At 44.8% G+C, this 288,358-nt stretch overlaps 2 protein-coding genes across 13 annotated transcripts; one reads left to right on the top strand and one right to left on the bottom strand.

The window, feature by feature from the left end:
- Positions 1 to 7,280: 7,280 nt before the first annotated feature.
- GPR143 (G protein-coupled receptor 143) lies at positions 7,281 to 47,472 on the top strand. 5 transcript variants are annotated; one of them, XM_058535409.1, is made up of 9 exons: positions 7,281 to 7,855; positions 11,892 to 12,001; positions 12,988 to 13,094; positions 21,407 to 21,499; positions 24,486 to 24,595; positions 26,328 to 26,436; positions 28,038 to 28,155; positions 29,890 to 30,133; positions 45,331 to 45,473. In XM_058535409.1, exons 1-9 carry the CDS (start codon positions 7,528 to 7,530, stop codon positions 45,456 to 45,458), a joined length of 1,347 nt encoding a protein of 448 aa, XP_058391392.1. In that variant the 5' UTR covers positions 7,281 to 7,527; the 3' UTR covers positions 45,459 to 45,473. The 5 variants fall into 5 exon arrangements, with proteins under 5 accessions (XP_058391392.1, XP_058391395.1, XP_058391396.1 ...); XM_058535410.1 differs by having other exon boundaries at positions 7,475 to 7,855; positions 12,988 to 13,082; XM_058535411.1 differs by lacking the exon at positions 45,331 to 45,473 and adding an exon at positions 47,045 to 47,472 and having other exon boundaries at positions 7,494 to 7,855.
- A 6,287-nt stretch (positions 47,473 to 53,759) lies between these two features.
- On the bottom strand, positions 53,760 to 276,927 carry TBL1X (transducin beta like 1 X-linked). 8 transcript variants are annotated; one of them, XM_058535403.1, is made up of 19 exons: positions 275,057 to 275,412; positions 192,341 to 192,414; positions 151,200 to 151,338; positions 121,843 to 121,931; positions 110,808 to 110,915; positions 84,625 to 84,770; positions 81,447 to 81,720; positions 79,070 to 79,202; positions 78,538 to 78,679; positions 77,722 to 77,785; positions 77,495 to 77,592; positions 74,293 to 74,442; positions 66,879 to 66,939; positions 62,463 to 62,584; positions 59,848 to 59,922; positions 59,319 to 59,446; positions 57,150 to 57,315; positions 55,329 to 55,430; positions 53,760 to 54,321 (listed from the first exon to the last, which is right to left on the bottom strand). In XM_058535403.1, the coding sequence occupies exons 5-19, from the start codon at positions 110,863 to 110,865 to the stop codon at positions 54,295 to 54,297; spliced, it is 1,746 nt and encodes a 581-aa protein (XP_058391386.1). In that variant the 5' UTR covers positions 110,866 to 110,915; positions 121,843 to 121,931; positions 151,200 to 151,338; positions 192,341 to 192,414; positions 275,057 to 275,412; the 3' UTR covers positions 53,760 to 54,294. The 8 variants fall into 8 exon arrangements, with proteins under 8 accessions (XP_058391386.1, XP_058391385.1, XP_058391384.1 ...); XM_058535402.1 differs by lacking the exons at positions 151,200 to 151,338; positions 275,057 to 275,412 and adding an exon at positions 276,801 to 276,927; XM_058535401.1 differs by lacking the exon at positions 151,200 to 151,338.
- Positions 276,928 to 288,358: the final 11,431 nt, after the last annotated feature.

Here is a 288,358-nt window from a genome sequence, read left to right as displayed (position 1 = left end):
GCTGTGGTGGACAGACGCTAAGATGGCCTCCCCAGTGAGCCCCACCTGCTGGAGTTCACACTCTGTGTAGTCCCTTCCACTGGGTGTGGGCAGGACCTGGGATTCGCATCTAACCAATAGAATGCAGCAAAGGTGATAGGATACCAGTTCCGTGGTTATGTTAGAAAAGATTGTGACTTCTTTTTTTTTTTTTTAATAATTTTATTTATTTATTTATTCCCCCAAAGCCCAGTAGATAGTTGTATGTCATAGCTGCACATCCTTCTAGTTGCTGTATGTGGGACAAGGCCTCAGCATGGCCGGAGAAGCGGTGCGTCGGTGCGCGCCCAGGATCCGAACCTGGGCCGCCAGCACCGGAGCGCACGCACTTAACCTCTAAGCCACGGGGCCGGCCCCGTGACTTCTATCTTGCCAGCAGAATCTTTCTTGCTGGCTCTGATGAATCAAGCCACTGTGTTGTAAGCTGCCCTGTAGAGAGGCCCACGTGGCAAGGAACTGAGGGTGCCCTCTGGCCAACAGCCCGTGAAGAACAGAAACTCACCAATTAACATATACACTTGGAAGTGATTCCTTCCCCACTCAAGCCTTCAGATGAGACCCAGCCCTGGCAGACATCTTAATTGTAGCTGTTGAGAGACCCTGAATTGGGAGACCCACCTAAACTGTGCTTGGACTCCTGAGCCGTAGAAACTGTAGGATAATACATGTGTGTTGCCGGTTTCTGGTCCAGCATGTAAGGAGCTTAGCAGTCGCACTTCATCCTACCAAGTAAAAAGCTGAACAAACTGAAAAATCAACAACTCTTCTTAGATTTGTCAGAGAAGTGAGGTCACAGAGCAAACTGCTGCCCCCAAAATTGGAGAGACAGGCAAGCAGATGCAGAGAACCACAACTTACTGGAACAGAAACCCATGAACAGAAACCTCTACAGGAACCAATGCTGGGGTAGGAAAACCTGAACTGTAATTGGCAAATTGCTAGAGGCTCACTGTGGACAAGTCTGTGAGTTAAAACCTCCATAGGGCCCCACACTTTTGTGACATTTACCTCCTGGAGCTCTACCAGGGACTCACTGTGAAGAAGGGAGAAAAATGTGCTTGTACTTGCGGCAGAGGGAGGGGGAAAGTGGCCATTTTTATAAATGCCAGAGCATTCTGTTCTTCTGAACAAGACCTGCCCTCAAGAGAAACTTGACAGTAACCTATTGGGGTTATTAGAGCCTAACCACCCTGGGGGAAGGGAAATACTGAACTCCAGCCTCCTCCACCCATCGTTTCCCACCTATGGCAGGGGATAAAACTGGAAGGCATATGTGAAGTTCACAGCTGAGGGGCACAGGCTCACTAAAAGACTGAGACCTAATCATAGAACTATAGAATGCTTCTTTTCCCTCCACATCTTCCCACCACACCCCTAGAGGCCTGTTGACCACAGTTCCTCTCAGCACATCATGTCCAGCTTTCAAAAGAAAATTACAAGGCATTCTAAAAGGCAATAAACACAGTTTGAAAAGACAGAGCAAGCATCAGAACCACACTTGGAGTCATCCTGTTATCTGTGTTCATGGCATGTTTTTAAATCTTTGCATCTTGCATCTTTAGTCATTAAGACTGCACATTGAACTTCAGCAATGGTCCCTGCTGGTTTCTAACCAGCTAAGCTTTAGACTCTAGCCTTCTTTCCAGTCCTTTCTAACACTAATCCTCATCCCTGCTCCCTTCTGTCTCCTCAGAAAGAGAAATTTTGTCCTGCCTGTCACCTCTTCCCCAACCAAGAACTTGTGATAGATGTCTTTTGACTTTAGTAGGAGATAAGACATTCAAGAACATCTATACATTCAGGACATAATTTCAAATTGGAATGGATTTGCTGACTTTTGATCAAATAAATCTTTTCCATCGTTTATGATCTTAAAAGCACAAATAAAACTTTTTCTAAGTTCAATTTGGCTGCCAATCAAGTGTATAATTCTACAATTCTGTTAAGAGAGAATTTTGTGTGTACATTTAAACAAAAAGTGTGTGTGTAGGGGGGTACTTTTAAAGGCACTCCAAAGAGAGCAGATTTATGTAAAAGAATTTGCCTTTAATCGGCCTTGAGTGTTTGTCAGTTGACCTCAAATACACAGCTGAGCATCTGGGTCTCAAAATCATTACATTGCTGTTTGGGTGTTGGAAATTTTCATTAAAAACAAAAACTTTTTCTCTTTTTGAGCTGAAAGGTCCAAATGTCAGTTCATAGGATAAGTTGAATTGAACTGAAATGCTGCTATTCCTCATTATCAGAATGCTAGAGAAATGTCTTTAGATATGTAAATATAAGAATAATTGTTTCTTACCATGAAGGAATGGAGAATTACTTATACTTTCATGCACATCGGAAAAAGCACAAAATGTGGATTTACATGTAAAACACCTTCCTTGACTTAATTTAACTCACCATTGAGCTAACCTTAATTGTTCATGCTTGCCCATTTATTTGTGGCTCTGTTCTCTTAGGCAGTAAACATTTATTTAAAATAATAGCATTAGCTACTCATACCACAGTCAGCTTTTAATGTATTTTTGTTTCCTTTTCTTTTTCCTTGGGGTTTATTCCATCACTAATGTCAATTGCAACTTTCTATACTGTTCCTTTTGTTACGTTTACTTCATCAAACTGTTAACAGTTGTTCTTTCTTTACAGAGTGGCTGTGTTCCAGCAAACTTAGCTGTGAATTGAAAACCGAATCTCTGTCAAGCGAATCGGTTTTGCCTTCCATTTGAGCTTTATTTACTTAGCAACTGGCTAGTTGGCTGTCAGAGAGAAAGAATTTAAAATGGTGCCAATGAAGTGGGATTCGTTTACGATTAGATCCGTCCATTTGAGGGCACTGAGCTGCTCACCTGTCCAAAAAGAGCTTCTGTGGGAGTTTGTCATAGCCCTGGCCTCTGCTTTTCATCTAGACTGGGGGAATGTTCTTTAAGTTTCAACCTGAGAACATTGTCCGGACATTCTCTCTTTCTCGACACGAAATCGCTTTTGTTTCTCTCTCCCAGTCCTTATCTGTCTTCTTCCTCTTGTGCTTGCTTCCTTTTCCTCCCAGCTTCCTGACTTCTGTCCTAAGTTAGTCCCAAACATTCCTCGCTCACTGGGTCTTGGAATGCTGTTTGGCTTAGTTGGATGTTGATCAGCTTTTCTGCATCTATTTTGAACTAAGCCCTCCCCAAATTTAAAAACAGCCTGGATGTTCCCTTTCTTTTTCAGGTTGAGATAAAAGCTCTAGGGCCTTGCTATTCAAAGTAGGAACCGTTGAACAGCAGCATCTACATCTCTGGGAGCTTGCTAGAAATGCAGAATCTTGGGCCTCCCCCTAGACATCCTGAATGAGAATCTGCTTTTCAGTGAGAACTGCAAGGGAATGCACATTAGAGTTGATGAATTCTGTTCTCAGGTCTGACATCATTTAAATGTCTGTTTAAAAAAAGTGCAGTGTAAGGGCTGGCCCTGTGGCCGAGTGGTTCAAGTTCTGCGCACTCTGCTTTGGTGGCCCAGGTTCACGGGTTCGGATCCCAGGGGCGGACCTACTCCAGTCATCAGCCATGCTGTGGAGGCATCCCACATACAAAGTAGTGGAAGACTGGTGCGGATGTTAGCTTAGGGCTAATCTTCCTCAAGCAAAAAAAAAAACAAGAGGATTGGCAACAAATGTTACCTCAGGGCGAACCTTCCTTACACACACACACACACACACACACACAAACACAGTTTAATTTTAAACCATACTCAACCCCTATCTCTTTCCATCCCTTCCACTTGTATCTATGACTAATTAGTTTATTTGGCACTGGCAATGCCTTTGTCCTTTCTGCGTTCTTCTTTATTAAGGTGGCATACCCATATTTATTGGACATCGACTCTCTCTCTATCTTTGCTCAATCAATTTGCACATGGTGCTCAATAAATTTCTGCTGAATGAAATGAATTGAAAGGCCAAGATGCTACTGGTCATCAGATGGACCTGAAGAAGGATTGTGGCTGAAGCAGCTGAAAGGCCAAGATGCTACTGGTCATCAGATGGACCTGAAGAAGGATTGTGGCTGAAGCAGCTGAGATCCTTTATCAGGAAGGCAGGTGTCTTAGCCTGGGTTCCTTGGAAAGCAGAGCCTAAGGCAAACTGTGTGCTAAAGCTTTGTTGGGGGACACCATGGGATCCCAGGACAGCAGGAGTGAGGACAAAGGGGAAGTAAAGCAGGGTAGGAGAAAGAGCCAATTAATGGTGGTACGTTTATGAACTGGCCACAGATTCCCAAGAAACACTGCTGGTTGCTCAGGGCTGTATGAAACCACTCCTCTGAAACTTCCACAGAGAGCGGGGGAAGTACGAGCTATTTATCTGCCAGCGACTTCCTGCTTCTGCTCTCTTATTGGCCTGTTTGCCTGCCCCACTAGGTGTTAACCTCCTAGCATTTAGGGCTTAGCTGTCCAGCCCTTCAGGGCAGCTGCTGGATAAGCCAGAGCCTCTGTGGGTAGACCTACAGGGGCCAAAATGTCTAGCTCTTTGCCAGTTTTATAAATAAAGTTTTATTGGAACACAGCCATACCCATTCATTTACATACCGTCCTCATCAGTTTATCAGTAAAACCTACCGGAAACGCTCGTTCTGTGTATTAAATGAGACAAGGCGTATGGTGCCTGCCCACTGATGCACTACAAAAACGGTAGGTGACGTTACTGTGAATTACACTCTCTTCACTTAGGCTGTTGCTGCCAGTCCATCTGAAGACCATCCACCTGTCCCTGGCTACCTCCTCCACTGGGCTCTGTGGCATACCTGAGGTTCTCACCATGAACTCAGTCCTTTTGGTTGAGACATCTGGATGTTAGGGGACTCACTGTGAAAAATAAGTTGCCTGGGAGAGAAACCCCCTGAGCCTCTCCCAGTGTATCTGCTCAGGCGGGGATGGCAGGCAAATTGTGACTTGTGGAGCGAAGGGAAGGCTGAGACAACAGGGCATTTCCTGGGCCGCCCAGACTGAAAATGCAAGGTGGAATCCAGGTGCTAAACTGGGAGGGAGAGAAGTCAGGGAGGGGGGAGGAGTGCACAAATGAACTTCATGTACTTAAAGGCCCTGATTGTTACTGCACAGATGTTAACATTCATGCTCAGCTGACTATGGACCTGCAGTGTCATCTTTATATTTCTCATATCTACAGTGCTTCGAAATGTTTCCACCTCTCAAGTGTGTGTGCTTTACCTGTCCACTTTTTCGTGTATTATAGTTGTACTGTGTCACGAAAAAGTTTGTCATGTCAGTTTTTTTTTTTTAAGGAAGATTGGCCCTGCGCCAGCATCTGTTGGCAATCTTCCTCTTGTTTTCTTTTTCTCCCCAAAGCCCCAGTACATAGTTGTGTATCATAGTTGTCGAGTTGTAGCTCTTCTGTATGGGACGCCGCCTCAGCATGGCTTGACGAGCGCTGAGAGAGTCCACTCCCAGGATCCGAACCCGGGCAGCCAAAGCGGAATGTGCGAACTTAACCGCTACACCCCCGGGCTGGCCCCTGTCATCTCAGTTTTATTTTTCATACTAATTTCAAGTTCCTTCCTTTCTTTTTTGACAGGTAAGAAATTTAGTCTTATATCCATCCTTCTGCAGGTTTCCTCTGAGGCCCATCTGTAGTGTAATCATCTGAGGCGATCTGGCCTAGGAATCTTCATTTGTAACAATCTCCCCCCCCCCCAGGCAATTCTGACTACTGATCCCCCTGGGAGCCTTGCCCTCGAATACTGAGCACCTGAGTCGTCCAGAGCCTGCAGGTCTGCACGTGGGAAGCAGAGAGGTGGCGTGTCTGCAGCTTGGGCTTAAAACGGAGATTGAAACGCAGTCACACCTTTGTGTGGACTGGCCACCCAAACCCTCCGCATTGGGGAAAACGTACACGTGCTCCTGTTCCATTTTTAGCAGCTAAAGCACATTCCACACGCTAACGTCCAGAAGCAACCTCTGCTTCCCAAGAGCAAAGGAAAGAAGACCAGCCATCCAAAAGGGATAGCAGGATTCATGCTTGCTGAAAGACCGACACATCAGCATTTGGGGAGGAGTTCTGTGATGCTTTCGAATGTTTTTTACAAGCAAGTGTGTGATACCGAAGAGCGGTTCAGGTTTGGACCGTGTCAGTCTGTTCCGGACTTGTAGCAAAGCAGCTGCCTCTGCTTACAGACGCGCCAGGTCGGGTCCTTTTGAAGTGGTGGCCTTTGCAGCCCTTTGTTAAAGGCTCTGCTTCCCATCTGGCAGTGCAGCCTCCTGTCTTCCTTTCGTGGGTCCCCACAGGAAGCCCAGGCCTGTGGTTTTCCAGGAAGTAGGCGTAGGATCTGAGCCCAAACTTTGCCTGCCTTAAAATTGCAAAGTCGGTGGTGGAAATGTAGATGAGCCGCTGGGGTGGGAGGGCATGTAAGTGTTTGCATTTAAGTGTTTAATGAGAGAAGACAAGGAAAATGAGGATGCCTTACCTTTGGTTGAGTGGGAAAAAACAAGAGAAATGGGCCCATTTACTGGGGGGGAAAGGTCAAAGGGTGTCTGTTTCCGCGTTGACAATGGGCCTATTGGGTTTATTCTATCAGATATACCTGATAGAACAGTTTTTTTTTTCTTTTTTTTTTGCCTTTTTGAAAAATAAAGCTTTGGTTAACAAAGCCGTAACCTAGAGAGGGTTCTTTTATTTTCAACCCAGAAGAACTTTTTTAAAACTTCACTCAGTATGTTTATTGTTATTATTAGCACTGACATAATTTTGAAACATTGATGCATATAGAATAAAGCATGATTTTCAATGTATAATGAAATGCATAGAAAAATTAAAGCAGTTAAGAAAATGTGAATAAACTTTAACATTTTTTTCTAAACAGTATTACACTTGAAAGCCAGTTTAGAATGTCAAAAATGTAACCGTATGCTGTTGAGCTGAGTAAAAATGGAACAGACCTGACAGGGAAGGTGCACGATATGTCTGTGCCTGTGTCTGGTTAGGCGAAGTAGTTTCCCCTTTCTTTAAGATTTGTTTGTTGATTTTAAACGAAAATCCTGCCTCTGTGGGATTGTTTCCGTGGGGCAGAGGAACCATAAAAAAAGCACTTTTATCAGCAATCACATCAGCCACAGTTTATGAATGTGTTCTGGTGCCTGTAACGCATCAAAATTACGGATGTCGGATGTCGGAGTCCCAAATAGGAAAAGTCTGGAACATGAGGAATGTTTTTCTGTAAGTGCAGCTAAAACGAGATGGCAGTTTGGGGGGCTCTAGATTCTGGAGAATTAAACCACTGGGAAGGCTTGGTGACAGAGGAGAAAGCCGACCTCTCTGACCTCTGGTGCTTCTTCCTCCACCCCTCCTCCTCCCGACCAAGCATCCCCCTCGTGAGGCCTCGTGGCGTTTGCAAAGGGCGCACAGCCCCCAGGGAGCCTTTTCTGCAAGCGCGGGCGATTGGGGCGGGGGCTGCGGGAGAGGCCCAGGGCACATGATGCCTCCCCGCCAAGCCCGCCCAGCACATGACCCAGGCCAGCCAGCGGGGTCCTGGCAGACCCGGGCCGCGTCCCCGAGCACGGCCCATGGCCTCGCCGCGCCTCGGGACCTTCTGCTGCCCCACGCGGGACGCCGCCACCCAGCTCGTGCTGAGCTTCCAGCCGCGGGCGTTCCACGCGCTGTGCCTGGGCAGCGGCGCGCTCCGCCTGGCGCTCGGCCTCCTGCAGCTGCTGCCCGGGCGCAGGTCCGCGGGCCCCGGGGTCCCCTCGACGGCCCCGCCGGCCTCGGCCCGCGCCCCGGCCTCCGCCCGTATCCTGCGCGCCGCCACCGCCTGCGACTTGCTCGGCTGCCTGGGTAAGGGCGCATGGCCCCAGGTGGGAACCTGCTCCGTGCACGGGTAAGGGCACACGGCCCGCGGGTTGGGACCTGCTCCGAGTCCGGGTGAGGGCGCACAGCCCGAAGGTTGCGACTTGCCGGGCGCCTGGATCAGGGCGCGGGCCCCAGACTGGGAGCAGGTCGGTGCCGGGTCAGGACGTACTGCCCGCGGAGTGGCAGGGCGTCTGGGGCCTCCGAGCGCAGACTAGGACAGAGCCGGAGGCGGCTCCCTAGGGACCGGACCGGACCGGACGACTAGCGGACTCGCAAAACAAGGTAGTCGGTAAAAATTATGTCCAAAGGACATCTGTTTCTTAAAAAAAAAACGGTTTATTGTGTTGGTTATTGCAAGTTTACTAGGGCAACTTTAGACAGTGCCGTTAAGCAAAACCCAGAAAATATAATGGGTCAGTAATTATTCCACCAGCGAGAGACTAACAGTTAATATTTTGTGTATACACACACATAAAATCATTTCCAAAATGATTTAGCATAATCAGGAAGGAAACCTGATATTTATTTATTTATTTATTCATTCATTCAGGTTTGGGTTTTATACCCCAGGCCAGATCTTGCCTGCTGCCTCCTATCAATGGCCCACGAACTAAGAATGTTTTTGTTGTTTTGTTTTGTTTTTTTGTGAGGAAAACTAGCCTTGCGCTAACATCCAATGCCAAGCCTCCTCTTTTTGCTGAGGAAGATTGGCCCTGGGCTAACATCTGTGCCCATCTTCCTCTACTTTATATGGGATGCTGCCGCAGCATGGCTTGACAAGCAGTGCGTCTGTGCGTACCTGCGATCCAAACCTGCCAACCCGTGGGCAGCGAAGCGGAGCACCGCACTTAACCACTATGCCACCAGGCTGGCCCCCTAAGAATGTTTTTACATTTTTTAAATGTTTTTTAAAAATCAAAAGAAGAATGCTATTTACTGCCATGTACATATTCCATGAGACTTAAACGTCAAGGTGTCCATATGTATAGTTTGATGGGGACACAGCCATGCTGTGCATTGTCCCAGCCGTCTTTGCCCTAGAGGGCAGAGGTAAGTGTTGGACAGAGAAAGTATGGCCATACAGCCTAGAATAGCTTCTATCTGGCCCTTGCAGAAACTTTGCTGATCCCTCCTTTATTTATTTTTTTTATTTTTTATTTATTTATTTATTTTTTGTGAGGAAGATCAGCCCTGAGCTAACATGCATGCTAATCATCCTCTTTTTGCTGAGGAAGACCAGCTCTGAGCTAACATCTATTGCCAATCCTCCTCCTTTTTTTCCCCCAAAGCCCCAGTAGATAGTTGTATGTCCTAGTTGCACGTCCTTCTAGTTGGTGTACGTGGGACGCGGCCTCAGCATGGCGGGAGAAGCGGTGCGTCGGTGCGCGCCCAGATCGAAACCCGGGCTGCCAGTAGCGGAGCGCGCACATTTAACCGCTAAGCCACAGGGCGCGCCCTCATCCCTCTTTTAAACTATGATGTGGCACTTTTTACAGATCCTCTAAGCTGGATGTTGCCAGCCATTTTGTTTAACTTGTTTTGGAAAATTTCTACAGTATACAAATGTAGAGAGACTGTATAATGAGCCCCCCTGTACCTATCACTTAGCTTCATCTACGCCTCACCCCCTTATCGCACTCTCCACTGGATTAATTTGAAGCAAATCCCAGAATTTATATCATTTCATCCAAACAGATCTCAGCTCTAGAAGATAAGAATTTAAATATATATATATCACGTATTTTTATATATATCTTACACCAATATCATTGTCACCTTAAAATAATGCAAACCTATTCCTTAATATCATTGTTGTATGTTCAGTTGTCTCATAAATGTTATTTTTCAGTTAGTTTGTTCGAATCAGGATCCAAATACTGTCCACATTTTGCAATTGGCTGACAGGTACTGAGCATTTTGGAACTTCTCAGTAATGTTTGCTCTTGAAGCAAAAACTGTTGCTGGGGTTGGAACTGCCCTCTGTCTCCATGCCCGGAGAGGATGCCAGCAGCTCATGCCCCACCTTGAGCAAGTATCTGGGCACAGGCGGCTGTGGGTCCCAGGGCCCAGTTCTCCCATTCTGTGTGATTGGAGACACTCGGGAACCTTGACTTCAAATAAATGCTGTGGAACCTCCAGTCACTTTCTCAGACTTGAGGACTAAGACAGGAAGCGATACTTGTTTTCTATTAAGGATAAAATCATTTTAGTGCAGGATAATTAAATCAAAAATTGGTTTTCTTCCCCATTGTGCTAAATCATTTTGGGAAATTATCTTAATAGTAATTTAGTTCCTTAACTTTGAATATCTGGAAATAAAGATGCACCCAAACATCTTTCGAGGGTCAGTGAAATAATATTTGTATGTTCTTTCCCCTTTGGAAGGGAGCTGGATGATGTTGTGGGCAAATGAGCAGAAGCAGAAGTCAGGGGAAGGCTTGGTGACTGGACTCCCTCACTGAAAAATAAGAAATACCGATGCCTAGCTCCTACAGCATTTATGGAGCTCGAAGGAGTGCTGTATGCGGAAGACGATACAGCACTATACGGAAGAAGAGTAGTATTCCCATTAGCAGGGGTGTGATAATGAGAAGAATATCTTCAGCTAGTTAGTGTTCGTACTTCCCCTTTAGTGGTGTATTTTTATTTAGTATATATTTACCAGTGTATTACACAGTATATATTTACCAGTGTCTTACACACTATATGTTTAGTAGTGTATTACAGAGTATATATTTGGTAGAGTATTACAATACATATTTACTAGTGTTTTACACAGTATATATTTACTAGTGTATGACATAGCATATATTTGGTAGTATATTACACGGTATATATTTGGTAGTGTATTACACATATATATTTACTAGTGTATTACACAGTATATGTTTAGTAGTGTATTATACAGTATATATTTACTAGTGTGTTACATGCTATATGTTTAGTAGTGTATCACACAGTATATATTTCCCAGTGTATGACACAGTATGTATTTGATAGTGTATTACACATGTATATTCACTAGTGTTTTACACAGTATATATTTACTAGTGTATGACACTATATATTTGGTAGTGTATTACAGTATATATTTACTAGTGTATTACACAGTGTATATTTGCTTGTGTATGACACAGTATATATTTGGTAGTATATGACACAGTGTACATTTACTAGTGTGTTACACAGTATATCTTTACTAGTGCATGACACAGTATGTATTTGGGAGTGTATTACAGATACTAGTGTACACTAGTAAATAATTTCTAACTTTGTACTGTACAGTTCCCCTTTAGCAGGGTATTACATAGTATATGCTTAAACAAGGGGCATTGCATTATCTAACAAAGAACCTTAATATATACCTTAAGTGTGTGTATTATTTTGAGGAGAATTAGATATTTGGGTCTAATAGCAAAGAAAATTCACAAATAAATGTCAAAAGCAAATTATCAAGAGCTAATTTGTGAAAATCTTAAACGTGTTTTTTTTTAAAGAATGAATGTACTACCTTTTTAAACTTCAGAATTGTGCTTTCTCAATCATTCTTTTTTATATGAGGAATGGTTAACATGAACATTAAAAATACAGGCAAGAAATACAGCTTGTTATTCACATAATCGCTTGTTAATACCAAGTAAACACAAAAATGAGGGACATGATTATGGCTAACGATGGTTTCAGTTGAAATCCAAGTGCCTGGGATTGCTTTGCCACCATAATAGTAATTTTCTGAGTAACTCAGTCTTATGTTTTCCCTCTCTATTTCTGCACACACCAATATGTGTTTCTTCCCTCCCTCCATCTCTCCCTCCCTCCCTTCTCTCTCTCTCCCTTGCTATCTATCAATCATCCATCTATCTGTCTGTGTATGTATGTATGTATATATGTATGTATGTATGTATGTATGTATGTATCTATCTATCTATCTATCTATCTATCTATCATTTTTACAGAGCAACAAGTCAGCTTTAGATTGGAATTAGGACCAGATACAAAGTATCATCTAATTCTACCGTAGGGATCGTAGTCCGGTCTATGGTGTGGTTAGGATTTCCAGATTTTGTTGAAAGCACCTCAGACGTGAATGGGACAGACATTTGGCCTGCCGCCTTCTGCGTGGGGAGTGCAGTAAGTACACCTCCCTTTGTTTACCCCCTCCTCTGTCCCTGTTCTTCTGTTATGCTGTAGTCCTCCAAAGTGTGGTCCCAACCCATCCACCAACCCACTGGAGTTTGTTACAAACGCAAATTCTCAGAGCCCTGCCTCCTCCCCAGACCTGCTGATCAGGAACCCTGGGGTGGGGGCCATCTGTGACTTAACAAACCCTCCAGGGGCTTCTGATGCACAACCAAGTTTTAAGAACCACTACTGTAGTGGGGTCTTCCCTCCCCCCACCTTTAAGCATACATATACAATCTTTACCTTAGATATAGCCACAATCAACAACAGCTGGCCAAAAAAGAAGAACGTTATTGATTTATTGGATGTATTTTACTTAATGAAACACACACACACACACACACACACACACACACACACACACATTGCACTGTCCACTGGGTTAATGCTTAAGTGAAAGACCTCAGAGTACACGGATGCTGTGCTGACCCTACCGTCTGTAGCAGAATTGTGAGCTTCTCTCCCTACCTCCCCTCTGTTGCTTCCCAGCTGCATCCCAATGGAACATCTGTCTCGGCCCACACCAGTGAGGAATACCAATCTCGTCTTGCCCCTAACATGCAAGGCCCCTTTCCTTTCTCTTCTCCTGGGAAGGTCTTTCCTACCCATACTCATTCGTTCTCGGCAAAAGAGCTTCTAGTTCAAAGACCCTGTGAGCCTTCATGCCAGTTTAAGCCGCACCTCTGAGACCTTTATCAACTGTGCCTACAAGGATAGCAGAAGGCAGGGCTCTCTAGTCTAGTCCCACTGAGCAGACAGAGAACAAAGGCACAGCCCACCCTTGGTCTCCAAGACTGTCCGCGTGTCTCCAGAGGGCTTTCATGTGCTGCCTCCTGACGTCAGAGGAAGCGGGCATCTGCCAGCTCATTTCACGGGTGGGGGCATTCGGGTGCCTGTTTCCAGGAGCTTTGATGCCGGGTTCTTCCTGCTTACAGATGTGGGTCCAGCTGTTGTACAGTGCCTGCTTCTGGTGGCTGTTTTGCTATGCAGTTGACGCCTATCTGGTGATCCGGAGGTCGGCGGGACTGAGGTATTCAGAGAGGTCAGCAGGGCTCTCTGCCCTGGTTCTGTTGTATGAGGGAAGGTTGCAGATACTGTTGAGTGCTCCAAAGTGTTTTTCAGTACCGCAGACACAGTCTATCAGAATCTGTCAGCTTGCCCCTCCACCGAGAAATATCTATGGCAGCTCATTTTTATAAAAAGCCAAATTCAGACTCAAAATAATGAGGCTTTTAAAACCTTGAAAACAAGTAATTCAATAATTTAAATAGTTGGCACTGGACAAATACTAAAAAAAAAAAAAAAATTCGCCATGAATATAAACAATTTTTGATTGTATGGAAAGGTTTGAGCAAAAAAATTCCTTGAAGTATGTATTAACACTTTACACTAAGTGGAACCCAAGGATGCTGCAGCTGTGGGTGGCTGCCTGCTGAGGAATGACACAGTTAGGACCTTGGCACTGGTGGGTTTGAATTCCTGCCCAGGCACTCACTAGCTGTGTAACTGTTGGCAAGTTGCTTAACCTCTCTGGACTTCTGTTTGCTCAGCTGTAAAGTGGTACCCACCGCATAAGGTTCTGGGAGGAGTCAATGTGATGATACGTGTCAGTGGTGCCTGGCACGTGGTAGGCTCACAGTTGTGAGCTGTGGCTGGAGCTGGGATATGCCTGTGTATTGAGGAAACAGAAATATAGAGAACCTAAGTGACAACGAGAAGCTGGAGGGCAGGGCAGGGTCCAGGAGGCTCCAGGTCCAGGAAGTGTTTGTCCCCCGCCAAGTTCGAGGTCCACTTCAATCAGATCCCCTTTGCAAGGAGACCTTGCTTGCTTTTTTTTTTTAAACAGCTGTATAAACTTCAGCCATTTAGATGTATAAAATCCATTGTTTTTTAGTATATTCACAGAATTGTGCAACAGTGACCAGCATCTAGTTTGATGACATTTTAATCATTCTTCCAAAGTCTCTGTACTAGTTATTAGGCACTCCCGATTGTCCCCTCGCCCGCAGCCCCTGGCAACTACTAATCTACTTTCTGTCTCTAGACTTGCCTATTCTGGACGTTTCCTATAAATGGAATCATACCATATGTGACCTTTTGTGTCTTGCTTCTTAAACTTAGCATAGCATTTTATCTGTGTTGTAGCATGTGTTGGTATTTCATTCCTGTTCATTGCTGAATACTATTCCACTGCATGGATAGACTACATTTTAGTCATTTCTCAGCCGATGGGCATTTAGATGGTTTCCATTGTTTTGGCTATTAGGAATAACGTTGCAATGAACATTTGTGCTTGTGTGGACATATGTTTTTATCGTATACTCGTGGGCATACACCCAGGAGTGGAATTCCTGGGTCGTACAGTAACTCTGTCTATAACTTTGTAAGACGCTTCTGAACTGCTCCCTAAAGAGGCTGCACCGCTTTACATTCACACCAGCAATGTGCGAGGGTTCCAATTTCTTCACATCCTTGCTAACCACACTTGCTATTTTCTGTGCATTTGTTTGTTTTTTTAAATTTTAGCCATCCTAGTGTACGTGACATGGTATCTCACTGTTGTTTTGATTTTCCTCATGGCTAATGATGTTTAGCATCTTCTCATGTGCTTATTGGCCATTTGTTTACCCTCTTTGGAGAAATATCTTTTCATTTCCTTCACCCATTTTTTAATTGGGCTATTTGTCTTTTTATTTTTGAGTTGTAGGAGTTCTTTATATATTCTGGAGACAAGTACCTTATTACAGATATGGTATCTATTTTTCTCCCATTCAGTGAGTTTTCTTTTCCCTTACTTGATGGTATCTTTTGAAGCAAAAAAGTTTTTAATTTTGATGAGGTCGAGTTTTTCTGTTCTTTTATTTCTTGTGCTTTTGCTGTCATCTAAGAAACCATTGCCTAACCCAAGGTCACAAAGATTTATACCTTTATTTTCTTCTGAGAGTTTTATAGTTTGAACACTTATTTAGCTTTGAGTTAATTTTTGTGTGTTGATGAAGAAGAGGTCCACCTTTATTCTTCTGCATGTGGATATCCAGTTGTCCTGGCACCATTTGTGGAATAAATTCACTTTTAAAACCAACATCAGTCCTAAATCATTCTACGAGGCCAACATCACCCTGATACCAAAGCCAGACAAAGACAATACAAAGAAAGAAAATTACAGGCCAATATCGCTGATGAACATTGATGCAAAAATCCTCAACAAAATATTGGCAAACCGAATACAACAATACATTAAAAAGATCATACACCATGATCAAGTGGGATTTATACCAGGGATGCAGGGATGGTTCAACATCCGCAAATCAATCAACGTGATACATCACATCAACAAAACAAAGAATAAAAACCACATGATCATCTCAATAGATGCAGAGAAGGCATTTGACAAGATACAACATCCATTTATGATAAAAAGTCTCAACAAAATGGGAATAGAAGGAAAGTACCTCAACATAATAAAGGCTATTTATGACAAACCCACAGCCAACATCATACTCAACGAGGAAAGACTGAAAGCCATTCCTCTGAGAACAGGAACGAGGCAGGGCTGCCCACTCTCACCACTCCTGTTCAACATAGTACTGGAGGTTTTGGCCAGAGCAATTAGGCAAGAAAAAGGAATAAAAGGAATCCAAATAGGTAACGAAGAAGTGAAACTCTCACTATTTGCAGATGACATGATTGTATATATAGAAAACCCTAAAGAATCTGTTGGAAAACTATTAGAAGCAATCAACAACTACAGCAAAGTTGCAGGGTACAAAATCAATCTACAAAAATCAGTTGCATTTCGGTATGCTAATAATGAACTAACAGAAAGAGAGCTCAAAAAGATAATACCATTTACAATTGCATCAAAAAGAATAAAATACCTAGGAGTAAATCTTACCAAGGAGGTGAAGGACCTATACAATGAGAACTACAAGACATTATTGAAAGAAATCCATGATGACATAAAGAAATGGAAAGATATCCCATGCACGCGGATTGGAAGAATAAACATAGTTAAAATGTCTATATTACCTAAAGCAATCTACAGATTCAATGCAATCCCAATCAGAATCCCAATGACATTCTTCACAGAAATAGAAAAAAGAATACTAAAATTTATATGGGGCAACAAAAGACCCCGAATAGCTAAAGCAATCCTAAGAAAAAAGAACAAAGCAGGAGGCATCACAATCCCTGACTTCAAAACATACTACAAAGCAATAGTAATCAAAACAGATGGTACTGGTACAAAAACAGACAGACAGATCAATGGAACAGAATTGAAAGCCCAGAAATAAAACCACACATATACAGACAGCTAATTTTCGACAAAGGTGCTAAGAACATACAATGGAGATAGGAAAGTCTCTTCAACAAATGGTGTTGGGAAAACTGGACATCCACATGCAAAAGAATGAAAGTGGACCATCTGCTATCGCCATTCACAAAAATTAACTCAAAATGGATCAAAGACCTGAAGGTGAGACCTGAAACTGTAAAACTCATAGAAGAAAATATAGGCAACACACTATTTGACATTGGTTTTAAAGGAATCTTTTCGGATGACGTGCCTGCCCAGACGAGGGAAACTAAAGAAAAAATAAACAAGTGGGACTTTATCAGATTAAAGAGCTTTTATAAGACAAATGAAACCAGAATCAAGATGAACAGACAACCCACCAGCTGGGAGAGAATATTTGCTAAACATACATCTGACAAGGGGTTGATCTCCATAATATATAAAGAACTCACACAACTGAACAACAAAAAAACAAACAACCCGATCACAAAATGGCCAGAGGAAATGAACAGACACTTCTCCAAGGAAGATATACAGATGGCCAATAGGCACATGAAAAGATGCTCAACATCACTAATCATCAGGGAAATGCAAATCAAAACAACACTAAGATACCACCTCACGCCCGTTAGAATGGCTATAATCACCAAGACAAAAAACAACAAGTGTTGGAGAGGATGTGGAGAAACAGGAACCCTCATACACAGCTGGTGGGAATGCAAACTGGTGCAGCCTCTATGGAAAACGGTATGGAGATTCCTCAAAGAATTAAAAATAGAGATGCCCTATGACCCAGCCATCCCACTACTGGGAATCTATCCAACGAACCTGAAATCAACAATCCAAAGAGGCTTATGCACCCCTATGTTCATTGCAGCATTATTCACCATAGCCAAGAAGTGGAAGCAACCTAAGTGTCCCTCGTCTGACGATTGGATTAAGAAAATGTGGTATATATATACAATGGAATACTACTCAGCCATAAAAAAAGACAAAATCGTCCCATTTGCAACAACATGGATGGGCCTGGAGCGTATTATGTTAAGTGAAATAAGCCAGGAAGAGAAAGAGAAACACTGTATGATCTCACTCATATGTGGAATATAAACCAACACATGGACAGAGAAAACTGTACTATGGTTACCAGGGGCAGTGGGGGTGCGGGGGTGGGCACAAGGGCTGAAGGGAGTCATATATATGGTGATGGACAAACAAAAATGTACAACCCAAAATTTCACAATGTTAAAAACCATTAAAACGTCAATTAAAAAAAAAAACCAACATCAGTAACCAAATAAACATCATATTAAGGCTACAGAATACATTGGGTAATCTTAGTGGATCCCTGCTTTAAAATTGTTGATATTCCTTGTGGATATCACATCATCATTGACTTTGGTCTCTCTGGCCTGAAATATAGTGCTTACTTCATTTTCGTGTTTGTTCCTTCCACCTTTGTACTTAGCTCCCAAGCTTTTACACATCTGTAAAAACCTAGATATACCTGGTTGTGAAAATTCTCTAGGGAAGACAGTCAAGGTCCCAGGCAGCCAACCAGGTGTATCAGTGAGGATTAGTTTTGGCTACATAAAATACCTAAAATAATAGTGACTTAAACAGGATAGGACTTTCTCTTTCCTGCTCAAAGAGACCAGAGGTAGGCAATCCAGGGCTCTTATGATGGATATCAGGGACCCAAACTCCTGTCTTCCTGCTCCACCATCCTATTGTGTGACTTCCATCCTCAAGGTGTCATGGTCCGATATAGCTGCTGGAACTCCAGCCACCACATCCGCATTCCAGACAGCAGGAAGGAGGAAGGGCGCAATGCAAAAGGGGTCTGTTTTCCCCTGAGCCAGCTCCCTTTAAGCAGCCTCCCTGGGGATTTCACCAACAATTCCATTTCCATATTATTGGCCAGAATTTAGTTTCCTGGCCACACTTAGCTGCAAGAGGAGGTAGGAAATAGGGTCTGTTAGTCAAGCAGGCTGTTGCTCTGCATGACATCCAGGTTATATTTCTAAGGGAAAATGGCTTTGGCAGGCAGCTGGCAGCATGAGAGGGCCTCATCCCTGAAGCCCGTGAGTGTGTGTCCCTGTCTGATGGCTCCCTCACTCATTTTTGGAGGGATTAGAGCTATGACACAATTAGAAGTCTCCTAGACCCCTAGTTGTGGAGATAAGAAGAGCCTTGGAGCTGGGAAAGGAAGCCGGGAGAAGTGTATGCCTCCTGCTGTCATAGGAGGATGCCTTGCTTCACCCCCACCGGTGGGGGACTGGGGTCACACAGGGCAACCTGAGAGTTTTCTGGGCCCAGAGGACAAGCAGAGCCCTGAGAAGCCAGGACAGGCAATCAGGAAGCCCTCCTCACACTCAGAAGAGTGTTTAGATTTGATTTTGGAGCTCAGCGTTAGGATAGGCAGGGCGCTGGGGGTGTGCAGAGACTAGAGGATGCTGGGCAGATTTTGACTTCCGAGGACCCACCCATAATGCAGGAGGCGAATGTCCAAGGAGGCGAAACATCCAGCGGCCTCCCAGGGGCAAGAGCAAGGGCAGGGTTCCAGCCCTAGGAAGACTGTCGGGAGTGAAGTGGGCTCTGCTGGCAAAGAGGAACAGAGCGCACAGCAGACAAATGAGACAGGTGCTCTGTAGCCATGGAGACCTAGCCCCCACCTCATCCCTAGCAGAAGTCATGCTTCCTGGTGGGAGGTCTCCAAGGGGCCAGCACTGGGTGGTTTGAGCCAGAGCTGAGAGTATGGGTCCAGAAGCCTCTGTAGCTCCTCTTTTAAGAGCCAGTTTCTTTCCAGAGCCCAGAGCCAAGGGTGGCAATTAAAAGACTGCACCTGGTGAGCAGGGGTCCCAAGGAATTCCAGGGCAGGGGGCCAGGCTTTGCAGGTATGGCTGAATTAAACTCCACGGCCCCTTCTAGGTCCTTCCAGTCCTTAGCTATTTTCTTTGGCACAAGAGAATTGTTTCTTTTAATCCTAATCCTAAGAAATGTCATTAAGACAGATTTAATGTTAAAATTTAAATTGCTACTTAGTTTCCAGGTGTGGGATAGACATATTTTAAACAATAACAGAAGTCACTTGAGGTCCTGGGGAAAGCCCTGAATTGAAGTCACTACTTGCTCGGAGAAAATGAAAGTGTGAGAGCAAAGGGGGTCTGGGGAGGCCCTTTGTGTTCTGGACATGAACACTGTCTAGCCATCAGATAAAGAAATGAGGATCTTCAGCATGGGCTGCTCCTGATCACGGCTGAATTGGAGTTCAGACTCTCACCCTAGTGTGGGTTTCCGGTTGTATCAGTTACTGAAGTGGCTGCCGCCTGCATGAGCCGGCCCGGATCTGACTCCCACCCTGTGAGGCCATTTGGGGCTGGGGAACCGTCGACCAGGCTTTGGCGGGCTCCCGTCCTGGCCTCGCCCAGCCTTGCCCTGGCCCACCCTCTCCCACCTCAGTAGATGAGGCCACCCGCACCCTCCAGCCCAAGGTTAGGGTCTGGAATGCAGACATTCCACACTCTTAATACTCCAGCTCCTTGGAGAAAGCTGCTCGTTAGTGTTCTGAGTCTGTGCAAAGCCTCTGACTTCTGGGCAATCACACCCCGCCCTGCCCCCAAACCCAGAGAGGTGGGGCGGGGCTGCTGCAGAACCAGCTCTGATGTGGGAGGCGCGGTATGTCGGAGTCCTTGCCTCCCGGCCTCTCAGAGAGCTGGCTAGGAAACCTTCCCTCTCCCTGCAGCTCAATCCTTGTCTGCTGTCTCTCTCTCTTCCCTCTTGTCTCCTTGCGCAAGGGCTTCCTTTCACTCTGATCCCTTTGTCTACACAGCTGATCTTCAGAGTTGGGGGTCGTGCTATTTGCCAGGAGTCTGGTGGAGCTGTGAGTGACAGCAGGCGCCTCTGATGGAGCCCTGGGCTTCTGTCCCGTCAGACAGAAGAGGCAGTGGAACGCTGGGTTGTAAGGATCAGGTAGCTCTGTGTGTGCACAGGTCTTCTGCCTTCCTGACCCCATCCGCAAGGCTGGCTGCCCGCATCCCTAGGGGGAGCAAGGTGGGGTGTGTGTGAGTACAAAGATGAATGATAGAGATTGTCCAAGAATGCTAACTATGCAGGGAATGGTAGGGAGTGGGGAGGTGGGAAGGCAAGAAAGGAAAGCTCCCTGCTCTCCTGGAACATGGGATAACCACCTATTTCTTGAGAAGGTCTTCTTGGTTTGGAGTGAGCATTAAAACGCTTGCACGTTAGGTAGGGAGGTGACTTCAGAAAGGATTGGGGATAAGGAGCTCCTTGCTTATTGGGTGAGCCGGGCACTTATGAGGTTCCCGTATCTTGTTCCTCTCAACCATGAAAACGTTATGCTGAGTGAAAGAAACCAGTCACAAGAGGCCACATGTCATATGATTCCATTTACATGAAATGTCCAGAATAGGCAGATTCATGGAGACACCGAGTGGATTAGTCGTTACCAGGGGCTGAGGGGAGGATAATGGGGAGTGGCTCTTAATGGGGACCGGGTTTCCTTTTGGGGTGAAGAAGATGGTTCCTCATCGGGCCTGGGTAGAGGTGGTGGTTGCACAACATTGTGAATGTACTAGATGCCCCTGAATTGTTCACTGTAAAATGGTTAGTTTTATGTTATATGAATTCCACCTCAATTATTTATTTATTTATTTATTTAAATTTTATTATATTTTTTCCCCCAAAGCCCCAGTAGATAGTTGTATGTCATAGCTGCACATCCTTCTAGTTGCTGTATGTGGGACGTGGCCTCAGCATGGCCGGAGAAGCGGTGCGTCGGCACGCGCCCGGGATCCGAACCCGGGCCGCCAGCAGCAGAGCACACGCACTTAACCGCCAAGCCACGGGGCCAGCCTCATCTCAATTTTTTAAAAAAACAAACCTCAGAGGCAAAATAAAGCAACTCTTTGCTGAGAGTTTTGCCCTGTGTACATTTTCCTGAATTTTCTGGAGCGCAGGAGTTGATCTAGTAGTTTCCATTGCTGGCCCTGGTCATCCCTCCTCTCAGGTGTGGTCACCCCCTTGTGCTTCTCTCCTAGCACGATCCTGCTGTACCACATCATGGCGTGGGGCCTGGCTGCCCTGCTCTGCGTGGAGGGAGTGGTCATGCTCTACTATCCTTCCGTGGCCAGGTAAGCCGGGCCTCCCAACAACCCAGCCCACCCGACTCCCTGACCCATTGTGTGTTCTCTTGCAGGAAATGCATGGGCACTGACCCAGAGCGGGCACCTTGCAGGTCAGGCCATTGTCTCGGAGCTGGGTGAGGCTGTCCTGACAGACCCATACAGCTGAGACCCGGGGGGCTCACTATAATACCTTGCACCCTTGAGTTAGTTTCTCTGCTTCTGTCTTTCACATGGGTGTGGGTAGGTGCCTGTGCACACAGGTGTGTATGCAGAGCTTTAGGAATGTGTCCTTCACATAAGTATGTGTGCAAAGCTTTAGGTATGTCCCCCTCCATACTGATGCAGCTTTCCCATGCCCACTCTTTAATTTTTTATTCTTCAGACCAGCTTCTTCTGGATGAGCGGGTGGATTTAACATTCTAAGAATGAGTTCAAGATGATATGGAAGAATCAAAAAGTCACTCTTAGAAGAGCTAATTCTAAGCCCCTGCTTGCTACGCTTTCTTCCTTCTCTTCCATCCTGCTCTTGGTTATCCTGAACACAGATACAGGGTGATGGGGCCTCTGAAATGTTCTCAGGCATTTCTTCAAGTTTAAAATCCCATCAGAGCGACCACTTGTAAAGCTCCATTGTAAAGCTCCAAGGATATATACTCTAACTTCCAAAGGAAAACTGAAAAACAGAGGTTGGACATTGTCTCTTTGTCTGTGATTTTAGGGTGGTGTAGATCAGGGATCAGCACAACACAGCCCTCAGGACAAATCCGGCCCTCTCCTGCTTTTGTAAATAAAGTTTTATTGGCACAAAGCCATGCCCATTTGTGTCTGTATTGTCTATGGCTGCTTTTGCAATATAATGTCAGAGTTGAGTAGTTTCAACAGAGGCTGTTTGGCTCCTGAGGCATAAAATATTTACTGTCTGTTCCCTTTACGGAAAAAGTTTGCTGACCTGTGGTGTAGACAGTTTCTCCCCCTTCTTTTTCTACTCCTTGCAGCTACTCAATTAGACGTCTCCAAACTGGTGTTGCCGTGTCGACGGTGAATACTCCCAGAGCTCTGTGTAGATCCATCCATACAGCCTGCTCTCTTGAGGAACTTTAAAAGGACAAATACATGTCAGCAGCTGTTATAATGGAATGTGCTTAATTGGAAAGGGAGTTTTTATCCCTCACCTTCACCTGTGGGATCCCAGAGACTCCAGGGAAAGTTGCATCCGAGCGTGAGGGAGCCATTGCTGCAGGGCTCACAAGGAGCTCCGAGGTGCCCCCATTGTCTGCAGGAGGCTGCTCCTTTGAAGCATCTTAATCCATCATCATCTCTTAATCCTGACAACCCATGAGCCAGAGCCCTCGAGTTCAAGCTCCCTCTCTCATCTGTCGTTTACTCTCAGTCTTTGCATTGGAATCACATCTCTTCCTCCTCTTGTTTCTCTTTCTCCCCTCAAGCCTTTCCAGACCACATTTTAGCCTTCACAGCTCAAGATGGAAGCTCCTATTAAAAAGAAGATGGTGGCATCATCAGGTGGTATTGTAATCCTTCTTTTGGCAAGAAAAGATGGGCAGTGCATTTTTTGCATTTTCTGCCATTTTCCCCCTTCTGGTTTGACCACACCATGCATATTAAAACAAGAGCACTTGTATTTTGATCATTCCACCTTCTGTGGCCACGGGGCCTGGTCTCTCATCTGCTTTTCCACCTCATTCTTTGGTTGGGTCTGAGCAGTCCTCTCTCCCCTTGGCCTTCAATGCTCTCTTCGTCTTTGCCATTTTCCTTCCATATTATGCATTTGTTAGCGGAGAGTTCCTGCCTTGGTAACATACCTGTGTATGGCACTCCACCACGTCCTGTGGTGACCAACAATACCCATGACCCATCAATAGAAATCCTGGTCCTTCTGTAACTGAGCAAAAAGGGGCTCGTACTGCTCACCACAATCCAGTGCCAATCAATTGCAAACAAGCCGGTGGTTGAGAAAGGAAAATTTATACGATTAGCTAGCATAATTGGAAGATGGTGGACTAGTGTCCTAAAGAACCGCCTTAAACTCATATAGAATCTTGAGGCAGTTATATAGAAGAAGTGGGCGGGGAAGGAGGGGGTTTATGAATGTCAACCATCTGGTGTGATGGACTCCAAGGTGCCTCATTAGCTCCTTCTTCTGTCATTTGTGACAGGTACCAACGCAGAGTTTTTCTTTCTGCAGGTAGTCATATTCCTGGGGAGCTCAGAGAACAAAGTTATGTCTTATCACAGCTGGGAGATGTACATAAACAAGAGTCATAGAACTAGCAGATCATGTATTTTGCAAGAGCAAGAGGTGCTTAATCATGTAGGCTACGTGCAGGCTAGAGTGCATTCTCAGAGACGGATGAGTCAGGGTCATAGTTACAATATTGCTTCCTCTCCCTAAGATGGCTTCCCTCATGCTAACTTAAGATCTAGCTGTTACACTTCTCCCTGAAAAGAACCAGTGAAAGGATTATTATCCATAACCATGAGAACAAATGTCCTTTGAAATATGGAGCTTGGGTGTTCTGAGTTGCTCAAGGAGAGGAACTGGATCTTGTTCATGGTATTGGCCAGGCATAGTGCAGAGTAAGTGCTTAAAACCTAACTAGTTCATCGAGTGCCTTCGGCTTACTGGAATCATGTGTTTTTTCCTTGAAGAGATCCAGTAGGGGGAAGCCACTGTCCCAGAGTGTCTTTTCCTTTTTCTCCTTCTGTCAGTAGGCACCTTTAAAAGCTCCCCCCAGTGGAATGCCTTAGAGGTCCTCCTTTAGGAGACAAATAGAGACATGATTGATCTTTGGTCTTCTGCATGTATGGCTTGTTCACAGACATGAGATGTGAGTCAGATTTCCTCTGGGCAGAGTCAGAAGTCGATTTGTGCATTTCCCTTTACACTCTCATCCTCTTATCTCGGCTTCCAGATAAGTAGGCGTATTTTAGGCAAAGCATTGTTTTCGAGAATGACTTGGTTTTCCTCCCTCAGGTGTGAGAGGGATCTGGAGCACGCCATCCCCCACTATGTCACCACATACCTGCCAATGCTGCTCGTCCTCGTGGCCAACCCCATCCTGTTCCGAAAGACAGTGACTGCAGGTGAATAACGGGGAAGTTCTCCAGGTGCACGGCCACGGGTGTGGCCCCACACTTGGGGCTCAGGTCATGACACACATTGTCCTTCTGGAACTGTCTAGGACAATTGACCTCATTCGTTTTCCTCCAGAGACATAAACAGAACATAGTTGGAGAAAGTGAGCAGGTTTAATACATGAAAGTAAGCAAGCCTACTTAGTTATGGGCTACACAAGTTCTTTGCAAACGTGGTAGCTCAAGGCCAGAACCAGTGGACTTTTCACTTCCATCTGGGCTCATCCTGGGTCTGCCCTTGGCATGCCTTGGAGACCCCAGGAGTGACCTTGCAAAATGGTGGAGGTGAGACAGAAGCAGAAGGAGAGGTAAGGGGAGTGAGGAGTCTGCAATGAAGAGTTGTGTGTCTGGTTATTCCCTAATGTACTTGGCCTGTCTTTTCTCAGTTGGGCAGGAGACAGGAAGTAGAGCACAGGAAATGAGTCAAATGCAGTGGTAAGAACTGGATAAGAGGGATGTCGTGAGTCAGCAGAATGCTCTGAAAAGACCTCCGGACTGAGGCTGGGGACTTTTGTTCCAGCCCCCACCCCATCCTCAAGGAAGCGTGACCTGGAGCGAGTTCCCAGCCTCCTCAAGCTGTGTGGATCTCTCTAGTGCAAAATGAGAATAAGGAAGCGCACCTTAGCACACAGGTCGCTTGGGGATCAGCTGTCCATTGTGGAACTTTAAAACTTTTAAAGGACTCTACCACTAGGAATAGAAAATCATTGCGGCCCTTTGGACCATTCTTTTCATATCTACATTTAAAAATACTGTATTAAATCTAGCTTTTTTTTTTTTACAAAATTGCATAAAAAATAGTGATTTGATTACATCAAACAAATGAAAATGATTTATAGAAAAAAGACTGGAAAGAAATATACTAAGATGTTAACAGTGGTTGTCTCTGGGCCGACCATGAGTCATTAATTCTTCTCTAAACTCTTTTATATTTTCCAACTTGTCTATAAGGAAAAATTTAGATCTTTCAACCTTTTTTTTTTTTTTTGGGAGGCGATCAGCCCTGTTCTAACATCTGCCAATGCTCCTCTTTTTGCTGAGGAAGACTGGCCCTGGGCTAACATCCATGCCCATCTTCCTCCACTTTGTATGGGACACCACCACAGCATGGCTTGACAAGCAGTGCGTCCGTGTGCGCCCGGGATCCAAACCGGTGAACCCCGGGCCGCTGCAGGGTAGCCCGTGCACTTAACCGCTTGCAACACCGGGCTGGCCCCCTTTCAACCTTTTAAAATAGTAAATGTGCACTATTTTCATAATAGAAAATATAAACCTTTAAAAATATAGTTCTGGAACTAGTAAAATCCAAATAAAATCCCACGTTTAATTCATAGTACTAAACCGATATTAATTTCTTCATTGTGACAAATGGGACCATGGTTGTATAAGATGTTAACGTGAGGGGAAGCTGGGTATAAGTATACAGAAACTCTCTGTACCATCTTTGCAAATCTTGTGTAAATCTAAAATTATTTCAAAGTAAAAGTTTTAAAAATCTATATTCCCTCAAGTCTATGAGGACTCCAAGTTGGCAGCTGTGAGGAAAGCCTGGCAGAATCTTGCTTTGCTTCACCCCCTTCTGGCTTTGTTTATGGGCTCACCTCGCCTTCCATTCCCTTCCTTGTCACTCTGTAAACGTAAATAATGGACATGACATGCATTCCCCCTCTGTTCTTCACAGTGGCCTCTTTACTAAAAGGAAGACAAGGCATCTACACAGAGAACGAGAGACGGATGGGAGCCGTGATCAAGATCCGCTTTTTCAAAATAATGCTGGTTTTCGTGATTTGGTAACTTTTCTTCTATTTTTTTAATAATTTTATTTATTTATTTATTTATTTTTTTCCCCCCAAAGCCCCAGTAGATAGTTGTATGTCATAATTGCACATCCTTCTAGTTGCTGTATGTGAGACACGGCCTCAGCATGGCCAGAGAAGTGGTGTGTCAGTGAGCGCCCGGGATCCGAACCCCGGGCCGCCAGCAGCGGAGCGTGCACACTTAACCGCTAAGCCACAGGGCTGGCCCATCTTCTATTTTTTTTAAATTGTCACTCAGAAGGGATGTACAAACATCTTGCCATTTTGCTTTTCCAAGTGTGACCTGAAAGTTCCACAGGGTAGAGTCTTTGGAAAGGAAATCTTGGAAACTATGTTAGGTGCCCTTTGAGGAAATGCACTTGAGACAGGAAGGCAAGTTGACAATATATGAACTTCTGGAAAGATATTCAAATCTACTCAAATTATATGTAAAGCTCTTAGAACAAAAATTCCCGAGTTTCCTTTTGATACATCCCAATCGTATGCATCTGTTGTTTTGTCCCATTGCTAGGGTTAACCTTGAAATAAAGCACTTGCTCATGCCTTTGAAATCCACCCATTTGCATCAAATCTTGACACTAGGATTCTTGGATCTGACCAGATACAAGGGCAAGGGCAATCTTGGGTATAGATAAACCAATCTTTGATGACAACTCGTAGCTCAGTCAAGAAGGGTAGAGAGCAGTTTTTCTCTCCTCACTTTCCTCTCTCACATGTCATGTCGTCTGCCCCAACGTTTCAGGTGGATGCTTTGGAAAGAAACCTGTAACCAATGCAAGACAGACTGGAGTCAGAAAACCCTTTGCTTTGGTGAAGCAATACTTCACAAGACAGGGCATGCCTTTGTGGTGTTAATCATCTATCTGATATGAGGAGGTTTGTTTGGACATTCCCCTAGGAGAGACGTCAATTATCTCCCTCTAAAAATACACCGAGCTTGCCGTTTCAGACTGCACTGGCCTACCAACAATAATATCAAAAAATTCAAACCTAAAATGTCAAGATAAGATTTGTTTTGGTCTCCATTCGAACGTTAGGTTACTCTTCAAATGAGTAATGAGTTTGGGTTATTTGATACGTGCTAGAATCTTACAGCTGATGTGGTATGGAGTGTTACCATTGGAAGGATTGGTTGATCTCTGCTTTAGACTGAGAGAAGGTGTTAATCGCTTCCATTCAATTTTTTATTTTTCTCCCCAAAGCCCCAGTAGATAGCTGTATGTCATAGGTGCACATCCTTCTAGTTGCTGTATGTGAGAGGCTGCCTCAGCATGGCCGGACAAGCGGTGTGTTGGTGCGCGCCCAGGATCCGAACCTGGGCTGCCAGTAGCAGAGTGAGTGCACTTAACCACTAAGCCACGGGGCCGGCCCCTCTTCCATTCAATTCTTGATGTGCTGGTTTCTCCTTGCTGCTGAAGTGGTCACCCTTCCAGGACTTTTAGGTCTTGGTAAGGGACCGGCCCAGTGGCATAGTGGTAGCGCTCTGCTTGGTAGACACGTTCCCTGACCCCCAGCATTTAAAAACGAACTCTGGTGCATGTTCTCTTTATGCTGGACTATTTTCTTTCTAACAGTTGGTTGTCGAACATCATCAACGAAAGCCTTTTATTCTATCTTGAAATGCAACCGGATATCAGTGGAGGCTCTTTGAAACATGTCCGAATTGCAGCCAAGACCACGTGGTTTATTATGGTAGGTCAACTTTGATTTTAAATTTTCTTCTTGAAAAAACAAATCAGAAGGGAAAAATCCCCTCAGAAGTATGATGTATTGTTATTTGAATATGTAGTGAGTTGAACAGGTTCCTGGGCTACCTACACCTGGCCGTGTGTGCCAGCTAGCTCCTCTCATTCATCATTGGGATGATTATTAAATGGTTATGACTCTGGTAAACCAGTTTGGCACAGTATATCAAACCTCTCAGGCAGACTCAAAATATTAGGGAGTTTATCTTTTTTTGTGTGTGTGTGAGTAAGATCAGCCCTGAGCTAACATCTGTGCTAATCTTCCTCTTTTTGCTGAGGAAGACCGGTTCTGAGCTAACATCTATTGCCAATCCTCCTCCTTTTTTTCTTCCCCAAAGCCCCAGTAGATAGTTGTATGTCATAATTGCACATCCTTCTAGTTGCTGTATGTGGGACGCGGCCTCAGCATGGCCAGAGAAGCTGTGCCTCGGTGCGCGCCTGGGATCCGAACCCAGGCCGCCATCAGCGGAGCGCGTGCACTTAACCTCTAAGCCACGGGGACGGCCCCTAGGGAGTTTATCTTGAAGAAATATTTCAGACTGTGAAAAAGCCATAGGGATGAAAATATTTCTTGTAACATTATCCATAATTATAAAGCATTATAGACAACCAAAATTCAAAATAAAGGAATGGTTAAGTAAATTATGGTTTTTCATCTTGATGGAATGTTATGCAGATGTTAAAAATGACAATTATGAAATCTCTAGCATTAAGTAAAAAATGCAGAATATAAAAATTATACTAATTATAACTACATAATAACACATGTGAAAAAATATTGGATGGAAATACACAAAATGGGGCCCGCCCAGTGGCTTAGCGGTTAAGTGCACGCGCTCCGCTACTGGCGGCCCGGGTTCAGATCCCAGGCGTGCACCGACGCACCGCTTCTCCAGCCATGCTGAGGCCGAGTCCCACATACAGCAACTAGAAGGATGTGCAACTGTGACATACAACTATCTACTGGGGCTTTGGGGAAAAAAAGGAGGAGGATTGGCAACAGATGTTAGCTCAGAGCTGGTCTTCCTCAGCAAAAACAGGAGGATTAGCATGGATGTTAGCTCAGGGCTGATCTTCCTCACAAAAAAAAAAAAAAGAAATACACAAAATGATAATAAGGTGGAAATACCATGGGTGGAGTCCCCCCTATGTTTTCATTGTATTGCATTTATAATAAAAAATACGTACATGAGCTGTTAGTGGAGAGGTTCATGTTGCCCTACACAGAATTAATATTTATGTTGCTTCAGAATTGGGGAGACTCTGATTCACAAGAACTTTATAATAAGACCAGCATTAACTGCCTCCACCCCTGGGCTTTGGTTTGTAGTGTTGTGTGGTTCCTTTGGTTAACTTCGTGGGTACTTACCACGCATAAGTGGAGGAATGTTTCATAGACTCATTTGCAGCCTCAGGAACCTTTGCTAAATCAAATTCTGACTTGGAAGCACAAGGTGGAAAGCCCCTTTCTTTGAAGGAGAGCATAGCTGCTCTGGCAGAGGTGAAGATATGATTGGGCCAATTGCCCCGTGTTCCAGGCTTTCCATCTTCCGTCCTCTCCTCTCCTTTCCCCTCCCTCGTCTCCTCCCTCTTCCCTCTCTCCTTCCCTCCCCCACCTCCTCAATTTTCAGGCACCTAATTCCTGCAGTGACCTCCACGTGTCTTTCTGTCCTCCCTCCAGGGGATACTGAATCCAGCCCAAGGATTTCTCTTGTCTCTGGCCTTCTACGGCTGGACGGGATGCAGCCTGGATTTTCAGTCTCCCAGGAAGGAGATCCAGTGGGAGTCGATGACAACCTCAGCCGCCGAGAGGGTGCACCGGTCCCCAGAGGGCTCCTGTGTGCCGCACGAGAGCCTCACTTCCAGGAAGGTGGCAGGTGTCAGCGAGCACACTTCCGACGAGGCCCTGAGCATGCTTTCTGAAGGTAATGCCCCGTCTGCCAGGGCAGGTAGACTGCGGAGCCCCGGGGCTCCCCTGGAAATCCTTTATCAAACAAGGAGGTGACGTGGTGTGGAGGAGCTGTCTGTGATATATGTAACAGGCTTCAGGGTGCGCATGGAAGGTTACAATAGCCAACGTTGATGCTAATCCTGCATCTCATGATCCACCTCTCCTTTTAATATTTTAATGGTGCCTCTCGTTTAGTTATTAAGCACTGTAGCCTTGTATTATAAATGACTCCTACCTGGGCTGGATGGCATTTTGGATATGAGATAAATTGTCACTTCAAACCCCTCACTAACATGCTGTCAGTGAATGGTGTGACATGACCTCTCTAGGTTATGGGTGTAGTTTGATGGGTCCAGCTCACTTGGGGCATTTAAGATGAAAAGCCAGTTAGCCAGTGCTGGCTCTTAATCTGTCCTGTGCATTTACAGACTCTAGTGCTGTGGTCTTCACACTGTGCTCCATGGAACTCTAATGTGGCTTTTTAGGCATCTAGTAAATGATTCAAATCCCACCTAAAATTCCTGTTAAAGTCTCTGAGAAAAATAGTGCATACTCAAATGTGTTGGTCACCAAATACTAACTCACTCAGGCTCACCAATTGTTAACTTGACCTACCAGGTGAGCTCATTTGTGTGTAGAGCTCAGAGTAATGTTTACCTCCCCTTTTCACTTAAGTGAAGACTGTTACCACACAAAATTGGGGTTCTCTTGCCTGATGTGCATACAAAAAGCCAAGTATTACAGCATCAGCTTTTGGGAAAAGGAATTAGCTTTATTGCTAGATTGACCTGCAAGGAGACAGGGGCGTGTGTTCTCAGATCTGTCTCCCCAACTGAGGGCTTGGGGCACAATTTATGGGACGAAGGGCAGGGTGGTCTGAAATGTGGAGATAGATAATTGGAGGTGAGGAGAGGTGAAGTAACTGATGATCTGCGCAAGCCTAGTCAAGCTTCGTGCCTCTTCACAGGAGGCATGTTCACAAAATGGCTTCATTACCATGATCTGAAGGTGGATCTTTTAGTTCCTTGATGTCAAAACGGTCACTTATTGGACATCTGCACGGGCCCAGTTGATGGGTTGGTGGTTTCAACTGGTCTGAACTGGACAAGGGGGGTCTCAGTTCCTGAAAAACCACTCTTATTTTGTTGATAAGATGGAGTCAGTTGAACTGGTTCTGGAGAGCCTGCAGTTACAAGACTGTCCTGAGATGGCGACATGAGCTACCTGAAAATCATTATGTTTCCAGCTTCTTAGCCATTTGAAACAAAATAGCCTTGATAAGGTGCCATCAAATCAAAACACCGGAGTAGTTGGATGTTCAAGTTGAACTATGTTGGAGACCTCAGTGTTTGGTTTCAGAGTTTGGCGTTGACTAAAGCAGGTTTATGGTTCTAATTGATTACATTTATTTTTATATAATCCAAATTGTAACTTAGGAAATAAATTTTTGCTAATGTACTACTCTTCTCTGTTTGTACTAGGTTCCTAGTAAGGTTTTGTTTTAGCAAAAATACATCTTTGGATGAGAAAAAAGGTTTGAAAGTCACCACTCTGGCATCCCCAAAGTTTTAACTGACCTAATGATTTGTGATGTGGAAGCAAATGGATTCTTCAGAGGAGGTCTTGGGTAGCTGTAATTTTCTGGTAGCCTATTGGTTGTTTAAAAAGGAGGGAATGAGAAGCTAAGAATGGTTAATGGTTTGTCCAAGTGTGTTCGGGGGCAGAGAGGCTGCTTTGCCTTTCCTCAGCTGGCATTGGGTAGAAATGGACCTGAGCTCTCTGTTCAACCTCTTACCTACCTATTCTCTCTTCCTTCAGAGCAGGTTGCTCATCACTGGCACTGTTGGCGTGTAATGCTGGGTGATTCTTTGTCCTGAGGGCTGTCCCGTGCACTGTAGGATGTTGAGCAGTATCCCTGGCCTCACCTGCTAGATGCCAGGGGAACCTCCCCTAAAACTGTTTTTAGTGCAATGAGGAGTAAATAAGCTCCAGAGATTTCATGCACAGTATGGTGAATATAGACAACAATATTGTGTTATAATCATCAAACTTGCTAAAAGACTAGAACTTAATATTCCAACCACTAAAAAGAAATGATAATTATGTAACATGATAGAGATGCTAATTATCCCTAAAAAGGCAATCATATTACAGTATATAAATATATCAAATTAACTTGTTGTACACCTTGAATTTACACAATGTTATAGGTCAAATACATTTCAATTAAAAAAAGCTGTTCCTAGACATTGACATATGTCCCCTGGGGGCACAGTGACCCCGGTTCAGAACCTCTGTCTCAGATTAATTAGGCTTTCCAAAGCTTGGATCCAAAAATTTGGTTTCCCTAACATGTTGTCTGAGCTAAATGCGCGCGCGCGCGCACACACACACACACACACACACACACACACGAAACCAAAGACAAACACCACAGAATCCAATTTACTTTGTACAGAAATGTTGAAATTTGGAGCAGGAAAAATATGCAGAAAGATGTTTGGAAATGACTCAAAGAGTTTTATTTTCTTTTCCATTCCTGCTATTCAAATACATCGAAGGAGGGTTAGTTTTCAGGTGACAAGCTTGGTTTACTCTCAGGGCCAAAAAACGTGGTGATGACTTGATGGATTGATTCCCAGAGATGTGTACCATCTGGCTGTAACCAGCAGCCTCGATGAGAAAAGTAGTTCTGGCTAAAGCTAAAGACAGAGACCACATGTTTACAGACTTTCTATCTGGTGCAGATCGTTCAAGGTTGATGTAATATAATAATTACAGCAATATTGTCACGCATAAAGAGCTTGTCTTTGAAATTTGAACTCCATTTGTTTAGTCAGTTTATATTGTGGAAAATAATAGAAGAAGGAAACATCTTTAAAATCTTTGAGTTTGGACAGTGACACAGCTGCTGACGTTGGATGCTTCCTAGTGGAGTTTTCTCTTCCTTCTGGAAAAGTCAAGAGCTCCAAGCTCCGGGCTGCAGAGAAGATCAGCTAATTGGTGGAGTGGTCCCAGTGTCATGCTGCTTTTTCCTCTTTTCTTTGCTTTTTTTAAAAAATTGAGATATAATTCACATAACATAAAATTCATCTTTTTAAAGTGAACACTTCAGTGGTTTTCAGTATACAGTATTCACAAGGTTGTGCAGCCATCACCGCTGTGTAATTCCAGAACATCTTCCTCACTCCAAAATCAAACCGCACACCCAGTACAATCTCTTCCCATTCCTCCCTCCCCCTAGTCCCTGGCAACCTCTAATCTACTTTCTGTCTCTGTGGATTTGCCTCTTCTGAACATTTCATGTAAAATGGACATTTGTCCTTTTGTGTCTGGTTTCTTTCAGTTACCATCATCTTTTCAAGGTTCGTCCATACTGCAGCATGTGTTAGAACTTCATTCTTTTTGCTGCTGAATAATCTTCCAGGGTATGGATATACCCATTCTTTGTTCTATTAGTAACTGCTTATGCCTGCCAACAACTCCACCGGGCTGGGAGCTGTGTGGGGCGCAGGGACCAGAGACCTGTAAACCTTGCCCTCAAGGATCTCACAGTCTATATGGGAGAGAATGAAAACACTAAGAATAGAATAATCAATGGAAATGCCAGTTTGAGAAAACCTTGGAGGAAAAAGGAAGCACATAAGGAAAGGCTTTTGAGAAAAGCAAGAAATGCAATCAGTATATTTGGTTGTGGAAAGAATTTCTGTAAAAATGGCAGCTGTTAACTTAGAGCTGTAGTGACAATGTTAACTAACGTCTGTTGGGTCAGACTTTTGGAGGATTTTTGAAGCACCGAGCAAGTTTGCACAGTTCACCACTGCCATCTCCTGCAAAAGCGCATGGTATAGAGGTGCAGCTGAGGCAGTGGTTAGGGTCTCGAGTTTCTATCTGGTCACCCTTGGAGCCTCTTGAAATTTCCCATAAGGTACACTTGCCACTGTTTTGTATATTAATCTTGTGCAAGAATTTGCATACATTATGCTGAAAAGAATTAAGAGGGATTTTATTCAGAAATTAAATCATTTAAGTATTTTTCAGCACACTGATCAAGATCCCACATCTGACTGTTGGTTGTCATCACCGTTGTCCTCTGGGGACAATTTTAGGATTCTCTCTAAGGCTTCCTGGTCAGTGTGTCTCTGGGGCCACTTGCCTGTCACATGAGAACACGCCTCACTTCTCTGTCCATGGTGGAAGAATCTCAAATGTCATTCAAATATTCTTTCCAGAGGCTTTGCCAACTTGCAGGAATGTTTTGAGTTCCCCTCCCTCCCCGCCTGTGGGCACAGGCTCATTGGTGGAAAGTTGGGCAGAGGGAACCCTGGGATGATATTAATCCTCACCTATCCTCCCCTCCTCTGCCTGCTCCACCCCTCACCAAGTGGAGCTGCATTTGAGTGAGTTAAATGTGCGTATGATGCTACCTCTGTGCATAATTTTTATTTATTTATTTATTTATTTATATATATATTTATTTATTTATTTATTTATTATTTCCCCAAAGCCCCAGTAGATAGTTGTACATCATAGCTGCACATCCTTCTAGTTGCTGTATGTGGGACGCGGCCTCAGCGGTGCGTCGGTGCGCGTCCGGGATGGAACCGGGTCGCCACCTGCGGAGCGCGAGCACTTAACCGCTAAGCCACGGGGCCGGCCCAACCTCTGTGCATAAAGTTGGGGAAAAATCCATAGGAAAACTGTTTTCCTGTTGATGGAGCTTGAGCATCGGTACCTGAGCAGGTATAGAAAAGACTTACACACACAGCTAGGAGGGTTTTCTTGCAACAAGAACTATGACTTTTTCCTTTTTTTTTTTTTTTTTTTTTTTTTTTTTTTTTTGATTTTATTTATTCATTTTTTCCCCCCAAAGCCCCAGTAGATAGTTGAATGTCATAGGTTCACATCCTTCTAGTTGCTGTACGTGGGACTCGGCCTCGGGTTGGACGGAGAAGTGGTGCCTCGGGGCGCGCCCGGGATCCGAACCCGGGCCGCCAGCATCAGAGCGCGCGCACTTAACCGCCAAGCCACGGAGCCGGCCCATGACTTTTTCCTTTTAATACATGTGAACAATAAAAATAATGACTCCAATTTATCAAACAGTGAGTACCAAAAATTGTCTCCAGTAAACTAGGTTCTAAGCCTCTTGAAGAGTTCTCAGCCCGGGACGCTTCCAAGCTCATATTGAAGAAGAATGCAGAGGTTGCTTTTAACCTGTGCTGGTGCAAATGAAGTATTACTTGCACTTGAGTCTTTTCTCTTTGTAAGAATCTGCTTCCTCTGTGGTTATCACTGCATTCTGGCTGTTCAGGCTCTATTCTTAGGAAGCTTTCTCCCCATACCATCAACCTACCATAACAATTTATACATTTTCTCCCTCTGTTTCCCTTTTCAGCTCCTGCTCTTCTTAGTTGAGGTTATGTATATTAACCCAATTGACAAGGAAGTATCAGTTAAAGGCGCAAATAATGTTTCTCTAAAGATGACCGTTTACTAAACCTATTACACATATTTTGTGTATATATGTATATTTATGTATGTCTATATATATTAATAAGTCTATTATATGTACTTTTCACTAAACATATTGTAACCTTATAATTTATCATTTACTCTGTATTCTGAATTTATTATCACAATAAGCTTATTTATATCTGATCAAGATGGCTAATGAGAAAGAATAATAACCAAACCTATGATCCTTCTTCCAATGAAATCTCGATTACTGTCATTATTTTGATGACTGATTATTTTTACCCTCCCTCATCTACTCAGATTTTATTCCCTTAAAAGATTCCTCTTGAGTAAATATTTTGCTGTGAGTGTTGAGTAACTTGTAATTTGTAAACAACTGTTTACAAGAAGAGACCATATGTTTGCAGCACCTTCCTCTTGGGACCAGTGGCTTGATTCCCACAAATGCTGCTTGGGAAGGGGGCCACCTCACCCCTCCTGGTATCCCCACTGAGGCCTTGAAGCCCCTCCTCCTTCCCACTTTATTACATTGGGGCTGTTTGGATTCACCTCTAACCAGAGTGTGTGCACACTGCCAGTATTGCTGTGCCTTCCCTTCACTGCCCTGCATGTGTACCTAACACTTGACCACTGCACATGATAAGTGACCAATGGTTGTAATAATGATGTTAACTTACAAAATTTTGACGGAAAATTGGTAGCAGCTCATGGTTCCAGAATAACTAACTGAAAAATAAGAGCAGTTAATTATAAGATTTAAAGAATTCTTAATAATAGGGGAGTTGGGGTAGTATGTCATTTATATCTCAATAAAGCTGGGAAGAAAAAGAGTTGGGATCTTAAACATTTTTATACTAAGATTTCATAATGAGTAAGCACTTTCTTTGTATAATAGCAACATTTGGTAAGCTTATCAGAAGCTAGGTGACATAGGATCTAAGTATAAGGAATGGACTTGCCATGCAAGAGCTGTCATGATAACCTCAAGGACGGGTTAGTGGCCTCTGGGCCCAGGACTGTTCATCTCGGCTTCATCCGAGATAGCTGAGGACTAGCCCTTCTTGCAAGTCTCACTTGGTATTTCTTTACCTTTAATGGGGTGTTAATGACCATAATGCCTCATAAGATTAAATAGATCTGTATGCTATGTCTTGACCTAATGCTAGCACACAGTAGACCTTCAATAAATGCTAACTCTAGTAATAATAAATAAATAAATAATCTTACGTATTCATAGTTTGAGGGGAAAAAATGGAGCAAATGTTGGTGAGGAATAGAATTAAAAGGCAGTGAAAATTTCCAATCTGCATCTCAAATACCACGCAGTTCAGCGTGGGCTGAAGATGTGGCCCCAGGGAAGGAAACCAGCCCAGGGCAGGGCGCCGCCACCCAGCTGACTCCTGTTATCCTACCCCAGGCAGTGCGCTGCTGCCGGAACCCAGAGGGACGGGCAGCCTTCTCTTCCCAAGGGGCGATCTTGGGACTGAGATACAGCTGGCTTCGTCTTGGCCTGTTTCCTTTCTCCCTCTTTCCTGCTGCTTTGATTTTGGGCTCTTCAGTAGAGGTAGGGAGCTATAATACATAATACAGAAAATACTCTGTTGCATCTGGAGAAAAAGCCCAGATACAAACTCACAACGGTAAACACAGTTAGGCTGCTCCCTATTTGCACTTTTGTGATGAAGCTCCACTTCACATAAGTAAGGAAAGACAATACTATTTTTTATTTTAAAAAACTGAAGTGGTAAAGGAACACAGAAAACGCAGGGACTCCATTGGTTTTTGGAGCATGAGTGAGAGGTTCAGGAGGAGGTGATGTTCAGACTGGGTTTTGCAGGATAAATGGGAGTGGGAGAGGAGGAGAAAGAGAAGCCAGCCAGAGAAGACTATGTGGAGACTTAGAGCAGAAGGTCTGTGTATGGTCTGCGGTGGCCGCAGCCTGGGATGGTGTGGAGGGGTTGTGGGAAGCTGGAGAGGCGTGTTGGGACCAGATGATGAAGAGTTTGTACAGATTCTGCTAAGGAGTTTCCCCTTTATCTCTTAACTGGCCAATGAAAGGCCAGTTACAGTTTGTAAGTAAGGAGGGACACTCCGACTTGCTTGTAGGACTATCCCAGTGCATGGGTGTGGGGAATTGATTTGATGATCTGCTTTGTGATTTGTAGCAACAGTGTACAGCGTATTGGTAGGATCTGTGTGTAATTCGTCAAGCCAACTTCATTCAAAATATCATCTTTATAAGGAATTGGAATTTCCCTCAAGGAAAATGGTACTTCTCACAAACACAAAACAAAAACCTGCCTGGTTTTTATCTTATCAACACCAGAAAACCTTAAAATATTGTAGTTTCCTCTTTCCATGAGCATTAAGAAGCGTACTGTCAAACCCTGGGCCCTCCTTTAACCTGGACACTTTCCTCCGTGATCAGAAAGGAAAAGTTCAGGATCTGATCTGTACATTAATCTCGTCATTGGCTTTAAAGGTGGGGAGGTTGGGGGGCCTAAGAGTGTGTGTTTCTCGGAAGATCCACCCCACCACGCCTCCAAGGTCACCCTGGACCAGGTGTCCCCCCCAGGGGGAGGGGCGTGGCTCTGGCGGGGGGGGCGGGGCCACAGTGGAGCTGTGGCTGTGGCTCTGGAAGGAGGGGCAGGGCTAGAGCAGAGCTCAGGGGAGGGGCCATAGCAGGAGGGGTCAGTGGACCCAGAAACAGGCCTCGGGGTGTGTGTAGGGGGGCACAGGCTGAGTGGAGGGGCAGGGCCACAAAGGGTGGTCAGAGGCCTGAGTGGGAGGGGCATTGAGGAGTGTAGGCCTTCCCTGGCTGTGGCCAAGGAGAGGGGCCTGTTGGTGGAGGTGGGGACGTAGCTGTAGACAAGATGGACTGCAGGATGTAAGGGTTGTAGCCGGTGGTGAGGGCTGAGGCATGGGGCATATGGGGAAGCAGAAGGGGTCGTGGTTACAGTAGAACACAAGTGCTGTGTGCAGAGGCAGGAGGGTCTGGCCCATTGAGAACATAGTGGACGGAAGTGAGGGGCGTAGCTGTATCTCTCCCACAATGCCTTTCTCTCCCACAATTCCTTGTCTCTCCCACAATTCTTTGTTCTGACCCACAATCTTCGGTTGTCTCCTACAATTCCCCTTCTCTCCCACAATTCTCCTATAATCCCTGTCTTTCCCACAATTCCCTGCCTCTCCTAAAATACTCTCTCTCTCCCACAATTCCCTCTCTCCCGCTATTCCCTGTGCCACAATTCACTCTTCTGTCCCATAATCTCTTGTCACTCCCACAATTCTCCGTACTCTTCTACAATTACCCTTCTCTCCCATAACCCCTTGCCATTCCTACAATTCCCTTTTCTCCCATGATCCTTTGTCTTTCCCACAACACTGTCTCGCCCACAACCCCTTGTTGTTCCCATCTCTTCCACAATTACCCATTCTCTCCCGTCTCCCACAATGCCCTATTTCTCCCATAATTCCTTGTCTTTCCCACAATAGTTTAATTCTCCCACCATTCCCTATTTCTCCCATAACTCCTCCTTATTCCCACAATTCCATGTTTCTCCACAATTCGTCTTACTTTCTCATGAACATTGCCATTCCCAGTTTCCCTTTTTACTCATAATCCTTTATCATTTCCATAATTCCATGTTGCTCCCACAATACTTGATTTTTCCCACAATTCCCCTTTTTCTCCCATGATCCCTTGTCTTTCCCACAATGTCCTATCTCTCCCACAATTCACTCTTCTCTCCCATGACCCCTTGTCAGTCCCACAATTCTCCAACCTCTCCCATAATTCTCCTTTCTCTCCCATAATCCTTTGTCTCCCACAATTCCCTGCTTCTCTCACAATTCTCAATTCTTCCTTGTCTCTTGCAAAACTCCGTTTTCTTCTACAATAGTTTTCTACCACATTCTATGTTTCCTGCAATTATTTCTCTTACAGTTCTATCACCCATAATTCCTTCTTTCCCAAAATTCTCCATTCTCTCCTACAATTCTCCACCTGTCCCACAATTCCATGTCTCTCTCACAATTTCCTTTACTTTCCCATAACCTTTCATTCCCACAATTCACCTTTTCCCTTCCCCCATAGTCCTTTGTCATTCCCACAATTCTGTGTCTCTCCCACAATACTCCATTTTCCCACAATTCCCCTTTCTCTCCCATGATCCCTTGATTTCCCACAATGCCCTGTCTCTCCCACAATTCCCTCTTCTACCGCATGATCCCTCATCACTCCCACATTCTCTGTCATTACCACAATTCTTCATTCTTTCCCACAATTCTTTTTCTCCCACAATTCCTGATTCTTCCTTGTTTTTCACCCAATCTCCATTTCTTCTGCAATTCTGTTTTCTACCACATTCCATCTCTCCTGCAGTCGTTTTCTTATAATTCTGTTCTCCATAATTCTTTTTTTCCCACACTTGCCTGTCTGTCCCATAATTCTCCATTTTCTCCCATAATTCCATATCTTTCCCACAATTCCCCTTACTCTCCCATAATTCCCTTTCATTCCCACAATTCCTTTTTTCCCCCTTAATCCCTTGTCACTTCCACAATTCTCTCCCTTGATCCCTTCTCATTCCCACAATTTTTTATCTTTACTACAATTCTCCATTCTCTCTCACAATTACCCTTTCACTCCCATGATCTTTTTTCTTTCCCACAATGCCTTGTCTCTCTCATAATTCCCTGTTCACTCCCATGTTCCCATATTATTCCCACAATTGTTTGTCACTCCCAGAATTCTCAATTGTCTCCCACCATTCCATCTCTCCCACAATACACTTTCTCCCACAATTCCTTGGCAGACCCACAATTCCCATTTCTCTCCCATTATGCATTGTCTTTCCCACAGTTCTCCATTCTCTCCCACAATTCTCCTTTCTCTCCCATAATCCCTTTTCTCTCCCACAATTCTACTCTCTCTATGACAATTCTTCATTGTTCTGTTTCACCAATCTCCATTTCTTCTACAATTCTGTTTACTACCGCATTCCATCATTCCTACAGTCATTCTCCTACATTCTGTTCTCCATAACTCCTTTCTTCCCACAATTGCCTGTCTCTCCCACATCCTCCATTCTCTCCCATAATTCCATATCTCTCCCACAATTCCCCTTACTCTCCCATAACCCCTTGTCATTCCCACAATTCCCTTTTCCACATGATCCCTTGTCTCTATGACAATGCCCTGTCTTTCCCACAATTCCCTGTCTTTCCCACAATTCCCCCTTTCTCTCCCATGATCCCTTGTCTTTCTCACAATGCCATGTCTCCTTCACAATTCCTTCTTCTTTCCCATGATCCCTGTCACTCCCACAATTTTCCAACCTCTCCTATAATTCTCCTTTCTGTCCCATAATCCTCTCTCTCTCCCATAATTCCTTGCCTCTCCCACAATTCTCGATTCTTCCTTGTCGCTTACAAAACCCCCTTTTCTTTTACAATTCTGTTTTCTACCATGTTCCATCTCTCTTGGAATTGTTTCTCTTACAATAATGTTCTCCTCCATAATTCCTTCTTTCCACAATTCTACATTCTCTCCCACAATTCTCCCTTCTCTCCCACAATTTTCCTTTCTCTCCTATAATCCAGATCTCTTCCACAATTCCCTTTAGTCTCACATAACCCCTTGTCTATCCCACAGTTCCCCTTTTCTGCCATAATCCCTTGTTCGCACAATTCCATGTCCCTGCCACAATGCTCCATTTTCCCCACAATTTCCCTTCTCTCTCATGATCCCTTGTCTTTCCCACAATGCACTCTCTCTCCCACAATTCTGCATTCTCTCCCCCAGTTCTCCTTTCTCTCCTACAATTCTCCTTTCTCTCTCATAATCCATATCTTTTCCACAATTCCCCTTGTCCCCCCATAACTCCATCATTCCCACAATTCTCCTTTTCCCCCATAATCCTTTGTTTTACAATTCCATGTCATTCCCACAATACTACATTTTCCCCACAATTCCCCTTTCTCTCCCATGATTCCTTGTCTTTTTCACAATGCCCTGTCTCTCTCACAATTCTCTCTTCTCTCCCATGATATCGTCACTCCCATAAGTCTCTATACTCCTTCACAATTCCTCTTCTCTCCCACACTTCTCAATTCTTCATTGTCTCTCACAGATCTCTGTTTCTTCTAAATTCTGTTTTCTACCACATTCCATGTCTCCTGCAATCAACTCCTTTTCATTCCCACAGTTCCCATAATCCCTTGTCCATTCCCACAATTCCATGTCTCTCCCACAATACTCCATTTTTCCCACAATTCCCCTTCTCTCCCATTATCCCTTGTATTCCCACAATTCTCTGTCATTCCCACAATTCTTCTTTCACTCCCATGATCCGTTGTCTTTCCCACAATGCCTTGTCTCTCCTACAAGTCCTTCCTCACTCCCATGATACCTTGTCATTCCCACAATTCTCCGTTACTCCCACAAATCTTTGTCACTCCCAGAATCTTCCATTCTCTCCCACTATTCCCTCTCTCCCACAATACTCTTTCTCCTACAATTCCTTGGCTGACCCACAATCCCCTTTCTCTCCCATAACCCATTGTCTTTCTCACAAATCTCTCTCCCACGATTCTCGATTTTCCCTTGTCTTTCATTTGTCTCCATATTCTTTCTACGACATTCCATCTCTACTGCTGTCGCTCTCCTACAGTTCTGTTCTCCTTAATTCCTTTTTTCTCACAATTCTCCATTCTCTCCCATAATTCCATATCTCCTACAGTTCCCCTTACTCTCCCATAACTCCTCTTCACTCCCACAATTCCCCTTTTCCCCTATAATCCCTTGTCTTTCCCACAATGTCCTGTCTCTCCCACAATTCCCTCTTCTCTCCCATGATTCCTTGTCATTCCCACAATTCTCCAATCTCTCCCACAATTGTCGATTTGTCCCTCACAAAACTCCCGTTTTCTTCTACAATTCTGTTGTCTACCACATTCTGTCTCTCCTGCCATTGTTTCTCTTACAATTCTGTTCTCCCCCATAATTCTTTGTTTCCCACAATTCTCCACCTGTCCCACAATTCCATGTCTCTCCCTCAAATCCCCTTACTCTCCCATAATCCCTTGTCATTCTCACAATTCTTTTTCCCCATAATCCCTTATGGGTCCCACAATTCCATGCCACTCTCATAATACTCCATTTTTCCCACAATTACTCTTTCTGTCCCATGGTCCCTTATCTTTTCCGCAATGCCCTCTCTCTCCCACAATTCCCTCTTTTCTGTCATGATCACTCATCTCTCCCACAATTCCATCTGTTGCACAATTCTCAATTCTTCCTTGTCTCTCACAAAACTGTTTTCTTCTACAATTCTCTTTTCTACTGCATTCTCTCTCTCCTGCAATTGTAGCTCTTACAATTCTGTCTCACCCATAATTCCTTCCTTCGCATAATTCTCCATTCTCTCCCACAATTCTCCACCTCTCCCATAACACCTTGTGATTCCCACAATTCCTATTTTTCCCATAATCCCTTGTCATTCCCACAATTCCATGTCATTCACAGACTACTCCATTTTTCCTATAATTTGCCTTTCTGTCCCATGATCCCTTGTCTTTCCTGCAATGCCTTGTCTCTCCCACTGTCTCCCTTTTTTCCCCATAATATCTCCCTCCACTATTTCCTCTCTCCCATAATACTCTATTTCTCCTGTAATTCCTTTTCTCTCCCACAATTCCCTTTTCTCTCCCCTAACCCTTTGTTGTTCCCACAATCCCATAATCCCATGTTGTTCTTACAATTCCGTCTCTCCCATAATGCTCTAGTTCACCCGCAATTCCCTGTGTCTCCTATAACCCCTTGTTCTTCTCACAATTCCATCTCTCCCACAATACCTTGTTTCTCTCATAATTCCTTCTTTCCCACAATTTCCCCTTTTCTCCCACAATTCTGGATTCTTCATTGTCTCTCACAAATCTCCATTTTCTTCTACAACGCTTTGTTTTCTACCACATTCCATCTCTCCTACAACTGTGTTTCTCCTAAAGTTCTCTTTTCTCCCCCAGAATTCCTTCTCACAATTGCCTGTCTCCCACAGTTCTCCATTCTTTTCCACAATTCTTTCTCCCCCATAATCCCTGTCTCCCCCAATACTTTATTCCTCTCACAATTCCATGTCTCTCCCACAGTTCCCCATTCTTTCCCACAATATTGTATTTCTCCCACAATTCCATCTCTCCTACAATTCTTTATTCTCCCTCACAACTCCTTGTCTCTCCTCAGATTCCCTCTCTCCCAGTTCCTTATTCTCTCCATAATTCCCATTCTTTCCCACAATTCTGTTCTCCCCCCAATCCCTTGTTTCCCCCACAATTCTCTCTTCTCCCACAATTCCTTGTCTTCCCCTTAATTCTGTATCTCCCATTATTCTGGTCCCCCTGCCCCACAATTCTGTCTTTTCCTATAATTCTTCTTTCCCCAAATTCCCTGTTCTCTCCCACACTTCTCCATTTCTCTGTTCTCTCTCATAAATCTCTGTTCTTTGTCTGTTATGATTCTCTCTGCTGTTACTTGACCTCCCCCTGAATGTAACCCCAGGTGGCCCCATGGATTGTAGTTGCTAGGAGAGTGTGGAATAGAGCATACCCCAGGCCTCCAACTGTGCCGGGCTTGCTAGATGAAATGCAACACCTGGAAAGGCATCTGGGCCCAGGTGTCATATGTTCTCTATGGCTCATGCTCGGTGCCCGCTGGTTGCGGTTTCTAATCTAGGGCTTCAAGGTTTCAAGGGATCCAGGAACAACAGCTGAGGGCGCAGGAGACATCCAACATGTCTTCACAAATCTTAGATCTACAGGGGGCCAGGAAGTTCCCAAGAACCTGCCTGGACTTGCAAGGCTCATTAAAGAGAGTTGCTAGGAAGGGGCTTGGTCTTTGGGCACCATGAGGTCTCTGGCACCTGCATTTCCCGCAGGGACACTCATCAGATATTCACACCTTGTACCATTAGAGAATTACTCCACATTTCCCAATGGCCTCGTTGGATTATCTTCTCAGAGACTTGCTCAGCCAGCACATTCTCTCTTTGCGGAGACCTTTAAGACCGGAAGAGAAAACCCATGGAAACCCAGGCTTGCCGGAAAGCCCACAGCTGCAACCACCCATCACACTCAGTGCAGGCAGGGCTGGCTCTGGTGGCTCGGCTCCAGCAGCCCTGGGATCTGAGAAGGTTGTTATGGCACAACTGGATCTCCTCCATGGAGCCCCAGGGCCAGGATGAAAGAACTAGGAACTTTCAAAAAGCCACAGGATCCAGAGCATGCCCTGAAGTGCGAGGTCACGGGGGAGTGTCCCCAGCCCGGACCTTGATCACAAGCCACCATGTCACACTACAGCCCAGAGTCTTTTTGAAAAGACCACAGAAATTATACACAAGTTCCCATGAGCCCAGGATGTCCTCATAAACAGTGGGTGACCCTGTGAGAATCAAGTCTTTTTGAAATGCCACCAGCCCCTCCCGCAGGAATGTGGTTCTGGAACTGGAAGCATCTTCTAGAAGTCTTCCCAGCTGGCGCCTGGTCTCCAGGAAAAGCAGGTCCACTGTTCCAACCAAAGGTCTTCTCCCACCATCCGTGTTGACAACCCAAACTATCCTCAGAATCTGGCTGCCGGGCCCATGGCTGTGACATCAGTTCTTTCACCCACCCTCTAAATTCCTTTACCTTCTCTTGCAGGGGCTCATCATACTTGGTCTGACATACTCAGACCTACAGTCTCCCAGATGTGTCTTAATCCAGCCCTGGGAGGGAGAGCTGAGTGCTGCTTCCCTCCACAGGCCACTGTGAGTTTTGCGGGGGGATGACATTGCGGTACCATACTTGTGTTTTCTTGGTGTCATCGTCACCTCTCCCTGTAACTCGGGCTTCCCCAGACATTCCCAAGCTCATCTCTCCTGTTGCCACACATTCTCCCCTCCTGTTTTCCACTTAACGTTCCTTCTTTACTTCCTTAAGTGTCATCCAGAATTCGGCATGTGTCTCTTTCTAAATTGTGCTTGTTCCTGCCTTCTTTACACTCATCATTCTTAATTAACGCTCCAGGGTACTAGTGGTGCATCCACTTGATGTCAAGGCGCTGACCCCGCCGTATTTATCCAGTCACCATTTATTTATCGAGCACCTTCTAGGTGCCAGGTGCCATTGAAGGCACCACTGATACTCTGGTAACTAAGATACACGAAGTCCCTGTCCACTGAGACTCTCCATGCTAGCAGTGGAGACAGAGAAGGAAAGACACAAATAATGAGAACATTCCAGGCAGCGAGAAGTGCTGTGAAGAAAAACAAATCGGGAGGGGGTGGGAGAGCGGGTTCAGACAGGGGTCCTGGATGCCTCCCTGAGGCTGAGTAACATCTGAAGTGAGCCCTGAATGAAGTGTAGGAGTGAGTCAGGAGACAACTGGGAGAAGAGCTGTACAGGCAGAGAAAGAGCTGTGCAAGGGCTCGGTGGCGGGACTGAGCTCGGAGTGTGAAAGAGGCCAGCGTGCCTGAGGGTGGCGAGTGAGCAGAGAGGAACACGAGAGGAGGCTGCAGTTGTCAGCAAGGCCCATTGGTTGGGGGAGCTTGGGATTTCGAGATTTCCGTGAAGGGCAGTCACTTGCCCCCCCCCCCCCCCACAGTTGCAAACGCCACCCTCCTTTGTGTCTTCCATCTTGGTATTCCCCACACGCGGCCCAGGACCCAGCACACAGCAGGCCCTGCTGGATGTTTGCAGAATGACTCTGACATCTGTTCCAGAGGATTCCCCAGGTTCTGGAGGCAGGTGTGTCACTGGAATGATTCAGCAGACCTCCAGGAGTACTCTTGTGGCAGGATTCATTCTACTGACTGTTCCCACTTTTTTTTTCTTCCCTCAAACTCTGTGGCATCATCCTTGAGAAGACAATCAGGAGTCGTCTTCGTGTGACAGAGGGCGGTGGGCTCCCTCCCTTTGGGCACCTCCTGCAGTTGAGTGCAGGCGGTGAGGCCACCAGGGGCGCTGTTGCCCGAGCGAGCGCCCCCTGTGGCAGCCGCACCGGCAGTCCAGAGGCGCGCTGTTATCTCGTGTACCTAAATCCAACAGCACAGGTCACGGCGCTTCGAAACCTTCCCGTGTCAGTTGCGGTCTCCACTCGGTCTGCAGTGTCCGTGTGGTTCAGCTGTCTGAGATGCACATTCAGCTGCCCGGTTTGGAAAAAGGGATGCTGGGGGGTGCCGAAGATGGAGACAGAATCATGCATCAGGGGCATCTGATGATTCTGTAGGATTTGCTTCATCTGTTGGAATGATTTAATCACATGTAGGTGAAAATATCATGTAATTTTTTTTTTTCTTAATAGACATTTCTGAAGCTTATGAAAACCCTTCTAGGACACTGACACCATCACCATCTTTTCTCTTTTCCTCTCCAGGTTCCGATGCCAGCACAATTGAAATCCACATTGCAAGTGGGCCCCGCCACGAACATGAGGTTGGATCTGTTCCCCAAACCCAGGGAGACCTATGAGACGGCCGTGACGGGGGTCCAGCCCCCACATTCCTCAAACTCGACATTTCTCATTCTCTAGAACTGTTCTGGCCTTCCCATCACCACACTGCCAGGTGTGGCATCCCCCCAATCTTACTCTCATCCCCGTATTAGAGCTTCTCCCCGAGGATCCTCTTTATGATGAGAAAGGATCCATGAGTGTGTGCTTGGGAATCACAGAATTCCTTCTAGACCAAAGAACAGCTTCTCTAGACTCTTAGTAGCCATTAGTTTTTCTGAGACCGGCTGTAATGTAAATGCCGGATCCCAGTGCTTCGGAAAAGTTCAGAAAATAAAGTAGCTGCAACCAAGCTCCCAGCCTGACTTGCGTTCTGTCTGTACCACACCTCTAGCGAATGCGCGTGACTGAGGGATTGAGGACGCCACAGGGCAGCGAGGTAGAGAAGCAGCAGGACGAACAGGGGTGCCGGCTCTGATCACTGATTGAGCCCTTGGTCCCCATGCTATGTTGAGCAGTGCCATAGCCTAAGGAATCCTCGGAACCTGACTTATGCTCGGATCATTTCCTAGATCTCCTTTCCATCAGCTGAAATAGAAATACACACACACACACATATATATATTTTTTTTTTTTCTTCTTTTTGGCGAAAATATTGTCGTATGCCTTAGACTTGCAAGCCACCCAGCTGTGTCTATAGCAAAGCAAGATAACACTATTTTGTCAGGACGCTGCCGACAGCCCTGCCATACGACACCTCCCTTCGTATCAGGATTAGGACTCCCTTTCGCTCTAGAAAAGCTATCCAGGATGCTTGTGGACTTGTACCTTTGGAGAGCTGCACGGCCACGGATGGCTTCACAGCACACAGTGACTGTGACCCTGGTGCCCAGCGCTGCACGTTCCTAAGGGTGGACCTGTGCTAGATCACACCCACTTTGATTCCCCAGAGTCAAGGAGAGGTGAAGGAGTTCTAGCTTTTCCAGGAGGCCTCTGCATCTTCATTGGCATATTGACATTCGGGCTGCTCCCGGCATTAGAAGCCTCTCCCGTTTGAGGATTCCTCCCTGAGCGGATGAGGCTCAGTCCCACCCTCAGTCTAGAGGCAAAGGTGCCCACTACTCACTTTTCCAGCCTCCCCTGCAGCTAGAGCAGGGCACAGGACTAGGCAGAGCCATTCAGATATGTGTCCCAAATCTTTGCGTTAGAAGCTGGTCCCTAAGGGAATGGGTCGTGGAGAAGTGCTTCTGGAACGGGGCTTGGCAGCAGCTTGGGTGTGCTTTAGGGGCTGGTTCAGTGTCAGTGTCAGAGTGCGCGCAGCACTGGCGCTACGGCTGTGCCCCGTGTTGTCCGCATAGGACTGATCCCGGAGCCTGGTTTTGGCTGTTCTGTCGGCATGGCCTCCAAGCCTGGTTCTCCAGAGGTTCCTCAGAGCTGCCCAATAACCTCATCCATTCTTTTTGGCTTACATTTGCCAAAGTCAGGTTCGGAACCCTGACTGATCCGATTGTCGAGTTAAGCAATTCCTCCTAGACAGGGCATCAACATCACCAGCTGGCACAGAGGTGTTGATGGGGCGAGCTGAGAACGAGAGGGTGTGAGTACCTTCTCACGGCTACTTGCCAGACACTGAGCTACAACTCGGCACTGGGAATACACAAATGACACTGGAGATGTGGTAGACTAAGTCAATCTAGGGAATAAGAGAGACATAACTGAGCAAACGAATGAACGAACGAGATGACGACAGACAAAGCTTGGTTTTAGCAATTTCCCCATAAGGCTGGTTGCTGCAGAAGGATGTCTGATATCGGGTCCTTATTGTTTAGAGATGGCGGATACTAGAATATGCTGGGATGCTAAGGAGAACGATCCAGCAGAGAGTGAGCGATAACGGTGATGTGAGGGAGGGGATAACTACTGGGGAGAAGTCCTTGAAAAGGCGAGGGAACTGGGACCGAGAGCTGGGAGTTGGGGCTGGCCGCACGTGACACAGGCGCAGCTGGGAGTGTGGTTTGGATAGAAGGAGGAGGCTGTTCCTATCAGGTAGCTTCCATTTGACTTTAACTTGTTGGCCAGTTTATTAATCACACCATAAAATATTTAATAAATTGACTCTTCCCTATTCCAGAGATCTCCTCCCCCTTTACAATTGTGTGGTTCTGGTAGAACAGATTACTCCCAGCCGTCTTCTCTCCATAACTTGGCTTAAGGATGACAGTTTTCTGAATCAGAGCCCCGTTCTCCAGAGCACTAACGTCAAGGTTTAGTGGAAGGTAACACTGTCAATAACACTGTCCCCGCCCCCTCCCTACAGTCCCCTGCGCCCTCTCCCCGTCCCCCTCCAGGCGGAACTGCGTCCTCTGGCCTTGGCGACCTCACCAGTGGATGAGACACTTCAGAGAAAAAGGAGCCAGGTGGGGGAAAAAAATCGTTCACCCAAATTCTGAGTGTTTTGTAAATGCAGAAATCCTCTTCCCACCACTTCCTGCCTCTTCTCGTGCACTCAGTGACTTCCAGGTCCCCGGCAGCAGTGACCAACAGCTGGCAGACGCAGGGGCGGAGGCTTGCGGTGAATACGACAGACGTTCTCATCTTTCCTTTAGGAACAGTACCAAGATGTGGGCAATTAAAAAAGTTCTCTGTTCAGTGAGCGGAAGCTTCGATTTTCAAAATAAATAAAATTAAGTGGAGCCTCAACGGACCAAGGAAAACAATTTTAGGATCACTGCAGCAGAGGGCTCTGTGTAATGAAGATGAGCAGTACACAGATCTTGGACAATCTGTGTGGTCTCAACCCAGACTCCTCTACAGTATAAAGAAACCCGTTTAAAGCTATTAATATGTTGCCAGCATTGCTGTGAAGAAGCCACACAGTCTCATGTGCCCTTATCCCGGGGAGCTCTGTCCTGAGGGTGCTGCCTGCCCGCTCTGTTTGCTACAAGCGTCTTCCCAGGGCCTGCCTGTGGCTTCAGGAGCAGGGGTCAGGGTGCTCAGACTTCACCCCAGGTCCACCATGGGGGAACGCTGCTTGGGCAACTCGGTTAAAAAAGAAAAATAAACATAAGCAGGCTTCACCCCAGTCAACACTGGGACCCATGAGGGAGGGTCGGCCCTGGCCCTGTGCTTTGTGCTAGTAGGGGACTAAGTTGGCATTAGAGGAAAATGACACCAGTCCTGCTTCGTGACTCACCTGTACAGCAAAACGCAACCCACCTCTCCACGTCAACTGCCTCCCCCGACTATGGGGATAGCAATATCCAGGAACTAACTAAATTACTAACACCCACCAATTGATTCAAGCGGCATAAATGGAAACACCTGGCAGAGCCTGGCACAGAGCAGATGTCAATAAACTTGCACGTCAATGTCCTCACCCATGTCCTGTGACTTGAGGGTCTTCTAATTACTCAGCGCTAATCCTTGAAGCCAGACTCCCAGCAAGCCAACCCACTGGCAAAACTCATTTGCTTTGACTTTGTAAAACAGCCTGAAATCGAGTCCTGAACCAGAAGCACAAGAAAACCCGCTCCCTTTATAGAATAACCCTTTATAATCTGCTGCTCCTGCCACATCATGGCGTTCAGGTCCCTTTGCCCTACTTAAGCAGGGCAATCCCGGAAAGAGGCCTTCAAGTTATTTTGAGAAAATGCAGAGTCCAGTCTTCACTCATCGGTGTCGACGTGGGCCCGAGTTCCCGAGTGACATGAAGAAAGCACGCCCACAAAGTTCTCTAATATCAAAATAGAGCAATTTATTCAAGACACTGAATATGATCTGTTGATTCTCTCGAAACAAATGAGCTACGACACACAAGGTGATTCTTTTTCTCAGAGAGCGTGAGGGTGAGTGGGGGGGGAGGGAGAACAGAACGGCGGTCGATGTGCATGGAACAGAATTGGGGAGATGCTGACAGAACCACATCTGGCTGCACGTCTGACACAGACAATAAAAACTGCAGAAGCCAGAATTCGAAACCTCGGTGAGTGGCGGAAGGAAGATTTCTGCATTTGACAAGAAACACGATTAGAGAGAAAAAAAGGTGGAACAAAAGGTTAAAAAGGAGAAAAATAACAAGGAACAAAGCAGACCCTTACGTTTCACAAAGTGCACTTCACTTGGCTCCATGATCTATTTTTAGAAAGACAAAAACGAAAGTCAAGTCCTAGGTGTCGTGCGGGGTCAGAGGGTTGAAACCCTGTAACAGCCCCGGGGGTGGGCAGCATCCGTTTCCCAGGTGTGTGCGGGACGTGCTCTTGGTCACTTCAAACCCAACAGAAGATTCCAGATATGGCTGCCTTCAGAATCAAGGTTAAATTTGGTCACTAAGACTTCAGCGTTACTCACAATTTTTAAGAGCTGTAAACAACGTGAGACACTAACACGACCCATGGGCCACCCCTCGATGACAAAGATGAATCTCCTGACTTTCCAGCAGGGTGGACGCTGGCATGCAACCAGGGTTCCGATAAATAGCTGTCATTCTGTTGGGGATGGACTTGAGGGGCGCTGTCTGCGTTCTCATGCTTGGTCCCCCTTGCGGCCCAAGGGAAGCTCCTCTCCCATGGCTGCTCAGGAAGCCAGGGATGCAGTCTGCCTTCGTCACTGTCAGATGCACTTCTCTGTGCACAGGGACGGAGCCTGTGTGGTCCATGCCTCACCACCCTCGCCTCCCACCTAACCATTCCCCAGTGGTTCAGATCTGTCAAGAGGCTAATGCCAACAGTGCAGCGAGACCCTGACTACAACCTTCATGTGAGGATTGTCTAGTGAGCCCCTTACAGGAGGTCCCACCATGGCCACCCCACAGCAGTGTTTGGCCTGTCACACACAAGCCGACAGGCCGACCCTCGACAGCTGAGGCTCTGTAGAGATGAATACGTTTTTATTTGGGGAGGGATCAAGATGGTATTCATCTGGACCCCCACAAACCACATCCCGAACCTAATGATTTCTTGGGGCAGGAAAATTATCAACATACCTGGGGGCGTCTGCTATGTTCAAAGATGGGTGACTCCATTGAACTTTGACCTCTGCTAAGCGTTTAGGTAAAGGAGCCCAATCAACTACGCACAAGCCAACAGAGCACTCTTTGGTCTTCCACAGCTAGGGCTGGACTAATTCTCATATCCACATGGAGGCCAACTCGTGATGTGAGAGTGATGAAACGCAGCCTGGTTTCTCGAGCTGGTCCCAGCACACTCCAAGTTCTGTAGGAGGCCCTCGCCCGGCCCTGACAGTTGATTTTTGGCTCCACAAATGGGCGCCACCCTCTGAATAACATCCTGTCTCGTTGCTGGAACACACACCTGGCTGAAACCTGCCTGCTGCGCGCCACCCCCAGGCCTGGCCAACTTCCCCATCCCTTCCTGCACCCGCAGGAAGATGGACCAGAGAAGACGCCCTATCCCTTCAGTTCTTTCCGCTGGGGCTAATTTAAAAAATAGGTCAGTGTCGGGTTATGACAAGAGAACAAAGGTCACCTGATCCAAGGAAGGAAAACTCTTCTAGGAACACAAAGCCAGGTTTAATTTTTTAAAAACAGTAAAAAGATTCGTTATTAAAAAAAAGAAAATCTTCCTCCTACTCTCTTGCGAGAGAAGGAAATGATGAAGATGGCAGAAATCAGTAGTGACATTCTACCTATAGAATTCACCTTCAAGACTGGAAAATCTTCCTTCCCCGTTCATTCTTGTCATTAACAGAGCAAGTGAGACCCTGGAGCCCTCGATGTCAGCCCTGCAGGGACCTGCCTACCTGCTCTTGGTACACCGGCCATCGGGAGTTATTACACTGCTGCGAAAAGATGTCGCTAATAGGCGACACGGAGCCGAGTTGTCGGTTCTGATGGCTTCTTCAATACCGCCTCGTTTGGGGAAGGCTTCTTGGGGCCAGAGGGCCCTGTTCTTCATTTCTCTCCTACGGGCTGCTAAGATGAAGGGGACTCGGAGGACGCCCAGCTCTTCTTCGAGCCACAGAGCAGGCCTCTCCTCTCTGGCTGCAGAAGTATCCCTCTGCCCACCCAGAGGACTGACTCTTTTCCACCCAGAGTTCCAAGTGCCTTTCATGAAGCTGAAGGGAAAGGGATAAGCTACCTCAGACCCTGCCTGTGTCTTCCTAAAATTTATTTAAAATATGAATCACACAAAGCTCTCTATGTCTGATGGCCATTTTCGGATTTTAAAATTGTTTTAACATAAAAATATTTTTTTTTCCAAAAATACTCCGGGCTCTTTCTCTTATAAGTCATTTTTTTTCTTCTGTAAAAAGTCCCCCTTGCCCTGCCTTCTTACATAAAGCACTTATGCGCCAAAAGTGCCCTTGAGACCTAAGATCTGAAGTAACTATGAGAGAAGGACAGAGAGAGCGTGAGCGGGGGTGGGGGTGGGTACAGGGTGGGGGCAGGAGGGAGGTGAGGGGGGCGAGAAAGCTGTCCGTCAAAAGATTTTTTCGTGGTGTCCACAAGGCTGCATCTGTTGAGGGTGGACTGCAAACCAAGACCACACGGAACAAAGGAAAGAGGGGGAGGGGCAGGAAACAACAGGAAAGAAGCAACAAGCCAAACACAGTTTCCATCCCAGACGGAAGGCCCCCAGACGACAGGATTCCAGCCAATAGAAAAACCACTGGACAAAGAAGATTCTAGAAAATACAAAGCGTTGGATTACAAAGTTGCACATTTCATCAGTACAAACTGGTCTTTGAACATCCTTTGCGAGAGCAACTGTAGTGTCCAAATTGTCAGGGGAAAAAACACCTGGGGTTTTTTTCCCCCCTCCTTTTGGTTTATCACAGCATTTTTCTCTTTTTTCTTTTTTTGGCACAGCTATTTTTTTTTTCCTCATAGCCATCAGAGCCTGTTCTAGATGGAAACCAAACTGTGCACTGTCTAGCTGGTGGCTTTGTGCTTCCCAGGCTGAATGTTCCAGGTGGAAACCATTCTTTCCCCCTTCGATTTGACTGTGTTATGTTTTTGTTTTAAACTTCTTGATGAAGATTACGAAAAAATATAGACTCCTGTGGCCAGGGATGAGTTGGTTTCCAAGTACACTCTAACGCAAGTCAAGTTTGTACAGTTTCAGAGCTGATAGGATTGTGTCTCAAGAGGGCTGTAACCCCACACATTCACTGCTGGTCCGTTAGAACTCTTTTCTTTTCTCTATAATATTTTGTGTTTATTTTCGCAGATCTAAAACACACACCTGGAAGGAAAGAGAAAGCGCTGTTATCTTGAGAGACAGCACGAAGATGTCTTTAGAGCAGAGGTTGGCCACCTCTGTGGCCCATGGACCAAACCCAGCCCACCACTCACTTTTTATAAATAAAGTTTTATTGGCACATAGTCACGAAGGTTCAGAGAAGCTCTAATAACAGGCTAGTGTGAGAGCATCTGACCAACCAACCTCAAGCAAACAGCACAGAGGGGAAAAGCCAAGTCAAGGGCAATGCTAGGAACTAATGGGGTGGCAGTGGCCACCAGCAGGTGTCACGGACCAGACGCCCGTGTAGCAGGGCAGAAGACAACTCAAGTCTTTGAGAACATTTAGGGGCCATGCTGACACTCGGCCAGCCAGCCCATTGCCCCCTGCCTTAGAGCTCAGGGCAATCTCAAGTTCAGGGGGATTCGAGAAGCTAGACACCGCATGTGATCAGAATAGGGCCACTGAAACCCAGGGGACCTGTGGAATGAAAGGTTGTGCCTTCATCACCAGAGGGCCCAGGCTGGGGGCACAATCACGGAGCTAAGACAGGAACAAGTTTCTCAGCCTGAGACCAGTGACTTTCGGGGCTGGAGACTTCTTTTGTGAGGCTATTTTGTGCACTGTAGGAGGTTTCGCAGCACTAGATGCCAGTAGCACCCCCACCCCCCCAAAACAGTGACAACCAAAAATGCCTTCAGACATGCCTAACGTCCTCAAGGGGGCACAGTCACCCCAGTTGAGAACCACCAATCTCACTGAGACAATGTCGGCTGGAATGACATTCTGGAAGAGAGGAAGAGATGGCCATTCTCAGATGTGGTACCAACCCAACGGGATCCAGCCCAGCAGTTTCCTTCACCCAATACACATTTGCTGAGTGCCTGCGGTGGCCCTCGAAGACAAGCACCCATCACACCCCAGAAGCGCACGCAAGTGTTGGCTGCCTGGCTTGTCATCTCTCCGCCCTCGCGCCCTCCCCTCCCCAGCAAACCACAGGTGCTACTTACAGAGCCGTCGGACGCACTGGCGCCCACTTTGTCTCCTCGAGCATTCCAGCACACCTCAAAGATGCCGCCAGTGCCTCGGTAGCTGTGGACGAGACTTCCACTCTGCAAAGCAAAGCAATTGTCACTCACGATGCAGGGGGCACTTAGCACACGGACGTGGTAGGGTGGGCACTCCTCCTCGCCCCTCTGCCCCGTACGTTATCGCAAAAATTTTCACAAGCAAAGAAGTTAAACGAATTTTCAGTAAGCACTGGTGGCTGTAGAAACACGTCCCTCAGATTTCCTACAATGGGAACAGATCGGACCTACGGCTGCCCCCAGAATCCACCTCTACATTTCGGCTGAGGTCACCCTCCCACAGGCCATTCCAGCCAGTGACTAGTGGCGGGAAGGGGGGGGGAGGGAACAGGGACACGGGACAACGACTCAGGCAGCCATCTCTATGAGAGGGCAACTAGGGGAGGAGCAAGTCAACAATATTATATATTTTTTTATATTTAGAGAAGGCATCCCTTTCACTGAGGATGAGTTAGCTTTAAAATGTCTCAAAGAGTTCTGTGATTTATAAAAAAGGGGTGAACTAATTTGATGAGTTTTTGACAGTAGGCAGTCCTAACCGACGATGTCATTCTTCAATGACGTCATTCTACAAATCCATCCATCACTATTTCTAGTAGGCATTTCATGAATAGAGACTCTTGCACGTTAATCCCGGGATGCATGTTTTCCGGGTGGCCCATCTAGGGCTGTGAGGCTGGTTCCATGTAGGGTCCATTATCACCTTTCCCTCCCTGAGAGAATGTGGTTCATGTGAGGCAGTCCCTGGGAAGCCTGGGGTCTCAGTGGACCTCCTGCCCCATGCCAGTTACCTTGGCTCATCTACCACTTCCCCCTGCCACAAGGGGCCATGGACTTGAGAATGCAAATCCATCTGAAAGTCAACCAAGCCAAACGGAATCAGGAAGGTGGATAGATTACGAGGGGAGAGGGAAGGCCATTTAATCCATCCTGAGATCAAACAAAATAGATCATTGGTCATTTGCAATGACTCCTGCCATGCTACCATTTCTGTCTTCCATCAGCAGGAGGACCAAGAGCTGACTGCCCAATAGAACACTTGATACATATTAGTTCTCTATATATTCAGAATTCTCGCATCCTCAGGCGTGGCCAGAGATACCCCCAGTGGCTACATTTAGTCAAATACTGTCTCCTTTTAGTCCCGGTAACAGGACACCCCATACTGACATAGCTTAGCTACCCAAACATAAAATATTTCCATTTGAAAAACCAAAATGGCATGATAACAGCGAACAAATATTCCTTCGTACTCCCTCATACGCTCCATGGAGAAGCTACAGGAGTTGGTGTGGAGCAGAGGAGGTCACGGCTGGCCTTGTCCCCATTGGCTGGCCCCTCGGAAAGCTCAGATGGAAGGACACCTCTCACCCCAACTTAGTACCCAGAGGGCAGCATCTCTGGTGAGAAGATGACTGGGCCTCACTTTTCAGAGATAACTGTTCGTGCCCAGGAAAAGGATGAGGCAAGAAGAAGGTTTCACGCCAGGGAGTCAGAAAAAGTAACAGAAGATGGTGGGCGGCCCTGAGGAGGAAGACCCCACAGCCCACATGGAGCACAGGGCAGACGGCATTCAGCCTGGGGGCTGCCTGGGGAGTCGGGGTTTGCTTCAAGGCTCCGTCCGAGGCAACTCATTCCTGCGCACAAATTCCCCAGTCGCCGTCCTGAGGCTGGGTCACCGAAAACATGACTCTCTGGGTGTTACTTTCAGAAAGGATTCGGCCACAGGAATCGGGGCATTACCTGAGTATTCCAGATATGCACGCACTTGTCAAAGGAGCCACTGGCCAGATACTTCCCGTCAGGGCTAAAAGCTACGCTATAGACAGGTTCCTGATGCTTGGTCAGCGTGTGGATGCAGACGCCACGCTCGACATCCCAGAGTCGCACGGTCGAGTCAAACGAAGCACTGGACAGACGGGAGAGAAAACACCACAGAAACACGTGCGTTTCTTCCTATTTCTCTAAGATGTTTCACAGGTATCGTGAGTTATTTTTCCTTCCTAGCTTTTACGTTTTGAGACACAATAAACGGTAGGCTTTTTCTCTTCTAAAATGTGACTCACTTGTACTGAAAATAAAGCCATGGTTATAAAACAAATCTCTCCTTTCTTTTCTGTTTTTTTTTTGGGTGCTGTTATGAGGGAAACAAATTGACATCTGCATTTTCTACAGATACGCATGATAAATACTTTTATGGAATATTTACCACATTTTCTAAAATGCTCCTATAATTTAAAACACAACATCTATCATTACCAACTAAGATAATGCTGATAGCCAAATCTGAAAAAATTGCAAATTGAGTGAATAAACATTTTTAATCCAACGGGGATTAAAATACAATTGCCGCCAAATAGGCAATCATACTGCCGAGAGCTGCAAATTTTAGTTATTTTCAAATTTAAAAGAATAGTACATCTGACAAAGCTGTTGTCTGGCATTCTTTCTCTCTGCAGGGACTCATTAGGCACTGGTAGGTCCCTTTTGTACTTGTTGACTAAAGGATAATTTATGCTCATCACGGGTATACGTGATACAAAAGCACCTTCCAAATCATCAAAAAAATGATTACAGTGTGTTCTGTATCATCGTCATTTACGTGGATTTTAGGTCAATTACTTGAAATAAGAGAATTATGGCTTTTGTGTTTTTCTGGTTTGGACTCTCAGTTGATGCGTGGATTCTTTCTGGTGTTTTCTAAGAGACTGCCTTGGGTTGAGCACTTTTAGCAACAAGAGTGCTTGCTGTTGGCGAGCCCCCTCACCCCCCTGCCACTCTGCTACACTGCAGAGGTGGAGGGTGCTTCCTGATCTACAGCGAACTTTGCCACCCATCACTTCTCCCCACAATCCCATTCTCTGCAACGGTATGGAATAAACCCACTGTGCTTCCTGGTAGTGAAACATCCCCCCCAAGTATTTCAAAAAACACACCCCTGTTTCTTTGGATCAGTTTCCAGACCCCTGAGTATCCCAGCATTCATTCTCAGGATGTCTCTTGCTCGTTCTTTTTCTTTTTTTTTTTATAATTTTATTTATTTATTTTTCCCACAAAGCCCCAGTAGATGGTTGTATGTCATAGCTGCACATCCTTCTAGTTGCTGTATGTGGGACGTGGCCTGAGCATGGCCGGAGAAGCGGTGCGTCAGTGCGCGCCCGGGATCCGAACCCGGGCCGCCAGCAGTGGAGTGCGTGCACTTAACCGCTAAGCCACGGGGCCGGCCCTCTAGCTCGTTCTTCTAATGTTCTTATTAAAACACAGTATCAAGGGCGGGACGTTAGATCCTGAATGGGGTCTGAGGAGCGTTGGGACAAGCCCATTCTGTTGAAATTCTGCAGCCTAAAGTGATGTGGTTTGGGGAGGCCACCGTGGTCACTTCTAACCACTCTTCCCAATTCTGGTGTTTGAGTGAGAGCCCACTGCACTCCTTCCAATGCTGGTGTTGGAGTGTCTGCACTCTAGAAATGGTTTGGTCAGACCTGGCTGGGGCCGAGGACCCTTTGTCACCACTCAAAAGTCTCACCACCTGCAGCTGAGTTGAACCATATCAATCAAGCCCAAAGGTCCGAGCAGAACTGTTTCCTTTCTCTGTCATAATAAAAACCTTCACCAAAGCAAAATGCTGGAAGCCTGGACATATACCCAATCCCTCCTACCAGCCTTGTGGCTAAAACCTTCCTTACCTCAAGTCAGGTGTCACATGGTATTTATATCTTGTGGGCCCCTTCCAAGTGAGCTATTGCTTCATTTAGTTTGGAAGGGTGTAAACAAATTTGCAACACCCCTTAGCCAAGTTTTCTGTTCTCTTTGGATACGAATAACTTTTACTGGCTGTGTTGCGAGCTCAGCCACAGGGAGCAAGGCTACTCTCAGGAACCGAGCCTGGGCTGTGGGCCGCCCTCTCTTTACCTTGCTAGCATGATGTTGGAGTTGGGGTTGCTGGTGGCTGGCCCAGTGGGACTCCATTTTATGGTGTATATCTCTTTGCTGTGAGCCTGAAGGTCATGGACACACGTATCCTGCTTCATACTCCAGATCTAGAAAACACATCGGGAACAATGTGAGCAAACTCTGTTTCTCCAGCCGGAAATGGTTCAACACCATTTATTCCATGAGGGTTCATTAGGTTTCTGGCCCTTGGGAAGCTCACCACCCATGCGGTGTGCAGCGGGCAAACTGGCAGGCAGGAGGACCGGCAAAATGCTAGGGGGCGCCTGTGAGAGAGGCCATGGGGAAGGGAAGAATTCTCGGCAGGAATTTTTGATAAACAGGAGTTAATGGGATGAGAGCGAATCATCGAGTTAGCAATGGGGAGAAGTGACAGAGGCAGGAAAGTGCTCATAACAAGATAATTGGCCAGAGGAGCAGTGACTGTAAGACCTGCATGGAGTACATGGGGTTGTCTAGGATCAGAGGCTGTCCTTTCAGACAAATTTACCTTTAATGTCATATCATCAGAGCAGGATGCTAGCAGCATTCCAGAAGGATCCCATTTGATGGCATTGACCTCGTTCTGAAAGAGAGCAAAAGGTTTTAAAAAGAAATAAAGGCCTACGAGTAGGTACCACAACCTTCCAGCAGGGGGCAGGAGTACTTCATCATCACAGCAAAGAGCCTTTTTTTTTTTTTTTTTTTGCATTTTACCATGGATATTAAAGACCACAACCCCAGAACCCATATAATTTCCTCTTTTTCTTACTCTGCCTTTCTCATTTATATAAAAGCACAGTCATATACCATACACAACCAGCCACCCTCATCCACATTTCTCTAAGAAAAAAAAAATCACAGCTAGGAAAGAAGCCAAACAAATTTACATGTAATAAGCGCAGCACATAAAACCGACAAGACCACAGCTATTTTAAAACTGCCTTTGAAAATCATTTTCCTACGCACTTTTAATACAACCGCCACTCTGTCTGTCTAAATCCGTGCAAGACACTTCTCTGTTGGTGCTGCGTGGAGGGGGAAGGGGAGGAAGGCGTAAAGAAAAAAAGTGTCGATGTACAAGAGGCTAAATCCTGGAGGATGAAGGCAAAGGCACCTACGGGCAAGGGAGGAGGGGCCCCACGGTTATTAAGGAGCCACCTGCGGCAACGTCTGGACATGAGTGGTGCGTGCTGGGCGTCGTGAGCTGAGGAGACGTGGCAGGAGCAAGGAGACGGGTCCTAGGCTTTCTAGTAGGGTGACTGAGGGCCCCATGTGCCCAGGACAGTCCCACTCCTGCCTGCTGTCCTGGCCTAACAATTCACTAATTTCACACTCATAATCAATTTCCCAATCCTAAGTGCTCTGGTTTGGATGATACATTTTATGGTCATGCTACTTGCTAAAGACACTGAGTTCTGAAGGGTGTGAAGTGGGAAAGTGACAAGGCCACATCTGTGTTCCATGTGGTACCAATGGTGAATGGCCCAGAAAATAGGGAGGAAAGAAGCTTGGGGTCCAAGGAGCAGGCCACTGGGCGAGTCGGGAGGATGAAGAGGTTGGACTGGAGAGGGGTGCGTGGCGTGCATGTGTGTGCGTGTGCACACAGACATGGGCATGAGTAAGCAGGTCGAGGAGGACACCACAAGAAGCTGGTGTCTCATGAGAGGTGCTGACCTAGGGACAGGCTCAGCCAGGACAAGGGCAGCTTGGGTGGCTCTGACTGCAACTGTTGAGAGGAGAACCCATGGGCGGATCTCTCAGGGCCTGGGAATGCGGAGCTGGTCCCCACTGACCGTCCCCAGCTGAACCACCTTTAATCCTCCAGGGTGGAACCAACTCCTTCTGGAGAGTGTACTTTCCCCTCCCTCCTTCTGCAGCCCAAGCCAAGTTCCAGGAAGCACCTAGAAACGGCTCATAGGTCTTCGGAAGAAAGAGACTCCACTGCATTAAGCTCATATCTTGTGCTGAAGGATGAGCTGCCGAGAGACCCATGTGGTGGGATGACTGGCAGTCACGAAGACCTTACGAGCAGCCCTATTAAAAGCTTGGGAATAGTCTAGAGTTAGAGGAAAAACAAGTTCAGACCATAAAAATAAAGAGAAGGGTCAGTTTAGAGCCACAATGAGATGTTAACAGGACAACGGATCCCTGTGCTCTGAAAGCACCTTCTTTCGGAAGCAGGGACCTGTGGAGAAGAAGCTGGAAAAGGTGGGTACTAAGGAAACAGGCAAATGCCGAGGACAATGGAATTTATGCCGGTTAAATTAGTGGCAAGGGATGTTGTGAGAGAGTCGAAGGGGAGCATGCAGGTGTGAGAGGTTCAAACCCAGGAGGTCTTCCAGGAGGGCTGAGGGATAGCGGGGTTTGGATACTAGAGAAATCTGCTGGGGAAAGGCTGTAAAAAGCCTCATGTGCCACACCAAGGAATTCAATGAGAAGTCAGCTGGCATCTGAGCTTCCCAGATTGAATGTTGACATTTTCCACCAAATTTGGGAAATTTTGGCTATTATTGCTTCAAATAATTTTTCTGTCCCATTAACTTTTTTCTTCTCTCCATTATACATGTATGCTAGAGTGCTTCATAATGTCCCATAAGTCATTAAGCCTCTATTCATTTGTTCAATCTCTTATCAGTTCTTCAAACTGGCAAATTTCTATGATCTCTCTTCAGGTTCACTAACCTTATTTCTGCAGTCTCCCATCTGCTGTTAAACCCACTCATTAAAATTTTCATTTCAGATATTACACCTCTCAGTTTTCAGATTTTCATCTGAATGCTTTTTAAGAACATAGTTTTCCTTTTTTTGCCAACATTCCCAATCTATTCACTCATTACGAGCATCCTTTCCTTTATGTCCTCGTGCATTTTTATAATAGCTACTTTAAAGTCTTTGCTGCAAAATCTGACATCTGGATCATCTCAGGGTCAGTTTTTCTGCTGCCTACTCATAACTGGGCTAATCCAACCACTTGAGATAGCTACAACAAGTCAAGTGGAAAAGGGCTGCAGAGGAACTGGCCTGCAGTCACAGTATCTCTTACTCCTAGGCATAGAGGAGATGGCTCTCACCTCCCAGCATATTCTCATGAACTCAAGTCCCATAATCAGAATTGGCACTCACTGTGTGTCCTTGGAAAGTTTTAACTGGGCGGTCACAGCCGAGTCTGCAAACATGAATGCACATGTCTGTGCTACAGGAGGCAAAGGTAGTGTTGTTCTGCCAGTCTACATCAAGAGCAGGGGCTGTGGAGCAGGGAGAGAGGGAGGACATTTGCATTTACTGGTTGTGCACAAAGCTCAGCTGATTTAGAACAATTAAAAGCATAGTCAAGAAGCCTTACAAAGTAACATGATAAGCAAGAAATATTCCCAGTGTGAACACAGTCTCTTTCCCTCATAGACTCTAAAGATTTCTCCTTCCACATTTGAAGGGATGACCAGACACTCTGGAGAGAGACCCCATGACACTTCATGCACCCTGTGGCATGCAGTCTCTCGTTGCTCCCCTGGTACAGGTGAGAAAAGGTAGGTGAGAAGTAGCTGCTGCCTGCTCCTTCACCTTGAAGCCTCCAGGAATATCACTGTAGTGGGCTGATTTGATTTGTTTTAGATAGGGAGGAGAGAAAAGGAGAGGAAGATTTCTTATCCTAGTTCAAGATAACTCACTTTAAAACATCTCCCACAACACATTAATGCATCCCACCAAGTGGAGGGTACTTAAGAGTTGACAAGAACCCCTTTGGGAACACCACTGGGCTTATGGCTCAGGACTTGTGATGAACAGCCTCTCTGTCTCTTGGGCCTCTCTCAGGTCCAGGTGGCTCCGCAAGCTCTGTTGACGGTTTTGGGGATGGTGACTGCCCACACGGTGCTCTCCCCTTTCTCCTGACCTCCCCATTAGACTACTCAGCATCTTTGTTCTCTCCTGACACTTCCTTGCTTCTACAGGAAATAGAGGTTTTGGTTCCTGCAAGCCTCTGGTCACAACGTTTTCACCAACTGATCAATACATAACGTTGTGTCATGTGTGTTTCTTAAAGGCAAGTCAGCACTGAATTGGGAAAAGAATCCAGCTTACTCAGGACATGCTAACAATTAGATTACCCCTTCCTTTCCTCAGTCTTTAAACAGAGGTGCACCCCTCCACGTGTCTACCTTCCATAACCGCAGGGATGGATCCCACTAGCTTCCACATCCAGCTCCAGTCCCAGGTGGAGGTTAAGGTGGCAGGATTTGGCTGAGAGTCAGCACTGGGTTTTTGAACTGCCTAGGGGATCTCTTTTTGTTACATCCCCAGCAGTGTGCTTCATGACAGCCCCATGGTTCCTGGCACATTTTCCACATGTGCCCAGCAGAATGAAGGAACCGATCTGCTTGGTCAGAATGATGATCCTGTGAGCCAGAGAGCAAAGCCCACAGCTGCTCTTGTTTACAACACTGCACAAGCAAAATCTGGAATTCCTGGGCCAGCCACTGCATTCCAGACGTGCAATTAGCACACCTGCAAATGTAACAATCTGGGTGGGCCATTCAGGGGATGGTGACCAGCACCTGGCCATAAAAATTAACATCTACTGACTCTTGCCATCCAAAGAAGGGGCCCTCTGTACTCAGCCAGTTAGACCCACTCTGAGTCAGCCCCTGCCGCCAGGACCCTCGCAGGCCCCCACCAGGACCTTTGCAGCCCCCCATATGATCTCACCATTCAGCGTGGATGAGCAACAGTAACAGGGCTAAGCTATTCTGGGGGTCTGGGTGCCCTCCCTGCCCACACGTGGGCCAGTGAGATCCAGCAGCCAGCACCATTCCGGGCATAGCCAGGCTTCTCTTTCCATTTTTTTAAAAAAATCTTTTAATTTTGAAATACTCATAGTTCACAGGAAACTGCAAAGATATTAGAGAGAGGTCTTGTGTACCCTTCACCCAGGCTCTCCTCACAATTGTATTCCATGGCCCTATAGTACAGCATCAAGACCAGGAATCTGACACTGGTACAACGTGTGCCCAGTGCTGTGCCACTTCATTACACGGGCATATCTGCATATCCACCACTGTGGTCAAGATCCAGAGCCGTTCCATAACCACAGAGATCTCCCTCATGCCACTTGATCATCACGTAACTCCCTCCCCGCACCACCCCTCAACTCTGGCTCCATTTCTAAAATTTCGTCATCTCAAGAATGTTATATAAATGACATTTGGAGACTGTTTTTTTTGACTCAGCAGAATGCTCTTGAGATCTACCCAAGCTGCCAATAGCTTCTCAGTAGTTCGTTCCTTCCCACTGCTGAGTGGTACTCCACAGTCAGGCTCTGAGCTAATGCTTCCTGCTGATGGGGACTGAGGGCGCCCCCCACCAGGCCTTCACGGGGAAAACCTAACGGGACAAGATAATTTCCCAGATCAATCTATCAATTGAGGAGTCTTCAAACGCTAAGGAAAGGCGCTCCTTACGGCTCTTGCTATCTGCATTTCACCTTGAAAAGTAGCACCCTGCCTTTTCCTCCATCTTGTACAGTCTCTAGCCCACTGCTTGACACAGAAAAAAGAGCAGATAACACGTGGAACTACCCAGGGATGGGATATGGGTCTACATCGTGGGCAGCAAATGTAGGGATGGTTATGGCGCTTATGTCAAACACGATGGAAATCCACTAGCAAGGATGTTCTCACTTGCTGCTTTCTTTGATGTGCACAGTCTAGAGCACTGACACCTGGCATGGAGATGACACACACATCAAAACATGTGGATTGGGTTGCCAGGGACTGAGGAAAAGGGGAATGGAGGGTGACTTCTTAATGGGTAAGGGGTCTCCTTATGGGGTGACAGAAATGTTCTGGAACCAGATAGTGGTGACAGTTGCACACAATGTCAGTGTGTGGTAGTATTGACTAATGGAAAATATTATGTATACTCTGACACACACGCACACAGACACACACACAGACACACACTGGTTGGGATCCCAAGCAGCGTGCATTCGGAACTGTGCCCATTTCCTGGTGGAGAAATACATTCTGTAATATGTTCAGCAACTTCCACATCATCCATGGTGTAAGATTAAAGCAACACCAATAACAAAATTCCCTGGCAGCCCCAAGAGGTGTATCTGGTGTGGACCCCAAGCTTTGAGTTGAGGACAGCCCTGGAAGAGATGCACCACCTCTTCAAAGCACCGGGGTGTACACTGCAACCTCCTGGGTCTCCCTCGATGTGTGAGCTGCCTCCATCAGAGAAGTCACTGCTAAGATACCAAGCGGAATAAGAGACCTTGGTGTCTATGCATTTGACACAGTCCTACCTCATCGGGACCTCTGACTCATAGTCTGATCCCTGGAGGACCCATGTCCCTGCTTGGAGCCCTCCCTGGGCACCAGGATGGGCTGTGCCATCTCGGGCAGTCCTCGGGGTCAGCCCTTCCATTCAGACCATCACCAGGTACCCCAAACTTCCCATCAGGAAAGACACGCTGATCCCTTCCTGAAAAACACCTCAGGGACATCTGATATAATAGTAAACGTTCACCCCATACATTTAGTGATTCCTCCAAATTGGAACTTCTGTCAACTTTAAGCCAGTTTTTTCTGATAGTCTATTAATTCAGGGGGTGGTCGTCTGTCTGTGTCTTAAGTTAAGAGGCCACATCTAACAACAGGACTGAGTTACACAGAACATGAACTAACAGGTGGGAATCTGGAAAACCGAATCTCTATACCCTGGCTTCCCAGGTGGTCCGGTATGGCCCCAACACATAAAGGGACGTGGCTAGGTCTCAAGCAGTGGCCACAGTTTCACGCAGCAAAGACTCACCATGGACACTTTGCACGCATCTGGGAATTTGGACGTCTGGAGGGTTCCCACCATTCCCTAACTGATAAGAATGGTGTTTATGCAAACAATGTGGGTCATGCCAAACCCCGCGTTCGCTCTGGGAGTCTGGAATTTTGGTACATGCCAGGCAGAGGGTGCCTATGACATCAGTCTCAAATGGAAAACCCTGGGCACTGAGTCTCTGATGGGTTTCCCTGGTAGGGGACCCTTCACATGTGTGGGAATCCACTTGTTTCTGGGAAATTCAGCATGTCCTGTGTGACTCCACTGGGAGAGGACCCTTGAGAGCTCTAGATATCGCCCCGTGCTCAAAAATCTCCCTTTGTATCCTTTTGCTGCAATCAGTCTCAGCTGTGAGGACATCCATATGCTGAGTTCTCTGAGTCCTCGCAGCAAATCGCCAAATCTGAGCGTGGTCTCAGGGATACAAAATGCAAGGCCCCTCTTGAAGAGACAGCCAGAGAAAGGAGCCCACGCTGGTTCTGTGGTGGGTTCACCGTCGTGTTATTAAACTTTTGAGCAGGTGGGTGTTGAGGGCATCTGTTATCTACAAATCTTAAGAGCAGTACTTGCCATGAAATGGGTTTCCCTCCTACCAGCTAAATTCCATGGACTTCTTCCTGCAAACATTCACGATTACATGAACAGACATTTCGTAAGACTCTGAATTATTATTTTTGAATTACAAAAAAAACACAAACTCACCAGAATGAAATGGAAATTGTTGTTTGGCTTCTCCTGTGTGGGCGTCCCAAATTATTGTTGTCTGTGCTCCGCAAACAAAAATAAAAGTTAGTAACTATTCTCCTCGCAAAGTTTTCTCTAGAAAAATTTATAGTACAGGAAAAGGCAGTAAGCCCCTCTTCCTTCTAAACCAGGACTGTCCAACAGAGATAGAATATGAGCCACATAGGAAATTTTTAATGTTCTAGTAAGCACACTAAAAAAAAAGAAACTAGTAAAACTAATTTTAACAATATACTTTTTATTGGTGTCATAATAGTTTATAACATTGTGAAATTTTAATTGCACATTATTGTTTGTCAGTTACCATAAAAATGCAACCCTTCACCCCTTGTGCCCACCTCCTACCCCTTATCCCCTTGGTAACCACCAAACTGTTCTCTCTGTCCGTGTGTTAATCTTCTACATGAGTGAAATCATGTGGTGTTTGTCTTTCTCTGTCGGGCTTATTTCATTTAACATAATACCCTCCAGGTCCATCCATGTTGTTGCAAATGGGATGATTTTGTCTTTTTTTATGGCTGAGTAGTATTCCATTGTATATATATACACCACATCTTCTTTATCCATTCATCAGTTGAGGGACACTTGGGTTGCTTCCACTTCTTGGCTATCGTGAATAATGCTGCGATGAACATAGGGGTGCATAAGCCTGATTTCAGGATCTCTGGAAAAACAGCCAGTAGTGGGATAGCTGGATCATAAGGTATTTCTATTTTTAATTTTTTGAGGAGTCTCCATACTGTTTTCATAGAGGCTGCACAAGTTTGCATTCCCACCAGCAGTATATGAGGATTCCCTTTTCTCCACATCCTCTCCAACATTTGTTATTTTTTGTCTTGGTGATTACAGCCATTCTAACAGGTGTCAGGCGGTATCTCCTTGTAGTTTTGACTTGCATTTCCCTGATGATTAGTGATGCTGCATATCTTTTCATGTGCCTGTTGGCCAGCTGTATATGTTCCTTGGAAAAAATGTCTGTTCATATCCTCTGCCCATTTTATGATCGAGTTATTTTTTTGTTGTTCAGTTGTGTGAGTTCTTTATATATTGTGAAGATTAACCCCTTGTCAGATGTGCAATTTGCAAATACTTTTTCCCAGTTGGCAAGCTGTCTATTCATTTTGATCCTGGTTTCATTTGCCTTGCAGAAGCTCTTTAATCTGATGAAGTTCCACTTGTTTCTTTTTTGTTTCCCTTGTCCATGTAGACATGGAATTCAAAAAGATCCCTCTATGACCAATGTCAAAGAGTGTACTGCCTATATCTTCTCCCAGGAGTTTTATAGCTTCAAGTCTTACCTTCAAGTCTTTGATCCATTTTGAGTTAATTTTCACGTATGGTGAAAGAAGATGGTCTACTTTCATTCTTTTGCATGTGGCTGGCCAGTTTTCCCAACATCATTTATTGAAGAGACTTTCGTTTCTCCATTGTACGTTCTTAGCTCCTCTGTCAAAGATTAGCTGTCTGTAGATGTCTGGTTTTATTTCTGGGCTTTCAATTCTGTTCCATGGATGTGTGGGTCTGTTTTTGTACCAGTACCATGCTGTTTTAATTATTATAGCTTTGTAGTATATTTTAAAGTCAGCGACTGTATGCCTCCAGCTTTGTTTCTTTTTTCTCAGAATTGCTTTAGCTATTGGGGGTCTTTTGTTGCCCCATATGAATTTCAGTTTTCTTTGTTCTATTTCCATGAAGAATGTCATTGGGATTCTGATTGGGATTGCACTGAATTTGTAGATTGCTTTAAGTAGTATGGGCATTTTAACTGTGTTTATTCTTCCAATCCATGTGCATGGGATGTCTTTCCATTTCTTTATGTCATCATCGATTTCTTTCAATAATGTCTTATAGTTTTCACTGTATAGGTCTTTAACCTCTTTAGGGTTAAATTTATTCCTAGATATTTTATTCTTTTTGTTGCAATTGTAAATGGGATTTTGTATTCCTGAGTGCTCTTTCTGTTAGTTTGTTATTAGAGTATTGAAATGCAACTGATTTTTGTAAGTTGATTTTGTACCCTGCAACTTCACCGTAGTTGTTGATTATTTCTAATAGAAAACCCTAAAGAATCCATTGGAAAACTATGTATAAAATCATGTGATCTGTAAACAGAGAGTTTCACTTCTTCATTGCCTATTTGGATCCCTTTTATTCCTTTTTCTTGCCTCATTGCTCTGGCCAGAACCTCCAGTACTATGTTGAATAAGAGTGGCAAGAGTGGGCACCCTTGTCTTCTTCCTGTTCTCAGAGGAAAAGCTTTCAGTTTTTCCCCACTGAGTATGATGTTGGCTGTGGGTTTGTCATATATGGCCTTCATTATGTTGAGGTACTTTCCTTCTATACCCATTTTATTGAGAGTTTTTTTTATCATAAATGGATGCTGTCTCTTGTCAAATGCCTTCTCTGCATCTACTGAGATGATCATGTGGTTTTTATTCCTCATTCTGTTAATGTGGTGTATCACATTGATTGATTTTGCAGATGTTGAACCATTCTTGTGTCCCTGGTATAAATTCCACTTGATCACGGTGTATGATCTTTTTAACGTATTGCTTGTGTTCAGTGTGCCAACATTTTGTTGAAGATTTTTGCACCTATGATCATCAGCGATATAGGCCTATAATTTTCCTTCTTTGTATCATCCTTGTCTGGCTCTGGTATCAGGGTGATGTGGCCTTGGAGAATGTATTAGGAAGTGTTCCATCTTCCTCTATTTTTTGGAATAGTTTGAGAAGGACAGGTATTAAATCTTCTTTGAATGTTTGGTAAAATTCTCCCGAGAAGCCATCCAGTCCTGGACTTTCATTTTTGGGGAGGTTTTTGATTACTGTTTCAATCTCTTTACTTGTGATTGGTCTATTCAGATTCTCTATTTCTTCTTGATTCAGTTTTGGGAGGTTGTATGAGTCTAAGAATTTATCCATTTCTTCTAGATCATCCAATTTGTTGGAATATAGTTTTTCATAGTATTCTCTTATAATCCTTTGTATTTCTGTGTTATCTGTTGTAATTTCTCCTCTTTCATTTCTAATTTTACTTATTTGAGCCTTCTCTTTTTTTCTTAGTGAGTCTGGCTAAGAGTTTATCAATTTTGTTTACCATCTCAAAGAACCAGCTCTGTTTCATTGATCCTTTCTATTTTCTTTTTTTAACTTCAATTTCATTTATTTCTGCTCTAATTTTTATTATTTCCCTCCTTTTGCTGACTTTGTGCTTTGTTTGTTCTTTTTCTAATTCTGTTAGTAGTAGTTTAAGGTTGCTTATTTGGACTTTTTCTTGTTTGTTAAGGTGGGCCTGTATTGCTATGAGTTTCCCTCTCAGGACTACTGCTGCATGCCATATGAGTTGGTATGGTGTATTTTCATTTTCATTTGTCTCCAGATATTTTTTGATTTCTCCTTTAACTTCCTCAATGATCCACTCGTTGTTAGTAGCATGTTGTTTAGTCTCCACATCTTTGTCACTTTCCCAGTTTTTTCCATGTAGTTGATTTCTAGTTTCATAGGATTATGGTCAGAAAAGATGCTTGTTATGATTTCAATCTTCTTAAATTTACTGAGGCTTGTCTTATTTCCGAACATATGGTCTATCCTTGAGAATGTTCCATGCATGCTTGAGAAGAATGTGTAGTGTGCTGTTTTTTGATGGTGTGCTCTGTATATGTCTACTAAGTCTGTCTCATCTAGTTTTTTAAGTCCACTATTTCCTTATTGACTTTTTGTCTGGATGATTTATGCACTGATGTAAGTGGGGTGTTAAGATCCCCACTATTACTGTGTTCTTGTTAATATCTCCTTTTAGGTTTGTTAATAGTTGCTTTATGTACTTTGGTGCTCCTGTGTTGGGTGCATATGTATTTATAACTGATATGTCTTCTTTGTGGAGTGTCCCTTTTATCATTATATATTGCCCCTCTTTGTCTCTCATTGTCTGTTTTATCTTGAAGTCTACTTTGTCTGATATGAGTATGGCAACACCTGCTCTCTTTTTTTGCCATTAGCTTGGAGTATCGTCTTCCATCCTTTCACTCTGAGCCGGTGTTTGTCTTTAGACCTGAAATGTGTTTCCTGGAGGAAGCATATTGTTGGGTCTTGCTTTTCAATACATCCCACCACTCTGTGTCTTTTGATTGGAGAATTCAATCCATTTACATATAGAGTGATTATTGATGATATATGAGGGCTTGATGTTGGTATTTTTTTTGCTCATTTTCCGGTTCTTTTGCATTTCCTTTGTTTCTCGTCCCTTGTGTTTTGGAGTACCAATTCAGTTTGGTATTCTGTATGATGACTCTTTTATTTTCTCTTTATTTATCATATGTGACTCTGTTCTGATGATCTGTTTAGTGGTTACCTTGAGGTTTGTATAAAAAAATCTCATGGATGAGATAGTCCATTATCTGAGGACTTCTCATTTCCTTAGACTGAGTCGATTCAATCCCTTGCCTCTTCCCCTTCTAAGTTATTATTGTCCCAACTTATTCCACCTTGTCTTGTGAGTTTGTGTTTAAAGTGATGAGGTTATATTTATTTTTGATGTTTTCCTTCCCTTAATCTTTGATGTTATAATTAAGTGTTTGCTAACCTATTCTGATAGTGAGCTGCAATTTATCTGATTTTGTCTACCAATTTTCCTCCTTACTCAAAGCTTTGTATCCCCTTTCTCTTTTTTTTTCAGGGGTGAGGTCCTTCTTGAGCATTTCTTGTAGTGGGGGTCTTGTGGCAATAACTCCCTCAGCTTTTGTTTATCTGGTATAGTTATTATTTCTCCATCATATCTGAAGGATATTTTTTGCTGGATAGAGTATTCTTGGCTGGAAGTTTTTGTCTTCCAGAATTTTGAATATATCATTCTACTCTCTCCTAGCCTGTAAATTTTCTGCCAAGAAATTGACTGAACGCCTGACTGGAATTCCTTTGTATGTTATTTTATTTTTTTATTTTTTTGTCTTGCTGTCCTTAATACTTTTCCTTTGTCATTGACTTTTGCCAGCTTTACTATTATATGCCTTGGAGAGGTTCTTTTTTTGTTGATATATTTATATCTATTGACTTCATTCACTTGTATTTCCAGCTCTGTCCCCAGGTTTGGGAAGGTCTCAGCTAATATTTCTTTGAAGAAGCTGTCTGCTCCTTTTTCCCTCTCTTCTCCCTCTGGAATACCTATAATCCGTATGTTGCATTTGATAAGTGAGTCACATATTTCTTGGAGAATTTCTTGATTTCTTTTTAGTCTTACTTCTCTCTTCTCCATCTGAAGCATTTCTGTATTGCTATCCTCAATATTGCTAATTCTTTCCTACATATTTTCATCTCTGTTCTTTAAAGACTTGAGATTTTTCTTTATCTCCTCCATGGTGTTTTTCATCTCCAAGATTTCTGATTGGTTTTTCTTTATAGTTTCAATCTCTTTCATGAAAAAGCTCCTGATTTCATTGAATTGTCTATTTGTTATTTTCTTGTAATTTATTGAGCTTTTTTATGACAGCTATTTTGAATTCTCTGTTGTTCAGGTTATAAATTTCTGTGCCTTCAGGACTGGTTTCTGGGTGCTTGTCATTTTCCTACTGGTCTAGAGATTTAATTTATTTTTGCATAGTGCTTGAGGGTGTGGGCTTATTCTTCCTCATTCTGAAAATATCTGGTCACAGCTTCCAGCTGCCACCACATGGTGGGGGTCAAGAGCTGCGTATTCTGAGCCCACAGCAATCCGCGGGCGCTTTGGCCAACTGGCTGAGCTGAAGTGTGAGCTAAAGCACAGCTGAGGCTGAAGCGCTCTTTATCGTGGACTTTTCCCAGCTTTACTACTATATGCTGTGGAGAGGGTCTTTTCATGTTGGTAGATTTAGGAGATCTATTGATTTCACTCACTTGCATTTCCAGCTCCTTCTCCAGGTTTCGGAAGTTCTCAGCTAATATTTCTTTGAAGAAGCTCTCTGCTCCTTTTTCCCTCTCTTCTCCTTCTGGAATACCTATAATCCTTATGTTGCATTTGGTAATTGACTCGGATATTTCTCAGAGAATTTCTTCATTTCTTTTTGGTCTTACTTCTCTTTCTCCTCCTCCATCTGGAGTATTTCTGCATTCCTATCCTCAACGATGGCAATTATTTCCTCCATATTGTCAGCTCTGTTCTTTAAAGATTCCAGATTTTTCTTTATCTCCTCTATTGTGTTTGTCATCTCTAACAGTCGTGATCGGTTTTTCATGTAGAAAAGAGATTGTAGCAATCTCTTTCATGTAGAAGTTCCTGACTTCATTGAATTGTCTTATCTGTATTTTCTTGTAGTTTGTTGAGCTTTTTTATGATAGCTATTTTTAATTCTGTTGCTTAGGTTATAAATTTCTGTGTCTTCAGGACTGATTTCTGAGTGCTTGTCATTTTCCTTCCGGTCTGGAGATTTAATACATTTCCTCATACTGCTTGAAGGCATGGGCTTAGTTTTCCTCATTCTGAAAATATCTGGTTGCAGCTTCCACCTGCTGCCACTGGGGGAGGTCAAGAGCTGTGTATTCTGACCCCACCACGATCCGCAGGTGCTCTGGCCAGCTGGTTGTGCTGGTGCTCCGGGTGGGGGGGGAGGGGATCTTTCTTTCACCTACCCGATCCCAGGGGCTTCTCGCTCTTTCCTTGCTATCTGCTCTCTTGGGGTGCTAGCTTGATGAAGGCATCCCCACAACCGTTCAGTTCCCTTCATATGGGAATTTCCCAGAGGCTGTGAGAGACCTTGGAGAGCGACGGTTTTCTTGTGAAGAGCAGGGGTTCTTTCTTCGCCTGCCCAATCCTGGAGGCTTCTCGTTCTTCCCTCGCTATCTGCTCTCCTGGGGTGCTAGCTTCATGAAGACACCTCCACAAAAGTTCAGCCCCCTCCGTATGGGAATTTCCCACAGGCTGTGAGAGAACTTGGAGAGTGATGGTGTTCCCGCAGAGGGCCGCCCCTCGCCCCTCTCTCTCTGAGAGCCGCGCAGTCCTGGTCCCAGGTTTGCTATTGTTGGGGAAGGAGAGGAGTTCTCCTTACCTCCTTCCACTTCCTTTGGGGGTACCAGCACCTCCACCTTCAGATGTAAGGCTGTGTGAGTCTCTCACACGTCCTTTGTGTTGTGTGAACGTCCTCTGTTGGTATATGAATGTCCTTTTTGTTGTATCTTAGAGGGGGAGAGTCCAAGGGGGAAGGTTCAGTCTGCCACGATGCTGATGTCACTCCAGTGGATGACTTGACAGTCGCATATTCTCATATAATCATCAGCCTTTTTACCTTTATGTAATGTTCAAAAAAGGAACGCGCAAAGACAAGGCCAAATTCTCAGATGACAGATTCTTTTGCACAGGAAAAGCAGAAGAGGCCCCTAAACCAACCTTCCCCCGTACTCACACGATCACGACGGGGTCGCCAGGTGCGTGAGAACCGGCGGGCGCGGGGCCTGAGCAACGTGCCTCGAACAGCAGAAATTCCTTTCCTTCTGTCCTTTACCGCCCTCCGTGCATCCCAGGGCCCTCCCTTCACGCTGGCATGACCAAGGACCTTAACAATATATTTTATTTCACTCCACTATGGCCAAAATATTATCGTTTCAACATGTAATCAATATATAAATATTAATGAGATATTTGGCATTCTCTTTTTCATCTAGGTCTTTGGAATCCAGCGTGAGTTTTACAGGTAACCAGCTAGGAGACCACATTTTATGAACTCAACAGCCATACGTGCTGGGGGCTACTCCACCAGACACAGCAGCCATAACTGATACTTGGAAAACTACCAAAATTGGTGGGGAGTCCCCCTCATCCCCAAACATGGAAAACTGTTGAAAAACCTGGAACACAGCATATCTAAACATCTTTCTGTCACTTTTCCAAACGAAGAGCTGCAGAAACTGGCCTTTCTGAAAATTCCCCTGACCATCACTCCATGAATTGGGAATACTAGGTACAGCAGAGAAATTGAATTACCAAGGGGTGAGGCTCCGATTTACTGGTCTATAAGTAACAGGAAAAAAATGATTTCTGCCCCAGAAAACAGAGTAAATCATGAATTCTTATGGACTTACTGATGTTGGGAAGACACTTAGGGAAGCAGCTAGAGGCAGCTCAGTGAATACCACTGGAATTAAGTCTTAATCAATTGAAATTTCCAACTTAATTGGAACCTATCCACCTCCCTGTCAACGATAATAAAGATTTGGCTTTAAGAAGAACTGGTTATATTGTTGTGTTGATTGTAGAAATTTTCAGAGGAAATATTCAGAGCAGTGAATATCTTTGAAACTTGGTTCTCCATGTTTTGGGTCAACTCTAGACCAATTAACATTTGTTTGTTTGTTTGGTGGAGTATAACTTTTCGTAATTTAGCCACTCACAAACAAACCTGGCACTGCGGAGAATATATAAACTCTTTCACCATTCTGATAGAATATCACACACTACATCAGTAATCGTAACACATTCTGCTTGCTAATGTTTACATTAAATATACACCGGACAAAACAAAACAATAATTACACAAAAGCTTTTAAGAATGTGAAATATACTTTAGCCACTTTGGGTTAAGCATGCACTGAGGGTCAATGCCAGTATCTCTGTAAATTACATTTCCTCCCTGGGTATTACTTGACAACATTCTTATTATTCTTGCCATGGTTGACTAACAATGGCAGATAGTGACCCAAAGACTAACAGAATTCCAAATGTGCATTTTCACTGAGCATACGGCTCATCACCTGGTAGAGTCAAAATTGACAAACAGGTAGAAAATCAGAAATGAATTTAAAACAGAGCCCCTGGGGAAGAAGGAGGTGAGGATGCGAAGAACTCTTTAGAATTCTGTGCCAGTCGAAGGGCAGTAATGACTGGCAACCCAAGGCCTGAGGTCCAAGTCCACCTCCACTTTATGACAGTGTGTCCCTAGCAAGTTAGTAAAGCCTGTGAAACGAGATTCATCTTACCAGGGCCTGCCTCCCATCCTGGGAGCATCAAATGGACCACCACATGTAGTAAAGTGCTTGTTAAAGGTTAGCAATCATTTACACAAATCATTTTAATAATGCAGTCAGCAGTACTGATGACCAGCCACATACATGACAAAGTGCTGTGTGTGTGTGATATTTGAATAAGAACATCTCGGGGAAATTCTGGTGGTAGTTCCATGAGAACACTTTTAAGTGTGTCAACCACAACAGCTCAGCTTTTTTAATATTAGACATTAGGCTGCTGAGTTTGAACAAAGGGTTTATCAGCTTAAAAGAGAGAAAGATAAAGAATGAACAATGCATTGACCCAAAGGGTTATACTCTAGTGTAGGGGTCAGAAAACTTTTCTAGGGCCAGCTCATAAATATTTTAGGCTTTGAGGCCATTCGGTCTCTATCGCAACTAAATGAACTAGTTGTTGCAGCATGAAAGCAGTCATGGACAAGTCTAAACAAATGGGTGTGGTTGAGTGCCAATAAAATTTTATTTACAGAAACAAGTGATGGGTCAGACTGGGCCCATGGGCTGTAGTTTGCTAAATGCAACTAGGACTTCTCCAAGAGTGCGCCGAGGTTTACAGGTGTCTTTGATTTTATACTAATTTTTAGAACGTGAATACAGTAACTTGCTAAGGTTTTCAGATTATCCTGAAGCCGTTATGAAAATGTAAAGCTTTTTGGAGACCAAAGCCAAGCATAGCATTCAGGCATGTTTTCTAGTCGTAGAAATACAAACTGATGTGAAAACATGCCCCTTTCCTCCTTCTTCTTCATTTCTTGCTAATACTTCTTTTCCAAAGCAATGACTTAGAATTCCTACTGAGTCTCAGGACTGGCACCACCATTCCTTCCACGTTATCTGGGGATCGTGATTCCTGTCACTCAAAAACTGGGGAAACTGAAACCCAGAGAGGCTGAGACAGGCTGGATTCGTCAGACTCAGAGCCGGGATGCCGCCTGCATCTCCCAACTCGTTACCTGGTGCTCCTTCCCCCAGTGATGGGAGCTAGATGGACCAGGGTGTTCACAACCACTCAGAGATGGCACCATCACGTCCACCTGGCAGACCCATCCAGGGACAAAGTCTGTAAACTCTACAACTGCCCCACGGGCCGTTAGGAGCATGCACCCTTGTACGTGTGCCTACTCTACGCCTGCTCTCAGAGCAATATGCAGTCTACGATGGGAAGTAACAACCCATCAAATGAGGAAAACAGAAGACTGGTGAGAAAAAACAATCTGTACTTCTAAAATCACTGAGGGGCTGAAAGTTTATGCACAGTACACCCCACACCTGTTTGCGTCTTAGGCACTAGCAAAACGCAATTTGGAGGTTTCCTCTTTCTGTCACTGAAGAATGTGCCTTAAAATAAATAGGGGAAGCTTTGCACAAAGGTCTGTAGAACAGTTTAATATATTAAGAGATGACATGCTATAAATTATCAGTGAGATCAAAACCACGAAAATAAACAAAATCTCAACAAGTTCTTTTGATTTCTTAAGGGGAAGCAGAAAGTCTCAGAATTCAAAGAAACCACGATGTTATCCAGAGATTAAAAATAAATAAGCATCTGTAGATCAAAGAGATGTATTTTAAGCTAATACTCACTTTGTCTACACCAGCACTCAAGATGTAATTCCCCTTTTTGTTCCATTTCAAGGCAAAGATGGGGCCTTTATGTTGGCCTAAGGTGCTTGCCAGGTTACCTGTTATGTAAAAGACAAAAGTGAACGAACTTGTTTTGTTGTTGACTTCAAAGTCATGGTCTGTTCACTCGACGACTACATATCATAGCACCTCTTCTCCAACCCCAACACGAGAGACGCAGGACTTACCATCTTCCGTCCATATTCTTGCAAAACCATCGTATGAACCAGTGGCCAGCAGTGTGCCATCGCTCTGCGGGCCAGGAAGAAACACAGACCGAAAAGATAGCTTAGGAGGGCAGGAACGAAAGAGTGAGGAGAGCCTCTCACCTTGGCCCTGGAATATTCTTAACGTCAATAATCGGTTCCCAGGTAAGACGCTAACTTCAGCTCACACTGTTCTTAAGATGTAAGAGTTACAACCAAGGAGATGGAGCAAGGAAAATACAGTGCAACCATTCACCCAATGACAAAATGAAAAATACCATGCGGCAAGTTATAAGGAGACTTTTGGAGACTTAAGTAAGCTTTTAAAAATGTGTTTGCATATAGCAAAGAGTAGCGTTTGTGATGAAATGACAGAACACGCAGAAACACTATCAAGAGCGAGAGAAAGTCAAAAGAAGTTATAAAGACCCACGTGTGTCCCAGGTATAAATGCACGTAACACCCCCTGCTGGAATATCACAGGGCAAGGTCATCTTTCCTGGCTGTACATCACATCTCCCCAGCACAACTATCTTGGGGGTCCCCTTGGCCTAGCTCCTCCAATAAAACCATAAGACTCATCTCGCAAACATGTGGAATGGCTCCTCAGCACCCAGCTAGCTGTCTGCCCAACACAGCCTTGTTAGCAGCTCCCAGAAATGGAGAGCCCCCACGACACTAGCCCCCGGGGCACGTGACAAACAGGACCCTCTCCTTCCTCGTGTTCACATGGGTTCCATCATGACACCTCGCATGCTTTACAGATGTTATAGCGTCTGCGAGGTGGCAGATGCTTACGTTCCAGTCCAGCGAGGTCACATCTTTATTACTCGGGACATCGTGTCCCCCTTCTCGTATACAGTGCCTCAACACGAGCTGCGTGGAGCCCCCATTGCTGTTTTCATTAAGGTTCCATATCCTTGCAGTCGAATCTCCGGATCTATAGAATGAAAACGCACAGTCATTTCACAGTCGGTTCAAGTGACACTGAAGCTCATCACTACTTGCCGTCTGGCTAGGCCAGGCATCTTTGGTATGTGGCCTTCCGTCTTTTTAATATCATTCACTCACTGTGTTTTCTCCTCCCGATCTTTGTGCTTAGTCATTTTTGCACTGCTCCCTACCCCACTGAGAAAAGGCTTAGAATGAAGACTTCTCCACAATCTGAGGAGGAATGGAGCACGGAGCACCCCAGGCCTTGGTCTGCACACACTGGGAAGATGCCACAAACGAGGTAAGAGGGAAGTGCATGCTCCATGAGGCAGAATTCCAGAAGACTGAATATCTTGGATCCCCCAGACCCTGGAGCACATCCAGCTGCCATCCTTACCCAGAAGCTAAGAGATCACTGACAGGGTTCCAGGCACAGATGAACACCTCAGACTCATGGCCCCGTAGGACTGTGGCTTTGTTGGGTGGAATCTCAACGTCCCCGTCTATTTCCATTGGTTTTGAGTGATTATCTGTCGTAGGAAAGAGGAAAAAACACATGACTGATCCATACAAAAGAAATTCATTCTCAGGGCACTTCACTTTTAGAAACACCTTCTTTTCATATACTAAGTATATCACCTCTGATGATTATAACTAAATCACGGTTTTTGTGTACTTCAGTAAGTATGATATATTTCTTTATTTCAACAGTCTCCAAATTTGATAGAGGAATAAAAACTGTTATCTATTCTTTATAACTAGGACCAGGCTAATGTCTAGCAACAACCAGAACAAGACTGGAGAGAGACGACAAGAGCTAGCTGAAGATTCCTGTTCTCTGACGGGACAAGACACTAATTATTGGGAAGCACGTGAGGTATCACCTCTTCATCTTGAAGCTCCCATCAGTAGATGCCATCATTCTTTCAGAATGCCTGACACCCTCTACCCCCCTGCCTTGAAACACCCTCAAATTCTTAGGACTCAAATGCTATTTTCTTAGACAAGCCTCCTTCATAACGGACTTCTCAAGCCAAGCAGAACCTCCAGGCTTTCTAACTGAACGAGCCTGCCCTGGATGAACCGTGGGATCCTGGTTCTGGGTTCCTGGGTAGGCTTGGCAAAGGTGGAGACAACTGCCACCCTCAAGAGAACCATCTTGGAAAGTGGCTTTTCCTCCCCCAAGCGTCAGGAGAAAAAAGATTCTTGAAGGTCAGAATGAAATTCAACTCCAGACACTACAGTGTGGCTGCAGCCTGCCTTGGTCCTCATGAAATGAAGGCTCTGTCTGCGAGCTGCCCGTGTGCTGCATGTTGCACGCTAGTCTCTACGTGGCCAAGCTCCATTAGCGTTTCTTAAGATTTAAAAGAAATTGCTGCAATTTAAAATTCTCCAAAATTTCTGTCTTGGCAGACATACAGATGTCTAGAGGTTCATCACTTACAAATTGGTTTCTGTGTTGGAAGACTAAGAAAACAACTGTTTATCATCCTCTTGTTTTAGTCTTGAAAATTTGAGGGTTGTACTCCACATGAGTGGACAACCAATAAGTGACCTATGGGTACAAGCCACCTATTTTCTTCTTCTTCTTCCCCCACCCCATCATTTTGGACCTTGTTAATAGTGATTATGGAGGCTGCTGGTGGAAGGTCTTTTCATTTTCCCCTAGACAGATGGGGTTTAAGTCATCCTACTGTAATGTAATCTGCATTACAGCCTGTATGGGCTTTCCTCTCAGTACTAGATCTGAATCTCTAGCCAAAGAGACTTGAAGAACTTGTTCACTGTGCCTATGGATGACAACCTGCCCCGGGGCTTAGCTGTGGGCTGCAGCCTCATCTGAGATGGCCAGGTGGCCAGCCAGCTGCACAAGAGGAAGCCATGGAGGCTGGACCTACAGGGCGAAGCGTCAACACCACGGCCATCTCCACCCTCACAGACTGCTGGGGCTGCACGGCTGTTTGGAGGAAAACAATTTTCAAAGAAGGAAGAACACACATATGTGTATAATACATGTGCACACACTCATATGCACTCATGCACACATTCTCTCATACATGTATGCACAACCACTTGCACACAGGTATGCACACACTCATGCAAAACATGAGTACTCATATGCCACGTGTGCATAATACACAGCACGCACACGTGCACACATGCATGCACACACACACACATCAGCATGCTTTGAACTCAGACCCTGAAGCAGTCTCTGAGTTTATATGCAGCACATCCAAGGGGAGTCAGGTTCTCTGGGTAAAAGTTCGGGCTCTCTGACTTACGTGCCACATACTCTTAGGCAAATACTTAACAAGGACTAATCTCCAGGGTTTGCGAAGACCAAAGAAGATGGCACCTGCTGTCTGGGGGGCCTGGTGCCCTCTCAGTAACCGTGAGCTCGACTGCTAGACCAGAATGTGGCCGAACACCCTCAACCCGGAAGGCTGGACAATGGGATCGGGGGCCTCCTCATATGAAACCCTTTTATGTCACACAGTAATCACATGGTACTTTCCTTGTGACATGAAATGTTCTCAGAGTAGCATGATTTCCTAACACTGAGAATGTGTGAGTAAAAATGTCACATCTAAGGAATCTGATGAAAAACGAGAGTGTGAAGCCCTTTCAGCCGAACAGCAACAAACACTAGAAAGCACCTCACGAGACAGGTACAGCAGGCAGACTTGGAAGGAGTCTTCTGGACTTGCCCAAATCCAGACCCAAGAGAGAAACCACCAGAAGCTCGTGAACCCCCGGAGTCCAGCACTTACTTATTGCGTGTGCTCCGTTCTCCTCCCCGTTCACCGTGGCCTCTCCGTTCTTTGGTGGATTTTGCTGGGAAACAGCTGCTGGGGTTGCCGTGGCTGCTGTCGCCGCCGTGGCTGCTGCCGCTGCCGCCGCCGCCGCCGCCGCCGCCGCCGCGCTGGCCTGCTGCTGAGCAAGCTTCTCTCGGAAGGCCTGCTGCCGCGTCTGCACCACGTCGGGCATCACAGCATCGATCAGGGACAGCGACTCTATGGGGCGGCCGTCAAAGACCGTGCCATCCTGGGGAGAAGGCCAAGGGGACGCCCATCAGCTCCCACGGCACAGCATCTCCTGGCACGGGGCCTTTGTGCCCCAGGGAAGACAGGTGCAGGACAGCGGAGTGGAAACGCTGGCACACAGAAGCTGTGGGGCCACGGAGGAAGCCGGCATGCGCCAGGCGTCCAGGGCGACGTGAAAGGATCCACGGTGGGCAGGGGCTGGTGGGCAGAGTGGGATGAGGGGAGCGGGCAAGGGTGATCATCCTCAGTGGGAGACCCAGCGTTTGGTAAATATCAAACTGGATCAGGGCATTAGGCACATCGGAACCTTTCTACTTGATTTCATGACAGAAAGTGCTATCCCTGATGCAGTGGTTCTGCTCGGGGGTCGGCAAGGACTCGGCCCCCTCGGGATGTTGGCAACATCTGGAGACATTTTTGGTTGTCACAACCGGGGAGGTGCTGCTGGCACCGAGTGGGTAGGGACCAGGGGTGTTGCTCAACATCCTACAGTGCACCACAGGGCAGCCTCCCCAACAAAAAATGGTCTGGTCCCCAAATGTCAAGATGCTGAGGTTGAGGAACCCCGCCATATGCTAGGACACATGTGGGACGGCTCTGAGGATAACTACCCTTTCAGGTCAGAAACCTCAAGCCCAAATTACAGACTCCTGCACCAATGGGGAGCTGATCCTGGTACATCCGTCCATCTGATTTAATAAAATACGCATTTGCTGCCATTGGAAATGACTTTTTGGGTTCAGGGTGTAGACTAAATACAGCCACGATACACCGACAACAGCATTGTTCAGCTCTGCTTCATATTTTCAGAACTTCCTTTGATTCTCTGGTTTCCCTCTACAATGGAAAAATTTCCATACACCCTTAAAAAATAGAGGAAAAAAGTTCTTTTTGTAGAAAGTACTCCAAATATCAGAGTCACACAAAATTCAGTATCATTTAGTTCTGATTCAGGTTTTTTGAACCTCCTTTGATTCTCTGGTTTCCATCTATAATGGAAAATTTCCATACCCCCTTAAAAATACAGGAGAAAGTCTTTTCCTTAGAAAGTGCTCCAACTCTTAGAGAGTCACATGAAACTCAGTGCCTCTGGGTTGTGTCTGCTGCATGTGCAAACATGTTTTTGTATGTTCTGAACTTGAGTTACATCAGATTAGGAAGAATTGAAAGACATGAGTTTCAGCTAAACGAACCATCCCCCCGCTGACTTCTGGTTACAATATTTGAAAATAAGGAAACAATATAAAACAATACAAAAATGTAAAGAAGTAACCGGTCAGCTCGTCAGCCACCCTCATCCCCTGGTTCCAGCCATGGAGTGACCAATGTTGACCAAGTGGTCAGCCCACTTCCACGTCATCTTCCTCCTTCGTATATTCATGCATCAAATGGATGAACACTTTGCAAAAAGTAGGAATTGACCAGAGTAATAAAAACACTTCCTAGCTTGAACTCTTAAAAGCACACTGTCTCACTTTTAATGACGGGAAACCTAAGTGACCAACAAGAGGATGTTCCATGCTCCTCTAGACATAGCGGAATTGGCATTGCCGAGGAAGAGAAGGGCTGAGGGCTTCTCGACAGATGTCAGAGATGGAAACCGGGGGTCAGGGAAGTCGAATCGTAGCATCACATCATCTCAGAGACGGTGGGGGCTTCTGGGGGCCTGTACTCCTATCACCACACTTTGTTGTGCAGAAAAAGAGACCAGATGGGCGTCGAGGAGCCAGTGCAAGAGCCCTGGGCATCCAGTGTAAGATAGGGAAAGAGGAGATGGCCGCTGTCAGGGAAGAAAGAGCACAGAGTTAAATGCTATGAATAAGACAGGCTGGTAAGGCTGACATCAGGTCAAAGGACAACAGGATGGAGGAAACTCTGGATGGAGTCAAGGACATGGGCCCGAGGGTCTTGTGACCTGTGGAAGGGATCTTCTGAGCAGCCAGCGACCCTCAGAAATTTGGCGGTACAGAGGGCACGCGTGGGCATTCGACGGCCTCAGCTGTGCAGGAGGGATCCTGGTGGAACACAGGGAAGTCGGGCAGAAAAGCGTGCCTAGATCAAGGTGGGAGAAAGCAGGGACCACAGAAGGAGCTGGGAAGTGCGGAGTAAACAACAGGGACTTAGATGATCTCCAAGAGAAAGGTCACAGAGGTCACAGCGAGCCCTGGGCATCTTCACAGGAGTACCCCAAAGCAAAACAGGAGCGGGCATCAGGAGAGCTGTATTAAACCAAGATAACCCACTTTAAAAATTGGTGTAAAATTGGCCTGACTACTCGTCGTGCCCCAATCTAAAAAGAGAGAGGGGATACCAGCAAATCGGTACAATTTTAATTCATAATTATTGTTCCATTCTCCCCCCACCAGCTCTACAATGAGTGCAATAATAAGACCACGACTTGACATCCTTTTGAACACAACAGTCACCATCTCTATTTCCTTGATTCTCTGGTTGTGCCCTCTGTCGTTCACAAGATATAGAGATGCTACTTGAACGTGTCACGGGGTCCCACTTTAACCGACCTGCTCAGAGAAATCAAGGGGAGCATTTTCTGTGCGTCTGCAAGGCTAACGCCTGCTCTGGAGTATAAAGCAGCTGGAAATCTGCTGTGTTTCTCAGATTCAGCAACGTATTCTAATATTGTGATGATGAGTCAACCACCGGTGATTGTGTACATGTACATGGAAAACACAAATGTGTACGGGGCATTGAAAGCTCGCTCTGCCCGTATCGACATGATCACCATGCCCTAACTGAATAAACATTAACACAAAGTGAAAAAACAAACACTCCAACTCACTGTCAAAGACCTCAGGGAACCGCGTGTTAGATCTGGACATATTTCCTGAGCTATCCCCCATTCCTGGGGGGCTGCTGACTGGGGGGTCTCTGGGGGTGCACGTACCTCGTTGATGCTGATCTCGGCCTCCACATACTGCAGTCCCTTCTGGAGGATGGAGATGAGGGCAGCCGGCGGCACTAGCGTCCCGTTGATGTTGGACTGGCTGATGTGGCTCTCGATACCGAACGTGAACGCCGAGTGGGAAAAACCTGCAGCAGGAGAGGGAAGCCAGGGCTCCGTGAGGCCTCAACTGAAGGATGGAAGGAAGGCGCAGAGGCTGACACAGTAAGGTGGCACCATTGATTTCACATGCGCTCAACTAGCACGGGGGCACATCGCTGTAGAACACCTAGCTTCTGATGTGGGGTGAGGCGGGCAGGGAGAGAGGAAGGGATGCAGAGGAAGATCTCTGTTCGCATGGGACAGAAACACAGCTTCAAAGGTAGAGCTGATTCACCATTATTAAAAGCAAAACAGAGGAGGAGTGTGCACTGGTTACATGTTTCTGTTACAGAGATCCGACTCTCCAGGCCGTCTCCCTGGGTTCGCACCACTCTTTCCAGAAGCTCAATGCTTAGGCCTCCCTGCGTCTCTGGCCCAGCTGCAGTGCACACAGGGCACTTTTTTCAGCCCAAGAAGATAGAGGTCGGCCAGGGCCGGGCTCCGAGCGCTCATGGCACACAGGGGCAAACGAATCTCACAACCAAACATGGAAGAAAAAGAGGCTGGACCCATCGGTGTGGCCTGGAACTGTTTTATCAAAAAATTGGGAATTTTCCCTTGGCTAAGAGATGCCGGCTTCTCCCCTCGCTGCCCCCAACACTCCTCACTGATTGCCTCCATAGGAAGCTGCTGATCAACGGAACGCTTGGCGGTTTAAAGGGACTCATAGACAAGGTGTGGATGAAGGTGCATGAATGATTACTGCGTGTGGAAAACAATGCTTCTTTCAAGAAAAGAAGGCAAGAGGTCAGGCAGGGAAGGAGGCGCTGGGGGTCCATGTGGGGGTCAGAGGGTGATCAGGAACCTGCACCAGCCTTTCCTCAAGGAGAGTCAAGGCCATCCCACTGCCGGTGGTCTAGGCCGCGGCAGGCGTTTTCTGCAAAGGGGCAACCCAGTCTGGTGGGGTTTACCATCACCTTGCTTGGTCCAGGGTAGCCAGGGGTGACTGGGAACTTGGAATTCTTGGGGGGATAGAGGCCGAGCGGGGCTCTGGGGACCTGTGTGAGTAACATGGCCCTCCATGCTCAGCTCCCTGGCTAGAGGTGGGGTGGGGCCAAAGGCATTCCCAGTGCATAGCTCTGAACTCTCTCACTGTTTGTACTTTCCATTGATCAGGCAAGGAGAAGGGAGCAGGAATTCTGAGTGAACACTAACTCCCTCGCTAGGATGCTCTGCCCACCACTTACGGCAACACTGGTTTGCAGGTGCAGAATCTGGTTATCCCAGAAGGCTGACCCCTCCCGACCTTTCTCTGCATTACCACCTTGGCAGAGATTCCCTTCTGCTCTCTGTCAGCCCCTTCACCTGTGGGGGTCCTGGAAATCCCACTCCTAAGGCGTCTGTCCTACGAGCACCTTCCCAGCTCCCTCATCCTACATGCTCGTGGGCTGCACGGGGCTCCTTGGGGGGTCTCCCTGCACCGTGCCTATGCAGCCTGCACACTACCTCCCACATGCACATTCCTAGAACACCACCTTCATCAGCCAAACCGGGGCAGCGGATGTGCCCCGGCTCCCATCAGATGCAACATCATCGGCACTTCTGCCTCGTTAGCAAAATAACAACCAGACTCTGCAATAAATGAAACGCTCACCAGATGGGAATGTTCCTCCATGCAAGGAGATTCCTGTGTTTGCATTCTCCTTCCCTTTTCTCTCTCCTCCTCAATCCATGCCCTGTTCATTGCCTGCTTCACTGCCCGATTATGAAGAATATATAAAATATGTAGTTTGTTTATTTCATAGTAATATGGTAGCTGCTATTAAGTTTACAATCAGTTGCACAGAACCGTGTGTATTTCTTTACAAACCTGTAACTACCTAAATCAGACCACAGAGGAGAGCCCCACAGAGGCTCTCTCCCACAGAGCTCTCCTCTGCTCCTGCTCTCTGAAGCAGGAAAGCAAAGGCCCTTTATAATCAGCCTTACTTTTTCCTTCTAACTTGTTTTCTCTCTCCACCCTCCTTTCCCCTACCCACTGCTGCCAAACAGAACAATCCACCACTGTGTTAAGCGATGACCCTGTTCCCTGGGTCTCTGCCACACTACACAGTCTTATCTCCATGCTTTTAACACTCAGGTTTCCGGCAAGGTGTAGGCTAGAAAAACCCCAGGTCAACGGAGGGGGCAGGCCCAAGTGGATTCTTGGCCTGACTCCCCATCTCATGGAATCTTCCCTACATACTCCGGCCACAGTGGTTTTTCTCTCCTAAGAATTCATAACTCTTCGTGGCTGCCAATCCCACTACCTGGCTCCTGCCTTTTCTTCCATTTGTGTCTCGACCAGCTGACGGGAGAGAACACAGGATTGCGAAGGCCACTTCTTATCCTCCTGGTATCTGTCAAGGTCGAGGGCAGGACTACGCCCACTAAAGTCACAATAAAAATAACAGCCAGCCTTTACACGGTGCCTACTCTCAGCCAGGCACTGCTCCACGAACTTCTATGAATTCGCTGAAGCCTCCCGGAAACCCTCTGCGGTCAATCCTTCATTGCTCTTTCCCATTTACGGATCAGGTCCTGAGATCTCGTGAGGGTAACTGACAGACCCCAGTCACTCAGCCCGTAGGGCCGGGGCCAAGATCCAAACTCGAGCAGAGGGACACCACTCTTAGCCCACCATGACACTCTGCCTAGAAACATCTACTGAGTGCATGAGTCAGAAAACAGCATTAATTGCAGACAAGGGCTTCTGACAAATAAATCTCAGCGACTGATGGGGCAACTGTGGAAGAGAAGTCAAGCTTCTGGTATATGTCGTAGCCAGTCCGGGCTGCTATAACAGAACACCACACACTGTGTGGTGTAAACAATACCTATTTATTTCTCACAGCTCTGGAGGCTGGGAAGTCCAAGATAAGTCCAAGATCAAGGTGACAACAGATTTGGTATCTAGTCAGCACCTGCTGCCCGGTCCACAGATGGCCATCTTTTTCCTGAGTCCTCACATGGCGGAAGGGGCAAGGTAGCTCTCTGGGGTCTCACATATAAGGGCGCTAATCTCATTCATGAGGGCTGCATGCTCTGCCTAATCACCTCCCAAAGGCTCCACCTCCAAATACCCTCACATTGGAGATTAGGTTTTGACATACGAATTTTGGCGAGACACAAAGATTGTCTACAGTAGTATATTTCATTCACTCATTCATTCATTCCTTCAAGCAACACTGGGCCATAGAATTGCTACTTAGGGCCCACGAAACAGAGCAGATTCCGACCACGTTACCGCCTTTAACCAAAGCTGGGCGCTTTGCGTCCACTCTCTCAATCTTCACAGCAGCTGTTCACGGTTGGTGCTGTTCTTGTTTTATGCATGAGAAAGGCAAATACTGGAGAAATCAGATAACCTGTCCAAGGTTCACACGTATGATAAGAGGCTGAACTAGCATTTTAACTCTAGACTATGTGATTCCAGGATTCATCTTTTTACCCTACACTCTAAGACCCACAAGCACAGGAACCAAAATTCTTAAACTATCTAGGTGGATGCCAACTCCATTCCCACCCGGACCACCGGGGGCTCTGATCAGCAGCAGCCACGGATACAGCGCAGGCAACTTGCAAAAAACATGGTGCAAACCCACTTTTAACCCAATACTTGAAGATGTCCTTGATTTTTTTCGGTATCCAGGTATTTAAATGTTGAGTATATGGTTTGGTGGCATAAGTTTCTTATCTGTCTACATGATAATGCTCTTCAATGTAGACTCAATTTCTAGAACATTTGGATGACACCATTCAGTTAAGGCTTGTTGAAAGAAGAGGACGGAGCAGTGAAGATGAACTGAGGGCGTGGGAATCTGAGATTCTACAAAGAGAGCTGAAAGCAAAATGCTAGAATTTCCCCCCACCGAAGCAAAATGATGACTAAGCAGCATAAAGCTATATAGGGGTACCATGAACTTGAACATCCTTGATCAAAACTTGGGTCCTCTATTGGAGATGACAGTAAATCATGACTGCGAAGTGGATATCTTCATATACACTTGCTGTAATGTGCCACATCACTGTTGAAAGGAGTCCTCCCATTTGCTTAAATTTACATTAGGTGCGTTTCTTTGGACAGATCTACGCGTGGCCTCTAAATCCACGGTTTGTCAGCCCATTTGTTCTTAGGACTTGCTTCTTGATTTCACGCCAACCTGATTTCATCAAGGCAAGCGGGAGGGCTGGGTGGATAAAAGTTCAGGAGCAGTCAGGAGTGCTGGGTTCTGTCGTCGCTCCACCACAAAGGGGCTGAGTGCCTGGGCCAGGTGACTTCGTATGGATGGGCCTCCATTTCCTTTTCTATGATGTGGGGATAAAAAATACCTCAAGGAGCTGATGGGAGAACCAGATGTGAGAGCAGCAGGACCGCAGACACTTTTTAATCTAGAGAGAAGACCACAAACTAGCGGAAACATCACTTTTCCAGGTTTCCTTGTTCATGCGATGCGGACACTGGATAAAATGGTTGCTAGGATACCTTCCAGATCTGACGTTCCTTCACTGTGGACCAGGGAGATGTCCACAGACTATGTGAGCGAGGTCTACTCAAGCACTTCCCCTTAGGCCACTTGCTGAAGCACTGCCATGCACCAAAATGTTGTGTAAGGCGCCATCTTGAAACACTGGCATCTCCAGGCAGGACACTTCTCTTCCAGGCCTGGCCTGACCCCAACACCTTCAGTGCCCCACCCCTCTCAATTGGAGTCCAAGGCTAATGAGCATATTCATTTGTAGTTTGCCACAGTGGTTAAGACTTCAGTGCATTATGCCTCTTCAGCTTTCCAGCAGCTGTCAACACACCTATTCTGCCCAATGGGACATCAGTAGGAACAAAGAACAGAATGTCAGTAACAGAGATGGGAATGTTCAGGACTGCCTCAAGTTGTTAAAAAGCAGGAGAATAAAGAGCTTGGTGGTACCTTGATGAAAGATCCGAGCGAGGACAAAGCGTTAGTGTCCCTGGTGTCTACTGCCCAGTCAGCCTGGAGCCATTAATGAAGCCAGCAGGTCTGTCACCTATTTAGTAAGAGGGCATCCCTGATGAACCTCTCAACAGCAGGTTTTCTCAACTGTGACATGACTGACATTTGGGCCGGATCATCCTTTGTCTGGGGGGTGGGGGGCATTGTCCTGTGCACTGTAGGGTGTTTAGCAGCATCCCTGGCCTCTACCCATTAGATGCCGGTAGCACTCCTCCTCCTAGTCGTGACAACCAAAAGTGTCTCCAGATATTGCTTAATTGACCCCGCCACGGTTGAGAACCAATGACCTAGAGGAACCAAACCCCCAAAAGGATGCTATCCACAGGTCTACTCTACTCACATGTCTGCTTGGTTTATAAACACGATGGGTGGATTGTTGCCACTGAAAAGCAAGTCACCCTCTACATGCAATTGGTCACAGAACTCAGACAACACAGAGTAAGGGGGAATAACCAGATAAGGTGGAAATATTTCCAAAGGAAAAAAGGGTATAATGACGATAAGCTAGGAAAGGCTTAAAATAAGGACTACATTTTATACAGTCATGGCTAGATCTTCAAGAGCAAAATCCTGTCCATTTGGAATGAAAGGTGCTACAGTCTCATGAGAGGAAAACAGCCTGTACATGAATTTCTCTCACCCAACTAAGTAATAAAAAGAAATCAAAAACAAACCAAGTACATGCTTTGTGTTTCTTGCAATTACAACACCGCTAAACCATAACTCCTTCACAAATGGCTTCACAAACCATTTGAATTGTACAGTGAGCCATTCTGCCCAGTTAATGTCGGCCCAATTCGTCAGCAAAACCTGCTACTTTATCACTCGCTGGCCCTTAGAAATACTGCTTATTCAGCAGAGAAAAGCAGACAGGTAATACGCAGGCAGCTGTGTGGTTGGTTTTGCATCTTCAGCTGAAACAAATACCAAGGGCACCAATTTGAGGCATTAAAAGTGAATCTTTATTAAATATTTAACAGGCTTACATAACTTGGAATACTGACAGCTATCCAAAGCCAATGAGCATAATATGTTTATTTCCAATTGTCCAGATCAGGGGTAGGCAAACTGAGGCCCACAGGCCAAATGTGGCCCACTGCCTGTGTTTATAAATAAAGTTTTAATGGAACACAGCCACACCCATGAGGTGATATGTTGTCTTATGGCTGCTTTCACTCTATGATGACACAGTTGAGTAGCTGCAACGGAGACAATATGGCCCACAAAGCTAAAGATATTTACTATCTGCTCCTTTATAGGAAAAGTGTATCAACTTAGATATATATATTTATGTGTGCATATATATATTTATGTGTATCTATGTATATGCGTGCATGTGTGTGTATACACACACAAAGCAAATGTCATGGCCTCCCAGATGCCCTCTTTCATTTCTTTCTGCTATGGACTGAGTATTTGTGTCTCCCCAAAATTCGTATGTTGAAACCCACTTCCTAAGGTGATGGTACTAGGAGATGGGGCCTTTGGGAGGTGATCAGATTATGAGGGAGGAGTCTTCATGAATGGGACTAGTGTGTCTATATAAGAGACTCCAGAGAGTTCCCTCGCCCCCTTCCACCACGTGAAGTTACATCGAAAAGACAGCCACCCATGAACCAGGCAGCAGGCCCTCACCAGACACTGAATCTGCTGGCACCTTGATCTTGGACTTCTCAGCCTCTAGGACTGTGAGAAATACATGTTTGCTGTTTATCAGCGACCCAGTCTGTGCTATTTTGTTATAGCAGCCTGAAGGCACTGAGACACTCTTCTACTACGTCTGATAATAACGGCAACAGCAGCAGCCGCTGACATTTAGTTAGTGCTTCCTTTACGGTGGGCAGCAGCATACAAGCTTCACAGGTGCTACTCGACGTAATACAAAACTCACATAGTAACGTCGCCAATTCGCCACGAGGAGTCTAGTGCTCTTCCTCTCGAAAGCAGTTAAGAGCCTGCAGGCTGGGACAAGACCCCTCGCCTAGCACGGCCCTGGATGCCTCTCATACTCTGTTCTAAGCCCGTGGTATCGCTCACTGCCTCCCCAGGGTGGCTCTGCTCACAGCATACACCTGCTTCCCTACAGGATGACTGTTTCTTCTGGTCTCTTGGTCTAGAACAGTGGTTTGCGGTCCTCAAGTGAGGGCGATTCTGTCCTCCAGAGGAAGACATTCAGCAATATCTGGAAATATTTCCAGTTGTCACAAGAGGGTGTCTATGTGCGTGCTACTGGCATCTAGTAGGTAGAGACTGGGGATGCTGCTAAACATCCTGTAATGCACAGGACAGCTCTCCAAGACAAAGAATGATCCAGTCCAAAATGTCAATAGGGTGAGTTCCTGAATTCCCTTTTCCACCACTGCTGACACCTTCTCGGTCATCATGGCTGCAGCCGGGCATCCTTCCTCCACAGGAGCCATCTTTGTCCTCTCGACATGAAGTGACTGCTCTCTTCTCCGAGCTACTGTAGCGCTCCTCCCGGCCCTCGTATCTCATCCTGGCGCAGCAGGCAGCATTCTCTTTATTCGCGTGCATCTCCCAGCTCCTGAGAAGACCGAAGCTCCTTGAAGGCAGGAAGCCCATCATGATTCATTTTCTAACACACAGAGCACCCCTCCTCAGTACACAGCTGGTGCTCACGGGGGATTTGCAGAATGGATAAGAGAAACCGGCAAGGCTGATGTAAATGAAGGGTGGCGAGAAAGTGAAAAAAACTGAGTCCTCACTATTTTCAGAATCAAAGACTTTAAAGGAGAAGGACACGAATTAAGGATTTAGGTACAACAGCACAATACAAGGAAAACAGTTTTTAGACAAAGATGACTGTCACACAAGCAACAGTCTCAAAACACCAAAGAGGGCCCTTGGCTGTACATATAAAGTTGAATAAAAAACTATAACATTATTTGAGAATAATAACAATAATAAAGGTAATGAGATTAAGTGCTTATTATGTGTATTGGCCCTTTTAATGAATTAGCTCAGAGAGTTTGGCAACAGTCTACGAATTAGTCTTATTAAATCCATGTTATAGATGGGGAAACTGAGTCACAGAGCAGTTAAGTGATTTCCCTGAGGGCACACAGCTAGCAAGCGGCCATCCTACCTCTGAGTCCATGCTCTTAACCCACAACTACACACTATTGAAATTTGTTTAGAAACCTCTAAATGATTCAAAATGACATCTTTAAAAAAAAAAAAACAGGAAGAAAATCATCTAATCATTAACACCATTCACATTACACTTTCAAGCAACGTAAGTTGTAAACAAGGTCGACATTGCAAAAACTAGGCAATTGCTTTCCATTCTACAGAAAGCAAAAGAAGATGAGCTCTATCTGTCGACGACACTCCCAGAAAGACGGCTATGTTAGGAAAGAGACAGCAAGCAAACAAAATCCGATGCAGTCATGGAGGAATTTGGTACGGTTTCTTTTCGATTCGATTCTTTTCTCTTCTCGCTCAAAGCGAGAGAGAGCACGCTTCCCCCTGCACTCCGGGGCCTGGGTCTGCCCTCATTTGCTTCCCTGGCTTCCTTTTGTGACCAAACAAACAAGTGGAATTAGATGATCTCCAAGGTCCCTTTCAACTCTAAAATTCTACGTAGAGAAAAAAATGACCTCGTTGTCCCCCTCAAACCCACAGGATTTTAATGTATGGAGGCGACCGAGTGACGACACGGAGAGGTTAATGCCACCGATAAGAAGAATCACTTACAATTCCCGAGAGAAGGGGCCACACTGCGCCTCTTGACACGCAGGCACCAGGAAGCCAGGGACCAGGAAGCCGAGAAACAAAGAAGGAACTGGGCCTCTGCCTTTATGAACATAATGGAGGGGAAGCAAGTGGGTGGGAACGTCGTCTATTGGACAGGAAGTAAAAACATGATAGACTTTGTGGTTGGAAGGTTTGTAATGTGATTTCCTCGCGCGCGAGGGAAAGCCGCCTTGTGAGAGAGGGGTCAACAGCCCTGGCCGATGGTCCAGCCCTACAACTAATGAATGCCCAAGAGCCACTGGTTAACACACCGATTCAATCTACCTGGCTCCAGAGAAGGGATTTTACAATGGAGTCATTCTGAAAACAAAACCACAAAACCAGGGACTGCTAATTCATATGGAGTACTCCCTGCTGTTTGAGAACACTGACGACCCTGGGACATCCTTATTCACGGTGGAGTCAGCGCAGCTTCCCTTCCCCATCAATATTTCCCGGATCATGAAGGTTTCTGCAACACAACTGCAGCTGCCTGGAAAGCTGCCCGCCTTCCTCTCAGCGTGGGGACAGGGTGACTCTAGGTGGGGGTGGTGGGGAGAGTGCTGATAAAAATAAAGATGGAAGACAGGCCAAGGGTGATGAAGTGGTAGCCGGGTCAAACAAATTAAATAGAGGAAAACACACACACACACACACACACACACACACATAGAAGCTTGTAAACAGAAAAGAACTCATACTCTCATCTTGGGGGCTAATTTACCATCGGTTCACTTCTTCCTTTTGGAACTGATGGATTAGTGTCACCAGAGGATGACATTTTCTGCCGGAGAAACAATTCTTATCATATGTAAACTCTAGCTGTATCCATGGTAGTAAAAAGCACAAAAATATGCAGAGAATTCTTTTTGACTTTGCAGTCTAAATGACCGCACATGTTCATATTGGCGTTACATTTCAATGTGCTTATTGAAAACTAGAAAAAAAAAAAAACACTAAAAAAAAAATCCTCAAGACCCAGTCCTCACCTTCCCTCCTAATGCTGACATTCTGCTACAGAAAACTGAGGGCAGTGAAAATGGTTTTATGTGCTGCAGACCTGTTCTAGATGACCCATCATAACACGGAATTTAGTGCAAAATGGAACTGCCTTGGATGGTGCCCAAAAGAAATACCAGAAGGACCTCGTTAAAATAGGGTTTCACTTATAACATCTGGCCTGGACCCCGAGGGTGGTGGCTGAGTACGGCTCGGGCCTCTCTGACTATTGCAGACTGGGCGTCCCTGCCAAGACTTTTAATATCCTCTCACCTTGGGGAACCTGTAGGAGCGGAAAGCATTAGTCAGGTTATAAACCAAGGTTGCTACTTCCTCCCAGCCCAGCGACTGGTGGGGATGAGGCAGCTCCCCAGGAGGGGGGGGCCAGCCAGGGAGGCCGCTCTCCTTGAGATGCTGACGGGGACTTGCAGGGGAAGAAGCAGGCGGAGAAACCTGGGCTCCAGCTGCTTTCCCACTCGGAAAAGCAAGGCTGAGTGACGGAGGCTTCTGGCACCACACACAACGGCGCTGAACCCTCGTGAACGTTGGATTCGATATTTAGAAACTGGGAAATAGGAACATGAACCCCAAATTGGAGATTTACAATGGACAGCACCATTAAAAATTACAATGAAAAAACTTAACGTATGACTTTGGGAAAAACAGAGAAAGCAATTTGGAAAACAGAGGAAATAAGTCACATTATTATACATTCGACACGACTGCTATTCTCACATTGGGGAACTTCCTCTAATCCCTTTGCCCTGTGCAGACTAATTTTCATGTTAATTTCTGTGATCCTAAAATTCTGTGTCCCCGTTCTTTTTTACCTAATGCAATATCAGCATTTTCCCTAGTTGCTAATTGGTCTCGATAGCCATCATTTTTGGTTGATTCTCAGTTTTTACTGGGCAGATCCATCTTCCTTTACTCACACTGCTTCCAGATTTATTTTCAAAAACTAATTAATGGCTTCTAACTGGACAGTGTCCAGACGTTTCAGCCTGGGGTTAACCTGCTGCCAACCCAACTTTCCAGAATTTTCTTCTCCTCCCTACCATCACATCTGCTTTGGCCCTCTCATCAAGATGGCTCCTTCTCCCTAAACACAGCGGGCTTTGCCGTGACTCAGGGCCTTCAGTCAGCCTCTTGATTTTGCTTGAAATACTCTTCTTCCTCTTTTGCCTGAAAACTTCTAGCTCCAGACCCAGCTCATCTGTGTCCTCTCTGCAGCCTTTCCCAGGGTTCCGGGCTCCCCGTGCACACATCTCCAATATTACGTTTACCAGCCTCCGACAGACGACTCTTTAAATATCCTCCCTTTGCAGGGAGGAAAAATTTAAGACTGGCCCCCTTCACCTATGCATCCATCCCTAGTACCCAGGGCAGCACCACCACTCAAAAGACACGCCATCCAGAGACGTTTGTGGAACTGAAAATCATGACAACTGCTCTATTCCTGGACATCGAGGATTCCCTGATGGCACTCATACCTCTGATGGTACCCAAAATAATTTTAGGCAGCACGGGAGCAAATATTTTAAAATCTGACAGTTATTTATTTTAATATGTCTCATGCAAACACAACTAATAGATATACTGGTACATTTAAGAAAAAGTTTTTAACTGCTTTAAGGAAAAATAGTAACAAATATTAATAAAATACTTGAGGTGTACGCAAATATGGCAAAAACGATGCAGATGGTGCACGAAGAACTGAGGATGGGAAATACAAGTTTAGGTGAGGGAGGGCTACAGGAGTTTTCAGAGAAGGAAGTAGTGAATACTCACTATACACACACTGGGTTCGAGGTCACCTGGAGGAGAAGAAACCCCCTCACTTTATTACTAGGTCTTGGACAGAAGTCTGCAAACTCTATCCTGCAGGCCACATCTGGCCCCTCGCCTGTTTTTGTAAATAAAGTCTTATCAAAACACAGTTACTCTCATTGGTACACGTAATTTCCATGGCTGCTTTTGCGATAAAAGACAGAGATGACTAGTTGTGACAGAGACTGAAATATTTACTATCTGGCCTTTTCCTGAGAGTTCCCTCCACCCAGATCTAGGGGAGAGACCTGGACCACGAGATGCGGCCAAAAGGTCCTTAGGGAAGTAGTTTTGATCCCCCAACCCGTTTTATGGGGCCAGCATAACCCTAACAACCAAACCTGACGGGGACATTCAAAAAGGAACATCACAGCCCAGTTTCTCTCGGTAAGATAAACGCGAATATACGAAAGTATTAACAAACCAAATTCAGGGATATTTAAAAAAGACAAAATGTGCAGGCCAGGCAAGGTTTATTCCAGGAATGCAGGGTTTAATGTCAGAAAATAAATCAACGATTTCACCACATTAACAGTCAGGAAAAATCGTTTAAAAGAGGAAGATTTTGGAGCCAGATGGCATGCTCTGAATCCTAGCTCTATGACTTCCTAGCAGGGTGACATGGGCTAGTCGGTACCTTCTCAATGCCTTGGGGCTCTCTCTCATCTGTAAATGAGGGATGCAGCTGTGTCTGCTTCCTAGGGGTTAAAAGCTTTATCAGTCGAGTACTCAGAATCCTGCCTGGCACACACTGAGTAAGTGCTCAGTAAGTGTGAGCTACTGCTACCACAACAGAGCAGTGACAATAGGGACAGAACTAACACTGACAAGATATGGGGAGTGCCCAGCTGTCGGAGATGTGAGGAGGAGGGGACTGAAAATGCAGGTAGTAGAAAGATACTACAGAAGAGAAATATTTGAACATGATTCCAATGTTTTTACATTAAGCCGGGATAGGATTAGAGGGTAGAGGAGGCCTTTCTTTGGAGAGGAGGGCAGCAGTGGGGAAATGGCGATGGTACTAAGTATGGGGTCATATCAAGAAATGCTTGGGAAATCGGCATCCAAAAGAGCAGCATGGAAGGCAATGAGAGGTCTGAGGTGGACACCCAGACTTGGAGATGGAGCACAGACTGACCACAGACATAGGTGTGGGAGGGAAAGAAAAGGATGCCACCTTGGGGACAAAGGCATTGAAGAAGTGGATGGAGGAGGAGGCATCAGTAAAGTGACATACAGACACTTGGGAGAAAAGAGATAGTGTTGTGCCTCACAGCCCAGACTCGCTCCGCAGTCTAGACGGCAGAAATGAAATGGAAGTTGGCAGAAAATAAAATGTATCAAGGACGGACACTTTTAAGGTCACATTACAATTTCAGAGCAGGCAGGTCTTAACTGTAATGGTGTATGAGCTGCGAAGACAGGCATCTTCTTAAGTGGCTATTTCATTTCAGCTAAAAAAGGAAACTTGAACCATCTCAGACTTTTTCATATCATCACCAACTTTTAAAGTAGGAAGTCACAGTGTAAGCCTTAAAGGCATCTTCAACAGAATCTAACCTTTTTTGATGTTAATACCAATAGAAATTGTTTGCTATACTGAGCAAGACACATACTTAAACAACTGTAACTTATAGACACTCAAGTGACTTTCTTTCTGATTGCTTGCTTCCCTTCTAACAAATTAATGAGCACACGAATGGCAAATCTTGAATCTTAGCTTTCACACACAGATACAAATTAGAACCATAACTTAGAAAAGATCGCACAACTGAAACTGCATGGGAACTGGCGTAGCTGGGATGGTTGTGAACGTCTGGGTCACTTGCCAGAGCAACTGCTCCTCGATTCCATTTGGCTATTCTAAGTGGTTATCATCAAACCCAAAGAACAGCTTAGAAAAACACCCTTTTAGAATGAAGAGGAGGGCCGGCCCCATGGCTTAGCGGTTAAGTGCGTGCGCTCTGATGCTGGCGGCCCGGGTTCGGATCCCGGGCGAGCACCGACGCACTGCTTCTCCCGCCATGCTGAGGCCGTGTCCCACATACAGCAACTAGAAGAATGTGCAACTATGACATACAGCTATCTACTGGGGCTTTGGGGGAAAAATAAATAAATTAATTAATTAATTAAAAAAAAAAGAATGAAGAGGAGTTCGTTTGCAGCTAGCACCCTAACCAGAGGGTTTGTGATGCCACCATCCACATTTAGTGTAGGTTCCTTCATAACACCCATGCACGAGAGTGGAGACTGAGAACCGACACCCTAGAGACTGTGGTCTGCAGAGGAAACACGGATGTGCTTAGTTGGCAGAGGAGTGTGAATTACTGACGCCTAAAGCTAACTAGGGGGATGTTTTATTCTTTTCTATACGAAAGGTATGGGTACCACATTCTCTAGCTACTTACCCATCCCTCCATTTTTAAAAGTTATTTTTAAAAATTGAAGCAGGACAGGGGCCGGCCCGGTGGCGCAAGCGGTTAAGTGCGCGCGCTCCGCTGCGGCGGCCCGGGGTTCGCTGGTTCGGATCCCGGGCGCGCACCGACGCACTGCTTGGTAGGCCATGCTGTGGCGGCGTCCCATATAAAGTGGAGGAAGATGGGCACCGATGTTAGCCCAGGGCCGTCTTCCTCAGCAAAAAAAAAAAAAAGAGGAGGATTGGCGGATGTTAGCTCAGGGCTGATCTCCTCACAAAAAAAAAAAAAAAAAAAAAAAAAAAATTGAAGCAGGACATACACACAAATACACAAATGACTGATGTGCAACCACAACCCAGACTTACACTTGGACTGGGACTGAGGCAGTCCTGACAGCCATGTGTGAGCTGAAGGTGTACAACGAGATGATTTGATGTATGTATCCATTGTGAAATGATGACCACAATAAGGTGAGTTAACACATCTGTCACTTCACATAGTTACCGTGTGTGCGCGCGCGCGCGTGTGTGTACGTATGGTGAGAACATTTAAGATCTACTCTGTTAGCAACTTTCAAGTATACAATACAGTATTGTTAATTATAGTTACCATGCTGTACATTGTAACCTGTATCTTTTTGCCATAATAAACTGTGACCATAACAGTTACTGAGTCCTGTGAATCCTTCTAGTGAACCACAGAGCCTGTGGGTGGTCTTGGGGACTGCAACACACCACCACAAACGCACTGCTTATACCTAGGTGAAAATACTAAGACATAAGACATTACTATTTCACGTGATTTTAAAGTACTTTCATCCTCTGGTAATAAGGACAAATTATTCAGGTCTTCCTCATTTATTATTTGATGAAACCAATATTTTCCTTTATTATTTCTAAAGCAAAGGCTACCATTACCTCAAAGAAATGCTTGCCTTTACCATTTCATAAAGATTCTTTTTTTAAACAAGGACACACATTAGCAATGTAAAAGAGCCTCTGCAGTCAAAATATATTTTTAGAGACTCAGCTGAACAATAAGCCCTGAACTTTTGTTTAAATTACGACAGTTAAACCATTAAAATGATTTCCCGAATCTGCGGAAACGTGTCTTGCATAAGAAGGCATTCCACGGTCCTAGGGAACACGGTGGAGCCTACCGGGTAATTTGTCAGCTGCTAGGATTACACTCAGCAAAGCCGCTTAATCATTTTTGTAGACGCAATTATTCACAAATATTAAGAGTAACACCCTTTTCCTGGTTATCTAACCTCTTCACCGGAGCCAAAAAAAATGAGATCGAAAGTCTGCTACTCCCAATTATTTTATTATTAGCTGGAGAACGCTTCTGGCAGACTTTCCGCTTCCTTGAGGGGAAAAACACCCTGGAAAAATTTAATAAAAATGGAGACAGCATTTTGCTCACTGTTAATGTCTATTTGAGTTCTGCAGCAGAAGGAATCAAAACGCAGCCCAAGAAGAAGATAGAGGGTGAAAAAACGAGAATCCCATTAAAACTCCACTTACCAATAAAAACTAGTTGGAAGAAAAAACATCCCACAACTAAAGGATCTGAATCAGTGGCTCGCAACTGGGCGTGACCTTGACCCCCAGGGGACATTTGGCAAAATCTGGCGCCATTTTTGGTTGCCACAAAAGAAGGAAGGAGAGTGTTACTGGTATCTAGTGGGTAGAGGCCACGGATGCTACTCAGCATCCTACAATACAGGACGGTGCCCTAGGACAAAGAGTGATCCTGCCCCAAATGTCAACAGTGCCGAGGGTGAGAGATCTGGATCTTAAGGAACAGCTGACAGCCTTTAGAACGTTCTGGCCATTCAGAATATCTGCAGGGATTAAGACCATCAGATCTGCCCACACCTGCAGGCTGACCACCTACATGTTATAGAACCCTTCGAGCTAAAGTTCCTAAGGGGATACTTTAAAAACATGTTAAGACTCACTTGAAAAGGGGTTGGAAGAAGCCATGCATAGACTTCTATCCCCCAAGTAAACATGTAGCCTGCCCGGTGACTACGGTCCCAACCAATGCAGAACTGCTTCTCATGATAACGACCCGGGAGGAGCCAGGCAGGTGCGGGAGGCATACAAGGCACACCCAAGTTTGCGGAATTCCCGAGGATGCAAAAATTCAAGCTACACATACGACACCTGCCCTTCACCTTCAGATGATTTTTCATTGCTCTTCTGTTTCTAAAAGCCTCAGAAAGGTTGTGCAGCCATCCATTTCTAAATTAATATGGCCGTTACTTGAACCCATTATACAAAAGAACATCCCCGTCAAGACCTAGGCCCACACTACAGCTAATGACCTGCAAAATTGAATTCAAATGTCTCAGCTGCCTTTGTATACTGACCCCCCCCCCCCTTGCTCTCACACACACAAAGCTCTGCAGATAATGGAAGCATAAAATTATATTTCCGGTTTATTTTTGATTTAATAATTTCAAAATTATTATGGACTCACAGGAAGTTGCGGAAATAGTGGTGTCCAGTGTACGCTTCATCCAGCCTCCCCTCAAGGGTGACATCTTATCTTGCTGTAGTACAATATCAAAGCCAAGAAACTGACATCTAGTTGACCCGTCACTAGACTGCAAATCTTTAGCTGTCACCATTTCCGACCTGCACGTGTGTGCACACGAGTGTGTGCACATGATCTATGCGTGTATAAATTTTATCCTACGTGTCCACGTGTGTGCTCACCTTCACACCAAGACACAGAACTCTCCCATCAGCACAAATAACTCCCTCAAACTACCCCTCTGCAGTTACACCCAGCCCACGTCAACCCTTAGCAGTCATCTCCACAGCCTTGCCGTTTTAAGAGCCTTCTAGAAACGGAACCACACAGTATGTGGTCTTTTGACATTGCCTAGTTTGACGCAGCACATTTCTCTGGGGACTTATCCAGGTCATGGCGTGTATCGATAGTTTATTCCTCTTCATTGCTGAGTGGGGCTCCGGCGATGGACAGAGCACCATGTGTACAGCCAATCACCCATGGAAGGATACTGGGAAGTTTTCAGTACTTTGCTATTACAAATAAAGCTGCTATTTTCTGTATTATTTTAAAAAGTAACCAGATTTTGTCAGACACCAACCTAGCTTACAAATGACACTCTGTGCCAAGGACTTGCCCCAAACTGTACAGTTCTAGTAAAAAGCCCTTAAATGTACAGTCGTCCCCCCTTACCCGTGGGGGATATGTTCTAAGACCCCCAGTGGATGCCTGACACCATAGATAGTACCAAACCCTATAAATGTTTTCTCCTATACATACAGACCTATGATAAAGTTTAATTTATACATTAGGCAATGTAAGAGAATACGTGAATTGCCAGCATCACTACTCGTGTGCTTTGGAGCCATTATCAAGTAAAATAAGGGTGACTGGAACACAAGCAGTGGATACTGAGACAGCTGATCTGATAACTGACACGGCTAGTAAGTGACGGGTGGATGGCCTCTACAGTGTGGATCCGCTGGACAAAGGGATGAGACATATCCAGAGAGGAACAGGAACAGCTCAAGATTTCATCACGCTACTCACAACGGCGAGCAATTTAAAACTTATGAATTGTTTATTTCTGGAATCTCCCATTTAATATTTTCAGACCGAGGTTGACCACGGGTAATTGAAATCCTGGATAAGGGGGGACTATTATAATGTTACTGTGGAATTCCAGTGGTTCCTTCTTTCCCTTTTGAGACCAATTTTCTAAACTCTAAAATAATCTACACATGAAACTTCTTACCATAATACTGTGATTTAAAAGTTGCGGTAAAATATACATGACATAGATGTATCCTTTTAATCATTTTTAAGTGTCCAGTTCAGTGGCATTAAGTACATTCATATTGTTGTGCAACCATTACCACCACCCATCTCCAGAACTTTTTCATCTTCCCAAACTGAAACTGTCCCCATTAAACATTAATTCCTTCCCCCGCCGGCCCCTGGCACCCACCATTCAATTTTCTCTCTATGAATCTGACTACTCTAGGTACCTCATGTAAGTGGACTCACACAGCATTTGTCCTTTTGTGACTGACCATTTCACTCAGTATGATGTCCTCAAGGTTCATCTATGTTGTAGCCTGTGTCAGAACCTCCCTCCTCTTAAGGCTGAGTAACATTCCTTTGTATGGATGGACCACATTGTGTTTATCCATTCATCCATCCAAGGACACGTGGGTTGTTTCCACAGTGGTTTTTACAAAATTTTTTTTTCCCCCCCAAAGCCCTAGGAGATAGTTGTATGTCATAGCTCCACATCCTTCTAGTTGCTGTATGTGGGACGCGGCCTCAGCATGGCCGGAGAAGCGGTGCGTCGGTGCGCGCCCGGGATCCGAACCCGGGCCGCCAGCAGCAGAGCGCACGCACTTAACCGCTAAGCCACAGGGCCGGCCCACACAGTGGTTTTTTTTTAAAGAATACTTTACTGCCGTCCAAAGGGTGAAGCTCATCTCTGAAGAAAGAGGGCACACCTCTTCCATGAGGTTCTCCAACACATCACCCCTCTTACGATAGCAGCTCAAATCTGAGATCATGAGCTGGGGTCAGAAACGACGCTCAATTCAAACTGTTCAATCTTCAGTTAGGCAGAGACTCTAGTAAAATTAAACGAGAGGTCGGCAGAAGGGGGACGGTGATCTGACGTAACTGACAGCTGCCCGCTCAGAAGTCAGGGCCTCAGAGAAGTGCTTGTTCCACCGACGGACTGAAATTCCCAGGGACCCTTCTTGAACCCGGACCAGCGGGATTTAAAAAGCATGCTCTTTTACAGGCCCCAAGTCACCTGGTGCCTCTTCCCAGGGGACTTCTTCACCCTCAGTCTAATGTTTCACAGAAATTAGCTTGGCAGCGACTGCAGCCCCTTGGAAAACAGGGACCCACCCCCTCAGCCCTGTCCCCACTCCAACAGGGACCTCGCTGGTTCATCCACTACAGCCGGGCTCTCTCTTATCCAAACAGGCTCCCCCACCCCCCATCCCAGGAAGTGGCTGTGCTGACATGTATGATTTTTAAACTGCTAGGTAATCTTTCCAGAAAGTAAAATCTCTCTGTGCATTTAGAAAAGAACAACCTTTAGCTTTGCGCCTGAGCTTCCTGTGGAGAGAAGATGCTGACGAGGCGCCTTGCTCATTCTTCCCTTAGGTCCTAACGACATGCCACTACAGAGGCGCATCACAGGGCACAAAAGTGTGCCACTTGGCGAGGAAATCTCTATTATTTTTCTCGGCATAGAAGCTCCACGAAATGAATGAAAATGCAATCTAAGCTCTGTTTTAAACCTCGAAAATCCAGGTACATAATATTTCACTCTCCTTATTAGCAAGGATGATATATAACTATGTGTACATTATGCAAATCAAAGAGAACATGCCTAATTCCATGTGGCTGGTCACGCGTGCAGATACTGGCTCTTTAGGGCAATGGCCTAGGGGGTAGATTCTCATCTTTGAAAACTGCCGATGCTCCTCTCTGAATAACGCATATATTGCGATGTTAACGGAGGCAATAAATATGTATAATAAAGTGGCCCCTGGACTACAAATCATGACAAATCCGAAAATAAGTTCCAGTGTTTATAGAGTTTTCAATCATCCTCAAAGGTCCTTAAATCCTCACAATGAAGAAAGATGTTCATCATCCTGGTGATTTGCGATGCATGATAAACGAATTTTCACCATCTACCCTGATGATAAGCTCCTTTCTTTATCTAAATTGTTTACAATGAGAGCCATGGGGGACATGCCACCTGCTAACACACCCGCACCTGACAAAAATAGCAGTGAAACTTGATTTCTCACAGGTGTTTCTTTTCCATCGGCACAGTCAACAGCCCAGGCATCAAGTGGTTTTTATGAAGCCTCTGCCTGCTCTTTGTGGTGGGCTGATGGCAGCCACAAAACTCGAGATGGGCAAATACTTCCCCAGGTTTTCCATGACTTCGATACCTTGGACGTGCGGGCAATTAAATGTGCAGCTAGTCTCAGCATCTGCCCTACCTAGGGCCTGCCTGCAGCAATCCTGCTATCTATCTGGGAGCCTGCACAGATGGACACACGTCCTGCCCAGGTGCCCGGTCTTATCCCCAGAGGGTTGGCCGGGCTGCAGAGTTGTTTATTTTATGCAGAAAGTTGCACTGCTGAAAGAGGCAAAGGTGTGCAGATGTGGACGCTCTCACTCGGCAGATCTGGATGAAAGTCACTGGCGGAAACTGTGACCTCATGCAGGTTCACGAGGGCTAATTTTAAACCCTAAGAGGAAGTGTAAACGGTCACCAGTATCCTGCAGATTCATCTGCTGGGACTAATGTCCTTTTACCTGCTTTCCAATATGCCCCACACTACAGGCACCAATTAGCCCTACAACTCAAATCCCATCTATAAAACAACAGATGTGCATGAAGGGCCTCGCTGCCCGGAGAGATGGCAAAAGGTGCACTGGCTTCTGATAAAGTCACACCTACACTTACCACACGACCCAGCAATCCCGCTCCTAGATATTGACCCAAGAGAAATGAAAATCCATGTTCACACAAAAAACCTGTATGCAAGTGTTTCTAATGACTTTAGTGTAATCATCAAAACCTGGAAACAACTCAAATGTTCTTCAACAGGAGACTGGACAAACCAGCCAGGCATCCTTAAGAATGAACACGTACTATTTAGCAATAAAGAAGAAACTACCGATGCATGCAACAGCACGAATGAATCTCAGATGCATTACGAGGAGTGAAAGACGCCAGACTCTAAAGGCTACACGCTGTAATGTCCACTTATATGACATTCTCGCAAAGGCAAAACCACAGGAAAACAGCAGTGGTTGTCAGGGGCTGTGGTGCAGGGAGGGGTTGATTACAGAGGGGCACAGGGAACTTTTTTTGGGGTGATGGAACTGTTCCATATCCTGATTGTGCTGGTGGTTACGTGACTGTAAACATTTGGCAAACGTTGCAAACCTGTACTCTAAAAAGGGTGAATTTTAGGGCATGAAAATTATATCTTAATTAAAAAAAAAAAAAAGATGCAACAGATGAAGGTGGGAGAGGTGGAGAAGCAGCCACGTCTGACGAGAAAAGGTCAGATCTGTCTTCTTCGAGGCTGCCAGTTGAGACCAATAAGAAAAGAGTCTCGCCATCTTTTAACTGTTGTGGAAAATCTGGCCTCAAAGCCCCAGACCTTCTCTCCTTTCCAGAATAGAGTGTGACACTGACCCAGCTACACAAGAGACCATCTCTCCATCCATCAGTCATGGAATTGGCCTTGTGTTCACGACATAATACAGACACTCACTTTTTCATGACAAATCACCACACTCATTCATTCAGCTCTCTCACCAGAGCCTTGGCAACTCCTGGTGGGTGACTTTCCTGACTGCATAAAGTGTCAGGTGGCGTCCTCCAGCAAAGGTAGCGTCCACTGGGTCCCTGCCAAATTGAATCCAGGAGAAAATTTTTTCTTTATACGTTGGATTTTTGGGATGAAGCCCCAGAGGAAATATTTAATATGCTTACAAGGACCCACTTATTGAATTTTTCCACTTTCCATGCTGAGTTGGAAATGGACATCCATCTCCCATGCTATACTCAGAAGGAAGCAAGGAAAACCACCCACGATCCATCCAGTTTGAGGAGGAGCTGCTGGCAAACACCTGTGCGGGCTGAAACACATTCTCAGGGTTCAGCCCCTGCTTTTCTCCATCCCTGATCACGAGGCGAGCTTAGGACTGGGTGGGGAAGGCACCCTGCCGCAATCTGCTTCTTTAAAATTGCCCAGACAACACAATTAACCCCCATAAGACACAGGCCAACAGACTCTTACCCATCAAAGCCAGACTGCCATTAACTCAGGCAAAAACCAACAGGGCCATTTTGGCGCTGGAGCTGGCAATTCAAGTTTCTTACTGCTTAACTAAAGGCCTTGATTACTAACCAGTTTCATCTTTCAAACCACCATGAACCTGCTACATCACAAATCAACACTATTGAGTCCTTTTATGGGCAAGGCCCCTGCTTCAGACAACCAACAATGACAGCAAGGAAAATCGCCTCTTCCTTAAAGGTTGTAGAACATATAGTTGGCTGAAAGCCAGAGAACAATCCGAGGGGGTCTGAATTCTGCCTCTAGGGGGCAGAGGCGTGAAAGAAGTCCACTTTCAGGATGTGACCTGGATTCTCCTAACACCTTCAGGAAAGTGTCATCTTCAACACCCTGCCTTCCCACTATCCGAGGAGATAAATGTTCCCTTGGAGATTCTCTTACTTGCAGCCCAAAGCATCCTTACCCATCCTTACCAATACAACTGATACATGGGGAAGGGATGAAGAGAGAAGTTGGTGGAGATGGAAGGACTGACAGGAACAGGGTCTGCTGGCTCCAGAGCACAGGGGCAGGACTCTCACCATGAGCTCAGGTTGCTAGGACCAGGAACACCATGGTTCCAGGGCACTCGTCCCTCACTGCACCTGTGAAGGTGGGCTGGGACGTTCTGGGTCTATCCCTGGTCGGCGAGGCAAAGAGCAGATCTACCGGAGAACCAGCTGTCTCCTCCACTGCAAGGTCATCACCCCTCCATCTTTCCCCTCCCCCCTCCATACCCACTTTCTTGTACACACAGATGACGACAACTAAATTAAGACTTGGCAACAGAGAATTTACTGGCAACTTCTAGCAGAGAAATCAGATTGGGAGGAATTGAAGAATGATTCACCTATCAGAATATAGGATTTATTTTTAATGAGTTTGGTGGTGGTAAAAGGGAGAGAAAGCAGATGCTTGTAGAGGAAGCAAGATCAAAGGACGTGTTTTCTTTCTTTTTTCCTTTTTAAACTAGAAAGCAGACATTAACAGGCTGAGGAGCAGGTGCTCTTTCTACCTGGTGGGAGCTCAATAAATGTTTGCTTAACCCAAACTTTAGGATTTGAGATAAACATATATGACAACCCCAAAATGAACACTTAAACATTAGGCATTTCTTCTCTCCCCTCCTCTTTTGAAAATATCCTTGTGGGGTACTCCAACCAAGTGCAGGATACACACAATCACGAGAAGAAAGTGCAATAATCTCCTTCTTAAATACCAACTCAACATAACGCGATTTCACTGTAAGGACTCTGACAAATTAGGACGGGAGTGGAGTAGATGTTACATAAAATCGACACTGATGAGATTCTATGCATTGCTCTCTCTCAACTCTCCCTCTCAGTTGCCTGGTTACAGAAACTTGACCAACAAAAGCCAGACACATGTAAACAAACCCTAAATAAGGAAGTCTGGCCTTTCTAGGGGAGGGAGGGAGATTTCTGTGTTTATTCAAAGAGGCCTGCAACTCTCTTGCCTGGGGGGCCCCAGGGACCAGCCACCGGCAGAACCCTACACAGAAGTTCTTTCTTCTTTCCCGCCTTTTATCTATCCTGACGCCCACAAACACAGGGACAATGATTCCAGCCTGGAGTTTCTTTATATGTTTGACTGAATTTTTGCCTTCATCCTATCTTTGTGCAGAGGTGTTTCTAAAAGGAAAGAACCTCATATTCAACGCTGAAAGTCGACAGGGAAGCAGGATTTGGTACATGGGATTTTCATTTGCAAACATCTCTGGGAATCCATCAGTTCTGTGATGGGAGAACACCTGTACTCCAGGCAAGCGATTCCTCTGAGTTCCAGGTTAAGGTATCAGAGCAGGTGTGAAGTGGTACATATTTTGTTTTATATATCAATTTTTTATAGTATGTTCTGGAAACAGCTAATCCAAATGATCTAATATATATATATACATATATATATGTATATATATATATATATAAAGAATGTGCACCTTCCAGGAATAATGCGAGCTGAGATCCCAAGTGACAGAGACCCAGGCTCAGGTGGGGAGACGTGTTTATTTATGTGCTACACACCCAATGTATGTCACCACTTTTGCCCAGGATAACCATTTTTCGCAGGGAAAGTGAGGCTCCAATGGGACAAATAACTTCTCAAGGATGTGAGCTCGAGCCACGCGGTCTGGCTGCCATGGCTGCCCATCTCCCCCTTCCAGGCTGGCTCCAAAAGAGCCTGGACCTGGGGGGTCACGAGCTGACTCCCCTCTATCCTAGCACATGTGTCTTTGGGAGGACGGGGCCTGGGAATTGGTTTCCTTCTTGAAAACTCAAGTTGCAGAATATATACAATATGATGCCAACTGAACTAAGCTTGAATATGCACAAAAGCGATTGTTATGGGTTGAATCATGTCCCCCCAAAGTTCATATATTGAAGTCCCACCCCGCCCATCCCAGTACACCTCAGAATGTAACTTTATTCAGAAATAGGGTCACTGCAGATGTAATCAGTTAAGATGAGGTTATACTGGAGTCCAGTGAGCCCCGAATCCAATACGACTGTCTTTACGTAAAGGAGAAATTTGACAAATTTGGACACAGAGATACGAGCACACAGGGAGAACGCCATGTAAAGATGGAGGCAGACAACAGGGGGATGTATCTACAAGCCAAGAAATGCCAAAGATGGCCAGCAAACCACCAGAAGCTGGGAGAAAGGCAAGGAACAGACACCCTCACAGCCCTCAGAAGGAACCAACCCTGCCGCCATCTTGATTTTGGACTGCTGTCCTCCAGAACTATGAGCCGATACACTTCTGTTTAAGTCACCCCAGTCTGTGGTACTTTGCTACAGCAGCCCTGGGAAACGAATATACCAGTACTTCGCATTGCTTAGGAAAACATCCTTGTATAGTAAAAGAATGGGGATAAAAACACTAACTCCAGGAGGGTATAGTTACCACAAGGGGGGCGGGGACGCCACCACGGAGGCAAACACAGGGTTCCCTATGGCACTGGAAATGCTTTATTTCTTAAGTTGCGTGGGTAGGTGGGTAGAAGGATGTTTTTTCATTAACATCATTTTGTACGCCTCAAATTAGGTATTTTAAAGTTTTTAAAAAGTATTCACTTTTGGGGCCGGCCCCATGGCAGAGTGGTTAAGTTCAGCGTGTTCCACTTCAGCGGCCTGGGTTCACGGGTTCGGATCCCTGGCATGGACTCACACCACTCGTCAGCCACGCTGGGGCGGTGACCCACATATAAAGTAGAGGAAGACTGGCACGGATGTTAGCTCAGGGCTAATCTTCCTCAGCAAAAAAAAAAAAAGTATTCACTTTAGAAATTAACGAAAAAATTACTAAAGCCAATAAAAAGAAGAATTAAGACTCAAAAATTAAAAAAATCCCCCACAAGCAGTTCTCTAAAGTGTGTTTAGGCTCCGCTGTTTGGGGCAGCCCAATATTACATAATGGAGTATACCATGTAATGGAGAAATCAAGGGTCAGCTTCGTCAAACAACTTGTTTGAGGAATCCCACTAAGGAACTCTTCAGGCTCTGAGGACCCTTCAATCCCCTTCGCTGCTCCCTGAGGGCGGCGGCTGCTAACCACAGGTTCATTCTGTCAACAGGGAATACATATTTGGCTTTTTCATTACTTACCATAAAGTAATGTCTTGGTCATAATCAAAAGTGTTGCAAGAAACTAGACCTATTCCTAAGTTTTAGAAAATTGGTTAGAGCCCATTATTTTAGGGGGGTTTGGGAGCTCAATGAATCAGTGGTCCTAAATCTAAGAGGTTCATATATACACACCATGTATACATATATATATATATATATACACACACACACACACACACACACACACACACACACACCAGCCCATAAATGCCCTCACAATGGCGGAGGCACCAAATTGCTCCCCTCTTTCCATGTCCATCACGACTGCTCTTCACGTTAATTCCAATCTGATTTCATCTGAACAGCAATGTCAAGGGAAGAAAAGACATACTCCCTCATCCCACCCTGGGGACGGGTCAGCCCCAGAATCTTCTCTTCTCCCCTTGAACACTCTTAATAAGAATGCTCTTAGCTCTTAATTTTGTACAACCTGGTTTTTTGATCAATGGTTGATCACTCTGCACGTAGCTTGCTGAAGATGAGTTTCCTACTGACAGAAAACCACCCTCTTACCTGACTCCTGGAGATATCGATACACCAGAAAGTTCACCTCGTCACTGGTTATGCTCATCTTAGCCTCACCTCGCGGCGATGAGGTCTTTACAAAGCAGGAGCCACCTTCTGTTAGAAAGGCGAGAGGAAAAAGCGGAAAGAGAGTTTTGAATCACTGCTTGTATTTTTTTTTACTGCATTCTTTTTGAGACGATTGAAAAAAATAATACCTATGATGGTAATTAATGCCTGATTCATATTTTAGTTTGTGATCATGTGATTACAGAAAATTTGTAAAAAGAAGCTTTGGTGTATTTTATAAGGCTGGGGTAGAGTCAGGTATAAACCACACTAATGAAGACAAATTCAGGGGCAACAGAAAATGAAAACAAACAACTGACTTCTTATTCAATAAAAATCACGTGTGTGTTACAATCACAAACACTTGATAAGGAGCATGAATGGAATGCCAAGGCGCTCTTTCCACAGAGGCAGTTGGCTTAGACACTAAGCGATTTTCCAGACGGATGGAGAAGATCACTGAGCAGACCAGTAGTCACGTCAACACCCCTAGGAAGGGTGACCACATGGTCCAGACTGCACCTGTTGTTGTGGAGAAATGATTAATCACAATACCTTTCACTCATAAAAGTTTAAACAACAAACTCCGCGGTCACTCTACCTCCAAGGCGTACACAGCACTGAGAAGGAAGACAAATATCAGGGAAGAGCTAAGTCAGCGTATCTGTCACTTTGATATCACTTCTATAAAGAGGCCAGGTCTCCGGAAGCCACAGCAAGAACCTACATCATTTGTATTTTGCCACGGAACTCACTGCATTAGTCTGGCTGAGACCTAAGGTCCCTGGAAGGCAGGTGGAAACTCGGGGGGTTGGGGGAGGAGGTGGTAAGAATTTTGGAAGCCTTTGTGTCTGAGGCAGCCAAGAAGAGAGAGTCTGATTTTTTTCATAACGATCCTAGTTAGACCTACGAACAAGCCAGCCCAAAGAGAACAGAAGTCAATCAATTAGTAGAACTCTTGTACATGGACAAACCAGGACAAACCAGGATTCAAAGATCGATAAGAGTGGTCACTCCAAATGGCAGTAGCCAAGAAAGGCCACAACTCCGTTTAACCAAGTCACCAACACCAAACTAAAATTTTAGGCTGTTTGGGAACTGTATTCAGAGTCCATGTTATACATGTTCAGGCATCTTTATTGGCGGCAAAACGTTATCATTAAATGCGAATTAAGTTTTTGCTTGCTTAGGAAAAAGATAAAAGAACCAAATACGCATTCAAGTTGGGAGTATTTTAAATAAATGTTGTTGTAAAGGTCAAACCCAAGATGGCCCCAGTGAGTCCCACCCTGGTATAATTCCCTTCCCTCAAGTGTGGGCGGGATGTGTGACTTGCTTCTAGCCGGAAGAAAATGTCAAAGGAGAAGGATGCCACTCCCTTGGTAAGGTTATGTTCTATGGTAAGGGTGACTAGTTGTCACTCCCATAATTATGTTACGTTACATAAGACTCTGACGTAGCAGACTGGAGGGAAACACTCTCCCGCTGGCCTTGAGGATGAAACGTGCCATCCTGTGAATTGCCCAGGGGACTGGGAGGCAGCTTTCAGGAAGCCGTGGACCTCAGTCCTACATCCAAAAGGAACTGAAATTCTGCCAACAAGGTGAACTTGGAAGTAGATCCCCGCTCAAGCTCCAAATGAGGATGCAGCCCAGCCCCCATCTTGCCTGCAGCCTCATGATACCCTGAGAAGAGGCCCCAGCAAAGCCATGCCTAAACTCCGGACCCAAGAAAACTGGGAGACAATAAATGTGTTGTCTCCGGCTGTTGAATTTGTGGTAACTTGTTCCACGGCAATGAACAACTAATACAGCCCCCTCTGGGGTCATTCCAGCTCTCACTGTGTAGCCTTAACAAAATTTTATTTTGTAGTTACCAGAATTTTGCCATGCAAAAATACTCAATAGCTTAATTTGGTGATATTTCTGTGCCTTTGTACACACAGAAAATTTGACAGTCAAAATATAAATTCGTCCTGAGATTTCTGCTTGAACTCTGGGGAGTTCACTCATAAGACAGCATCAGGAAAATATTAGAAACGAAATAAAAAGCTACAAAACCAGAGCTTAACCGAATGAAAAAAGAAAGCATTATTACGGAGGAGAAAGTAAACAAGAACAAAAATATAAATTGCCAAATATTGTAGCTCTGAACAGACTTTGGGGGATGGCTGTTAAGACGACAGCTCAGTTCCAATGACAATTCAGAATTTCAGGTTCTCTCTGTGGTGAATGGTGGGGCCACGGGGAGGTGATTAGGTCATGAGGGTGGAGCCCTCATGATGGGACTAATGCCCTTATAAAAGAGACCCCAGAGAGCTTTCCCTCTTTCTGTCATGTGAGGACACAGTGAGAAGAAGACAGTCTATGAACCAGGAAGTGGCTCTCCCCACACACCAAGGCTGCTGGTGCCTTGATCTTGGACTTCTAGCCTCCAGAACTATGAGAAATGTCTGTTGGTTAAGCCGCCCAGTCTACAGTATGTTTGTTATAGCAACCTGAATAGACTCAGACACCACTCCTCACCCCTTTCTCTTTTATTCTGTCATGTCGGGTGCTTAGAAACAGTAAAAACTAACTAGCAGGTTCTCTCAGCTTCAGTACGTTTGACACTGGGGCCAGATGACTCTCTGTGGCGGGGCTGTCCTGTGCACAGGACGATGCTGAGCAGCGTCCCTGGCCTCCATCCACTACATGCCAGTACAACCTCCCCCATCCCCTGCAGCTGTGATGATCCAGACCTCTCCAGACACTGCTAGATGTTCCGAACTGCAAAACTGCCGCTGGTTGAAAACAACCGCTACAGAGGAAAAATAACCATCTTGTGTTTGAAATGAACTCCATTTACAAAGTTGTACGGCAATGTGGAGTCAGCTCATAGACATTGCTTAATGAAATGGCCAAGCTATTAAAAGTGGGCATTTAAAATGTACCCGTTAAGCAGGGCCAGCCCGGTTGCGTAGTGGTTAAGTTCTCATGCTCCGCTTTGGCAGCCCGGGGTTTCGGGGGATCAGATCCCGGGTGTGGACCTACACACCTCTCATCAAGCCATGCTGTGGGGGCATCCCACATACAAAATAGAGGAACATTGGTACAGATGTTAGCTTAGGGCCAATCTCCCTCAAGCAAAGAAGGGAAGATTGGCAACACATGTTGGCTCAGGGCCAATCTTCCTCACCCCCAAAAATAATAAAATAAAATGCACCATAAGAGCTGTACTTTTTCAAACTGTCTACGTAAAATCTTTCTACAAAATTATCAGTGTTTTCATAAGAACATTAAATACTGATTTTGTCTTTCAGCATCCAGATCTTTCTTGTTGTCTAAGGAGAAGGCATCGGGATACATACAGACCACACAACAGACCTGTACCCAGAGCCTGGTTCGCCCTCCCCGCCCCACAAGTGTTTGTAATCAATATAGGTATCTGCACACCTGTTCTCACAGGACGACGGAGAAGGAGAATATAAGAGCCTCAGGAGACATGGAATTATGAACAATTTTTGTTAGCCCATTCCTGTATTTTTCTTTATGCATCATTTCTTTTTCTACCCGGGAAACGTGATTAAGCTCTGGCTCTCTGCTTTCTGATCACAGATTCATTTTCTCTCTAAATGTATAACAACTCACACTCCAAGGATTGGAATGCTTTCTCCAATAGAGAGTTAACTTTTTAAAGGATTTTTGATTTGTAAGCAGCAGAGAAAACAACCAAAACCATCTGGCTATGAGCCAGACAGCCTGATCTCTAATTGTATCTCCATCTCTTTCTAGCTCGGGATGGCAGGGCAAGCACTGAGGTTGTTTCTTCATCTCTAAACTGAGGAAAACAACAGCCCCTATACCTGGAAGAGGTTGGGAGGGTTGAGCGCTTTTGTATCAACTCTCAGAGCAGGGCTCCATGCACAGCAGAGATCCAGGACGTGCTACCTATTATTCTTATTCAGCCAACCGCAAGCATCCCCAAAAGAGTGCCCTGAAAAGGCGCTGTGGAGGGACCAGCAGAACACACTACCCTCACCAGAGAGCCGCTCGGGGCTGGTTTACCCTGAACAGTTCATCAGTGGTTTTCAAACAGGGAAGGTGGCACTTATAAAGCCCTTCAAAAAGAGCACTTGCCCCAGAGGCTGTGATTGGGTATCCCTTTTCTAACATGTGTAGTTGGAGACACAACTTTTGTTTTAACACCTAGCTGGTTTCTGCAACGGTTTCCAGCCTCAAGTTCTGAGAAACATCCAGTGCATGCTTTCCAACCTCTTCAGTTCTAGAATAAAAGAGAGCTTTCTCAGCATTGGTAGCTCCTCCTCGGCCTCGAACAAAAGGGGGGAAAAAACCCGAGTTCTTAATTAGCGCAATTGTGTTTATTTTCTTGCCTGACCCAGTTTTGATGTGAGACACCTTCGATTAGGTTGATTTGAGGTCTTTGGAGCTGTGATTGCGCAAAAAAGGAAATACTCGCCTTCCACTCTGGTTTAATGCCACAACATCCCCTCAGCGAGCTGCTTAAAGAAGAAGAAATGAGTGCGGGCTGATCACATTTCTGGAGTTCCCCCGCCAGAGATAAGTATTCCAACATAAATAATAATTTGGGGTTAAAGCCGCCAAGAAACTGAAGGGAAGTTTATTTACAGTATTTCTTCTTTTTACGATTTAATTTCAAGGTGGCAAAAGCTCCCATGAATCATGGTTCCCTTCACAAAATAGTTCAAAAATCAGTCGCCAAGAGAAACGTCGTTTAAGAGTTTCATTTTATTTAGTATATATTTATAGTATGCAATATGCTATCCTTCTCTGGGAAGGGAGAGGACAGCCCCAAAACAACAAAATTTTAATTGCTATTTAATTATCTTATAAGACATAATCACAGGAGCCCTACTGGAGAGCTGGCGCTGGTGGTTAACAAGAAAAAGGGCGAGCGCATCTTGCCAACAGCGGGAGAGCCTTGTTGGGAACAGGGAACCGCACACTCACTGATTCAAGGGCGGCCCTGTTTCAGGGAGGGAAACGGTGCTAACCTGATACCATTGGAGGGGAAAGCTCTTTCCATCATTTGCCCCAATATGAAATATTCTCTTTAAAGCAGCCCTTTGTTTCTCCAGGGGCAGAAGAAAGTTTGTCTCATTTCTCGTTTCTGCTATTAGCCTGTTGGCGTGTACGCTGGAAGAATCCATCGCTTAAACTCATCTTCTGGATAAGGCTCAGGCTTCTGGGACTTGTTTCCATGCAGACTGAGGACCGAGAGCCAGAGCAGCTGGAAAATCTGTTCGGAGTGACCTCATCATCAAAAGGCACTTTTCTTTCTCTCTGTGTTTCTTCACAGACACGAAGAAATTCCCTGTGGACTCTAACCAGTGGGTCTGACCTCCCTGTTCGCTTTCTCCAGAACGTTTTTTCTCTCTTCAAACAGGAACTCAGTTTATTTTTATTTCACAATCAGTGGTCAGCTTAAGACGAAACTTTCAATGTACATATTAACATTCACATCAAAATCCTTTTCTTTTTTCTTTTTTTGTGAGGAAGATCAGCCCTGAGCTAACATCTGATGCCAATCCTCCTCTTTTTTGCTGAGAAAGATTGGCCCTGAGCTAACATCCGTGCCCATCTTCCTCTACTTTATATGGGACGCCGCCACAGCATGGCCTGACAAGCGGTGTGTCAGTGCGCACCCAGGATCTGAACCGGCAGACCCCAGGCTGCCAAAGCAGTGTGCGCACACACTTAACCGCTGTGCCACCAAGCTGGCCCATTAAACTCTTTTTTTTTTTTTATAATTTTATTTATTTATTTTTTCCCCCAAAGCCCCAGTAGATAGTTGTATGTCATAGCTGCACATCCTTCCAGCTGCTGTATGTGGGACGCGGCCTCAGCGTGGCCGGAGAAGCGGTGCGGCAGTGCGCACCCGGGATCGAACCCGGGCCACCAGCAGCGGAGCGCGCGCACTTAACCACTAAGCCACGGGGCTGGCAAAATCCTTGTCTAAACTCTGCTCAAGGACCACTTTATCTTGGGAGATGAAGCAGGATTATTTACCACTTAGCACATCTCTTTCTCCTGCATAACTGTAACAGAGCCAGGATATAGCTGTTGAAACATTGTTGTCCAGTGCCAGTATGATTAAATAAATCACGGCATTTATAGTTCGACCCCAAGTATAGGAAAATAATATACATACAAAAGATTGGGGGAAATACATGAAAATATTAACAGTGGTTTCATCTTGGTTGCTTTCTTTCATGGAATTATCTTCACTTACCAATGAGTACATGTATATTATTTTACAGTAAGAAAAAATTCTCCCAAAAGGTAACATTTTTCACTAATTTTACAGTTATATTTATTTACTTGGAATCAAATGGTCGAAATTTATAATATCATATCATATTATAGTCCAAAATTATAATTTTTATTTATTTTTTTCCCCCAAAGCCCCAGTAGATAGTTGTATGTCATAGCTGCACATCCTTCCAGCTGCTGTATGTGGGACACGGCCTCAGCATGGCTGGGGAAGCGGTGCGTTGGTGAGCGTCCGGGATCCGAACCCGGGCCGCCAGCAGCGGAGCGTGCGCACTCAACCGCTAAGCCACGGGGCCGGCCCTATAGTCCAAAATTATAAACCTATTATTTTTTTAGCAGAGTTCACATGCCTAGCAGTAGCACCACCATTTAGATATGGGAATAAACCAGTGCAATAAGATACAGTCCTTAAAAGAATTTTCGTGACTGGGGAAAACGTCCAGCATATAGTGCTATGTGAAAAAAGTCGGTTTCAAGATGGAATGTGCATGATACTAAATTTTGTTTTGTATACACAGACACACAAATGGAAGATACTCTCCAAAATATTTTTAGACCTATCTCTGGAGGTGGGATTATGCTAGGCTTATATCTGAGTACGTGTGTGTGCCTTTCTGTACTTTCCAAATTTTCTCCTATGAACATGAACTGTTCTTTCATTCATTAAAATGTAATTAAAACCTGGCAGTGTCTTCAGAAATAATCAGTATGAGAGTGACTCAGCACTCCTAAGTAGGAAATGAGGCTACAGGGTTGGGAGAGCAAAGGGGAGGGGTCTTGTATTACAAAAATAATGCTCTTCTTCAAGGAATAAAAAAACATCCCCAGGGTGAGGTATTCAGGAAGAGTCCTTTCTGTGCCTGGCTGCCCTTCTAGGTTAATTAATGGCTGGCTGGGGCCTTCATCCAAAATCCAAGTGCATATCAATGGCAGACACTGACATGACAGCAAAGGCATCCTGGAGGTACCTCTCAGACCATCTGCACGCCTCCTCCTGAGTGGCCACAGTGTCCTCTCTCAAGCTCTCCGAGCTCGCCACCCTATCTACTCTACACATTTTCTCTGCCTGCAGGGGAGGCAGACCTAGAAGGAAGTCTTCCTAAAAATGCTCAACTTGGTAACAGCAAACCACTGCTATGAAAGTCCACATCACACAAGCCAGACGATGTACATAAGACAAACAGCACAATTTTCCTTCCATATTCCTCTCCTCTCTACATAGTTTAATCCAAGTTCGTATTATACCCAAGGTTTCAAAACAGAGTGCCTTGGGAGACACCGACAGCTACGGCTTCCACATAAGAGTAGTCTGTCCTGTGCTTCTAATGACTTTGGTCTTGAAGTTAATGCTTCTGATTAATCTGTAAATTAATTTACAGATTTTAATAAGACTGAGAAATTAGAAACAGATTCTCCACAATATGCACTTGGCCCTCAAACAAATTTCAGGAATACACACTGGCTGGTTATAAAACCTCTAAGACCCTGTGATTTTCACCCACATATCCAGGATTTATTTTGGCCTTGATGTCCCTTTCCTGTGGTAGGTGGAGTCATAAGTGAGGTCATTTACTCATGTAATGTGGCTTCTAGAGAACTGAAAAATAAACGCTGTGGCTTTCTCTGTAGATATAAAGGCAGGAGACACCTCATCCACCGAGGTGGCCTGGATCTTATAAATTTTGTGTTATAGTAGTTTTTGATGCTTCAATTTAAATGAATACTAAAAAATTTTTTTAACAGTTAAAAAAAATTTTTTTAACTTAATTTTTTAACTTAAAGCATTATGAACCCAAGTATTAGATGAGAGCCCAATGACCTCAAGTGTATGTCAACAAACATAGGAACTGAGTTTTGTAATCAAATGCTCAGCAGCTTAAATTTCCACAGCCATGACTGATAATATTTAAAATACTAACAGTAGCAGTGAGTAGGGTTACCAGTTTCAGTACTAGTGACATTTGGGACCACATACATCTTTGTTGTGGGGCTGTCCTATATATTGTAGCATGTTGAGCAACAGCCCTGGCCTCTACCCACAAGATGCCAGTAGCACCCCTCCCTCCGAAAAATACCTTCAGACACAACCAAATGTCCCCTGGGGGTGGGAGGACTGCCTCTGACCGAGAAGTCCTGAGTTAGGGCGGTTACAGAGGTCCAGAGCCACTCCTCATTACGTGGCAGGAAGGCCCTCCAATTCCTACAAGTCTTGACTCCCGGAACATCTGCAGTTACTTAGCCTTCACTAAGTAACCACGACTTGGATTCTGTCTTAACCATATCACGGGCCTTGCAGAGCTGCACCCCAAGATGTCCTTCAACTCAAAGGGCTGCAGCCAGAAGAGGAGGAAATAAAACAGGTGTGTTCCTCTGGGTCAAAGTCCGCAAACTAACTGTGGCCCACAGGCCAACTCCTCCTGCCTGCTGCTTCCTTTTTCAAGGCCTGTGACTTATAAATGGTTTTTCATTTTTAAATGGTTGAAAAGAAAATCAAAAGAATCATATTTCATGACCCATGAAATCGATATGACATTCAAATTCCAGTGTCCATAGTTTTATTGGTACTCAGCCATGTCCATCCATTTGCCTACGATCAATAGCTGCTTTCAAACTACAATGGCAAAGTTGAATGGTTGCAACGGAGCCCGGCTGGCCCACAAAGCCTAACCTACTTACTCTCCGGCCCTCGACAGAAAATGTTTGCCGCCCCTGCTCTTGGTTTTCCCAACTCTACTGAAGATTTTCCTGTTTCTACAGTAGAAACAACTGCCTTTTAGCTTCCCGGCTTGAAATCTTTCTGTCTGATAAGCTAACGGTGATGCCCCAAAATGTGGATGTTCCTCATGAACATACCAACCACTTTAAAACTGAGAGCCAAGAAAACACCACTGCCATGGTCTGCTGTGAGTGGCTTTCAAAGGAGGGCCTGTGTTGAAATTGGGTAAGACTAATGGATACACTTATTAGCCCTCACTTTCTGATTACAGCCCCCAATACAGAGAAAGGACATGTTACTTACAAGTGACTCCCAATCTTATTGCTGCACAGTAGGTACTGTGGGAGGTAAGCAACAGAGTGCCATTTCCCAGCATAATCCCAAATCACCATTTGCATGTATGAACTGCACAATGAGTTATCAAAGGCTACACAAAAATCCAAAGTCATCGATACAGCCACATGCCGAGGCCTCATACACCGCAGGAATTCAGCGTGAGCTCAGTTCAAGTCAGTTGAAGCTTATGTCCCCTAAGTACTGAATTAATATCCAATCAAAACATTGATGAGCAACACGCCTCCTCTTCCGTCGTCCCTCTGACCTTTAGAATGTGGTTCAACTGCATTTTGAAAAATACTGACTGATGGTGCAGTCACTTTGGAAAAACGTTTGACAGTTCCTCAAAATGTTAAATACAGAGTTACCATACGACCCACCAATTCTACTTCCAGGTACATACCCAAGAGAAATGAAAACATATGCCCCCATAAAAACTTGTACATCAATGTTCATAGCAGCATTATTCATCACCACCAAAAGGTAAATACAACGCGAATGTCCACCAACTGATGAATGTATAAACAAAATGTGATTTATCCATACAATGGAATATTATTTGGCCATAAAAAAAGAATGAAATACTGATTCATGCTGCAACATAGATGAACCTTGAAAACATTACACTACGTTAAAGCCAGTCACAAACTCAAGCTAATTAACATTTTGTAAATTTGTTTTTATTAACAAATTACACTTTTCAAATATTTAAATAAAATATCAAACTTCTTATACATGTTTACTTTGTTAAAACAATTTTTATATATTTGGCTTTAAACAAAAATACCTTAGTAAGATTCCTACTTTAGTTAAATTTAGGTCTATCAGTTTAGTTCTGATTGGTTTTTTTTTTTTAAATAAATAAAAAATCCTCCCCAAATTTATCTTTAAAAGGTTTTAAAAATTACAAAAGTTCTGTGGGGGTTTTTCCTAAAAAAATTAAAGAACCAGAAAATACAAAAAATAAATAACATCAAACTTTAAAATCCCATCTACCAAAAGATAAAAAAAACTTGTACAGAACTTTTGGGGGGGAGGTTAATCTGGGATGTGGGCTTCAACTCCTGACATCTGTGCACCTACGGGCGTTTGGTTGGCTCTTCTGGAAACCTTATCATCTCACTAGATTTATAAGTAGTAATCTCTGTGTTTTTCTAATAAGTTTCAAGGTTAACTAGCAAATCAATTTACAGATAGACACAAATCGTATTAAGAAACTAATAATGCATAGCATTAAGATACAGGAGTCAAATAAAATCTATACTCAGGTGCCCAATTATAATTAATTCTTCAGCTTAATTTTAATTCACAATGTTGACAAGAGAGACTGATGTTAGAAGGTGTCATCCTCTCCTGGTAAGACCCAGAAAAGTTTGTAATGGCTTGCTCAGTATCCAAAATTCTTAGAAGGCAGTAAAAGGGCAATTCATCATGTAGAATTGACTATATAGCCCATAATAATTTAATGATGCTCTATCTACTACCTTCAGTTACAGCAAAGGGTTACCATTTCCTCCTGAAAAAAATCATTTTAAAATAGATGTTCACTTTTGGCAAAACGTAGTTCTGCTTCTCAAAGGGATTTCAGGTGAAAAGGCAAAGATCCAGGGGAGGTGAGGAGGGTGCTTACCTTTACGGTGACTTCATGTGTGGACCTTGGGAACAGTGGCCTCCTCAGCATCCAATCAGAGCAATCACAAAGCGTCTGTCGGGACCTGCCTGGGGAGAAACCCGGAGATTTGAAAAAAACCTTATAATTCTTTGGGAATTATTAACCTCTGACCTCTCCTGTTCCTTTCTGTCTTCTCTTTCAAATTGACGACATTGTTTTTCTTTTTCATCCCAACTCAAACTTAACATATTTTATTGTTTCATAATCCCTGTCTTAAACTTGAACGCAGACTATGCAGTTTCATTTTCAAAGTGAAAAGAGAAATTAAAATGACCAGTCGGTATTATTGTATATGTAGAAATTCTGAGAGCAAAGAGTCTCAAGGTAGATAAAATTAATCTTAGCTCAGATATTACTACTGCTATCATTTAATGATAATTAATGCCCCTTTGAAATATCTTTGCTTTAGGGACTGTAACATATGCAACCAATAAATTAAACTGTACACACCCTTAAGAGAAGAAAACATGTGTTAGAGAAAGTTCAGATATCGCTTGAGCTAACATTTACCATAACTACAGCATGCATATTTGTGTGTATATATCCACCCTAATATATGCTGTGCTCATAAAAACACAGAAACAGTAGAATCTTTTTCCCCCTTTGGCTTCCCTAAAATAAAGCAAAACAAAGGGACTGACTAATAAGTCCCAACTTTTCCATTATTGTACAGGCATACCTCGTTTTATTGCGCTGCACAGATACTGTGATTTTTACAAGACCCTCCACCAGCAAAAAGATTACAAGTCACTAAAGGCTCAGATGATGGTTAGCATTTTTTAGCAATAAAGAATTTCTAAATTAAGGTACGTACGTTGTTTTTTAGACATAATGCTATTGCACACTTACTAGACTATAGTATAGTGTAAATATAACCTTTATATACACTGGGAAACCAAAAAATTCATGTGATTTGCTTTATTGCGATATTTGCTTTATTGCAGTGGTCTAGAACTGAACCCACAATATCTCCAAGGTCTGCCTGTACTCATAGATTTCCATTTCACAGGGGTTCCATTTGTGCTGATTTCTAAAGAAGCCAGGTTTCTCTCTCATAAGATAATCCTTCATATCAAAAACTTGCTTGTATTTTTCTGTCAATATAAACAATAAGCATTCAAAAAGCATTTACTTAGCAACATTTATCTTCTTCCATATAAAATTTCTTTAGTTGTGAATGAATCTAGCTTCCTTACAGAGTTTAAATTATCTATTGTTATCTACAAACTCAAGAACTAAGGAAATTAAACACTCCCCCATTTTCTCTACATTCTTATTCAACAGTCTTAACAAAAAGGTGCCAGGTTTAATAAAATTCAAATCCACAAGTGAAGCTAGAATGAAGCTATTTCTTATTAGTGAATTTATACGGAACCTCATGGAATGTTTTAAGGAAATTCAGGCAAATTATTCCCACTGAGTCATGTTTATAGTTAGGTTGTTAAAGAGAGTAAAAGGATTCTACAGGCAGGTTCATAGCCCTTAAGTTTCATTGCAGTATATTTTTTAAAAACATCATAAGCATATATAAGATAAGAGTAATAAGCAGGGCAATTAAAAAAAATCTACCACCGAAGAAAAATTATGAGATTTAAACAAAATTCCTCTACAACTCTTTAAACATAAATTAAAGGGCACCGGAGTAAAGCAGGCACAAGGGAACACTGATTTTGCTTATAAAATAAAAATACATTTCATCACGAAAAAAATTCTGTAGTGGAGATGAAACAGGACAATACTCCTTATAGTAACCTTAAACAGAAAGCAAATTACTGTTTTCAGCATTGGCTTGTAAATCACCAAGGGAAAAAAAAACAGCCTTATGATGAAATTGCTAAATACCATAAAGTATCAAAATATGAGCAGATGTCACCACAATAAGCCCCAAATTGCTTGAAAATTAAAACATTAAAATCCATAATAATTCAATAAGTAATTAATATACAAACAGCTCTTATTATAAGCTGTTCAGAAAAAAGCTTTAGGATCAAATTCTTATTCTTTGGTCCAAAACAGATGGTAACCTACAAATTAGAGTCTTGGAATTGAAGATTATCTTTTATATATGCTGTTAAACTCAATAAGTATAATTAACATCATCTGTTATAAACGCAAAAAAAGGGAAATATGACTTTAGTTGATGACATTCTTCTGGTTTTGCAACATGTCAAAATTAATTAGTTTATTGCTAGAAACAAGGAATCAAAACGAGAAACCTGACCTTCCAGTATCTGGTCATTACTGATTTTCCCATTATTAGTCCCCAAATAGAACCACTATCAATAAACAGTGCTAGCAAAAAGTTTACGTATTGGAAAATATTTGTGTGAAACGCAAATGATTTTAACAAATGCAATACATTCTTTATTCTCAAAGGTAGTAATAAATATAAAGAGGACTAATTTTCTGGTTGCTTTCAGCTCTTGGCATGACACGGCGTGGACGTGTACTGGAAGTCCTTCCAGGTAGGAGGCGGAAAGGCCCTTAGAACATTCACAATGTGGTGCAGCCATCCCCTCTGTCAAGTCCCAAAATACTTCCATCACTCCAAAAGGAATCCTTGTACCCATTAAGCAGTCACTCCTCATCCACCCTCCCCCAGCGCTGGCAACCACCAGTCTGCTTTCTGTCTCTACGGATTTGCCTATCCTGGAAAATTTCATATATATGAAATCATACAATATCTTTTGTATCTGGCTTCTTTCACTGAGCATTTGTTTTCAAGGTTCAGCCACGATGTAGCATACATCAGTAGCTCATTCCTTTTTATGGCTGAATACTGTTCTACTGTATGGACAGACCACATTTTGTTTATCCATCCATCAGCTGATGGGCATTTGGCTTGTGTCCACTTTCTGGCTATTGTGAATAGTGCCGCTATGAACATTCGCATAGAAGTACGTGTTTGAGCCCGTCTTCCATCCCTCGGGGTATATACCTTGGAGGGGAATTGCCCCACATCATTTTGCCTTTATTGTCCTTTGAGGAAGCCTCCTCCTCTGGAGGACTGAAAGATGCAAACAGGACAGGTGGAGGGAGGCCGAGCTGTGGCGAGCTGGGACCTGGGAACATGGGGACCTGAGGACAAGAGCTGATGGTCTAGCTCCAGCAGGCAGGGCAGTCCGCACAGGGGATGGATGTGCAGGAGGGAGCCAGAAAACCTGCCAACGTGAGAGCCACAGCTGGCAAATGACCAAAAGCTGGAGCCCTGCACAGCAAGCACTGTCTGTCTGACATGCACATGCTGTGGTCAGATCTGAACAGTTCATCTACTTGCTGCCACTGCAGACTAAGCCTTCCCCCACGTCAACCAAATCCTTATGGAGCCCTGGCCAGAGATGAATAAGGCACTATTTCTCTGCTTGGAGCAAACCAAATAACTGCCTGCTCAGAAGCTTTTCAAAGTATATCAGGCAACCAGAGGCACTGGATTTATTTTGTTTGTTTGTTTTTGCCTTCAGCCCCGGATGTCTTTCTAACCCTCCTGGTGGTTTAGCATCAAAGTTTTGAGTTCAGAGTTGCTCATGCATGGGATTATCACAATGTGTCCATGTTTTAACACAGTGGTTCTCAACCAGGGGCGAGTGTGCCCTCCATCCCAGGGGATATCAGGCAATGTCTGGAGACATTTTTCATTGTCACAACTGGAGTGGCGAGTGCTACCAGCATCTAGTGGGTGGAGACCAAGGAGGCTGCCCAACATCCTACAATGCACAGGACAGCCTCCTGCAAGAAAGACTGGTCCACCCCAAAATGTCAATTATTCCAAAGTTGAGAAATTTTATTTTAATAGAACAGATTTTAGAATCGCTAAGTTCATCTCTTCACGTCTTCTGCTTGATTTTTATTGTGAAATATTAGAAGGTGAAATAACACTTTCACACAGATCTTAGATTCAGAAAGAATTGTCTAAGGGATATTTTCACAGATTGTCATAATGCTTTCTTCTTGGTTGCCCAATTTACACAACAAAACAAATAGCCTACATGGATCACTAAGTCAAAAGGATAAACGTACCTTTTTATTGATCATAAATTAAATGCTTAACTGTATAAATATCAATTCTCTCTCTTGCTAAAATAAATCAAATTTCAATAATAAAATTCCTTCAGTTACCTGTGGAGAAGGTAGCATGGAGCAGAACTGGGGCCTCCTGCTAACAGCCAGCACCACTTGCCAGCCACGTGAGGGAGCCACCAGGAAAGCAGATGGTGCAGCCCCAGTCGAGCCGTCAGATGACTGTAGCCCTGGCTGACATCTTGACTACAGCCTCAAGAGAGACCTCAACCAGAACCACCGAGCTAAGTCACACCAGCACTCCCGACCCTCAGAATCTAACACATTGTGAAGGACAGGTAGGAAAGATACCTGGGGCAGGAGGCCTTTTTAGCAAGCACTTCTGCATCATTTTCCACAGACTGGGAACAATGATGTGCAGAGTTGCTGCCAGGAAAACCTAGAACCAAATGAATTTGGAAGCCAAGCAACTGGAGGTTTAAAATAAGTAGGAGAGAGTTTGCCAAAGCATGTTCTTCAGAATGATGTTTTCCAGGTTGTTAGCATGCATTTGGTATGGTTCCACAATGCAACGGGACTGCTATCATTGGGTTAAATAAAGTTATTAAAAAACAATAATAATAGTTAACACGTAATCGCACCTATTGGCTGCCTGGCTCTGTTCTAAGTGCTTTAAACTCACTTAATTCTTATAATAAATAAGGAATCCTACAATGTCACGATGTGTCCTCACTGATGCATCCCAGGCACCACCAACAACAGTGTCATAGCCAGTGCTCACATACACTAAATCATCACTCTACTCTCATGATTTTCTCACAGCGCTGAGCCGCAGGCAGCAGAAATTTTGTGAACCACCTTCTTCATCTTAATCCTCCATGCATCTAGGCATCCACATAGACGATGATATTCCATGCTCAATATTTGATGGTTTGCCCAACTCTCCCAAATTTCCCTTGGAAAGACTTCTCAAGGATATGTTGAAATTTTAAAGACAACTTTCTGATGGACTTTGAATACAAAAGTCACTAAGCACTCCAATAAAGGCTTTGCTACTAGAAGACTATGTGTTCTCCAAGAGAAATATAAAACCAATGTGCATTTTTTTTACACTTTGGAAGCTTGCAATGTAAAGATGACAGTATTTGACTAAAATGAATGCAAATGTGCCAAGATGGTAATGACTTATAAAAATAAATGTTACTTTTAATATCATAATAGTGTCAAGAAGTAGGGCAGTTCCAGATGAGCCCTTATCCATAGGGAATTAAAACCAGGCCATCATCCTCATTTCTCTTTTTACTCACCCAACTAGGAAAATGGGTACTGCGAGGTAAAAAGTCACAATGCATTGATTACTTCCTCATATCTTATCATCTCGCCTTTAATAAAAACTCACTTTTGGAATACCCTTTACTTAGGTGGTTTATTTTCTGCCCCTGTAGTAAATGTGTACCTGTGTCTGTTTATATGTAAACCAAAAGAGAAAACACCAAAGGGACCCCTTCCCTTTAAAATTTATATTTATGACACAGAAAAAATGTTTTATATTGTTTTCTTAATGATTAATGACACTAATTTTGTACACAAAGTCCAAAGGCCTACCCTTTAATATTCTTTAAAGATGAGCATATATATCATAAACATACCAGAAAGCTATAAATTAAAAACAAGTAACATCTTAAAATGTTTTTCTTTTAAAAATAGTCTGTATGGTTAACTGATAAAATTTGCTATCCAGTGTCTACAGAAAAAATTTGGAGTTTGAATGTTTTTTGGAATCAACATTCCAGTACTGTTATCTGTAATCTTGGGTGCACCATCAATTTTCTTTTAGTGCGCATTAACTCGTCAATGGATCATTACCGTACAAATGCGAGAGAAAAAGAGTTTGGTAAATTTTTGACCTCCATTTGAGATGGGGAAGATGGTTACTATTGGAGCATGCCCATAAAGCTGGCAGTTACCCAAACAGTTACTGCTGGTCCCCCTTTCACAAGCTACTGTTTACACACTCTACACACTGCTAGGGAAATGCCCAAGAGACTGCTAGAGAAAAGCCCAAGAGCTTCTGGGTAACCCAATTCGCTATGGTTCAAGTAGTCAACATGGAGTTACAAACATGCAAAAATAATAAATACTGATTTTCATCATCATTTCCAAAATTGGGTTTAGTGTTTGTTTTAGTGTTCATTCTTGAAACACTAGTTCTTAGAGATGGTAACATATGACTTAAAGCAAAGATTCCAAGACTAAATAAGTTTGGGAAATTCTAGGTTAAAAAGGTAAAACAGATCAAAGCAGCTAAACAAATCCCACGCAGGATACACACCACAGAAAACTCCAAGAAGACACAATCCATTTCCTGAAAGTCAGCAACAAAAACCTCCTGAAAGCAGCACGAAAAACAACACCAATACGCCTGCGGAAAAAGATAACAAAATCTGAAAACTTCTTGTCAAAAACAATGAAAGCCAGAAGACAATGGGATAAAATCTTGAAAGAGTGAAAGAACGTGTCAACCAAAAATTCTGCACTCAGACAAAATATCTTTCAAAAACGAAGGCAAAATGACGACTTTTCCAGACAGACAAATGCAGAGAGAATTCATTGCCAGTAGACCCTGCCCTACAAGAAATATTAATGAAAGTTTTTTTGGTTGTTTTTTTTCTTGCTGGGAAAGATTCACTCTGAGCTAACACCTGTTGCCAATCCTCCTCTCTCTCTGTTTTTTTCCCTTCCCAAAGCCCCAGTACATAGTTGTAGGTCCTTCTAGCTCTATGTGAGCTGCCACCACAGCATGGCTATGGACAGACGAGTGGTGTGGTTTCACCCCTGGGAACCGAACCCGGCCCACTGGAGTGGAGTGCGCCAAACCTTAACCAGTAGGCCATCAGGGCTGGCTCAACGGAAGTACTTTAAGGGGAAGAAAAATGAGCTCAGATGGAAATTTGGATTTATGCAAAGGAAAGATGAGTGGCAGAAATGGTAAATATAGGAGTCAATATAAAAATCCTTCTCATCTTAAAATTTCTTTTACATATAATTAACTGCTTAATGCAAAATAAATAACCATGTATTTCTTTAAACATATATAAAAGTAAAATGTATGACAACAGTAGTACAAAGAACTAATTAAGGAAAGAAGAAAAATAGAGGTACATTGTTGTTAGTGCTTATACATGATGTGGAAATATATCATCCAAATGTAGAGGGTGGTAAGTTAAAGATGCACATTGTAAATGTCAGAGCAACACTCTACAACAAAGAGGTACAGCTAATAAGCTAAAAGTAAACTAGAATCATAAAAATTCTCAATTTATGCAAACGTATGCAGGAACAGAGGGTAAAAAAAACCCCAGAATGGCACAAATAGAAATCAAATAGCCAGTGGTAAATGGTATAACCCTTCTAATTAAAAGGCTGAGATTGTGAGACTGGAGAAAAAAGCAAGACCAAACCCTATGCTTTCAATAACAAACTCTCTTTGAATAAGTATATATTCTGTCTATGAATGTATATGTATGTATGTATATATATCTCATATAATATATTGATCATATATTATTGATATGTATTGTCTTTGAATACATGTATTCTGTTCAATTTATCATTTTCCTCCTTTGTGATTTCTTCCATTTCTTACCTGCTTCATGCATGTGGGGAAGATGTTTTCGAGGTGAAGAAATCGTATAAGAGGAAACATAACACGGGGTGATTCCCGGACATGGAGAGAAACCTGCCTTTAGGAAGAGATTCCTAAGCGAAGGTAATACTACACGGTGGTCCTGGTCAGCTGGAAGACTATAGAGAGCCCAGACCACCAGGCTCCTTAAGAAGCCTGAGCATTATCACACTGAGGTTGCATTCAGTTGTTCACTTAAGACACTTCTAGGGGACTGAGGAATATACTACTGAGAAGTCACAGCCTCTGCTCTTAAAGGCATGTTACAGCTGAAGAAGTGCTTTGATCGGGGGTGGCAGACTTGGAGGAATGGGGCAGAAATGGCTTTCCAGAAGCTCCACGCTTGGCCTCATTCTGCTCCCCACTCCCCCACATATGATCTATAACCCCAGTGAACTTCCCACGTCAATCTCAGTCTGAGAGTCTCTTTCCTGCGAATCCTTCAAACAATGGCCCCAACAGCACCTGGGACAACATCCCACATATGACTGCCACGTTCTATCAAGAGCTTCTATCATGAATGCTGCTAACACTTCTTATTTTTTTTGTGTGTGTGTGAGGAAGATCAGCCCTGGCTAACATCCATGCCAATCCTCCTCTTTTTGCTGAGGAAGACTGGCCCTGGGCTAACATCCGTGCCTATCTTCCTCCACTTTACATGGGACGCCGCCACAGCATGGCCTGACAAGCGGTGCGTCGGTGTGCGCCCAGGATCCGAACCCGGGCTGCCAGCAGCGGAGCACGCGCACTCAACCGCTACGCCACGGGGCCAGCCGCGACTATCTTCTATTTTTTTAATCAGAAAAAGTGATAGAATTTTGTATCTTTGATGAAAAAGTGCACAAGCCAGGCATTTTAATAAATACATGCTGGTACTCGTTATGTGCATCTCACATGCAGAGAAAAACAGGAACTCCCCAAAACACTTATGATGAAATGTTCTTGATGTTCTCTACTTTCCGTCTAGTTAGGCTGCTCTATTTATTATCGCCCTCCCTCAACCCTTTCTGAAACTGACCTTAAAAGTTGGGAGACACACCTAGATATGGCAACAGAAGAGGGGAAATTCCAGAGCCACAGAGCAGGGATGAGCACACTTTTTCTCTGTAGAGCGGATGGTAGGAATTTTGGACTCTGCCGCCATACTGCCTCTGTTACAACTACTCAACTCTGCCGAGTAGCTCAAAAGCAGCCATTCACAATGTGCAAATGGATGGGCGTGGATTGTTTCAATAAAACTTTATCTACAAAAAACAGCCTGGGGCCGGGTCGGCCTTTGGGCAGTAGTCTGCCAACCTCTGCCTTGGCGCAATATCATGTTAGATTTATTAAGTCCTGCACTCATAACTCACTACTAAATCAGACAACTTACTAATATCATCAGGGTGACTCTAGACAGCCAACACCCAAAGGAAGAAGTGCTTTATTCTAGGAGTAAACCAGGCCTGTGCTTTGTCACTGAGAATGACCACAGTGGAAGCGGGAAGCAGGAACGTGGCCTGGTCCCTGGGATGGTCACAGAGCTGCCACCAGGAGTCCTTGGGACAGTCGTGCAATCGTCACATTAGGCTAAGATGTTGCCCTCAGAACCGAAATGCAAAAAGTCTCATAAAAACTTCCCAATCCTTTTATAGGTCACAGAAATGTGAAATTGAACAGAATAATCTCACCAGTTTGGAAATGACATCTTTAATTTTTTTTGCCTTTTAAAAATTATTTTTTAATAGACTTTAGTTTTTAGAGTAGTTTTAGGTTCACAGCAAAATTGAGAGGGAGGTACAGGGATTTCCCACAAACCCCCTACCCCTACACCCCCCAGCCTCCCTTATTCTCAATAGACCCCACCTGAGGGTACCTGTGTTATAATCGCTGAACCTATTTGGACATATTTTAATCACCCAAAGTCCATGGTTTACATTAGGGCTCATTCTTGGTATTGAGCATTCTATGGATTTGACAAATGTATAATGACGTGTCCACCATTATAGTATCATAAAGAAAAGTTTTACTGCCCTAAAAACCCTCTGTGCTGGCGCCAGCCTGGTGGTGTAGCGGTTAAGTTCACGCGCTCCATTCAGCAGCCCAGGCTTCGCGGGTTCGGATCCTGGGCACAGACCTATCCACTGCTTATCAAGCCCTGCTGAGGCGGCGTGCCACATGGAGCAACTAGAAGGATGTACGACTATGACATGCAACAATCTACTGGGGCTTCGGGGACAAAAAAGGAAAAGAGGAGGAGGATTGGCAACAGACGTTAGCTCAGGGCCAATGTTCCACACACACACACACACACAAAAAAAAACCTTCTGTGCTGTACCTATTCAACTCTCTCCCACCCCAACCCTTGGCAACCACTGATCTTTTCACTGTCTCCATAGTTTCGCCTTTTCCAGAATGTCACAGAGTTGGAATCATAGTACACAGCCTTTTCAGACTGGCTTCTTTCACTTAGTAATATGCATTTAAGGTTCCTCCATGTCTTTTCATGGCTTGATAGCTCATTTCTTTTTAGTGCTGATAATATTCCATTGTCCGGATGGACCACAGTTTATTTATCCATTCACCTACTGAAGGACATCTGGTTGCTTCCAAGTTTGGGCAATGATGAATAAAGCTGCTATAAGCATCTGCGTGCAGGTTTTTGCATGAATGTAGGTTTTCAACTCCTTTGGGTAAATTTTGTTTTAAATGTCATTAAAATTATATAAGTAATACATGTTCATGGGGGACATTTTAAGTGCTTCTCAATTACAGGTAATTTTGCCCCCCTCAAGGGTCACCTGGCAATGTCTGGAGATATTTCTGGTTGTCACAACTTGGGGGAAGGGTGCCACTGGCATCTAATGGGTGGGGAGAGGCCAGGGATGTTGCTCAACATCCTACAACACACAAGACATCTGCTCCACGAGAAAGGATTATCCGGCCCCAAATGTCAATAGTGCTGAGGTTGAGAAATCCTGATATCAGGGTAAAACGTTCAAAGTCTTTCAACCCGCTCCAAGTCCTCCCACTCTCATCGTGCAGAGATAGCCTCTATCAGTAAGCTTCGTTTGTAGCCTCCTAGAATTTTCTACAAGTGTGTTCTTTGTAACACAAATACATTTTGCTAACCAAAATCTTTTAATTTAGTCATGAGAAGCACTTATCAGTGGTTTTCATCATTAAAATTCTTGAACAACAAGGTTGATTATGTACTCACCCATATGAAATAACTCCTTGCCCTCCCATTTGCACAGGAAGTGTACATTTTATAAAGTCCCTTTATGTCCACTGTATAACTTAACCATCACAGGAACTCTGTTATTCCCACTGTATGTGAAAAGGCTGGAGATCTGGAGAGTGTAAGGGAACAGTCTACACTGCTTTCATAGCCAGTAAGTGGTAGGATTTGAACCCCAAATTCTGGCTTCACTTTGAGTGCTCTCATCATTTCAGATCCCACCAATTCATGATTTACAATAATTTGGATAGAGGCAGGCAGTAATTTATTTTTGCACAATGGAAATAAATAGGAACTTGCAACTGATGATACAATTTATCAGAAGTCTTCCAAACACTTTGAATGACAATTTGCATATATACAATGCACCCATTACACATGATTCTAACTCCTTCATTTGGTTAATGTTTAATACTTTGAGTTGGTCTGAAATTTATTCAGCAAAAGCACTGTACCTACAAGCAACTGGGTTCAATTCATTTTTGGATTTTCTATGATACTTAATTTTTTCCACCCAACTCACATCAGACTTTCCTACAGGTAGTCTGTATGTCTAGAACATCGTACTTGGAACAAGAGTGAGCCATCACGGGGTTTGCATTTTGTTCACACGTGCATCTCTCCCATTAAGTCAAACCCAGCCTCACAGCGTCTTAGATCACCAGTGAATATCTTATTCATAAAGACCATTTATTTACAGATGAGGAGAATGAGCAAGTGGGTCATTCGTCTCACCAACAAAGCAGCAGAGTATGCAGTCGGTTGAGTAAATGAAACCTTGAAAAAGGAATTTCCTTTTTGATGCATGGAATTCGGTTCTTTAGGAGTAAAACCTATGCAATTTCTCCATATCCTAAGTCCGCTTAAAATTCTTGCTCTGTTGGTCGATCTGCCTGGAAGATGGAATGCTTCCTTTATTCCATCACTGTTACAGGCAATTTGCAAAATCACGAGCAACAACTATTATGAATACAAATGACTGCAAAATCACAGTGAAATATGTTCAGTGCACTTTCACTGTGTGTTCTTACATCAGGCCTAATTTCGCACAACAATAGCTTCTGAATATGTGTATTTTCTAATTCATAAAATGAATGTTGCCACCTTTGTAAGAATTCTGATTCCTCGGTGCCCTTTCCTACCCTGTGACGTTGCTAAGTAGCATAAATTGTACGTGTGGGTGCGTTCAGTCAGTCCCCTGAAGACGGGGCCCGGAAGGACATGCCGTTTGGCTCTCTCCGACACAACGGCTAGTCACCTTCTCTCCATCCTCGCTTTTATATAGCTGATCTGCAATGACTCCACTTTATTCTCACGTGTGGTTGCCACCAAAGGCAGTCAGTCGGTAGGATGAAATCATTTAGGGAAACAAACACTTCAGAGAATTTGCTTGAAGCATGACCAAGAAATGTATCATTGAACTGAAAACCACTCTGACATAAATCCTATGAGGCAGGCAGGCATTCCTGAGCTCAGTAATTGAACGGCAGGGGACACTGAGAGACGACACAGCTCATGGAGCAAAGGCCAGCGTGGGGCCTGGCCTTACATCTGTCAAAAAGACTCGTGTTTTTCTATAACCTGAAAGGGCGACTGAATCTCGAGACAGAAAAAAGAGCACATGATTTAAAACTTTCTGTGAGTCCAATCTCTGCAGACTGGCGGTCAGAATTCCCTGATTCCCGCGGGCTCCTGATGGTCCCCCGCTGGCTTTACAGTCGGGGCCTGGAACGCTGACCTCACATAACACACTACAGGGCGTCTCGTCTCGCCCCATCAGGAATACTATGTCGAAGTGTGCACACGTGGCAGGCAGAAAGAGAAACACATAGCACTTGTGTCGTGCTTCAGAGTTACACGAATTCGGTCTTCACTGCAGCTGTGTCCTCCACATCATCACCACCCCCCACTATCTCAGAGACTGGGACAGTGCATCGCCAGGGAGGCTGGAGCCTGGAAGCGATCCTAGGTTATCTGGCCTGAAATCCCATCAGCTGTCCACTTACACCACAACACCTGTCTTTAGCTGGCACTTTTAAGGGACTCCTAAAAATAAAAGATAAAGGGGCCGGTCTGGTGGCGCAGTGGTTAAGTGCATGCGCTCCCCTTCGGCGGCCTGGGGTTCGCAGGTTCAGATCCCGGGCGCGTACTGACGCACCGCTTATCCAGACACGCTGTGGTGGCGCACCATATAAAGTAGAGGAAGATGTGCACGGATGTTAGCCTAGGGCCAGTCTTCCTTAGCAAAGAGAGGAGGATTGGCATGGATGTTGGCCCAGGGCTGGGCTTCCTCACACACAAAAAAATAATAAAAAAATAAAAAACATGCTCATTCTTCTACCAGTTTGCATTTGCCTCGAAGGTCAAACTCTTGCCTGTATTTTGCTCGCCCGTCTCAATCACACTGTATTTATACCCAGTCTTAAGTTGGCTTTCTCTTCTCTGGATTCCAGTGTGGCCTTGTTTTCCAGAAATTGCACTCAGTGCCTGGAAAAGGTAGTGTCTCCCTTGCAACGCATGCCGGGAGACTCTCTGAGAAGCAGCGTAGCCCTGGAGTGACCTCAGCTAAATCTCAGAATCCCTCACTGAGGGCTGTGTGTACCCTGGTGAATAACTTAACCTCTCTGAGCCACTAAATGGGCACAGTACTTTATAATTGCACTGCACAAACTCACATATTCAAACACATGTGGAGCCAGACACATAGGCTCGTAACAAATGACAGTTATGATTATAGTCACAGAATGGGAATCACTGCAAACACTGGTCACTGGAACGCTGCTGTGTTCTTTTTGTTCTAGTAATCACTCTTGCAGATTAAAAAACAAAAATAAAAACAAGATGAACCTTAGGTGAATTTTACCACCACAAAAAAAAAAAAAAAAAAAACCAAGATGAACCTACAACATTTTCACCAGTCACTCCCTCAAAGGAATACATTTGAGAAGTTTCTGAAAAGGGACCAAAATAGCCATACTAGTAAAAGTGGGACTGAATGAAGTTTCATTTCAACTGGAACATAATCACATTTCTCTGTGGTTTTCCTAAACGGAAACATATTACTTGGTTCTCAAATACTGAATTTTTAAACGAGCAAGTGTGTTTGAGAAAGGAAAAAAGAATAGGTCCTTATAAAAAAAAAAATCAGATTAAACTGCATAAAGATGATGAAATTCTTGCACAGCTGTTTACTGATACGTTCGTGCTATACTTACCAAATGATTTTCTCTGCCCACTCTTCTCTCTTTTATTGATCCCATTTTATCACTCTAGCAGGCAACAGGCTTCTTCTTTGTGCAAATATAATTACAAACAATTTAAAAAAGAGAAAATGCAAACAACTCATTTCCTACAAAAACTAAACATAGGAAAAATAGAACTTAAGTGTATTTCCTAGTTTAAGCTTAGCCTGATTTGCTTTAAGCCTGTTCAAATTTCTCTTAGGTCCTAAGATCACCTTGATGAATTAAATAAAATAATATGTTAAATGCATCCTTATGTAACTACCTGTAGTATAGCTGGGTGTGTATGTGAAGAAGCTCTGGCGCTGATAGTTCCAACAACAACTTAAACTCTGAATAAAGTGTTATCCTAAAATGATATTTTGAAGATGTTGTTAAAATGAAAGAAGATGTGAAACGGAGGAAACCGATGCTATTTCAGATTTCCGGGTGTGTGAACAGAACTTGTCACAAGTCACACACAGCCCTCACTGCACAGAAAGGCTCTTTGCAAAAAAAAAAAAAAAAATGCTGAAAACACCCTCCAGTTCCAAGTATGACATTTACATGGTTTTATAGAAATATCACAGATTAAAAATAGAAGATGCTGCCTTTTAGTAGGGTACAAACCTTATCCAAAAAGTAGTCTACAAAAAAGTAAGTGGGGGCCCAGCCCTGTGGCTTAGCGGTTGAGTGCGCGTGCTCTGCTACTGGCGGCCCGGGTTCAGATCCCGGGCGCACACCCACGCACCGCTTCTCCCGCCATGCTGAGGCGGCATCCCACATACAGCAACTAGCAGGATGTGCAACTATGACATACACCTATCTGCTGGGGCTTTGGGCTCAGGGCTGGTCTTTCTCAGCAAAAAGAGGAGGATTGGCATAGATGTTAGCTCAGGGCTGATCTTCCTCACACACACACACGCACACAAAAAAAGTAAGTGAATTTTGAGAAATCGTCCTCAATTTGGTTCCTCTGTGATACAGAGATTGACCTCCTATTCAAAGGAAAGATAGTTCCTTAAAAGACAGGAGAGGGATCCAAATTGTGGAACTGGCAACAGAAAAGGAAATGTATCTGAAATGGGTGAGTCTTCAAAACTCAAAGAAGAGGGTTTTGTGCTCTGTATCTCCCACTGAAGGAAGTCTCCCTGGGGGCGTAAGCAACAAAAATTGATACTTAAATGTGAAAAAGTGACAGAAATGAGGTTTAGAACAGTGTGATTCATTAGGTGGACAGCTTGATAAATCTACTGGGACATGTACATGGGCAGAGCAGGCAACAGATGTAACTATGCTTGTGTGACTTATAATTTTAACCTATTCGATTAGAGGTTGGCAAATTTGTTCTGAAAGGGCCAGAGAGTAAATAATTTCCACTTCATGGGCCACACGGTCTCTGTTACTCAATTGAGAACCACTCATTTCTACCTTTGTAGTGAGAAACTGTCATAGACAATATATAAATCGATGGGTTTAGCTGTGTTCCACGGAAACTTTAATTACGTACAATGAAATTTGAATTTCATAGAATTTTCATGCATCATGACTTGTTATTCTTCTTTTGATTTTTTTTTAACCATTTAAAAATGTAAAAACCATCCTTATCTTGTTGACTGTACAAAAGGAGGCAATGGGCTAAATTTGGCCTGTGGGCCATAGTTTGCTAACTCTTGTGTTAGATAAACATGAGTCATGGGTAGATTCCATTTCTATCATATCTCACACAGATTACTTAAAAACGAACCTTCAGGAAAACAGTATGATGGTTACTCAAAAAATTAAACATAAAATTACCATATGACACAACAATTCCACTTCTAGGTATATACCCAAAAGAACTGAAAGCAGGGACTCGAACAGATATTTGCACTCCAATGCTCACAGTAACATTATTCACAAATAGCCAAAAGATGGAAACAATCCACATGTCCACTGATGGATGAATGGATCAACAAAATTTGGTATATACACACAGTGGAATATTATTTAGCCTTTAAAAAGAATGAAATTCTGACACATGCTACAACATCACGAAACTTGAAGACATAATGCTAAGTGAAAGAAGCCAGACACAAAAGGACAAATACTGTATGATCTCACTTATTTGAGGTAGAGTACTGGAGTAGTTTATTTGAAAATAGAGGCAGAAAGTAGAACGGTGGTTGCCAGGAGCTGGGGGAGGGGGAAACGGAGAGGAGAGTTATTATTTAATGGGTACAGAGTTTTAATTTGGCAAAAGGGAAAAAGTTCTAGAGATGGATGATGAATATACTTAATGCCAATAAACAGTACCCTTAAAGATGTACAAAAATGGTAAATTTTATGTCATGTATATTTTACCATAATAAAAAAGATCTCAAGGAAAATGAACCTTCAATGCAAACGTATTTCTTCCAAAGACCCTGCTGTTGGCTAAAGACAAACTTAGAAAGATCAAAATGGTTCTAACGGGCCGGCTCCGTGGCTTAGCGGTTAAGTGCGCGCGCGCCGATACTGGCGGCCCGGGTTAGGATCCCGGGTGCGCACCGACGCACCACTTCTCAGGCCATGCTGAGGCCGCGTCCCACACACAGCAACTAGAAGGACGTGCAGCTATAACATACAACTATCTACTGGGGCTTTGGGGGAAAAAAAGAGGAGGAGGATTGGCAATAGATGTTAGCTCAGAGCTGGTCTTCCTCAGCAAAAAGAGGAGGATTAGCATGGATGTTAGCTCAGGGCTGATCTTCCTCACAAAAAAAAAAAAAATGGTTCTAACAGTTAAGATGGGCATCAGCCAATTTATTTTGAAGCTAGCAAGGCAAGAATAAATATCTGCTTTCTTTTCATAGGCCAGATTCAAACCCTTAACTGTGAAATAAAAAGTGTACTCAGTTGTCTCCAAATTCACAGGTGATATTTTGAGATAGTTCCTGGAGGAGCAAAGACATACTCTAGAAACAAACGCAGAATCTTGGTAGTTTCTGGAATATCTGATTCTTAGTCAAACCTAGAAATTCTTAGGCCAGCTTCTGTCCTTAGAAAATTTAGCTAACCGGGAGCAGAATGACACATTTTGGTTAACTAAATTCGTATTAGTCTTTGGGAAATGGAATGGATGTTCTTGCTAAATCAAGGTTAATCACAAAAGTCATTCAAAAAAAAATGAACACATTATGCTGTTGTATGATGTTCAGGACCGTACTTGTGGTTGTCAGCAAAAACTCTAGAAGCCCAAGAAAAAGAGCGGGTATTTCCATCTAATTAATCTAGGCTGAATCACTTGTCCCCACCTAAGAAGAAAGCTGCCAAATCAGACAAAAAAGAAATGTAAGCATAATTCTCAGCGGAAGCCGCTCAAGAATAAGACGGTATTAACGCATTTTCTCTCAAAGTCTCCAGATGGCAGGGCAAGATGAAATTCTCACGTCCTATAAGATTGTAGGTCTCCCTAAAAATACAAGAGGTTATCAAATGACTTCGGAAAGCTTTCAGGCATCTTAGGTTTCCGAAAGGCATCTTTCTGACCTTTGGGCACCTCCTGTTGACTGCAAAGTGAGTGCCTCTGGGCAGGACTGCACTGCCATCCACCTCCCCAGTGAACTTACCCAGTCCCCGGATCTACCTGAATCCCAAATGCACATGTCAGGTCCTCGCCCCGCCCAGGTCCACACTCATCCTGGACCCGCCCGCGTGACATGTCCACTTGGAGGTCCAACTGGCATCTCAAACACGGCACGTCCACAATGGAACCCTTCACCCACCCACCCCGTCCCGTCCCGTCCCTCCTCCAGCCTGTCGTCTGAGTGGTCATGAGGTCGACCCTCGCTCCTCCAGCCAAGCACGTCTGCACGTTTACTGGCGCTCTCCACTGAAGAGTGTCCTCCACTAGTGTCCACGCTAGTGGAAAGTGAGACTGCCTCCTGCCTGGGACCCACCTGGAGCCACTACAGTCCCTCCCTCACCCTGCAGCCAGCCATCCGTTAGTACGGTGGGAAGTCACAGGAGGGTTTCAAGTCCAAACTCACCACCATTACTATTGTGTCCTGTGAGGAACTGCATGGTGTTCCCCGCACACACCTCGGATCTCATCTCCCTGTCGGTCGCTTGCTCCCATCATGCTGGCCTGGCCTCCTCTTCGTCCCTCAAGCTCCTGCTGCCTGTCCCTCGCATGTGCTGCTCCTTTCACCTGGAACTCTGTTCTCCCAACTCTTCCCAGCTGTGTCCTTCAGACTTCAACTCATCTCTCTCCTCTTTGGAGAGGCCTCTTACCTCTAACATGGAACCCCTTCTACCCCAAGCCACTCTGTTATGTCGCCCTGCTCGTCTCATTAACAGTATGCATTACTACCACTACCATCAAAGTCTCTTGTTTATTTGTTTCTCTCTTTGCTACTGGTCTCCCAAATACCATCAAGCTGGGGTAGGGACCTCCGCCTTCACGACACTGAGCTCAGAGGGTGTCTAGCTCACCCTCTGTATCCACAAAGCACGGCTTCATGCTTGACACAAGAAAGAAACTTAATAAATAGCTTAGGACATATGAGTGAACGGACAAGTATATGAACTTAAAAAAAAAATCAGACTACAATAAGATGTACCCAACACCAAAACTCCACTGAATATTTTCCTTCTGATGACTCATGTGCCATTTTCAGGTCTTATAATAAGCGTTAATGACACCCATAAAGTGGGTGTAGAGGAGAAGCTGTGTGGTATCACATCCCTCTAAATTTAAACAGTTATGAGCAGATGGCAGTGCATCCCCACGTCGCCTACGTGCAAGAGTTTAATATCGGCATCCTATAAAACTTACAACCGAGTTAGTCCAACACATACATAATTACCAGATTTCACTCATTACTGCAAGGTCTAAGCGTTAAAAGATGAATGGCAACCAGCTCTCGTAAAGGATTCTGCCCCTCTCAGCGGCTGCCCTGACTGAGCCTGCCCATGCCGGCCAGGCACTGACTTACATGTGCACACACAGGGAAGGCAGCACCAGGAAGCCCAGGTGTAAGTGACATGAGCTTCTCTTGCTTTTCACTTCCTCCAGGGAAGAAACTTATGGACTGACCCAAGGCACCAGTATGTCTGCTCCTAGCTGGGAGTCAGCACTCAGAACCTCCTGCCCTTCTTCCCCTACCTCGGATACGCTGTCCCCAAAGCTGGTCCAGGTTTCCTCCAGCCCTTCCTCGCTATTGTAACTGATATTGTACCAACTTTTTCAGGTATCACGCAAACTGATGAAGTATGAGCGCGCACAGAGCCGGTTACTGGTTTTTTACGGAAATGAAGTTGAATGCTTTATAGACAGGACAAGTCTGAATTATTTTAATAAATGCCGTGGGATTAGGTGTGCGCAAGATGACCAAGAAAACTGGGGGGAAAGGCAGAAATCTAGAGAGATGCAGAAATGAGACTTCTGTGTGGGTTTCCTTAAGTTTTCACAAGAGAGAACTAGAAACTGGAAACCAGGCCAGATACACTACGGGTGTGGATGGTGCTGGAACCACTGGGGGAAGTTCCTGGCTGGGAACCTCCTCTGAGCAAAGGCACAGGCCCGCCCTCCAAGTACTGGCAGTGACTGTGTATTCAGACACTTCAGGGTAAAATAAACAAAAAAAAAAGACCTGTATGTGTCTTTTTTTTTTTTTTTTATAATTCCCAGCTTTTTCAATTAACTGCATTTTTAAATTAAAAGGCGGTGGAAGCCCCCACACACACCTAAAATCTACCATTGCTCAGGCCAGATTTTAGGTGTGTGGGGGCTTCCACTGCGTTTCATACAAAACTGCCTACGTCATCTCCGTGTGATAAATATCCATTTATAATGTGCATAAACCAAGAAGTCATGCGTGCTTATGCCACCAAGTTCTGAAAACTTAACAGTGATTACTCCCAATTTTTAGAGTCCTGAGAAGGCCCAAGGTGAAATGGCCATAACTTTATAATATGAAATTAATGCAGTAAAATCATTACGATATTCCAGACAGCCCCCAGGACTCTGAAGCCCTTTTATAAAATACGACTGTCTAAATGCCGAATATATAACATAGATAAATTACGAGTATTTTCACTACAATTTAGCTTAATATTAGAAAAGGGTATACAGTAGAATTTGAAATAAGTAAATTCAAATTCAAACAAGTAAACTCTCCACTTTGTTGCATATATTAATTAGCTTAGAAAAAGTCATTTATGAAAGTTTTTTTTCCTAAATGCAGTCATCTGTGAATTGAGATAAATACCTATGAAATATGATAAATTTTAAAAAGAATACATAATGCTGATTCTTTGGTTCCAGTCCGTCACCCTCTCCCCACCTCTACCTCCAAGGACCAGCTTAAACTCACCTCTTCCAGGAGATCATTAAGTCAAAGCCTTCTCGACCCCAAGAGGAATGGTTTGCTCGACTCTTGGGCTCCCAGAGTATCCAGGATATATTGCCATGAAAGAACCTACATGAACATGCTCTGATGGTTTCTTTACATTTCTGATGCCCCCTCCAAATGCAAGATCTCAGATCCTTTTTCCAATGGTTCCCAACTGGAGATGATGTTGCCCTACTCCCCCACCTCCCACTCTGGGAACACCTGGCACTATCTGGGGACATTTTTGGTTGTCGTAACTCTTGGGGGGGAGAATACTGACATGAGTGGGCGGAGATCAGGGATGCTGCTCGACATCCCACAATGCAGAGGACGGCCTCCACCAAGAATTATCCAGCCCCTGATGTCAAGTGCCAAGAATCACAAACCCATTCTATCCCCTTATTCACCTGTTCTGCCTGCAGCCAGTTCTCACATTCTATACAAGTGTAACCTTTTTCTTCTTCTTGCTCCTAAGACACCTTCATTCTACCAGCAGGAACCCAATCTTGCTTATATTTTTCCAGAATTCCAAGACTCTTCATATTGTTGTGGGCATCATTGTAGGGAGTCTGACCTCACAGGCTGGTGATCCAAACAGCTTTAACATTTCTCTCTTCTAAAAGTACTGTCCTAAAAAAATAACTCTTCTGTGCCCTGACTCCTCTGGTCTCCACAGATCAATTCCCAGTGGGAAACAAATATATTGTCCCAAAACTCAATAGACTAAAACACTGTAGATATGCCACTCAGTTTTATTAATTACAGGTCAGATAATACCACTATAAGCACAGCATAATTTCTACAAAAATATTTATATTTAGAGTATCTTCTCCATTAAGATGGAAAAAAACAAAAGACAAAACCCAAGGATGGTCTGAGTCTTATAAATCTCAATGAACCTGACCTTCTACTCTACCTCGAGGACACTTTGCATGTGGGCCTGCACTGTTCTGTTCCCAGAGAACCCAAATCCATGCCCACGATCAGAGAGGGTTTGTGGAGGGATGGGGAGGAGGCGAGAAAAACAAGACCAAAATGATATGATACACACGAACGGGCTTGAGACTTACATGGATTTACATCTATTTAAAACGCAGTAGACCCATCATCATCAACACTATCTCATCATAATGCCTGCCATGAAAAGCAGTTACCTACCAGTCACCAAAAAACTAGCCAATACAGCCAAAAACTGATCGGTCAAATTAAAAATACGGTGTCTTGTAGCCGTTCATCCTATCTTCCCCATCACACCACTCCTAGTGGATTTTAATGGCTCAATTAGTCAAAATGGTGTCATATGGATGAAGTCCACATTTAAGCACCTGTCATAAATGGTTCTGCTCCCATGTGCACATCGAGGTATAAGAGTTCGCCATAAATGTAAGGAAGTAATTCATCACACACTGCAACCTCAAGGGCTGGGTATTTCTGCATTTCTCTCTCCCTAATTTCTACGGGGCATAAACCTCCATTTAACGCTACGACTCACACTGAATGGAAATTCGCCGTGGCAGGTCAGGAGGAGCATTCAGAACCGATATACTAGGTAAAAATAATTATAATGATTTACAAAGCTCCCTGGAAAGCAAAATACTATGAAAGCCTCAGTAATAATAAAAGTGTTCCATTTGCATAAATTTTAACAGCACTGCCCCTGTAAGAAAACACAGTCCAAATTTTCCTTACTGGGTCAGAACATGTTATTAAAACAAAATCATGGCCTTCTTATTAATCAGCTCAATTCTCCTCTAAATCACTATTCACCCCATTCAACCTGCACGATCATAAACTTCTCAATAGTTTAAACAAGATCACACTCAGGGAAGAGCATTGTGTTTCCTAATTTCTACACAAACTCCAGGAAGAATCAATTCTCATCGGCAAAGGTACACTAAAAAGTCTTTTATTCCCCAACCAAGTACTTACCCCAACCAAGGGGAAGTGGTGTTTTACATATTTCTCGAAAACACACAAGAATTTAAGTGAACTTCAGTTTTCTAATTACATGGTTCAAAATCAGAAACAAATCATTCAAATACACTGTAATAACATTTAAAAATATTCACTCAATACTTCAACACTTTTACTGTATTCGTTTGGAGGAGGCATGTATGATTGTTAGTATCTGCTCTTTGGCAATCATAGAGAGCAACATAAATGCAGATTCCTGTGCTCTCACAGGGCACCACAGCACCCAACATATCCTACACAGCACACATTTTTACCCAATAGAATGTAAGATTTCTCCCTGGTCTGTTCACTGCCATCTTCCCGCATCTAGAAGAGTGCCTGACACACACAGTAGGTGCTCAATAAATATTTGTTGGTCAGCTAGATGTGTTACACTGAGAGACAAAGTGAATGCAAATGGCTGGAGAACAGAAATGTTCCTCAAGAGCTTAATGTGTGCAAATATTATGCAACGTGCCATGTGGTGGGGAAGGATCAGGGAGACAGAAGATGAAGGCCTTTCCTGTACAAGAAGCTAGCGGTACACACAACATGTATGCAAGTGAAGAGATAACTCCCAACACCGCATTAGACTGTCTCTGACCCAGGATAGAAAAGGCCACACAAACTCTTGCCTTCATCTTCATTACTCCTGCAATCCTTGTAACACAGAGTAGATCATATTCCCGTTTTGTGCACAAAGAAAGAGGTCTTGGGCCACCTGGCTAAAACTCAGAGGAAGTGGTGGGCAAGAGACAGCAAGTTTTTGGAAGCTGAAGAAAACACTTGGATTTTATGTGGATACATGGCCACACCCCTCCCAAAAGGGTAAGTTTTCCATATGACCCAGTTCTGGCCAAGGGCTATGAGCAGAAGTCAAATATGTAACTTCATGACTGTGCCCTCAAAGGCAAATGCAGTCTCCCTCCCCACTCCTTCTCAGGGACCGGCAGGTGGACATGAAGACAAGAGCTGGAGCAGCCATCCCAGACACAAGGCAGGATGGAATGCTGGGCCCCCCATTGTGATGCAGCGATTTAGGGAACAAGAGGTCCCTCATCCCACCACCAAAGCTACACGAAGTTACACCCTAGGGCCGGCCCCGTGGCTTAGCGGTTAAGTGCGTGCGCTCCGCTGCTGGCGGCCCGGGTTCGGATCCCGGGCGAGCACCGATGCACTGCTTCTCCGGCCATGCTGAGGCCGCGTCCCACATACAGCAACTATAAGGATGTGCAACTATGACATACAACTATCTACTGGGGCTTTGGGGGGGAAAAAAAAAGGAGGAGGATTGGCAATAGATGTTAGCTCAGAGCCAGTCTTCCTCAGCAAAAAGAGGAGGATTAGCATGGATGTTAGCTCAGGGCTGATCTTCCTCACATACATACATACATAAATAGATAAATAGATAAATAAATAAATAAAACTGTTTAAAAAAAATAAAAATAAAAAAAAGTAGTTACACTCTAGGCCACCACCTAACTGTTGAATCATTCACCTCTTGACTGCTAACCTATCTTCAGGGAAGGTTAAAAACTGCTAACTAACCTCACATAACAGAGAGACTCATCAATGGAGAAAAGGGAGTGAAGAATTAAAACTATACCTACTAATGATTTCCTGATCAGAAACCCAAGTCATCACAGAGTGTTTGTACTCCAGCAATATCAGTGCCTCGATAAATAACACCTGCTGCTCCATTTTGTAAATTTATTTTTCTGGAGTTGCCTTGGTACGTCTTCGGGTGCATCAAGAGTTAGTAAGGTAAGGTTGCCACGCTTGAACGTGACTCAACACTGAGCCCGACATCATCAGGGGGACTCAGGTGAGTGTACGGAACACTGCGACAAGGGCGAGAGGGAGAGCAGGGTCCTGGGTTCGGATTGAGGCTTTACCCCTAACTGACAGCCTGGAACTACCAGCACTGTTTCCTTCCTTTGCTACGTGAGAACTCTGATCGAGATCTGCGCCATCCAATGGAAAGAGAAGGTGAGCTTATATATAATTTTAAAATTTAAAAATGTAAAGAGAGGGGCTGGCCCGGTGGCGCAAGCGGTTAAGTGCACGCGCTCTGCTGCGGCAGCCCGGGGTTCGCTGGTTCGGAGCCCGGGCGCGCACTGACGCACTGCTTGTCAAGCCATGCTGTGGCGGCGTCCCATATAAAGTAGAGGAAGATGGGCACGGATGTTAGCCCAGGGCCAGTCTTCCTCAGCAAAAAAAACAGGAGGACTGGCAGATGTTAGCACAGGGCTGATCTCTTCACAAAAAAAAAAAAAAAAAAAAAAAAAAGTAAAGAGAGACTGGTGAAGTTAATTTTCATAATATATTTAAATTTAACCCAATATATCCAAAATAGTATCACTTCAACATGTACTCTATATAAAAAATTACTCAGATCTCCTACATTCTTTTTTCCAACTAAATCTCCAAATCTTCAAAGGTCTATGTATTTTCTACTTAGGGTACATCTCAATTAGGAAACCACCTTTTTACTGGAAATATCGGACTGCTATTATAGTTCAGAAAATGTACAGCTGAGGGGGCTGGCCTGGTGGCCTAGTGGTTTAAGTTCGTGCACTCTGCTTCGGCAGCCCAGGGTTTGCAGGTTCAGATCCTGGGCGTGGACCTACGCACTGCTGATCAAGCCATGCTGCGGCGGCGGCGTCCCATATATAAAGTAGAGGAAGACTGGCACAGACGTTAGCTCAGGGCCAATCTTCCGCACCAAAAAAAAAAAAAAGAAAGAAAGAAAGAAAAGAAAAGAAAATGTACGGTTGAAAACAGAGATTAACATATTCACGTGGTCAGTTCCCCATATACTTAAAAGTTTCCCAATAACCGAATCAAGTATTGATGTTTAAATTTAAATCAATTAAAAGGAAATAAAATTTTAAAATCTGTTCCTCAGTGACAGTAGCCACGTTTTGGGTGCTCAACAGCTCCAGTGGGTAGTGGCCACCTGACTGGACAGCGCAGGTCAGCGTGGCCACTCAGAAGCCTGCAGCCGCTAAACTCCTTTGATTGTAGTCTGCAGGATGGAGGGATATGGGGACTTTCTATGCCACATAATTCCTCTTTAACTGGTACACAGGCAAATTTTTAAATTACATGTTCACAACATTTTTTTTCTCAACCAAATCCAAATAGATTAATAACCAAAAACTGTCCAAGTTTAAAACTATCCCTTCCTAAAAACAGTGTAACCAACTGCTTGAAAATTATTTTTCACATTATGAATTAATTTTCATAATTTTAGATAGAGATTGGAGCTTGGGGTCTCAGATTAGAAAGTCCAATGTGCTGAGTGCAAATTGAGACGTGCTGTAAGTTTGAACTACACTGAATTTCACAGACAGTACAGAAAAAGAACATAAAATATATCATGGATAATTTTTCTATACAGATCCCTTTGGAATGATACTATTTTGGACATATAGAGCTAAATAGAACATATTATTGCATCATTATATGCTAAAATATGTACTGCAATATTAACCTCATATATATTAAGATATATATTGCAATACTAATTTTACCGGTTTCTTTTTACTGTGGCTACCAGAAAACCATAAATTACATTTGTGGCTCACATTCTATTTCCATCAGACAGCGCACGTCTAGACGGCTTCCACGGTACCTGCAGGCTCTGAATTTCGTTGACTGCAGTCAGCAACACGAAGGCAGAGAGTTTTTTTAGGCTACATGATTGCTCTTTGAATTATGCCCACTGCACGTTTTCAATTATATGCCCATAAAATCTTTTTTATTCCTTGCCCCATTCAAAACAGATTAATAATCACCAATTGTTCTAGTTGAAGACCAGCTTTCTCTAGGAAAAAAGGAATTTTCTGTTTGAAGTTTTTTGTTTTTCTGTGTGAGGAAGATTAGCCCTGAGTTAACATCTGATGCCAACCCTCCTCTTTTTGCTGAGGAAGATCGGCCCTGGGGCTAACATCCGTGCCCATCTTCCTCTACTTTATATGGGACGCTGCCACAGCATGGCCCGACAAGTGGTGCGTCGGTGCACGCCCGGGATCTGAACCTGCGAACCCCGGGCCGCTGAAGCAGAGCGCGTGCACTTAACCGCTGTGCCACCGGGCCGGCCCCCATTTGAAGTTATTTTTAATACAGTGAATTATCAGAAGTTCTGTTGGACACCTGAGCAAGGCTGGGGCGAAAGCCAGTGGGTCTCAGAATGCCAAGGTCATCAGCTGGTCACTCATGCGGTGAGCAAATAGCCCACTGCTCACCTTTGCCTGCTGTATACATTTTGATGTCAGAGCTACCTGGCCTAGCAGGCAGCATAGTGGGCTCTGAACTCACAGGCCTCCCTGCAGAGCACCTGGGTAAGGACCCAACCTGGCTGAGGGTGCCTCGTCTATAAAATGGGGGTGACATCACAATACCTGTGCCACCCTTCCTAGCGGGTTGCTGCAGGAGCACAAAGGTGATGATGAGCCCCGAGCAATCGTCAGCAGTACAGCTCAAACCCCAGCGTGCCACTAATTAAGACTGGATGACCCTGAACAAAAATCTCAGCCAGGATTCCTCGAAGTTACTCTTGCTATTATTGTTATATTAAATGTCCTTTTATATATGACACCCTGCCCCTTAAATCTTCAGCTGTCACTTCGAGATTTAATTAAGGCCCGCTCATTACAAGCACAGGAGAATCAACACCCACAGATGCTCGAGCATTTAGTACCAGGGTAACTGCACATGTCTCATCAATGACGACGAATGGAACACTGTTTTAGCAAGAGGAATATTATTGCCACTTAAAGTTATATTTTGAGCTAATTAAAAAGCACCCATAAGATGGGTGGGCATTAAGGAGAAGTAATTCATTTTGCAAGACGTAAACTATGCAATATTACAAGAGTGCTTGTTACTTATATTATTACTTTGGTGGAAAGAACATGGATTCTGCTCGTTCCTGGTTGACACTGGCACTGTGCGTGTGCACCCACACGCCCTGTGAAACTGAGTTCTAATTGAGCCACAATTCGGAAGGGAACTGGGCAGAGAGAGCAGGTGCCCCTCCATTCCCAGTTTCCGTGCGTACTGTACATTGCAGAACAAAGAAAACTGCTCCATGGGAGTAAAACACTGGGAGGAAATGGAATCTTCAAGTCCTGAGAAGATGCCTGGTCTTAGAGAAATATGGCCATTTCTCCATGGATTATCTCATCTGCTGAAATTTGGCAAGAAATGATTTATTCAAGTCCTGGCTAGACTTTTACCTACTCAATACACTTTTGAACAAAAATATACAAACACCATTAAAAAGCTACATCTGTTAACGTTGTAAAAAGACAGATACTGCATCTCAAAATTATCATAGCGTTTGTTTTTGGCAATCTATCGATAATTTCTGAAGTACCTTTTTCCTCCTCTTTCATTGGTTTCATTTCACAGCTTGGAAAGCTTTCTTTAGAGAATAAAAAAGTAGGAATTACACCTAAACACTATAAAAGGAGGACTCAGAGCAATACAGAAAAAAAAATTCTCTCCTTTTCCTGAGTGTATTATAAAACAGCTCAATACTTCAAAGACAGCACAGAACTTGTCACATACTAGATACTCAATTAACTAATTTGCATAATGAAACATATGCCACAAATACACACCCTTTCACACATATACACACATCCTTGGGAAACACTGAACTTTGGCTAATGACAAGTAGAAACAAAGTGGCAAGCTTGCCAATTTATAATTATATTTAAAAAAATCTTTTATTGGCTAACATAAGAATCTGTGCTTTTCCTACAGCTGTCATTCTATAAAAATACTGTCTTTTGATAAGCGTACTAGGAATATGAGATGAGCCGAATCCACATATCCATGTGACATTCGAACACATCAACTCTCATTTATAACTGTTCCTAACTCTAACATGAACAGACCCCTACAAGGAAAGAGACAGAAAAGTTAACAAGAAGTGCATGTGTAAGTATAATCTTAGTAAATTAATTTGCTAACTCGCCTTCTTGCATTCTGGACTTATCTCTCATTTAATATGCAGCCCTCAAATGTACACTCACAGTTTGGCTAAAGTCAGGAGACTAAGGTCCAAGCAAACATCAGCAATAGCCCATTTAGCTGAAAATCTGACATGGCAATTCTTAAAGCAATCGGCATTCAAGTGAAACCCAGCAAGTGTAATGCTCAAAAAAGAACCTGAGATACGCCTTTTAAAGCAGCATATGTCCAACTCACAGAAAAAGAAATACAAATGGCTGACAAACATGATAGAATATTCCACCTCATTAGTAATCAAAGAAATGTAAAAAAAAAAAAAAAAAAAAGACGCCATGCATCCCCACCTCGGCTGACCAGGATCATGTGAACTACACCCCACCCCTGCATTACTATATAATTGGCACAACCTTTCAGGAAAGCAATTTGGTAATCGGTCTCAAGAGCCCTACAGTTCTATTTCCAGCAATCTATCCTAAAGCAAAAATTGGAAGCAATCTCAATCTCCAACAACACGTGTTAAATAAATTGCAGTACATGCACTTGACGAGATAGATGCATAAAAATATTTTCAATAAACGTTGGGAGATGATCAAATGCTTACTCTGTAAGGTTAAGTGGAAGATCTGTACTACACAGCTGAATATGCAGTATGTTACACACACACACATAAACATTTGGAAGAAACTACACCAAAGCACTGATGGGGAACATCTATGGGTGGGCTTAGAGGTGTTTGTTTTCATGTTTGATTTTATTTTTTTGCTTACAGCATATCATTTTTAAAATCAGAAAAGAGTTATGAAAACCCTGGCAAGCAAAGAATAATGACTAATACTTCATCTGGTGAGTATAATGATAATAATAAGATAGTTATTTACCTATTTATTCCTTTGCTAAGAACATCAATGGCGGCTTTCCTGGTACAGTGCGACGTGGTGGGGAAATTCTTTTCTCCTCTAGGTGTACACTCATCAACCTCCTCTGAGTCACCTTTTTGAAGTTTTATGATGCTAAAGTCTATAAACACAACATTAAATATTTATGGTTGATATTTGCTGCTTCTAAAAATACGTAGAGGAGAAGATCTCTTAACAAGGCCTCTGCTTGACCTTCTCGCTGCATTAACCAAGACTGTCTATGCTGCAGACGGGCTGACAGCTGCCCACAGGCCTCGGAGCTCATTGGCTGGGCCTCCTCCCCTTCCAGGGGGCCGAGGCCTTTCCGCCTGAGCCAGTTCCCTGTGTACCTTCACAAAAACCCAAAGTGTCGACTGGTCCCAAACCTGCTTATGCCAATTGGACTTGTTATTGCATTTATGAAAAGTAATAAGTATTATATAAACTGATGAACTAGGAGTACAATTTTTTTTCTACCAAAACTACTTCGGATGCTTTGTTATATAGACTTACTCAAGACAGATAGCCAAACAAAAATGAATCGTCAAAATGGTAGTAGGGTGGACGATGGTCAAGAGTGCTAGGAAAGGTCATAAATCTGTAGACGGATTCTGCGCTGAAATGGTTTCACTAATCTCTTTAAATTCCCACTCTACTTTAAAGAAACCAACTCTGGAAATTGTAGCGGGTGCATCATGGGTACGGTTTATGAGGAAAGTTGATCCTAAACTAGAATTTTCAGATCCACACTGCAAGAAAAAGCTCTAGTCTCTTCTATCAAGAGATTGGTGGGCCGGCCCCGTGGCTTAGCGGCTAAGTGCGTGCACTCCGCGCTGCTGGTGGCCCGGGTTCGGATCCCGGGCGCGCACCGACGCACTGCTTGTCCGGCCATGCTGAGGCCGCATCCCACATACAGCAACTAGAAGAATGTGCAGCTATGACATACAACTATCTACTGGGGCTTTGGGGGAAAAATATATACAAAATTAAAAAAAAAAAAGAGATTGGTGAATAAATCTGCACTGATACACTTTAATTTAAAACAAAAACACTCTCCAGGAGGTGAAGCTGAACATGCTTCCTCTTCCCCTGAGGATGGGCTTTGAAAGAATAGCATATTTGGAAAGGGAAAACCAGTAACTCGATAGTGGAGAAACCCGGACACACAACCTTAAGCAAGTGATCAGGTTTAACTCATCGGGTTTAAGTCACGTTGACAGCACACACCCTTGATGTGATGTGATCAGGACACTTGACCTCTGTGGTCTTCGTCCCTGAAACTCATAACCCCAGTCTAATCATGTGAGAAACATCAGCCAAACCCAAAGTGAAGGACATTCTACAAAATTCATGACCAGTAGTCCTTAAAGTGACCAGGGTCATGAAAAACAAGGGAAGTCTGAGAAACTGTCACAGCCCACAGGAATTAAAGAGACATGATGACTAAATTCAATGTGGTGTCCTGGGTGGGATTCTGGGACAGAAAAAGGACATTAACAGAAAAAGGGATGAAATCTGAAAAAGTTTGAAATAAAGTTAATAAAAGATTTTTAAATAATGTATATGTGTATCATTTCTTATGAGTCCCTGATTTACTCAACGCTTTCTGTGGAAGTGACCAGCTATGGGTCTCAGTGTCCTCCAGGTAAGACGGCTCAACTGTGATGGAGAGAAATCAGAGAGGCATCGGTCCTGGCCATCTACATAGTGGCTCACCTCCCAGGGGAGAAAACCTGCACACGTGGATCAAGGAACCAACCCCATCTGGGTCAACAGCTGTTACTGGGCAAAACCACCCATAACTCTTTCACAGTTATGAGTTTGCCTCGCTGCAAATCTTCAACACATGAAAAACCATTAGCCTTGGCAACCCTGGAGGAAAACACATACCCCGTCCAATCAAGTTGCAACCTTTATAAAGGTCCCCATTTCCACCATTCAAGACGTCATCCTCGTTAACATTCCATTTTCATTTTATTTTCAGCTTTTCCCTCCTTAGGAATTTTTGGTTATCCTGACTTGAAAAGCAGGGGAGATGAGAATCCATCCAGGACAAATGAAAGCAAGAAGAGGGATGCCTTCTAAGTCCCAGGTCTCAGAGTCAGGACCCCTAGCTGTAAAGATGGAAACACTGTGGCATCACCAAGCCTCATGCCAAAGCAACCGGAAACATTTAGGGCAAGATGGGCGATTCCTATCCAACACCAGAGCATGGAAGTACATGTGAATGAATCGCCTGGGCTCGGGGCTGATGCTGCCCTATCACTGGGTCAGACCAGTGGGTTCCACCTGGTCCCAGCTCCGGCTCTCCAATCGGGAAAGCCACTCCCCTTGGAACTACAGCTGCCTTGTCTAGAAAAGCTACAAGAATCTCGAAGATTCCCTCTCAACTCCAAAATCTTAAGATCCTAGGAAATGATCACGTCATTCTGAGTGTCCAGAATTCAAAAAATGGAATTCCTACTCACCAGGTTCATTTCTTTATTTTTAATTTTTTAATTTTTTAAATTTTTTTGTGAGGAGATCAGCCCTGTGCTAACATGTGCCAATCTTCCTCTTTTTTTTGCTAAGGAAGACTGGCCCTGGGCTAACATCCTTGCCCATCTTCCTCTACTTTATATGGGACGCCACCACAGCGTGGCTTGCCAAGCAGTGCGTCGGTGCGCACCCGGGATCCGAACCGGCCAACCCCGGGCGTGAGGAATATCAGCCCTGAGCTAACATCCACGCCAATCCTCCTCTTTTTGCTGAGGAAAACTGGCCCTGGGCTAACATCCATGCCCATCTTCCTCCACTTTATATGGGAGGCCACCACAGCATGGCCTGACAAGCAGTGCATCGGTGCACGCCCAGGATCCGAACCCGGGCCGCCAGCAGCGGAGTGCGCGCACTTAACTGCTTGTGCCACCGGGCCAGCCCCTAGGTTCATTTCTTTATATGCGAGGTGCCTTAAATTACTGTTAAAAGACTGTTTGCTCTGATTACTCTGCTCTGTCTTCACAGCCCAATCTCCAGGGCCTCACTCAATGCCTGGTATACAGAGGTATTCGATAAGCATCTACTGAATGAATGAATGAACAGATGATTTTATGAATGAATGTTCCAACAGTGCTCTGAGAGTAAAGAGCAATCAAGATGCTAACATTTTTGATATCATGAGTAAGAGAAAATTTTGTAAACTTTGTGAACGTTTGGAAAAAAGTCTCATTAGTTTTTTCTTGCTAACTTTGCATAGAAGATGCTAAAGAAAGTAATTCAATTATTTCATTATTTTGAAAGGGAAAGGTCAACATTTCCTAAATGTCTTAGGACAGAAGGAGTGTGTGCAGGTGCTGCAGCGGTTTTGCCAGTTAACTAGGAGATTCACATGAATTTATGGTGGAGGTGGGAGCTGACGAGGCTCACCCCTTAGGGGCTCAAGAGATGTTTTCATGTGATTAGAAGGAAAACTATTTTTCTGTTCAAGAATACAATTAAGAGCACAAAGTAGGTATATAATAATTTTTATCTAACTGACCACTATGTAGTGAAGTGAAAGTCTTTATATGCAGGTTCCAATGACGCCAAAGGTTAGGCCATGGACACAGCTAAATAAGGAATTTTTCCAGGGGCCGGCCCCGTGGCGCAGCGGTTAAGTGTGCGCACTCCGCTGCTGGCGGCCCGGGTTCGGATCCTGGGCGTGCACCGATGCACTGCTTGTCAGGCCATGTTGTGGTGGCCTCCCATATAAAGTGGAGGAAGATGGGCATGGATGTTAGCCCAGGGCCAGTTTTCCTCAGCAAAAAGAGGAGGATTGGCGTGGATGTTAGCTCAGGGCTGATATTCCTCACACAAAAAAAGAATTTTTCCAGCATTTTCTGATAATTGATTATATACTCAAAGGAGTAACTCTCTAACCAAGATGCCAATTTATGGGTGTAAAAGAGAGATAGGGCTGTGGTAGGTAGCTTCTTAGATGGCACCCAATGAGTCCTCGACCTGCTGGTATTCATACCCTGTTGTTTCCCCAATGCACGTTTACCAGGGTTGGTCTGTGTGACCAACAGAATGTGGCGGAAGTGATGGTATGTCACTTCTGAGATTAGGTTATGAAAGCACTGTGGCTTCTAGCACTTTTTTTATCTTTTTCTCCTCTCTTCCCCTCTCTCTACCTCCATCTCTCTCTCACATGGATCACTCACTCTGGGGGGAGCCAGGTCACGAGCAGCCCTACAGAGAAGCCACAAGTTGAGGAAACGAAGTGTCCTGCCAACTGCCGCATCCATGAATGAGCTTGGAATTGACCCCCCAGCCCAGGACAATTGCAAAAAAGATGGTGGCCCAGGCCAACATCTTGACTACACTCATGAGAGACCCTGAGCCAGAACCAGCCAGCTAATTTGTGCTTGGATTCCTGACTCGCAGAAGCAGAGAAAGAAGATAAATGCTTGCCGTTTTCAGCTGTTGCGTGTCGGGGTAATTTGTTACACAGCAATAAATGACTAATACAGGGGCTGAAAATGGAATGCATTAGTGGCTTAGAAAGGAATCTCATCCATCCATTCCGCCTCCGCCTCCTCCAAGCCAATGATTATTATTTAATTCCATTCATTTGCCTTCAAGCAAGCATGCAAACAAAAAACAAACAAAAGACCCAGCAAACTAAATGGATATATCTTGCCACCATCAAATAGTTCTCTTTTAGTAAAACCTGGATCTACTGAGTAAATCTTTGACTCCCAGATTCACGAAGGCTTAGAAACCAGACTAATATTTTTTCCTCTAAATCCCCAGCAAGTACCTTGCTCCCCTCAGCTAAGCATTTCCATGTCCAAATGGTACAAGTGGTCTTTCTCATTAGATTAGAAGAAAAGTTCCTGCTTAAAGTTCTAGATTTACTAGAGGTAAATCCTAAACTTGTCTGATTTATTTTAGCAAATTCTTGACATAAAGATGCCAGAAGCTGGGCTATATTTTGCATCACCAAGGAAGAGTAGAGTTACCTGAAAAACAAGAGTTCCTGTGTGGCTTTAAACTACTTTTGTTACCTCACGTAACAGAATTTAGATTTTTTCTTCCTCCAAAGCAAAATTCCAGTTTCTGTTTGGTTAGCTTTTTCACGAGTCTGACACTAACCCCCAGAAAAAACGGAACCACTGGACAAGTAGATGCTCTAACTGGGATGCTAATTGTGAAGCTGGATCTTGTCTGGGGGCTGTAATTAGGATGCGAAGTCACATTCTCTGTTGTCAAACTGCTACGGGAAGCTGATCCTCCAGGGCCCCAAGTCTGTCTCCAAGGGCCGAGCTCGGTGACAGGACACCCAGGTTACCCCTTGTTTACCATCTGAAGCCACCACCGCCAAGAGAGGAAATTCCAAGCTGAAGGTCTCACCTACCACGCTCCGAGACTTCCAAATACAGAGCATTTCTCAGCAGACGTGTTGTTTGTTTAACACGTTTCCCTAAAAAGAGCCCGAGAGTCTTGAAAGATGTCTAACTCAGCACCACAATATAATTTCTTTCAGACAAAACTGGACAACGCTCCATGGAAGGGCCTGTTGATTCCAGGCACCCAAAACCCAAGGGCCCAACTGTTTCTCTTCCTGTGCACCTTTGCCTAGAGCAGGACTGGGGCTCTGCTCATAAGCGCCAGGCTCTGGGGCCTCCGTTGGGCGGCCAGGGGCCTCACTGAATCAACGTTGCACGGCTGGGTCACAGAGTATTGCAGGAGACAAGCAAGCCCGCAGTCAACATCAGCGCCAGAACCCCGGCCTCCTGTGCCGCATTCCCCCCGCCCAGTCATGTGAGAAAGCCCGCTCCCCCAATGTGTGACCCACAGCAGCTCCCAGACGAGTCGGTGCCCAGAACTATGAGATCCACATTCCAGAAAAGCCACCCACACACCTCTTCTAACAGTCATACACGACAAATCACCCCCTCAGGGAGAGACCATTAGAGTCTGCAGAACTTTGGCAGGAAAACACAGAATAAAAAGTCCCCCAAGGCAATTCCAATTTCTGACTTTGGCTTTTGACCTCACTCCTTGAATGTGCTCTGCGTCCCAAGACTGCAGTTAAAACACTGACCTTTTCCGGAACACTGCACTTAGAGTTCTGCTGTATTTACATGCTAATTTTACTGAAGACAAAAAATTTTAACCATCTGGATTTCTTTGGCAGCCCTGTAAAAGTGCTCAATGGCCATGAGCATGCGTCACATATGGCCGGATAGCCACCTCAAAGTACACCAGGGGGGTCCAGAAGAAAGGTGGGTTGAGATGGGGTGGGGAATGACCACTATTATGGGTTGAACTGTGCCCCCTAAAAAAAGAGATGCTGCGGTCCTAACCCCCAGTACCTCCGAACGTGACCTGATTTAGAAATAGGGTCGTTGCAGAAGGAATTCCTCAAGACAAGGTCACAGTGGAGTAGGGTGGACGCTAATCCAATATGACCAGTGTCCTTATAAGAAGATGGTCATGTGAAGACAGAGACACATGGAGAAGGCAGAGAGTGGAGTGATGTGTCCAGAAGTCTAGGAAGGTCAAAGATTCCCAGCAACCACCGGAAGCTAGCAGAGGCAAGGAAGGATCCTTCCCTAGGGCCTTCAGAGGGAGAGCAGCCCTGGTGATCCTTGACGTCGGACTTCTGCCCTCCAGAACCGTGAGAGAATACATTTCTGTTGTTTTAAGTCACCCAGTTCATGGAACACATTGTTCCAGCAGCCCTAAGAGACTAATACAACCACTAACAGAGTAAGCTTGAATCTTACTCTTACAGAGAACCCCTGGGTAGGAAAAGGCCCCTCTGATGGGCTTTGGTCCTGGGTTTGGAGTTGAGCTGTTGCCCACCCAGAGGGTGGCCCCAACTCAAACGCTGTCACGCATGCCTCCACCTTTCCCTCCATGTCCTGGGAGAAACCTGGGGTTGAGGTGGGAATGGAGAGGGAGGATGTACAAGATTCCCTATTACGGATTTGATGTTTTAGGGATTACAAAATGCTGTCCACAAATGTACGTACAGAAACATGTTTTGTTTATACGACTGGTATCTATATATGCGTCCATATATGCATTTTTAGATTTTTAAAAAAACAGTATAATTTTTATTGTGTTTAATGTCACTAAATAATTATTCTAAAAACAAAAGTGATGTGTGGGTTTCAGATCAATAAAAGAGACACTGGAACCATGGCTTAGCCTGGCCTCTAGGGTCTATGACATCAAACCACAGATCAGATGAGACACCATTACTGTAATGAGCTCTTTCTCCATTCCCAGTAATGAGTCCTCTTGAAGAATTAACTAAAAATCCTAAAATGGCTTCACTTAAAGGAGAAAGACTGGTTTATCTAGAAGGTCAGTAAGTAGCTCAAATCTGAGTGCATGCTTGTTCATCTGCTTTTATTTTCATCTTTTAGGATGTCTGAAAAGTAGAGGAATCTTCACTTACTCCGAGACTTCTCTGGTGTCTCGTTCAACCATTTACGCAACAGGGCTTCTCGTTTACAACGCTGCTCCAAGAACGCCAACTCCACGTGGATTAATGACAAACATTTCAATATTTAATCAAGAACTAAGTTTGCTTTTAGAACTTCTGGATTCTATTGTTCCACGTCCAGCCAACCAGGACCAATTATTAGAAAATATAAGAGACTTAAAATCATCAAAGCTTTCCTGACATTTATAAAAGGGAAAAAACACGATCTATTACCACTTATTAAATAGCATATATCTTATAAGGATAGAAATTCAGTGAATTTGTATGAGAAAAGAAGAGAAATTTTAGTCAACTCTACCCAATACCTGTCATCCATTGGGTGTGAAAGAAATCACCTCTTGACATTAATTAATTATCTTTTTAAAAATACATATTGATATTCTACTTCAAAGCCATACATTCAAAGCAGATACACTCTGTATCCATGACCAGTCACTGCTGTTGATTCAATTTCACGACAAAGCTTTCTGAACTAGGAATTCCCAAAATCAAGAGGAAGGGCTTGTAAGGGATACAGCGCATTGCTGAAAACTACTCAGGTTGGTCAGGAAACCAGAAAACTGGTGGTGAGACAAGCTGAAATTCAACTGCTCCTGGTCTACAAAGAAAAGAAAATAAACTTGAAGATATAGCCAGAATTTATACTTAATGAGCACCAATTTTGTGCTTCACAGCATTGAAGTTGCCCAACTGATCTTTAGCAGTAATATGAGCCATTCTAGATAGTTCTATAAATGAGAACTATACATAGCATAGAATATCGCCATGCTTACAACCACTTCCTTCAATAGGACAGCATTTGCATGAAATGCTAAGGAAAAGAAGAAAACAAAATCATGTGGTAATCATGCCTTTGACCTCCTGCAGACATAGTCAATGTTTCTAACACAAGCACACAGTTGTAGGCCAGGGCTGCAATTCCAGGGCCTTGCTCACTGGGATTCTTCCTGCCCACCTGAGACCTGGTACCTCCTCACATACAGTGGTCAGGGGGCAGAAGAGGTACCCAAAGCAGAGCAAACAGGGGAAGGGGATCTCAGAAATGTGAAACGGGGGGGGGGGGGGGGGGCTGGATGGAAGACATCACTCTGAATGATCTTCATCCCCAAGTCACATTTCCAGGGTGACTTGCTTCCAGAAACAAGTTCTGTCCTTAGAGAGGCTGCCCACACTGGACAGCTATCACCACACCTTTGCAATTTATGAGATCAAAACAAAACAAAAACCACACGTGTCCCCAGCCCAGGGAGCACATTTCCACCAGCAGATACCCACTCTCACCCACAACCCCCTTCCTGAAGCCCTCCACAGAGACCACACGTGGCCACGAGAATCCCGGCGCTATAGGACCCAGATGTTCACGCTGGCCCAACCATGAGACAGAGTTCAGCTGGCGGAGGCTGATGGTGGACGCATGGGTGCTGCCCTCCAGGCCCTGAACTCTGCCCTGGATTTCTGCCATAGTCTGTCACTGACCTGCTCAACCCAGAGACTTGGACCTACCATGGCCAAAGGTAATGCCCTAAAACACTGATTTATTACATCATTCCCCACTCACCAGAACCTCCGGCAGTCACCCACACACATGTAATTAAGTCCACGTGCCATGACCGGTTTGTTCCCTCTACTAAGAGGATCCCTCACCTTCTCCTCTAGATAAAATTCCTCTTCTTCTTAAAGGCCCAGCTGCAACTTCAGTGCTATCCTTAAGCCTCCTTCATCCTCTAGGGCAGAACCTGACCCTTCTGTCTGTTCCCACAATAGTGAGGGGTCTGGCCATGTTCTGGCCTGTCCTATCCAATCAGAGTATAAAAAACTAAGTTTCATTTATCGGTACACCTCCCATGCCCAGCCTGATATACAGGAGATATTCAGCAAGTGTTGCCTGCGCTGAATTAACTCCAATTATAATATTATAACAACATTATATGCAAAAACATGGCTTTCCATGGATCTAGGGACAACACAGGCAAGCTTATGGCCCTCTTCGATTTTATGAATCTGTCAACAAGTATTTCCATTGGACCAGTTGGGGTCAGAAACGCTCATCAGCAATATCGAAGTGGAAAGGTGAGTATTTTTCTCTATTATAAAGGAAAGATCCATTCTCTGGTACTTTTTCCAAGCTGTAATGTCCTGCTAGGTTTCCATCATAGACAGTTAAAAGCAAATGAATCCTAGTGAGCTTTATTGATCCAACTGAAAGAGACAGAGCAGTGCCAACTATTGATTTCCCATCATAGACGCCGGTTGAATATGTCCATTGATAGCAGAGAGTCACAGACTGAACAGGGGTTCTTCCTCGTTCTGTCCTGGGATTCTGTGGGGTTCATATACTGATCAACAGTCCCAGAGAGAAGAGCACCTCTTCATTTCATAAAGACTGAAAAAAAAGTTTCAGTAATACCCCAGAGAAGTTCAACGTTCGTGATCTTTAATTAAAGCAAACATTTCCCCATAGCTACTTAAATATTCCATTTCCAAAGTGGCACTGATCATCTTGCACTGGGCTCCAAGGTGGTGGTGAAAAACTGGTCACCACCCTCTAATTCTTCATCGTCATCGAGACAAAACCAGGTCTTAGCCATTAGAGGCTGGTAGGAAGAGCACACGTTTAATTTTTTAATAACACCTACTGCTTTCTTGGGAACCCAAGAGGGTTTCATTCTTCTCTTTCCTGCCAGGTAGCCCCATGGAAAGGAAAAAAGCTCAATTCCAGGTCTAATTAGCGTTTTCCATAGGACAATTGCCTGCTAGTACAAAGTGCAGTGCTCTTGGAGACTCACATCCAGCCCTGGCCAAATAAAACCCTAGGTATTGGTCCATGGTCTCTATTTCTTTTCTACCTCTAATGTCTGCAAGTGCCTGGACACTGTCCATCTTGTGATGGAGACATTATTTTCCCTCCCAGTGTGAATCATTCTACTATCATGTTTTGTTTCATCTTGGATCTGCTCCACGCACCCCCACTCCCAATTTATCCATGGAAGAGTCTAAGCCTGGCCACCCACTACCAGCTTGATGTAATTGCTACATCTAAAATGATGAAGATTAAGAGAACAAAACGAACTCATTTCCTTGTATTCCAATATATGATGTATTTTATTTTCCAATCAAGATATTGCTTGTCAATCACATACTCTTATGTATGGGCAAAATTTGCAACATATTCACGGGTAATCGTTTTTTTTAGCTTTGAGAAGACCTATATCCAAAAACAAATTCTGAATTATAAACAAGTCATTGAATCAATTGCACTGGAAGTAGTAATATGGCCAGAGCCATACAAGGAAATGTGAAAGGATAACAACAAGAAGACGAGAGACTTCCAAAAGAACACTTCTGAAAATAATCACGTTAACTCTTTATAAAAACTCAAAAGATTCAAAGCTCACAACCCATGACAAGAGAATCTATCTGCTCTTATGCCTCTGTGTCCCTCTCTTCTTCATTGCTATGACCCTAACCTGCTGAGAAAGACCCTCCTCCACCAATTCCAGCCTGGCAGTTCTCCTGAACCTGGCGGCACTGTCTAGGGTGAGAAAACAGAACCTTCTAATTCATGGTGTTATGGGTAGAACTGTGTTCCCCAAAAAGATATACTGACGTCCTAACCCCCAGTAATTCACAATGTAACCTTATTTGGAAATAGGGTCTTTGCAAAAGGAATCAAGTGAACCAAATTACAATATTCCTTTTCCTCTCCATTTCCATAAACTGAGGAGTTGCCTTACAAGTCCCAGGTACATTTCATGGACTGAAATAGATGGAAAGACCAGTCCCAGCGTATGAGTTTCACAAAGCTAACATAACAAAGGACCATAAACTGGGTGGCTTAACAGAAATGTATTTCCTCAGTTCTGGAGGCCAGAAGTCTGAGATCAAGCTGTCGGCAGGGTTGGTTCCTTCTGAGGGCTGGGAGGGAGAATCTGTCCCAGGCCTCTCTTTTTGGCTTGTAGATGGCCGTCTTCATGCTCACATGCACCTGTGTCCCAATTTCCTCGTTTCATACGACACTAGTCAGATTGGATCAGGGCCCACCCTAATGTACTCACTGCCTTGATTACCTCTGTAAGACCCTATCTCCAAGTGAGGTCACATTCTGAGGCGCAGGAGGGTGGGACTCCAACATATCTTTTTTTTTGGAGAGGACACAGTTCAGTCAATAACCAACAGTGACGCTGACTACTGAATTGATAAAACCCTAGTAGTGGCGATAATTAACAACATGCGCACAGAAGAAGAACTCTGCTTAGAGACAGGACTCGGGCTGCCTTATAATTCCTTCCCCGGGCTTGCACTTCACTAAAACATCAGAGCCTGCACTGCTGGGAGCCAGGCTACGCCGAGGGCTATCTCAACGCACTAAAGGACACGACTGACTTGAGGACTGCTTGACCTAAATATTTTCCATAAATTTTGGGCATATCATGCATTTCTTTCTTTTAAAAAAAGTATTCTGTCAGCGTCTGTGACTTCTGGCATTTAGAACATATTCTGGCCAGTGGGTGGCTGAATATGGGTGTGGGCTGAAGGACCGTGAGCGAGTGGGCAGTCACCGCTGCTTCCAATTAGTATCATTGGGAGGAAAAACGCTCACAGAATGTCATAAAGAAAAGGAAAGCCAAAGCATTCTGATGGGTCATTAAGAATTTCAGTGGCTCAGGCACTTGAGTCCTCTGAAAAGGACAATTAAAACTCACATTCTAAAATAAAGCAGGAGATACGCTTCAAGTAGAAGTCTTTTTAAACACCTTCCCTCCTTTGCTATCGGCATTGAATCTATTTCTGTTTTTCCCTGAAATCTCCTATCCACTCAGGTCTCAGCTCTTTCCCTTAACGATTTAGTCTCATTTATGACTTTTTCTTTATGAATATTTGAGAACCAATGTCAAAAATTCATAGTGCCCACCCAGTTATTTATGACCAGACACTCCAGCCATGATTAGTGTTACAGGCCCTGGAAGACCAGCTGGTTCCTAGGTCTTCCCCAGAAGCGTTGGGGGAAGTGCATGGAGACATTTAATGACTATACTGGCTCTCTCTGCTTGAGCTGGACACCGGCACCTCTCACTGCTTTAAGTGAGAGAAAACATGGCGACAGGGCAACTCAGGGCACATTACAGATTATTACACAGGCCTTGGAGATAAGCCAGTCTGCACTTGGATTTACATCGGGACAGCTCTAGGACAACTTGTCATCCTTCTGCACTTCTCGTGCACAGGTACTTCACATACCCAGCCTCCAAAAACGACTTTAAAGCAACAGCTGAAAAATATAAAATGTACGCAACCCAGAGAGGCTACCCCGAGATGCTAACGCGTGCATTTCCAGAGGCTACGACAGAAGTGGGTGCTGTGTCAACGGATGGTGCTCTAGATGATGAGGACTGGGAACTTCAGGGTTCTACTTCTGCCCCTACAACAAGCCCTGCCAGCTCCGAGGGGCCACTTAACTTCCCGGAATTCAAGAGGCCACAAAGAGAGGGCAGGGCATTCAATGGGCGATTTCCGAGCCTCAGAGTTGAGGGCGGTGCTTCCCAAGCAGGGGCGATTATGCCCCCAGAGGACGTGAGATGGCATCTGGAGACATTCGGGGTTGTCACAAGTGGAGGGGGTTGGGCACCCCTGGCACATCCTGGGCGGCTCATTCTTTGTGGCGGGGGCTGCACTATGCATTGGAGGAGGTTTAGCACCCCCAAGATGCCAGAGCACCCTTACCCCCAGTTGTGACAACCAAATGTGTCCCCAGACATTGCCAAATGTCCCCTAGGGGGCAAAATGTCCCCGATTGAGAACTGCCCGTCTGTTCAAATGGCCGGTTTCGCTGACCCCTTGTTTTCTATGGATACTCAGAGTCAGAGGGTTCACACATATAACAATAAATTATCAGCATTGCTTATCTTCCTATTAGCCATAAGCAACGAGAGAGGGAGGCACATTGGAACCATCTTTAGTTCAACATTTTCGAGCATTTTTTAAAAACTTCACGTCTACTCTTCACTGATGAAGCCACACATTTCCCTGAAATATTCTCTCACATTAGGTAACACAACAGTTTGTTCCTTTACATAGACTAAATAGTCTCCTTGTGATTTTGTTCACAGAATAATTTATTTTGTTTAGCTCAGGTGAATGGTGAAATGTCACAAAGTCTAGACAGGAAAAAAACCCACATGTACAGGGTTTCTCTATGTTTGATTTTAGCTCTCCTTAGGTTTAGGAGAATGACTTTATGTAAACAATTAAAACAAAATTACCCAAAACTCCAGGAAGGACATCTCTAACCCCTACTGCATGACCTCATGGTATATCATTTCAAACATAGCACAGCACAATGCTCAACTGTATGCCGACCATTTGGACTTGAGAGATACTGTTGCCAAATCTCACTGTGAAAACCTGGCACTATGGTAAACTCGTGCTGGTGACCGAGCCATTCGGGGCACCGCACGCTTAGAAAGAAAAAGAACCTCCATGTATAAGCTGTGTTTGTCTACACTGAGGGCTTTCAATTTTTAATACATCCTAGGGACTCAAGTCCTGGTCAAGGATTCCCTTTCATCTTCATCTCTCTTTTCCTAAACGTCAGCAGGACGTTGAAAAGGACACCTAACACGCCGTTCCGAGGAGAGATGCAATCAGTGACTCCATCCAGGGAATTATTGATTATATGAACCCTCTAAATTGAAAAACTGAAACAAGATTAACATTTGGGCAAAAAGCTATTTACATTTCAAACGCGAAATAATGAGCTCCCTCTTATCAGCAGCGCTGCTGGCCAGCACGCTGTCACCGAATGGAACCAACACGCAACACACCGATTTAACCTTATTACTGGCGAGAAAACCTTCACGATTTGAGTTATCGGATCCTTTCCCAGCTGGACGTGGCCTTGGGTGAGCCACATTTTAGACAATCCCAGATTGGGATAAGAACCACTGAGGACGTTATAGGGCGGAGAGAAGGACCCACCTCTAGAGTCAGGAGAGGACTTTGCCAAATGCAAACGCATCCTCCGTGGGAGGCTCCCAGGCCCCCCCACCATTCTAGGCTGCCAAAGCTGTTCTCGTTCTAAAGAATAATTTCTGCAACCTCATTAAAAGAAAAACACAGCTGTGCAAATACAAAGGTGAGAAGGGAAAACATCTCAGAGGTGAGAGACTTAGCAAACGGAGAGAATTCATCCGCCCCTCCGTTCTGTGTTGTTTTGACGTGTATACATCTTAAAATCACAAAATTTATTTGATTTGACTGTAACTTTGCTCTGGAAACCTTTGAAACCATGACACTTCCATTCGGGGAGCTGACACTGTGGTGAGAATGAAATGCAAGTTTTGAAACCTCAGATTGCTACCGAAAGGGTTATGCTCTCAGACAGATTAAATGCAAATTAGGGCAGTGGGAGGGATGGGGGTGGGGGTGGGGGAGAAGCCACGAAGGTAAATGTTAATAATTCAAGATAGGAAAATAAAATAAATCCAGCAAGGTACTACATAGTGATCCTAGGGAAAGATCTTTTCTCTCCCAAATCAGGATGAGGGGTGATGAAAAGGTTTAAAACAACAACTCAACTTCTCAGCAATCAATCTCTCTTCCAGAAGGTTCAAGAAATCAAATGGAAATGTAAACCTAGATTAGGAATGCTGAACAACCAACAGGGAAGCTCACTATCTGATCAGGAGAGAATAAAGGGAAGGTGAAAACGGTACACTGAGGATCTATACAGAAGAGACAAAAGGATGAGCAGATTCCTCTGAAGAAGATTCCTATGAGGAATAATCCGTAATTCTAGAAAGTGAAGGGAAAGCAGCCCTGAAAGTACTGGGGAGAAATAAATCACCAGGAGTAGATGGGATATCAACAGAATTATTTCAAGCCACAGAGACTGAATCTGTCAAAATCCGAACAAGAATATGCCAACAAATATGAAAACAAAACAATGGTCTACAGACCGGAAATGCTCAATATACATCCCAATCCCCAAGAAAGGAGAGGCCAAGGAGTGCAGTGACTCTGGGACCATTGCTTTAATTTCCCATGCAAGCAAAGTGATGCTTGAGGTGCTGCAGCAAAGGCTCTTACCTTTATATAATGAGCAAGAAATGCCTGAGGTCCAAGCTGGATGTCAAAATGGGGGAGGCACTCGAGATCTAATGGTGCTACTGGAGTGCTCTAACGAATTTCAGGTTAGTCTATGGTTTATAGACGATAATACAGCCTTTGTGTGGATCTGCTATGGGCTGCTGTGAAAGACATGGGCGTGCCTCAGTACTTGACTGTCCTGACACGGAACCTCTATGGTGGACAGGAGGCCACTGTCAGGACAGAATATGGAGAGACAGAATGGATTCCTATAGGCAAACGTGTCAGACAAGGGTGCATTCTATTTCCCTGTGTTTAATCTGGACGCAGAACATATCATACAAAAAACTGGGCTAGACTCAGATGAAGGAGGAGTGAAAATTGCTAGAAGAGATATCAACAATCTAAGATATGCAGATGACACCCTCTTACTGGCAAAAAGCAGCAATGACTGGAAACGGCCTCCGACAAATGTGAAAGCAGCAAGTGCCAAAGCAGGACCGCATCTGAACATCAAGTCATGACTAGAGAGAAGAACTACACAACTGTAACGTAGACAATGAAGACACTGTAATTGTTACAGATTTTGTGTACCTTGGTTCGGTCATCAATTTAAATGGAGACTGCAGCCAAGAAATCAAGGGAAGACTGAGACTCGGAAAGGCAGCAATGAAAGAATTAGGAAAGATCACCAGGTGTAAGGAAGTGTCATTAGAGACCAAGGCCAAGATTATCCACACCTTCCTACTCCCAATTACCATGTACAGGTTCAAAAGCTGCACAGTGAAGAAGGCTGACAGGGAAAAAATTGGTTCCTTTGAAATATGGCATTGGAGCAGAGCTCTATAGAGACCCTGGACTGCCAGAAAGATGAACAAGTAGGTCCTAGAGCAGATTAAGCCTGAACCTCAGTGGGGGCAAAGATGATAAAACTGAGGCTATCCTACTTTGGGCACATCATGAGAAGGCAGGATTCTTTGGAAAAGACGATAATGCAGGTAAAGAGGAAGACCAAATATGAGATGGAGTGACTCCATACACGGCCACAGGAACAAGTCTACAGGAGCGGAGGGGGCTGTTGAGGACAGGACGTTGTGGACATCACTCATTCATAGTGTCGCCAGGAGTTGGAGCCGCCTCGATGGCACGTACCAACAAACCTGAAATATTTGGCTCCAAAACAATCACTATTGCTGGAAGATGTTATCTCACAGAAGACAATGCAAGGATCCCTTGAGGCTAAAATCTATTTCCTGTGGATTTTTAAGAAATTAGCAAAGGCGCCACAGAGACGCTCCCATAAAATCCCAGAAAGAGAGTAAACCAGGGCAAGTGGGAGCGGCATCCATAGGGAACGCTTTCCTGGAGAAATTTTCCCAAGACCGAGTACTAGTAATACCAATGCTATCAAATCACGGCCTTTTTATCCTCCTAGGAACCCCTGAGAACTAAAACTATTATTCTCTGCCTACAAATGTGTCTGCAAACAACCGGGTTCCTCTTAAAATACAGATACCTAGAGCCACGACGGTTATTACAATATCATGCACCGAGAGAAAAAAATTGTTGAAGGTGTTTTCTCAAGAATCTCAAACAAGTTCCTGCTGGGAGAGCACCCTGCTTTATAAACATAATTTTAATTCACCCTGGAGCTCTCAGGCTTCTTCTTTGTGACGCACAGTAAGAGCACGTTTTGGAAAGCTGTATCCTAAGAAATGCCCTTCTTGAGGAACTGTGCACCAATAGCAATTCTCTGCACCTCATTTTTAAACCATCTCCTTGTTGATCCCAGGCCAGTGACACCCCGATTTGGAAGCAGTTTCAGCTCCATCAGGCATGGCCAGCCTGGGGTTGCTGGAAAATTCCCAAGAGGAAGCCAAGTGAGGGAAGGGGCTCCCCAAAGCCAGCCTGTCCTCATTTTCTAGGGATACGTAAACACCACGATGGGGTAGCTACAGACCCCTGGAAGCCAAAGAGAGGCCCACCCACCTCCCACCGCAGACAGGTGGTCAGAGGGGAGGGCAGTGGCTCCAGGGAGGAGCTCGGGGTGGGGTGTGGGCAAGGGAGAAGAGGAAGCAATGATGGGAGGTGGGAGAGGGGAGGGAGATGGCTGTAGGGCAGAAGACCCCTAGGTAGAGGGTGGACTTGGGGAAGGGGTGAGGTATGGCAGGGAAATGTGAGGGCATTGGGTGTGGGAAGGGAGGGAGATGAATGCAGCGGGGTAATGGGTGCTGGCAGGGAAGGCAGCAGAAAGGGCACCGGGGTGAGGGGAGAAGGGAGCAGAGGCCTCTAACTTCAGGTTACCAGAACCCACTCCCTAACCCTAACTCCTAGACCAGATGCAAGGGCAGGCCTTTCCTGTGTTCCCCACATGGCCTTAGACCTCATGCTAGGAGACCTTGGAGGCAGGTCAAGGTGGGTGATACTTGGGGTAACAGGAGGCTCCAATCTGCTAAACGAACCTCACCTGGTGTTCTTCAATCCAGGCGACATTTCAAACAGGTGAGCACTTATTAGCCGACACCCCTTCCATCCCTGCCTCTCTTATACCGGAGGTAGCATATATCCGAATGGACCACTTGGTGTTCAAGAGGGTTTCAAAGCATCTGGGGGCAGGAAACCACCTAAACCATGGGTGTACGCTCCCTTCCTCGGGGACAGATCCCCAGACTTCACAGAGGTGGGGTGTGGGGTCCGGTGAGTAAGCAGGGCTTCATGTGCACCGAGACAGGAGGAGGACCTTGCTCTCCATAGGGCAGTAGCTCAGCCTCCATTTGCGATCGTGTTTCCTATTTATCCACCATCTAAAACATGAAAATAGGCCCAATTTCTCTACAATACAGAACACAGAAAAATCACAGCTTAATTCTTCATCCCCTTCACGTCAGGAGTGTCCTCATTTTCTAGGGATACGTAAACACCACGATGGGGTAGCTACAGACCCCTGGAAGCCAAAGAGAGGCCCACCCACCTCCCACCGCAGACAGACGCATTTATGTTCCCGTCAAGTAGAGAGGATTTATGTTGATTGCATTGCAATTATCAGAGAACCAGAAAAATCCTACTTAGAAATCTGTTGCAAACGGTGGCGATGAATCACTCTTCAACTGATCTTTTTCGTGGCTGTGAATGTTCTCACATAAAAGAGAAAATGGGAAGCATGGGTTGAAAAGGCACTGGATAAGATATACAGAAACAAATATTAAACCCCTTTATCTGAAACTAAAAAGTGTGACAATTCTTGAGAAGGAAAGAAAGACATACAGGGAAGAGCTGAGTACACCCTGAAGCTACAAACTCGTCAGTTACGTTAACTAGTTTGTATCCAGTGCCCACCACGGTGCTGACTCAAGGTACAAGCTCAGTCAATGTTGGCTGAATGAATGAATGAATGCCTTTACTTGGTCTGACTCGGCCAGAAAGGAGCAATTCCACTACCACAGCATCAAACAGACAACACACCACGTCGCCATGCCCACCTCTTTAGAAGCTAGACGTGAAAACAGGCAACGTACGTGAAAACTCACCAACTCTTTTCCATGAAGCTCATGGTACAACACGGAGAATGCATAGACCCATGAGCACTATGGCCTCCCTGCCCCGACATGGGCAGTCTACTTACCACTATTCTAAAAGGATGTGCAACCATACAATGGAATATTCTTCAGCCACAAAAAGGAGTGAAATTTTGATACATCCTACAACATGGATATCTCAAAAACAGTGTGCTTAGGGAAATAAGCCAGACACAGAAGGATAAATATTGCATGATTCCACTTATACGCAGGACCTAGAATATGGAAATTCATAGAGACAGAAAGAGAAGAGAGGGTTACAAGGGGTTGGAGGGAGAGCGATGGCAGAAGGGCGAGTTATCGTTTCACAGGTTCAGAGTTTTTTGGGGGGGACGACGAAACAGTTTTAGGCATAGGTGGCTGGTTACACAACACTGTGAGCGTATTTAATGCCACTAGGATTGTACGTTTACAAATGGTTAAACTGGTATTACATTATGTGTACTCTACCACAACAACAACAAAAAAGAATAGAACATGTGACGAGTCAGAAAGTCTTCGTAATTACTTGGTAGTCTCTTTGACCTGCTATAGAAATAATGACCCACGGGTTAAGACTCCCCTAACTAAGCAGTCAAGGTGGGTGAGAAGTCCCAAGGATAAAAAGCCACAGCCACACTACGGGAGTGTAGCACGACGCTGCTCCTTTAAAACGTCATTTAGTCAGCACTGGGCACAGGGGTCAACAACTCGGGCAGTAAACAGAGTGGATGCACGGAAATAAATGAAGGAAGGATGAGGATACAGAGCAGTTGGTAACAGTAAATGTCAAAAACTCAAAGATTATTAAGTAAAAAGCAAAAATAGAAGACAGGAACAGGAGTCAGCGATAAGAAAAAAAATGCCATCAATAGATAAGAAAATTTAAAGATGCTTAAGGGAATAAACAAATGCATCCGTCTCCTGGAAAATTTAGTTTTATTTAGATTCCTATTCAAAAGAGCTTTCATATTCTTATTCAGAATAGTTTAGATTACCAAAATAAAATCAAACCTGTTCTTCAGGTGACCAAGTGGCTTTGTTTTACTCATTAATAAACCAGCTGGCTGATTCCCAGCGCAAACTCCGTGCCAGCCCCTGACCCCTGGGCATTTTCCTTTGTCCCAGCTGCACCAAAGGACCCACTTCGCAGACATGCCCTAGGAGTTCACGCTGCCCTCTTAGCCAAGGATGCCTTCCTCTGGAACCCAGAAACCTCCTCTTCATCACTTGTGCATAGGCTCAGATGTCACCTCCTTGACCTCCAGAAAGCAGGTACAGCCCCACGTATCCGTCATGACCCTGCAGGAGGACGCTCAGTGGTCCTCCCTTCCCAAGAGAAGGGCCGGGGCCTTGGGTCCCATCAGGGCACTCTATAAGATAGTCGAGGATTGGCTGGTTCTCTGCACCCTCCCCCAACCACCACTTAATTGCAAGAACTGGCACAGAGCAAGGAGTCGGTAAATCATCCTTGAATGAATGCATACATTTCAGAATAACAAGGATTTATTTTTAAAATATTTAACTGTATCAACAGTAAGAGACAGCTTAAATCAGCTGGGACAAGGGAAAGCAGTAAATTGGGACACAGAGCATTGCATCTGAGGAAAGAAAAGCAGACAGCAGGCCGTGCAATTCAATTATGTCTTTTGCTTTATAAAATGATGACAGAAGACAACATCATCAAATTGGCCTAATGTCTGTTGAAGAGCCAGGCACCGTGCTAAGCGCTTTCCATGGAAAATTGCGCCCAATCCTCACATGAAGGGAAAGGTATTATTATTCTTTGACAGAGCACAAAACTGAGGCTTAAAATTTGGAGCTTTTGCTCAAGGGCACACGGAGTGAGGAGGAGTCCCCAGGAGCAGAGTTCCAGCTGGGAGGGCAGAGCCCAGGGTTGGACCAGCTCTAGGCTCCGCTTATCTGGCCCGGGTCTTCCATGCTGAGTCACTGCGGGCCCGGCCCCACCACCTACCCTTTCCATCACTCCTCTCCCCATGACCCAGCCCCACGCACTCCATCATGGGACTTAGGGTAGCCCCGAAGTCTCTGAGGGAGGCACAGCCCCCCAGAGAGTCCTCTGTCCTGTGGAATACGCCAACTAAGACTCAAACAGTCCCATCTACTCACTGGTTTCTTTTCAGACTTCTAAGAACGGGAAGGAGGGGCCCCTCCCAGTGAGGTTGAAGACAAAACTACAGAGCAATCAGAATGGTACACGGCAGCCATTTAAAACCTAGATTCAGAATACCCCTGAATAGCCCGACTCATAAAAAGGGGAAAAAAAAAAAAAAAAATCTTTAAAATTTAAAAGATGCTGTGTTTTGAACATGTGTGGTCTTTATAAGGAAAGGAACACAACAAAATGGATTTTCTAAAAAACTTGCAAATGTTCAGAATTCCAGTGCAAAACTAGTCCTACCTCCACAACATTTTGTTCAAACTATTAAGGTCTCGGTTGATATTTTCAAAAGAAGATATGTTTTGATGCACATTCTTTACAGAGAAACAGAACTGTAAAAGGTTATGGCGATGCCAACCAAAACGTTAATCATATAAAATTATATCTAAAATAATTCTTTTTTTAAAAAAAACTTTATTTTGAAATAAGTTTATTTAGACTTACAATAAGTTGCAGAAACAGTACAGCGTTCCCATATATGCTTCATCTAGCTCCCCCTTATGTTAATATCTTACATAAACACAGCAATGATCAAAGCAAAGAAATCAACAGGGGTACAAGACAATTAAGTAAACTACAGACCTTTTTCAAACTTCCATGTCCTTTTTCTGTCCCAGGATCCCATCCAGGGTGCCACATTCCATTTAGTCATCACATGTCCTTACTATCCTCTGACCTGAGAGAGTCGCCCTTTCTTTCAGATACAGACACTTTGGACGAGCACGGGAAGTTAATCTGTAGCACGCCCCTCTGTCTGGGTTTGTCCAGTTCTTCCCTTGATTAGATGTACGTTATGCATTTTTTGGCAGAGATACCACAGAAGTGATGCTGTGTCCTTCTCGGAACATCACATGATGTCACTATGCTTTATTCCTGGTGAGGTTCACCTTAACAACTTGGCTCAGGCAGTGGCATCTGCTGGATTTCTTCCCCCAAAATCACTACTTTCATCCCTTTAGTATAGGCATACCTCATGTCACTGCAGTCCGCTTCATTGTGCTTCACAGATATTGTGGTTTTTACAAGACCCTCCACCAACGCTTCATTGTGCTTCACAGATATTGTGGTTTTTACAAGACCCTCCACCAACAAAAAGATTACAACTCGCTGAATGCTCAGATGATGGTTAGCATTTTTTAGCAACAAGTATTTTTTAAATAAGGTATATACATTGTTTTTTTAGACATAATGCTATTGCATGCTTAATAGTCTACACTGTAGTGTAAAGATAACTTTTCTATGCACTGGGAAACAAAAAAATGTGTCTGATTCACTCTACTGTGGTGGTCTAGAACTGAACCTGCAATATCTAGGAGGTATGCCTGTAATTGGTAAATATCTTGGGGGAGATACTCTGAGCCCATAGTAATATTACATAATGATTCTTAATATTACGGATACAAAAAGTAACATATGGCTCACAGTGTATAGTGCAAATGGTTAACTCCATTTGTATCCTTTTCAGAAGGGAAACTCCCAAGGAGAAATATTAGAAATGCAGTTTTTAAAAAGAACTCTTAGGGGGGCCGGCCCGGTGGCGGAGCGGTTAAGTGCACACACTCCGATTCAGAAGCCCAAGGTTCGCAGGTTCAGATCACTTGTCAAACCATGCTGTGGCAGTGTCCCATATAAAGTAGAAGATGGGCACAGATGTTAGCCCGGGGCCAATCTTCCCCAGCAAAAAGAGGAAGAGTGGCATCGGATGTTAGCTAAGGGCTAATCTGCATCACAAAAAAATAAAATTAAAAAATAAATAAATAAAAAGAACTCTTGGGGGCCAGCCCAGTGGTGTAGTGGTTGGGTTTGCACGCTCTGCTTTGGTGGCCCAGGGTTTACGGGTTCGGATCCCAGGTGCAGACCTAGGCACAATGACAGGCATCCCACATATAAAGTGGAGGAAGATGGGCACGGATGTTAGCCCAGGGCCAATCTTCCTCAGCAAAAAGAGGAAAATTGGCAACAGATATTAGCTCAGGGCTAATCTTCCTCACCAAAAAAAAAAAAAAAAAACTCCTGACTTGAATCCTTGATGAGGAGTTAAAGAAGAACAAGCACAATATGTAAAATGTTGAGGGATCTGCGTGTGCGCAGGAGCGCAGGCAGCTCCAAAGCAAGAAAGCCAATGCCAACAACACATCCTGAGCAGAAGGCTCGGTCCACACAGCTAGTCTGCATACAGTAATCCCAAGGAGGTTCCAAATCGGCTTGGTTTTGCGTAATTCTTATCCTGACTATAAACAAAAGTTCTCTTCGAGTATCTATTTCAAAATGATATTGTAAATATAAGTTGATGGCTAAGTCCATTGCCAATAAACACTTCCATTAAAAAGAAAAATTATTTCTGTAAACCTAAAACTGCTTAAAAAAATAAAGTGGATTAGCTAAAAAAAAAGAGTTACAATGAACTTTTGGAGAAAAAAATCCACATGACGTGAAGTTACAAACAAACACAGTCTAGACCCATCGCTAAGACATAGGAGGCTAACCCAGCAGATTCATTTATCTCCAAGCATCAGATTGCAATCCCGATGGGGAAAAAATAAGGGTCAACCCAATGGAAAGCCCCCTTCAGATGTGCATGGTAGGAGGTCTGTAAACAAGAAGAATGGCTGAGTTCAGCATACTTAAACAAAGAAATACACTAAAGACATACTTAGATAAAGTTTTAAAATACACATAAAACCCTAATTTAAAAATAGTGTATTTTTTAATCACCAACAATTTTCTTAAATAAATATAAAGAAGTGGATGTATACCCTTACAGAAACACGAAGATCATCCAATACACAGTTTATGTTTCAAAAGTTCAAGCAAACAAACACTTGCCATGAACCTGAGTTGTAAACCATGGCCAGCTTCCTGGAAGCTGGAGTCAGACAGACGCGGGTTCATTCTCAGCCCCACTGCTCACAGCGGGGTGACCCTGAGAAAATACACTCACTTCCTCCTAAGGATGGGGTGGCAGGTGAAAACACCTCTCAATCAACGGTAACCACTGGTATGACGACCCTACCACGCTCCAGTGGGATTTCTGGTAGCTGGTACGTTAACCAACCAAGAACAATTCAGTGCAGATGGATCAAGGGAGTAAGCATATAGTCACCGTAGTGGGTTGAATTGTGTCCCCTGAAAGCATATGTTGACGCTCTAACCCCTGGTACTTGTGAATGTGACCTTATATGGAAATCAGGTGTTTGAGGATGGAATCAAGTGAGATAAAGTCATACTGGATTAGGGTGAGCCCTAAATCCAATGACTAGCGTCTTTATAAGAGAAAGGAGAGATCTGGAGACAAACACGTGGACAAAGGCCTTGAGAAGACAGAGACAGAGATTGGGGTGATGCAGCCATAAGCCAAGGAAAGCCTGGAGCCACCAGAAGCTGGCAGAGAGGCATGGAATAGACTGTCCCTCAGAGCCTCCAGAAGGAACCAACTTTTCCAACACCTTGATTTTGGACTTCTGACCTCCTGAACTGTGAGAGAATAAGTTTGTGTGGTTTTAAGCCACCCACTTTGTGGTAATTTGTTATGGCAGCCAGAGTAAACTCATACAGGATAATAATGGTATCATCGTGTGTGTGTGTGTGTGTGTGTGTTTGTGTGTATATATATATAAAAAATCCTTCTATATTAGAAATACATCCTGAAATATTTATGGGTGAAATCACGTGGTGTCTGGAATTTGCTTTGAGTTAGTCTCATAAAAAGAAAAAAAACAGTGAGAGTACAGATGAGACAAGCTCATGAAATGTTGACAGTGCTTGAAGCTGGGTGAAGGGTACACAGGAATATACCGAAATATTCTATATACTTTGAATATGTTTGACAATTTCCATATTAATATGCTAGCAGTGTACATGTCAGGGATTAGCAGGCAAGCATCTAAACTATGTACGCAACGTTTGTCCCAATCTTTAATCAATGCAACCAACTTCAATATCCAATTTTATTCACTACCCTCTTTGAAACAGAAACAACGAAAACATCGGAACCCCATTCATTAAAGCAGCCACTGCATGCTGACCTATGGTGAGCAATCATCCAACTGAGATTCTTGGAATAATCTTAAATTCATAAACCTCATCTCCCTATATGCTTGCTCAGATCAGTAACATCACAAGCATAAGGACATACACGAATTTGGATAAAAATAATGGGTTCTTTCTTATATGCACTACATCAGCAGCACTTGAACAGAACAAAGTAATGGAATCAACATGTTGAAAATACTATGCTTTCCTAAGGTTACCACTGTGGGAATTAGGTTCCCAGTGGAAGCCTCAGCACACAGCTTGCAAAAAGCGTTCCACCTAATTAATGTAATGTGGGCCGAGGCCAACGATTCGACCACAACATGGGAGCTCACACTTAAAGCTACTATGAAAATACTTTAAACATTCGCTTGTAGTTCTGAAGCAATAATTAAGGATGTGACTGTACTGGCTGGGAACCTTTACAACATTTAATCTGTGTAACTGAAGCCACAGTCATTTGTTACACGGCCTCCAACCCCCACAATACTCAGGGAAATAGTTAGCTGCATTCTTGTCAAGATGTTGAAGTTTCTTGATACATTTATTTAGCAAAGGCCAGGCCTGATTCTCATAATCCCTCCTCAGGGAACATTCTGCTCCAGCTTTACCTAAATTGCACTGGCAAGAAATGAAATCAGAGGGGCAGCCTTGAGTCAGCAACCTGCAGGAGAAACCTCGGCGGAATCGAAATGAAAAACGCAATGAGAAACACAGTCAGGACTCAGCCAGGCCGCGCTGGGAAGCTGGCCTCTGCCAGCTCTGAGGGGTCTCTAATTTGTTCTACATGCGGTGGGCTTCCTTTGATTTGACTCTGACATTTCCAACTTCCTTTCAGAATTCAGAGACTTGCACATCTGGCCATTACAGGGACCTGCCCCCCGCCAGCCCCCGCCAAGGAGACAATCTTTTGGCGGATAACCCTTCCTGTAGCACTGAGCATGTGAAAAGTACCCTAGAGCAGAGTTTCCCAGCCTCGGCACTATAGACATTTGGGGCCAGATCACTGTCTGTGGTGGGGGCTGTCCTGGGCACTGGACGGTACTGAGAGTATTCCTGGTCTCCACCCACTCGATGCCCCTAGCACCTCCCCAACTGGGGCAACCAAAAATATCTTTACACATTGCCAAGTGTCGCCTGGGGCAGGGCAAAATCCTCCTTCAGTGAAAGCCAGAGTCCTAGAAAGCTCCTCACTGGAGAGCCCAATCCCCGGAATGTTCTGGGGCAAAATGTAAGCTCTGCCCCCTTTTGGTTCAACCTAACAGATAAGAAATGGTAGAGCCAGTCGTCATTGAAGAGACCATGAGAAAAGAATGCATGCAAAGATACACATGCATGCAAGTTTAATCGGACTCACTCAGATGGCCTTTTGGGAAGGTGAAAAAGAAATTGTTTCTAAACGGTTATATCGTCAGGCCTCACATGAAAGCGGTCTTTAAAATTTGAACTTCTCTGTTGCAATTTCTAGAGACTCAAAGTGGATGGTGCAATAATTTTTCCAACAGCAGCAAGAACCACAACAACACGAATAATGACTGTGGTTTGAGGACATGTATGATTTTAACTTATATCAAAGCCAGTACCAGCCCGGCGCCCTGTATTTTCATGAACCTATTTAAGGATTCCCTCAGTTATCTCCGTCTTCACCTGTTCTGTCCCCCAACTTTCTCTCAGTCACAGTGGCTGAAGAAGACTCAGAATCCAGCACAGGAGAGACGGCTCTGTGTTCCCCACTTTGCTCTCTTCCCAGGGGAGCAGAGAGGAGAGGTAACAGGCTGAAAATAAAAGGCTGATGTGTTGAGAGAAAGTGGAGTTGTAAAATGGCATTCATCTCCAAACCACTCACTCCTCTTTGACATCCACATGCAGTTCTGTCTCCCATGGGGCTCAGTGAAAACGAAGAATTTCCCCTAGGAGTGGCCACACAGGGGTTCCAACATCTTACCTGCTGGATCCGGAATCCCCAAATGCAGAGGGCGTCCTGTGCTGTGTAAAGGAAAATGACAACCATATCTCAGCAATTCACTTCCCCATCATTTCCTCCCATAGCCTTGCAAGAACAAACAGGGCACACTTTCCAATCCCTTCTCAGCTCACGTACAGGATCTGGAGAGTCAATCTAATTATTCTGGTTCCAATTTCCAGTTCTGTCAGTAAGTACTGATGCAAGAAATGTAAAGGGAAGTCCCTAAAAGAGGGAAAATCGAAACCCGAGAAGCTGTGCATTCGCTACCCCACAGCCAGGCGGCCTAAAGCTCCCATCACCCCAAATTTAAAATCAGCGTTGGCCATGATGCCTTTGAGAGGGTTTCCCAATGTACTAATGGTGAACACATATGTCACACATTTCAGATCTGTTACAGCTCTTGCATCACGTTGTTGTCAAGATGGATTCTGTTATAACAAGATGCTTCAATTCTCCGCTGAAAAGGAACTTATCTGACACCTCCCTCCCCTGCTCTGTGGCTTTTTTACTTTCTATGGTTGGCATACAGAGTAATTCACACATTCACAAATATTTAGGGGGGAAAAAAAAAACAAGAAACCACCTGGAACCATAACATAATGCCTCCTCGTCTTTGCTTCAAGGAATTTTACATCAAATAAGATCCAAAATCGGCTTGGGGTTTTGGGTTTGCCAGAGAGCTTATTTTTGTGAATGATTTCAATTTAACTCCTTGGATAACTATCTTATTAAGCTGCTGACACATCCGTCCTACTTAAATCTACGGTTTTTGCAAATAGGATAAAAATGATTTTCATAGAATAGAAGCATCACAGTTTCATTTCTTTTTTTTTATTTTTATCATCAATATTATCTATTTGCCAAGCTGTCCAAGCTTCCTTAGGATGACAGAAGCTGACAATTTGCAGTACCCTTAAAAGAAACGGCCAATTCAGCTCCACTCTGCCTCGCGCGGTGGCCCTGCCAAGGTGGCCCCTGCATCCTGCCGCAGGCGACCCATTTGTGCTGAGGCACAGGGCCCTGCTTGTTTGCCTTCAGCCCCTCTCTCCATTTCACACCATCCACAGAGCCCTATTTCAGCCTTCCACCTCTCGGGGTGCCTTTCTGCCTGCTCCAGCTTGGCAGAGTTGAATTTTCAATTTCAACGTTCACACGTGTGCGTGTTACTAACTACGACGCGGACAACTCGTGTTTCTCAGTATCAGGGGCACCTCCAACAGCGGCACTTTGGTTTGGGGGGACCTGGGTGGACTCGGAAGTGGGGGGGACCATATCCAACTGGTGTGTGGGCGTGGCAGGGTTATTGGTTAGCATTTTTAAGAACTGCATCACGGCACTTAAGAAGTTGTTCAAGTTCCTTAGCGACTATCCAATGAATTGCTTCTGTTTTTGCCAGATATTGCCAAGACTGGCTTGCAAAAGAAGAACTTTCCAAATGCTTTCTAAATATCTCAGAGGGGTAAGTAAACACACCTGGAAGTGATGAGGACACATTTGGGCACCGCAGGCATCTCCCATTATGCTGGTGCCACACAGTTGAGGGTCCCTGAGGCACATAAGACTGCTGTGTCAGCATTTTGACATAAACATCAACTTCCTATTCGGACACTTAATGTACAAGCCACGTGGAAGGCGGACACCTGGCTTAGTGTCCTCGTCTTGGCACCACCAGGCTGTGCACCTGTCCCAGGCCAGACCCCGTGAGCAAGCTCCATCGCTCCATTTATAAGACTGGGTCTGCAGCTGTCTATCTCATATCTATGGACCATGCCAGCCTCATGAATCTAAAGCAGGGTTTCTCTGCTGCAGCACTGGTAACATTTGGGACCGAATCATTGTTTGCTGTGAGACTGTCCTGTGCACTGCAGGATGCTGAGCAGCATCCCTGGTCTCTATCCACTAGATGCCAACAGCACCCCAGCCCCGCCACCCCCCCAACCCCCATTGTGACAACCCAAGATGCCTCCAGACATTGCCAGATGTCCTGGGGAGTGGGAAGGGTAGCAAATGCAAAATTACCCTCTTAGAGAACCACTGTCCTACAGGGGTTAGGTACCACACTGGGCTCCAGGTATCCCCCAAATTAAAGGCCTGGGTTAGTCTGGCTCTTCTACAAACCTGCCTTGTCTCAGACCACCATCACGGGCCTCACTATACTCATCACATAAGGCTCTTAATCTGTCTGCTTTGTCCATAAAGCATAGCCACTGGCCCACGTGGCCATTTAATCTTAAACAAATTGAAATGAAATAAAATCTAAAATTCCGTTCCTCAGGCACACTAGCCACATTTCAAGTGCTCAAGAGCCTCATGTGGCGAGTGGCTACTCGATGGACAGTGCGGATACGGAACAGCTCCACCTTCACAGAAAGTTGTACTGGGGGCGCTGTTCTAGCTCATTCAAGAATGTCTTACTGTTCTAACACTCATGCATGCTTCCTGAAAAGAAGAACCGGGGGGCAAATTCAAATTAACGCCAGGCACATTTGAGAATACAGGCTTAGAAAAATAACGATAACCCTTTTTGTAAAATGTGGTGCTGGCGCCGGCCCTGTGGCACAAGTGGTTCAGTGCGTGCGCTCCGCTGCAGCGGCCCGGGGTTCGCCGGTTCGGATCCCCAGGTGCGCACTGACGCACCACTTGTCAAGCCATGCTGTGGCGGCGTCCCATATAAAGTAGAGGAAGATGGGCATGGATGTTAGCCCAGGGCCAGTCTTCCTCTGCAAAAAAAAAAAACAAAAAAAAAAAGGAGGAGGATTGGCAGATGTTAGCTCAGGGCCGATCTTCCTCACAAAAAAATAAAATAAAACGTGGTGCTTTCCAAACATTTAAAGAACTGGAATTTCTACAAACTGACCACTTGAACCTGGATAACAAGCTGGCAATTTTAATAACTGTATTTCTGAAAAACAGGAAGTCAAGAGAGAAGGCATTTACTCCAAATTTACATGCAATAAATGAAAAAAGTATAAACCTGGAAGATAGTTATACTGGTCTAAAATTACGGATTTGGGGAAAAGGAAAACAGTTGACACCTACTTCAATTATTCACCCAAGCAAGATCTGTGGACCCCACTAAACGACTTGCTTCATCTCATCACGTAATCCAATCTTTTCTGATGGGTCTGGTCCTAGCTTTGCAGTCCCGCAGTTGTCCGGGTCCATCTATAAACCTGTTCCTAGATACTGCACCACCTTTAACAGTCCTGATATCTGCCCCAATATGGAGACTCACAGACCCAACCTGAGTCCTGGATAGAGGGCATTCATGTGCACTGGTCCATCCCAACGCAGTGAAGGACACATTACCTTCTAAACATGAAATAGCCCTGTTACGCTATACTTTGGCGGGGGGTGGGGGTGGGGATAGATTAAACCACATTTAAAAGTATACTTATCTCAAAAATCCTTAACTCAAAAAAATGTACATTTTCGCCTTAAAAATATTCCTATCTTATTTTGAGAGCCAACAGTTCATTGGGTTATCTTGACCTTCCTTTGTATATATCCACACAAAAACTTCTACTGGAATGTCCACAGGAGCGTTATTCACGACAGTCAAACAGTGGAAACCACCCAAGTGCCCATGAACTGATGAAAAAATAGACAAAACGGGGTCTATCCACACAAGGAGTCGTAGCATGTGGCTACAAAAAGGAATGAAGCACTGCTGCACGCTACAACACGGACGAACCTTGAAAACACTACGCAAAGCGAAAGAAACCAGACACGAAAGGTGCACATTGTATGATTTCATGTATATGAACGTCCAGAATAGGCCAGTCCACAGGGACAGAAAGCAGATTAGTGGTTGCCAGGGGCTGGGGGAGGCAGGAAGAAACGGACAGTGACTGCTAACGGGTGTATTGAGAATACTCTACAGTTAGATTGTGGTGATGGCTGTACATACATTAAACACCAACAAATCATGCGCTTTTAAATGGGGGAATCAGATGGTATGTGAATTATATTCTCCATAAAGCTGTTTAAAAAAAATGGCTTTGCACCTAGCACGGGGTGCAAATTACAAATGCACTAGCGATGCTCACTTACTTCTCTCTGACAGTGGGTACCATCAAGCACGGGATATTTCCACTCTGGGGAAGTGAAGTGGGGGGGGGGCAGGGGCGGGGGGGCGGTACCCAATTGCTTCTGCAGTGCAACAGAGGGGTAACATTTTCAAAATTGTTTCTGCACTTCCTACACAGAACACTTCTTTCTTGCTGGTGAATATTGGACATCTGGGGGCAATGAGGAGCTACATGTTCACCCGAGGCCCTTTCCGATATAAAATCTGTACCAGCAAAGGTTTCGGGAGGCAAATCACCAAAGAGACCTTCTTGTGACTATGCATCAAGCACACTTCAGGGTAAACACTGCCCATCAGCTGAAGTCAAAAGAGTTATTCCAAAACGCATTGATTTAGCCATTTTCCAAATCCCTGCCTGGCCCAGTAGACCCCACCACCTTCTGCACGTGCTGCCATCCTCTCAATGAAGTCATACTGAATGTGACAGGCTGTGTTTATCAGACCCGGAAGGAGCCTTTCCTGCACCCCGACCTGGCTGACACAGGGCCTGGGGTGCAGATTCTCCTCATCCTCCAGAGACTGAACAGCCCGAAGAACTTGCTTGTGCCACTGGGACCCCCAAAGCCCCCTGGGGATGTGGGGTAGCTCTGCCCACATGCTTCTCTCATAGGGAGCCGGTACTGCAGTATCGCAGCATCAGGACCAAACCAGAAAAGACACATGGCAAAAAATATATCCCTGACAGGGTGATGTATTTTGTGGCAAATCAGGTCACGCCAGCCCTTGCTAGCCACAGTCCAGAATTTCTTTATTCATAGTTCACAACTCACCACAGCTGCAGAGTTTAGAGAGGCTGAGAGCCATAAATCCATCTGCTCCCTGCTTATCTAAATTTCATACAAGATTAATATTCTACCTACATCTGCTGACAAAGACAAATAGCTACAGAGTGCAAAATGACAATATTCTGTGTAAGCAAACACTGTGAAAAGAACCCAGTTGCAAACGTGATATTTTCAGCTAAAACTTGGTGTTTTAGAGGAATATATATTTTGTAAACCAAACACTGTGTGGTCACACAGAAAAATGTCTTTAAAGTGGATGTAAAAAATATTCAAGGCCAGTCAACACCCTGCCCTTCATGGCTGTCAAATGCAGAGCCTCTAATAGGGAGGTTTTTAAACAAAAGCACCCAATAATGTAATTAATTTTAAAAAGAAACTATAAAATTTGAATCATACTTAAAATTAATCAGCAATATAAAATAAAGATTAAATGCAGCCTAGTGTATAAACCAGAAAATCCTCCTGCTGTGAGGGCTTGCCTTACAAAGGAAGCTTGCCTTTAAGTTTACAAACAAAAAGTAGGTGACGGTGCCTTAGTTAGTTTGAAATAACGGAAGGTAGATGTGCATTCTGAAGTACTGAAAAATGCCACAAGCTAACCTACAATAAAGGAGCCAAGAACATACAATGGAGAAAGAAAAGTCTCTTCAATAAATGGTGCTGGGAAAACTGGACAGCCACATGCAAAAGAATGAAAGTAGACCATTATCTTACACCACACACAAAAATTAACTCAAAATGGATCAAAGACTTGAATGTTAAGACCTGAAACTATAAAACTCCTAGAAAAAAACATAGGCAGTATGCTCTTTGACATCTGTCTTAGCAGTATCTTTTTGAATGTCTCCTCAGGCAAGGGACACAAAAGAAAAAATAAACAAATAGGACTACATCAGACTGAAAAGCTTCTGCAAAGCAAAGGAAACCATGAACAAAACGAAAAGACAACCTACCAATTGGGAGAACATATTTGCAAATTAAATATCTGATAAGGGGTTAATATTTAAAATATATAAAGAACTTTTATAGAGAGAACATATAAAAAAAATTGATAAACAACTCAACAACAAAAAAACAAATCACCTGATTAAAAAATGGGCAGATGATACGAACAGCCATTTTTCCAAAGAATATATACAGATGGCCAACAGGCACATGAAAACATGTTCAACATCACTAATGATTAGGGAAATGTAAATCAAAACTACAATGAGATATCCCCTCATGCCCGTCAGAATGGCTATAACTAACGAGCCAAGAAATAAGTGTTGGAGAGGATGTGGAGAAAAGGGAACCCTTGTACACTGCTGGTGGCAATGTAAATTGGTGCAGCCACTATGGAAAACAGCGTGGAGATTCCTCAAAAAATTAAAAATACAACTACCATATGATCCAACTGTTCCACTTCTGGATATTTATCCAAAGAAGACAAAATCAGTAATTTGAAAAGATATCTGCAACCCGATGCTCACTGCAGCATTATTCACAATAGTCAAGACTTGAAAGCAACCTAAGGGCCCATGAACGGATGATTGGATAAAGAAGATGTGATATATATATACAATGGAATACTACTCAGCCATAAAAAAAGACGAAGTCATGCCATTTGTGACAACGTGGATGGACCTTGAGGGTATCATGCTAATAAGTCAGACTAAGAAAGACAATACCACATAATATCACTCATATGTGGAAGATAAACACATGGATACGGAGAAGCGATTGGTGGTTTCCAGGGGAAGGAGGTGGGGGAGGACGAAAGGGGTAAAGGGGCACATGTGTACAGTGACGGATGGAAACTAGACTTTTGGTGGGGAACACAGTGCAGTCTACACGGAAGTTGAAGTATAATGATGTACATCGAAAATTTATATAATGTTATAAACCAATGTGACCCCAATAATAAATACATAAGAATAGGAAAAACAACAACAAAATGCCACTAAGGCATTTTGTTAAGTACAGTAAATTGCTACAGAAAATACAGATTTTGTAATGGGATTTTTACTATTTCAATTAGCTTACTTCAAGCTCTATGCCTGCCCCCTACATTTTCCATTCCCAACCCCAAATCAAATCAAATCTTTGTGTGACAGCCCCAGCAAACAATATCCTGCTCCATTCCCAGCACCCGGCACTCAGAAGGCATCCATTATCTGCTGAACACATGAACAGAGAAATCAATATCCATTCTATTGTCCTACTTTGCACCAAAATGTCAAAAAAATCCATTTTGACTGCTCTATGTAAATAAAGTTATAAACTCATCAGAGTTGAAAAGCTATCCCTGTAAGTAAGCAGCAGTTGCTTTAGGATTCAGGATTTCGGTAATGTGCCAAGACCGTCAGATCCCAAGTGAGAGCACTGATTTTTTGTAGACGATGCTTAAGTTACAGACACCACATTTCAGAATAATCAAGAATCTTTTCACATAAAGATAAGACTTCATCGCACTGATTGCAAAGTGTCTCCAAAGTTTCTATGCACAGAGACAACGTTGATACTTTTGCAGAGAAGTAAAGTCTCGGGAGGTGGAAAGAGGAAAGCAAATTCAGGGACAAGGAGGGGACTGTTACACACGCCGGTTATAGAGAGCTGTGGCCATAAGAGAAGGAGGGCAAGGTGGCAGGAAGAGAGCTCGCTGCAAGTGAGCGTGGCGGCAGTGGACTGGTACAGGTGCCATTCTGGACACTTCTGCTATCGCTTTCAGTATTTCTTCTACTGCCCTCTCCCTTGGAAGCCAAAGGGAACAAAGAAGCAGATGGGATGAACGCATGAGCTCATCTCAGAAGAGCAGCTCCTAAAACAGTAGGATTGTGTTAACAGCACTTGAGGAAGAGTATGAGGAAAGTTGTGGAGTTTTCTGCGTGGCTACAACATGATTTCACGACATGCCAACTGGAACCATTTTCTACGTCTAAACAGTAGTCACAAGCCAGACATAATGGATCCAACTTTAAAATGTTTCTCTGTAAACCACTTAACTATCCATCAATGGATGAATGGATAAACAAAATGTGGTCTATACACACAGTGGAATATTATTCAGCCTTAAAAAGGAAGAAGAATCTGACACATGCTACAACACGGACGAACCATGAAGACATTATACTGAGTGAAATAACCCAGACACAAAAAGACAAATACTGTATGATTTTTGTATTAGGTACCTAGAGTAGTCAATTTCATAGAGATAGAAAGTGAAATGGTGGGTGCCAGGAGCTGGGGGAGAGGGGAATGGGGAGCTGTTGTTTAGTGGGGATAGAATTCTAGTTTGGGAAGAATAAAAAAGTTCTACACATGGATGGTGGTGATGGTTGCAGAACAATGTGAACATACTTAATGACACTGAACTGTACACTTAAAACTGGTTAACACAGTAAATTGAATGTTATGTACATTTTATCACAATAAAAAAGAATCTTTTGTAACTCTGACTTAAAACAGGTATTTTAAGTAAGGCACGATCTTTCAGTTACCATCTTTTCATGTGGGACTATTTTCATGTTGGGGGTTCCTTTAAAAATTTGCTAGTTGTGCATATGGGTGTCTTGTAAAGGTGGGAAATTTGGAGAATCCCATAATTATTCTAAGTAGTAAAATTCAGAATTACTACTGACCATAAAAAAAGCAAATTATACAAATTATTTTCCTTTTTAATAGACTATAAATTAAATGAAGTTAAACTGAATTGATGCTTATGAATTACATATATGGTTATGTTGTCAAAAATATATTTCTCAATGCAAAGAAAAACATAATTTAGGAACAGAAATCTATGTGTATAGCCTTACTCTTTTCCAAACTTGAGTATTAGAGTCACTGTAGGAGGACCAAAAGTGTATAATTCCTTACCGTGGTGCTTCATAGCCAATACCGGCAGACACTAAACTCCTATGAAAGAAGATGGAGGGCAATAGTCTATATGCTCAAAGTTTTTGGCCATATTTCAAACCAGCCAACCTCAATACTACTGACATTTGGGGCCAGATAATTCTTTGGTGTGGGAGGGAGCGGGGGAGGCTGTCCCGTGCATTGTATGATGTTTAGCAGCATCCCTGGCCTCCACCCTCTAGATGCCGAGATCTCTCTCTCTCTCACACACACACACACACACACACACACTCTCTCTCTCTCCAGTTGTGACAATCCAATATGTCTCTAGACTTTGCCAAGTGTCCCCTCGGGGAAAAAACAGCCCCCATTGAGAACCACTATCCCAAACCGAGAAAGAGATATTTGGGAACTGCCCGTGTTTATAAAGAAAACCAAAAGGAAACGTTAAGAAAAACAACACACTTTGATTTGGTATAAGAGCCAGAAGTGGTGAAAAATGTCAGAAACGAAGGAATTCTTTCATCATTTTACAACCAGAATCAATAGCCAATTTCAAGAGTTTATTCTTGAATTTAATTAGTCAAGCACATAATTAACGTCCATTTGAGTCAAATTCTATCATGAAGAAATTCACTAGACCTTCCATCCGTTAGAGGGGCAGAGAAGCCCGTCGCTACCGCCATCCCTCTCCCAGCCGGCTATGTTGGTGAGGAAAGGCACGCCCAGCTTCTCGAGAGAAAGCAGCTTTCCTGACAACCTGGAGGGAGTGTTTGTGTGGCTCCACGTGCGTGTTCTGAGTATTCGATAAAGCAGCTGAAGACAAGTGTTGTTTGAAAGAAAAGAACATTGAATAAACCTGAACCGCAGACTGGAAGGGAGGAAAAAAGGGCTGAATTACGTTATCAAACAACCCTTCATCAAGGACCTTTCATCAGCTGGAGACCACAAGAAGCAATTGTTCTACCGGATTATCCACGTGGCCTTCACGTCTCTAAATCAACAAGCTCCGGTTCCAAGGGCGCCCGTGAAGCTTTAGCGCTTTTGATGGGACACCGATTAGCGACAGCTCACTCTACCCCACTGCACCCAGGCCTGCACTCTGGGCGCCACCCTTACCAACTTAGTATGAAAACCTCCTGCAACCAGTTTGGTCGTTAACATGGCGGACTGTCCAGTTGACAGTCAACTGTGTCGTCCTTATTACAACGTCCAGTTCTAATCTACTCTACTGGGCAACCCTTCAGGCTCCAGGGCACCACTTCCCTCAGAGGCATGGCGCCTTTGGACTACAACTACTAAATGATCCATCATTTGTGCTTTTCTGGGATTTTACGAATAAAAAGGAACTGGTGAGAACTGGCCACCTATCCCAGTTACTTAGACCCCAAAAAGAAGAGTAATCAGAGACAAATGAGAAAGCAGAAGGCAAGTGCTTAGAACAAGCAACACATACACACGCACACACACAACGCACTAGACAAAGAGAACCGAGCCCCAAAGACAACACTGTGTATTTCGGGGTTCTCAATCACTTCCAGGCTGTGAACAAAAAGGGGAGGTGGGAGAAGAACGAGGAGACAGACCAGAAACACGCACTGACTCAACAATGCGCTCAGACGATTTCTCACGTCGTACTAAAACATTATGAAGTGGAGATTAACTCCCCGTTGTACAGAAGAGGAGACTGAGCTCAGAGGAGCTAACTTAACTTCCTAGAAGTCCTAGAAGGTGCAGGAGATGGAAGCAGAAGGCGAAGCAAGAGCTATCGGACCCGAAGTCGGCCCTCGTTCCTCTCCGTCCTCTGTCCTCGTGTTGACGGCAACACCGACGTGGGAACAAAGGGCACTCCACCTTGCACTGCTTATGAGCTAAACCCCCGATGGAAACAACCGGGCCCCTTGAAGGCAGTTCCCGGAGACAGCGTGGATGGACAGCTGGCCTCTGCTGAGGGCAGCCAGGTGGTTCCCTGCAGCAATAAAATGGGTGAGTACCCAAGAGACCCTTGATTTTGACTTCAACCACGCTGAAAGCTGACAGCATCTCAAGGGCCTTCTGAGTTCCCCGTTGTGAAGGGGCCTGGAAGCTGCCTCCTTCACTTGACTCTCCTTCTCTCCATCAGACGCAGGCGTCTTTAAAAGAGGAAGCAGCTCAAGAGGACGACCGGCTTTGCTCCCTACGTGGCGGGTCTGTTTTTATTTGTCCCCGCCAGTGAAGTCCACGAAAGGAATTCATCCCCAGCAGCCCGGCTCAGGGCCTAGGCTATGCTGTTCACGCTCCTGTTTGCCCAGGGCGAGCTCGCTCTCCATATCTGCTCGGCCAGAACTCTCTCTCCTGAACAGGGTGCCAAAGGCAAAGAAGTCCAGCACGATCGCTGCACCTTCTGAACACCACGGCTTCAGCGGGCTTCGGCCAACAAAGGGATGGAGTGAACACACGCGGGAGTCAGCCACCACTGCGGGTTCCCACTGCGGGCTCCCCCGCGACCCCGGGAGGCTCACAGCCTCGCTGTGCCTGAGATTCCTTGTCTGGACAATGGAGGCCACCAAGGCACTGACCTCACCGGGCTGCATGGGGAATAAGTGGGGACTTAACACAGCGTCTGGTTCGCACCAAAACCTGTGCACGGATGTTCACAGCAGCTCTACTTGTAATAACAGCCCAAAACTGGAAAGATCCCAAACGCCCTTCAACCGAGTCAATGGATAAACTCTGGTACATCCACAGTGGGGACACTACTCAGTATTAAAAAGGCACAAGCTGTTGACACACACAACTTGGATGGATCTCAAGGGCTTTTTACACTAAGCGAATAAAGGCAGTCTCAAAAGGCCACATGCTGTGTGATTCCATTTACGTAACATTCTTGAAAGAACAAAATTTTAGAGATGGAGGACCCAGTGGTCACTAGGAGGTGGAGAGGGTGACCATAAAAGAGCAGCATGAGGAGCTTTCCTTGTGGTGACAGAACAGTTCTGCAAAAGATGATGGTGGTGGTTGCACGAATCTATACATGTGATAACATTTCATACAACTGCACACGTGCACGCACAGACATACACACTCATATATACACACAAAAGTGCATGTAAAAACTGTGAAATCCTGATAAGGTCTGCCAATGTCCATTTTCTTGATGACGCAGTATCTCCTTGTAATATGTTACTACTGGGGGAAGGTGGGGGAGGGGACTCTGGAACTCACTGTACTATTTTTGCAACTTCTTGTTTCTTGTAGTCTAACATTATTTCAAAATAGAGGCTTCAAAAATAACAGTGATTGATGAATGGATAAACAGAATGTGGTCTATTCACACAATGGAATAGTATTTGGCAAAAGAAAGGAATGAAGTGCTGACATGCTACAACCTGATGAACCCTAAAAACATGATGCTGAGTAAAACAAAGCCAGTCACGAAGAACACGTATTGTATAATTCCATTCATATGAAACTTCCAGAATGGGCAAATCCGTAGAAACTGAAAGCAGATTGGTGGTTGTCAGGGGCTGGGGGAGGCAGGAATGGGGTGTGACTATTAATGGGTATGAGATTCTTCAGGGAGTGATGAGATGTTTTAAAATCCATTGTGGTGATGGTTGCACAACATTGTGAATACACTAAACACCACTGAATTGTACACTTCAAATGGGTTAACTGTCAGCTATGTGAATCACATCTCAGTAAAGTTGTTACCAAAAAATGGCAGTGTCTGGGACACAGTAAGCATTACACAAGCATTTGGTCATCATTTATTATTCTTTCCTCACCCCTGGGGGTTGATTATGAGTCAGCTTTGGTGCGCTTTCAAACTACACGTTGCCCCTCCATTAACGATGGGGATTTATCCCTCAGGTGTGTCCAGGTAGACAGAGATGGCAGCTCTAATGCTAAGAGAATCAGAATCAAAGTCTCCATTGGGCATTGTGTAGGCAGGTCAAGTTCAAAGTCCTTGCCTTTTCCTTATGCCTTTTCTGCTTCCCCATCACCACCCTCCCTCCGTTCCACCAAACTGGTTTATCAACTTTTCCCTTAAAAAAACAAAAAAAAAACCTTCTTATTCCTGGCTCCTCACCTTTGGCCATAGAGTCCTCCATCTAGAATACATTTCTTCAACATGTATCAAAATCCCACCTACCACCAAACCCAACTCAAGTCTCCCTTCCAAGAGGAAGGTCCAGCCTTCCTCGGCTGCTCCACACATGCTGGTAGACCCCTCCTGGGAATTCCACAGCAGGAAAGGTCTGCACCATCCAAAGGACACCCATCCACACCATGGCTTTGTGCCCGCCCCCACTTCTGGTACGTCTGTAATGCCTTACCCTCAAAACCAAGACATACCTCACACATCTCTGTATACTGCACAGTGCTCCAGAAGTAACAGATTCAAAGAATGGTCATGCCAGAAATGGAAGATTTTGCATACAAAGCGGTCTGAAAAGGATGCACTTAATTCAGGTGAGAATCAGGCCTCATTGTAACTGGGTGAAATAGAACAGCCAATATGGCGGCTCCAGACCCCAGAAGGTCCCATTCCAGGTGAGTCTGGACTCTCCCTACCCTGAGAACAGTCTATGTAGGGCTCAGAAGGAAGGAAAATGCCTCCCCGGGGGCCTACATCACAGGCCATGCTGCCTCAGGATGGTGCCAAACTCGGTTTTTATGGAAAATTCTGGCTGGGCGACAAGTCATTACACAGCTGCCTGTCATTTCCCAAACATTCTGAGGAAAGGGAGCCAGTAACAGACCAAAAAGCAGAAACCTTTGTTTGTTTGTTTGTTAGAAATCAGCCTTCTGAGGAAAAATAAGTACCTCAAATGTATATGGGAGATAAGAGCAGACACAATGCTTCTCCAGAAAGCATACAGTTGAACAAGCATCTCCATTTCTCTTTCCTAAAATTTCTGACCTTCAGAAGCTAAATAAAAAAGAAGTTTATTATGAGGTGCTGATGCAAATATACAGCTTTTGCTAGCAAAACCACCTATTACAAGAGATCCTGAGAAATCACTGTTTCCAGTACACAGAGCCAGTACAGTAATATTTAATTTGTAAGCACAGAAAACATGGAGAGGTTGACAGGATATTCATCACGTAATAAATTACAATTCCACTTACTCAAAGCCAAACGTAGGCAAGTCCCTTCTTCCTTCCAGGGCTTATTTTTAGGCCTGTTTTCTATCTTCAGTTACCTGTTAACGAAAAATATCCAAAGTAAGGCAAAAAATGTCAGTGGAAAAATCCTGAAGGATATTCTGGACCACTCCATAAGCAGGCAGATATCGGAATGAGGGGTATCACGAAGCTGAAGCAATAGCCACGTCAGACAGCAGACAACCATCACTGGTGAATTTCAGGCCTACATCCCTGTTTAAAGCATATGCAATGAGACTGTTTACACAAATCCACTCAAAACTTTCATCATCTCAGAACTGATTATCATCACATCACCAGGGAATTGCAATAACTGAAAAATCCACTCTGCTCTCACAATAGACACATTTTTCTCTGCCATTCTAAAGCCCGCCAGGTGAAAACACCGGTATTTCTAGATTCAATCTAACTGAGCAAATTTTCACTGATAACAAGTACTCGTTCAGTCTTGGGGAAAACAGAAATTTTTGCTGCTCTGGCATTAGGGACGCTTAAGGTCTCTGATCTTGTGGACTAATCCATCCTGGCAGTGAGATGGTGGGACCTGGTGAGGGAAGAGCAGAGACAAAAACCTAGGAGGCAAATGCACACTAGATCATTTAAGACGAGAGAAATAACGGAAGTCAAAATAGAAAGCGACTAGGGGCAAGGAGTACTTTACACTGGGGGCTGGGGCAGAGCTCTCTAAGGAGGGAGTGCCTGAATGGGGGCAAGAGAGGCAGGCTGCTGGCACAGCACACGTGCAAATGTCCTGTGGTGAGAATGACCTCGGCGAGAGGGAGGAAAGCCAACGGGCTGGGCGGCAGAAGTGAGTGGCAGCAGGCCCTGGAAACGAGTTTGATCCTACGCATGCCCCACTCGATCCTACGCATGCCCCACTCGCTACACACTATTCCTCACCCAGCACCAGACTTAATGAGAAAAGAAAATCTGATCGTCCTTCTACTTAAAAACCCTTCAGGGGCTCCCATCGCACTTAGAACAAAACCCAGAGAGGCTCCTGCTCAGTAGAGAAACTGGTGGCTCGCGGGTTTCTAGCAGGGAAGACGAGAGATGCAATGGAGAGAAGGGACAGGGTTCTACACACTCTGGTGGTGAGCTCCAGAGGACTCGCGGTGGAGTGGGATGTGTGATGGGGACGGGGAAAAGAAGAGAACTACGGACGGCATCTAGGATCAGGCTTGAGCAACAACTTGGAAGGGGGTGCCATTGGCTGGGATGCAGGAAGGCTGAGGAGAGGAGAAATCAAGACTTTTTATGTGTTTGCTCTGAAATGCCCATTCCACCTCCAAGTGGACTGTTAACTAGGTAGTTAAATACACAAGCCTGAGCAAGCGGGAAGGGTCACGGTTAGAGAGCTAAGTCTGGGAGTCATCCTATAAGTGTGATCTTTAAAGCGTGGGCCTGCATGGGAGCGTCTAAAGCAGGGTTCCTCATCCTCAGCACCGCTGACATTTTAGATCAGATAATTTTCTGCTGTGGGGCTGCTGTGCGCACTGCAGGATGCTAAGCAGCATCCCTGGGCTCTACCCACTAGATGCCAGCAGAAATCCATCCCCCACCCCATTGTGACAACCAAAACTGACCCCAGACATTGCCAAGTGTCCCCTGGAGGGTACAATCGCCCTATTCAGAACCACTGGTCTGAAGACCGTAAGCTGAGAATCAAACCCTAGAGAAGGAGGAGCTGGCCGGTGAGGCAGAGGAGTGTGGGGCAAGGCAGGAGGAAATTCAGAATGGGGTGGTGGCCCCGGCTTCTAGTGACAGGTGCCTCTCAAAAAATCAAGGAGCAATTAGCAAATAACTGTTGCTGACAAACAGATGACAAGGAAGACAGCCGATGACAAGGAATCACGTTGTCTTCTCTGCCCATGCTCGTTGTGTGGAAGAAAATCTAGAGAGGCTTCATGGAGGAGACAGCAAACCTGTTGGCCCATGAAGTCAGGCAAGGAGGAAGAAAAAGTGGCTGTCGCTTGAGTGGTGCTGGAGGCAACCAACAGGGACCAGCAGAGGGCTCCGAGGTTTCTAAAAATGCCAGGTGATGCTCTCCTGGCACTCAGGAAAGAGGATGCTGACAAGGAGAATACCGGAAGGCTGGTCGGTGGGCAGAATGGGGCTGCTCTGTCCAGCAACGGAAGAAGGGGCCACCTGGGCAAGATGGCCCTGCAGACGGCACACTCCCAGCAGGGGCGACTCCAAAACTGGATGACCCGCAGAGATCCAGCCAAGCAGGAACCAGGGGCCCCCTTGGTGGGCCAGCAGGTAATGCTCTATCTGCTGAACCATGTCGGGGTGGGGGACCCATCTCAGGGGAGGGGACGGGGCAGGCAGGATGCAGGGAATGACCAAGAAGGAGCTCCACACCTGACTGGTATGGACCCATGTCACTCTTTTGGCCACCAGAGAAAGAACAGCCGTGGTGGTGGTGCATGCTGGCTCAAAGAGCGCCCCCATGACAAGATCTGGGAGACGAGGAGACCAGAGCCTTTCCTTTGTGACTTGCTCCTGCATCATCCTAGACCCCCCATCCCCCACAGGGGTACAGTCTGGACCACCAGGGACTGGGGTAATGGAACACCTCATGAAAAGATATTAGATAATACACTGCCCGCCTCTTTTTCATTTTCTCTAAGATTACAAGGGGTCATACCCCCAGCAGACAATGCTCAGAACCCTTAACTATGAAAATGTTCTCAAAACTTGCCAGACACCTGATCCATTTCACTGCCCCATTCTGTCTTCATTAAACAGCATTACTGAGCACACACATTGTATTAAAAAACGAAAAACTTAAAAAAAAAAAAAAGCAGAGTTACAGGCCCCACTTTGCTCCTAATTAATTATAAGAAACTCTCTCTGGACCAGAGACTTCTCAGCTGTGAAATGAGGGTATTAAATTATTTATGAGGTTTCACCCACATCAAAAAATCTGAGGAACCATTTTCCTGTTGACTTCCTTTGTAGATTCGAAGGGAAAACACTCCCAACCAACTGAACCGAGAACTTGCGACACGACTATTGGAGGAGGGGGAGAGAGGAGGAATGTGTATAGCTATCCGTCCTGCAGCCAAGTGAGCACAGAAATCCATCCAAAGGGTGCAATACTCTTCCAAAGTTGCCATAATGATTAACATTTGCACTCCGGAGAAACGTAAGTTGTACCATCATGAAAGCGACGTGAAAAATCCAAAATATGTTTTCAGAAGCCATGGAGCACGACAGAGAAGCCACGGTTTCCTCCTGAGTCCTTTTTTTTTTTTTATAGTGAGCCCTGAATTAACCGGGCCCAGAGCCAGGGGCCAAGACAGGTCCTGGCAGGGGGAGCCAGAGAATTCTGAACCACTTCATTTGCTACGGGGTTCAAGTTCTGTGTGATGAAGCTGTTGTTGCTGCACTACCAATACTGCACAGCATGTTTATATATTGAGATGATTCACTCAATAACAGATTTTAAATCCTTTAAAGCAGGGGTTCTCAAGTGGGGCTGATTTTGCCCCCAAGAGGACACTGGGGGCACCAGAGACATTTTTAGTTGTCAGGACTGGAGGAAGAATGCTACTGGCATCTAGTGAGGCCAGGACGCTGCTGAACATCCTACAGCACACAGAACAGCCCCCCCTTAACAAAGCATTATCTGGTCCAAATATCAATACTGCCAAGGTGGACCATACTAAAATTGCTATAATTTTACAGGAAGTATATCCTATATACTTTCATTTTCCAAATCATTTTTATTCTCTTCAAAGTTTGAAAAAGTAAAGTATAGGTGAGGCAAAACACGCCTCTTTTTAATAACAAGCTTTTTGGCACCACCTATCCCCAATTCTACTTCCAAAAGCAACCACTTTCAAATCTTAGAACTGTTTTTATTATTGGCAGTGTTCCCTGCTATTGACTTCCATGTTTCCAAATAACCTGCTTATAATATTTCCTCTCAACTTTAGATATTACTTACTTGATTTTCTCACATATAGATGAGGATTTGGGGTTTTTTAAATTCCCATCGCCAATCCTGTGCTTACTCTCCCACATTTTCCCAAGAGTATAACAGTTTTTGGTTAAATCTATAGTCTACACATATTATTTTGACAATGGAATGGGTACTGCTGAGAAGCAGTATAGCATGATTATGATTCCCTCCATACACAACTTTTCTGTTCTCCTGGAGTTACTAGTTGCCTCTGTTTTTATTTCCTTAGTTTTCTTTGGTAATTCTTCCAACGTTCTCTACAGTCTTTCAATTCAATTTTTCACATAATCAAAACACTCCGATAAGCTGTCAGTTCCGTGTCTTTCCACCTCCACCCCACCCCCCCAGTACATACACACCAGATCTTCCTTCTGAAATTTCTTGTCTCTGCTCCACTCTGTACTTGTCAGCATTAGGCCTGCTGTAGAGCCCTGAAACCACACCAACATCCCAAGAATTCCTTCCATCTCTCTCTGATTCTGGGATCCCAAATCTCCCTCTTTCTTGGTCTACTCTCTTATTTTGGCAGGAGACATTCACCAGTAGTTTCCTGAGACGTGTAATGTGAAAGCTAAATTTTACTGATATCCTGAATACGTACAAATAACTTATTCTATCCTTAATTAACAATTAGTGGAGGAAGGACTACAAAATTCTGAGTGAAAATTTATTTACTTATTTTGGTGAGGAAGACTGGCCCTCAGCCAACACCTGTTGCCAATCCTCCTCTTTTTGCTTGAGGAAGATTGGCCCTGAGCTAACATCTGTGCCAGTCTTCCTCTATTTTGTATGAGGGTTGCCACCACAGCATGGCTTGCCAAGTGGTGTAGGTCCCCACCTGGGATCCAAACCCACGAACCCTGGGCTGCCAAAGCAGAGTGTGCCGAACTTAACCACTATGCCATTGGGCCGGGCCCTGAAAATTTATTTTCATAGAATTCTATGGTCAGTCTGTTTTCCAACTTTCAGTGGTGGTGTTAAGAAATCTGATGTCATTCTGATTCCAGATCCTTCATAGAACTTTTCTTTAAATCCAGGAAAGTGCTTAAATACTACCTTTATCCCTAATATTCTAAAATGACATGATGATGAGCCTTCATGTAGTAATGTTTTACTCCAAGACCATCACATTTGGGCAAGGAACACATTTCTTTCCACAAGCCTTGGGAGGAAACCTCACTTCTGTAAATTGGGTGCTCTAGGAGACAGAAACTAGAAAGGCATACCGGGCATCTCTGTGCATTCATTCATTCATTTACTCACTCAACAAATGTCACAAACCTAACAAATTGTTATCCAGACATTCCATTAACAATGACTGAGACGGAAAACAGAACAAAACCCAACTGTCAAAGTCCTCTGCCCCGCCTGCCCCCACAAAGCCAAGGAGCCTACTGTTTCATCTGAATCACTGGGAACCAACTTCATTAAAGCTTAGTGCCCAGGGGCCAGCCCTGTGGCTTAGCGGTTAAGTGCTCACGCTCTGCTGCTGGCGGCCCGGGTTCGGATCCCAGACGTGCACCAACACACCGCTTCTCCGGCCATGCTAAGGCCGTGTCCCACATACAGCAACTAGAAGGATGTGCAGCTATGACATACAACTATTCACTGGGGCTTTGAGGGGAAAATAAATAAATAAAATCTTTAAAAAAAAAAAAAGCTTAGCGCCCAGAATACAGCAGGCATGTAAAAGGCGTTTAAACAAATAAGGAGCAGGATGAAGACCAAAAAAAGGCACTATTTTTAATCAACTCTGAAGAAAAATAAACATACTAGTGCTGTAGCTAAGGGAAATAAATATTCAGGGACAATCATTCACTTTCTATTTAAGGATCAATGGGAACAAATTTTCTTCATCTGTTCTTCAGGTAAGACATTTAATATCCATTCATTCCACAAAATATGACATTTTATTGTGCTTGTAGGTTTTACAACTTAAGGGTAAAAGTATGAGCTATGCAAATAAGGAGAAAAAGAGACAGTAAACAAGACACTTATATAAACCTGATTTCTTCCTTCATGTATTATGACGCCAATAACAACTATTTCATGTTTGTAGAACTGCCAAACCAATACTCCTAAACTCGTATTGATGTATATGAATGCCCAGACACATATATCATCTACCCATCACCCCACGCCGGTAGAGTCAACCCTACGCCATACGTCACAAACGAGAACCACTTTCCCAACTCACACCATGAAATGCCAAATAAATTCCACATAGAAAAACCAAAATATGATTTGTCACATGAAAATCTGGTATGAGATAAGGCAATAACATGACCCAACTGGGCTCATAATTATATAATCCACCTAGAGCTAATATCAATGAAAAAAACCAAACCCACAGCAAATTTCAATATGCTATCAGCCACACAATATTTCTTTCTAAGCATTTATTATTTTTTAAATTAGAGTGACAGATTAAATTTTATTTAGTGCCATAAAACTAATCTTTAGTGAGAGAAAAAGAATTACATTTAAAAATGATATATTAAAGTATTAAGATAACACAATATTTCTTATTCAGTAAATCGTCAATCAACAGCAATTTGAATTTCTCCCCACAGATACAATACCAAATTGTATAAAGATAATGCTACTCACATGCTCACTCACATGCTACTAATCAGTTTCTTGTTTATAAGATGACACGGCGCATCATGAGGTAGAAAAGAATCCTAATTAATCTCTTCCTCATCTCCCAGAGCACTGTCTCCACATTTTGCAATGAACATTAGGCATAATTTTAAATCTAAGTGTCAAGCACATTATTTATCCACTGAAATTATGATCCAAGTTTCTGAACACATGGTCCTGCTGTTCTCATTTCAGTTTGTATCATGTATAAAAACACATCCTACTCCCCCCTCACCTGGAAAGGTCAATTGCACTGTCTTCAATTTCATTTAACAATATGGCAAGCAAATCCTTTTTGTGAAACCATTAAATCCAACTATTTGCTTACACAAATACTTCAAAATCTAGGACACCAATGTCAATGATCAGCTCACTCAAGAACTGAGTATTAAAACACACACACACATTCCTATTCACAAACCGAAGTGCTTCTTCAAGTGTCACCTCCATATTTAGGACATCAGGAAGATGTCCTCAATAAAAATAAAAATTAAAAACCTAAAACTCAAAAACCCAACGCTCTTACACAAATACACGGGAGTTTCACTAGACTGAAAGACACTGAAGAACTCTTGTAAGGCAGAGACCGAAGTTCTCCAACTTTCTGATCTGTATCCCTTCGGAAATGGATGCCTTCAAAATGACTTTTAAACTCTAGCCTTTTCCAAAAATGGACGTCTATTTTTAAGTGTCAAATTCAACAACTAGGAGGTGGTGGGCCATTGGGAATTCTGTTCCAGTTTACACTGAGGGCCAGTCCTGCGCCCAAGCCTTTAGACCAGTGTTTCTCAACAAGAGGTGACTGTGTCCTCCCCAAGAGACATTTGGCAATCTCTAGGAACACTTTAGGTTCCCACAAATGGGGGAGGGCTGTTCCTGGCATGTAGTGGGTAGAGATTAGGGCCGCTGTTACACATCCTACAACGCACAGGTCAGCCCCCTACTACAGGCGCCTCAAGAAGAACAAGATAATTCCATGGGAATTGGCTAGTGGAAGGAGTCGAGATGAAGAGTGGTGTGCGTGTTATCTGAGGTCAAGAGGAGGTGGGACGACCACAGATGAGGGGTTTTCCATCACCAGCAAGCCTTGGCAATTCAACTAACGAATACCTCTCCAATCTGTCTACATCTGCCTCATAAACACCACGGCGTCTGTCTGGCTCCACTCCCCATCTTCTGCCAGGGCTATTAGCAAGCTCATCTATCTGGTTTCACATTCCCCAGCCTTGTGCCCTTTGACAGAACCCACGCGTTCGATGACCAGAACTGCATCGTCGTTCGTATCTCCGCACCACCTGTCCATTCCACTCTCTCTACAAGCTCCCCAGAGAACCCCAACCTTGCCGCCAGAGGCATTTCCTCCAGGCACACACACCCCTCTGGTTCCACGAGGGACGTGAGCACTGAGACGGAGCTTGGCATCATAACCTTTCCTGGTTGTCAGATGGACATTTTCTATTATTGTCTCTGGGATGCAGTTGGCCTGGCGATTAAGAGCACGCACGCTGAGGCCAGAAGGGTGGTAAGAGCATGGCCCAACCCCGTGCAAGCTGTGTGTATACCCTTGGGCAGGCATCCTCACGCCTCTGTTTCCTCATCTGTACAACGGGGATAACTAACTGAACCCTCACAACGACATTAGGGGTAGACACCACCATTCACACATGGAAAGAACACACTGCGTTCCCCGGCACACAGCAAACACTCTGTAGTATTGGCTAACACTGCTTCCGTCACTGTAACACATACGCTACAGAATCGGCTCACAGCCCTGTCACTAAGCAGATGTATGGCCCGCACAAGAACCCGTGAGCCTCATAATTCCCTCCCCCTGTAAAAATGGGATGAAGGATACCTACATGACATAGCTGTCGGGAGAAATAGAGACGTTCTATGTAAAATACATAGCACAGCTCATGACCCATCAAAGCTATAAATCGGAGGCCGTTATCATTAGCTAATATTAACAGAACAGCCGAGGCCCTGAACTGACCCCGAAAAATCGTTCCAAATCTTTCCTTCTCATAAATCAAGAAGGAGCTATTTTTTCTGCACTAATTCTTTATACTTGTTTGGGGGAGACATTTAAGAACTTTTACTTCCATAAATTCATTTTCATTTCCTGCTTTTCAACAAAAGTTACAAAACATATTCAAGACTCTGAGGCCCAGTTTTCAATGGAGTTTAGAGGAAATGGCTCCACCACACTGATGGAGATAGAAAAAGAATTTCACTCCATTCACTGTACCTTTAAGCCCAAGAATTTATTTAAAAAGTGATTTTTCCGGTAAAACTGAATGATTCAGGAGCCTTGCTAATGGTTATGCATCTTTCTTTCATAAATTGATTTTTTCAGACTTGAAAGGCCTAGAAAGCTTTACCTAGGGTCTGCTCACCAGCTGCTTCTGATACAGTCCCCCTAACCCTAAAATTAGAAATATGCTTTGTCCTGATGCACTTCAACAGGAAGCAGCTAGATTAAAATAAGATGCCACTAACATATCAGAATTCAAAAGCTACTGTGAGCCAATCACCTCCAAGAAGCCACAGTGCTCCCATTCACTGAAATACTCAATAATTCCCCACAGGGGAAAAGACAAGAAGAGAAAGATTTGAGGCGGGTTCCGAAAGCACACACACAAATCAGCAAAAATAAAATAATTAACTGGACAAATCAGGGCAAAGAGAAGATAATGGCATGAAAAATGAGACGAGGCTGAGAGGTGAGGACAGTCCCCAAAGTCTGCCACCAGGCACAACCTTCCACAAGGGAACTATCAATGGGTTCCCGAGTTTCCTAGACATCCATTCAAAGAAACAACTATGATTAGATACTTGATTCACAGTATCCAAAAAAGAAAGAAGACACAAGTACTAAAAACAAGGCATCAAGAATTGGATACACGTGCAAAATTTCTCCCACAGGTCCCAGAGAGGAAACTGTGAACTCCGTACAGCTCTATCCTCAGTAAACATTGTCCACCAGACGTCTGATTGGGCCACTTAAAATAACCCTCGACCTTAGATAACTGGACAACACCAAGGCACAGCTAAGGAAATCACATTTATGAGTGGATCAAGAGCTTGGTAGCAGCATGCAGATCTCGCCACAGCCTGGCTTACTCCAACGATACATTTTAGAAGTGTTCTGAGCCCCAACAGGGCTCCAGGTCTTTTGGGGTCACGGAAACATCTTGCAGTATATTGTAAACACATTTTGGTGCCAATAAATATACCACTTCTAAAATATCACTTTTCACAGTTGCCTAGTAACCCGATGGATGGGCTAGGTCACACTTCGGTCTTTCACTGTTGCGTTCAACTCCTTGCTATTGGAAGCAATGCCTCGATAGAAAAGGAGAAGTGTTTTTTTTAAGTGTCAAAAAATTTTGTGGACCACATACATAAAAAAGAAAGCTGCATTTTCATTACCTAACATTCAAGGAAAAAACATCTAATGGCAAGACTACATAAAGGCAGTGAATTCAATGATGCTTTTGGAACTATCTGTGTTTCTGTTAATCATAATAGGGTCAACAGGTATTGGCAGAATACTAAACACGAGACAACTGACTTAAGTCCATAAACAATGCCTGGTACCAGGTTTCCTGAGAAATAATTACAAAATATCTGGCATTAAAATTTTTCCACAAATTTGATTTTAAAACTTTCAGGAAAAACTTAATGAGCTAAATATGACTTTTATTTCAGTAAAGCAACACGTTCATATGTCTTTTTGCTTGACACGATTCTGATTGATCCTTGTCGTCTCAGGATCAATCAGTATTGCTGTCTTTCTCTCTCAAGTGTCCAAATTTGGACAATAAATTAGATGGTCACTCTAGACATTAGAGACAAGTCAACCACCGAGATGGTCTAGGTTCCAGAATGATAAAATAGCAATGTCAAGGTCCCAGACATAGGTTTCTGCATCAAGATGCGGGAAGTTAATAAACCTGGAGGTCCTAACATGGCAAAGTGGGTGGAAATGGTCCTTGGTTAGAACCATGCAAATTGGCAAAGGAAGCATCCTATATCTGCTGTCTTGAAATAATCAATAACCTCAACAAAGTCAACAAATGGAATGACGGTGCCCCCTCCTTCCCATTTCTCAGGAACATCTGGCATTACTGATCCTGTAACCACCCCCTCCACTGGCTTATGTAACGGCCACACTCATCAAGCAAATGGGGCCAGAGCAATCTAGCTGGACTGTCAACTCCACGGGGGCACGAACTGCATCTGTTTCTAGTTCATCAGCGCCTGGCAGGTAGTAGCCACTCAAACGTGCTAAATGAGTCACGCTCTTTCTATTTTGAAACTACTCTCCCTCAGATTGTTTCTCTGGTTCTTCTTCATCCTCCCATCCATTAAACGCACATATTCCCCCAACGTTCTGTCTTTGAATCTTCCTCCTCTAGCTTTGCTCCCTTGTAATGTCATCTAACATGGTGGCCCTCTTTGCAGGTAAATCTAAAACTCCATTTCAAGGCAATAATTCCTCTACCTGCTTCCCATCTCCACTTGGATCCCTGTCTGGCACCCAGAGGTCACTATTTCAAATGCAACCTTCACTGTCCCCCGAGCCTCACTTTGCTGTTTCCTTTGACTCACCAATTGTTACCCTTTACTCCCAGCCCCAAAACTTTGCTGCTGCCATCCTGGACTCATTCCTTCCCCCTTCCTGGGGAAGGCCTGCCCGCCCTACCCCAACTTCATCAATCAGATGCCAACTCCTATCATTTCAACCCCACAGCATCCTTAACATTACATCTCCCTGCACCCACTGCCACTCCGTTGCTTGGCGCCCTGGTCTCTGGATGACTGCATACAATTTCGCTCTGCCTGATCTCTCCTCCTGCAAATCCACAAAACCACACAATCTTCCCAAAGCAGAGGTCTGATCTTATCTCATCACTCAAAAATATGTAACGGGGGCAGCCCCGTGGCTTAGCGGTTAAGTGCGCGTGCTCCGCTGCTGGCGTCCCAGGGTTCGGATCCCGGGCGCACACAGACGCACTGCTTCTCCGGCCATGCTGGAGTCCCAGGCCGAGTCCCACATACAGCAACTAGAAGGATGTGCAACTATGACGTGCATCTACTGGGGCTTTGGGGGGGGAAAAAAAGAGGAGGATTGGCAACATGTTAGCTCACAGCCGGTCTTCCTCAGCAAAAAGAGGAGGATTTAGCACGGATGTTAGCTCAGGGCTGATCTTCCTCACACAAAAAAAAACAAAATGTAATGGATGACATCACTGCTCAGGAAAACAGACCCAAGCTCCTTCCGTCGCCTGCCTGAACTGCTGCTTCCAATACAGCCAGAGGAGCAGGGGGTAAGGGCTAACACCATTTCAAGAAAAAACTATTATAATCCTGGAACCAGACGCCATCTATGCTTGTCAGAATAATGCCCCTCCTCACCCAAGCTGTCCACATCCTAATCCCCAGAACCTGTGAAAATGCTGGGTTACACGGCATGGGGAGATTAAGGGTGCAGATGGAATTCAGGTTGCTCATCTAACCTTGAAAAAAGAAATTACCCTGGATTACACAGGTAGGCTCAATGTAATCAGGGGACTCCTTTAAATGGGGAAGAGGGTTGCAGGACAGCCAGTGTCAGGGTGATGCAATGTGAGAAAGACTCAACTATTGCTGGCATTGCAGATGGAGGAAGGAGCCATGAGCCAAGGAATGGAGTCAGACTCTAGAAGCTGGAAAAAGGCAATTAAAAAAACAAACAATAACAAAAAAAAGCAAAACAAAGATTTTTCCCCTGGAGCCTCCAGAAAATGATGTGGCTCTGCAGATACCTCAGTTTTAGCCCAGTGAGACCCATTGTGGACTTGTGACCTCCAGAACTGTAAAATAATACATCTGTGTTGTTTTAAGCCACTGTTTGTGGTCATTTCTTACAGCAGCCATAGGTGACTAAGACAGCCTTGGTCTCACTGTTGAGTCCCCACTGTACCACATTCATACCATCTTACAGCACTTAGCACTCTGTATTATAAACAGTTGATTATATAAACCTTATAACCACTTTAACAGATGGTTCTAGGCCTCAAGGAGCTTACAATACAACCCACGTGTAGTCTCTACAGTACCTCAAATAAGAAGCCATTGAAAGAACGAAGGCAGGAATGAGATCTGTTACTCAGGGCCGCAATGGGGTGAGGCGGGTGAGTGCCTCCTTAAATTTTGTGCCCGAGGGGCCTCACTCAGCTCACCCTAGTTGAGGCCGTGCTCTCACCCTCCTTAGAATCTCGCTCAAACGTCCCTGTGGCCCTTACAGGACCACGGTTTGTGCTCTATGGCAGCGCTATCTCGTTCCCTCCATCAGAACTTCTGTTCTGAAAACCTTCCCTCTCACTCCCAGTGCTTCAAGCGTCAGCCTGTCCCTTACAAACCCAAGCGAGTCCTCTAATAAGGGCTTTGGAAATGTAGACAAGAGTAATGGCCTGGGAGAGAGCTTCATCACTCAGTCTGGGAATGTACCTCCTGGCGATAAACAGCATGGAAGCAGCACTCAGAAGTCTCGCTCAGCCTTTGGGCCCAGGCCCTGAGTCTCCGCAGGCCCTGGGCCAAGTCAGTGCCCCACCATTCCTTCCTCTGTTGGGAATCATTCATTAATTCCTTTAGCCTCCATCCACTCAGACTGACCTTTATTATACCGTATAGACGCAGAAGGATGGCCCAGCTCCTTTCTTCAAGGAACTCCTGGTCTCTAAAATGGGTAACGAAAATCCTTAATTTCCTACTCAGTGACTGACGCTCTAGGCATTCTAACAGAAGCCCAGAAAGTTCTTTGAGAGATGATAACAAGTGTCAGTGAGGATGTGGAGCAACTGGAATGCTCATCCACTGTGTGGGAACGTGAAATGATACAGCCACGCTGCAAAATGGTCTGGCAGGTCCTCAGAAAGTTAAACATAGACTTACCATATGGCCCAGCAATCCCACTCTTAGGAATAGACTCAAGAGAAATGAAAACATATGCCCACACAAAAACCTGTGCGCCAAGTTCACAGCAACTTATTCATAATCCCTGAAAGTGGAAACAACCCATACATCCATCAGCTGATGAATGGATAAGCAAAATGTGGTCTATTCATAACAAAGGAACATCATTTGACAATAAAAAAGAGTAAAGCATTAATTCATGCTACAACATGGATGAACTCTGAAAGCATTAAACTAAAGGAAAGAGGTTAGGCACAGAAGACACATTTTGAATGATTCCATTTATTTGAAATGTCCAGAATAGGCAAATCTATAGAGACACAAAACAGATTAGTGGTTGCCAGGGGCTTGCAGGGGTAGGGGAGGAGTGTAAATGAGCACAGTGTTTCTTTTTGGGGTGATAAATGCTCTAAAATTGTACTGTGGTGATATCCACACAACTCTGTAAATTTTCCTAAAATCACTGAATTGTACATTTGCAACAGGTGAATTTTGTAGTGTGTAAATTATGTCTCAATAAAGCTGTTTTTTAAAAAAGCTCTCTGAGATCCTTGAGGCAAAGATTATCTATGTATGCATGAATAGTAAACAAAACATATAGTTACATTGTTGTAAAATAAAAAAACTACAGACAACTTCCAATTTTTTAAAAAATGACAATTCTTCATCTGCTCTGATATAAAGTATTCTAAATAAGTGCATTTCCTCCAATGGCAAAAGTATAATCGCATAATTTAAGTTGGGAAGAGGCCTATAGAAGGGTTTTCTAATTCAAATCACCCCTGAACAATAAATTTTATGGAATCAAGTCATACTTATACCAAACATAATTTTCAGCTGGTTTGTGATGAAAACTGAAATACATAAAACATTTCTTGTTACAGTCGCAACGGAATCCAAAGACGATACTAAATATCTGCTTATTAGGAGTCAAGAATACTAACACCTGAAGCCCCAGGTTAAATGGATTTTAAATTCAACATAAGTGGATTAAGAAATTCAATGTTCTGTCGTCACACATGACAAAAGCTTCAAGAATGACAATGACATATATTTTAAAAATTGCCCCATAGCTAATGAACCTGTTGCACAGCTTCTTCCAGACAGTGTGAAGCTTGGCAATGCTAAAAAGATGGACGTCACTCATGCACTTTAATTTCAGCTAACTTCTGTGAAGACAGTCTTCTGTTTCAGTCTGAACCGTCACTATAACATCAGAATTTTGCAAGGCTATGATTTCCCCAGGTTGTTCAAAAGAACGTGGACAGGTCTGGTCAATCTTGGCAGCATACATCACACTGGTAGAATGAGGATCAATGAAAACAACAACAAACAGCTAACACATCTCACTGTCGGGCTGTATTTCTCACTGCACGAGGAAGAAGGAGCCTGTAGCACAAGCCAGCAAAAGTCCTAGACCCTGATCTTCGGCCACTTGTTAGCTGAACCCCTCGTCCCAGCATATCAAACTCTCGACTGTACCACCTACACTGGTTTATCCACTTTATTAGCTTCCTAAGGCTGCTGTAACACATTACCACAAACTCAGCTGCTTTAAGCAGCCCCGATTTATTCTGACAGTTCTGGAGGTCAGACGTCTAAAACGGGTCACAGAAGCTGTGTTCCTTCTGGAGGCTGCAGGAGAGAATCCGTTTCGCCACCTGGTCCAGCCTTTAGAGCCCGCCGTGGACCCACATCACTCTGACCTCTGCTTCAGTGGACACATCTCCTCTGATTCTGATCCTCCTACTTCTCTCTTGCACTTAGAAGCACCTCTGTGGGGACTTTGGGCCCAAGAGGATACTCTCCCCACCTCAGATCCTGGAATCTCATCTGCAAAGTCCCTTTCTCCAGGAGAGGTAACCCATTCACAGGTTCCAGGATCGGGACTGGGATATCCTTCGAGGGCCATGACTCTCCGACCACAGCTCCCAAGAACCAATTTGAGAAACGCGAAAAGGATCTGGAGCCTGTGAAAAATGGTACAAGCGTGAGGTAACGGCAGTGGAAACAGTGGTTGGAAACAGCTCTGTTATTTTCTGACTTTGACCGGTAGTAGTAGCCTTTTTTGCTTTAGGCAAATCCACACATTTCTGCCTGTTTGGGGACGTTGTGCTCGTAAGGGCTATGGCCTCCACCTCACCATCTGTAGAGAACTGCGGTCAAGGGGGCCGGCTATATGGGCTCCGTCTTGAAAACTTAATAGCGTAGGTTGCAGCGGTACCAGGAACCAGAAGTGAGTGCCAGCCCGGCCAACCTCAGAAGGCACACGGACATGAACTCGGACCCTTGTCTCATTTAATCCTCAAAGGTACTATTATCCCCTAATCACAGATAAACAGACGGAGACTCATGATTTTCCCAAGATCACAGAGCTACACAGCATCAGAGCTGGCATCTGAATTCGCTGCCTCTCCCACTGCACATCCCCTTCCTCAAAGCCTATGGGGTCAGCTCAGTCCCCAAACGCCTCCAAAACACCCAAATCAGAAATGCGTTATCTCGGGCCGGCCCCGTGGCTTAGCGGTTAAGTGCTCGAGCTCCGCTGCTGGCGGCCGGGCGCGCACCGACGCACCGCTTCTCCAGCCACGCTGAGGCCGCGTCCTACATACAGCAACTAGAAGGATGTGCAGCAATGACATACAACTATCTACTGGGGCTTTGGGGGGAAAAAATAAATTAAAAAAAAAAAATCTTTAAAAAAAAAAAAAAAAGAAATGCATTATCTCAAAGCCAAGAGAAATTACAACCACGAGACTCACAGCCCCAGATGGAGGCCCATCCAAAGACCCCTCTGATCTGCTTAGGTGCCTGCGCTCAAATGAAGCCGGGCTCCCAGGCAAGCTGGGCCAAGCTTTGCATGATGTAGCCCTGCCCTCTCCAGCCCCACCTCTTTCTGGACATGACACACCTCACCTCCTCCCTCATCTAAGGGCTTCACACCCACATGTCCAGCAGCTCCTTCCCAGGGCGCCCAGTGACACCCACACACCTTCGTCACAGCTCTGCCTCCTGCAATGGGCAATGAGGTCACTGGTACTTCGCCTGCCTCTCCGACCAGATCTGAGGTCCTCAAGGAGAAATTATGCTTGTTGCTCTCTACAGCTCCTGAGCCAGCTGAGCACCTGGCATAACACGTGCTTAGGAAACATTTGCACCACGAATCCATTATGCTCCTTTTCTTAAACTCCATATTCAAAGCTAAACATGGAGAAATATCCTACATCCTCTCCACAAACACTCTGAAACACAAGTATTTCCAAAAGCCATCACGTGCCAATACAATTCTTCCTCCATACTTACAGGGGCTGCATGTTTGCACAAGAGCCCCCCTCTCTTTACCCATCACTGCTTTTGTAGCAGGAAGTTGGAATGGGGAACCTGGCAACATAACCAATTCATACATGCAAAAGAAAATTTTGTTGGAATATGCCACACTAAAAATTAGAACATTGTAAACCACATTTTGAAAATATGAAATCAACTCTACTTTGGACCCTTGAGCAAAAGAACAAAAGAGGCCCTTTGGTGGCCCAGTGGCATAGTGGTTAAGTTCATGTGCTCCACTTTGGCAGCCTCGGGTTGACGGGTTCAGGTCCCAGGCATGGACCTACACACCGCTCATCAAGCCATGCTGTGGCAGGCATCCCACATATAAAATAGAGGAAGATGAGCATGGATGTTAGCCCAGGGCCAATCTTCCTCAGCAAAAAGAGGAGGATTGGCAACAGATGTTAGCTCAGGTCTAATCTTCCTCGCCAAAAAAAGAAGAAGAAAAAAGAGGCCCTTTGGTCTTAATGTCACTGTCACCACCAATATCACCAACACAGTATATGTAGCAGTGCACAGGAAATTACAAGCCCGTGGGCAAATGTTGGGTGTTTATTTTAAAACTGGATAACAGAGCATACATCATGTGTCCCGTGAGCAGAGAGTTTGTGTGTGTGCGTGCGCATGGGAGCATGTGTACATGTGTATGTGTGTGTCTATACATATTTTACACAAAAAACTACAAGACAGCCAGCCCCAACGGTCTAGTGGTTAAAGTTCAGTGCGCTCCACTTCTGCGGCCCGGGGTTCGTTTCCTGGGCAGGTCACATAAAAAAAGAGGAAGATTGGCAACAGATGTTAGCTCAGGGCAAATCTTCCTCAGCAAAAAAAAAAAAAAAAAAAAAAACACACACACACAAAAAACTACAAGACACTCTCCAGTCCCAAGTTTCTCAACCTCAGCACTATTAACACTTGGGGCCGGGCCATTCTCTGTGGTGTGGGCTGTCGTGTACTGGAGGATGTCTACCAGCATCCCTGGTCTCCCCCAACCAGATGCCAGGAACATTCCTCCCCACTCCCCAGTTGTGACAACCAACAATGTCTCCAGACACTGCCAGATGGCCCCTGAGGGACACAACTGCCCCTGGTTGAAAGCCACTGCCCTAAGCTACCAACTAGCCCTCAGATGGAGTGTGGCCCGAGATTAGTTAAGGCACACACAGTCCCTGAAACCAGAATAGTCTACTTTCCCAGATTATTATGAATTACAATCAGAATTATCCTCTTTGGGAGGTCTTGAAAATGCAATAAATTCTGCATTACACTTTTTTGACCTAGATTCCGTTAAAACGACCAAAATGTAAGCTCTTACAAAGGAAATCTGTAGAAATCATTTGTCCACACCAAAAAAAGTCAATATTTTACCCAGACCATTTTGAAGAGTCTAACAAAAATCGAAATTGCTTTCTTTCATTAGCTTTACACGGAAGCCCGCAATCAGGGAGAGAACACGGGAGACGGTCCTGCCTTAACCCAGATTCCATCTCTTCTGCATTTGACCGAGATTTTTGTACATTACACAAATATTACCTTCAAATGACTGTTTATTTTCATTCGGCTTGTGGACAAAGACCCAAATGGATTGCTGGAAATACAGTCTACATCGAAGGTCCTATTTTCTCCTGTTAACAACGACTCCAATAAGGATTTTCATGCTTTCGTCTGTCTGAATCTCTTTCCTCCCAATTCAGAGAGGAATACTTCTGAGAACCCAGGTCTGTAGCCCCTTTTGAAAACAACTGAGATCAGAATGAAGGGGCTCTCAGTGATTTCCAAGACGATACTCCACGCTGGGCACAGAACGAGGGAAGATGCCACATCTGTCCATTCTGCCCTGCGTTCTCAGAACGCTGTTGGATCCAGTTCCGTCATCCTCCCCGGCATTCTTCCGCCGGCTGAAAGGTGAATAAGAAGAAAGCATCCTTCACGCTGCTTTTAGGACCTGAGCAGAGGGGAGCCAACTCGGTACTCTTGTTTTCCAAAGTTCCAAAGCGAATTAACTGCTGTGCATTACTAAGTCCAGACCACGAGGTGTCCAAGTCAAATGGGACTCTCCAACACACACCCCATGCTCTGAAACTAGTGGCAAGTGAAGGCATCACAAAAAGGATTCTGTACAGTGAGCACAAGGTACAATGGACTCCGGGCTACAAGGAGGCCTGCTTGGTACAGAAGGGAGCGAACAAGTCCCCTTATTTTTAGTTAGGAAATGTAAGAATTTGAGTGGCTTTCAAAACAGCTTGGGGGGCCGGCCCTGTGGCCTGGTGGTTAACTTCAACACACTCCGCTTCAGCGGCCCTGGTTTGGTTCCCAGGTGCAGACCTACACCACTCACTGGTGGTCATGCTGTGGCGGCAACCCACATACAAAATAGAGGAATACTGGCACAGATGTTAGCTCAGGGCGAATCTTCCTCAGCAAAAAAAAAAAAAAAAAAAAAGCTGGGGGCACATTTTCCAGCATCTGTTTGAAAGGTCTAATTCCATAGAGCTTGGGTCAGCAGACTCCTTCTGAAAAGAGCTAGAGAGGAAATATTTCAGGCTTGGCAAGCCAAAAGGCAAAATCGAGAATGTGATGTCGAGATTATTTAACCAGAGAGAAAACAAATGTCCCCCTCAAATTTTCATTGACAAAATTCAAAATTCTATGAACACCAAAATCTGAATTTCATATCATTTTCCGGTATCATGAAATATTCCTCTTTTGATGATTTCCTTCAACCATTTAAAAATGTGAAAACCTTTCTCAGCTCAAAGTCTGTACAAAAACAGGCAGTGGGGGGCCAGCCCGGTGGCACAATGGTTAAGTTCACACACTCTGCTTCGGCGGCCCGGGGTTCATGGGTTCGGATCCCTGGCATGGACCTACACACCGCTCATCAAGCCATACTGTAGCAGCATCTCACATAAAAGAAAAGAGGAAGATTGGCCCAGATGTTAGCTCAGGGATAATCTTCCTCAAGCAAAAAGAGGAAGATGGGCAACAGATGTCAGCTCAGGGCCACTCTTCCTCACCAAAAAGAAATAGGCGGTGGGCAGGGTTTGGCTGGGGGGCTACAGTTTGAGACCTCTGCCATGGACGAGCATGGGTGGACCCCACCTCCTGGTGGCAGAGCCTGCTGGCCCAGCTCTAGGCCGGGGAGAAGACAGGACGCTGCTCAGGCAGCAACCGGCAAAGACCAGACAGAAAGGAAGGGAAATGCAGACTGACATCTGAGAGGAAAAGGGCTTTCTGAGCCCCAAAAGCTCTCTCTGGGTTGTTTGTGCTAAGAACCTTAAGTCAGGGCACAACTGATGTCTCCTCAAGCAGGAGAAAGGCTTGGTATTTTTTATGTAAATGACACTGCTTACCCTTAAACTTTGTGTCTTCTTTTTTATTCCTTAGTTGGCACGTGTATAAATCAAGGTTAGTGTCGCTGGTTTGTGATAACTCCTTGTGTTACACACACATAAGTGTGAATATCATAATCACAAACAGTCCCAGTTGTAGCTCTTTTCACCACATCATTGGAGAAACCCTTAGAATCCCAAAAGAGCACTAAAAACCCTACCAGCCATGCTGAATACATAGTAAAACATTTAATACTAAAATGGGATGTATCCATGAGTTAGCTATTGACTTTAATGAGATATAGCTATTGACTTTAATGAGATATAGATTAAAGTATATTTTACTGGCAGTCATCACAGTTTCTGATCAGTTCTCACAAAATTCATCTGCATGTACAAACTGCCCTGTGTTTCAACTCTGCACACAGTCAAGACCACCACGATAGGTTAAGGGCGCGCGCTCAGCTGCTGGCGGCCCGGGTTCGGATCCCGGGCGCGCACCGACGCACCGCTTCTCCGGCCATGCTGAGGCCGCGTCCCACATACATCAACTAGAAGGATGTGCAGCTATGATATACAACTATCTACTGGGTCTTTAGGGGGAAAAAAAATAAATAAATAAAATCTTTAAAAAAAAAAAAAAAGACCACCACGATAATGATCGGTCACAAAACCTACTAAAGAAGGTGACACTTTGTAGAAATGTAAGAATTATCAATAGACCTTTATAAGGGGGCTTTAAAAACATTAGACAAACGCAAAAAGGAACACAAGAAAGAAGCAGCAAGTCATGGAAATGGCCTAAAGAGGTCAGTGAATAGTGTGGAAGGCGTAGAGATGGAAGGTGGGAATTTTGAGTACACCTATCAATAGAGTTTTGACTTTTGGACCATGTAAATGTTTTTTATATTCAAAAACATCTTTACTCTCCAAAGGTGCAGAGGAAAAAGGTGAGAGAGAAAAAAGAAGAAGGGAAACAAAAAAAATTACTGTGCAAGAGAGAGACAGCAAATCTGGCAAAACATTAACAGCTGATAAACATACCTTTAATTTTTCCGGAGGTCTGAAATTCTCGTGAATATAACGTTGGGGGCCAAGGACTGCCTAAATAAACCTTGGCTTTAACCAACTGACTGCTCTCTGACCTCAGCTCTACTGGGCTGCTATTTGTCTTCAACAAAATTCCTAGTTAAGTTGGTCTTCATATTGAAATAAAAGTTCACATTACTCTTGTTTAAAAAAAAAACACTGACTGAGCATTTGTGTCGAGCCTGACATTGACAGTTCACTGTGCACTTGCACGAGCCTCTCTGGATTTTCCCAGTCGTGAGCTGGCAGGCGTGACCACCCTCCTCTGTGCAGACTCAGGAAGGCCTGGGCTTACTCAGGTAACTCCCAGAGCACCACAGTGCAAACTGGGCCTGAGTTTCCATGGACGTCACGCACGCCCGCGCTCTCCAGCTAGGACATCTCCCAGAGAGTTTCACAGATCCCATGGGAAAGCAAGAGTCGTCCTTCTCGTGCTTTTGACGGAGCAAATACCTAACGATTAGGGAGAGTCTGGAATATTTTAAAGTAATTCACAACAGCATTCACACGCACTTCTTAGAATGCTAGGGAGTATTACTTATTTGAGTAATACGGTGAAAACTTCTCCCCTCAGTCCTTGCCAGGATGTAAGTGCAGGAGGGTAGGGGGGATTCTGGATTTTCACTGTTGCTTGTAAAAGCAGCAGACTACCCTTTGAAACATGAGTTTAAACCCTAGTGCAGTCTGCACAGAACTGTCTGCCTTCAGCCACACTTCCGCAAGGTCAGTGACCCATTCCTTAGAGAAGCCTTCACCCCGTGGACGTCCTGGAGGCAACGTGTAAGAGCACCCATAATCTTCTTCTTCTTAGGGAAATCACTTCCTCTACAGAAACCCCAGTTGACACCTCGAAGTTGTACAAGACCCACAACCTCAACGTAAGAGAAGACTTTTGTATTAAACGCTGCCCTGAAAACTGCATCTGGCCCTACCCACTACCGTCAGATTCAACGGAGAGGCCCCACGCTTGGTCCCTTACAACCACTGACGCGCTGTGGGAGCTGCTAAGGCCCCGGAGCAGAGACTTGCACACCACAGGACGCAGGCAGCACATTTCCATGTCTCCGATACCTTTTTCCCGGCCTCCCGTGGTTTGCTTTCAACCAACTGAGTGGGCTTGAATAGCCCACCCAGGATGTGAGCCGCTAAGAGGAAAGCAGGAGGAAGAGAAGGAGAGGCAAGGAGCCAGAGCCCTTACTCACCATCAGGAAAACACACACGGGATTCCAACGTGGCCCAGCACTCTTGCCGCCTCGAGAAGTGACACACGCAAGGGGCTTTAAGTTGGCCAAGGCCGGATGGCTGACGCACCTAGATTCCTGGCCTCCCTTTAGCCAGCTGATTTCCTGCTCCGTCCCCTTGTCCCACCCACAACAGACCCACACGCTCACGTTCACCCAGAAAAGTCACGCTCACCCAGAAAAGTCACAAAATCAAGTCCAAGGAGGCACTGAGGGTGACCAGCAAGCGCATCCCACCGGAATCCCAAGGTCCAGATTTGGGTCCCTGTGTCACTACTTACTATAACTCCATGACCCTCAAACTGCCCTCTCCTTGTTCCTCAAACGGGGTAACAACGTCTGTCCTGCAGATCTCACAGGGACGCATGGAGATCAAGCAAGACGAAGGCCTCTGGAAAACTGCAAAGCACAGACAAACTTTCAGTATGATGACCACGGACAAGGGAGATGGGCCGAGGGCTCACAGTGCCCTCCTCCTGTGAGCACCCAGGGACTAAACGGCTGAGCTGTGACTATACGAAAGAGACGGCTTCTCGGGACACCACAGCTCCCGAGAGAATGCCGCTTATGAAGTCCTTGCAATGCGGGGTTCTCCTAAACACCAACGATACCGAGTCGTGCGGAATCCCATTATAATTCTAGTGTAGTCTAACATAGGCTGGCTCAGTGGGAGTTTATTAGGTTTCAACTGCCCCTTGCCTCTCCCTCTTCCTAATAGTATCCCAGTTTCTTTATGGGGAATTTCCTTTCCCTTTTTGTCTCACAAACAATGCTGAGAAAGAAGACTACTGACCATGACGTTAAGGAAGCTCCAGCCCCCTCTCAGTCCGGTCTCTTCTGAGGTTTTAGGAGCAAAGTGAAGTGTTCACAAGCTCATATGATTATGAAAATTTGCAAAAGCAAGACTTAATATTACCATCAGTCATCAGTTAAGTCCACTTCTCCTTCTGCTCTCTCTACCCGCCAAATGAGGATGATGGGGAGGCAGAGTCATGGCGATACATCATGTTCCGGCTTAGCGGGCTGTGGCTGTAAGGTTCGCAAGCATCCCTGGCACAGCTCGGTTATTGCCAGCTGTGCTGGCGTAAGAACGGCTTCCAGGAATGCTTTATTTCAGGATGAATGATCCAATGTCAGGATACAAATGGGCAGTGCCAGAGAGCACGTCATGATATGAACAGCATGAGGGTGTAGGAGAAACAAGGCTGGAAATGATCAAAGCCAGAAGCTAGTCTACGGAAAAATTCTTCCATAGAATTTTTATCAATTATTAAGTCATTTATCAATTTTTATCATTTATCAAATAAAATTACTCGAGATTTTCCAAAATTTAACAAGCCAAAAGTTCAAACACCATTCATTACCAATAACAAGTTGTGAGCCACCATGACAGCAGAGCCACAACTGGTCACCAGGCTACAGGAAACCCTGAATTATCTATTTCCTCTACAGAAAATGATATTGCAAAACCACTGTCACAGAAAGAGGTGACCTAAGAACATACAGCTTAAGAAAAATATATAGAAGTATATCAGGCAATTCATTCGCTCATAAATGCTGTTTTCCCAGAATGTGTTATTTACAGTAGCTGCCAATTTTGAAAAAATTTATAATTGATTGCCTCGGGCCCCTCAAAACCTGGCGAGGGCAATTCCTAGTGGGAAGACCACCAGGCTCGGGTGACCAGATCCTTGCTCTGCTCAGCCCCTGGTCTAGCCTGGAGATGGACACACGACTCCAGTTCATCCAACTAACATCCTTCCATCGCACACGCACACTGACACACACACACGCAGACACACACTTTGAATCCTGAGGTATTGACACAAGAACAGAGATGTATCTGGAATTTCTCGTATGGTCTTGGTTACACTAGTGTGATGGTATCCAGGCCAGGTTGTTCCTGCCACAGTGAAAGCTGCCCACAGTTATCTGCTTCCTGCTTCTCAACCCTGCAGAGCTTCCTTGATTCCTGCTGCTCACAAGACTGGCCTCGCTGCCCTCCATCAATTTTTAAGCGTCCATCAATTGCAATAAACTCTGTTAGCTTAAGTTAGCCAGAAATTGTGTCTGTGGTTTAAAACCAAGAACCCTAATGGACAGTCATTTGACGTACAAGGGGATGTCTACTGGTATACCACCATGTTCAAGATATGTGTGTGTCTGTACCTTATTTGAAGTGTGTGTGTATGTGTATTTAGAGTGCATGTGTGTGTACTTCATTTACAGCAAACCAAGCTGTGAAAGTACACACACACACACACACACACACACACGTGCATGCACTTACTACTGCATGTAAAACATCTAGAAAAATACACAAGAAACTCTCAACAGTGGTTACTCTGGGAGGTGGGATTAAGAGGGAGAAAGAGGCTTTCACTTATTGCTCATACCCTTCAGTACTCTTTGAATTTTTAAATTTTTAACTAAATAAATAGTGTGTACAATAGCAAAAATAAATGCATACAGACCTAAAAAGAGGGGCAAAGCCAGAAAATAAACTCTCACCCAGGAGAAACGCTTAATCTGTTTTTGAATCTTTTCTTCCCTTCCTTCTAAGGCAACTCCCTCTGATAATACTCACCCTTAGGCCCATCTCCATCTGTGAGCTAAATTCAATTTAACCATCCAGCATTTCAATAAGCAAGGCAAAAACTTTTTTCTCCCATCAGAGAAACAGAACTGATTTGTCAAGTCTAGCCCTAGCAACTCAAGCCCAACACACTGACTTTCCCACATTAGGTACTCAACATTTAGTGAATAAAAAATTCATGAATGAGGGGCCAGCCCGGTGGCATAGTAGTTAAGTTTGCACACTCCACTTCGGCAGCCCGGGGTTCATGGGTTTGGATCCCAGGCATGCAACTACGCACTGCTCATCAAGCCATGCTGTGGCAGCATCCTACATACAAAATAGAGGAAGACTGGCACAGGTGGTAGTTCAGGGACACTATTCCTCAAGCAAAAAGAGGAAGATTGGCAACAGATGTTAGCTCAGGGCCAATCTTCCTCACAAAAAAAAAAAAAATTTCATGAATGAATGGGTTGCACCATAACGGCCTTATGACCATTTGTTTCAACAGTATTGAATTAGTACAGTTAATTATAGTTAAACTCCACCAAACACATTTTTGCCTTTTTGTTTGGTTTTGTTTTGTTCTTATATTGGTTGATTCCCAAGCTCCTCTTTATCCTGGTGAGGGAAATTCTCTTTCGTTGTTTATTACCCACACTTTATACAAAAAGAATATTCTGCCTTTATTTCCAACTAGAAAGGAGAAGCAAAGTTAGAAACTGGGAGAAAATTAACGCTGCATTCATACTTGATTAAATTGATGTAAAAAGCATTTTTATATCCTTTAAATGACAATAAGAGATGGATACACTAAAAATATAAGATGTTAGGCTGACTAATAGTAACACTCCCCAAGGCTTGTCACTAAATTGGAGGGGTTTCCCAAGAACACCCCAACCATCTTGTCTTCCACTTTTATCCTTAATAAAGATTACAAGGAGAAACAATCCTGCCTAACCTACTGAATTTAGACTTGTTTGTGATTAACTTAAGTCTTTTGTCACTTGTTAATGTAAAACATTTTGCTATTTCTAAATGAGCATGCATTTGAAGGAAAGATAATTTCCTTTGGCATCACTTCCCTCAGCTGCCCCAGCCTTCTGCTACTGAGCCCAAAGTGTTTAATTTAACCCCGTCAAAGAAGATAACTTTGTAAGAGGAAAACAAACAGGAAGATTTCATCTTCAATGAAGAAGCCACTGGCAGAGCTGGGCCTTTCTGGCTTACAGTTTCTGTCTGGCTTGCCTTCATCTGCCAGATGACTTGGTCTCTCCTCTATGAAGAATAAATTCCAGCACAGCCATTGACAGTGTTGGAAAGACCGGGATGCCTGTCTGACTCTAATCATGCCCTCTGATTGTGATGACCGGGCTCCAGCAGACCTCGGGCCTATGCCTCAGTTGCCACTCAGTGTACAATTTCTTGTAACTTGCACTCCACGCCCGATTCTTTGTCTTGGTAAGCCACCTAGTACACTAGACCCTCCTGCCCGGCACACAGTAAGAGCTCAATAAATGTTAGCTCTGACAATGGGACAGTGATGACGACGGTGAGTAATCTCCGTCCACAGTGTGGAAAGGCCCCACAACTTCACGTTAAACTATCCCACTTCTTGTGCCAAATTCTTCCTGAGCTGTAACTACCACCTGTTGTATATGTGCAAAGCCTCTGGTTATTCTGTTCTGTTGGCAAATACGGATATCTTCTAATACCCTACCCAGAGCCAAATCTGTCCCCTAGTACCTTCCCGAGCCCACGGGTCAGTCTAGTCCTAACTCTCAGCCTTTTGCCTAGGAGGATTATCTGCATTGATGGGACATGCCCTTCCCATAGGGGTTGGGATGGGAAGATTCAACAACCTGGTCTTCACCTCTCTGTGAAAGTGTTAGGTGCAGGACTACATGATGAATATGACATAGCCCTGGCCATGACACGAGGTACAGTTTGGTGGGAAGAGAGATACATCTAATGACTATCATAAAACCACATAGAAGTGCTATCACAAAACAACGAAGAAGAAAGCCATCTGGGTGGGAGATGAGGCCTCCCGGAGAAGGTGACATCGAAGCCAAGTTTTAAAGAATAAGTCGCAGTCAGTCATGAGGAGAAAAGGGGAATAGGGACCATCACAGAATATCCCACCTTTGTAACAGAAATTAACCTTTACCAAGTCCCTACGCACCAAGATCTTCATCTGTGTCATCTCACTGAATTCATACAACAACCTTATAAAGTAAATATTGTCAATTCCATTCTCCTGATTCAGAAATCAAGGCAGAGAGAGGTTAACTTGACAAGGTGCCAGAGCTATTCGATGGAGGAGCCTCATTCTACCCTGATCCGAGTCTTCCCAGACCAACGCAGTTTCCTTTACAGCTACGACCTTCATGGAACCACAATATTGTGATGAGGGTCACAAGAAGGGCTCTGTGCATTTAAACAAGTACACAACATGCCCAGACATTCCTTTTTGTCCCCAAACACAATCTGTCCCTTTCATTACAGCCACTAAAAGATCCACAGAGGGGACAGAAATCAAGATTGTCATTCCTCCTTCTCAGAGTCTCCCCGTCACCTTAACCCTAACTGACCACTCCTCGACCCTCCTGTTCTCTGAGAACCGTGGTCCCCTGCAGCTTTTGCAGGCATTGACAACCAAGTGCTCCATCCGCTCCACTGTCCCAGGCCTCATCTTGTGCAGAGGGGAGGTGCCCCGGGCTTTCTTCTCCCCAACAGGTGTACACACACCTTGGCATCCAGCCATGCCACCTTTCCCCCGGCCACCCTTACCTCTCAAAGGCCAACAACGCAGACCTCAAGTTCATCGATGGATAATAAACACACTCTGGGGTCTGGACACGTGACACCCTCCAAACCACAAAAAATAAAAGAGCAAATACCATCCAGGAAACCGATACATAAGACAGAGCCTGAAGGCCCCATCAACCCTCTACTACAAGAAAAGTAACAGAAAGCAGGCTGAAATTACTAAAACTAAAAGAGCAGCATGACTGCCACTAAGACCCGGACCTTTGAGCAAGGAAAAAGTAAAAAAAAAAAAACAAAAAACCAGACACATTAAATCTAATCTTCAGTTTCCATAAATCTATGGAGATTCATATCATTCATAATAAATTCAACTATGTTGAAATTATTAACTGAACCTCCAGACACCAAAACACAGAGCAAACGTCCCAAACGGTTAACACTTAACAAACTCCTTGAGTCAGCGCCCTGGCCCTCAAGGCCGATGACCCTGATCTCAGATACTCTGACCACCTAAAAGCAGTCATCTTGTGCCTGCTCACAGTCACAGAAAATCACTTTCCTCCCAAAGTCCTTCAATGCTGAAAGCCCCATCATGCTGCCCACCTCTCCCCTGAGGGCCTCACAAACCCCCACGTGCCTGTGCAAACGTAAATTAATTAAAAGGAAGTATACACCCACATTCACAGTAGCATTATTCACAGTAGCCAAAAGGTGGAAACAACCCAACTGTCTATCGATAGATGAATGAATAAACAAAATGTGGTATATACACACAGTGGAATATTATTCAGTCTTAAAAGGAAGGAGATTCTGACTCATGCTGCACCATGGATGAACCTCCAGCATATTACGTCAAGTGAAATAAGCCCAAAGTCAAAAAAGGACAAATACTGTATGATCCCACTCACATGAGGTACCCAGAGTAATCCAATTCATAGAGACAGAAAGCAGAATAGAGATGATCAGGGGCTGGGGGAGGGGGAATGGGGAGTTACAGATAATGGGTACAGAGTTTCAGTTTGGGAAGATGAAAAAATTCTGGAGATGAACGGTGGTGATGGCTGAACAACAATGTGAATAAATAAAGCCACAGAAGTCTACATTTAAAAATGGATACAATGGTAAACTTTATATGTATTGTACCACAATAAGAAAAGTTAATAAACTTTAAAATTCAATTTTTCCGTCCCACAAGCCCCTTTCAAGCGCTCACCAGCCACCCCTGAACAGCCGCTATACTGGACAGCAGATTACGGAACGCTCCCACCCCTCCAGAAAGAGCTATTGGACAACACTGGTCTGGCGGCTATTAACAGAGTTGCCCTTGACTAGTGAACTGGGCAGACTGGTGCAGCTGAGAAGGTACACTCCCCACATTTAACTGTCCCATTCTGCTATTCAGCACCTATTCATTCATTCATTCAGCAACCATGATTAAACACCATTCACCTTTGTGCCAGGCACCTTCTCCAAGGGCTGATGAATAAAAACTATCAAGATATTCTTGGCAGCAGAACACTTCATAGGACGGTGGAGGAGTCCACAGTCAAGAGAAATCCCGAGCAATGCAACCCGTGACATTTCTCTGACACAAACCAAATGCTAATTGTCTCAGGACTTCTTCCTTCAAGGCACCCATTCCAGAATGTTCTATTCTGCTCAAGGGCTGACTCCCTAACCCAGGGCAGATCACATTGCTCTGAGATTTCTGAAGAGTCTCCACTTTCCTCTGCTCCACTTAATAGCTAATTTTCTACACCTAGTTCTCCCTCCTATTGTCTCAAAGAAAGAATTAGCCTTTACCATCCCCAAAAATGTTTTTTCTTGATTCCATCCTCTCTCCTACCCGTTCTGGGTTCCACCTTACCCACTGCATCCTCATCTCTTGTCTCTCCATATCTGTAATTCCAAAGGGCCTCTGTTCTCATTCTGCAAACAAGTTAAACTTCCTCTTACCATAGGGAAAAAACATTTTTTGTACGTTGTCTTCCCCTTTCCAATCCATGAGGGCTTGGAAAACGACTTCCGTAAAGGGCCAGATAAATAGCGTAGGCTTTGTGGCTCACACAGGGTCTGTGTCGTACATTGCTCTTTACCTATCTTTTACAACTCTTTAAAAACGTAAAATCCGGGGCCGGCCTGGTGGTGCAAGCGGTTAAGTGCGTGCTCTCCACTGTGGCGGCCCGGGGTTCGCCGGTTTGGATCCCCAGCGCACAAAGACGCACCACATGGCAAGCCACGCTGTGGCGACGTCCCATAGCAAGTGGAGGAAGATGGGCATGGATGTTAGCCCAGGGCCAGTCTTCCTCAGCAAAAAAAAGGGGAGGATTGGCAGATGTTAGTACAGGGCTGATCTTCTCAAAAAAAAAAAAAAAATGTAAAATCCATTCTTAGCTTGAGCGGCTGTACAGAAATGGGCCACAAACTAGATTCAACGCATGAGACGCAGTGCGCCAACTCTAATCTGCATGACGCTCTCAGATGGTTCTTTCTTAGGCACAGTTTTTGATGTGTCCTGCCCCTGTAGAAAAAATTACGCTCAATGGTCTCCCTTCAGTCTTACAGCTGATGTTCCACCCTCCAAGGGCCGGTCTTCAAGACCCCAATCCACCCTCTGAACGTTCCAGCTGCCTCCTTGCCTTCAAACATCTTTGAGTGATGCCCAAAATGGCCTGCTCTGTGCTGTCCACCCCATCTTGCCACTGAGCCATGTTCACGCTGACTCTTCTCCCTCACACCACGGCTCCAAGTGCACGTGAGACCTCTCTCAGGGAGCCCAGTGCAAAGGCCACCACCTTTCCAAAAGTCTTTGTCTCCAGTTAAGGTTACCTTCCTGTGCTCCCAGTCACCCAAGCTTCTCTTACCTACGGTGTTACCTACCCAAGATACCTAGAACTAGTTATTCCTGATACACTGCAGCTGCTCAACAAAGACTTTCTTAAAGAATGAGAACTCTCTTTTCCAAGGTGGTACTAAAAGCAGACTTTAAGAGTTATTCTCGACTCAGTCACCACTAACTACCACCATAGCAGGTCTGCACAAACTCATGTCTGACCTGTGAATCAGTTCTATTTATCCTGTCTACCAGAATTGTCTCTCAGGAGACAGCATGCTTGACAGGTCATTGTCAAAGTCATTCTTTTTTTTGGTAACATCACTGCTATGGACTGAATGTTTGTGTCCCCTCAAAATTCACATGCTGGAACCTAATGCCCAAAGTGATGGTATTTGGAGGTGGGGTCTTTGGGAGGCGATAAGGTTATGGAGGTGAAGCCCTCATGAATGGGATTAGTGTCCTTATAAAAGAGACCCACAGGGCTCCCTAGTCCCTTCTACCATGTGCGGACACAGTGAGAAGACGGCCATCTATGAACCAGGAAGTGGGACCTCATCAGTCACCGAATCTGCCTGTATCATGATCTTGGACTTCCAGCCTCCAGAACTATGAGAAATAAATTTCTGTTGTTTATAAGCTACCCAGTTTATGGTATTTTGTTATAGCAGCCCGAACAGCCTAAAATAACCACCCCGAAGAGATTCAAAACTCTTGGGTGACTGGGTAGTCATCAAGGTCCTCAGTAGCGTCAACTAACAAAACATCAGGGATTAACGCTCCTCAACACAGCAGAAACATTTCACAATGCAATACAAATTACAGTCAGATCAATGTTATTCTTCCATTCACACCACAAGTACTCATTAAGTACCTACTGTATGCCTACACCATGCTAGAGAGTGAGATACAATAAGAAGAAAAACTGCCTGTAACAGCAAGATCGTCACTACGCCCAAACAAGAAGGCCAGGACATTTCTGTGGCCAACACATATTGATTACTCAAGACAGCAGATGTCTCCAGGGTAAGGACCAAGATCCCTTGGCCTGCCCACCCAGCCCCCACACCGTGCTTTGCTCAAAGTAAGCACTCGGTAAAGACTGGCTACTCGGAATCAAGTTCCAAACGGTTACATGGAAGGTCTTTGGTGACTCTGGAAGGAATTAGCGGATTGATCTTGTAGTAACTGCTTCAAGACTGAAAGAGAAAGACCAGTAACGGACAACCTCAAAACCACTCTAGGAAACATTCAAAACAAGAGAAAGCCTTTAGTCAGCAGACTTTGCACTTCAGTTCTGTTAAAGGGACACAGCTCTCGTCCGTCCCACCACCGGAAGAGAAATTAAAGCCACTGCCTCAATCCAACAGCTGGAAAATGTTGCCTTTATCATGAAAATTCAATTAGCAGTCTTTGACCTCCGAGTCATCTCCCTCTGCAGCTCTGTTCCCTTTCTGGTGAGGTTAAACGCACCACAGTGGTCGGGAAGCGGCCCATTTTGCTAAGTGACACGTGCCCTCGCCCTGTCAGAATTAGCTGCACTTCGATTTTAAAGCTAAGCTAAAGAGGCTTCTGGGTCAACGTTTATACTCGATTCCGTGGAAATTATTTCGTAACTATTACCTGTGTAGAACAAGTGGAACATATTTAACTTTACAGGGCATTGCCAAGACATCACTTATACCACGCGATGAAAGTGCTCAACTCTGACACTTGGCCAAACAATAATTGCCCAATACTCTTAAAACTCGATAGCTTTAGGTAATGGCCACATAATAACTATTGTATTACATGCTTATAAGGTACTTTAAAAACATAAAGGGTATGTCCTTAAGTCATCACGGGATAGAAGAACAGGGATTACTGTGCACTTCAAGTTGTCACAGTTCATTGGAAAACACAGTGCAAGTGTATCTTTAGTGGCATAATACGGATGCTGAGGCCCACGATAGCTAATTCAGGCTGATCACTTTCAAGCCATCCTAATGTAAAGAGTGAATCACTCAAAACTGCTCAGGGAATACATTATACGACCTTCAACAGTCATGACTGCCCCTCTCATTTCACCCATCTTTGTCACCAATGCTCTATTGATGGTTTGTTAAATGTGACTCCAACTACATCACTTGGATCCTCATATGCCCATGATTCCCTTAAAATACCTTGCTCCACATATTCTTTTCAAGTAATGATGTATGGAGGGACTCACAGACACTCAACTTTAGAGACTAGTATATTCATATCCAAACAAATAGAATATAAAGCACACTATTCTTTAATACTAAGGGTTTAATACTAAACATTAAAGATGAATATATTTATACCTAAACAAATAATATATAAAGGACACAGTCCTTCGTTATTAATTTTGACAAGAAATCAAAACCACATTCCATCATTTGGACATAATTAAAGAGTGCATGGTTTTTTTCACAAAACCAGAAATACTTCTCAGCTAGAATTCTTTATCGTGTCATTAGGGTCTGTGCAACCCTGAAGACCCTGTGAGAGGGGGTCCACTTATTTAAATACCAGAAGACCTTATTACAATCAGGTGCGCAGGGCAGGCCTCAGGTGTGTGCTCGTGTGGAGGAATTCAGACTTATTTCCAGCTACAATTCTGGAGACAAAACTTGCACACTCTGAGCACACTCCCAAGAGTGCAAGCTGCGCACACTCTCCATTTCCTTCCTCCCTCCTGTAAACAGAGCTACATCTGTGCGGGATGCCGTAGCGTCCTTACGGAGCACTGGAAGGTTCCTTCCGTCTCCTCAATAATAACAGAAATGACACGGCTCACACGTGCACAGCGCACACGGCAGGGCCCTTTCACAGGCAGAGGCGGCCACGCTACCCGAGACAAAATGGGCTTCGAGGTTTTTTGTAGCAGGGGGAGGGGGTAAGAATTCAAGTGGGATGCTTTCGGGAAGCAGAGCTGCATAAATATCAAGCTGTGAAAAGACAGAAAGTCATGTGTCCCGCCTCTGAAAACGGGGGAAATAAAAATAGTTCACATTGCCTGAACGCTTACCGAGCACCAGGCCCTCTTCTGAGCGCTTTCCATGCAGCAGCTTTGCAAGTCCTATTACAGAAGCTCCCAACGACCCCAGTCAGCGACCGGAGCCAGGATTCAAACACAGAGACTCTGACTACAGTGCTCCCCAATGCCACATCCACTTGAGAAAAAAAGGCAAAAAGGGAAATACTCAACACTGTGCTGGTAAAAGCAAAATTAGGACATTAAAATCCACTGAGTTATGTACACTGTAAATAAGTGAATTGTATGACAGGTGAATTACATCTCAACAAAGCTGTTTTTCTTTTTGAAAATGGTCAAGAATGAGTGCATGTCGTTGCACATAAATCACACGGCAATATGATGTGGCACTGAAACAAACGTTATTTTGCACAGAGGAAGCATGTAAAGAGAACTATATAATAACAATAATATGTGGCCGATAAGTAACAACTATACGTTGATAGGTGAAAAAATAACTTAAATGACTTTAAAAATTATGATTACAGGGGCCACCCCGGGGGCGCAAGCGGTTAAGTGTGCGTGCTCTGCTGCGGCGGCCTGGGATTCACTGGTTCGAATCCTGGGCGCGCACCAACGCACTGCTTGTCGAGCCATGCTGTGGCGGCGTCCCATATAAAGTGGAGGAAGATGGGCATGGATGTTAGCCCAGGGCCAGTCTTCCCCAGCAAAAAAAAAAAAAGAAAAAAGAAAAAAAAAAGAGGAGGATTGCCAGATGTTAGCACAGGGCTAATCTCACAAAAAAAAAAAAATTATGATTATAGGAGCATCACCAAGAGAAATTTTTATGATGACCTTATACTCATGAAAATGCCTTACCCGATTTTGTCTTTGCTGTGAAAAGGTCATCGCAAACACAGCCAAAGAGAATGAAAGCTGTCCTCCGCCATCTTTCATCTCAACATCTCTCAGGCTAGTCTTTATCATCATGATATGCTACGCAGAAAAAGGCAATCTGATGAAACATCAACTCCGGCCAACAGGCTCCTAGAGAATTTCTTCCACTCATCTCCCCATGATTCAATGCCATTGCCCATATCAGGCTCCACTAACACATTCTCTGCACGTCACCAGCATCCAGCACGTTAGACCTAAAGAGGCATTAGTAGCACTGACTTGGGCTGAACTCAACCGTGGCCCAAGAAAGTCTGCCTTACGCTTCTTCTTTCAAAGGGGCCCTGAGGACAAGAACCAGTGCAAAGCCAATGTCCAGGGCTGAATTTCTGGTAACTTGATCATTCTGGCCTGGTAATTTAGCATCCCTGATCTTCGTGTTTTCAAAGTACCGCATAAATACCAAATTATCACTGTGTCTTTACTTTGGGTCTACTGTGTGCGAGACAGTCCATTTTTGCCTTGGAAACTGCCCTGACCTTAACTTCCCCCCGTATAAGCAGCTGGGATGTCTATGGAAGATTCCAGAGCAATCTGATGATTCTCTTCATGATTAGAACTTTAGAAACTGCATTTTCTCAATACTTAAAAAAGGGAAGTGTGTCTTTCATTGACAATTTTCACTCAGAAGGAAACCAGAACTTCCCAAAAGTTGTTTTCCTTACTTATCTCCCTAACATCTGAACACTTCTCTGAACTGCAGCATTAACATGTACAGAATTTCAGACACAGCTGAGGACTAGAAGTTTTCTGAAAAATCGGAGAGGACGGGGAAGAGAATGTATGATTACGAAATTAAAAGGTAGAGGAAATCACCCCAAAGGATACAGAAAGGAAGCACACATTCATATATTCAACACACAATTCTGTCAGGTGTCCATGCTGTTAGAGGCTGAACTGTGTCCCCGAAAACTCATATGTTGAAGCTGTAACCCCCAGGACCTCAGAATGTGACTGCATTTGGAGACAGGGTCTTTAAATGGGTAATTCAGTTAAAAATGAGGTCATGAGGGTGGGTCCTAGTCCAATCTGACTGGTGTCCTTGTAAGAAGAGATAAGCATACAGACATGCACAGAGGGACGACCACGTGAGAACACGGGGAGAAGACTGCCTACAAACCAAGGAGAGAGGCCTCAGGAGAAACCAACCCTGATGACACCTTGATCTCAGACTTCCAGCCTCCAGGACTGGGAGAAATATATTTCTGTTGTTTAAGCGCCCTGTCTACGGTGCTGTTACGGCAGCCCCAGCAGACTCATGCCTGCTCTGTCACGCTGTGTGCCAGGCCCAACAAGAGGTGTGGGAATGCTGAGCAGAATTAAAAATTATTCTCTCCAATTCCTGGAGAGGAAAAGCAGAAGGGAAGGAGGCTGACAATTTGTCTTGCCCCCTCTCCTGCCTTTGTCCCCTATTAAATAAAAAAAACAGACGTGTTTGGACACGATTCCTCTTCTCTCTCTCGGCCTCTCTTTCTCCCCTGGATAGAAGGCTATCCAGATTCCCTGAGTCAGAGCCTGTGCAGCACCCAACGAAGCTCCTCACACACTGCAAGCGCTCAAAACACACTTTTTCAACCTGGGCAGCCCCCCAGGCCAATGAAACAAACCTCTATGGAGGGGGGCACGAGACACCAGAAAAACTGTAGAGCTCTGAGGAGATTACCATGGGCAGTCCACTCGAGAAGCACAACCGAGGAAGAAATGGCGTCCTCTGCAAAACCATGGAGAGGAGAGGCGCAGGACAGCCAAGACACTGGGGCGGTAGGGGAGAGGTGGGCACAGAGTAGGGGCAGAAAGATCCACATCAGGAACCCCGCTGGGGCCCAAAGGCTCTTACGTTGAACCTCGCGACTCTCTTGTTAAGTCCATGCTATTGTTTTTCCCAAATTAACAACAGTGGCTACACAATGGAATACTCCTCAGCCATAAGAAACGATGAAATCCAGCCATTTGTGACAACACGGATGGACATTGAGGGTAGCATGCAAAGTGAAATAAGTCAAAGGGAGAAGGTCAAATACCGTATGATTTCCTTCATTAAGTAGTAGATAATAACAACAATAAACAAACACATAGGGACAGAGATTGGATTGGTGGTTACCAGAGGGGACGGGGGGAGGGAGGAGGGCGAAAGGGATAATTCGGCACACGTGTGTGGTGACGGGTTGTAATTAGTATTTGGGTGGTGAACATGAGAACATGATGTAATCCGTGCAGAAATAGAAGTATAATGATGTACACCTGAAATTTAGACAATGTTATAAACTAATGTTACTGCAATAAACAAAAAACTAAAAAAATAAATAAATAGCTGGCTACAGCTGTGGCAGTTCCGGCAGGGGACAGAAGGGGAGGGAACAGAGATAATCCTTTAGGTGCGTTGAGCGCCCCAAGAAGATGTCTGGGGACAGCGGGTGACACTGCTCCCACGCCCAGGAGGGGAAGGCTCGCCACCTCACCAGGCCCTTGAGCACCCCTGAGGCTCTCCTGCGCCTCACCCGTTGCCATCACAGCCCCCAAAGCTGCCGTATAAACACACCCATCCCCACTCCAAGATTACCTGGTAACGCGACAAACAGCCCAGGGAAAATGCTTTCACAGTGAGTGTTTAGATCTTTGCACAGGGAAACTCATTCCATTGTTTGAGAGCGGGAGCTATTTCCAATGGAACACATCTAAAAAGGTAATAAGGGGGTGGGAATTATGGGGAAAGGGTAAAATGTGCTATTCAAAAATACATGCATGTGGGGAAAAAATCCAGAAATATCTTCCTCCTGTGACATTTTAAGATTTCATGGGTTGAATTCAACCTAGATAAATGCAAATTTGTGATGGAAAGACAAGTATAATTCCTTAAAATTGAGAAGCCAAGGGGATTTTCTCACCTTATTCTGAAACAAAAATGTAAGTATTTTTGAAGAGGTAGGGAAAAAAAAAGGAAACAGTACTTTTCAAAAAGAGCACTGATTTACAGCTTTAAAGCCACGGATAATTCAAGAATATAAAAGTGTGTGATGTGGTCTGTTCATTAAAGTGTAGGATTTAGTATAAATTGAATTTTAAATTACAATTTAACCACACAATCATTTCAAATGCAATAACTGAATTTGCTTTAATTGCTTTTAAATTGTGCTGGCAAAATTTAAGGAAACTCTTAATTTCTGCCAATTTATTAGAAGCAGGCAAACTTGAATACAGAAGAAAAATCATCATAATAAAACCAAGCTTTCTGGACTTGGGTGCCCCCTCCATGATGTCAGGTAGACCCAGAAGCTACTGACTTTAACAAAAGAAAAGGAGAAAGATGAGAGAAAAGACCCCTACGTTCCACTAAAATAACATATGGCTTAAAAACAGACGTTCATTTTGAGAGACGTCAACTAGAAACAGGATTCTTCTCGTGTTCGTTCTTTTTTCTTTTCTTTCTTTCTTTCTTTTTTTTTTTGCTGAAGAAGATTCACCCTGAGCTAACATCCATCTGCTGTCAATTTTCCTCCTTTTTTCTTTTTGTATGTGGGTTACAGTCACAGCATGGCCACTAACAGACGAGTGGTGTAGAGTCCACAGCTGGGAACCAAACCTTGATGCTGAAGTAGGCGCGACAAACTTAACTACCAGGCCACTGGGTCTGCCCTGGTATTCATTCTTAAAAATCACCTTTTTAAGTCTTCTAAAACCAGAAGAATTCGTACATGCTCTCCCCACGTTCACACAGCTCTCTATTCTGCCATGGGTTTTGTTTATTCTGCGAACTGGTGTGTTTCTAGACATTAACCCATTCTTCCACATGTTTTGAAGAGAGAAAGCATCCGGAACGCAAGTTTCCTACAGGTTTTTACTCTGATCCTTATAACCCCCTCCTGTTATTCCCAAATTACACGGGAGGAAATGAGGCCCCCCCCCCCCCACTGAAGGCAGCACATCTCAGCCCTGTAATCCAGCCTGACTCTGGCTGTGTCGTGGAGCAGCGCGGCAAAGGCCACGGGGAACTGCAGACTCAACTCCTGCACCCTGCACCTACAGGAAGTCTGCGATCATCAGACACCGTGTCCGGGACCCTTCCTTCAACAAGCCAGAAATGCAGGACTGCAGGCAAATGCTGAACGTGGCCATCACCCCTCAAAAGACAGCCTTTGACTTTTGGATTCAAGAAAACCACAGAATGCAGAGGGGGCTACGGTCTCCTACAAAGGGCAGATAATAAGTATTTTTGACTTTGTAGGTGGAACAGTCTAGTTGCTACTACCTGACTCTGCCCTGAGGCATGAGAGCAGCCTCAGTGGATAGGGACAAGAATGGGTGTGTCTGTGTCCCAAAAAAAAACTTGATTTTCAAAAGGCACTTGGCCCTGACACACAGCATTATCAAATCTTGCTTGAGGCACTTCCTTTGGGATTTAACAAGTCAGACACTGATTTTCAAACAATTTTCCAAGACAAACAAACAGAGAAATGAAACAATCAGAAAACTTTCCAACTCAGTGTTTTTTGGTGCCGGTTTCCCAGGAATGGTCAACAATATACTTTATCTGGAAAATGGATGCTGCAATGTGCTGCCAAGAAGGCCTTTCAGCCCCACCTCCCCCAACAGCCAGGAGCTGCCTTCGCCCAAAGTCATGCCCCAATGAATGGTCCACGGGGGGCGGGGCTGAAGAAGGCCTCCTTGGCTTGAGTGGGGACAACCTCAGAGGACCCCCTTGGGGTCAGCTGGGGCCCTGTGACTTCATCGCGGCCTAGCTTCTCCTTCTGCCCAGGCTGGCCTCCTCCCACCTCCCCCAACCCCAGGTGATGATCCTGAGAGCCCCCTCACACCTCGCAAGAACCTTCTGCATGCCAATCCCCATCTCTGAGTCTGCTCCCCAGGAAACCCAATCGGCAGCAGTGGGGTCGCCTTCTCAGGGGCCCAAAAGTCAGAGCCAGGTAAAGAGGAGAGACTGGAGAATTCTGGAAAGGTAGAGGCAACACCTTGCTCAATTGTCCCTCTTAATCTGACAGAATTCTTCTATTTCACAGACATTTCCCGTTATTCAAGACGTCATTACCTTGCAATTTACACTTCATGGTCAAGTGTGTTCCAGGGTCTCTGAAGAACGCCTCACCCTTCAAATGGGAAATTATGTGTGTTCCTAAAACTTCCTTCATTAGGACAATTCCTGGGAAACTCTGCTAAGCTAAACACGACTTTAATCAAAGAAAACTACTTTCAATAACTCGTTTAGTGTTATATACACACAACGAAATGTTACTCAGCCTTAAAAAGGAAGGAGATTGTGACACCGGCTCCAACATGGATGAACCTTGAGGACGTTATGTTCAATGAAAGAATCCAAGCACAAAAGGCCAAATGCTGTCTGAGTCCACTCCTCTGAGGTCCCTAGGAGTCAGATTCACAGAGACAGAAAGTGGAATGGGGGTTGCCTGACGCTGGGGAGGGAGATGGGGAGCTGCTGTTTAAAGGATATAGCGCTTAATTCTGCAGGCTGACAGGAGTTCTGGTGAGTGGTTTCACCACAATGTGAACATAATGTGCACATAATCAGTGGCTGCTCTTGCCACACAACGTCCAGCTACCATATGGTCTGAAAAGCCCAAAATATTTACCATCTGGCCCTTTACACAAAGTCTGCTCACCCCTGACAAACATGAACCAAAATATCCAAAAACTTTAAAAATGCACATTGAGGGTCGGTGTCTAAATATAGGCTAAAGGGATTACGGAGAATCTTTTTTTTTTTTTAGCCACACGACAATTAATAAAGCAGAGATGAGATCCGAACAGTAATCTTCCTCAAAGGGCTCTGTACAACCAGTGTGTCTCTGGCCCGTCTCCCCAAATAATCCCTATCTTACATTAAAAATAAATGCCGGTACCTGAGGAAACACAGAGGACTTCAGAGGCGGTGTGCTTCCCAGCTACAGCCATTCCTCAAAAGCCGACCTCTGCAAACCTCCCCACTCCACCTGAACATCAGGAGAACAGCAGTGGAGGGGCACAAAGAGGGTGGGGTGGGTGCCTGGACTCGGCCCCTTTCTCCTGCAGGACTCAGTGCAGGAGAGGAGGCTTGACCACTCGTGGCCCATCTTAACCATCACCCAATCTCCAGGTCAGCTTTCTACGCTTCTAGAGCAGGGCAGCTCCCCCATCCCACGGGACCACCCCTTTGGTACCCTGCAGGGTTTGTAACTGCTTTTCAATGCCCACCTCCCCCATCAGTCTATCAATTTCAGGAGGGCAGGAAGCGACTCTCTCACCGGTCCTGGCATTACTAACACCAAGCCCTGGCTTGCACAGATTAAACTACCAAGAAGTATTTACTGAATAAATAAATCAACTGACCAATAGGTTAAGACAGCAAACACGAAATCCCACAGAAATGAAACATCATTTCCTCCCAGAACGTGCATAATCAACAAGGTTGGACGAGGGCGATGAGTCCAATGCACGTCAAAAAAATTGGGAGAATGCTCGGAGAAAGAAACAGCTCTAAACATGTGAGCTATTAAGAAGAGAAGTCTACACAGTCAACATGCTGTAGACCAGAGGTCAGCACACTACGGCCCGTGGGCCAAAGCCATCCAGCCCACTGCCTGTTTCACACAGTCCACGAGATAAATGGTTGGTGGGAGGAAAAAATCAAGAGGAGTAATCTTTCATGAGCCATGAAAATTATATGAAATTCAATTCCAATGGCCATAAATGGAATTTTGCTGGGACACTGCCACACACATTTGTTTATATAGCGTCTAGGCTGCTTTTGCACCATAAGGCAGAGTTGAATGGAGATGCTGTAGACGCTGTCTGGCCGTCAAAGGCTAAAATATGTCCTATCCGGCCCTTTACAGAAAAAGGTCGCCCACCCCTGTGCAGACGAGAGATCCCAGGGCTTGGAAGCGGGAAAGCCCCGTCGTGGCCCACGCTGTGCCTCTGAGCGACCCCGGGCAGGTCCTGTAGGCAGCCTCTCCCTCCCTCAGCTTCCGCATCCACGAATGGAAAAGACCAGCCCAGACAGTCATCAATATTTCTCCCAACTTAATCCTCTCTGATTCGTTCTGAAATCTATCTTCTGCTCAGACAGGATTCAAAACCAGAACGGGAAAGAAGCAGGCTTCATCTATAAAAGACATGCAGTCTATTCTGCCATTTCTGTTTGCTCCTTTTGAACTCATCCCCACCTTCCACCCCAAAATGAGCAGAGAGAAGTTCCATAAAGCCCACAGAGCCAGACTTCTGGTGAGGGAGGGACTCCACCGGGCTTCACAAAGAGACTGTGTTCTCTCTCTCTCTCAGACACACACACACACTTCCCTCTCAAACAGACACACATTCCCCCCACACTCACTCACACACACACACCCTCCTCCATTTTGAACTGTGGCTACAGCTGCACTCATTAGTCTTTATTTCTCACACAGGAAACAAGACTAGAAGGAAAAATAAGGCAGGAATGTTCCCGTGCACGCTCACATCACTAAATGCTTAAGCATTGAACCCTCTCAGGCAAAAAGAGGAAAAATAAATCTAAGGCATCTCACACTTCAAACAGTATTGGGGATTGTTTTAGCTCAAAATCTCTCCGGGAAAAATTATTTTCTCTGTGCAAACAAATCAGGAAAAACACAGAGAGAAATGTGCACGTCAAAGGATCTGATTTACATACCGATGTAAACGCCGGCCCAGTTGGAATTGTTTTGTGTGTCCCGTTTTTTTTATACGTTACATACCAATGCACATTTATATTACAGACGAAACCGGTTATTTTCTCCCGCTCACCATCACCTCTTAAACAGGACAGAACTGAAGGCAAAACAACACTCGGGAGACTATACAGTTTTCCCACTGAAATCCAGATAATTTCCTTTTAAAAAGCAAAACTCTGTAATGTAAATCTCAGCAAAAATGCCTCCTTATGAAGCAATTATATACCATTTGGCTACTCCGGGGAAGGTCTAGTAACAGGAGCGTGCAGCGCAGAGGCCTCCCTGCAGTATTTGCCGTTACCAGTTATAGCGATGTTTTCACTTTTCTTACTGAAAAATTTGTCCAAGTACCTAGGAATGCAGGATCCAATAAAGCATACACTCAGGGCCAGCCTGGTGGCGTAGTGCTTAAGTCCAGTGTGCTCTGCCTTGGCAGCCCAGGTGTGCCGGTTTGGATCCCGGGCATGGACCTACACCAGCCGTCAAGCCGTGCTGTGGTGGTGACCCACAGAGAAGACAGAGGAAGACTGGCACAGATGTTAACTCAGAGACAATCTTCCTCAAGCGAAAAAAGAGGATTGGCAACAGATGTTAGCTCAGAGCCAATTTTCCTCACCGAAGGAAAAAAAAGCATACACTCAACAATTAGGGATAATGCTTTAAATATTCTCTGACCTCAAGTCTAATCAGAATTCAGGAGTACACAAAGAATGACACTTTATGTTGGGAATATAAATGCACAAGAGCGATACACAGTGTTATGGGTTTCAACGGGAAGAGAGATGAGAGGAGGGAAATCTCTCACAATTGGCGGAAATCAAAAAATCCAACAAGTCCCCAAGTTTTGCCTGTAATTAACTCGCTCCTCTCCATGTCCCTCGTCCAAGTAACTATCCTACTATAATATTCCAGTAGGCACCAACAGTCAACTCACTGCCCTGGCTGGCTCCCTCCAAGTCATTCTCCACCCAGCAGCCGCAGCCTACCTCAACAGGCAGATCTGGTCATGCCTCTCCATCCGTGTTGCCCGATACTCTCAGCAGCTAACTTCTTTTTTTTTTTTTCCTTCCCAAGGCCCCCCAGTGCATGCCGGTATATCCTAGTTGTAAGTCCTTCTAGTTCTTCTATGTGAGCCGCCGCCACAGCATGGCAACTGACACAGGTGGTGTGGTTCCATGACCAGGAAACGAACCAGGGCCACCGAAGCAGTGATAGCATGGAACTTTAACCACTGACACCATCAGGGCTGGCCCAAGAGCTAACTTCTTAACACAACCCATAGAGTCACGGCAAAGGGGCCCTGGCCCATCTCTCTCTCCCTCTGCTCATCCACTGCAGGCCAACCTCAGGACCTTTGCAAAAGCTGTTCCTTGGCCACGCATCCCTCCTCCTCCGCTCATCCCTCAGGCCTCATTTGAAATATCTCTTCCTCAGCAACTAATTAAGACGCCCCAACCACTGACTCTCACAGCTGCTTGGATTTCCCCAGGACACTCAGCAGTGTTGTAATCCAAGCATCTTTGTGGGCACACATTTGCTGCTCTCTCCCTCTCCGGCTGGACTACGCACACCATGGCAACACAAAACTCTTCAGTGTTGTTCACTGCTGTGGATCCCCAGGACCTAGGGCAGCACTTACGGACCTACTAGACAGTACTGACCAAATATTTGTGAGTGAATGAAGAAATGAGAGTGAGGGGAGGAAGAAACCACCAGCTAAGCAAGCATTTTCAGTGGGTGGGCTTTTGGTCGAAGCTAACAGAGCAAAGGGTCTCCCCCAGCGACAGAGGCGGAAAGTTCCACACGTGTTCTAGGAAAGTCAGTCTCCTGACTCGGCTGGAATGTACACGCAGGCCAAAGTTCACTGGGGTCAGTGAACTTGGATGGGGCGTGGGGGTGGGGTGGAGCAACAGCTTTATTTTCACTAACCTTTCACAGAATTCCATTAGAAACGTAGGCAACAAACCTTCGTGGAATTAGCAGACTCTTGAGATTTTCACCAAGAGAAACCACAAGCATTTTCATATCATGTTACAGATGTCTCAGATACTTTAAAATACTGCTGACACCACGACTTCAAAATGATGGTAGTGGTGAAAGCCATTGCTAGATTGTATTATTTAAAATGTGTAAAAAGCACACATTACAGAATCGAAAGCAGGTCTGAAAGAGATGTTTGCACACCCACGTTCACAGCAGCATTATTCACAACAGCCTAAAGGTATAAGAAACCCAAGTGTCCATCAACACGTGTACGGATAAACAAAAATGCGGTCTACCCACAGTGGAATAGTAGTCAAGCCTTAAAAAGGAAGGATGTTCTGACACCTGCTACAACACGGATGAACCTTCAGGACATTATGCTAAGTGAAACAAGCCCGTCACAAAAAGATAAATCCCACATGAGTTCATTATCTGAGGTCCCTAGAGCAGTCAAACTCATAGACACAGGAAGTGGAACGGCAGGTGCCAGGGGCTGGGAGACGGGGAACAGGGAGTCAGTGTTTAATGGGGACACAGTTTCAGTTTGGGAAGGCGAAAAAGTTCTGGAGATAGACGGTGGTGATGGTTGCACAACAATGTGAATGTACTTAATGCCACAGAACTATACACTTAAAAATGATTAAGACCGGGAGGCCGGCCCCGTGGCCTAGTGGTTAAGTTCTGTGAGCTCTGCTTCGGCAGCCCGGGTTTGGTTCCTGGATGCGGACCTAAACCACTCTCAGTGGCCATGCTGTGGCGGCAACCCACATTCAAAATAGAGGAAGACTGGCACAGATGTTAGTTCAGGGCGAATCTTCCTCAGCAAAAAAAAAAAAAAGAGAGAGAGAGAGATTAAGATGGTAAATTTTATGCTATGTATGTTTTACCACGATAAAACAAGGAAAAGGAAAAAAAAGCACATACTACTATCCAACAAATTGTTTTTAATATTGCGATGACAGTAATTTAATCGCTTCCTTTGCAAGCCTATTTTGTGTGTGTGTGAGGAAGACCACCCTAAGCTAACATCAGATGCCAATCCTCCTCCTTTTTGCTGAGGAAGACTGGCCCTGGGCTAACATCCATGCCCATCTTCCTCCACTTTATATGGGACGCCACCACAGCACGGCTGGACAAGTGGTGCGTCAGTGCGCCCCCGGGATCCAAACCGGGCGAACCCCGGGCTGCGCAGCGGATGTGCACCCTTAACCGTTTGCGCCACTGTGCCGGCCGAGCCTATTTTTTAATGCATTTGAAAACACTGTTCTGAGAGGCCTTCTCTTCAATGGCCAGCTGAAGGGGATCCACGCACAAAAAAAGAAGGTTCAGGACCCTTGTCTACAGGGAGGGGGCAAATAAGGAAGCCAACCGTTCCGAGCCTGGGGCACAAGGAGTCTGAACTTAATTTAATGTCACTGCATGGGGACTAACTGAACTGCCTGCCCCCATGCCACTGGTGTTCTGCGGGAGTCCCAGGGACAAGGGGAGAGGGGAGTGGAGAAGGCAGGCGGTGCCACGGCCCAGGGGAAGGGGCGCCGGGCAAGGCCAGAGGGGGCTGGAAGAGCCCGGAGTTCCGAAACCCCACGTTCACGGCTGACTCTGAAGGAGAGCATCTCCCGAGTGGGGGCGGGCGCAGACTGCATGTGGTCAAGTGCATGGGGCGACAGGGTAAAGGCAGACGACTGCGGAACTTTTCTTTGAGGAAGCATAATGAGGGGGAGAAAAACGGAAACAGGGCAATACGCTGCCAGATCAAGCAAAAGGTTTTGTTGATTTTTTGTAATGCTTTGTTTGTGTTTTTAGCGCTAGACTGAAGGCGAGTAAAGAGTCCCTAGAAGACAGAGGTGAGAGATTTTCTTTCCTTACAGAACCTGCAGTTTTTAATAAATCCTAAAGCACAAGAATTCTTCCTGAGCTCACAAAATTAAGCCCACGTTTTCAAGACATTCAGAGAAACTTGCTCACAGATGGAAACTCTGAGATGGTCTTTTCCTTTCTCAAGGCTAAATGTCAACAGAGATGATGGAGGGCTTGATAAGAGTTCCCACTCAAAGATGGAGCTGGAGAAAGTGAGTTACAGGTGGGAGGTGTGTCTGCCTGGAGAAGTTCTCCCGCTCTCCCTAGATCCAGGGAGCTCAACTTCAACCCCCCACTGCTTTTCACTCCAGACGGCCTTTGATGATCAATTAACAAAGAATTATCAACCGGCTGCTGGTGCCGATCACTCTCCCAGGCTTAGTGCAAGATCAAGAAGAAAATCAAAGTCCCAGACCTGCTATATTTTACAGCACAATTAATAAGTAATCATAAAGAGAAGCAGGTAAAACACAGGAGCCCTGCTTTGGTTCATGGGGGCCGTGCGCACTTGGACCTTTTCTCCCCCCTCCAGTCCTCTGCCCTCACCTTGTCGTGGCCACTTCCCCACCTGCCACATTCAGCCTTACCCAAGCTACGGCACCTGGAGGCTTTGCTGACACACTATCCCACTCAGACATGACATGAGCCCTCGTCTTACCTTCTCATCAGAAGCCCAAACAATCCATAGCCACACGTGGCTAGTGGCTCCCACACTAGACTATTCACTAGGGTGGACGTGGAACATCTCCATCCATGTGGTAGAAAGTTCTCCTGGACAGCGCTACGCTAGACCATCTTCCTGCGATCCTTTTCAGTCTGCCGTGGTTTATGCCCCAGTCCATTGGTTTTTAAAAGCCAAACTAACTAGCCTTATCTAAAATAGATCAAACGAGGGCCATTCCGATTCTAAGCAGTGGTGGCTGTGAATCAGGAGAAGTCGCCACTGGCTACCAAGCAAGCTCTTGGCCCCAAGCCCACATCCTGTGTTCCCAAGCACAGTCTGAAAGCCTTTTTGTCTCCTGCATCAGCTGGTCCCACCACCTCTGGCTTCCTTTAAGGACCCCCTGCTCTCTTAGAAATCTAAGACCTTCACATTCAGTCATCTCTTGGTAAAACCTTTTAGGGGAATCATCTTCTTTTCTGCTTCCAAAAACCCTACATGTTTATCGCCTTCCACCTGTCTCAAAAGAAATGTCCCTGCTACTCCTTTTCCAAGGCTAATCAACCCTGCACAGTTTTCCTCCTGCAAGAGATTGGGTCTGCTCCCCCCATCCTTTATCTCTTGAACATCTCACTTCACTTGAGTTTTCACTGTACCACCAAGTCTCCCCTCCTCTAAAAACTCCTTCACCCACACTAGCTTCCCAGCCCTACTTCTCCCCTTACTTTCAGGGCTGGACCTCTCCAAGGAGACGTGTGCACCCACTGCCTCCCTCCTTTCATGCATTATCCCATTGATTCCATCATCAGCCTGCTGCAGAGGCACTGCTCCGACCCTGAAAACCAAACCTGGATTCGCACAAGTCCTCAGTAGTATCCCACCTCTGCAGCTCTGACAACGCTTGGTTCTCTCCGGTTCCTCCTTGGGCTCTTGTAGACGCAACCCCTTTACAGCTCTCTCCCTAGGAAGGCTGCTCCCCGTCTCTCGCCTCTTGCCCCAGGCCATCTCCTCAGCTCTCCAACAGTGAAGTTCAATTTGTCTCTCCAGAGCTCCAGGGCACTTGTGACTCCTCAACTATAAATGAAATCAAATCTCGCCCTCGTGTTGCCCAACTAACTGCAGTCCCTCTGGGGGTCAAAGATTTGTTCTACTTATTCTGGAAAAGGAGGCGCTGGATAAACAGCTAACAAATCCAGTCCAACGGTTCTTGGTATAAACGTGTGATCTGTCTTCTTTGGGTCTTCCGTACACATACTCCACTTTGTAGTTACATAAAGGAAGCGACAGAATATTTAGAGAAGCAAGAAATGGAAACCAGGGACAGATCAAATAGCTCATGGTCAGTCGTTGGCCCACCCATCGCCTCCAACTACCCGAGCCCTCACTGAAGAACACCTGGTCCCTAAGCATCTGGTCCTACCAAGAAATATCCCAGGCCAAGGAGATCAAAGGGCCGTGTGCCCTTCTCACTGAGTTATTTTTAGGTCTTGTCAGAGCAGGGCAAGAGAAAGCAGAGATTTTCCACTCCCCAGTTGTCCTGTCAGCTTTTAAAGTAGGTTAGCATGACAAATTATCTGGGCTGTCACTGCTGCTTTTAAATTCTAGCTAATGTGTATCCCTTCTCCTTCCAACCCCCTCTCCAGGAAGAGGCAGATCCCTCCAGCCTATTTCACTAATGTTTTGAGGAGTCAAGGAAAGAAAATGCGAAGGAAGGAAGCCACTTACCAAGACACCCTAGCTAATGTGATACTTTGCCTTCCTACTGTGCACATCAAAACGAAACAAGTTTGAAGAAGAGATCTTGAAATTAAAGCAGCCTCCAAATTATAAACGCAACAGAGTCCAAGTCTTCATTGGGTTCCCACTCAGAAACGTTCTTCTCCTAGAAACAATGCTATAAAAGTAGGGTCAAGTTCCCAGCTCGTCTAGAATGGCCTTGTAAAGCCCGAAAATGTAACTGAAATGTAAACTGGCCATGAAACATATACAAGAAGGATGCCATAACGTGCTAATTGTCCACTGTGGTATTGTGCATCTCAACCGTAATGCTGTTTCTGGGGGAAATGCAGTTTTTCCCATGTATGGGAGACCATGTATCACGGGCAAGACAGAAATCTAGTGACACTGCCCTCACGTGTTCTCATCCTTGTCCAGGCCTTAGGAGAGGCAACTATCAAAAATAGTGGGTAAAAAGGCAAGAAATGGGTCATCATCCTTAGTATGCTAAGCCGGCATTCCACAGAAGGCGCTAGAATGTAATTAGGCACTGGACCACGGGAAGACTGTCTGTGTCAAGTCCCAGCTCTACCACTTTCTAGCTGCAGGCCCTGCCTTATGATTCTGCTGGCACCAGCAATGTCACGCCGCGGCTGTCAACCCATTCTAGGGTGGGGGTAGGGCATCGTCAGGCCAGGTGGCTCTCTGAACCTGACAACAATTCCTACGGAGGACCTTAGCTGTGGCCATAGCCCACCGACACTCCCAGCTTCTGGGTGACTGAGGGAGGATGCAGAAAAAGTAGGCAATGAACAAAACGGCCTCTCCTGGATGACGGACGGAGCCTTTCCTCTTCTCCCGCCATGCACAGGGGAGCCCCAGTCCCCTGCATTTTAAGTAACAGCCCTGCTCTGCTCTAACCAAGCCAGCAGCAATCCCTTCCAATCCTGTGGTATAAATAATCAATAAGGCTTAATGTATTATCTCTCCTGGGACGATCAGCATTTTAACCGGGACAAAGTTTCATAGCAAACAAATGACTCTCTAATTGAGGAATATCAGACGTCAGCAAGCAAGGTGAGATGGGAATAGGGTGCAAATGAAGAAGAGATCAGGAGCGAGGAGGAAGCGCAAGTCACACCAAAGAGGTGGTACGTGCCTCAAAGCAGGCAGGGATCGACATTTGTTCTGTAAATGGCCAGAGTAAATATGTTAGGCTTCCTGGGACCAGAGGGTCTCTCCTGCAACACCCTTTGTAGAGAAAGCAATCACAGACAATGAATGGGTGTAGCTGTGTTCCAATAAAGCTTTGTGGACACTGACATTTGAATTTCATATCGTTTTCATGTGTCACAAAATATTATTCTTTTTTCAGCCATTTAAAAATATAAAACCATTCTTAGCTCGCAGGCTGTACAAAAACAGGTGGCGGGCCAAATTTGGCCCCTGCCTTAAAGGAAGCCTGTCTCAAGCTTTGGCTCAGAGACGTTTCTGGAATCAGACACCGTCATTTTTTCAGGGTTTCCGTGTACACAGCCTTGACCCTTACCCACAGTACCATTCCCCACAGACTCCCAAGGGTACTGCGGAATCCTAAGACTGAAGAGTGCCATGAATTAGGGGGAAAAGACCTTCTGAAGTTGAAAAGCACAGTAGTGTTCTGGAACGAACACAGACTTTAACATCACGTTGACCCGCCTGCCACCTTTCACCTCTCAGCTCCCTGGTTCAGAGCTTCGGACCAGGTACTTCACTGCCCTGGCCTCAGTTTCCCCACTTGTGAAACAAGAAGAGTCTTTCCAATGATTCAGACTTGTCGTGCAGGCTCAAAAGGAACTACGGAAAGTACCTAGGACGTTGCCCCATGCAGAGTGTCCACCCAAAAAGGTACCGGTTACAATACTAATGATTTTTATCCTTATCTCCCCTTGAGGCTCAAGTACATCCCTATTCGAGCCCCAAAGTGCAGGTTCAGGCGTCAATCTAGGGATGCGACTCTGGCACTGAGAATGAACCAGCTACACATGAATGAAGCCACAGTGCAAACAGCAGAGGTCAAAGGCAGGACAGGCCACTCGGGTTTCAGCACAGGAAGTCACAGAGAAATCCCCTCGCGGCAGATTCAACTCGCCCACACCCAAAAGGGGAACTGGTTCCACCAGGGAGGCTCCTCCTCCTGGCTCTTTCATCTCCATCCCTAGGTCTGTTTCCCTTGCAACCCTGTAGTATTTACAGCTTACAACAAAGATGTGTTACCACGTGTGGTAACAAAGTTGCTGGCTGTTTCGACAACATTTCTTCAGGAGACTATAAACTCTGACGGTTTTCAACCTGATGTGCCATTTCAAACATTCTCTTTTCAGTTTAACTAAGCACCAGCCCAATTCTACAAAGCTCATGACAAAAATGCAGAGTATTAGGGGGCAACCCCAGCGGCGCAAGCGGTTAAGTGCCCACGCTCCGCTCCGCTGCGGCGGCCCGGGGTTCACCGGTTCACATCCTGGGCGCGCACCAAGGCGGCATCCCATATAAAGTGGAGGAAGATGGGCATGGATGTTAGCCCAGGGCCGGTCTTCCTCAGCAAAAAGAGGAGGATTGGCATAGCCCAGGGCCGGTCTTCCTCAGCAAAAAGAGGAGGATTGGCATATGTTAACTCAGGTCTGATCTTCCTCACAAAAAAAAAATAATAATAAAATTTTTAAAAAATGCAGAGTATTAGGAAATATTAAGTGACCACGTGGATGTGCTTTTTATCTCGCTAAGTTTATGACTGGAGAAATAGATCATATTACTTCAAACTATGGGCTTCTAATCATTTCCAAGCAAGATTCACTGCAGAGCAACAGAGACTGGTGATCACTGTGCAAGCACGAGCACTGTGAATTTCCCTTGCATTCTCCCCAAACGCTCAATAAGGAAACTACCTATGTCGGTTTCATCAAAGATGATAAGGGGGGGTGTGAGCCACTATATTTTTCAAACTTTTCCCCAACCCTGAATAGTCAGATTGATGCTTTACGCGTCTGCCGTTTCCCATTACCTTCACCTCTCTGTTGGCCGATGAAGAAGGGTGGGCGGCTATATTTTTGCTTTATTTTCCCTCCCCTAAGTGTGTTCTGTTCTTCCAACGGCCTGGGCATATTCAGCTGTGCCACTAGCCTCTCACTTTCTCTTTGTCTTTTGATTTGTTTGTTTTGGGGAGGAGTAGGGGCGCAGAAAGGAGAGAAAAGGGAAGATATAAAGACAGTGCCCCACTTCCTCTGATATCATCAACCACATTTTGACCACTCCCTGTGGACGCCTGGTTCCTAATTGTGGCCGTGTGGAGATAACAGACAAGGACACATTTTCTCGAACTAGTCACTCTCAAGCGGCTCTCTCCACACTGAAAGTTACACCACGTCCATGCACAAGAAGGAGCTTCGACAGCAAGAGACCAGGCAAGGTATTATAAGAGCACGCTTGGAAGTACGAAAGCAGTGGTCTGAATCCTTTTTAAAAAGCTTTTTGAGATATAAATCACATACCATACAGTTCGACCATGGGAACGGTACAATTCAATTGCTTTTTGTGTATTAACCCAGTTGTGCAACCATCATAGCACAATCAGCCTTAGAACTTTTTCATTATCCCCAGAAGAAGCCCAGTACCCTTGAGCATCACTACCCATCCCCCATCCCCCACTCATCCACTTTCCATCTCGATAGATTTGTCTATCAAACCCTTTTTCATTTAGCCCCCAAGCCTCCATAAATGTTTGACAGGCTCCTTGGCATCAGTGATATCCAGAACCAACTTCCCAGTCGTATTGTATCTCACAATACAAGCCAGTACAAGCCAGTAAACGAGCCTGCTTCCGGTTTCTGCAAGTCACAGAGGCTCCTGCAATTTCACTCCACGCCTCACTCAGAGGAGTTTCTCGACCCCCAGACCAAACACTACCATACTTGACCAGCCAGCATCCAAAATCCTGGCCGGGGGGTATGTGGCTCTCGGAGACAACGTGCAGCCATCCCCTCTCGACACTGAGAGCTACACAACTCGGGGGAGTTCATTACTCTCATTAGCCATTTCCAGTCTCACTACGCTCACAGCAAGAGAGGTGGGAAAGAAAAACCCTTCTGCTCCAGTCCGGTGAGGGAGACTCGGGTCCGCTATCAGGTGAGTTTACATTCCCACTCTCTTAGCAAGACAAGTGGCACACTGCCCCAGCAGAGGAGAAGAAAGAAATTCCAAAGGGAGGTCCAAGCGGGGTGGATAATACCAAACACAACACTACCATGACTGAAGGGGGAAAAAGAGGTTGTTTCACCTATTTACAAAACAAGGAATATGGGAACTGCTTCCATCATTGAATCCAGGGCCAGTGACCACAGGTTACGATAAGCAGGGTTTTCTCCCCACCCCACCCCCCATTATAGTCTCCATCAGTCTGTGGACTTTGAAGGAGAAATGGTTTGTCTTATTGCAGCACTGACAACAAAAGGAGCGTGCCACACACACACGCATGGGCAGCACACACATCCAGTTTTTAACCTCCTGCCTTCCTGCGGTGCTGGCACCTGCCCCATTAACTTAGGCCACCAAGAAAGTCAAGGTGATCCTTACTGGGTGCTTGTGTATAGCCCCAACTCCCTCTGTGCCCTTCTGCTCGATTTATGTTCCGTTTAAGCTTTGAAAGAGAAGCGATTATGCGTGCTCATCTTTAAAATGCATCTCACAAACGAGCACATGCACACACTGGTGAACTCCCGGGAAGGACTGTGGACGAGCTCACCGTAATAGCACCGTTTCCCTACTGCTCAAAGGTTAGGAAAGATCCCACCATGGGAGGAAGCTGGGCAATGGCATGCAGGACCGCTCGGCACTCTTTCTGTAACTTCTTGTGCTCTATAATTAACCAAAACAAATCATTTAAAATAAAACATTAATTAAATACATTTTTAAAAACCTAACACAGTCTGTGTTATGGGGGCCTCCTCCTGCTGCCTTTAAGAACTAAAAACGGCAAACCCAAGGGCCATAAATGAACCCTATAAAGGTCTTCCTAGTCGATAAAAACTTACTGCCACAAACACAGGCAGTGGACCAGGAAAAAAAATCTCTTCCTGTAACTAGCAGAAAAAAGTCTTCTATTGCATTAAAATTTAATATTGTACCAATACTAGAAATGAACAATCTGAAAATGAAATTAAGAAAATATCATTCACAAGAGCATCAAAAAGAATATACCCAATTCTCTACAATATGAACCCAAGAAGTGCCTCCACCCAGCCTGAGGTTCCCATAATTCAGAATCATGCTCCACCCCCCTAATCAATAGGGGTCTGTAGGAAACAGGTGGTCTTCTGTTAGCATCAGAGGCTAAGAGATGCCACCGGGACCACATCCAGTTGTTACAATGCACGGGTTTTAAAATGATGCACGTTATAATGCATTATTTTAAAAGTGATCATTAAGAAGTCCTTTTAGGACAATACTTTTATTTGGATGTTTCTGATGTTTAAGCACACATCCATTCAATCAATCACTCGTCCATTCTGTCAATCCAATATGTATTAACTGAAAGAGAAAAGCAGCCGCCAACCGCTGGGACCTGGCCTGGCCCTCACAGCTCAGCAGTGGTGTTCTCCTATTGGAACACCAACAATTTCAGAGATCACCAACACCAGACAAGACCCCCATTCCTTAAACCCTCCCCAAATCACTGCACACAAGCCCAAATCTTTGAGATCCTTCCTAACATCCTCTTACTGAGATGTCACACAGTCTCTTCACAGCAACAAGTCAACAAACCCAACTCTGTCCAACTACAGGTGTGTGTGTTCTTGGTGATTCTTGGCTCAAGGACATGGACCGTACCTACAAACGCAGGGTAAGGGCGAATGTCTTTTAAAGAACAAGTCTCAGGGGCCAGCCCCGTAGCCTAGTGGTTAAGTTTGGCATACTCCACTTCAGCAGCCTGGGTTCAGTTCCCAGGAGCGAACCCACACCACTCATTGACAGCCATGCTGTGGCAGTGTCCCATACACAAAATAGAGAAAGACTGGCACAGATGTTAGCTCAGGGCGAATCTTTCTCAGCAAAACAAAGAACAAGTCTCAGGATTTATCTCACCTGAAATAGAAAAGATCAAACTGCTTACAGAACTTATCTATATGAACTCTAAATACAAATTAAGCACTTTTCCATTTTTCTAAATTGACTCCCACCATTAGAAGCCACCCATCCTTTATCAGTTGGATATTTTTAATGAAATGAACTATGTTCATTTGGTTTTAAAACCAAGTTGAGGAGTTATTTACTTTTATACACTGGTGGTTATATGTTCCACCAAATGTTATTTAATATTCTCATCACTTCAGAAGCTGCAGTCATAAGTTTGTTGTTTCTCCTTAAAACATGTGTTCAATAACAGAATTTTAATACAAGACTTCAGTGTTCAGCACCCACAAAACCTGAAGGAAAAGGAAGGAGTGCCCAGAAAAAGCTCATTTTCACGGTTAAAAACAACCTTAAATATAATAAACACCAGCAACACCTACTCATAAACTCCACAATTTTTTTTAATACCTTGGTTCCCTTTCCACCATAATTTGGGGCAGGAGGCCACCTTGATACAACCAACCAACCAAGGATCATCAGTGAGTCCCGATGCCACCGACTGGCTTCCACTATGGGTCAGATCACATTTCAGATGAGGTACAGTGGAGTTTCTCAACAAAGCAAAGGAGATATCAGTGTTATCCTCATTTCAAACAGCATCATTATCCCTTGAAAAGGTTCTGTTGAGTTGAACCATTAAACATTGCCAGTAGTTGACAACTTTTGATCAAAAACAGCCACATTGTTCAGTTCAACTTAATATGGGTGCAAAATAATTTTTATATATATAAAACTGAAATCAAAAGTTTGGTTTACCAACTGTGACAGTATGGAGGTGCAAAGCTCATAATTTCCTTTCAAGAAAGAAAGAATTCGCCAATCCACCCTGGCTTTGCTCCTCCCAAGCTGCCCCAGGGCTGAGCAAGGCCATTTCTCTCTAACAGGCAGCGTCTGCTCCAGAGACTCATCGTTTGGCTGGTCCAAACTTTATCACATACGCTTTGAGGTCTAGAGGCTTTCCCTACTCAATCCCGTCCCTCCTTTATCTTTCTCAGGCCTTCTCCCCTATTAAAACATTTGCACCCCAAACTCCATCTCCAGAGGGCCCAACAGACACAACTATTATCATGTTGATTGTTTTCAGGTTGTTAAAATCTCTCTCAAAATATGTTTGTATGTGTGTATCCAATGCACAGGGATATGCAACACGTATTTGTGAACTTGCCTTTTGCTAAAGCTTATCTGTGACCCCAGAATCAATACCCACGGCACTTTATGGTCATTCAAGGACACTCACAGAGCAGTGGAAAAGTCAAGTCACTGTCGCCCACATTCCCAGCTGAGGCTGAACAAGGCGACACTCTGCCTTCTTGTTCCAGCTCCCAGACTGGAGACAAGTGTCCTTTCCATGGTCTGTTTAGTGCCACATTTTTTGCATTTCTATGCTTTTTGTCGGTAACCTCTCTGTTTAGAATGGCCCCCAAGCATAGCGCTCAAGTGCTGTCTGGTGTTCCTAAGGGCAAGAAGGCTGGGATGTGTCTTCCGGAGAAAATACGTGTTTAGAGAAGCTTCCTTCAGGCGTGAGTTACCGTGCTGTTGGCCATAAGTTCAATGTGAATGAATCAACAATATATAGTCAATAAAGTGTCTTTAAACAGAAACACACATAACACAAGATTATGTACTGACGGGGTGATGAAAATATTGTGACCAGAGGCTCACAGGGACCTACCCCTGTATTTCTCCTAGGAGCAAAGCTTCTATAGTCCCAGTGACTTTACACATAACTACTGAGAATAATGAGAATCAACTGTATACAAAACCACTCAAAGATGGGGCCACCAGACTAATCTCCACTTGACCTAAAAAGGACCTAAAACCGTCTTGCCGTGTTTTCATAGCCCACAGACATCCCTCTATGCCTGTAACAGAATGACACGTCGCTGTCACCTCAGCCTTGCTCACTTTTCCCTGTTCCCCATTCCTTTGTCATTCCTGCCTCTTGATGACACCAGAGCTAGCTAGGTTGCTTGGCAGCAGGCATCTCTGCCCATCGCCCTTCAGGAAAGGTGAAATTTGGTTCAAATGAACATCAAGGGCAGCTAGGAAAGGAAAGAGCTGGAGCCAAAGAGAAGGAAGACAGACGATGGGGTGCACAGATAAATCCTTTCCCTGTGTTGGCTGACGTCTCTCGAGCCCATCTGTCACACCAGGCGTCCCAGCAGTTCCTTTCAATTTCCATGACTCAGCACCTCTCAGGAGCAGTTCTGGAAGGCGTCTCCATTTTTTCAGTGGAAAATGGATGGCAAAAACGCAACATTCAGGGCAAGAAGCAAATGCTGGTTACGAAACACAGCCTGTTAACGCTTCCTGTTCTATGGCTCCTCTAAGACCAGATGTGGAAACGTTTCCAAGAAAGCAAATGAGCAGAAAACAAAGGCTAAAGGTGGAAATTTCTTTTGTAATGTGAGTGATCCTAACAGTAAACCACAGTTTAACACGTCGGCTTTCCTGGAGAACTGTTGTAACCTAAATCCTAAAAGGACCAAGCATGGCAAGCAAGAAGAAACCTTTTTAAAAGGTACTAAATCCTACTTACACAAACTCGCAAAAGATTACCAATTTTCAATGAAGAGTCTCAAGGTAAATATTTTAATGACACAAAAAAACTAAACTTTTTTTTTTGGTTTGGCTTTATGTTGAATAGTCTGAGTTGATTGCCTAAGGACTTTTCAGGAAAAAAAGAAAAAAAATCCCTCCATGTGACACTTGTCACCATGGTACCAGCTTGTATATCTTCCAAAGAGAACTAAGATAAAGAGATAAAGGTCACCATATTCCTTACTTCTATTTAGACTGTGTCTGAACTTGATTTTCTCTGATAGGCTCCAAATTGGCCTTTAATAATGCATCCATCTGGCTAGATAATCAAGAAATGCTCTCAGACCTCATTATAAGACAACCCAACAGAATGGAATTTGCTGGAAGGTGGGCCTTTCCTGGTTGCTGTTTCAGGCAGTTTAGTCACTAGAAGTTCCAGTGAACGTAATTATTACAGAGCATTCCCTATAAGGTGACAAGAGAAGATCCCAAAGACAGCTTTCCAGCCACTGGATTGCGCCATATGCAATTGTTAACACTGTGAGCAGCAGAGTAATCCCCAGTATTTCCACTAACTCAAACTAGCAGCTGTGGACAGTCCTGAAAATTGATCCATCGTGTTTTGGTACTGGAATGACCCAAGCTCTCAGCTGACAGGAGAAACAGAACAATTCTTTTATTCTCTTGGGGCCACTGTCACACAGGTGGTTAATGACAGAATTAGGACTAAAATTCAGTAATTCTGCTCCCATTCAAGGGTTCTTTCCAGAGAAACATCAGTCTGCATACTGGACCAAAAAAATGATAATCTACAAATACATGGGTCTTCTTTGATTTAATCCAGTAAATCATGGATGAGTTCAGGAACTGACTGACATTGGCTCAAACAACCCCAATCGCCAAACAGGAGAATCAACTTATCTCCCAAAGTCTTGATTTCCCATCACAGGTGTTCCACAGGTGGCCCGTGAGGGCAGGTACCCTGCAAGAAGTTACAGCAGGCAGGAAAACCATGGGCACTTCACCATTAAGGAGGACAGAGTCATCAAAGGGACCTTGAGATTGCTTACCTGATAATGCCAGTCCCCAGTTCCTTTAAGCACACAGTGAAGCAAGTGGAAGACTATCATCTCCATCGAGCATAAAGACTTCCTAGAGAGTATTCTGGAAAGTTGAACTGAGACACTGCCCTGTGGCACCGATAAGAAGCCGGATGGAGGTAAATGACCACTGGAATCTCTCTCAATCACAGTGTCTGAGTCACAGGTCAGAAACCCAGCCTATTGCCAAAATTTTATTGTTTATCCTTGAAAGCATGTTTTCCTGACATACTCCCCACACTCCACATGGTTTCATCATTCCACTCCTTTCTCCCCTTCACACACACACACACACACACCCCCCTGACTTACATCCCTATTCGCAATCTCAACCACTTTCTACTCTCTGTATACAATGATAGCATGAACCTTCTCCTGCTGTGTGACAGGAACTAATACTCAAACGTCTGGATCCAGGCATGCAGAACGGAAAGAGAAGTTCCAATTCCAGCTCAAGTTGTTGGGCACGAGCGACATTCCAGGTGCCTTTAAAAGGGTCAGATCTGCTGAGGCGGGGGCTCCTCCCAAAACTGACATTGGTTTTCTGATTGCTAAATTTTGACTTTCAAGAGGTCAGCTCATTTTAACGTAAATTTTATTTTAGATGAAAGAAGGGATCGGACCTAGGTAGCATAAGGACATCAGAAATTGCTAGACCCGCCCACGGAAGTGTGGCAGTTAGGATCCGCACAAACGGCCTTTCTCATTTTTTTGTGAGGCCAAGCCCCACTCCTCACTGAGCTCACAGATTAGCATTTTCATCTCCTCTGTTACTATGTGTGAACTGCTAGGCCATCTGGCTTGTCAGACACACCAACCTGGTGTCCTAAGGGCCAAGCAGATGAGAGGTGAGGCAACAAGTTTCCTGGTAAAGAACAGAGAACAGATGGGTGGTTGCCAGAGGCAGAAGGTGAGGGTGGTGAAATGGGTGAAGGCAGTCAAAAGGTGCAAAATTCCTGGAGATTAAGTCCTGGAGATGGAACGTACAGCACGGTGACTACAGCTGACAATAGCGTCATGTGTATGTGAACGCTGCTAAGAGAGTAGATCTTAAAAGTTCTCATCCCAAGAAAAAAAAATTCTAACTATGTGTGGTGATGGATGTTAAATAAACTTATTCTGGTAATCATTTCACAATGTACACCTGTATCATTATATTGTACACCTAAAAGTAATACAGCGTTATACGTCAATTATGTCTCAATTAAAAAAACAGAACAAGTGAAGAATGGAGCCACCTCCACGGGCCCTGACTCTCTCTCAGCAGCCCATAAGCCAGTAAATGTCTTTTCCCCCACGTGGAATCAGGAAGAACAAAAGCCTTGTGCTCACACAACTACTGTACCATCGATACACACAAGGAGAACCATTTCAATTAAACAGGACTCAACTGAAAAACAAAAAGTTTTTCATAACAAAAGTTATTTCTCTAACTTGCTGGTAGCTCCAAGAGGTGGGCAATACTTGTCTGATCTGATCATGGCAAATTCTTGGTGACACAGCATCTTCTAGAGCGAATGCTTCCCCAACTGGCTTTTTAAAAGAAAATCTATACTCGCTTGCTGTGTACAGCAGAGGCAGGGATCGGAGAAGCTTTAACTCACTACTCTGCACTTTGTCTTGCCGGCAAGTGATACCCCGATTACCTCTCATACCTCCAACATTTCAATGACCAAAATAAAACAGTGTGAGTACAGGAGGAGGAATGAGGCTGTCAGCCTTTCAATGACACGGCTCTCTTCCTCTAATGAGCTCAAAGCCTTCTTTTCACCACATGGCAACCAAGTATCAACAGGCTAACCATAGGGCCCTAAACATTGGAAATAGGATTTATAGCAAGGTATAAAAGGCTAGTCCATGGAAACCTGATAAATGACCCTTAACCACAGAGTGCAATACACACTGCAATGGATACCACTAGCAACCTACGGATAATTACCATATACTCACTATTACGCAGAGCAGAAAGGAAATTGGAGGCATGAGCTCTCCTATCAAGAACTTCCAATCTCGCTGGTGAGGAAAAGGAAAATAAAATACGTGCGTAAGAGAAATACTTGGCAAAAGGCCACCTGAAGGAAAAAAATATTAAGCTCCTAATGGAAATCTCCTAACAAAAAACAGATTTTTCAACACCAAATAAATGGTCTATTTATTAGGCAGAGCAATAGTAAAGAATTAATAAAGCTCAAAAAATTAATACAGTACAAAGCAAATGATAAAAAGCCACAGAAATCATAGAGACCTAGCCAAGACCCTTGAGTTTTAACTTGCCTCTACACAGCCATCTGTGCGATATTAAATAACTCCCTTCTCCTCAGTAGGTCTTGATGTCTTTATATGGAAAGGATCGTCAGCTCCTGTTCCCAGATGGGATAGTCCGGCAAGACGTGTTCTCAAACTTGAAAGTGAGTGAGAATCACCTGGAAATTGCCTGTTTGTACACATTTAGGCCAGGACCAGATAATTGGGGGGGGGGGGGCAGTCCTGTGCATGGTAGGATGTTGAGCAGCATCCCTGGCCTCCACTCATTAGATGCCAGGAACACTCTCCCCTAGCTAGTTGTAACGGCCAAAACTGTCTCCAGACACTGCCAAATGTTCCCTGGGCGGCATGACTGCCGGCCCCACCCCCTAGCTGAGAACCACTGTTCAAAGATGGTACCAAGAAAGCTACACATTTCACAAGCACTTACTGCTTCCAACACCCGCCTACAGAGCTATTTTCCTGGATATGACTGGGTGTATCCAGTCTCATCCACTAGGGTCATCCTCCCTCCCACATACAAATCCCACTTCTTCCCTCCCTCCCTGCCTCTCCGTAATACAAATATACACTTGCTCCCTTTGCCATGACCTTACAGGACCTCCCGAGGAGAAGAGCCCTCCCCACCCCATGGACGTTGGACCTGGTCATGTCACTTGCTTGATCAATGGGATGTTAGTGGGTGTAGAGGCAGAGGTTTTAAATGTGCCTGCATGGTTTAGCTTGGCTTCTTCTTACAACAGATGGTAGGCCCTAGGCATGTCCTAGTTGTCCACTAGCCTTAGAATGAGGAGATACACAGTTCAGCCCTAAACCCAGTCCAGAGCCTGCCCAAGCCTTCCTGATCCCACTCACCTGAGCCCAGGACAGCCACAGCTGACCTACTGAACAGTAAGCAAGAAATAAGTGCACGATGCTGCAAGCCTTTCCATTTGAGGGCTGTTTGTTACGCAATATCAGCACAGCAAGAACGCTGACTGATATACTTCCAAAGTATTTTTGGACCAAAATGCTAATTAACAAGTGGCTATTATTATGACCCTTCTGTTCCTATTTCCACTCATCTTCCTCCATGGTTTTGTGGAGCCACAAGCTCACTGGCCATCAGTTCAGGCCCTATAAAAAGACACATGGTATCTCTGAAGCCCCCCAGGGACAGGGTCCCACCTGCTGCCTCTGGTCACGTCATGGTGGTGTTTACCACAGCTGACTCAGACTCTGAGACATCAAGTCCAGGGAATGGTTCTGGCAGAGTCCCCAAGAGACCCCTGAACCAAGGGTGGCTTGGGAAGAAGAGAGGGCCTAGACATACGAGTGTGTCCCCAAGCTGTACCACCAATCCCACGTCTTTCCAAGATGGAAAACGACTCCTGGCTCAGCTTAGAGATAAATCAAGACTCAGGGAGTGGCTGTACCTCAGCGGAAGGCAGGATACAAACCAAATGATTCCATAGCACCCTGATTTCTGAATCATTCAAGAGACAAAAAGTGAACATTAAATAAATATACGAACCCTGCGGGCTTCGGAGGAACAAATTAAGAGACAGAAACAAAGGAATAAGTCTCTCCTTGAAGACTGTCAATGAGCAGACAGAATAACGGCCCCCAGAGAGGCCCATGCCCTAATCCCAGGACCTCTGAAATGTTCCCTTACATGGCAAAAGAGACTTTGCACATGTGATGAAGTCAAGGATCCTGAGATGTGGAGATGATCCTGGATTATCCAGGTGGGCCCAACATCATCACAAGAGCCCTTAAAAGTGGAGAATCTTTCCAGGCTGTGATGGGAGGAAGATGTGACTATGGAAAAATGGTCCAAGAGATGCTACGCTACTGGCTTTGAAGACAGAGGAAGGGGCCACAAGCTAAGGAATGCAGGCAGCCTCTAGAAGCTGGAAAAGGTAAGGAAATGCATTTTCCCCAAGAGCCTTCAGATGGAACACAACCCTGTTGACATCTTTATTTTAGTCCTGTGAGACCCATGCTAGACTTCTGACCTCTAAAACTATAAAAAAATAAATTTGAGTTGTTATAGCCAGTAAGATTGTGGTCATTTGTCACAGAAGCAAGAGGAGACTAATACAGTCACTTATAAGATCAACTGAGAAAACATGCATGACCTTCAGCCTTACCAATTAAGCCCTCTGTTGTAGGCAGAGACACTCCAGAAAGTTGTGTCCCATGGATGGCTTGAGAAAAACCAGCCTCCATATTCTCTAACCCAACCCAGAATGGTAATTATGGTGCTAGGCACACAGAAGATTTATGAATTCAGAAAAGTAAACTCTATGATTCTGCTACGGTGTAAGTCAGGGTTGTGGCTTTGGAGAGGCCCTAGAAAGCAGCCAAAGTCTAGCTGGTTGGAACCCCACAACCTCAGAGCAACTTCACACAACCCCCTTGGGAAATTCAAGCTTCCAATGTTTTTTGACCAAGAAAGGACCTTCTAAACCCCACCCAAAAAATGCAGCACAGGGGGCCAGCTCCATGGCCTAGTAGTTGAATTCGGCACACTCCGCTTCGGCAGCCCAGGTTCGGATCCCAGGCGCGGACCTACATCACTCGTCAGCAGCCATAATGTGGTGGTGACCCACATATAAAATAGAGGAGGATGGGCACAGATGTTAGCTCAGGGCCAATCTTCCTCAAGCAAAAAAAAAACGGGGAGGGGAGGGGCCCGTCCAGAGGCGGGCGTAGCAGTTAAGTTTGCTCGTTCTGCTTCAGCAGCCCAGGGTTCACTGGTTCAGATCCTGGGCACGGACCTACTCACCACTCATCAAGCCATGCTGAGGTGGCATCCCATATAGAAGGACCTACAAGTAGGATATACAGCTATGTACTGGGGCTTTGGGGAGAAAAAAGAAAGGAAAAAAAAAAAAAAGAAGATTGGCAATAGATGTTAGCGCAGGGCCAATCTTCCTCAAAAAAAAAAAAGAGGAAGATTGGCAACTGGTGTTAGGTCTGGGCAAATCTTCCTCAGCAAAAAAAAAAAAAAAAAAAAAAAACTGCAGCGCAAAGAAGGTCACTTAAAGTCAGCTTTAAGTGACCAACATTTGTTTTCTATGTTGATCTTTAGAGGAAAAGATGGAAGAACTAAAGAGAAAGAGAAAGAAGAGATCCCAGTTCATGCCAGACTGGAAGCTGACCTGGAAATAAGCAACATTCCATTTGTGAACCGTTTTCCATTTTAAATGTAATCTGAGACAGGAGCAGCCCGTGCTTGTGGTCCACTCATCCCATAATATTCTTCCACCTTGATTCCCAACCTCTGACTCCAAGCCTTCCTTGACTACCCAGAGTTTCCACAGAATGTTTACCAAGAAACTGGAACAACACACACTACAAGGATGAACCTCAAAAGCATGATGCCGAGTGAAAGAAGGTAGGCAGAAAAAGCCACGTATTGCATGATTCCATGTCTAGGAAATGTCCAGACTAGGTAAATCCATAGAGACAGACAGTAGATCAGTGGTTGCCAGAGGCTAGGGAAGGGGAGGGATGGGGAGTGATGGCTTAACAGGTATGGGGTTTCTTTTTGGGGTGATGAAAATGTTCCAGAATTAGACAGCGGTGATGGTTGCACATCTTTGTAAAAATACCAGGAAACTACTGAATTATACACTTTAAATGGGTGAGTTGCATAGTATGTGAATATCTCAATAAGGCTGTAATTTTGAAAAAATAGAAGAGGAGAAGGAGGAAGAAGAAAAAACTAGGGTATTAGCCCATGATTACAAATGACTGCAAATTTTTAAAAATTTAACCATCCCAAAGAGATGAGTTTACTTAACGAGCCTGGAATCTTGCACAACAATCTACTCCACTGCTTCTCCTGAGTCAAGATTCTGAAACCAACAAGCTGAGGCCAGGAGCAAAACGTGGCCCAAGGTAGTATATGGAATGGACTCAGGAGCAGAGTGGAAAGACCTGGGTTTTGTAATGGAATGCAGAAAGATGCTTTTGCAAAAAGAATACTTCTCAGTAATTTAGTTACTCTCTAACATAGAAGTATTATCTTTCCCTAAAATAAAAAAAGAACTGTAACAAATATATTGGCTACGGTGGTAAACATTCTACTGATAACGTCTAGCTGCTCCAAGTTAGCTGACTCAGATTAGACTCTTGAAAAAGTAAATTGAAGATAAAATACATATTGAAAATAAAATACTTTTATTGGTTTGGGACTGGCTGTTTTAGGTGAGAGGGAGTGGGAGGGAGAAAGGATACATTTGTCTCCCTGTGAGAGGAAAGGCAGGTGAGTGGCTATGCTTCGCCCTAAGGTTTCGGGGACACCCAGCACCGGGGAGCCCCTGGCACAGGGTCTGGGCCCAAGCCCACCCCACGTGGGTGGGTGGTGGCCGCACTGCTCAGCCATGCGCAGTAGCAGAGAAAGGGCACAAGTTAAGTCCTGAACGCGTCGAATGTGGGCAGACCCGTCGATGGGGGTCTCACGGCTGGCAGTTTTGGAAACATCATGATCCCAACCCACCAACCCCAAGTTCTTCTTGGCATTAGCCCTTTCACATAAGGAAGCCAAAAAAAAAAGACTGACACATTCAACCACACAAAAATGGGAAGCATGCTGACTACAACCACAAGCGATGTTACAGGACAAGGAACGGTCTAGTAGAGAAATATTTGGAACAAACAACAAAGGAGTAACCATCATAATTTATAAAGACTTCCTCTAAGGCAGTGGCCCTCAAAGGGCGTGTGGTCCTTAAACCAGCAGCATCGGCATCAGCAGGGAACTTGTCAGAAATGTAGTCATGGGCTCCACACCAGATTTACTGAATCAGAAATTCTGGGGACGGGATTTGGCAATCCACTCTTTAACAAGCTCTCCAGGGAGTTTCGGCGCACAATAAAGTTTGAGAACCACTGGTACGGCCACAAAAATATTTATAGCAGCATAATTCATAATAGCCAAAAAAATGGAAACAACCCAAATGTCCAACAACCGGTGAATGGATAAACTGTGGTCCATCCATATCCGATGGAATCCTACCCCGCTATTAAAAGGAATTAGTCATACACGGCCACCATGTGGATAAAGCCCAAAATCATTACGCTGAGTGAAAGAAGCCAGGCAAATTGTGAGTACATACTGTGTGATTTCATTGCTACAAAATTCTTGAAAATGGAAACTAACCTATCTAGTCATAAAGAGTCATCAGTGGTTGCCTGAAGGCAGGGGTGGAGGGAGGCCGAGAGAGATTACAGGAAGGCACAGGGAAATTTGGGAGCAATGGTAATATTTGTTACCCTGAGATATATATGTGTGTGTGTGTGTGTGTCAAATCAGCACCACAATCAAGATAAATGTATAAGAAAACTGATTAAACTGCACACTTTTTTTATGTCTAGTTTACAGTACTTCAATTACACCTTAATAAAGTTGCAGAAAGAAAGACAGCAGACGGAACAAAACAAATATAATGATTCCATTTAGATAAAAACACAAGACTACACACTTGTACCTGGGCAGCTGAACACGCTAGAAACAGAATCTATAATATCACACTGTGGACTGTTAATATTGGTCATCCTGCGAGAGGAGGAGGGAGAGAGAGTTCCACGTGGCTTGAATTCATGGAAATTAGCATAGCATCATGTATTACCTTGGAAAAAGAATGAGCTCAGAACAGGCAAAAGAAACAAACAAAAAAAAGAATCAAAACAAGGGTTCTGTCCAGAGGAGAGATCTTGCACTTTGGAAGGCGCAGAAGCAAGGCAGGTTGCAGGGGGGTACGGGGAGGAAGAGGCCCCACCCAGCAGAAACAAGAGCTGCAGGGAGGAGGGGCAGCTTTTGCAGGAGGCGCACCTAGAGACAGGGAGGCAGGCGTGCAGGATGGGAGGCCAAGGCAGGGGGCCTGAACTTCTCAGGGGTCTCAAGGGCAGATTGACTGAAGAAAACGAAAAACGAAATGCAGCCGGTAAAGCGAAGGACGCAGCCCCGGGCGCTGGCAGGCGGGCTGGCTTTTATTATACCATGTACATTTCAGGAAGCAACAGAAAATCCTATAGAAACGAAGAGGCCCATCAGCAGATGCTCAGAAGTGTTAGGCTCACAGAAGCCACGCCTCCAGCCCGTCTAGAAACACCTTCCATGACAAGGTGACTGCAGGAAGCAGCCCTTGCCCATTTACAGTCATAATTTTGAGAGTCTGTATGTGGGGTCAGGATCTTTCTCACTCCTTTTTCTGTTCTTCAGGGAACAGATGAAGACAAAATTCGATTCCAAGATCAAAGCCAAGAGATGGCCCCAGATTTCTCTGCCTGCATTGTAATTTCACTGTTTATTTGTAAATGAATACTTCTAAAGGGGTTGAAAGTAATCTTTTTCCCTCTCAAGTTAGCTCCAAAAATTTTGTTTATCCTTTGCTTTAGAAAAATCTCTATTTCCCTGGAATCGATGAAGACTGAAAGGTGCCTGTACTTCTTTTGTAAGCCCGATGGTATTTTTAGTCCTTCAACTTCAGTAAGTCTTTTTTTTTTATAATTTTATTTATTTATTTCTTTTTCCCCAAAGCTCCAGTAGATAGTTGTATGTCATAGCTGCACAACCTTCTAGTTGCTGTCTGTGGGACGCGGCCTCAGCATGGCCGGAGAAGCGGTGCGTCGATGGGCGCCCAGGATCCGAACCCGGGCCGCCAGCAGCAGAGCGCACGCACTTAACCGCTAAGCCACGGGGCCGGCCCATCAACTTCAGTAAGTCTTTATTGAAGATCTTAAGCACCTCATTTAAAACTACCCACTCTGGGCCGGCAAGATGCCAAGCGCACCCCTTCCCCATCTGTAACAACCAGAAAGGTCTCCAGACATTGACCAGGGTCCCCGGTGGATCCCCTGGTGGAGGACCACTGAGCTAACGGACATCCTATGCCAAGATCGAACTTCCCTCAACGCCTAACATTCAAGGCCACGAAAGAAACAAGGAGGGAATTTCAAGATGAAAGATGAGTGGAAGCATGAAGGGGTGACTGCCCTGGGGTTGTGGCCTGGGTTCTCCATGGACTGAGCCCATCACCATAGAGGCAGCTCCTTCCCCAGGCTCCTCACCTGTCCAGTGAGGCCCTTTATGCACGATTCTTCACTATTAACAGGCCCCTCCACGATGAGGTCCTCCAGGCTCTCAGCTGATTACTTCCCACACAGTTCCACACTGAGCGCCTGCAACGATTCCATCTACAGAGGAGGAAACTGGAAACTAAGGCATGACGCCTATTATCCTTGCCTTCCTCCCCCTCTCCCCACTTTCCCTCTCCTGGGGAGGCGGCGGGAAGGTTCACTAAGTCGCTTTCACCACCCGTTAACTGAACCAAGCACAGAGACACTTGTTCTGAGGAAAGGGAAACCCCTAGAGACAGAAAGGAGATGAGTGGTTGCCAGTGGCTGGGAGGTGGGAGCAGCAATTGATGGCAAATGGATGCCAGTAATCCTATTGGGGAACGACAATGTTCACAAACTGCCTTACGATGATGGCGGTACAACTGGGTAGATTTACTAAAAGTCAATGAATTGTGCAGTTACAATGGGTGTTTTTATGGTATGTAATTTATACCTCAATAAAGTTGTTTTAGAAAATCAACTTGGTCTTAAGTCGGACTTCAGAGTTCTACGTTAAATTCAACATCACCACAAGCTGGTTGCTGTATGGCACCCAAAGGCAAAGCAAACATCTCCGGCAGACCTGAACAAAACAAAGTAACACACAGCTTGCAGAGGGAATGAGGGCCTGACCTGAATCGACAATGTGTCTAAGTCAAATCCAGGAGCTAGAGAACGCCCAGCACTACCAACCACCCAACCCAGTGGTGTGGACAGAGAGAAATTCCAATCCGATGAACATCTGAGCCATCGGAAAGCCATGCAGAAAAATACATTTGTTGTCCAAATATAGAACATTCAATGGAAAAGCAAACACCACAGGAAATTACAGAAGGCTGAACATTTACTTTTAGATATCGAACTATGAATGGGGCCCAGACTTCCCTAAAGGCAATCACCATGCAGAAAAGCAGGAGCCCTAGCTTATCCCTCTCCTGTGCCGGGCACAGAATACAGAGAGCACTGAGGACATTAAAATTCACAAAGGACAGCTTATTCTGTGCGCCATTTTATATGTAAACATGAATTGGGAAATAATGATAACGTACAGTCTCTTGTTTCAACTAACTTGTCTGAAAACCACTTCCAGGGTGATCGAAAAATTGCAAAGTGTAACTAGAAACTATCTAACTACTGGGTGGATACGAGCTGTACTGCCTGAGATAAAAATGAAATATTTCCATGAGCTAATCTCATTCTATATTTAGTTTGAGTACACTAATGTAATTAACCAGGGTTATATAATTTTGCTAACTTCAAATTTCCAATTATAAAGCTTCGCCTACAATTATTTGAGCTGCAATTGATTTTTATTTCTGTGGAAAAATAAAGATAGCTAATTTTAATAACCCAATCTTCCTAAGGAGAAGTAACTGCCTTCCTTGATCTGAATTATGTAAACGGTGCTTCAAAAACGCTCTACACTCGTTTGTTTTTATATTCTCTCTCCAAGGTAAGTGTACTCATAGATTTAATTTAATGTCCTGGTGGCTTTCACCTACTATTCACCTACGCTCCTGCTTCTACACCTATGCCTCAAATTCCCAGAACTTATATATGGACATCTGCACTTCATGAGTATCTAAGGTATGCATTTAGGAAACAGAACCAACTTTTGGGTGGGCTTCTGAGAACAGTCTCAGATTAGGGCGAGTCTCTGAGATACATCTCTGAAATATTTATATAAAGTAATGTGACTGGCAAACAATTATATGAATAATTATTAGTGTTGTCACTCCACAACAAAGATGGAAGAGGACTCTGGTCCAGAGCTGAAGCGACTCACTGGTGTCTGGCTGACCTGCTTGCAATATGAAGGCAAGACCTGGACCAGACTCAAGGAGTCTGGCTAAAAGCAAAATACTTTGTGTAACTTGTCTCTCTTCTTGAGGGGACAGGACTCAGGGATCGATAAAGTACATTCCCACAGACACTCATAACTAAATGTGTTGTAGGAGCTTCACTGTATTGATCTCTGAAGAATAGGGACAAAGATGCATAGCAGAGATGTTACAACATCCTACTTCCTGCTTCTCTTTCTTTACAGTAGGTGCCTTCTGAACATCGCCATAAAGAAAAACAACCGGGGGGAGGGGGGGGGCGGAGAGGGGCTAAGTAGACGACAAATATTTCAGTTTACCAAAGGACAAATGAATGTCGAGGTAGATCTTGATGAGCATTAATAACGTGTGTCACCAGATATCCCCGCAGAATGTAGCAAGGAACAAGAATTGTTACCTGTAGGCTTCCGAATGCACTATGCCAGTCTCTGCCCTTCACTTTATATACAAGTTCCCCTGCAAATTCAACATTCACAAAGAGAAAAACAGACGCGAACACCAAAAATTAGACACAAAAACCAAAGCTAACTATCAATCTTTTCAAGTTAAACAAACAAACAAAAAGGCTAGTGCAGAAACCCTGGAACTACTTGTGGTTGACATTTAGTCTCATGCATACCAGACCTTCCGCCTTTCTCAGCAAGTGAGCTCAGCCAGAGGCCTTCAGTTTGGAGGTGAGTCCTATTTCTCCCCTCCACAGGCCACAGTGTGGTCTGGCTAGTATAATTTTTATATTTATTTACTCTCTGTAACACCAGTTAATACAGCATCAACTAAAATGACAGTTTTCTCTCAAAAAAGCCTCTCATGTGAAACACACACACACAAAAAAATTTTAATAACAACCATGACGGATGAAATATGTCTCTGGAAAAAAAACAACAAAGCCACACTGAAGGCAGCCAAGGACTTTTATCACAAGCCGTCTCCTGCACTACCTCATGGTGCTGTCTTTTCAAGTTTGAACCTCTTCAACAAAAAGCCTGGTTCCCAGGAGCCCCGAGGGCAGGCAACACATCAATGAAAGCAGCTGATTTATAAACAGCATTAAGTGATTATGAAAACACTGCAGAGTCATGAAATGCTTAAAAAGCACAGCATTGTTCCAAAGTCTCCTCACGCACCTGCAACCAAGATACTGTCCTCGGGTTCTCAAACACAATATTTTTTCAGCTTTTAAAACACACAAAATCCAGAAGACCCAAAGTGTGCACAGTACCCTGTTACTGCATGTTCCTTCTTCCCTTATTCACATCATTAATAACTGCACCTCTGGAGAAATGTCCAATATTTAAGCTCGTACATCCCAAAGTCACTTGCATGCGCACACACACAGAAACACACACACACACACACCTTGGCATCTGACGCCAGAGTGAAAGGGGAATACATCCGTGTCTCACTTGCATTCAAGGACTTCAATATCACCCACACTCTCCACCTCTGGGGTGAACTCTAAATTTTTTTTCTTTGCATATCGGTATCAGTGAAAAGTTTTAAGCATGTGCCCCCACTTCATGTAATTTATTTATTAACTATACACAACACTCAACTAACACTATATGCATTTTTCATAGACCACAAAAATAGTCATTTTATAAGTATTAGATAAAAAGTCAGTGGACATTTTAATAGTTTCTTCCTGCATTCCAATAAATCTCACTGTGCACCTGCCAGAGGACACGAAATTCACTTGGGAGACCACTTTGGGCATTAAAACCTAAGACAAGGCATTTCGGTCACCCTCCCTCTGCAACAAAATGTAGAGACTATTGGTTTAAAGGCAATGTACTCAGAGGCCCATGAAATTTATCAGAGTCTCACCAAATTTATAAGGCAACTCTAATTTCCAGAGGCCTCTCCCATTCTTCTCTTTTGGTCTACAATAATTTCTGTCATGCACTGGACACCTGAGATCATTAATTCTTATTTTCATCAACTTCTGAGCTGGGTGCGCCTCCAACGTTGTACATTGTTTCTTCTGGCTAGGCTTTTTGAAGTATTATGCTACAGATCCCTGGAAATGGTTGAAACTGGCATAGAGTCACCCACGTGTCTTAGATATACAAACCTAATGTATTTTTTCATAATCAAATTAGGAGTTAAACCAAACCGTGTCTCCCAGACTAACCTGAGACTGTCAGGAACTGGCAATCACCATTTTCAAGTTGATAACTGTGAATACTTGAGTCTTTACCAACACAGAGTTGGCATTCAAGTTGCATGGGGTTAAAATGCCTGAGAAGATTCTGTTGGAAAAAGAACCTAAGGCAGGGACCCAAGTTTAATCCATGCCCCAAATGAACCAAATGGTAGGGACATCAACTCTCCGCTTCTCTGAAATACAACTTAAAATGCTGTGACCACTTGGAACTTTACAGATGCTGGGAAGTACATTTGCATATTGGTGATACAGATTTCTGCATCCCATGACTTTGGTAACCCACCTCCACTCTACTTCCTGATTTCTCATCTTCAAATGGATATCAAGATAGCCAGGAAAAGTGGAGGAGTGTAGCTGACCTGGCTAAAACTAAGGATTACCCGCGGCACACTAGAATCAGAAAGTGTTCCTCAGTTGTCCTGAATTTTTCTCCAGTTCTTAATCACAATTTCTATGGTCTTACCATATTAAAGTATTTCTTACTACTGATTTAAGAAATAAAATGGTATCATGTACAGTAAGGTTCTTTTTGCCCAAATTTCCATCTATCGAGAAGTTCAAACAAGCAGAAACGTTTGCAGAATTGAACAATTCCAGATGTTCACAGACTCTAAAGCCCAATGACAATGGGCAAGCCGTTAACAGTAATGAATCAAGCTCTCGGAGAATGGAGAGCTTGCTCCAACAAGCTCCTCTAGCCTTGCTCCAACATGGATGATGGTGGGTATCCAGTTCTCAGCCGACTTGAGGCAGTTTTCAATTTCTTGGAGAGTGGGAAGGTGATCAGGCTGGGGAGGAGGGGTCCTCACCTCCTCCTGCCTCTGTATTCTCCCTGGGGGGTTGGCGGCAAGTGTTCCAGAAAGGAAAGTGCTCAGCGCTGGCTATTTGGGGTCATATTCTAGGTTCCAAGCTCAAGGGAAGCAAGCAAAGAAAACTCTCGTGTTCTCTTTTATGCATTCCAGCTACATCCACCACGATAGGAAAAAATGACAGGAATTCAAGGCAGACACCCTCTTCAAGAATCAACACTGAATTTTGCTGTGGGCATTGTTTGTGCTTATTTTACAGGGTCTCCAGAGATTGGGAAACTACAACATTCATAAGAATTATTCAGAAACACCCAACAGCCCAAAGTGTCTTCTGAATTGCTGGGTTGTGTTTTTTTTTTAAAGTAAAATATGCAACTAACCAATCAATGTTAAGTTAAATGTTTCTTATTTTAATCGTGGGTAAAACAATAGTCAAAACATGGGACATAAATAACTGTCAGTTTACCCAAAGTTTCAGTTAGCATAAAACCACCAGAATCCTTAACCAGTCTGGGGGGGGGGGGGGGAGGCCTACCCAGCATTTAAGTAGCGTCCCTTTTCCAGATTAAAATCCTCGCATATGAGAGGTAGGCGAAGCCTCAAGATCCACTAGTCAACACTTTCACTCTACCTGTGAGGACACACACAGGTTAAATGACCACACAAGCAGGCAGACCACCAAGGCAGGATGCAAGCAGCCAAAACACCAAGTCAAGGATTCTTCTAGAAAACATGCCATTTCTTATTAGATCACCAATAGTGAAATTACGACCCAAAGGAAAATGTAGGTTAACAACCACACAGCGGCACAGAGATAGGAATTCATTTTATTTCTACAACAAACTAATGCAAATACAACTTGATATTTTTAGCCTGCTTTATATTCACATTATTCCTCCACTGGGGAAACTGCAACACCTCTTAACGTGAGTCCTGTTTTTGAAACTAAAGACACGACTTTGACGTTCTGATACATTTTACATAGTAAATGTCTTTCCATAGGACTGTACCGGCAGATCTCAGAAACATTCTCTGAAAGGGCATCAAAAACTGTCCCATCTCAACTAACTTGGCATCAAGAATTATGCACGTGGATTGGAAGAATAAACATAGTTAAAATATCTATATTACCTAAAGCAATCTACAGATTCAATGCAATCCCAATCAGAATCCCAATGACATTCTTCACAGAAATAGAAAAAAGAATACTAAAATTTATATGGGGCAACAAAAGACCCCGAATAGCTAAAGAAATCCTAAAGAAAAAGAACAAAGCAGGAGGCATCACAATTCCTGACTTCAAAACATACTACAAAGCAATAGTAATCAAAACAGCATGGTACTGGTACAAAAACAGACACACAGATCAATGGAACAGAATTGAAAGCCCAGAAATAAAACCACACATATACGGACAGCTAATTTTCGACAAAGGTGCTAAGAACATGCAATGGAGAAAGGAAAGTCTCTTCAATAAATGGTGTTGGGAAAACTGGACAGCCACATGCAAAAGAATGAAAGTGGACCATGTGCTATCGCCATTCACAAAAATTAACTCAAAATGGATCAAAGACCTGAAGGTGAGACCTGAAACTATAAAACTCATAGAAGAAAATATAGGCAACACACTATTTGACATTGGTCATAAAGGAATCTTTTCGGATGACATGCCTACCCAGACTAGGGAAACTAAAGAAAAAATAAACAAGTGGGACTTTATCAGACTAAAGAGCTTTTATAAGACAAATGAAACCAGAATCAAGATGAACAGACAACCAACCAGCTGGGAGAGAATATTTGCAAAACATACATCTGACAAGGGGTTGATCTCCATAATATATAAAGAACTCACACAATTGAACAACAAAAAAACAAACAACCCGATCAAAAAATGGGCAGAGGAAATGAACAGACACTTCTTCAAGGAAGATATACAGATGGCCAATAGGCACATGAAAAGATGCTCAACATCACTAATCATCAGGGAAATGCAAATCAAAACAACACTAAGATACCACCTCACGCCCGTTAGAATGGCTATAATCACCAAGACAAAAAACAACAAATGTTGGAGAGGATGTGGAGAAACAGGAACCCTCATACACAGCTGGTGGGAATGCAAATTGGTGCAGCCTCTATGGAAAACGGTATGGAGATTCCTCAAAGAATTAAAAATAGAGATGCCCTATGATCCAGCCATCCCACTACTGGGAATCTATCCAACGCACCTGAAATCAACAATCCAAAGAGGCTTATGCACCCCTATGTTCATTGCAGCATTATTCACCATAGCCAAGAAGTGGAAGCAACCTAAGTGTCCCTCGACTGACGATTGGATTAAGAAAATGTGGTACATATATACAATGGAATACTACTCAGCCATAAAAAAAGACAAAATCGTCCCATTTGCAACAACATGGATGGGCCTGGAGCGTATTATGTTAAGTGAAATAAGCCAGAAAGAGAAAGACAAACACTGTATGATCTCACTCATATGTGGAATATAAACCAACACATGGACAGAGAAAACTGGACTGTGGTTACCCGGGAAGTGGGGGTGGGAGGTGGGCACAAGGGGTGAAGGGAGTCATATATGGGGTGATGGACAAACAAAAATGTACAACCCAAAATTTCACAATGTTAGAAACCATTAAAACATCAATTAAAAAAAAAAAAGAATTAATGCTTAAGAAAAAGTGCAAATTTTGGCAGCCCCAACAAGACACCTGGTATTTTTTCACTACGGCTTCTTACAAATATTCAGAAGTGGTAAGCTTAGCTTTGCCTTGCTGTTGATCATATTTACAGTGCAAAACCTGCTGTTCTGAGGAAAGCACATAAGCCCAAGTGTGCAAAAGCATCACATTCGTGTGTCGTCAGAGAGAAGTGTCAAGGAAGGTGCTGGAAAAGTGGAGGAATTCACCATGAGGCATTTCATCATGAGAAAATTTGATTACCAAGACCTGGAGAGGAGAGCTGATGGCGACTAGGGGAGCGGGGACTGTGGAGGAACCATAGAGGGACAGCACCACCACCTTTGGGGTGATGGAATTGTTTTGTATCCTGATTATCATGGGAGTTACACACATCTCTGAGTGTGCTGAATTCATAAAACTGTGCACCAAAACCATATACCAAACATCAATTTTATCATATAATAATTTAGAAAATTATGTAAATATATAAAATCAGCCCTGAAATTTAACGTAAAAGGGGTAAAAAAAGATATGAAAAGCAAGCAAGCAATTGCTGGACACCATCATAATAAAGATACATTTCCACATTCAATTCCCAACTTCCGAGTGGAGGAAAATATCAGCACGCGGGGCTCCAAGCATGATAATAATCCTGTCTCCTTCAATACAACAAGCCTGAGAAACACATTTCATTTGTCCTCTCTCTCAATGAGAAAACTAACGCTAGAGAAGGCAACTGATGTGCCCAAAGACGCAGTCTGTGCATGGCGAGCTGGCTCCAAACCGGGGTTACCTCAGAGCCGTGTCACCTGCCCCATGACCACCAGGAGCCCAGCAGGCCCCACCCAGGTTGGGCCTGGAGCTCCTCGGGGGGTCACCAGCACTTGGGGCCTCGGGCTGGCTCAGGAGGCCCCTGTAGGCAGCAGGACCGGACTCGGCCCTCATGGTGCCCCACTCCTCCTGGTATCTGAAGGAGAGTCTCCAGGAAAATGCAGGTGTGCGCCCAGCTGCTCCGAAGAGTTTGCTAATTCAACTAGTCTAGTCGTGGGAAGGGACGGAGCCTGAAGCAGCATCCAGAGTCCTGCAAGCAGCGACGACTTCAGACACTCACTTGGTCCCACCCTCCAAAGTTCCTGAACGCCACCCTGCACGGTGGGGCGGTAACCCCAAATTCCAGGTTAACCGCTGGGTACAAAAAGGGTTTGTATAAACATGACACCGGTGTGTTTTTTTCCCTAATAAATACCAAAAGGACCAAGAAGCTGACCAAAAGTAAGACCTAGTAAATCTGCGATGACATCAATAAAACCAAAAGGAAGAGGTCGAAAAATACATGTTCAAGGTGTACCTGCATCTGGGGCTCTAAACCACCTGCGGTGAGGCGGAGCTTCAGCAACTGGCGGCCGCCCCGTTTCTAATGTCCTTCAGGTCCACTCACTCCCACCTCCTCCTTCCCCTTCTCCTGTGAGCATCCATAACTCCTGTCGTCTCAATCGGTGCTTATTGTAATTTACTTCCCTGGGCATTCCAAAAAAGCATATGGGTGCCTTCAGAACTACAGAATTTGGTATGTATCTTTTCTTGGCATCCACCTGCCCCATGGATCTTGCCCAAATCAGCACTGTATAATTCAGGGTTGGTTTCTCCACCCCGGCACCATCAGCGTTTGGGGACAGATCATTCTTTGTGGTGGAGGCTGTGTTGTGCATTATGGGATGTTTCCCAGCAGCCAAAAACCTCTTAGATGCTATGAGGCCCACTATCCCCCTCCCCCAACCTCTGACAACCACAAATGTTTCCAGACACTGCTTAACGCCCCCTGACAGTAGGGAGCAAAATTTCCCCAATTGGCAACCACTCATTGACGACAAGATTCTAGAGTTCAGTGTTGAAAAGACGACTCTGATAAAGGACCATCTCGTCTACTTTCATCTCTTAAGACTTCCCTTTCTCTTGAACCTGAGCATCATGCCCCATCTCCTTCTTTCTGTTCCCATCTGCCAAAAACAAACCAAAGCAACGAAAATGGTACCCAACTTCGTATGTAAGATAAAAATATTCTCTCCTGTTTCCACTTTAAATTTGCTCCAATTCACTTTTTTTATGGCTTCCAGTTCACTTCTGCAATCTTCAATCAGGCAGCGGATTCTCAATAAATATTTGAAAGCGGTGATAACGTACAGATCCGCCTCACAGGAGGCTGCCAGCTCGCTGAACACAACCACCTTCCGTCAAGTTCCCCGCTCCCTGGTCAAGAAGCGACCAGGGAGTGAATTCCTTAATGACTGCATTTTTCCCTTGGGGTTTTAAACTCATTTTCTCAGACTAGGCTCTCTTTGCCCTTTTTTAAAAAAAACATGTTGACTTTGTCAGTCGCTTCCCACATCCAGCTTTTATTTTGGTTTTGCTGGGTCTCATTCTGCCAATCTGGCCAGCGCAGTCCATTTGGCTGAGCCCCACGGAAAGGATGGAGAGGAGGGAAGGGCCAAGGAGGGCAGGACCCCAGAGGCAACACTCACATCCAGTCTCCGCTCAGGAGGCCAGTGACTTCCTTCACACTGAAAATAGTTACGGAAAAAAAAAAGTTTATCTTTCCAACATCATAAAAAAAAAAAGTGTTTACAAAATGACTTTAGTCTTGCTTCCTGATTGAAACTATTTTTCAAATGTCTTTGGTAGTGAAAGAGTAACAACTTACTGGATGCAGTGTACTACTTTTTTTTTCTAAGGGGGTACATCCTTTCAGCCGAAAGGCTAAAGCAAGGTATGGGGAAACCACAGCTGGGACAGCTCGCCTCCCACGGCAGAGCAATTGTGACTGTCCTCTGGGCCACGTGTGCAGAGCCCCACAATCTTTTCACCCCAGTGGAAGGCTGGGGAAGGGGACAGCCCCAGGTTTCAGTTGACGGGTTCTCCTACCCAACAGGTAAGGGAGCGAGGATCTGAATTCCTGATACTCACGACCTCCACATGATGGCAATTCCGGGCCTGGCCTGCCTCCGCAGGGACCCCTTTCCCGCCTCCAGAATAGGAATGAGCACATCCCAGGTGGTTACACCCTATCAGCCAAAGGCTGGCCGGTCACACCAGAGTGCCAAGAGGAAGCAAGACTGAGTGAGGACAACTGGGAAGTCACCTCTCTGACAGACACGAAATTGGGTTTTCCCCCCCATCCTCATTTACAAATACAATCTCTAACCGTTGCTATAAAAAATACAAAGAACTGTGCAAAGGGCACATCAACTAAGTAATAAAAATAACATCCTGACTCAGGGACCCAGTGTACAGGAAACAGTGACACTCAGCCATTTTTTTTTAAATGCTTTGACTATTGTGAAGTCTTACTTTGTTGTAAGGATTTCTTACCAGCCTTTTAATACGAAAGATTGTTACCTCAAGAGATTGAGAAGCCGGCCCCGTGGCTTAGCGGTTGAGTGCACGCGCTCCGCTACTGGCGGCCCGGGTTCCTACCCCAGGCGTGCACCGACGCACCGATTGTCCCGCCATGCTGTGGCGGCATCCCACATACAGCAACTAGAAGGATGTGCAACTATGACATACAACTATCTACTGTGGCTTTGGGGAGAAAAAGGGGAAAAAAAAAGGAGGAGGACTGGCAATAGATGTTAGCTCAGAGCCGGTCTTCCTCAGCAAAAAGAGGATTGGCATGGATGTTAGCTCAGGGCTGATCTTCCTCAATAAATAAATAAACAAACAAACAAATAAATCAATCAGATTGAACTCTGATACTTAGGACTTAAATCTCAGAGGAGGCAGGGAGCCCGAGGTACCCAGAGCAAGCAAGGGTTTAAACGTATCAGACACAGCCCTACCTCTCAATCACCCACACCAGGGCTTCACTGATGGTGACACCTCAGGCTCCGCACCACCCCAAAGGATGTTCACCACAATCCACTTAGGCAGGCAGCTTGGGGACTGGCGACACCATTTTTCAGATGGGGAAACTGAGGCACAGAGACGCTAAATGCCTTGCCCAAGGTTAAACAGTCAGTAAGCGACTCTGACTTGGAGTTCTGATTTTCTAATTCCAAATTGATCCAAAGAACCTCAATCTAAAACCATGGCTGTCAATTTCAGGTTAAGAACCCATTCAACAAAATCACTTTCCTGGGTAAATCGCTGGCTGAAATAGGTCCGTCTCTCTTTTTTTAAGGTCTTCCTGTGAATTATTTCAAATTTTTATAGCCTCTCCTCTCCCCCCACAAAAAGTACACTAACTCTCTTCATTGTTTTCTTTATTAATATTTCACTGCAGTAACTAGAGTAGCACCCTCCAAAAGAACTTTCTGCAAGTTCTATGCTGTCCGATATAGTAGCCACTAGCTGTATGTGGCTACTGAGTACATGAATATGGCTAGAGCAAATGAAAGAATTGTTAATTTTATTGAATTTTATTAATTTGAACCTAAATATGCACCTGTGGCTACTGGTTACCATATTGGGCAACAAAGTTACAGAAGAACACCATCCTTTCACTGTGGTCGACGTTTCGCGAATCTGTTGTATCTATAGGTACCTACCTATATGTAGATACAGATTTCAATGTAGGTTCTCATGTGTGAGGGTGCGGGGGTGTGTGTGGAATGTAAAGAGCTTTTGTCTCCAAACAGGAAAGTTCACGCTGGGTAGACAGGAAGTCAAAATGAGGCCAAGCTGAGGAGCTGGGCTTGGGGACTCAGACAATCCTCCCTCCACTATGTATTCTTAGCAAGTTACTTAGCTCTAGGCGTCAGTGTCCTGTCTGCAGAATGGAAATAACTGCTACGCATTGGGCGTTAAGTGCCTATAAAATCCTCACCGCGTGGCACGCAAGTAACCTAAGTCAATTATTCTATTTGCACAATAGCAACGACTAAACTTTACAGGCAGCTTTAGTTTTCAAAGACCTGACACACACATTCTCTCTTCCCGTCCTTGCACTGCCCAGTGAAGACCACGATTTCAGTTCCCCTTTTTATTTTTACACACAGAGAAAAACGAGGCTCAGACGAGGTGCAGGCCTTCAAGGTCAATGGCAGAGCAAGACTGGGTGGGTGGGCCTTTCACTAGCTCAGGCCAAACGAGGGTGAAGGCTGCTTTTCTAGCCAAGCATTACCTGTCGTGACGGCGTTAAATTCGGGGGCTCCAGTCACCTCTTGCAGGCTACGGAGCCCATTTAAAGCCTCAAAACAGCCCGTCCAGGGGGGCTCACGAAGCCATCACAAAGATTTGAAAACTGAGGCTCGGACAGACGAAGGTGAGATTCAAAACCAACCATGACACCATGCACTCTCTCTACCCAGTCCATTAAAACAGCCCAACTTTGAGGACGGTTAACATTTGATTGATTTAGGGATCGTGTGCAATTTAAATGAGGGTGCTGCTAATTCTTGGGCTGACCAAGGCCTGGATAGAAGCACAACAGCCAACCCCAGGGGATCTAGTGACACATGCCCTGCTGTTGGTGACGGGCCTCTCCCCCACACCCCTTTGTCCCCTAACTGGGGCCTGCCCTGCTCCTGGTGTCCTCAGGGCCTAGCAGAGCACATGGCATCTAGCAGCAGCTGGGTACATTTCTGAACGAATACCCATCACTAAGAAAGAGGAGGAACCTCCAAAAACACTGCTGTACTTGATCAGCTACTGATATTGCTCATGTACCTGACAAGAAGACCCCAGATTCTGAAACATCCACTTTTAGGTATGTCCATAATAAAATGATCATTATTCTTTGCAAACCACGTCTTCTTCAAAACTACTGGCAAAGAGGAAATCTCTGAGCCCACTAGAGGGGCAAAATGCGCACCAGCAAATAAAACACAAAAAATCTCCCATTTTCGTTCGACAGGTGTGCATTCACTTAAGGGCTGGAATCCCTTTTAGGGGTCATTTTAATAAGTGGGTCAAGTGACGAACTTCAACTTTTATCCCTAGATTAGCTAGCCAGCTGGGTGGTTTTCCACTAAATTCTGCAGCACATTTGAGACATTAACATCCTTTAGAATAAAACCGTCATCGTAACGTCTTAATTGTTCCATACTCTCAACGCTGTTGAGTTTTTTCTCTTTTTTTCAAATCGCGTCTATTCTAGGAATGACTAGTTGTAAAGTTTTCATAAAATCGTCAAGAACCATTTGCTACCCCGAAGCCACCGCTTGGGACCTTAGAAGGGCGCTCCCCTTCTCCTCCCCCTCCCCCTCCCTGTCTTGAGTCCTGCCCCTCCCCTTCCAGGTTAAACCAGGGACTCGGGCGGCGCGGCAGGAGAGAAAAACATCCATAAGTCAGGTCATGCCACATGTGACAATGCAAAGTAGAAACAGTTGCAGATGCAATAGGGGGTGGGTTTTTGTTTCTTTTTGGGTTTTGCTCCACAATATCACCGACTAAGAAAAAAAAAACACCTCCGATTCTAACTTTGTGGAATTTCCAATGCTGTTGGCTTGGAGAACTCGAGGCCGGCGGTGCAACGAGCGAGCCTGGGCCGGGGCCTGACGGCGCACGGGCGACGCACGTGAAGTCCAGGCCCTATCCCAGCGCTGGCGGGCCTCTAGCGACCCCAAATTGTCACATACCCAGCGACCAACGACACCCGGAGGCGCATCCCCCACCCCGTTCGGAGCACCAGCTCCCCAGTGGGGACAGTCCCCTGGGGAGCAGGGCCCGGGACGCGGATCTGGGGGCACCCCCTTCCCCGAGCCCGGGAGCAACAGGTCTGCACCCTCCCCACGCAGCGCTCTGCAGACCCCGCCTGATCACGGGTGCCCTCTTCCCCACCGATGTTGTCCCAGGCCCGGTCCCCTCGCTTGGGCCGGCGGTGCTCCCGACTTCCTTGACAGTTTCAGCGCCTCGGAAACTGATCAGCCGCGGGGCCCGCGCCGCCTCGCCAGCCACTCACTCCTCTGCGCGCTGCCGCGCTTGCACCCGGTCCGGGGCGGGCCGGCCGGCGCGCGGGGATGAATGGGGCTCCCCTCCCCCACGGGGGATCCCGCGGCGACGCAGATTCGCCCCGCCAGCCCCGGGATCGGCAGACAAAGGGGCACCGGGGGCGAGACCCGGCGCTTCCCCAAACTTACTGGCCGCCTCCCCCTCCCCAAAACAAAGGAGCCCCCCTCCCAGCCTCTGCCCGCCACCGACGCGCCGGCACTTTGGGGAGCGGCCACCTCGGGGTATTGTTCAGCCTGCAGGGAGCGCGCCGCACCCCAGCCCGAGCCCCAGGGACAGTTGGAGACCTACTCCTCCAGAGCCCCGGCGGCGGGCGGAGCGTGCGGGCGCCCCGAGCCGCCGTCCAGACCCCCGGGGGGGAAGGGAATCGCCGACCCCCCCGCCCGACAAGTTTGCGCCCCCCGACTCGTCCACCCCGGCCCGGCCCGGCCCGGCCGGCCGAGCCCCGCGCACTCACCTCGCCGCGGGCGCGCAACTTGTGGCGGCGCCGCCGCGCCCGGCCGCGCTCCGAGCCTCCCTCCGGCCGGCCGTCGCCGAGCCCGGGCCGTGCCGCGGCCGAGGAGGGCCCGGCGCCACGGAGCAGCGCGCGCCGCCCCCCGGCCGCCCCCGCCCCGCCGCCGCCGAGTCCCCGAGAGGCGCGGGCGCTGGAAAGTTTCGGGTGCCGAATGGCGGCCGAGGGCGCTGCGGCGGCGGCGGCGAGGCGGGGGCGCTGGAGGCTCCTCGCTCCCGAGCGCCGAGAGTGGGGGGGCTGGGGCGGGAGCGGCGGCGGCGGCGGCGGCGGGAGAGGGCGGGACGGCGGGAGGGACCGGCACGGGCAGTGACCTCCGGGGGGAGCGGCCGCCTGCGCGCCGACCCCGGCCGGGAGGACTGCCAGGGGGGCCGCCTCTGCCGCCCAGCCCGCCCCTCCCCCACGGCCGCGGGGGGAGGAGGGGAACGCGCGCCACCGCCCCGCCCCTGCGCCCTGGGGGGGCCGCGTCCCAAACCACCCCTCCCCTCGGAGAGTAAGGACACTAGGCCTGCCCATCCCCCCGGCGAAGGGCTGAGAGTCCGCGCCCCCATGCGGCCCCTCCCCCACGGCCTCTAGGGAGGACCCGCGTCCCCATCCAGGCCCTCACCCCACGGTGGAGCGACCTGCCGCCCCACACAGCCCCTCACCCCAAGCTCTCCCCTGCCCCCCCCACGCCTAGGGTGGGTGAGGGGAACCTGGGCCTCTCCCTACTTGCTCCGAACCCTGTCCCTTCCCCGTGGCCTCCATTTGGAGACGAAGGAAACCCGGGCCTACCCCCACCTAGTCCCAAACGCTGCCTTCCCCCGCCACTTGGAGGGGACCGGGACTCGGGCCACCACCCCCAAGGTTGCCAGAGGAGGAGGGGAAGCCGGGCCACAGCTAGAGTGCTACCCTCCCCCATCTCAAAAAAGCAGCCGCCCAGCTGCCTTAACAGACCCCCTGCAGCCTGCCCGAGGGTGCAGCTCCCTCAAATTCAGCAGTTTACAGGACACCCCAGTGGTCTCTCCCACCCCAAAAGGTGGGGGCTCACGTGGAGCCTCGACCTTTGCAAAACACCTCCCGGGAAGAGCCAGAAATGCTTGGGGAGAAAGAAACTCAAACACACCGGGTGGAAGCCAGGAGCTCGGATGTGGGGGCTCTGGGGGGTTAGGGGGGACCCGGGCCCTCGGGCCTCTTCAACCCCCGACCCCCACCCGCACACTTCAGACCTCTGGCATTTGCAAAGTGTTTTATGTTGCAATGGCTTACTCGGCCCAGCCCTAGTGCACCCAAGTCCCCAGCGCTCCTTCCTTCCCTCCACTTTGGTGACAACTACTCACCGCTCGCGGCCTTAATTCAATTAAACAGATATCCGCGCCCCCCACCCCCAACCCAGCACCTGTGGTGTCTGCTTTGTTGACTATTTTAAAATAAGTTTGCCCCTCCCTTTGGTGTATAATGAGCTTCGCGCTCAGAGCCCAGTACACTCAGCATTTTAAACTGTAACCTCACTTGCTCCTTTCGGGGACACTGGACCATTTGTTGTTCTGGTTGTTGGGGGCAGGGGGCCCGAGGTGACTTTTTAAGGGGTTGGTCCTCCATCAAAAAGGCAGACCTAAAAATTACCCTGCAAAATATTGCTGTAAAACGTCACTGATGTAAAACGAATGTTGCTACACCACTATTAGAGCACATCAATAAAAAATACACTTACACAGTCTCCATAATTGTGAATCAGCAGAATAGATTGTGTCTTATTATGTATCAGTTGCCATTCAAGACCCCCCAAAAGGACGTGCTGGGGCCTTCCCTTGAGCCTGCCCGTCGTTGCTCCCGGGCTCCCTGGGCTTGTGCAGACTGATGCTGAGGTGTTACATGCAATCGAAAAACCAAGGGTGCAACAGAAAACCCGAGCGAGTTCCTGATGCAACCCTGCCCCGGTTACACGTGCTTCCCTTCCCCCACCGCCTGCTGGTGGGAGCGCTGCATTTTTTCCGCCTGTAGGGTCACATTGTGGTTGATTGATTCTCCTTTCGCCTTGCTCAGTCATTCAGATTTGGAAAGTAAATAACAAGTTGACATCATTACAGCTCTCGGCTTTACGGGGACGCGGCCCTCGGCTACCGCACACTCTCGAGTAGCGGCGCAGCCCAACTGGCCCTCTGGCTTGCCAGCCCTGCTTGTCCTTAGCTGCTTGGAAATTCCGAACCGAACTTAGTGAAAAGGCCTCTTTGTATGTTTTGACTACTTGGCAGATGTCAATCACTTAAAGTATGAGAAAGTGGTGGAAATCCTCGCCCCAAACTGTGACCCAGTGTGACCAGTTTTCACAGCTGGTCTTAGGTAACTAACGATGCACCGGAGCTCAGAATCCATCTTGCCTGTTTGATAATGTCCCAATAATCCCAAGGGTCTCCTTGCGACTAATGGGTGGAACGCTTTTATCCTAGACTCCTAGGACCCCCAAGGGACTTGATAAGACTTCAGACAGGAAAAGAGACCCCCTCCGTTTATCATACTATCACCGAAATTTCTCTTTCTGAAAGGCTAGATGGGTGGTAGGTGGGTGGTAAATTAGACTATTTTATTTAATCTGTTCTGCAGATTTTTGAATGTGCAGTTTTAAAAGGTGGGAGAAAACAAGGAAAAAAGAAAATAAAATAGAATGCAGACGGAACTAGTGCCTTCTGATCAAAGTAAAGGTTAACATGCAGGACATCAGCAGCAATGAGTTTCACGGACTGCCCAACATCTATGTTCTAAGCAATGATTTTTGTAATTTTATTTATTTATTTATTTTTCCCCCAAAGCCCCAGTAGATAGTTGTATGTCATAGTTGCACATCCTTTTAGTTGCTGTACATGGGACGCGGCCTCAGCATGGCTGGACAAGCGGTGTGTCAGTGCATGCCCAGGATCTGAACTCAGGCCGCCAGCACCCGGGCCGCCAGCAGCGGAGCGCTGCGCACTCAACCGCTAAGCCATGGGGCTGGCCCTAAGCAATCATTTTTGGTTGCTGACTGGAGGGACCTGGAATACAAGAATTTGCTCACAACAAATGCTATCAGTATTCCTCCTGAGGAGTAGCCAAAATTTTCATTAAAGGCAGGAAGAATGCACACAAACAGACTCAACGAATCCTTGACAGAGAGCAAAGCCATTTCAATGGAGAAAGAAGATCCTTTTTAGCAAATGGTGCTGGAACAACTGGACACCCATATTCAAAAAAATTGATCTGGCCGCAGACCTTACACTTTTCACAAAAATTAACTCAAAATGTAAAAGACAATAGTATAAAACTCCTAGAAGGTAACATAGGAGAAAACCTAGATGACCTTGTGTCTAGCAATGAATTTTTAGATACAAGATCAAAAGCACCATCCATGAAAGAAAAATATTGATAAGTTGGACTTCATTAAAATTAAAAACATCTGCTCTGCAAAAGACAATGTTACGAGAATGAAAAGACAAGCCACAGACTAGAAGACATATTTGCAAAGTCCATATCCGATAAAGGGTTGTATCCAAAATATACTAAGAACGTAATACAACTCCACAATAAGGAAACAATCCAATTTAAAAATAAGCAAAAGATCTGAAAAAAAAAAAACCTCACCAATGAGATATACAAATGGCAAATAAGCATATGAAAAGATGCTTAACACCATATATCTCTAGGAAATTGCACTTTAAAACAAGTAGATACTGCTACAACCTATTAAAATGACCAAAATCCAAAGAAAATGACAATACCATATGCATATGCAGAGCTACAAGAACCTCATTCAGTGCTGGTGGGAATGCAAAATGATATGGCCACTTTGGAAGACAGTTTGGTGTTTTCTTACAAAGCTAATCACAGTCTTACCAGCACTTATAGCAATCGTGCTCCTAGGTATCTTCTCAACTAAGTTGAAAACTTATGTCCGTACAAAAACCCGCATAAGAATGTTTATAGCAAACACTGTTTAAACATTAAACATTAAACAATGTTTAATTGCCAAACACTGAAAGCAACCAAGATATCCTTCAGTAGGTGAATGGATAAACAAACTATGGTACATCCATACAATGGAATATTATTCAGCAATAAAAAGAAATGAGCTACCAAGCCACAATCAGACATGGAGGACTTTAAATGCATATTGTTAAGTCAAAGAAGCCAATCTGAAAAGACTACACACTATATGATTCCAACCCAAGATATTCTAGAAAAGGCAAAACTAAAAAGACCAGTGGTTGCCAGGGCTTCAGGGGGATAGGAGAGGAGGGATGAACAGGCAGAACATAGAGCATTTTTAGGGCAGTGAAACCACTCTGTATGATACTGTAATGGTGGATACATGCCATTCATGCATTTGTCAAAACATAGAATTGTACAACAGACAGAGTGAACTCTACTGTAAACTACAGACTTTATCAATATTGGTTCATTAATTGTAACAAATGTACCACACTTACAAAAGATGTTAACACTGGAAACTGTGTATGCAGGTATATATGGTACATCTCTGTACTATATGCTCAATTGTTCTGTAAATCTAAAACTGTTCTTTAAAAAAATGGTCTAGTATTTAGGGGGGAAAAAAAGACAGTAGGAGGAGGTATTAAACTTCTCACGAGACTTATTGCCCAGTGTTCATTGAATCCAATATCTAACCTCTCCCCAGGCCCATCTTATTTTCAAAGACTTGTAACATATAGGCTAGTGTTTGTTTCTATGACTGGCCTACTCAGAAAGCCCTGAGGCTCCAAGGATGACTGAGACTTCTGGAATCCACTTGCCTCACTGTTAAATTACAATCCTAATGCCTGCCCCTTGTGTGCTCTGTTTTACCAACTAGACGAAGTTTGAAAAGATCTGATCATCTCTTTAGCAAGGGGATTGGGGAAAGGTCAAATAAGATCCCTGTCCAATTTATCATCTGATATATGTGATCCACTCAAAAGAAAGACCAGATAGTACAAACAGATCCCCAGGTGCAAATGGAAAAGGCAAAACAAAGTCCAAGGTTGCTTTGAAAGGCAATGATGTTTACTATTTGCTATGTATAAAGTCCCTCTCCTGATTAGCAAATTATTCATATCTGTTTCCCAGATTACTTTAGTATGGGAAGCACATGGAAGTGTCATTTGGTAACCTCCAGATGTATGTATAGGCTGAATGGAAGTACGTTCTTGCTCTCCCAAGATACTTGAAAACGTGCTCGATGTAGCAATGATCTTCTCTTGATGTTTATAGAGCGTGTCTTTGCTTTGAGTAAGTGTCCCCCATGAGCTTCCCTTATGAAACAAGGAAGGGGCGTGTACTTTCCAACTTCACTTACAAACATTTGGCCTTTCTTTGCTTTGGAGTTTTGCTTCTAATTTTCCTTAGAGAGACTGGAACCAAAACTAGGAAGGGAGCTGGTTGTATGAGGTGGTAGCATGTGAGGTCCTACTTGGAGAAGTAACCAGGAGGAGTGAGGACAAAGAGGTCTGTCACCTGCCATGGGTGTGAGACAAGGCAGGTGAAAGCCCCTTCTGCTCCCTTGACCTGGGTAGGTACTCAATCCTTTTTTTAATATGATGTTATGAGCTGACTTATTTCCCCCCAGAATTCATGTGTTGAAATCCTAACCCCCGATACTTTAGAACGTGACTGTATTTGGAGATATAACCTTTAAAGAGGTAAATAATTTAAATGCACTTATTAAGGTAACCCCTTATCCAATGTGACTAGTGCCATTATAAGAGGAGATCAGGACACAGACATGCACAGAAGAAAGACCATGTGAGGACACGGGGAGAAGACAGCCATCTACAAGCCAAAGAGAGAGGCCTTAGAAGGAACCCACCTTACCAACACCTTGATCTCAGACTTCCAGCCTCCAGGACTGTGAGAAAATAAATTTCCATTGTTTAAAGCCCCTAGTCTGTGGTGTTTTGTTATGGCAGGCCTACCAAACTAATGCACGTGATTTGTTGCTATTTTTTTCCATTTGGAGTATCACATTCAGTTTATATCTTTTGAATCCTGAAAACACCCTGTATGTGGCATGTGGATGTTCATGCACAGTATCGAATTTGATTCTCCCAGTAATACTGGAGGGGAGAGATTTTTATCTCCAATATTCAGAGAAGACTGGACCCAAGAGGTTAAGAGATTGAGGAATGGGATTTGTATCCATATCTGTGCTTCAGACTTTCTCTGGTAATTTAGTGAATATTATTTCTAAATGCATAAAATGCATAAAATAATACATAGAATTACAAAGTAACCCAATCATGTCAAAATATAAATATCAAATATTTTTTAAAATTCTACTGTAGTAATACATGTGCTTCTTTGTCAATAATTCAAATGGAAAGTTCTAGAGGTGGTTCTAATAACTTCTGTCATTTCAAAGTAGTGATGAGTGTAAACAACATCTGCTTCCACTCTAACCTGCTCTGAAAATATATCGGACTTCTATTGATGACAAATTGGTAAAAAATTAAAGATACCATTAATGGCTACTGTCATTCGTCCTCCATACTGTATTTGTAGTTGTCAGAAATGCTAGATTTCAGTTAGTGGTTATTGACCATAAAGCTGCAGAGTTTATCCTAGTGCAAGTTCATGGAGACCCTGAAATCTCTCCCTGGGACCTTCCTGCCTAGGGAGAATGTGCAAGCTGGAATCTGTGGTCCTCTATTGCCCCTCTGCCTACCTGGATTCAGTCATGCCACCACCATGGACCCCTTCCCATGGGACATGGTCCAGAACACTAGGATGAGGTGAGATTAAGGGGGCACCAAAAACTTATTCATCAAGATGAATAATATTATAATGTCATAATTTTAAACTCAAAATTAATGCATAAAACTCCATGATGAACAAAAGATCAAAATTTTCCATAAGGACAGCATCTCACCCTGCCAGGCATGCTGTTCCAGGCACTGGGAAGGAGTAATTAACAAAACAGGCAAAATTCCCTGCCCTGATGGAGCTTCTGTTCTAGGACTGGTTTTGGCAGATAGCAGCTCCCATACCTGTTTTGGTATGACCCCCAGGCTAAGGATACATTCTTAAAAGATTGGGAAAAAATCAAAAGAATAATGATACTTTGTGTGAAAATTATATGAAATTTGAATTACAGTGCCCATAAATAAAGTTTCATCGCAACACAAACACGCCCATTCTGTTACTGCTCACAGCCCATTCTGTTACTGCTCACAGCGCTGCAACTGCAATGGCAGAATGAAGTAGCTACAATGGACCTGTGGCCCATGAGGTATAATAACATTTACTCTTTGACCTGTTATAGACAGTTTGCTGACCCTTGATGTAGGAGACTGAATGATTCACAGTTCCTCACATAACTTGTTCATTTCTTCCTTGGAAACTTTTTTTCTTTAGTGTAGTATATTTTCAAAAAAATTTCAGAATAAGTTAAATTAAGGAATACCTTTTTTTTTTCACATTTAAGAAAAAGGAGGAGGAAATTGATGCTGAAAAGAAGCATAGATTATCTTTAGGAACCAAGCTCATCCTGTTTGTGGATGGTGATGGATTTTAGAAGAAATGCCTGGGGCCTCAGGCCAGCTACCCACTCAGAGAGGGAAAGGGTCATCAGAGGGACTCAAGAAATTCAACATATCCTGATAGGAGCAGATGCTGGTGGGCAAAGGCAGAACCGAGGCCATAGGAGAACTGAGGCCATAGGAGAACTGAGGCCATAGGAGCTATTAGTTTCCTTATAGTTTTCCAAACATTTTCAAAGATAACGTCACTCATTGTCATAACCACCTATGAAGTGGTTGGGGAGATACAATTATGATCATATTTATTTTACAGAGGAGGAAAGTTGAGTCTCAGGGAGGTTAGTGGCTGAATCAGTTTCCTACCACTGCTATAAAAAATTACCACACAGGGGCCAGCCCCGTGGCTTAGTGGTTAAGTGCGAGCGCTCTGCTACTGGCGGCCCGGGTTCGGATCCCGGGCGTGCACCTACACACCGCTTCTCCGGCCATGCTGAGGCCGAGTCCCACATACAGCAACTAGAAAGATGTGCAACTACGACATACAACTATCTACTGGGGCTTTGGGGGAAAAAAAAGGAGGAGGATTGGCAATGGATGTTAGCTCAGAGCCAGTCTTCCTCAGCAAAAAGAGGAGGATTAGCATGGATGTTAGCTCAGGGCTGATCTTCCTCAAAAAAAAAAAAAAAAATTACCACACAGGGTCCAGCCCAGTGGTGTAGTGGTTAAGTTCGGAGAGATCTGCTTCGGGGGCCTGGGGTTCGAGAGTTCGGATCCCAGGCAGACCTACACCACTTGTCAGCCATGCTGTGGCAGCGACCCACATACAAAATAGAGGAAGGTTGCCAGAGATGTTAGCTCAGGGCTAATCTTCTTCAGGGAAAAAAAAAAATTACCACACACTTAGGGGCTTAAAACAAATTTCTTATCTGACCATTCTGGAGATCAGAATCCCAAGCAGGTCTCGCTGGGCTAATATCGAGGTGTCAGCAGGGCTAGTTCCTTCTGGAGGCTCTAGGGGAGAATCTGTTTCCTTGCCTTTTCCAGTGTCCAGAGCCCACATTCCTTGGCGTGTGACCTCCTTCAGATCTTGTCCTTCTCACATTGCATTATTCCCACCTGCTCTTCTCTTCCAATTTCAAAGACCCTGGTGATTAGATTGGGCCAATCTGTATAATCCAGGGTAATCTCTCCATTGCGAGGTTCTTAATTTAGTCACATCTGCAAAGTCCCTTTTGCCATGGAAGGTGACATCTTCACAGGTTCCAGGGCATAGGGCATGGACACCTTTAGGAGGCCATGTTCTGCCTTCAAGAGTGGCCTTGCAGAGTGGCTTACACTAAAAGGGGGGCAGAGCCAACTCAAATCCAGCAACTGTGATTCCAAAACTCATGGCCTACCTAACACAGTGAATAATTTCAGAGCGCACCCACCCAGCAACACCCAAAACAACAGAAAATGCTGCCTGGCCTTACTCCAAGTGCATGCCCCAGGCAAGAGTTCCAATTCTCCCCAAATAATACAGGGCTGTTATGGTTACAAAATAACAGGAGATTGTAATTTCCAAAAGGCCGTTTCTCCTCCCTCTCTCTTTTGGTAACCATGTCTCATTATAAGTTCTCCAGGGGTTTTTCCCTCCCTTTGTTTCCACTTCTGCATGTCGTGTTTAAAATTTGTTTAAAACTGGCTGTACAGAGCAAGCATGGGAGAGAGGATGATTTTATAAATAGTTGCTGCACAGAAATCGTCTCCCACATAGTTGAGTCCTACACCACATTGACAAAGAAAATCCAGCAGGTTCAAGAAAAGCACAGGTGAACCTACGTGGAGGTGGAATATTTGCATTTTTCTCCCCGTGCTTTGTCACAAAGCCTTTTTGATGTTGTTTTTACGAAATGAACAGCCACCAGATAAGATCAGATATATGTCATGTGCATATATGCTCCAGCAATCCCCTCCTCGTTATACACCCAACAGAAAAGAAAACATAGGTTCATACAAAAATCTGTAGGCAAATAGCTTTATTAAGAGTTACCAAAACCTGGAGACAACCTAGATGTCCTTCCACAGAAGACTGGATAAATGAAGTGCAGTATATCCACCCAGTGGAGCACTAATAAACCCAGAAAAGGATCAAGCTTTTTTCTTTCTTTTTGTGAGGAAGACTGGCTCTGAGCTAACATCCATTGCCAATCGTCCTCTTTTTGCTGAGGAAGATTAGCCCTGAGCTAACATCTGTGCCCATCTTCCTCTATTTTGCATGTGGGATGCCTCCACCGCATGGCTTGATGAGTGGTGCATAGGTCCACGCCTGGGATCCAAACCCACAAACCCTGGGCGCCAAAGCTGAGCGCAAGAACTTAACCACTACGACACTGGGCCGGCCCCCAAGGATCAAGCTTTTGACCTGTGCAACAGCATGGATGAATCCCAAATGTAAATCTCTAAGTGAAAGAAGCCAGTCTCAAAGGGTGACATTCTCCATGCTTGCATTTATACGGCTTTAAACTTATCATTCGTTGCCGGAGTTGGGTGTCAGGAGAGAGACTGACTATAGAGGGCCAGGGGGAATTTTTGGGGGGTGACTGAGCTGTTTTGTATCTTAATTTGGGCGTTGGTTACAGGACTGTAAATGTAGGTCTAAACTCATAGTAAATGTTAATGTACACTAAAAGGATGGAGATTACTGTTATGTAAATTACACCTCAATAAACTTGACTTCAAAAAAAAAAACAAAAGAAAAGAAAAGAAAACCCAGCAGATTCGAGGAAAGCACCGTAAAACTCAATGGAATTAGAACACGGGGCTTTTCTCCAGCACGTGTGTGAGGAAGTCTTGTTCGTTGCCATTTTCACTAGATCACAGCCATTCGATAAGATCAAATCCATGTCACGTACAATTCTTAAAACCTCCTCAAGGGAGGGGGGAAGGAAAGAACATTTAATACGCTTCTGAGATGATAATGAGAATCAGTCCCATTTCTAGAAATAACTCTTTCGGATAAAACTCCCCCCCCCCGCCCCCCCCCCCCCAGTGGTCCAGTCACTCAGGTGTGTGCCTGACTTCGGCAGACAGAAGCTCTCCAAGGAATCATCTGACCAGTGGCTCGAAAGTAAGGAATGCTTTCTTGAATGGGAAAACAAGAAGTACGCTCCAAAAAGGGTCGTTTTCCTTTGCAGAGATCTCCGTAGATGACTAAAATAACTTTTTCAGATGACTAGATAATTCCAAAGTCATTTGAATTTTTAAGTGTTAAAGTTCTTCCCAGAATGGAGAAGTTGAAAATAGAAGGGTTTCACATATGAGCTAAGAATATGACATGGTGAATGCATGGCTTTCTGTGTTTTTATATAAAGAGGATTCTAGTTTTGAAATACACTGTTTGTTGAAACATTATACATGCAATGATATGTAAATAAAAACTTAAGCATGTGCAAAACCCCGTAAGCCCAGTCTCATCATGAGAAAAACATCAGACAAACCCAAATTGAAGGACATCCTACAAAATACCTGGCCAGCATTCCTGAAAACTGTCAAGATCATCAAAACAAGGAAGGATAGAGAGCCTGGAGGAGATGTAACAACTAAATACAACGTGGTATCCTAGCTGGGATCCTGGGACCAAAAAGAGACATTAGTGGAAAAACTGTGGAAATCCCAATAGAGTCTGGAGTCCAGTTCATAGTGTTGCACTAAGGTGGACTTGTTAGTTGTGACAAATGTACTGTGGAAATTTAAGGTGTCAATAATAGAGGAAACTGGGTGAGGTGAGGGGTAAATGGGAATTCTCAGCCCTAACTTTCTGTGACTCCAAAACTATTCTAAAATTTAAAAACTTTGCTTAAACAAATTAGAATGCTCCATTTCAGTTGACTTGAGAGAGAATTATTTTTAAATATAAAACACTTCTCTGTTCACATATACACTATCACATTTTTAAGAAACTGAAAATGAAATGACTTGAGAACAGTAGTGACATCTGGGCAGGAGACAAGAAAAACTTTTTACATAAAAAATTTAAACCATACAGACAGAGGATAGATACATGCATGTGTTTCCTGTACATTTATTTATTTATTTTAAAGATTTTATTTATTTATTTTTCCCCCCCAAAGCCCCAGTAGATAGTTGTATGTCATAGCTGCACATCCTTCTAGTTGCTGTATGTGTGACGCGGCCTCGGCATGGCTGGAGAAGCGGCGCGTTGGTGCGCGCCCGGGATCCAAACCCGCGCCGCCAGCAGCGGAGCGTGCGCACTTAACCGCTAAGCCACGGCGCCAGACCTCCTGTATATTTAAAGACAATTAAAAATTAATAAGAGGTAGGAGACTCGATCTCCTCTCACATTCCCTGCACTAACTTGGTTCCTGCCCACCCCCACCACCCCCGGCCAGGGCTGTTCCCTAAATGGTCCAGCCTGCTCCTATCCCCTTTCTTCTTCGGGAATTGTTCCTCCTCTGGTTACCCCAGGGCCCTCAGAGCAGTTAGAACTCTGTCAAGATGTGGGCCCCTCGCTCTCCCTCTCCATCACTCTCTCTTTTGTGGGCCAACATGTTCATGTTCATTTGCTCAAATTATCTTTTCCACCAACTAGAATATGAGCTCAGTGGAGGAGAGGAGGCTTGGGATAGAGGGATGGGAAGGGAATGCAGGTGTCATGGTCTTTTGATGTGTCAACTTGGCAAAGCCACAGTCCAAAGTTATTCACTCAAACACTGTGTCCATTTCTTAGGGCTGCTGTAACAAAGTACCACAAACTGGGTGGCTTAAAACAACACAAATTTACTTGCTCACAGTTCTGGAGGCCAGAAGTCCAAAATTAAGGGTTCCCAAGAGCTCTGTTCCCATTGAAGGCTCTAGGGAAGAATCCTTCCTTGCTTCCTCTGGATTCTGGTGATGGCTGACAACCTTTGGTGTTCATTGGCTTGTAGCTGCTTCACTCCAATCTCCATCTCCATCTCCTCATGGCTTTCTTCTGTTTTTTTTGTGTGTGCGTGTGAGGAAGATTGGCCCTGATCTAACATCTGTTGCCAATCTTCTTCTTTTTGCTTGAAGAAGATTAGCCCTGAGCTAACATCTGTGCCCATCGTCCTCTATTTTGTATGTGGGATGTCCGCACAGCACGGCTTAATGAGCGAGGCGTTGGTCCCCGCCCAGGATCTGAACCTGCAAACCCCAGGCCGCCGAAGCAGAGTGAGAACTTAACCACTACACCACTGGGCTGGCCCCACATGGCCTTCTTCTTCTGTGTGTGTGTGTGTAGCCAAATCTCCCTCTCCTTTCTCTTATAAGAACACTAGTCATTGGATTTAGGGCCTACCCTAATCCAGTATGACCTCATCCTAATTTGATTCCATCTGCAAAGACTCTATCTCCAAGTAAAGTCACTTTTACAGGTACCAGGGGTTATGACTTGAACACATCTTTTTGGGGGGGATACAATTCAACTCATTACAAACACTAATGTAAGTGTTGCTGTGGAGGTATTTTGTAGTTGTGATTAAGGTCCATAATCAGTTGACTTTAAGCAAGAGAGACTATCCTGAATAATCTGAGTGGGCCTCGTGCAGTCAGGTAAAAGGCCTTCAGAGCAGGGCTGAGGTTTGTCTGAAAAAGAAGTAATTTCTCCTGGGACAGTAGTTTCAGTCAGTTTCTGAGAGAGTTCCAGCCTGCCCTTCCTAACTGCACACCCTACAAATTTCAGGCTTGCCTAGTCAGCCCCCACAACGGCATAAGCCTAGTCCTTGCAGTAAATCTCTTAGTTTGTATC

The sequence above is a fragment of the Diceros bicornis genome, chromosome X, assembly GCF_020826845.1.
Source record: "Diceros bicornis minor isolate mBicDic1 chromosome X, mDicBic1.mat.cur, whole genome shotgun sequence".
Taxonomy (NCBI): Eukaryota; Metazoa; Chordata; class Mammalia; order Perissodactyla; family Rhinocerotidae; genus Diceros; species Diceros bicornis.
This window is presented reverse-complemented; position numbering and strand designations above follow the sequence as displayed.

Excerpts from the sequence above, each read along its gene's own strand:
- GPR143 (XM_058535409.1), top strand. The coding sequence starts at position 7,528 with ATGACCCAGGCCAGCCAGCGGGGTCCTGGCAGACCCGGGCCGCGTCCC. Across the intron at positions 13,095-21,406 it reads GGACTGAGGTATTCAGAGAG|CACGATCCTGCTGTACCACA; the intron begins GTCAGCAGGGCT and ends CTTCTCTCCTAG. Across the intron at positions 30,134-45,330 it reads CCTGAGCATGCTTTCTGAAG|GGGCTCATCATACTTGGTCT; the intron begins GTAATGCCCCGT and ends CTTCTCTTGCAG.
- TBL1X (XM_058535402.1), bottom strand. The coding sequence starts at position 110,865 with ATGAGCATAACCAGTGACGAGGTGAACTTTCTGGTGTATCGATATCTC. Across the intron at positions 77,786-78,537 it reads TGACCTCGCTGGACTGGAAC|AGCGATGGCACACTGCTGGC; the intron begins GTAAGCATCTGC and ends CCTGGCCCGCAG. Across the intron at positions 55,431-57,149 it reads TGCATATCTGGAATACTCAG|AGTGGAAGTCTCGTCCACAG; the intron begins GTAATGCCCCGA and ends TTTGCTTTGCAG.